General features: G+C 37.8%; 1 protein-coding gene, 1 long non-coding RNA gene and 1 other non-coding gene across 5 annotated transcripts; 2 read left to right on the top strand and 1 right to left on the bottom strand.

The window, feature by feature from the left end:
• Nucleotides 1-10,012: 10,012 nt before the first annotated feature.
• Nucleotides 10,013-186,042, top strand: MEIS1 (Meis homeobox 1). 3 transcript variants are annotated; one of them, XM_087716823.1, is made up of 13 exons: nt 10,013-10,127; nt 12,233-12,459; nt 14,275-14,416; nt 14,985-15,035; nt 15,761-15,811; nt 16,994-17,140; nt 51,685-51,799; nt 99,119-99,264; nt 148,738-148,814; nt 178,875-178,953; nt 180,969-180,975; nt 181,412-181,501; nt 184,436-186,042. In XM_087716823.1, exons 1-13 carry the CDS (start codon nt 10,116-10,118, stop codon nt 184,717-184,719), a joined length of 1,428 nt encoding a protein of 475 aa, XP_087572949.1. In that variant the 5' UTR covers nt 10,013-10,115; the 3' UTR covers nt 184,720-186,042. The 3 variants fall into 3 exon arrangements, with proteins under 3 accessions (XP_087572949.1, XP_087572951.1, XP_087572950.1); XM_087716825.1 differs by lacking the exon at nt 180,969-180,975 and adding an exon at nt 181,800-181,895 and having other exon boundaries at nt 51,688-51,799; nt 178,875-178,933; nt 184,436-184,575; XM_087716824.1 differs by lacking the exon at nt 180,969-180,975 and having other exon boundaries at nt 51,688-51,799; nt 178,875-178,933.
• Nucleotides 110,079-110,182, top strand: LOC148045627 (U6 spliceosomal RNA). The gene has a single exon (XR_015696837.1). It is a non-coding gene; the product is annotated as a U6 spliceosomal RNA (small nuclear RNA).
• A 66,629-nt stretch (nt 186,043-252,671) lies between the features above and the next one.
• LOC148045628 (uncharacterized) lies at nt 252,672-260,521 on the bottom strand. Its single transcript, XR_015696611.1, has 4 exons — nt 260,373-260,521; nt 259,366-259,444; nt 253,929-253,981; nt 252,672-253,159 (listed from the first exon to the last, which is right to left on the bottom strand). It is a non-coding gene; the product is annotated as an uncharacterized LOC148045628 (long non-coding RNA).
• Between the last annotated feature and the right edge of the window lie 27,617 nt (nt 260,522-288,138).

Raw genomic sequence — 288,138 nt, forward strand, 5'->3', positions numbered from 1 at the left:
GAAATGGTTACAATAGGTAGAGAAACATATCTGATTCAGTAGGGCTGGTTCAGCCATTTGGGATCAAGAAACATGTTGAAAAAAAGTGTTAAAATGACCACAGGATTGCTTGGAAACAAATTAAAATCGATGGATGTTACTCTGCCTGTGATTGAACTATTTTCATTGAAACTCCCAATTCCAGCCCTTCCTTCTATAGCTATTTCCAAAGCCACTGCATCTTCCCCAGTCAATTTCTCCAATGTCCCATCCCAGAATGTTATCTTATGACACTTCTTTGAGTTTCTCCAGCTAGATGAAGCAATCTCTTCCACAAATCAAGAAATAAATAGGGTAAGATAAGAGGAGTAGAAGGAATACTAGAAATGAGCTGATTCTGAATTGATTCCTGGGGGTGGGAAACAGCTATAAATTCTTGCCCATATTCAGTGGTGTAGCCCTAAGAAGGAGGCAATGATTTTGAGATGGTCTGAGTCAGAGACCACCGTGGGGGTTATAGTAACTGCTAGTTTGGATAAGTAAACAATGTAATCAGCCATTATTGTATTTCTTGACCCTGCCCTTCTACAGTGGACAATTTCATTGGAAGAACAGTGACTTTTCATACACCAGAAAAAGGTAGAGCAAAGCAAATTTGCTGTGGCTATTTACCTCACTCCAAATCCCAAGGAACATTCCTCCCCAGTCACAATCCTTAGGCATACCAGTTTGTGTGCCTGGAGGGATGGGGGTGGCTGGGTGCAGCAATGGTAAGCCACCCAGACTTACTTCTGCCCCATCCCATCAAAAAACAAGTGAAGCGAATTGGCATTTCCAGGGAGAAAGTGGAGGAGGGGGTTGCAGTGTCTGTGAGCCTTGCCCTGTTAGTAGATGTTTAGGACTGACAATGAGAAGAAAAGAACATATCGATCTTCACCCCTTACCTTTAAAATCACATGCTGCCTTAAGTCTCATTCTTGTGATTGATGCCTTGGGTTCAATGTTGCTGTAGAGTAACTTCTAAACAGACCCTGGCACTAATGAAATTTTAGCCTTCCCCATCCCTATCAGATCATAAAATAAATAATGTATCAGACAATATATGACTGACTGAACAAAAAATATAACAATATATTGGGCTGGATATATTCAAATCAAAATTAGTAATATTTCAGAGGTTTTTCCTTATTGAACACAACAGACCCTACTTCTGAGTTTAGGGGAAGGGAAGATTCTGAGGAGTTAGAAAATTAAAGTTCCTTGTTGATCGGTAATACACACACATAGAGAGAGAGGCCCCAGGAGTCCATGGATTATCCCCAAAACATCTTTGTATATCCAATACCTAAAACCTTTAAAAAGAATTTGCATTGGTTGTTCTGCACTGGTAGTTAGATATTACGGCTGATTAAATACTTTCATTTTAAAAAAGGCACTTGAGATGGATTAAATCCAGAGAGATATTAGTGACTCTGAGATTACTCTCTCTCTCTATGTGTGTGTGTATATGCACACACGTCTAAGAATTCATAGAATTGGGATTTCATTGAATTTTAAAAAATACAATAACCCAAGTTCAAATATATTGAGATATTCTGAATTGCTCACACAATTATTACAACTTCAAATTCCCTTCTTTGGGAGTGAAGTCTTACAGAATGGAAGGAAGGTCCATTCTACCAGGCTGAAGTATAAATGCTTGACGTTGGGTTTTGTTTTTTTAAGGAATAGTTTACTTTCACTTTAAAGCTGTTTTGTAATGTAAGTTAGCGCAAGAATAAATTTAAGTAACTTTCCCCCCTTTTAATTAAAAAAAACTGTAGGGAAACATTCCTCCCCCTATGAATACAGTGTATTAACCAACATAATTTATTTGGTGGAAGGGCACATTTGAAAACATATTAAGTTTCTGCTTCATTGTAGGGGAAATTTTTCACTTTCTCCTGGGCAGGTGAAATTATTTGGAGAGAAGAGAGGCCCCATGGAGAGTATCATTTTTAATCTCACCCTTTTCCTTTCTCCCCCAAAGTCACCTTTGAATGTTTCATAATTTCCCAGAATGTATTTCAAGTGATCAGCTTTTTCCCCTTATTTAAACTGAATATATGCATTTCAGGAAGTAATAGGCTGATGTTGTATTAAATTACTTCAGATAACTCCAGCTTTAATATATCTTGTCTGCTTCTGGCTTGTTTTAATATAAAGAGGCTACTGTCTCCATCACATTTTCACTACTGATTTCCCAGTAAGAGCAACCCTTCCTATTCTTCAAAGGCCACTAAAAATATACAAGATCCCTCTACCCACCCTGGCACCGTCTCCCAACATATATGAAGATATAATGCCATTGAATAATAATATGCTCTTGCTGGTGCCCACATTGAAAAAGCAAAAATAAAATACACACTGAGTTCAGCAAGATTTCAACCTAAAGATGTAGTTATTCGTGAACATAAAGGGCACTCCAACTTTCATCTAGGAAACAGGAACTCACACAAGTAAATTTCCAAATGCCTTTTTCTCTTTTATAATAATTAGTTTCATCACACTCAATTTCTGTCTCTTTTTTATTTATATATTTAATATGTATATATTCCTTAGGATACAATTCTCTACTAATTTGGGGTGGTGGTGGTGTTACATCTTGTTGAATTCAGAGAAGATAGGACATGGGTTGAGACTTTCCCTGCCAGGTTTGTCCATAAACTCCAAAAGCAATAATCTTAATTGTTTCCATGTTATAATTCCCAGCACACCAGTATATTCTTTGGCTTCAGTAATTCTACCTTTCTTTTTTTTTTTTAAAAGAAAGAGACATATTATAAATGAAGCTTGGGTGGCTGATTACTCGGAACACCCCTTAAACAGTGTCTCTGGCTTTCACTGACTATTCATATGTTTCGTTCAGCCACGTTCTAAGTAAAAATGTCCTCTCTACCTCCCCCCCCCCCGCAAAAAAAGTTTTGTCAATGGCTGTTGTAGTTTTACCATCGTCCAGTAGACGGCGTAAACGCTCAAGCCTTCAAATAAACAGGCGATCCAGCGGGTTTTGTTTTAAATAATGGGAGACAGCCGCATTTTAATTCCAGAAAGTATTATTATTATTATTATTATTATTATTATTATTATTATTATTATTATTATTATTATTATTATTGCTATTGCTATTGCTATTGCTATTATTGCTATTATTGCTATTATTGCTATTATTGCTATTATTATTATTATTAGAAGAAGAAGAAGAAGAAGAAGAAGAAGAAGAAGAAGAAGAAGAAGAAGAAGAAGAAGAAGAAGAAGAAGAAGAAGAAGAAGAAGAAGAAGAAGTAGTAGTAGTAGTCCATTAATATTATTGATGCCACTGCTTGGAAGTATCAATATTGTATAAAAAGTAGAGGGGATGTTCCAAGCACCACATATTATAAACTAGACGAATCTTCAGACATATTTAGCCCTCCGATTAAAGTAAAGCACACCCTCCCAAGACGGTATCCTCAAAACATCCGAAAAGAAGAACTTCAAGAGATGGAAGTGGTTTAGAGCTGTGTTGTATTATCGCCTCTTTATGCTCTCATATAATTTTCTCTTGTAAAAAAAAAAAAAAAGTTAAATGTTGTCCCTGAAATTTAAATCTATCAAGAAGGTGATCAACGGTCAGATAATTTTCAAAAAGTCATAACGGCTTTCTATAATTCTGTTTGAACTGGGAGGGGGCGGGGGGGGAGGGAAGAGAAAGTATCAGGATTTTTTTTCTATATGTAAAAATCAGAAAACTTGACATCTGTGCCTTCCTCTCAACTTTCTTCGAACTGCAATTTCCAATCCCATGTCACACTTCCTGAAATTAAAGGAAAACAACAAACAGCAAAAGCAACAAACAACAGAACAACAACCTGCAATCTCTCCAATTTGACTTCAGGCCAACTCGCTCGGAGGTTGCATAGTGTCTTCACCAGCACCCCAAGTGACAAACGTCCAGGCCAGTAATAATAGTAACTCATTCCACAGTTGGGGGCGGCGAAGGGGGGGGAGGAGGTTGTTGTTTAAGTGTAAATTATACCAGTAGGCTTCAAAATGTTTTTAGATGGGGGGGTAACATTTTTTTTAAAAGAAATGTTTTATGAAGTCCTCCATTAATTAATAAAAGGCGGTCTATAACTCCTGAAAAATGGCAGACTTGGTCATTAAATTGAACAGCCTTTTATTGCTTTTTCTGTTTAGTCATTCACACGTGCGCGCGCGCGGTCCGTCCGTGTCCCCCTACCCATCCACTGTCTGCCTTCTCCATCAGTCAGCCCCTTCCCTCCCCCCCCAATTCCCCGCCGCATTCGCTCCCTGGTGGAGAGATTCAGACATTTTTAAAGCCTTGGAAAGAAAACGTACTTTTGTAAAGTATTGGGGGGAAAAATCTTTATCGGGTCCCGCTTCTTCGCTCGGAGTGTTTACTAAATTCAGTGGCCTGAGCATTTCGCCTCCCTCACTGTCCCGAATGGCCAGCCTGACCTCTGATTGACTCCTGAACTGGACCAGGGCTCTTTGTTTTCCCAAGTCGGAATCCAGTAAACAAACCATCTCTAACCCTCCGAGTCCCGTCTTTGCTTCGCAAACGGCCACTCGCTTCATCTTCACTTAATCTCCCCTCCACCCCCGCTGAACCTCCCTTCTTTTTCACCTCCTCAAGTTTTGCCCTCTAATGGATCTTTAAATAGTTTTCTCTCGCGCGCTCTGCCATTCATTCAGGGTTTTCTGGCTTTGCTTCTTTTTTTTCTTCTTCTTTTCTTTTTTTGGGTCAGGTCCCTGCTATCACTCCACGTCTTATCTCAGCATTCCTTCATTATCTTTATGCCCTGTTTAAAATCTGTTTTCTTCTGTTTGTTTTTCCACGTTTCGTGCCCTAAAATCTAAACACCGAAGGATCGGAGAAACGGAGAGGATGGCCCGCGAGGGGCATTTAAAAAGGGGGGGGGTCAAAAGCCACTAGGCTACCGGAGCGGGTGGGGGGAGGAGGCTGTGCGGTCCCAGCGGGCCACCCCACATCTTAGGGAAGCCTGTTTTGACTCCCACTCGAAGTCACGGATGGTCGAATGAAAAGAACATCTTTGGGGAAGTTGGAAGTCAGGGGCGCCCATCGTTTGACTGAGTTTTGGGGAAATTGGGGTGACTCCTCCAGAGGAGATCCTGAACGAGCCGCCTCGGGCTGTTGCCTCCGACAGAAGCAGCTGGAATCCGAGGCACACTCATTGGGAGCAAGCTCAACTCCCCTCCTTTTGAAAACCTCTTCTCTGCCGCCACCCCCACCTACCAGACCTCGGGACTGAAGCCCCCGCGGGACAACGGGGCCTTTCTTTTCCTCCGGGGGAGGCCTGCGGAGTGCCGGCAGCAGTAACAGACTCCGAAGAATCCCCCCACCCCTAGGAGGACCGGGCCCCCTGGACCATCTCCCTGCAAAGTGGGACAGAGAACGGCTAGGGTTGTTCTTCGCCCAAAAATGTGCCAGCGCCTGGGAAGCAGGCTAAACTGGGCTTCGCGGAGGCTTCGGCCGGCATCCACTTGCTCGCCTTCAAATGGCCGAGAGACTTTTCAGCCCTTTCCCACGTGCGGGAGTGGGGGAAGGGAGAGGGGGCCGTGGGCCCGGGTGTCAACTCCGGGGTCCTCCAAAAGAGCCATTTCGTGGTTTCCGGGCCTCAGGTTTGGGGTTGGATGGGGTCACAGCGGGCAGGGGAGCGGGAGGCCGAGGGCCCTCCTAGCTGCATTTCCTAAAAAGGCCATCTAGTCGAAAAGCTTGGGTCGCTGGAGTGGAAAAGTAAAAAGGTCGCAGAATTGTCTCCGGGAGGTTATGGAGCTAGCGAGGAATTGCCCCGTTTCTTTTCCCTCCCTTTAATAGATGATTAATTGCTTGCCCGGGTTAGTCTTTTTATGGCCGGTATATTGCAACTCGAGACGGCTACGGCGCAATTGCTCACAGCAAGCCTCAACAGTGGGGACTGTTTGCTAATTGTAAAAAAAAAAAAAAAAGCCCTTATCCAGAAGGAGCTTTGTGCAAACAATTTGTCGTCCTACTGTAATTACACTGTAAAAGTGCTTTCACCTCAATTGGGTCACTTTCGTGTGTTAGAGGCCTGGGAACTTTGATAGGGTATAAAGGGAGCAACAGCATCTCGCCCCCCCCCCCCCCCTCTCTGCCTTGTGCAGAAGGAGGGCACGGTTTGGGATTAGTCGCATAAACTCAACCCGGGCAGCCCCGTTCTGGGTAACGAAAGCAAGCAGGGGAGTGACAGCTGTGGTCCAGTTATTCAGGATGGGAGGATTCACACAACCTTACCTGGGAAGCCTTGGCGATGATGATGATGATGATGGTGATGGTGATGACGACGATGACGACGACGACGACGATGATGATGATGATGATGATGATGATGATGATGATGATGATGATGATGATGATGATGATGATGAAAATTTCATTGGCCGCAGGTGGTTCGGAAACTATTGTATTTCCCCGGGACATAAGCCGGAGGGATATACGGGCCAGCCGGTTATTTTTCGGAAGGCTTAAAACTCCTTGCCACGGACGTAAAGGAAGGACAATAAAATTTGCTGGTAAAAACAGCAGCGGGGTCGGGGTCGCTTTCTCTTCTGTCATGGCTATAAGGGAATCCTTCACACACACACATCCAAGACATCCCCTACCCAGGAATTCCTCCCGAGTCACTTTCAAGCTCAGGTCTACATCGGTCTGACCCCCAAGAACAGATCAGTGACTGCTGGATTTTGCTGTATGCCCTCCACCTCTTGTGATCTTGTCCATGCCAGGTCCTGGTTTTCTTTCCCCGAAAAGCCTAACTTGGCGGTGTTTATCATTTGCCCTCTGGTTGCCTTGCCAAGAAGCCCTTTATATTCTAGAGAAAGTGGTAGGCAATCTCCCTACCAAACACCAAACCTTATTATGAGCAAAGAAAAACAGATTTATTAGGTATCTTCATCATCAGCTAATACAAGGGCAATAATTTGTTGCCGTTACACATCGCATTCTTTCACTTGGAAGGGGGGGGGGAGGGAGGAAAATCGTGATCTCCCCCCTCAGCCTTAAAACCCACATTTTATGGCCAAAAAAAAAAAAAAAATCATAAATCGCAGCAAGCAGGAGAGATAAGCTTAAATTGGAGAGTGCTCTTGCTGCCACCGCGGATTCTTTCTGTAGAGGTTACACTTTCAGTCTAAAATAGGTTTGGCCCAAACTGCCCGGGATTTCCTTCTATTTGAATTTATTGACAGAGTTTAAGTGCCCCCTAACTTTACTATAGTTCCCAGGATAGAGATTTTTCTTAATTCTAGCTCGAGTAAAGTATTGGAACAATAATAGCAAAACAAAACTCAGGCCGGGGATTGCTTCGTGATATCTCCACTGGCTAGCAGCCCCTTTGACGTTGGAAACTCCTTGCCAGATTGCTGGTTTTAATACCCTTCGCCCAAGAAGGCCCGAGGCCAGACCTGAGTGCGGTACCCACAGTCCCGGAGGCTGCTTCATTGGAACTACTCGGCGCCATAGGAAATCTCTTTATAAAAAGTAAGAGAAAGGCCAGAAGTTAAAAGTGAGAGTATATGTGATTTTCTCCCTCTTCGTGAAGGGATATGAAGCCAGACTTCACGCATTAAGCATGTTACAGAGTTAAATAAGAGAGGAACTTTCATACAATTCTTTCCCTTCTTTTTTCCTTGGGCGAAAACAGGGTGACACCACCGTGCTCATCATTAACTATTAATTATTAGTATTATTTATCTCGCTGAGTAAGTTCTAACGCGCGACCACAAATGAACAATTCCGCTGCCTTCTCCAGCTTCGGCCCTCTTGGACGAGGCTGGGAAAGATTGGCCGCGCGAGGACTTTCCCCGCAGATCGAAGCTCCCTGCTGATCGATTATTTGATAATTGATTTCTCCCTCAACTAATGCTCGCCTGGCTTTCGCAGAAAAGATCCTGATTGGACTACGGCTCCTCCACTGCTGCCTGCTGAGGTTTGGGTGAGCTCATTTTCTAACATTCGGAGGGGGAGCTTTTTTTCTCTCCCTCCCCTTCTGTGGGGTTTTAAAAGCTTAGGAAGGGAACCGAGCAGAGTCTGTTGGGGGCGGGGGAAAACTCGGTCTCACAGAGATCTCTGTTCGGGGTGGGTGGGGGGGGCGAGAGATGTTGCAGTTTCGAGACAACTCCTTGTGTAAACGTCTGGCTGTGGACCACAGAATCGCAAGGCAAGCCAATCAGTCCAGACCCATCCCCTTAATAGGGCTTTTTGTCCTATTAACTGATCTCCCTTTTGTATAGGGGCAAAGAAAACAGTGCCGAAGAAAGCAAAGCGAGTCGCTGAAAAGTCCTTGCGATTTCGGGGCGCTCTGTCTTGCCGCTGTTTTTAGGGAACGGGGAAAATACATGGAACTTAAACCCTATTGCTAGACAAAGGAAATGGCCATTACTAGCCTCCGAGGTTGCTAAACAGCAGTGTGGATCGCTGCTGGATATGTCCTAGATGCGACGCGGGGCCGAGGGGAGAGGAGGGACAAAGGGGCGATCTTCTACCCTAGACAGCTGCCGTGTGTGTGTGTGTGTGTGTGTGTGAGTGTGTGTTTGTCCAGAAGAGTCCCCTTGGTGTCGTTTGATGAGCGTAACCAGAATAACGATCGATCGATGCCTCTGAAGTCATAAAGAAAAATAAATACAAACTACAAGAGGGGAAAGAAAGCCTGCTACGGTGGGTGTCGTAAGGAAAGGAAGAAACACTAAAACGGCCAAAGCGCCGGCGACGAAAACAAGATCTCCAGTACAACTCTCTCTCTCTTTCCCCCTCTCTTTCAAACACACTCACACACACATACACACACACACTCGGGCCAAAGAAACCCACACTGGGGTGGGTTTAAAGAGTGACGGGAGCCCCCTTTTCGCTCGTCTTTGGCACCGCTAAAGAAGTCCAAGAAGCGGGAAGGGAAGGGGGAGAGGCTGGAACTCTTCCGAATTGCGCTCCGAGGCTCGGCTCATTGTTCGCTTCTTTTAGCCACCGCGCGCGCGAGAGAGCGAGAGCCAGCGTCCGTGTGTGTGTGTGTGTGTGTGTGTGTGTGTGTGTGTGTGTGTGTTTTGTTAATGGGGAAGCCTCTCCGTGCAGCTCTTCCCAGCCCTCTTTCTTGCCTTGCGGCTCACCCAACCCACCCCTGCGCTACGAGCTTAGTTGATGCAGCCCGCTGCATTGTGTAAGACGCGACCTGTTATGGCCACCACTACTTCCGGGTTCCAGCATTCTGGTCCAAATCCACCTCTCCGCCTGTGTGCAACACACACTTTACACACGCGCAGGGGACTTGCAGCAGGCAGCATCGATCGTGGCTCCTTTAAAGCAAACTCAGACAGCCTTTTTTTTTTTAACCTTCCTCTAGGCTTCTCCAGTTGCTCGGAGGAAAGAGAGAAAATCTGATTAGGAATTAGGACTGAATCAAGCGAGGGAGAAAGAGAAAGGGGGAGAGGAGGAGGAGGAGAAGGAGGAGGAGGAGGAAAAAAAGGAAGAAAGGAAGCTTTTAGACCTCTTATGCTTTTGATGTTAACATTTGAGGTGTCCTGACCAGTTGGAAGCACACACAGCGGAGTCTCATCATTCATTCACCACCTTGACAAGCTCGCCTTTGATTGACAGCTGGAGTGGCAAAAAGTCATGCGAGTTGGTAGTTGGGTTTGAGAGGCACTTTTTTTTTGGAAAAAAAAACAGATTTGGGGGTAAGGATATTTCCTTTCTCCCCCATCGCTGTCTTGGAAACCAGAAGGGAAGAGCGTGAGAGACGCAGGAGGGAGAGAAAGGAAGAAAAGGAGAAAGGAGAAGAGCGAGCGAGCGAGCGAGCGAGAGCGCGTTTCTCTCCCCCTCCGCTTTTTTTTTTTTTAATGCTGAATGCTCGCGCCGCTTCTCTGAGGTCCATCTGGCTGAAGATTCTCCCGATCGGCTGCTCAAGCGACTGGCGACTTTAAAGGATTCTCCTTTATTCCTTTTATTTTGGGGTTGGGTGGGAGGGAGGGAGGGAGTGGGGAGCGCGTTTTGTTTCTTTTCACACTGGCCCTAAAGAGGATATATTAGAAGTTGAAAAGGAAGGGTGAGAAGCAGGCCGATGGCGCAAAGGGTACGTATTTTTTTAATCATAATTTCCAAGTAACATAATATTTAGCAAAACGGATCTTAGAGGCGTTATGAGGCCGGAGGGAGAGTTTTGCATTTTCTAAAACGCACGGAGGGGGGGGGGAGGAGTAAATTAAGATATTTTATAAAATGGACCGCTGTTTTGAGAAATTCAAATATTTTAATAACTGCATGGTTCGGTTGGGGAGACCTAGGGACAGATTTTTCCTTAAAGATAGATGTATATTAAGAATTCCTTGGTCCTGTTAATTCATATCGCTTGGGTCATTTAGTGGAAAGAAACCCTGTCTAAACGCTGCCTTGAAACAGAACTTAAGTCCTTTTAATATTGCTTTCAGTTTAGGGATTCTAAATTTGTCTTTGGCCTTTTCAGATATGCTAATAATATCTTCACAAATAATAAATAACTTTTAAAACTATTGTAAGGATTTATTTAGAGAAGTCCATGGACCATAGTTAAGATGTTGTTCCCACAATTAGGGCAAGAGACAAAATTATACACACACACGTGTACCTAGAGCTAGAATTTATTATTTAATTCCTTGATATGAAACTTCATCAGAATGACGTTTTCTGAACTACATAAGTACTGAGATTTTTTTGAAGAACAGTAGAGCCAAAAAAATGTATTTAGAAGACATTGCAACTTTAAAATTCATTCGGTGGCCCTAACGTATCCTCCATAAAGTTACCCGATTGTTTATCTTGCATTTAGTTTTACAGCTCAAGTAGTGTCAAGAGCTTTAGTTATATTTGCCCTTAAGAAATTGAAATGGCAAAGTGTGATATTCCTGACCCCCAGACACACATCCTTTCACCTGAGGAATTCTAACATTCTCGGCTTCTGCTACTCAGGAGGAAAAGTATTTTAAGTTTAGTGTGCCGGCAGCAGAAGCAAAGCCAGTCAGCAGATAAAACTTTAGAATAGGGACAGTACTATATAGCACGTTACAAAAAAACACACTGCCTTTTCCTCAATAAAATACACGGGATTAGAACTGTCCCAAATATATTTGAAGTCTGATATTTGTGCATGTGACTTCTCAACAGTAGAAAATTAAATTGAAAACTGAAGGACTGATTTCCAACTATTCTTTTTATTAATTATACAAAAATACCCCCAAACCTAACTTTACTTTTTTTATCCTTTCCTTAGACTAGAAAGGAAAGAATCTCCAAGAAATTTCTCTAAGAGCCATTCTAAATGGAGCTTTCTATTTTTGTGCACCGTACCTTAGAGTGTCTTTGCAACATCAAGGAAGGTCTTCTCCACTTGGTGCTGCTTGCATGCACAACTGATGCCCACAGGGAAATCTTGTAAAAATAAAGGAGGACTATCTTAATGCAAGTGTTAATAATAGGTGTCCTCATTTTAACTTCTGCTGGGGAAGCCTACTGAATGAGGCAGCTTTTCAGCATGCATTTATGATGAATTGGACTTTAAAGCAGCGAGTCTACTATCCGCCTGTTAACTTTTTCCTTTCCATAAGATTGTTGTGCCCCAGAAAGGATATACATACTTGTGATGGCCTACTGGAAAATTAATTGGCATGTATATTAATAATAATAACCATAATCATCATCATCATCATAATAGGGGAATTTTACAAGATACATCAACAAATTGCAGCTTCCTGCAATAACACCAGTGGAACTGCAAAAAACTGCTACTTGGAACATCTTATATTTTAAGAAGGTACTTGGTTGATACCTAGGACGCTGGCAGCAAACCGTACCAACCATTAGCACCAGTCACTGGTATTTTTAATGCATTTTTGAATGTTCAGTTGGCTGAGTTTCATGTTTAATGAATAAAGTAAATAATAATAATAAAATAATAATAATAATAGTATAATAATAATAATGATGGGAGGGGGGAGTGAAAACCTTCACAGCTAAAGCCAGGCCTTTTCCTGTTGTCTGATTTGTTGCCATCTCCCCTAACTTACAAGTCATTCTTTCCAACTCAACTCCCTGGCACACAAAGTTGCTTCCTCTTTTCTCACCCACCCCTACATAAACTGCACTTCGGAATCAACCTTCCTTTTGACCCATTTTTTTTCCTTTTCCCTCCTGTTTATTATGCAGTACGACGATTTACCCCATTACGGTGGGATGGATGGAGTGGGGATTCCAAGCACCATGTACGGGGACCCCCATGCCGCCAGATCCATGCAGCCTGTCCACCACTTGAACCATGGTCCTCCGCTTCACTCCCATCAATACCCGCACACAGCCCACACTAACGCCATGCCCCCCAGCATGGGTTCCTCTGTCAATGACGCTTTAAAGAGAGATAAAGATGCAATTTATGGGTAGGTACAGCTAGCATCAGTTTTATTCTCTGGGAAATGTGCTGCTTTCTCCCTGGTTGTCCCCCTCCCCCACATCACCCTTACCTACCCGGTGACCAGGGCCAAATGGAGCTTATTGCCCACTATAGAGCCTAGTCTCAAACTAGGAAAGCTGTAGAATGGGGGTGAATGTGCCATGGTGGGAGTCCTTTACTGGGGTTTACTGGGGCTCTTACTAACCTCTGTTGGACCTCAAATAAACGTTTCCCCCATTCAGAGAAATTAATTGTTTTGGAAAGAAAATGCATGTGTTACTTTGCAAAATTTAGACTGCCTCCCCTTCCCCTAAGAGATGGAAAGTATTGTGCAGAAAGAAAGACCCTTCTCCCCATTTATTTTTTTTAGTAACTTCAATATGTTGAAGGCGGGATTGAAACTGTCCTTTGGTTGTTTTGGCTACAACTTTTTGCAATAAGCTGTGAAGTCATGTGAAAAGTGGAGAAAAAGAATAGAGAGATAGAGAGAAAGAAAAGAAAAAGAAAGAAAAAGAGAAAGAAAGTGAAAGAAAATGAAAGAAAAAGAAAGACTTTATGGGAGAAAATAAATAAAATTAAATATAAATAGAAGTTTCTATGAAATAGTTATTTTTATGAAGTATTAAGCAATATGCATTCATTACATTTATACAGAAATAAAGTATGTTTTCTTTTCCTCTTCCTATACTAAGTCTTTTTAAAGAACAACTTGACAGCTTCCTTTAAATTCAATTTTAAAAGGAGATCTTCGGGATTAATTACACAATTCCTCCTACACCCCCTCCTCCAAATTGAGTTTAGATAATGTTTGGAGCTCCTCTGGTGTGGGATTTTTTTTAAAAAAATTTTTTTTTAAGCGTGCAGCTTAACTTATTCCTCCAGTATAACTTCGGATGAATTTGCCTTTTATAGTCACCACTGCTATTTGCGGGAATCTGAAGAAATGTTGCATATTTAAATATCATACTTTTACCCCTTTGCGTTTCCATTACTTTCAGTTCTGCAGCCCCAAAGAGGTTAGGAGGGAAGGTGAATGGGGAACTTGCAGATGAAAGGAGCACGATGTTGACTTAGTGAATAATAACCTATTAACACCTTAAAAATAAAGTTTAAAATGTGAAAAGTCACTGGTTCCGCAGTGTACCTTCACATGCTCCATCCAGTAATAAGTCTGCATTACCTTACTGAGTTTGTGAAGGAAAAGCATAATCTCCAGATCCAACTGGGAGGAAGAGCTGGTGATCCACATATAAACAGTTCAAATTCCTTTCAGGGAACCTTTATTTCTCTGTCTCCCCCACCCCACCCCATGGGGAAACTTTGACAATTTAGCTTACCCAAGTACCTTTCTTTAACCCGCTCCCCCTGAAAACAATTACAATAAATCCCAAGGCTAATTTCTCATTCCCCATCCCAGAACTAAAGTGCATGTGGGGGTGGGGGGGGCGAAACTGGAAAGCGGGGGGGGGGGCAGCGGATTCAAAATGGCTGCTAAATCCATTTGGTTAATAGCCTTAGCTAACGCTGCTCAGGTCCTCTGACCAGCTTTCAGATGGGCAACCCAGACTGGGAACCAGGGCTCGGATCCAGGTTCCTGGTTCTGCAAGGGAGGACAGCGGGCTGTGCCGGGCTAGGCGCTTTGGAGTGCGCGGGGCTGGAAAGTTCACTTGCGGGGAGTGGGTGGGTGGCTTCTCCCCGACGGAGACCAGGCTTTGCCCGAAGCCCGGCCTCTTGGAGCCCGCGCGGCTCACGGGGGTCTCTGCTTTGGTGACTCTTACCCTTTTTTCCTCCCCCATTTCAGACATCCCCTCTTCCCACTCTTAGCACTGATTTTTGAGAAATGTGAACTAGCGACGTGCACGCCCCGGGAGCCCGGGGTAGCGGGAGGCGACGTTTGTTCTTCCGAATCTTTCAACGAAGATATAGCCGTGTTCGCGAAACAGGTCAGCAACAACCCGATGCTAGGGCCCCTGATCCATGGCGCGCTTCCTCGGGGCCTGGGCGACCCTCCCGGGAAGAACGAGGACGGTTCGCCCGCCTCCTCCTCCTCCTCGCCCTTGTCGCCTTGCCTTCATTTCTCGCAGCCCCTCGACTCCCTCTCGCCCCGGCTCTCCCCCCACCCCTCTCTCCGGAAGAGAGGGCAGCCCTCCGGCCCACATATTGACTTGAAGGGTCGCCCTAGGGTTTCGATTACACCCCCCCTCGCCCTCCTGGCCACTTTCCCAAGAAGACTGCCAGTTTCTGGGTCTCTGCTGGTGCATGGGGACGGAGGCGCAGCGGACAGCTGCCGGCAGACTTGGCAAGCGCGCTGGGCACCTTTGCTTGAGCCTTTCGGCAAAGCCTGGCAGTCTTGGGGGTGGGTTTGTGGGGGTGGAAGTATGGGGAGGGGGTGCGATGTAATGTAGCAAGGGTAACGGCGCAATACAACCGAGTTGTCCTGGTCTCTCAAACTGCTTTTTCTTTCTTCTTTTTTTTAATCCCTTCGCCCGGACTTTTCTACCCTGTGTCTAGATACGAGCAGAAAAACCCTTATTTTCTTCTAACCCCGAACTGGATAACTTGGTAAGAGTTCAGATACGTCTCCCCGAAATACGTGTTTTTCCTGTTTTCTTAAGAGGCAAGTTTTTCCCCTTTCTTTGCTCCAGAATGGGGGTGGTGAAAACTATAGTAAACAAACAAACAAACAAACAAATAACGAGCTGGGGACTTTTTGAGGTCCAGACAACCACATTTCAGGAGCACAATCCAAAAGCAAAGTTGGGTGGAGTGTCCGAGACATTTACCTCATTTTACCTTAACTGCGATTATGCAAATCTCGAGGTATCTTTGCTTTAGAGACCAGTGGGTAGTCCTGGAGTAATGGCAGTTTGAGGTAAAGATCTCGAGTCAAATTGACTCTGACAAAATTAAATTAGTCCTTTGCAATGGAACCTTATTCTCTTCAGCCTTCTTCCTAAATTTGCTTGGCTCTACTGGACCAGCAATATTACTATCTACATTACCGTTTGCTAAAGAAATATTTATGATCCGTGTAATTTGGCCAATTCATTGCAACAGCGGTCAAAAGTAAAAATCGGAGCTTTCTTTTTGTTAAACAGTCTGCAGAAAGATGGCTTTTAAGTTTTAGTGTTGCTGTAATAAATCAAAATATTCACACACATCAAGGCCATACGGCTGCATATACAAGAATGTGCATACAGTGACTCCTGGATAGTAAATGGGAAGAGAAGTATTGGAGAAGCCCTAAAATCAGGGACAGAGACTTACATTGTTTTGTATTTTTACAGATGATCCAAGCCATACAAGTATTAAGGTTTCATCTGTTGGAATTAGAGAAGGTAACTCTCTCTCTTTTTCTTTTCCTCACCCCCTACCTAATAATATTTCATAAAGTTGAAGCTACAGCAGAATTTCTATAAATGTCTTTCCTTTTGGTAATTAGTGTCAGAACCAATCATGACATCCATTTCTCATTGCAGTTTAATTACAATTTCAGCCACTAAAAATCTGGATCACTAATGCCCTGGCCTTGTATCTCTTTTTATTACCTTTGCACAAATGCATTGGATAATATTTTAGAAGGATGCTTGTCTTTCAGAGCTTGTGCTTCTTTCCATAGGATAGCTATTTCTAGCCAGGTACTTTAGTTTTCAGTTAGTTTTTCAGGGTCCCCCCCTCTCCCCCCTTTCTTTTAAAGAGCCATCTGCAGGGTCACACACAGGGCACAGTTTGTCCTGCAACATTTTGCAGAAACAAGCCAGAGTTGCTAGCTGTGTCAGTTTCTTGTTTCTTTTGTGGGGGCTACTCTTTCTTTTCCCAAGAAGGCAGTCATCAGATCAATCTGAATATGTGTTCTACTAATAATAATAATAATATGGAACCCAAGCACATTTCAAAGAAGGACTGGACTAGAAACATTTCCCGGCCTCCTGGAATATTGTTTTTTACCCTTAATACATATATATATACACATATATAAGATATTTATGGTAGCAAGTGACCTGCTTGTGCCTTGCAATAAATGGTTAACATGAGCATGTTCGCAGTGGAAAAAAACATTACAGCAGCTCCGAATGTGAAGTTGTGGATTCACATACTTTTAGATCATTCAACTTTTTGTACAATTGGAGCAAGGGATCCTTTGTGTCCACAGACTCCTTGGGAAAAGGCTTGTGATGCTATAGGGGTAAAATTAAAGAGTTTACCTTAAATGTCATCCATGCAGGCTACCTCACTAATAGTCACAGCTCTGAGAGCAGATGAATTTAACACGGGTGTTGAATATGTTGTAGGCTGTGAATCATCTTGTCACTGTCAATTTTCTGGGATATCTCTATTTTGCCAGAAAAAGAAAGTTCTTCTTAATTCTGAATGTGTCTCGGGGGAATAATTGCAGTCTGTTTCCCCCTATTTAGAACTTTTGATGTCAGCGTGGGGGGAGGGGAATTGATTGCTCTTGTCAATTTCACTTAACATGCCCTTGATTATATTTTGGTGTTGTTACCTTTGTCATAATGCAGGTACACGAATTGTGTGACAATTTCTGCCACCGGTACATTAGCTGTTTGAAAGGGAAAATGCCAATCGATTTGGTGATAGACGATAGAGAAGGCGGATCAAAATCAGACAGCGAAGACATAACGAGATCAGCAAACCTAACAGATCAGGTATGGTCATCTCCAGCTTCGCAATTGCTGTGCAAATCTGTATGCAGATCGTTTGCCGGGTCACTACGCCCCCTTTTATTATTTGCATATGATTAAGTCCCTTTTGGATAAATTTCCATCGAAATGAAAATTTTTGAATAATGTGGCTATTATTACTTCATTAAGTCTTGTTCCGGGATTCGACCTGGCGAAATGAGCTTGTAAAAGCATTGCCTTCAAACTTGACCTGCTCCTTGTCGCTTTTAATTTTTGTCTTTATTTTATTTACTCCCCTTTTTAATGACAATAGAAGGCTCTACTTGTGAATCGTGGGGGCTTCCGGTGAGATGCTAGAAAAGGGGTGGGAGGGGGGGAGGAGAGGAAGAGTTAAATCCGAGATTGGTGGTCTGGGGAAAGAAGACAAGAGAAGGTTTGAAATCTAGCAAACGTTGGCTATTTTCTTCCTGTCTCTACGGTTCATTAGCCTGTCTTGTCAGTTTTCCTTGGCCGACCGCTTTTAGACCTCAGTGAGCATTGCTTTGTAGGAAGATTGCCTGCTGAAAGGGCATTGGGCTTTATTGGATTTAGCAGAAAAAGAAATAATAAAATCAGGAGAAGCAGCAAAAGATAGTGAGGGAAAGAATGATGTTGCGGTTGCTCTGTGTCATCTCTGCCTCTTTGGCTGCCCCCTTAGTTGGGGTATCTGAATAGTCTTAAGAGTAGGTCCTGCGCAATCTATGCGGGGCGCGCCTGAATCTTCCAACTTCACCCCCGTGCTCATGCCTGGACTCTTGTCTCGCTGGAATAAGGTGTGTTTTCTTTTGAAAGGAAAACAAAAGTATCGTTTTGGTTTAAAACGGAGAAGTGATATTAACTAATCAATGCTCCTTAACACTACAATTATAGTGCGTCGCGGAAAGTGACAATAATGGGCAATGCCGGTGGGTTAGTTGCAATTACTGCTTCCTTTGAAAAGAAACAGACTTTCTTGCTTCTTTATGATCTGTTATGTTTGAAACTTCTGAAAGCCATTGGACTGTAGCTCTAGACAGACTTTTTGTTTAGTTCTGCGGGAAATCAAAGCAGGCAGAGCTCTTGTTTTGAGAAGGCATTGATCAGAATGTTGTTGGCTTGATTAAGGCGATTTTATGTCTCAGTTCGGTTCAAGGTGCTCTTCATCTGTTGCTTCCTCTTTTTGATGACTGGTGTCCGTTCCTGGGGATGATACAGAAGATGAAGCAACGTGTTGATTGGCAGCCATGAGATTTTTATGAAGCTCTTGGACAAAATGCCCGTTTTTGAAAAATATTCAATGAGCAATGGAAGATTTGTAAGTCGGTTGTAATTTTGCTTGTCGGGATCTCATTCCCTGCATGTATACATGGGTGGGCCGGCAGTGGTCTCTGTTGACTTTTTAGATCTTGGAAGGAAGGTGGCTGCGGTTTGGTGGGGGGGTCTCGTGCGCGGCCCCCGCCCCGTAGATATCGCTGAAACACGGGCTGTAGTTGAAGAGGGGTGTTGTGGAATCAAAATTGTAATCCAACAAGTCTAACGAGAAAATAGGTTTCTAAAAGCTTCAGAGTGCTTCGTACATAAAGCTATTTGAGCAAATTACAAGAACCGCTTAGGGGCATGAATGAAATCAACACTTTAATTGCGTCCAAAATGAAGATTTATGCCCCATTTTCCCAATGAATCATTATTTTGTTAAAGCGGAAGCAAAATATGTGAGTTTTGTTGTTGTTGTTGTGCTCAAGGAAAGAAACCGGGAGCTTGAGTTGCCCCCTTCAATTCCTTCTCACCCGCACCTCTCTTTCATTCTCTACATCGCCAAGATGTTAATAAACTTCCACAAAGTTTAGACGCGGCAAATATGCGAGCGCGCACACACGTACGCTTATTGATACCTTTTAAAAACCTTCCGATATTTGTTTATAGCGGCTCATGTGAGCTTTAATGGGCCATCTCCTCTTTTTTTTCTTTTTTCTTTGGTCTTTTCAAGCAGAGAAGTTAATGCCTGGCTGAATATTTCCTCCTTCCTTCCTTTTAAAAAACCCCAACCCACCTTGGGGGAAGGTTCCTTGCTTTTCGCCTGCCAGACCTCCGAGCTCGGCGGAGAAGCTACAAGTATCCCTTGGCCCCGTGCTTCACGTACTGCGCCTGCGCCGCCCGGTAGTTTGCCCATTTCGCAGCCTGTGTTGCGAAGGCTACGGCGCGCGTTCCTCGGCGATAACCCGCAAGGCTTGGTCTCTCGTTTCCTCAAAATGCGCCCTTTCTCCCCTCACCCCTGACGGAGACAGAATTTCCCCTCTTTTCTTTGATACGAATGTGGGCGACCAGTTTTCCAGCAGGTCGCCTTGCCTGTGGATGACAGGTCCCTTTACTGTAGGACAGAGTTTCTCAACTTTGGCGAATTTAAATCCTGTGAACTTCAACCCCCAGAATTCCCCAGCCAGCTGGCTGGGGGATTCTGGGAGTTGAAGTCCACAGGAGTTAAAGTCGCCAAGATTGAGAAACATTGCTGTAGGTCCACCAGACCCAGTTAATTTACGTATAGTGGCAAAAATAAGGAATAAAAACGGAGAGCCAAAGCAAAAGCGTGGGCATTTGAATAAAAGGAGTTACTCAAGCCTCCCTTCGGTATTCTGCGAACCGCCCGGGCTCGCTAGCCAATTCATTCTTCACGTCTCCAGAGTTTGGTCATCTTCCTTTGCCTGTCGCAGAGCCTTAGTAGCCCCCGGGAACAAAAGCGAACCAGGCGTGGGTTTGGGGGGAGAAGAGAGAAATGAATCCTCATTTTTTTCTGTCAGGGAAGGCGAAGACGGCTGGCCGCCCTTCTAGCCAAGCCTCCAGCCAACGGCAACTTCAGAGACCTGGGCAACCGATCCCGGGTTCTGCGCCGGCTGGCGCCCCCTTCTGCTCAACGGTGCTCACGGCCCTTTCTGAAGAAGCGAGCGCCGGCCGGGTTTAAGACTTAAGCTGGGGTTGGAGAGTCCACTTTTGCTTGCTGGAGTAATTCTTTGGCCTTCCTAGAGCGCAGGTGGAGAAAGGCATTCAAGGGGGAAGCCGGTAGGGCTTTGGTGGGGAGAGGTGGGCGGCAGAAAACAACGAAAGAAGCGGCCGTCTGAATCCCTCAATGACACCCGAAGACCGAAAGAGACGCTCAAGGGCGCAGAGCCGGAGTCACTTCCAGCAAGAGGTTGCGAGGGCGCCTACATATCTGCCCTGCGTGAGCGGATAGCCTTGTCCTGAAAAGCAGTTCTCTGAAGCTTTCCTCTCTTCCCCCCTCCTCCCACAGGCCTACATAAATTAACACGTTTCCGCCACCCTCCACCTCAAGTTAGAGTGAATGAACTAGCCCAACACCACGCTCGCCCCACCTATGGCTGTGGCTATGTATATATGTGTATGGGTATAGCTCCCGTCGCTGAAAGCAGGCCGAGATTTACCTCGGGGTGAGGGGAAAAATCAGACGGCTGTTTGCTATGAGGTGGTTGGAGCCGATAGGCTCCCGCGGCCGCGCAGAAAAAGGCGGGCTTACGGGCCTAACAGAGTATCGGGGGGAAAGCGCTTAGCACCCCCTCCCCGTTCCCCGCTATCCCTCCTTCGGTCCTCTGTTCGCAGCCTCCTCGGTTCCACGCTCGGGGCGTCCCGGTTTCACCCACTCCTCCCCGGGAAAGGTACCCGGAGGCCTACGAAATGGCGAACAGCGTGTGGTGTTTAAGGGCGGGTCGTGAGCAAGTTAGGGATGAAGGAAGGACATCGGTTTTTTGGTGGGGGGGAGGCTGGCTGAGGAAGGTTTTTGCTCCTTGGGGTGGGGGGTGGGGAGAGAGAGAAGAGTGTAAGCAACAGAGCTTGGAGGCAGGCAGAGGTCACCCTATGCTTCCCTTGGCCTCCCGCTGAGGTTTAGTCATGCCCTGAAGGCCGTGTCCAAGGAAGACAATGGGGCAAGTGGGCAGGGATGGGAAAAGCACCGAAGAGGGAAGAAAGGCACCAAAGAAGCCAGCAATTGTGTCTGCTCTCTGCTACACCCGCCCAGCGGGAAAAGAAGGAATAAGGGAGAGCAAGTGGCCCAGGTCTTGCTCTGCCTTTGAGGCTTGAGTAGGCCTTTGTGACTCTGGTATCACTGGTCTGCTGCTATTCAGTGGTGGCAGGGAGCCTCAGTGACACCCGACCTTTTCTCTAAGGAACCTTCTACATTGGGAAAGGAAGATGATTGTATGGGCACACTTTAGTTAACTTGTGTGCGCGCGCGCATGAGCACATGTGTTAAATTAAACTAGGCAACTTTAAGAGGGAATGCTTGCTGCTCTGGAAGAGGTTAGGTATGTGTCAGGTAGAAGGTGTAACAGTGGCGCATTTTACTGCAGAATCTAGTGGAGGGAATAAAAATCATTGCCATGTCTCCTTGAACTGGCCATCTGCTTATAGAAAGTGAAGGAAATTTATGGGACTTGGGTAGAAGTGAGAAATCACCATAATATAACAGTTCTCTTAGCCCAGCAGATTGACTTTCAAAGCCTAAAATATATTTTTTGAAATAACTTTATCTCCAGAATAAATACTTTTTTAAAAAAAATCAACTTAAAATAGTTGTTCAATTTATATAGAAATTTTGTACAAAGCTGACTAGAAAATTGAGAATTTAGGATTGAGAATAGTGATGGAAAGTTAATTTCTAAGAATTCCCCCCCCCCTCAACTTGTATGCGGATTGCTTGTATGAATACAGAGCATGGGAAGTTCAACTTTGGAATATGCCAAAACAAAATAAAAACTGCACATCTTTTAATATAACAGCTGAGCTGGTATGGAACTTGCTATTTGAAGCTGAAAAGTGAGTTTAATCATGGAGCTTATTTCCAATAATTATGGAACTACCATGTTCTCTTCCTCCTCCTTCCCCTTCACACAAAATATATTTATTTTAAGAGCAAAACCTATTGACTTCAATACTTAAGTTCCATCTTAAACTCACTTGTTTTGACACAATAAGTAAACATACCTCAGAATTATAAATCTTGCACAAATTAAATTGAACCTCATTTGCACATCTAAGGAGTGATTAGCCTTTAATATTAGCTCACATATTATGGTATATTTTGAATATGTGATTACGGTAGGTGACTCTTTATCCAGTTTTGAAATAAACCTTATGTACCGGTATCAGGATGTTAAATTGCACTTAGTTACATATTTTAAAAATTGGAAGATTTACAGAATTTATATTTTTATTCTTTATCAGTTTACCTGGAATATATATTTGGTAAAATACTTATGGTTACAATTTAGCAATTAAAGCAGAATCTGTACATATCAACCTTTATATCCATGTTATATATTTACAATTTAGTTGCTTTGGAAGTTGGTTAATTAGCATTTAAATACTTTATTGCATTTTTTAAAAGATCACATTTTTATTACCAATAGATATTAATGTATCTTATTCTCCGATCATAGCAACTGTTGACAGTTAAACGGCAATTTTGAAATACTTTTATTGTAGAATTGACTTATTTTGTTGCAGTAGTATTTACTTCAGTGAAAATATGGATAGGATTGTGCTACATAATTCTTACTGTGGTAATTTAACTATGTTAAGCAGATCAAAAACCAAGCTTCTTTTAAATTACTTGAATTTGTTTTTTAGTAAAAGTGATTTTGGTAGCTTGTACATTGATATAAATTCCACTTTCCCTGAAGGGAAACTGTAGATAAATACTGCAACAGTTTACAAAACAATAACAAACACTGTGAATTGGTCATTAGTAGCATTCTGCCAAGTGATGAGAATCCTATTACTTGTTAGATTTTTTGAGCATAGTAAAATTCTTCTTATCCTCATAGAAGGATAAGTCCTTTTAAGGATAATGTTATAACTTAATACTACTCCATGTATTATAATTTAAATAATCACTTCTAAGTATTAAACAATGTTTCTATATAAGCCTGCCTGCTAGAAGGATGTTCAGAGTAGATAATAATAGTTTCTTTCCCAGAATTAACTACAGGTTTTAGCGTGTCAGAATAGTAGTTTCTAAAGATTATCACTACATTTGATATACCTTCAGGAGACAAACTGATTTATTATAATTAACAAGCTGTTTTATAGGAACTGGAGTTTTAATTTGTGAATGTAAATAAATGTATATTTAATTGGGTGCTAAGTTTAATGAAGTTCGGTGCCACTTTTTTCTTTGCAAATGCTCCGCTTTGTATCGCTAACAGATCAGTTAAATATCTACATAGTTCTTAAAATGTTTATCAGAATAAATAATCATTTAAGAACATCAAGGTGCTCCTTGTTGCTGGTAGGAAAATGTATATGTGGTTATACAGTCTCAGACTAAACAGAACAAAGTGGTCCCGTAAATCATAGAAGAGGGTGTTGGTTTCATAGGTAATTCTTATCCTTTCAACCAGTGCCCAGGGAGTCTTCACTGTAAGTTGCTTCATCTCAGCTTTCAGGTGCCACTGGGTGAGCTGTAAAAGATTATGACACTTACCTTTCAATAATGTATATGCAAGTTGCTTTTATCGACTAGGTTTTTTTTTTTGAAGACACCGCAGTATAAAATAATTGCTAGCACGGATCCAAATCAAGTGTGTGAGCATATATGCAATGTATTCAGGCAACAGTATTTTTCTTGTGTAAAATAAATGTTAACAAATATAAAAATAATAATCTTTTGACAGACTCATCATTTAATCTTCCTATGTAAGCCAAATGCAGTATGTATATAGAAACATAAATGGAAACTGGCAAACAGCCAAATTCCTATAGGGGCTAGCAGAGAAATGATAAAAAAAATGAAATAAGAGTTCTTGTGAGGAGGTCTATAATTCAACATTATTTGATTCCACTGTCAAGGAAATTGTTGAAGGGATAGTAAACTGATACTAGAGTCTCAGTCATTTTTTAAGAGTCTTAAATGTTTGCAACCTTGATGCGTGGATGGCCGTAGATGGGTTATAGGATTTGAGATATAGTAATTCTTGTATTTAGTTGAAATACATAGGTTACAGTAATTAAAAAGCAGAGCAAGCAGAAGACACAAAAGCTTTACATAGCTCGCAAACATTCTTCTGTGGAGGAATAATATTTAATTTTCCTCTTGGTAGCAGGTTACTGGAAAAGACAAAAGAGCTTTACAGCCTGCTCATAAACACATGGCTTCAATGTACATCTCACTGAAATCAATACAACATACATTCCCATGTTAAACTTTTGGTTTGGGGTAATGATGTCAGTCAGTTTAAGGCAAGTTGTCTGATGAAACTTATTTTTAGATTGAAGTTCCAGACTTATACTCTCCAGTTACGAAGATTGGACTTGGAGCTAATAAGGCTTCTAGGTAAAAGTGTACATTTTAAGAGTATGGCAGAATTATGAAACTAAACACAACTAAACTGAATGGAATGACTGAACAGCCTGTAAATATATTCATCAAGTATGTATCTGCAATAAGCACAAGTTTATCTGAAAAGAAAACATGCTCATTGCTCTATGCAAGCATATGTAAGGTTGTAGCCTAAATAAGCCCGTTTGGGAATTTATTTTCAGGCAATAATCTTAGCCTCAAAATTTAAATGATCAAATCCTGAAGATTGATGTTTCAACAAAATGTGAATATAGTTAGTTATAATTAAAAACTGTGTGAACACATTCTTCACAAACTTTCTGGGAACATACACTAGAATTGAAATTCACAAATGTTTGGGGATTGATTACATCCCCACGGTGTTGGAGTTTCTTCAGGTGTGCATAAGATTGGTCTTAATTTAAGAAAGAAGCCGACAAATCATAGTAACTTTCAGTTTGTCTATATGTTATATAAATCATCAAAAGTGTGAAATGACTAAAGCATACTACCTAGAATATGTATTATAGTAAAATTGTATGTGTGGTTTTTGTTAAAGTTAAGGCTAACATTTATTGTAATTTTAAATTAATTTTTTTGTGGGAGGGCTTCCAGATTTGGAATCATTGCTATTTGTTGACCTAAATGGGGATTTGATGGATAACTGAACTACCTTATGACACATTGAAATTGTCTCAAAGTAAGATTTTGCGATATCTATCTCATACACAGAATACATATTTCTGAGTAATTTTAATGAGACTTTGTAAGCAAAAATAAATATGGAAGTTGTTACTGTATGTGATCAAAGCAGTATGTACAGCATTCTGTGGAGTTCATTTAACATATATTAGTGCTCTCTCTCTGTCTCTCTCCCTAATTCTTATGCCAGAAATGTTAGAGAAGGAAGAAGAAAAAAGGCAACCGGAGCATGTGCTGTCTATGATATTAATTATATTCAGTACAATGGTTGATTTGTTCCTTAGAATATTGCCTCATTTCTATTGTTTGAAGTGCACAAGAAACATAATCTTAAGAAATATGAAGCCTTGAAAATTAATCTGTAGATGGAAGCACGTTTCGTGTAAATAAATGAAATATTCACTGAAACATAAATTGTGAAACTTATATCCAAAGAAGAATGTTTAGGAATATAATTCCTAATTACAGAATTCATCACAATAATGCTTCAAACATATTCTTACTAAATAAATACACACGTACACCTAAAGATAGTTCAGTTAGTTCAGTTGCCAATAGTGAACATTGCAGCAGGAATGTTAAAACCAAATATTTTATTTTTTAAAGTAGTTAATTGAGTTGTTGATATATAATCTGTAAGATTTATATCCATATATTTCTAAAAGTGAAATCACAAATGTCTTGAACATGCAGCACTATTCTACTAATCTTAATATTTTAGAAATTATCATTCCATTCTATCATCCCACTTTTGATAAAATCAATACAATATTTTATTATATTAATTAGCTTTGTTCATTAGCATAACCATTTAAACATTTTAATTGTATATTGCTTTATTTAAATAGATACATACTCTCTTTATATCTAGCTGAATCAAATCAGTATTTTTTCTTTTTTCAGTTTTTCTAATTATCCATATATTATTAGCGATAGAAAAACATTGCATTGCACTTGTTCTAATTATTATCTGTTTTATAATTCAAATGCAGTGAACTTTTAATTGTTTCTGCCTACTTTTTATTTCTAATGCTCTCTATATTAGTGCATGTTCTTCAGTCAGGGTTGTAAAGCTATTTCCATTATTTTCAGTAGACTCCATTAAATACGAATAGTTTTAAGAAAGCAACTGAGTATCCAGTGTTGAATACACTTACCTGGGAGTAAATTCCATTGAACTCAATAGAACTGGCTCCTGAGGAGACATATATTGAGTTGACTGTCAGGAATGAAATAATATGCCTTTTGTCTTCTGTATGCTCCCACATCTAGCTCCTTGTGTTTCTCCTGCTCTTGTTACTTAATTTAGAGCTGATGCATGGTCCTGAGGTTTGAAATGTGTGCCCTTCTATGTAGAAGGAAATAGTTTAACGCAGAGAATGTAGGTGAAACTAGAACTCTTGCAATACATTGAGGCTGCTTTTGTTAATTTAGTGGAGATCACTGGAAAATCTCATTATGATCTATCATGTCTAGTTAAGGGTCTGGCATCTGTTAGTGTGTAGTGTGAATTTTTGACATGTTAGATCTGTATCAGCTTCTTCAGACTCAACATGTCAAATCTTGTTTGTTGGTTGTTTGGTAGCTATTTTATTTATCTTGGTTTTGTAAAGATATGTTTATGAAGTCAAGATCCAGAATGTTATTCATCCCTTTATACTTTTCATACAGTGTTCAATAAGGTTCCAATTGGAAACAGATATACTCAAGAGGAAGCACAATTAAAATCAATGTTTTGATTTAAAATGCCTTTTATTTAGGTGCGTTCACATAATAGCATTTTATATTTTAATATTTTTAATTGTCCTATTTTTGACAAACAAAAATGGCTTGAGTAGTATTGTGTACAATGCTATATCCTCCGGATCAGGATATAAATGGCCATCTTTTATTTGATGGAACCTTCAAAATATGACTATGTTAAAGCAGTTTTTAAAAATGATATTAAGACTGCAAAAGAATATTCTATTGTAGCCAGTTTCTGTTTTTAGCATGGTATGTTTGAATACTGATGACTGTGTAAAATAAAACTATAATATCTTCAAATATAGTTTAGATCGTAAATATCTAACTCTTTTAATGTTTGTGAGTTAGATTAGTAGCTTTTAACAGCAACAGGATGCATAAGACATGCATGTATTTTATGTATGTATGTATGTATGTATGTATGTGTATATGTATATGTATATGTATATGTATATGTATATGTATATGTATATGTATATGTATATGTATATGTATATGTATATGTATATGTATATGTATATGTATATGTATATGTATATGTATATGTATATGTATATGTATATGTATATATTAGACTCCTGCAAACAATTTCAGTACAACTGGTATTTTGCTATCTCGATCTGCTCCTCATAGCCACAAGTTCTCTCAGTGGAAGCCTTAACTGGCCATATATGTATCTGACCAGAAAAACTCAATCTTCAAGTGACTATAGGGATATAACTTTTGAGGTACTAATTCAGAAGGCCACCACTTGCAAGTGAAACATGTACAGAAGATTTTCATAGACCTAGGCTATATTTATACTAATGCAGCACCCTCATACTGCTACCCTTTCAGTTCTCTTTCTCCCCGCTCTCTCCATCTCCTTCTCCCCCGCCCTCTCCCCTCTCTCCCTCCCTCTCCCTCTCTTTGTCTCTCTCTCTTTGTGGTATGTAGTGTTTATTAGTGGATGGTCCATTCACATTCATGAAAATAGCCAATGGATGTTTAGCAGCAATCACAGGAAGCATTAGTACGAATTAGGCTTTTTGGTCTCTTTTTATTTGTGTTATCTAATTATTATACTTGATTTTCTATCTTTATAGTAAATGATCATAATCATAATTTCATTTTAAATTTATATGAAGAAATTTGTACAAAGTTATTTTTTCTCTGATGCATGGTAATTTTGTGCAGAACAGTACCATAAGGATGTTGTTATACAAAAATTTACTAGCAACAAATTTGTGTTATGCCAAATGCCCATGTATATTACTTTCTTAATTTAATTTAATTTTTTTAATTGGGCATATGGCTTTCCATTAAAATCATAGCTTTCTTAAACTTGTTTCAAAGGTAAACAAAGAAGCACAAATGTTAAGAATGAGGCTATTGCTGTCTGTAGTGTTGCTAAACGAATATTTCAAAATTAATGCAGCATTTAACACTAGTCATAAAAATCCACTCTAATTATTCTAAATAATATTGTATCTCAAAGGTATAAGTTTTATTGCCTGAGCTTCTATTGTACTGTTAATAGAAGTTGGAAACAGAAGAGAAAGAAGAGTCACTGGCAATAATTTTAATGTTTTTTCTGAACAGAATCACCAGTATGAGGGCAGTTGACTTTATACTGACAGCAGTTTAACTCATCTACATTTCTATAGTGTTCCAGGAAATTATATATAGAACACCCTCCCCAGCTTTTTGTAAATTACACTTGTAATCTAATACACATATACCATCAAAAAGCTGGGTGCATTATGTTCTTTTTGACAAAAAAGGTATCTTGCTTCTAAGTCATTTATAGAGGTTTCAAAATAGCCACTGAACATTTCCCCCTCCATGATCAGCAGAAATTAAAAGTTGTTATTCAGAAAATACCAAACAGAAATGATTAATCTTTCATTATAGAAATCATGAGACAATCTGTATTTTAAAAATTGAAGTACCTTACTTGTGAAGGTACTCCTACTCCAGGGAGTGAAAACAATGTGCTTTTAGTAACACACCATGTTAAGAGGCAAGACACAGGTGTATTATTCAAGGGGTACTTGAGTACTGTTCAAGGACTGCTGTAAATATAGGGCAGGTAAGTAATTAAATGTTTTATGACTGTCGGACTAGATGATCACCCTAAGGGTGTAAACTCCAAAATAAATTGATTTCTATTGGTGATATGCTTTTCAAAGTAAAAATGTACGAAGATTCCATAGGTCTGAGGTAAAAGAATCTATGATGACCAGAAACCAAGAGTTTTTTTTATATTTTGTAGAAAACTGGATATGTTTTTGACCTATTTATTTTCTTGTACTAAGTAGAAAAGATGTCTTGGAGTCATTGTGAAGAAATTAAAATTTTGAAATGCTAGGTACAGATTCATTTTGAGTTACATACCTGCAATAATAACAACAACAATAACAACCTCAATAATAATCCACCACCATCATCATCACACAGTCAGCCTTTTGTCCACATTATATTATTACATGTGGTCTTAAACTATGTGGTCTTAAACTATGAAACCATTAGGGGGAGACAACATGGAAAATTATACTTCTGAAATGCATGTTGATTAAATAAATGAAATAAATAAAAGATGAATAGAAAAAATCAAATTATTTTCTTTATAAAAAAGTTATTGGGTAAATGTCAACTATTTAATTCAGATGGAACTTTTATAAAGCTTGCTAATACAAACCCACAAGTCTGAACCACTCTCCCAACTTTAAAGTAGGCTTCATAATTCAAGAAATGAACAAGGATTTGGACTGACTTCCCCACATTTAAACTTTGAATTCCAGTCATCACACTGTTGGGATTTAGTGAGATATGAAATATAGGCAGTTCTGGAGTAGTTGTCTCGGCATTAGCCACATTCAGAACTGGATAGAAATGTACATTTATACCTTTGTTCATGATTTTTGCAATCACAATTGCAGCATTGTTCACACGTGATATGTCGATACATGGTTGGTTAGCAGAAGGCATGCAAATTATAAAGCTAGTAGCCAGAACTATTCTGAAATATCTGTTGTTTTGATACATTGTACATAGAACCAACATGCAGCTTTTTTTTTGTAAACTCGCTTCTATATTATTTCATAAATATTTCACTAACTCTAATAAAAAGAATATGAGAGCTTCACCCAAATCATACAATTATTCACCCCCTATTTAAAGGCTTAAGCAGTACCTTTATCACACAGCATTGGCCTTGTTTAGTTTGAAATCCAGTTATTTGTTATCATCATTTTGTGTTTGTTAGACAGATACATACACCCAAAAGCAATAGGATTGAATCACAGTAATATATGTGCAGTTTCACAGCTTCCATCCCTGTTTGTTTATTTTTTTGTAAATACATCAGTTAACTGTTTCTGTATATTGCCACAAATGTGGATATCTCTAGAAGTGTAGTTATTCTTATCCTCTAGAACCGTTTCTCTTGGTGTCTGTACTTTCAATTCGGACTGGAATCACAATCTTTTCTTTGTAGCTCCCCCTTTTAAATTCAAGATCGGTATATTTGAGAATATATATGCCCTGGTGCTCCTCTCTACATACAAGCTCAATACCTAATTATAACATTCCCCAGAAAGAAAATGCTGTATGAAGCAATGAACTATATAGTTGAGTATGCAATAAGGGAATGACAGGGTATTTTCAAATGTCCCAAGTCAGTGAGTTTTCTTAAAAATAAAGCTAGTTTTGCTTTTCGGCTCAATGTTCATATGCCTTGACCCCATGATAACATACCTCCAAAAATAAAATGGAGAAGAGATGTAAGTAAACTGGAAGAGAAGTGGATTTGCACAAAGATGAAATGGCACAAAAGTGAATCAAAAATGGCATCACCATAGGCACAGGAGCCCTGTTTTTCCTTGTACCACCCTGATTTATTCCCACCTTTGCTAATAGCTGCAGTAACTAAAGGGGTAAGGTAACACAACAACCAACGAGGATGAAAGTTCAGGAAGGAAGTTTATTGGTACAACTGCCAGTGAGGACAGCAGAGTTTGGCCATAATTCTAGAGAGGCAGGACAGAGTTGATTCAGACAACTACATTTGTAATGGCAATGGGCCTGAAGTAGAGTAATGGCTAATGTCTTGGGGAAAAAAAGCGTTCTTAATCATGACTGTATAAGCAAGCCTGACTACGTGTGCATTATTAATAATCTGTTAGGCTTATTGTGAAGTGATAACAATGGTGTAGAAGTAGGGCAGCAACCTAATTGGCTGTTGTTGGGTTTTGTTTTTTTTAGCTTTGCATGTAATAAAACGTGAGTGGTGTTAATGCATTATTCATACATTACATCCCATATTTACTAATACTTTTCTCAGTGTGGCTTCTGTGTGCAGGTCAGGGTTTATTTTCCTGATTGTTTCAAGCCAGGTAAAAGGGCCCAGAGTTGGCTGGATATCAAGGAGAATGTTCCTATGGTATAAACCTAAATGCAATATATGATCCTGTAACATCTTGAACTGAGTTCAGTGCTGTGATAATGACATTTTGAAATGTCCTAGCATTTGTCTATTTGATACACCTAGGAATGGTTGGACCTAGGAATATGTCTTTTCCCCCTGTCTCCTGTGTCTTTAATAGAGGCATGAAAAGGAAAGGATAAGAACAAGGAGTTTTTCCTATCTCTTCATGCCTGGAAAAAACTGGATATATTAACATTCAGTATGCCAGGTTTCCATTAAAGACTTGGTGCACAATGGTGATAAGTTTCCCTTTTGGAAAATTCCATTTTATGAGATACTTTGGAATTGTGTGTAACTAACTAGCTGTGATTAACATAGCAATCCTTGGGCCATTACTAGCAGTTCAACTCAGAAATGAAGTTGGCATTCACCATAGTGTCAGTAGCAATGCATTCAGCTCTTTTTACAGCATATTGCTTTTTATAGACAATTATCTATGAGCAACTGCTGGTCAGGAATGGCAGTGATAATTCAGCTAACCATATGTCTATAACAAATATTTTTGTTCAGTAGCTTTAGATCTAGTACTAAAGGAGATTGCTCTTATTCCTCAAAGTGAACATTAAAACATTTTGTATAATCTCATGTAGGGAATGCCACAGGCAAGCTATATGCATGCCCTTTGCCTGGCTCTTTCACATGTAGGACTTTGCTCATTATTTGTGAACCTCAGTGGAAAAAATATTACTGATTTATGTAGGTGTTATTTTTCAAGTACACAGTGTGTGAGTATTTAAGGGTTCATGCTGAAGTGGCTTGGGGTAGTGAAGCACCATAACTATACAATGGGAATGAGGGCTAGCTTTTTCTTTGGTGTTTTGATCTTCTATCTTGCAAGATAAAAATGATTCATGCAGGTTTTTGGAAAAAGTCTTCCATTTATGCTTGGGAAATCCATGACCAGATATAAAAAGTGGATGGGAAGAAAATATTTATAAAGGAAGTTTTATGCCAATCGTATAAGGAGAATGGAAACATGACTTTCTGTAAAATTCCTGTTCTGAGGTGGCAAGATGTTAATGATAATGTTTCTATGGAACCTCTTCTGCTCTTGAGATTCCATCCAATACCTTATTTGGGTCTGTGCAAATATCTAGTTTAGAGAAGAGCTAAACTGCAATTTATGCCAGCATGGTTTACCATTGTTTGAGAACAGACTAAGCAAAAAATGATGTAAGTAATTTCATAGCCTTTTTCCAGTACAGAGTTTGATGATGTTTAAAATCAGAAGTTGATGTTCTATATTCTTGAAGATGCCAAATTAAATTGTTTCATAGAAAATCTCAATTTCTGTTAATTGGACACAATTTTATTGTTTAGATTATTCATATTCAATTTACTAAAATAGTTAATATAATATATTTTAATGAGTGAAAGAGAGATTATGCAGGTTCTAAAGGAAAGTTCTTGCATTGTTTCAGTTTTATTAACTATTTTAATGAAATGACTGCCATTGTTATTGAGGGTTGACTGATATCAGGGTGATATCAGAGAGCAAATGTGTTTCATAGCAGCAATGTCTGTTTGTCTGCTTCTTGAATATAGACCTATTAAATCTGCTAACATAGACTTAAGAGTTCAATGATAGAGAAAAATAAGATACCATGATATTCATTGACTGAGCTTTTGAATTGGGTTCTTCCTGGGAGTGGGTGATTAAAAAAAGAAAATTAAGATGGCAATTGTGACAGTAGGGTCAAAGTCCACCCATTTTGTGTGTGCATTAACATTGCATGTGCGCGCACACAATCCACAAAGGACAGTGTTTTAGTCATGCAACTGCAATCAGAATGTTGACTTTGGCATTCTTCTTCTCCTGCCCACCATGGATGCTGAGGTTCTGAGGTTTATTGGACTTATATGCCGCCCTTCTCCCAAAGGACTCAGGGCGGCGTACAACATAAAAACACATATTACAAAAGTTAAAAGAAAGATTAAATAGAATATCCAAAAAACCCAATAGACATTTACAATGAGATTTAAAAATTAAATTAAAATTAACAATTAAAATTAATAATTTATTTTATTCAGGCCAGGCCGGCTTGCTGGAAAAGCCAACTTTTTAGGGCGCGCCAGAAGGATCGGAGGTCGGGAATTATGCGAATCTCAGGGGGCAGCTCATCCAAAAGGGAAGGCGCTCCCACAGAGAAGGCTCTCCCCCTGGGGGTCGCCAGCCGACACTGCCTGGCCGACAGCACCCTGAGGAGGCCAACTCTGTGGGATCATACTGGATGGATGTGCTTCTCTTTTCTTTTTGAAATATTGCAAATCAGTGATATAGTGAAGGAATGTTGACAGTATTCAAAATGTATGTTCACTTCAGATTTATAAACTATCATATAGTTTAAATTGATTTTGCTAGATGAATATATTACCTTCTGTCAAATACAAATATCTGTTGTTGAGTGGCTGAAGGTGAAGCTAAAATGGCCAGCTATCAATTCATTTTGAATGCAAAGTTAAGAAACAGGGCAGATCATTTCCTTCAAATATGTAGCCACTTTATCTTTCTGACTAATATGTTAATGTGGTTGCTTTAAAAAATATATTTAAACATGATATTTCGAAAGGGAAGAGGAAACATACTATGGACATTGTTTGTTGTCTAGACTTTTTATAAAGTAATTCTGGAGAGAAACCTCTTTTGTTTCCATTTTAAAATAAGTGTGTAAAGATGGTTGGTCAGTTATGAAATGGTGTATTAACATGGTACATTATTTTTACAGTGGCACCTTCTTTTACATATGGTATGTGATGAAAAATATCCAAAACATCTGGGATTAGAAGTGCAGAGTTATATGATAATGGTATGAATTTTAAACTAGATAGGGTTGTAGCATTATAGCTAAGCAAATGACTTATGATCTTTTAATGCATTATTCCCAAGGAGAACTAACCATTTGACACGGATCTCAAATTCCAATGCCTACTTCTCCCTCACAGATAACATATTGTTAAAAAGTTATATATGTTGGTGTGATATGTCCCTCATTTTATGGCTGAAAAGTCCTTAAAGAGGGTTAAAAGAAGCAGACTTACATGTTATATACCAAAGAAACTTTTTCAGTATTGGAAGACTATTTAACCATTTTAGATAGATGGAAGAAAATCTTGTTTAACCCCCCCCCCTCTCTCCCTCTCTCCCTGTGTGTGTGTGTTGTTTGCATGTTTGTATCTGTGTATAATAAACTGAGAAAAGTTCTAATCAAGTTTTCAGTACAGTCCTCTAGTTTACTATGTAAATGAAGTTATTTTATTAATATAATTTTAACGATCATAGGTAAACATCCTATCAGATACAGTCATTCCCCATTCTGCAGTTTTAAATGGAAACAGTTTTAAGAATTCTATGCTTAAAGTGCCTTGAGAATACAGTTCCCAAGTAGGTGGTTTGTTTTATCTAAAAGCAGGGCAGGATATTACACTGTGGAGTAGCCTAGCAGATCTAGTAAAGCATAAGAAACGTCCAGCTCACAGTTGAAAAAACTGAGGGGTGCTGACATCATTGGGTGGCTTTCATAATTATAAGTATGTTTATATATTTCAATTTCTAACATTTTCTGCAATTAAAAAGATAGCCCACAAATGTCATAATCTGATATGTATTCCTTATTATTAGCTTAGCTTAGTAAAGAACAGAAATAAGTGTGTGTATTCCCTATGTTTATATGTGTTTCAGCTATATGTGTTTCCCCATCCAATAGAACTGAATGGAAGGAAAATAGTAGTATAATACCTATATGAAAGTAAGCAGAGATAACCAACTTGGATTGATTGTGTTGGCAATAAATGTTCTGTAGGAGAAATCTAAAGGCATAAAGGAAGGTGTAATTAAAGGCTGTGATTAGCTTCCACGGGATGGAGTTAGCTCTCTGCTCTACTTAATTTTTTTTTAAAAAGAATCTTCAAAATAAATAAACAAGGAGCTGGCATGATGCAGAGCAAAGCACCAGCATCATTTATTTACAATAATACCACTGGGACTTATGTGGGCCATGTAGAAAATCTTAGATAATAGAAATGTTGAGAGACTGCAGCCCAGTGCTTCATTTAGAAATGCGCCTATCTCTTCAGAAAAACAAACAAACAAAAAGTACAGAACTGAACTAGGTGATGGTGAACAACTTGAAAACAGTCAGAAATCTCACCTTTGTCATCTAGTGCAGGGATGTTTCGTGTTTATCCCTATGGCAACCATTTTGCAAGATTGCCTGTGACATATGATCAAAATTCCCAAAGGGCTCTCTATCCTGTCTTATAAGAGATTTGTAAATACGTGTCAAACCAGAATCAAAGGTTTGAAAAAGAGCAATGGCTGAAGATAGAATGGGAGCAATTTCACCTCTATGGCTTTAGCAGACAGGTGTAACAAAGATGGGACAGAATTCAAAGAGTAATATTTATGGTTTTTACCTGTTTTTCAGTGTTGGGGGTGGTGGAAAAACCCTAAATAGGAAACAAGTAAAAGCAATTTCAAAATAAACTTAAAAATAGGTAAACAAAAACAATTCAATAAAACACTGTGATGCTTAAAACTATAAGTAGCTTAAATGCAGGCAATTAGCAAATCAAATAAGAAAGAAAAGCAAATCCACTTTCAGATATTGCCTTGAATTTGGCATTAGCAATATCCCCTCCCCCACCCAAAAAAAGAAGGAGAGAGCGGGGGAGAGAGAGGGAGAGAGAGAAAAACAAAGAAAAGATTTTTTTTTTTTTTGCAAAACACAAGCCTGGGCCAAACTGGTAAAATTGCATAATCAAAATAACATTTTAATAATGCTTTAATAATTGAAAATATTTCACTGAGAGATCCACAGATGTTATGCATTACTTTATTCTTTATCCTAAATATTTATATAATTTTTACTTACTTTGCCCGCCTTAAGGATTTTCTTGAACTGAGTTGGTTAAAAATGCTATTCTCTTACGTTCTAAGTTTTAAATAATAGTTACATGGAAGTATAATTATCTCCTCAGCTGTTTTAGCTTTTCAGTGTTTTAAATTAGTTTTGTAAGAAGATACTATGTCCCATATATATTATAGAAATATATATATATTATAGAAATAATTTAATATAGTACATGAATGTTTATACCATTCAAACAAAATATCCTTAAGATTTATAACAAAATTGAAATAATCAGCATTGAAACTGAAAATTATAGAGGTAATATGAACTGTGAAAGAATATAATATCTTTTTAAAAACATCTTTTTGTGATTTTTTAATTGATCACTTCTTGAATACTGTATGTGTAACTTAAAACGTCAAATCAAAAAAATGCAGGGCTTATTTTATCAATATTATTGCAGTTTACAGGACTGTACAATACAGCAAGGACTAAGATTGTGTATTTATGTTTCATTCTGTGGAATGCAAAATTTATTTCATGGCATATTTCTGTCAAATTTCTTCTGTAAGATTTATTTGCACTCAAGGCAGCATTATATTTGATGACCAATATATGCAAAAGTTGTATGAAATATAACAAACATTCTCCTAAAGTTGTGATACTTTAACTTCAAATTCTGAACAATCCTAAAATGACAGAAAACAGATAAAGAAAACTTTTTTAGTGTGTATTCAAGTGACTGTCCCCTTTTTCAAGCCTCAATGTGCTATTCACACATTTTATTTATTTTACTTTCAATATAAGAACTATTTATGATGATAAATCTTGGTTAAGGCTGTTTCAAGAGCATTATAAAAAGCGTGTTTCATTATTTGGAGATTAGACAGCTAGAGCGCAAAAGTGAATTCTGTATTATGAAGGATTATTTTGCTCTTAACTAGCTATATAATTATCTCCTAAGTACTTGTAACCAAGCAATTTTTTGAGATTCATGCTAGATGTACAAATGGATATAAGTGAAGTTTTTAAAAATCCAAAAATTAGGCCAAATGTAATCACTATGAAATCTGAGTCAGAAGGGCTAGAACAGCTTTGGCAAATCTTTTCGGTACCGAGTGCTGAAATGGGAGGGTACGCGCATGCTAGAAACCAGAACAGTCGCCCAATGAGCATGCACATGCTGGGCAGCTGCTCTTCCAGTTTCCGGCACACCACTTGGTCTTTCAGTTTCTGGCGTGCATGAATGCATGAAGACCAGCTGGCAGGTGTGCAGGCACACGCTGGAAAATGGAAGAGCAGCTGCTCAGTGCGCATGAGCATGCCAGGAAGATGATCTTCCAGTTTTTGGTGTGCAGATATGCACCGACCAGCATGACAGAAACTGGAAGACCAAGTGGCACCCAGGAAATTGAAAGAGCAGCCACCTGGCACACACATGTGCACCGTGTGGCTGCTCTTCTAGTTTCTGGTGCTCATGCGCTCATTAAGACCAGCTGGCTGGTGCCCCGGAACCTGGAAGAGCAAAGGGCAACAGCTAGCATGCCCGGAGAGATGGCTCTGCGTGCCACTTGTGGCATGCATGCCATAGGTTCACCATCACGGGGCTAAAATATACATAGTATGTTTGATCACAAAGCAGTGAACAATGCTTTACAATGTCAGTTCTGAAACTACAACTGTCTACTGTTATCCATCTGACTTGGATAACATACTCATGAATTTGGCCTAACAGACAACAGAAACAAAGGAAATTGCATTGGTTTGTGTTCTGACCCCCCTTCTCCATCCAGAAATGAAAGCTACAAGCAAACGTAAATAAGAATACTTTTAATCAGTCCAGACTCTCGTTGGCTGCAAGCCCCAAATAAACAAAGAGATAAGCACTCTGGCAATAATTCTTACAAACCTAGGCAATGCAAACAAGCTCTCACAGCAAACCACTTCTCCAAGTTGGTTTCTCTGAATCGTGAACGTTGACTCCTGCAAACAGGTCGTGGCACAAATAGTCTCTTTTATAATCAGGAGAGGATCTTAATCAGCATCAGCTAAGCGCAATCATCTCCTACAATTACGCAGTTGTTCCGCTGATTAGCTCTCCGATGGCGTGCATCCTGAAACAACTCACTAGTGTTTTCCTGAACCCTCCCTCTGATCCAAGGCTCCACCGCCACTTGGTGGCCAACCAGTCTCTCCTCGCCCTGCTTGGAGTCGGCACCCTGTCAAGGGTCCTCCACCTCCTCCAGGGCCGATTCATAAGACCCCTCGCTGTCGGAGTCTGGCGGCAGCTCCAACGGCTCCTGCCGGGCCACAACAGGTTTGTATCATGGCAAAAATGGTGAAATTGGGGGAAAAGTAATTTGAAACCAAGTAGATGCAGGAGATGAAACTACTTTTCAAGGGGAATATCTCATCCTTGAACAGCTGAAAATGGCATTTTCCAAGAATAAAGAGAACTATACTAGTCCATAAAGAAAAAATTGCACAAGGTTTTTGTTAAAACCAATCAGTGTGCTCCAAAAATGATGAAGTTAAGAAGAACATGTAGTTTGATTTAGAATTTTGGAGAATTTATGAACTTACATAGTTTTAATGACAATTTGGTTGATCACAGTAGAAGTATAATCCCGAGGTAAAAAAAAAATGTAATGACTAACTGATATAGTCAACTTTTGCCCTTTGCCCATTCATGCATTCGGTGAGAGTTTATTTTTTACAGTCTTACATTTTTACGTAGTAGTAGCACTGTTTGGTGAATTACACAAGTTGTAACCCATTGGAATATCCCAGGCTCCAATGAAAGCCAAAATTGTAATATAATGTTTAGAGGACATTTCTAAATCTGAATAAATGTGTAATCCTGCTCTTATGTTGGAGTAGCATCTTTTTTAGACAAACTGCATATTTTAAGAGGAATAGATTCACTTTTGAAAGAAAAAATATTTTTAAAACAAATGCTATTTTGATCACACTGCAGATGTTTAATACTAACAACAGATGGAACAAGACATCTTGATATGAACTACACACACAGACACACATTCATTTATAAACATTTCTTTGTTGAGTGCCTCAGAGCTTCTCTCCTCTCTTATTCACATAAACCATTGCTTGAGGTAATTTCCTGATTTGGAGTTCATCATTATTGGGATGCGGTGGCTCAGTGGCTAAGATGCTGAACTTGTCGATCAGAAGGTCGGCAGTTCAGCGGTTCGAATTCCTAGCACCACATAATGGAGTGAGCTCCTGTTACTTGTCCCAGTTTTTGCCAACCTAGCATTTTGAGAGCATGTAAAAAATGCAAGTAGAAAAATAGGGACCACAGTTGGTGGGAAGGTAACAGCGTTCCATGCATCTTCGACATTTAGTCATGCCGGCCACATGACCACAGAGACATCTTTGGAGAGCACCGACTCCTCGGTTTAGAAACGGAGATGAGCACTGCCCCTAGAGATAGAAATGACTAGCACATATGTGCGGGGGAACCTTTACCTTTACCTATCACCATGCTTATGATACTCAATTATATATTTCAACCCAAGGCTTCTGGCTGCTCTTGAACACTGCAATTTTCACTTCAATCACTTCAATCATGGAAATTCAGGCCACCTAGATTTTCCATTTTTAATCTTGGATGAAAAAACACTTCCTTATTCAAGATAATTTGGGATTTGTCCTGGATTTACAGCTCCTTTCAATGAGCAGATTTCAGCTGTGAGCCAAAAGATATTTACACAACTTTTACCAGTGCCTTCTGATCCTTCAGACTGTGACTCATGGTCATGCTTTACATGGGGCTGTCCTTAAAGACCTTGTGGAAGTTTCAGCTAATTCAGAAGGCAGCAGCATGGGCAGTGATGGGTGTTCTCCAGTATGCCTGTAGAGGCCCTGCTTTGCAAGCTGGACTGATTGCCAGTTTGCTTTTGGGTGTGATTCAACGTACCAATTATGACCTATAAAATCTTACATGGCATAGGTCCTGGTTTCTTGAGATACCACTTCTGTGATGTTGGACAAGCCATGTCAATGTAATAGGATTAGTACATTTTGGGTTGCTTTAACTTGTGTCTTCTATGAGGATTTGGGAACCTGCCTTCTGGAATATGGTTCCTACTGAAATCTGGATGGCTTCCACCTTGATTGCTTTGTGCTAGTGTGGTTGGAGCCCTTTGCTGGATATAGCGGTATTATTTGTTTGTGGTTGCTGACCAGATTTGTCAACTTATTTACTGTTATATGTTCTATTTTTGGTTGCATGTTTGCGGTCTTGTTTTTAGACTGTGAGCTACTCATTGCAGTTGGGTAGTGTCTAAGCCAAATAAATAAATGGCAGAAAGTTAAAAGAAAAAGGAAACATATCTAAATTAGCTTAGATCTGGCCTCCACAAATTCTAAAGAAAAGAAGAGCCACTTTTATAATTAGAAATAATGATGGATACAAAAAATACCTACCTGTGAGCTGAGGTGGCTAGTTGAGCTGTGGCAGTGATGAAGCCAGGATGGTGGTAAGGTCTGGAGGTGTTGCAGATGCTCACCAGCATGTCTTTCAGAGTAATGGCAACAGATTTATTGACTTTTTAAAATACGTTCAAGATTGCTTGATGTTCCATGGCTCATATGTTTTTAGGCTCAGCTTAACGCTAGTACCATTGATTACACATTTCCATATCTTGCTATCCTTGCCAACCATCCTCACTTCCATTGCAGCCATATCTTGGCTTTTAATTCTTCAAACTCTTCACTTCTGTTTTCTTGTACAACTCATCGGCTTCAGTCAACCACAAATCTACTCTACTTTAGAGGGCTTTATAGTCCTCTCTGAGTGGTTTACAGAGTCATCATATTGCTCCCAACAATCTGGGTCCTCATTTTACTGACTTTGGAAGCAGGGAAGGCTGAGTTAAACTTGAGCCAGTGAGACTCAAACTGCTGACAGTCGGCAAATTAGCCTGCAATACTGCATTCACCACAGTTCTTATCTATTTAGATTTCTCCATACATTTCCCCATCTTTAGTGATTATTCTATCTAAATAACCTGCTCTACTATATCTTGCAATCGTTCATTCCATTTTCTCCATCAAACACAACTACCTAGATCTTTTATTCATTAATTTGCAGACCATACTAATTATAAAATCTAATGATATTTGCTGCAAATAATTCTCATGTATTTTTATTTCCATCGTATACTAATCTCAGTGCATTCAGCAATTAACCCTCAACTACATATTTATGCAAAATATCACATAATTCGTTATTATCATACATATTTTCTAAATCAGAAGATGCCTAATAAAATTATTCTATCATATTCAAACATTTCTCAGTAACTTGCTGAACAGAGAAGAATGTCTGGTCCCCATACTTTTTCCCTAGGATAAAACTGTATTGCTAACCATAAATTCTGGTTATTGTCACCTCTCATTAGCATACAATTAGAATTCTGCAAAGCACCTTCTGAGGTATATTAAAACTAATTCCTGATCCTTTTATATTGGGTCTTACTGTTTATATCCATGATGGCGAACCTATGGCACGTGTGCCACAGGTGGCATGCAGAGCCATATCTGCCGGTACGTGAACCATCAGTTGCAGTGCAGCCAGCTGATTTTCAGCCTTCCAGAGGGCTGTGGGAGGCCATTTTCACCCTCCCCAGGCTTCAGGAAAGCCTCCCGAGCCTGGGGAGGGTGAAAAACGGCCCCAATGGGCCAACCAGAAGTTCGTTTCCAAACTTCTAGTTGGCCCATTGAGCCTATTTTTCAACCTCCCCATGCTTCAGGAAAGCCTCCAGAGCCTGGGGAGGACAAAACCTCCCCCCCATGCATGGGGGTGGTGATGATCATTGTGCATGCATGAGGGATCACATGCGCATGGCCAGGTGGACGGGATGCATTGCATTGTGGGTGTCAGCATGCACACATTTTTGGCATGCATTTACAAAAAGGTTCACCATCACTGGTTTATATTAATGGAAAATACATTATTTGAACTGCCAGGCACCAGTGTAGACCTCACACATTTCACGACTATTCTAGCAGCAAGCCATGTCCATAGTTTAACTTTCCCCCCCAGTTATTCGATCTATACCAGCAGTCATGATTAATCATTCTCAAAGCATTTATGTTAGCTCTTTGATGTAGTCCTGACAAGAAGCAAAACAACAACATGAGTACTAACTCTATTGTAAGATTACATTAACAGAATCTTGCAAGACTGAAATAATTTCTTCCCTTCTTTCCTTTTATTCTGTGGAACTCTAGGGAAGGTTTCTTCTGAAATGCTTCCTAGACGCTTTCCCCTCTCCTTCTATAGACTGAGGTACCTTTTCCACACTGGTTACCCAGTCTGAGGCTCTTCGTCCTTTCTCCCAAGGTCATTCCCATATACCATTACAATTTATAACTTCCTTTTCACAAGCTTTTTGCTTGCACTAAATTGATAGCTTTCATTTCAGTTCCTCTCTGGCATTATCATACCTACTGATTGATTATATGCCTTCAAATCAGTGTTGACACATAGATAATTTTCCTGTATAATAATTGGTCCCTCACCTGGTCTTTCAAGGCTTTCAATGGTGCACTCATTGTCACTGTAACTTAGTCCATCTTCCTTCTTGCTGGTTGTCCTCTTCTCTTTCAACTTTCCCAGCATTAGAATCTTCTCCAGAAAGCTGGGTCTTTGCATAATGTGTCTGAAATATGATCATTTGAACCTAATCATTTGTACATTGAGATCTCTGAGGTGATTTATTCAGTGACTCCTTTATTTATTTATTTATTTTGACTGTCCTTGATATTCTCGGGAGTTTTCTCCAACATCAGAGTTCCTCTCCTACTTACTTAAAGTCCAATGTTTGCTTCCATAATGCATCAAGATACTACTGCATGCACTGTTCTAATTTTTGTAAGTTAAACATAATCTTTGATTTATGACTATTCATTTAATGATGGTTCCAATTTTCAACAGTTTCAAAAAAGTATCCTATAAGCTGTCCTCAAAATTACAATCATTGCACCATCCCTGTGGTCAAGCAATTCAAGTGCTTGCAGAGTCTTGCAGCCATAAAGAGCCGAGGTGGCACAGTGGTTAGGGTGCAGTACTGCAGGCCACTTCAGCTGACTGTTATCTGCAGTTCAGCGGTTCTAATCTCACCGGCTTAAGGTTGACTCAGCCTTCCAAGGTGGGTGAAATGAGGACCCAGACTGTGGGGGCGATATGCTGACTCTGTAACCGTTTAGAGAGGGCTGAAAGCCCTATGAAACCGTATATAAATCTAGCTGCTATTGCTATTGTTATTGCTATATGATCACAATTTGCCACCTTCCCAACAATTGGGGAAGCTGGTTTCACTTAACAACTGTGTGATTTACTTGCATTCTTCTGTTGGCATCTCCTTGTTTAACCATCTTCAGCCACTTCCATTTTTTTTAAAAAAATCCATTAAAATTACTCCATGTTGACGTTACCTCTCTCTACCTTTCTTTGCTGTCTTTGATTACATTTTGGCAACTACCTTTTTCTTTATGTACAAATTATATAAAATATTTCATCCTCATCTTTGCCGCAGTTATTCTTGTATAGTCATTTTTCTCATGTATTTTTCACTTAATTATTCTACTTTTTATATAACTCCCATCAATTTAGGTACACAAACATTTGCACCATGCATTTTTTTGCTTTCTCTTTCAAACAGATTCCATATCTGCTTTCCTTGTGTTTACTTTCCATTCATTTTCTTAAAATATTAGTCTCATTTCCAATAGTTTTTCATCAGGACTTTTCAATTCCTAAAGTAAACCCTTTTCTATAGATCTTAATGACTCAACAGGTTCAGAAAAGAAAAGGCAAAGAGATGGCACAGAGATAGCTATCATTCCACTCTACATGTGGGCAGATGATTCTGAGAAGGTATACAGGTAGTCCTCGACTTACAATCATTCATTTAATAACCATTTGAAGTTACAGTGGCACAGAAGTCAGTGACTTATTGTTTTTCACACAATTGTTGCAGCATCGCCATAGTCACATGATCAAAATTTGGATGCTTGGCAATTGGTTCATACTTATGATAGTTGCAGTGTCCCAGGGTCATATGATCAACTTTTGCGACCTTCTGAAAGCATAGTCAGAAGTTACTAACTTAAAACTGCAGTGAGTCACTTAACAACTGTGACAAGAAAGGTAAAAAAATGGGGCAAAACTCATAACAAATCCCTTCACTTAGAAACAGATTTTGGGTTCACTTGTGGTCATAGGTTGAGGACTACTTGTACCTACCAAAGAGTAGAAACTGACGAATGATGAGTGAGGGGTTCCCATGGGATATCTAAAATGGAAATTAGAGAAATTGCAACTATGGTAAACATCACCATGGTCATTTCATTGTAATTTTTTCCTAATTTTTACTGATGAGTGGTATATAAATCTTGCCACGTGACTAATCCATGCTGTCCAAACAAGCTGTCTAAATGTTGTCCTATTAAATTGTTGGTGGAATAAGTGTTATGGAACAATGGCAAATTAGTGGTCACAACAGGCAAATATTATTTTACATAGACTCAGTGAGGTTAATAACAATTTCTTTTTTAACAGATGCATATGGGGAAATGATAACCATAAATTATTAGATAACCAAAGTCTGCATTATTTGAATTTAATTGAGTAAATTCAGTCCTCATTTACTATATGATCTCTAAGCTCCACCCAGCTACTCTATTTCCTTCCTTTATTCTCACTTTCCAGATATTTGCTGCTATCTTTCATTGGTTCCTCTTTCCACAATGTCCAGACATCTGAACTACTTCTCACTATCTTCCTTGGGACCAAGATCCACTCAATTTTTATAGCACCTGTTTATTTCTCAGCATCTATACTTTTTTCTCAAATATTATTTCTTTTAGTTTCTGTAAAATATTTTCATCCAGTCAGTTTACACATTCCCTTTTCAGAAAACATTCTGATTGTTTTCTGAGCCGAGGTGGCGCAGTGGTTAGGGTGCAGTACTGCAGGCCACTTCAGCTGACTGTTATCTGCAGTTCAGTGGCTCTAAACTCACTGGCTCAAGGTTGACTCAGCCTTCCATCCTTCCAAGGTGGGAGAAATGAGGACCCAGACTGTGGGGGCGATATGCTGACTTTGTAAACCGCTTAGAGAGGGCTGAAAGCCCTATGAAGTGGTATATAAGTCTAACTGCTATTGCTATTGCTATTGTCACAATTTCATAACTGAACTTTCTCTCTCATATTGTATTTGAAGAATCGTTGAAAACTAGATGTCCAGCTAAAGGCTGGTACACAGTGACTGTTTTGTCTGAATAAGAAATATTGGATCTACTTGTGGTAATTATGTAGAATTACTGTGTTACTGTCAATTTATTTATTTCATTTATGTACTGTGCAGTAGCGAAACCCCTTGAGTAATTTACAAAATAGAATTTATAATCTTAAATATAAGAATGTATCCTGCTGTGATATCTTTGGAGACTGGTAGTGATAAACACTGGATCTTCTTTGTGTGGAATAGTGATGAACAGCCAACAACCAAGTCCATATACATCTTTAAAAAAGACTGAGAATTCTGTTCCTTCAATAATTTACTGAAGTACTTCAGAAGAACCAGGAAAGGGAAGAGGAAAACCCCCCTCTTACTACAGCTCTTTTGACTGTAAGCTGAGAGTCCAAATACAAGTTAGCAAGAAGTTGCCACTTAAAGTTTGTCATTAAAAATAACTTTACCTGTTGAACTGATATGCAATGAGTGTATAAATCTGTGTGGAGCAGGCAACATTCTACTGCTTGTTGGCAGTTATGCCTTTGAGGTGGATGTCATTTTGAGAACTATCATTCAGTTTAGTTTGTTATTTGTATTCCATGCTGGTTTGTCTAGTGTTTTGGTATTGCTGAAATTACAATGGTTTGTTTTATGTAGAATTCTTCACAAGAAAAATTCATGACAATTTTTCTACATAGGTACTCTTTGAATGACTGTAATTTTTGTGTCTACTGCATGAATGGCAACTATGATTCCTGCTAACTTAGGAAGCATATTGGTAACTTCTGTTACTCTTGCTGCTTAAGTGCCAGAATTAAAGTTGAGAAGATTTGTATTACTGGTATTAATCTGTAATATGAGTTAGCTGTGCCTTTTCCTTTATTTGTCAAGAGATTGAGTCTATCCTTAAATTTTGATAAATCTGATTCAAGAACTAGATTCCCAGTAATGTTAGAGTTTGCTCCTACTTTTGTACAAGTTGTATATTGTATAAGTTGTAGGATCTCCAAATTTTAATAAATAGTACAGTACCTTATTCTTATCTATAATACATCGTTTTCAATTCTTAAAGTAATACTTTTAAAAATACCCTTACTGCCTATTGTAAAAGGAGAAAAATTGTTAACCTGTATAAATATACCAATCTAAAAATTATGCTACAATGTAGAATAGTTGATTCGGTTTTGAAACCATGGATGTTGTGAGTTCAAAGAATTATCTTATCACTATGAAGTTAGAACTATAGCTGAAGATCTCATATCCCACTTAGGAATTCTCTAATTGGAATCTTGACTGTCAATAAGTTGTATAGATAATCTAATCAAGCCAATTTTTAAATTTCTACACTATCTCCTCCTTCAATATTGAGATAAACTGTCCTATTTGCACATGTTAATAAGTATAAACACTTTTAATGCTAGAAGAATCCATCAGAGCTCATCATCAACATCATGATCATCAGTTTTTAAGCAAACAACAAAAAATAAAGAAAAGCTGTTTCAATACAAAGTTTAAATATTGACCAAACAGCAGCAAAATAGAGTTGACATTTAAGGGGCTGAAGTCGAAATGGCAGGAAGCAGCAGTTAGGGTTACATCTAAGTAGAACAGTTATATAAACATTGACCAAGTGACTTCCAATCTCAAGCTTGGGGAAAAGCCTAGAATTTAAACCTTATGTACGGCTCTGTTTCTGTGGAAGAGCTTCAGTAAGAATCTCTTCTCTATACATATGAATTCTATCTTGTTTGCAAAAAAGGAGCCTAGCTAACAATGTCATATCTGTGAGTTTCTGCTGTAAGCTAGTTCCTTATTATAGGCCTGGAAAATCAAGATTTGTTACTGTGCCTGACATGGTTGCATGTTACAGCTTAGATAGCTGCCTGGATATCTTCTGTATAGACCTCAGTCCATTGTTGCAACTGAACTCATAGTTCATTGCTTAATTTAAGAACTAATAATTTGGTTGAGGGAATTAAATCAATTAAGACAAATCAATCAAGTACTCTGTGAATGGGACCTAAGATTATATGCAGTGTGTATTATATTGAACGTAATATCTGTGATGAAATTCTGTACAACTTAGGTACATCATCTGTCTATACTACTTTTGAGTAAGTGGTTTTAAGATTTGCTACTCTCATTGCTAATACTCAAAATAAAAATAAAAGACAAGATAGTGAGGTACCAACAGTTTAGGACAATCTGTTAGCTGTTCTGCAGATTAAAAAGTTCTTAAAATGTTCAAAGCCACTGGAGATTGATAGGTGAAATGATGTTATGGCAGAGTTGTAGGCAGTAGGGTATATCGATGTTATTGTATTGGGAACCATCCTAATAGTCAGATGTGCTATATGAAAACATATCAAGCCATGGTAAACAAAAATAGTGATGGGGCATTGTGGGATCTGGGACTGGAATGTGTTCTTTCAAAAATCCTTATGGACTTAAGGCGACCTGTCACAAGTGCTGCTCTATATGACTGGTGTATGGTGATACTAACCTTTCCTAATGGAATTATAGCAGAGTAAGTTGTATTATTTCCCTAACTCCACCACTCTCCTGAGCTGTTTTAAAGTAAATACAAGGCATGTCTATATCTACCTTAGCACAAGGATGTGCTATTTATGTCTAGGAAGAAATATGGGAAAATATTGTACAAATTGGAGAACTAATCTCAGTTCTTTAGATTAATCAGTGTTAATCAGACTGATGAGCTAGCAATCTTTGTTCATTCTTTGTTTTCATTTGGAAGTTGGTGTATTAGAAACGTGGATGGATCCTATGAAAATATATTCTCAACATTATGCTGAATATAGAATGTCAACCATAAATAGCTAAATGTCTGTGTTTTGACTTATTGGGGGGGGGTAGTTTTGTTGGAGTGATTTATGAAACATATGTGCTTTTTTAAAATAAATAATATATTTCCATAAACCACAAGCTATTAAACTGAAACTTCCAGTATTTATTTTCAAATGTAATATAAATAAAACCTGGTTCTTCCATTCTGCACAAAGGTAGAATATAGTAAACACAGACTATATAGTTTCCCATAGGCTGGTAGAATACAACCTATGTGAAGGCATTTCTTGCTTATTTTCCTTTCCAAAGATATGCTAATGTAGATTAATGAACAAGAAGGGAATCTTATAATATGATTTTTATTCAAAAAGCATATATTTGCAATAATATTGCAAATAATGCAGTGATTTCTAACATTTTACTGCTGTTGCAGAGCCCCAAAATGGATACTTCTGAGCTATGTTACTTTGGATGCATTCTTTATGGGCAGATCACTTTCACCCAACATATTCATCTTTCTTAACTTTTTAGAGTTCCAACTAGCCCCTATTTAATAAGAATCAGAAATAATTTCTGGTTTAGGTTAGTGATCCGTAGAAAAGCCCTGTTTTTTTTAAAGAATTCTTTTGAAAACAACGCCAATTTCAACATTGCTTTTAGAAGCATCTTAGTTTTCAACAGGTCTGAAAAAGAGAAAGAACAACTCAGTCAGAGTGCAAATAGGCATAAATATTAAGCGATGCCTCTGAATACAGAAATGTAAACACAAGGGATGCACAAAATTTTGATAAACTGAGGTGGAATCCAACATTTCTTGCATGAGTGGCTGTATAATGTGGCCATGGCTGTGAGAAAAGAAGAGCCCAGCCTCTAAGACCTAACACAATAGAAATGCAATGAATCGGAATGCCTCACAGATCATAGCGGAATCAGAATTTCCAGCAAGGAAAATCTTTTCATGGTGAATTAAGTGGTGGAGGAAGAAAAATGGTGATTGAAAAAAAAAAAGGTAGGCACAGATCAGAAACACAGGGCTCAGGGCTCACCGCTGAAGATTTAAGAACTTCAGCTAAAGCTGCAGAATAGAATGTGGAAAATTGAATTTACTAAACAATTAAGCATTGAATTAATCTATATCCCGCACAGTAGAGAAGTGGGGGAGTAAACCAAATGGCGCTGAATAAATCAGTGGAGCTCATTAAAAGATAGTGAATATTTCAGGTCTGTTGTCACATAAAGGAGGACAGGCTACCCACAGCATATAGATAGCATGGCATATCATTCTTTTATTTCTGAGCCATCCTTTCCCTTGAATAGCGGTAGGCTCGTACTTCTAATCATATTAATGAACACTTCTGCTGAGGTTATGGTGGTGGTTCAATATTTTACCTTGTTATCTGTGGCTTTTCTATTAATTACAAGTCAGATCACTAGTCAACAATAGTAGTCAGGAGCAACATAAATAGCATGAGTGCACCCTGGAGATGTAACTCTGAGGATCTGATGCATCCAGGAGCTCCCATGGGTTCTTGCAACCTCCCACATGCTTTGCTAGCCTTTTCTTCAATTACAGTTAATGCAATAGTTTGCCATTTTCTCTTTCTAATTATATTTTCAAGTGGGATTTGTAGCACATAGAAAAACATCCTCCTTTTGCATGTTGAGGCACCAGGGCTTTGTGCCTGGCATTGTCTGTCCCCTGGGTGCTGTACCATTCTTTCTGCAGAGCTCTGAATAAACAAGTCCCCCTTTTAAAGCTGCAGTTGTACAAACTGGAAATTTATGCATTAACTGTTTGCATTCTGAGCATGTGTCCCAGATTTCCTCTCACAGCATTCTTATGCTGCTGTGTGCTGCAAACAGTTTTGTTTGTCGGTGGGGGGGGGGGTTCTTTTTCAGAATTTGCACATCAGTGTTTCAATTACCAGATCAATGAACAAATTTGGCTTTCACAGTTTGGGTGACAGAAGAATTAAAATACAATGTGGGGTTTTTTCCAGGCCTTGCCTTTAATTGTGAGGATGCAATTTATCCATAGCATATGTCTGTCTGTCTCTCTGTCCCTCCCTCCCTCCCTCTCTCTGTACCAAGTTTTTAAAAAATGGAAAAGGGTATTTTAATTCTTTAGAAAGACATTTTATAGTGCCTTTGACATATAAACCTGTATTTTATTAACTGACTTACAAGTTTGTGAACATTCTTCTTAAAGATGCTTGCTTTGGGGACAAATTAGACATGATGGGGGGCATTCACTTTTGGCTTTGCATTCATTGGAGTGTAGATGTTATGTTTATGTTAATAAGATACGTAAGGGAATTTAGATGGAGCTCTATTTAATTTCTTCATTATCCTTCCCTCCAAACACTTTTCCTGTCTGTTAATCTACATTCACTATCAGACTAGTCATTGACAAACCTCAAATAGCAAAGAATGCAGGAAGGTGGTTTCACCTTTATCTGAGTTCTTCCGTTGTACAAAAGCAGATTTTGATTATTGATTTGGTGCATGGAAATCAGAAAAGGGAACTGCCTTGTCACATGTGGTTCTACCATTTAAATTCTATTTGACTTAATGGTCTAAAGTTTATGTTACAATTATTTTAACATAATTAATGTTATTAAAATAGTTCTCGTTGTGATAGAATTATAGTGGTTGACTTGTTTCTTTATTTTCCCCATCCACTAGTTATCTGTGGACAATATCACAATATTGCTCACTTACAAATATAGATGTCCAGTGAGTCACTAGTATTTTAACAACTTAGTACTAAAAGCTAATTAAAATAAATTCTGAAGATAAAGGAAGATGAGAGGATTGATTATTTTCCTTAAGAATTTATTTCACAGAGAATTCTGAATGTCACTTTCAATGTGCTCAATGATAAGAACCAACATCTGTTTTCTGTTCAATCCTACAAAAATGTTCTACATAGAGCTGAATATATACACTCCATATAAAGGCATTGTTGCTCTAATTTACTTTTTATTCTAAAGCTTGACCATATTACCCATAACTATGCAGCAGACTTATTAAGTATGCTAAACATGATTCTTAATTATAATTTTTACATTTTCCCTTTGTTTGCTGTATGAGAATGCATTATACAGACTGTTATTTAATTTCTCCTTTCCCAACAATCTAAGGTAATTTCACTTTAAAATAGGCAATACTGTGCAAAGTATTGTATCAATACTGTACAAAGTACAGTATATCTTTAGACTGTACTTTAACGTATGTTAATATGTTTTTAATTTTTATTTTGGTCATCTTCAGAAATTTATCTAAGTTGTATATTGGTCCCCCCCCCCCCATGTTGTGGAGGATATAACTTGTTCTTTAATAATTTGTTTGATTTCCGTCCAGCAGCCTTCTTGGAATAGAGACCATGATGACACAGCATCAACACGGTCAGGAGGAACGCCAGGGCCTTCCAGTGGGGGCCACACATCACACAGTGGGGACAACAGCAGTGAACAAGGTAGGAACTTTATTCTGAATCTTGCTGTTTTGGGGGTTCCAGTCCCCTAGCACAGGAATCTGCAACCTTGTCAGCTTTAAGACTTGTGGACTTCAACTCCCAGAATTCACCAGGCAGCGAAGCTGGCTGGGGAATTCTGAGACTTGAAGTCCACAAGTCTTAAAACTGACAAGTTTGAAGACCTCTGCCCTAGCACAATACTTTCACTGTTTTAGAAATAGTTTTTGTAATGAAATTTAAATATGATATAGAAACATGTAATAAGCTTTGCTTGAATTCATAGGTGTGATAGTCCTTGATAGTCTGTTCAACCTGACCTTCACGACCAGGATTGTTTTGAAATAGGGTTTTTAATTGTGCAAACCTTATTAAGGGAGGGACCACCAGTCTTGCTCTTATCTCTATTAAGGGTATAAAGATGAAATCTGTAACTCTGAGTATATTTTGATTGGTAATGCAAGAATCCCTGTATCTGGTTGCTGGATATCTCTGGAGCACAGGTTTTCTTTTCAATTATATGTATAGTAAATTACAAAAGGGTCATCATACAAGATGCAGATAATGTGCAAGTATATTACATTCCCAGCATAGTTTTCTTTTAAATTATAAAACATAGTCTACCACTATGATGTAGTAATTCAGACTTGCAAAATGGAATCTTCTTTCCCTTTTCTATTTAGGCTCACCTTTCTACACCTACCCTTTGCTTTCTCCTATGCCTCTCCACCTCAACTAATGTTAAACGTTGATTAGGGAGGAAAAATATCAAACAGTATTTTGTCTATGGTTGTTCCATGGAGATCCCAGTTCAGACTGGAAAGGAGTCCACCATTTTTGTTTCTTTTTGTTGATAGTCGCGAAGTCGTGTCCGACCCATCGCGACTCCATGGACAATGTTCCTCCAGGCCTTCCTGTCCTCTACCATCCCCCGGAGTCCATTTTTGTTTCTATATCTTACTAATTGACAGAAAGGACTAAATAGAGAGAAAAGGAGGAGAGTGGAATATTAGAATTTTTAAATCAAAATGTTTAGTGCATGGAGAAATTTTAAAATTGCACAGTCTATATAGCAGTTCTTGGCCCTTCCGATGTTCTGCCTATTTTATGAGAATGCCAATTACTTTGTTTCAGAGCCAAACTAATGGTTAATTGAAGGAGAAAGAGATGAATCTTTGTTATAAGTACTTGATGTTGTATATCCCATGCATAATTGTTTTTTTTTAAAAAACACTGCTCAAACCAAAAAGCACGATACATTTTTACTTATGCAAACCCCAACTGCAATTGATTTCATCATAATCTTCAGATATGCAATCTGAATTTTAAAAGAACTTTCTTCTGTTACTGAAGAAGTTTCTAAATCTACAATGCTCATACATTTTAAAATATGGTTTATGTTCTTGTTTCATTCAAATGTTGTTGGACAGCCAGTGATTTAACTGTTTTAAAAATTGGAAAGATTTGCTACAATAGCAATGTTTTATGTTCAATAAAAATAGTTTTTAAACTGAGATAGTATTCTATTCTTTTTTTGTGTGTACAAATGCAAGACTACATCTTTTCAGGCCATATATCTTTATATGGAATTTTAAGTATTTATTTTTTATTTTTTTAAAAAGATTGCTGACTTAATCACAAGTGAAGCCTAGTAAAAACTGGGCCCCAGAATGGGCAAATTGTTGAAGAGTTGAAGCAGAAACGGGTAACCCCCTGACCTCTGACTTTACTGGAAAATGATATGCAACATAAATTTAAGGGGACTTTTTAAAAGTATTTCTTCATATATGTGTTGCTGCAAAATTGGCACATTTTCCAAATTTATTCCAATTGTAACATTAAATTTCTTGTTGTATAATTTATCTTTATGAAGTGAACTCTTTAAGAGAGCAGTACAAAGTTTTTGTGCTCCCTTTTGCTGCTGAAAATACCTACATGATTTAATGTGTGAATAATACTGCTTTTAGTGAGGCCTTTCAAAGTATCAATACAAAAGAAAAATCCACATGTAACTCTTTCTGCACATTTGCACACTTGTATGACACCCACTTGCTTGAATTGGTTTTATGCAGATGCCTAATGCAGCACCAGCAACTTCTTGATTATTGTTTTAGTTTTTCGTATTAGTGTTTCACATCCTACTATCATATTCAACTGAATAGGCTTGCCGTTAATAGTTGAAGTTTTTTTAATCTAATTTGGTCAAGCATATGTGTGTGTGTGTGTGTGTGTGTGTGTGTGTATAATCTCATTGGAGTACCCATGAAAAGAACCGCTAGAACTAAAATGAATTGATTTTCTTTTTAGAAATCATTTTAAAATACTGATTGCATTTGTACAAATAAAATCATTTCATTTGAAAAACTTGCTTCCTTGAGTAACTTTCCTGACTGCAGCCTTATTCCATTTGCTTCTAGTAGTAGTCAATATAATAGGTGTATATGCTCCCATGTTTTTCATGGGGAAAAGAGGAAGACAACTTTTGTGGTTCCTGTTAAGGCAATGGATGCTTTGGATTTTTATATTCATCCACCCACTCACTCAAAATGCTTTCCCCTGCCCCTTTATTATATTTGCATTCATATCGTCCTATTTGGCTTGGAGTGGAAGGAGAAATGTAGAAAACTACCCCTGTAGCAACAATTTCTTATGTAGACTGGGATGAGAGAAGATAATTGACAAAGGTTTTGCTGTACTTAGAATGATGTGTGGTGTGTGGAGATTGTACATTGGATAATACTGTGCACACTCATTTCTTTATTTTGTTGACTATTTCTGGTATCTCAATAAGGTAGTCAGTGATGAGGTATGTGCTACAAAGAGCAAGGTGTAATGAGCTACAGAATCAGAATCTCTGTAGAATCCTTGTTAAAGAAGTCTAGCTTTCCAAAGCAAGTCTGAATATTATCTAGTATTTTTTAAGAATATTATTTTAAAAAATACTCTCACAGTTGGCCAAACTTAATTATGATGATGGATGCTATGGTAGAATACTGTGTAGGAAACAAAGTTTATGGAAGGGGACTTTGCTGCAAAAGATCTTACAGTGATTGGAGAGTAATCTGGATTATTCATTCTGGGTTTTTTTTTGTACTGTATGGTGGAGCAGAGCTTCATTGTTTGCCTCGTCACTATGGAGAAAGAAATATTTTTATTCATGCATAAATTACACTAGTTGGTTTTAGAGAAAAAATGTTTGGCATTTTATAATCTTGACTTTTAATAAACTGGAGATGATTGATGATGACGATGACGACGATGATGATGATGATGACGATGATGATGATGGAAGAAATAATATGCAATTTTAGAAATCTGGTTTGGATCCAGAAGGGGACTTTTTGGAAAAGAATGAGGTATGGCATGAAGAGGGAAGGAATGGAGGAGATATATAGTTACATAAACACCCATCTTTGGATTTAACTTTTCTCCTCAAAGGCCCTTTTACATTTTTATCCAACTGGTGTTTAAAAAAATAAAACCGAAGGGAAGGAACTGGCCTTGGAAAAGATGAATCTTTTAAAATCTTCTCCTATCCTTTCAGATATTGTATTTGGATTGGATTGGATTTATTAAATTTATAGGCCGCCCAATCCCGAAGGACTCCGGGCGGCTTACAGAAAATAAATTTTAAGAGGAGGGTTAAAAACAAACAGAGGAAAGCAAATTAAAAGAAGCACATCATGCACCCAGTCTAATTGGGGCTGGACCTCGGTCGAGAGGTCAACAGCCCCAGGCCTGCCGGAATAGCCAGGTTTTGATAGCCTTTCGGAAGGCCATGAGAGTGGGTAGGGTCCGGATCTCTGGGGATAGTTCATTCCATAGGGTCGGAGCGGCTACAGAGAAGGCCTCCCCCGGGGCGCCGCCAGCTGACATTGTCTGGCTGATGGCACCTGGAGAAGGCCCACCCTGTGTGATCTTATTGGTTGTTGGGAGGTGTGCAGCATATTTGGATGACCTTGTTTTATATTCAGGAATGAACTTCACAAGCTCATAATTAAATGAACATAATCTGTGATGGCATCAGGGCTTATGTCCAGGGTAAATGCTTCACAAGGGTTTCAAAACCAAAACAGCCCAGAGACTCTTTTCCTCATATAATTCCTCAAAGCCAAAACACATGGACCAATAGCCAAAACTGTTGTGAGCCCTCTACTTAAGGTTGCAACTCTTTTACATGTTGAGCATTAGGAAATCTGTCTTCACTTGAGAAGTGTTGTTTTTGAGGGATAGTCACCCCAATTACATTTTGTAGTTCAGTCCAAAGAAACCTGACACAGTCAGGGGAGTTCCTGATTCAGCTTAGTTGCTGATTTAGGTCTGCCTTTATGTAGGGGAAAATTTAGAACGAATGAGTAAGAATACTGTTTTTTTTTCTTGCTTTGCTTCTTTCACCTACTTGAAGTTGTTCAAGGAGTTTCAGCTTGTTTGTTTTGCTTCTTGGTTTCAAATACAATTGAGTAAAAGTTCTCAGTGCAAATTCAATGCCCTGCCTTAAATATATAGCTTAATAAATTCCTGTGTTTAATTGGATCAAATTCTTATTTGGGCATTGAAATTATTTCCTATTTTTTATATTCTATGTATTTATATAATGTTGTAAGACACTCAGAGTTGCTTCAAAATGAGATAGGCAGCAAATAAATTTAATTAATAAGTATTCCAAAGCTTAGCCTTTCTTTGTCTAATGCCCATTCTACCTCCCCCCCCCTTCAAAATTGGGCTGCTAGCATCCATGACTCAGACCTTGCTATGCAAAATTGTTCTTTAAAGCAAAAGGAAATGAATGTTTCTTCTTAGAGAAAAAGTATCCACACTGGCAGTGTTTTCTTGGTTTTTGTAGAAGAGTTCAGGCAACCTATTGGCAAAAGACAATTCCATTTATTATTGAAGAGAATTTCAAGGCAGTTGTTTGGAGGTGACGAAGCTCGCAGACAGAGCTAGATGAATCAGGAAGGGAGGGGCTCACATTATGTTCCAGATGACTGAGCAACGATTTATACATCAGCTCGCCTTTTTACATGAAGAAGAAAAGTAATAACAGCCCAGACCCAGGTATCTGAAGCAGTCAGATATCTGATGACTAATGGGATAGGTGGGAAAGAGCTCTCTGATTGGATGTCTTAATGAGCACATTTTGCACAGAGTTTGGGCGGCAGTTCCCCTTGACCTTTGCCCTTTATTGACCGAACTGACACTTCATTTTTCACATACTTCCAATTATGGCACAGCTTAAGTGTTCCCTCACTCTTTTATAGTCTGTTCCTATATGGACAACTTGAGAGTGGTTGAGATATTTTCATCTGAGCAATGCCATGGCAGTTCACTGTTTAGTATGTAATCTAAAACTGCCATCATTCTGTAATTTTCCCTAAATATTTTTTTTTCAGGTAACATTTTATAGTTAAGATTCAAATATACAGATAAAACGTGCATTTAAACCCTTCCTTGTTGCTCTCCTGCTCTGTAAATTCAAGAGTTTGAATGATATGTCATTTGTTCCCACACATCTGTTTCTCAAGAGAGACTCCTGTAATGTGATGCCCTAAAATGCATTTTGACTTCCTACTCTTCAAAGAAAGCTAAACATAATTGTGGCTACAGTTGTCAAGTCCTTAGAGTGCATCAAAAAAGCATTGTTATTCACGTAATTATTTAATGTGTAAATGCAAATCAAAAGTATAGGTCTTTAGAATGATGACTAAAAATAAGTTTTGTTCAGTGTGTTCATATGAGTAATATAGGAAGGACTTCCTTAAGTAGAGCTTAGTTTGTTAAGGAATATCAACTATAGCTAGGGACTATTGTAGGGAATATTCTATATAGTATAGAAGCCAAACCAAGCAGTTTTGTATTGTAAGATAGAAAAAGTATGATTTCAATGAAAAAGTTAAAACTTTTCTGTTATCATTTCTTCAAATTTGAACATATGTTTCCCACCAAGCTAATAAAAATAGGAGACCCTTAAACTAAAATATAAATATAAACAGTGATATATCTGTAAGCACCTGCACAAATTGATCTCTAGAGTTAAAGGTTGGATATCTCTTTCATAAAACTATTGCTTAATAGTTGGAATATTTGGAAAGATCAATAACCTGTATTCAGAGAACCTTTAGAAATAGTCATATTTATTTCAAAATGTATGATGTGTTACCTACTTTATTATGTAGCCCTGTGGCACTGTAATAGCATGCATATTTTTTACTGTAGTATGGTAATAAAAAAGACATGTAAAAGACAGACAAAGGTGCTGTCTTTTCAATAAGGTGACCTCTGTTACCAAGTAACTGCTTTACTTATGAGCTTATTAAAAACTAAAAAAAATGAGCTTTTCATACTTCATAGGCATTGATGTGAAAATGAGCTTTCCTGTGAGTAGTTTTCTTGATCATTTCTAGAACAATTGATTAGCCAAAGAGCTGCTGTCATTAGCTGACATTGACTGATAGCAATTTGTCACAAGCTCCGAAGGTCAGCCAGAGAGGGAGCTATAGCTTGTCTTTGACTGACCTTTCCTGATGCCATTATCATGCTCCTGGCTTGACTAGATGTGACCCTCAATTGAAAAAGACAAGGCATCCATTAGGAAGGGGTGGTGGCTTTCTGATTATGAATATGTTCTAAGGGCAGTTGCTTCCAACTACCTTAGCCTGGGATTTCATTTCTAAATAGAGTTCTATCTTTAAAACATATCTTTGAGTAGTGATAAAAATTCAGCTCAGCCTAAGTTGTCCAGAGATGCCCTTCTAAAGAACAAGGAGTTCTGATGTGTTAATTTCTTATTTCTCCTGTTTATGAAATCCTCCAGAAGTATTGGAAGGGGGGTATTATTTTGGGAAGGAAATGATTTCATGAACTACCCATAATTTATTTTTGTACTTTAAGACACTTGGAAAAAATAAGTTTGATTGGTAACCTAATATTTCTTCCCAAATTTCATTTACATAAAAATTAATTGCTTTTCAAAATTAAGCTGTAAAAGAGGGTTATTGTCTGTGAAAGAGCAATTAAAAATTGTATTTTAACCCTATTAAAAACATTTATCTCTGTTAATGTATAATTAATCAACTGCTACATTTCTTTGTGAATTTATACCCTAGATGCTTACATATAATGTATCTTATGCTGTATATTGTCATGTCTATTTGTTTAGAATTAAACTAAATATTCAACATTAATTATTTTAGTGTGTGTTTCCCATATCTTATTTGCCACAGGGATATCATTATTATTCACATTTAGTAATAAAATGCTTTTCTCATACTTCAGAGTGGCTTATCTTAACCTTTTCAAATCTATTTTACTAAATGCTCACTAATTTTGTTCCTCTTTGTTCAATTATTTATTTCATTTGTTTGATTTGCACTCCACCATAACTGAACCGGAATCTCAATTGCTATGGAAAGGATAGTCATAAACTAATTCGTCTCCAATAAAACTTCACCTTTCTATTATCTCACATGGCTTATCAGGATTGTTAAAGAACTTTCTGTTTCCAAGTCAGTTTTTACAAACTCTGTATGATCTAAAAAAAACATTAAATACAGGCATGGTGGTTCTCATTTAGTAATTGCCTCATATACTACAACAACTGTTCACAGTTATGATGGTGTTGAAAAGTCAACTTTGCATAGCAAATAAAACCCACAGTAAGAACATAAGAATGGTTGCAGTTTCACTTTACTTAGTGATTGAATTGGCACGCCCAGTTGCTAAATGAGGATTACCCATAAATAAATGTGATAGGAAAGCCTTCAGTATAAGAAAAAAAAGATCTGGATTAGATCAATCAGTTGAATTACCTGTAGAAAAGAACTGATAATCAAAAGCCATAGATGGTTGTGGGGAGAAAAATAGTAATTCTGACTACACATATTTGTACTCTTCAGGCTCTCTCTGTAATTCATGCATGCACGCATATGCACACACACAGAGATATACATTTAGGATATTCCTTAAGTGTAGCCTACTTTCTGAATTAGGAAGTTGAGTGAACATTTGACTTTACTGACCTTGGAGCTATTACAAATTTCTTAAGAGTCACCCACATAAAAGACTACCTAGGAAGATAAAATGGGACAGAGCTGACTGAATACATACCCTTGAGCTATTTGGAGGAATAGTGGGATGTAAATACAACAAACAGTTTTTGCTGACATCCTGTCCCTCTATCTCCTTTCCCCTTCTTTTCCTTTCCTCTCAGGTATGTAAGTATCTCAGGCAGATATGTTAAAAATGATCGTTAAATGCATTATGTTTTTTCTGATTTTTCAGGTGACTGGTTACATTTTTAAAAAAATCAGTATGCCAATAATGCTAACATCTCATGGGGATCAGAATAAATTTCTAGAATTGAAAACAAAGTAAATATTCCCTCCTCACAACATTGTAAACGGCAGGAAAAAAAACTTTTCATTTATTTATGCATAAATCTCCCAGAACTTAATAGGACATTCAAATAACTAATTGGAGTAAGTTGCAATAACCTTCGATTTATCTATGTAGCCACCATTGACTATGCTATTGTAATCAACATTTAGTTTTAAAAAGTGATGCATATTAATTGGAAACAATATTGATTCTTCAGATATTGACTGAATTGTCATTGACAAGTTCAGTTATTGAACTTTGACTCATACAAAAGGCCAACAAGCATGGCATGTGCTCAAGGAACATGGAAATTATACCCCAGTAACATTGCTAAGTGAATGGAAGATTGGGTTTGGACTGGAAACATCAGTTTCTCATTTTTTTTAATGATTGCTGAAGCAATGGTAAAATTTGATCTTTGTTCTTTATTGGAGAGCAGAAGATGATTTTCACCCCTCATGAGTTTTCTTATATTCTTCGGTCTTTGTACTATATTTTTATTTTTCCACCAATCTGTATTTATAAAACTGTGTGAAGTTATGGCTCTTGGTTCTGCTGCTCAGTCCATGGACCTATGGTAATCAGAATTCAGAAAGTGCTCTATGTAAGATAGTAAGGTGTCTCATTTGACAGCCATTCTATTCATTTAATTCAGAGTATAATTCAGAATATAGAAACCTGCCGTCATTGCCAAATATTTATCAAATAAGCCAAACAGAATAAGCCTTGCTGAATCCATCCCAGCATCAATAATAACCACTCTGGATGCCCTCCCTAGTCATTTTGCAGTTGATTGAATTTTCAGTCCCATTACAGCCAGTGGAATCAGGATCTGCTGTTCTTCTTCCAGCAAAATCTAATAAAGAGATGTTGCTCTGAGTTTTGCTATGCAGACATCCTGGTAAAGACAAAATAACATATTTACTCTTTTATACTTTGGTATGAGGAGATGTTACCATGAATACTCTTGGGAACAATTAGCCATTTCATTTTATCTAGTGAACTTTCAGTAGGAAACCTCCTTCCACAAAGATTTTAGTCTTTCCCACAGAACACTCATGATGAATATTAATTGTTGGAGTCTTGTCTCTGACACAGAGATCAGAAAACCTTTGGCTTCCAAAGATAAAGATATGAGTATTTCATGTTGATGCTACTCTTAATCCCCTTGAAACTGAGTATTTTTTCTTAGGAATCTCCTAACTTTAAGAGCTCATTACACAATTATCTTCTCCATTTCTCTTTCAGAAAGCCTTGGTATCTCAGTCCAGATTTTATCCTCTTTCTTTTGCAAGTTGGCATAAAATGATCAGTTCCACATTCTTATATCCACTTGAAGCTATTTTGTTATCCAAATTGTGAAGTCCATTCTCCAAACACTGTTCTTTTGGAACTATCAAAGGATACTTGGAAAAAAGGCATCTCTATGCTCTTTATGTTTAAAGCGTATTGAGAATGTGTGTTGAGTTCAAGAGGAGGATTACAGAATTAAATGGCTTTTGGCATCTTAGAATAGGTTTTTCCCAAACAACAGCCAGCATCTGTACATAGAAACTGTAAGAAACATGGAGCTAAATGTCGGCTACCTTCCTCCCTTTGCATTTTAAAGAATGAAGCATATTTTGCTATTTATCAGCAAATCATTAAGGGAAAAAAACCATCTCCCTTGTTTACATACATGTGACAAGATTTTTAAAAAAAGATAACTTCATACACTTAAGAAAAAGAGTGCAAGACTGCATAGAAAAGCAGTGGCTGCCATAGGAAATATGCCTGATTATGATCAACAGACTTGCCCCAGGATAACTGTTGAGCACAAAGGCAGACAATACTTTAGAGTCTAAAAATGGAAGAATACTGAAGATAGAATCAGGATGGTGCTGTATTGACAGTCATTTCAACTGAATCAGCCTTTGTCCTAAGGCTTCCCTCACCCAGTAAGTCATTATTTGCCAAATTTAGATACAGTCTAGGTCTCTCTACATTACAAGAACCTCTTCTTTTCTGTAAAATAATGCCTCAATTAAAAGAAAAAATAATAATCTAGGTGTTAGCTATTGCTCGTGTCTTTTATTTACTTACTCCCTTGTCATTTTCCATTTTACTTTTTTGTATGGGAAGGATAACTTGAGAGTGATCTCAATCTTTCTGATAGGATATGTGGCTGGATTTTACCTTTACTGTCTTCTGTCTTCCTTCTCTATTGTCTTATTTTGCTATACTCTGAAACAAGCTCAAAAAGATGTAGTAGAACAAGTGTTTCTTTAGTCCACAATCAGAGGTTTTAGCCCAGTATTTCCTAGTACAGAAAAGGATGGCTTTATTCATTAATTCTGAATCTGAGGGATTACCTTGCCACTGTGTCAAATGTTTTCAAAAACTGTATACCTCCTTGGTGAGAGTTAAGAGAAACAAGTACTGGAAGCCTGACTTCTTTATGGCAATCTTTCACTTACAATCAAGGGCTATGTCTTCTTCATTAACAGTGAGATGGGAATACATGTTGTTATCATGGCAAGTTGATGAGATAAGATTATTTATTTTGAATTATTCACTTTTTTCAAAAAGAGTTTGAAAAGTTCTTTTGGAATTACACAGCCTTGGTGTCATTTAATAATTCTATAGCAGTGTTCAATATAATATTGGTGAAACTTAATTTCCAAGTCTCATACTGTGACTCTGGAATAGTTGCCCATGGCCCCTACATCACTTGATAGTAACCTGACAAATTCCCTGCTGGTACCAAGGCTCATGAGTGTAGTTTCATTATAGGCAAATCTTCCACCTATGGGTAATTCCAGCACTAGACATCTGTGTTCTTTAAGAGTATGTTCTGTGCTCACTCCCTAGAAAATAATGCCTTTATTTACCACTATGTTTCTCTCCCATTTCATTGCTCATAAAAGTGATTGACATTTTTCTACCAGTCAGAACCCTTTCATCCTAATCACACTGTGGTGGGTAAAGCACCCTTGGTTTCTTACATCTTCTACCCAGTGGTGGGTTACACATTTCATTACCACGGGTTCGGCGGGCATGTGTGCGCCTTCCACACATGCACCTGGCATTCCGCATATGTGCTTTGCTCACACGTGCACCTTCCGCATATGCACCTAGCCTCAAAAACGTGCCTAAATAGGACAGCATTGAGCCGGAGCAGGTGGATAGGCCCACCTGCAATTTCCGCTACCGGTTTGGCTGAACCGGTCCGAACTGGCTGAATACCACCTCTGCTTCTGCCTATGTCCCAGAAAATGTATGATACCTTTCCTTTGAGGAAGATTCTCATGCATCTTCAGCATGAATCAAGCAAACATCATTGTTACACATCTGATGTGATGTTTCATCCCTTCTTGCAGTTTTAGAGGAGAGAAAATAAGTCTTATTCTCATTGCTTTTACACCAAGGAATGGATACCATGTTCCAAGGTTCTGAAGTAGGCATAGGCTGTTCATTACAGTTGTTTTTTTTTAAAAAAATGCATTGCTTAGCTCTGAAATCAGAAAACCTAGGCTCTTCTTTACGACCCTGCCTAGTAGCAACTCTGTTTATAAAGCCAAAGTAAACTATTCATCATAATTTGCCCCACACTTGTAGAAAGCATTTTGTATGCAAAACTTGAACATACTTTGGTTGCACATCTAGTGCTTTGTTTTTCAGTTCTGGTTTTGAAACCATTTTAATTCCTTATGCAGTTTGGTTGCTCACTTTTAAACCTGTCTTCTTGATGGTAGTCCTGTCTAGCTTATATTTCTTTGAATGACTTGCCCTATGTCCTTGTCCTTCTCTATAAGTAGCTCAATGTGGCAAACATACATAACATTCTGGCCTAAAATCTCCTAGCTGGCTTCCATGCCTAAGGCGGCACAAGAACTCATAGTCTCCTAGTTTCTAGTCTGCTGTCTCAACCAATAAACTGAACTGGCTCATGCACAGAAGCAATGAAGAAGAAAGACCATTCTGCTTATTTGTAATTGATTCTTTCAGTTATAATCTCTGTATTCACACAAGCCATTCATTTTTCATTCTACAAAATCTGAATTCTTATACTAGATATCCATGTTTTCCTGTGCTGCTACAGGAGAAAATCAGGATCATGCTGAGAAGATGCCTATGAGCGGCCAGCTTCTGTCCTAAAGCTTTCTACAACTCTAGAAAAAATTGTCCTTAGTTTTGTGAAGGTGCACTAGCTACAGTGCCACTTAAAGAACTAATTACTGGTAAAATGTACATTTATCTCTCAGTTTAATTCATGTAGGAAATAATTTAGGGAAAAGAAAAATAAACCATATATGCTTTGTTACAACCCCTTGGTCTAAAAGGAGAATGTAAATGTAATATCACTATAGCAGTGCATAATAAGCAATATATCTAGTAATTTGAGTGGAAAAGTAATACATAGCTGTAATACTCTGCTTCTTTACTGTAGTCAAAAAAGTTTGATTTGCTTCTGAATATTCAGTTTTATGTCAAACTCTAGGATTTCACTACATGGCTATACGTAGAAATTAATTAATGATGTCAATTACAGTTTGGTATGTTGGTCAGGCAACTGAGAGCAGATTTTAGTTACTGCTTCCTACTCTTGGGATCAGAGGAGTGAGACTGGTCTGATTCTATTCTTTTAGATTTGAGAGGGGAGTTCTGTCATAAATTAATGTGCTCCAGTCATAGGGGTTGTAATAGAATTGTTTGATTGCTTGGCAGCACTTCTCTTTCTCTGTGATAACTTTTGGATCACCTGCTTTGCTGAGAGCATTTGACAATCTTCATGTTTATTGTCCAATGGAATGTTGGTAACAATCGCAGCTAAGATAAACAGAACGCAAGTACTTGTTGACCTTGGCTTTTTTTCCCACATAACATTACAGCTGATGACTGGATTGCTCTTGTACTGATAAAGGTTATAAATGATAGTTTTAAGGGGAAACAAAATTATTCCCAGCAGAAAATACCACATTGCTGTGGGAAACAGCAGCTGGTTGGTGTCCTATAATTTACATAGTTCACCTTCATTTAGGCTGTGGGAAAAAAAGAGAAGAATTTCCTTTTTTATGACATTCATATCTTTTGCAAACATGGATTCCCGTCCCTCTTTGCAGACTTTCTGAGCAAATTATTTACCATCCAAAAATAAAATCAGGAAGAGGCCTGTCCTATTTTATGGTATTACATATATCGTAAATAAAACATTGCCCTGTCTTCCTCTTTTTTAAGTATGGCAGGTGTCCAGATAAATGTTTACTTTTATCCTGGGATTTATAAAGAAATACAATATGTTCAAAACTGAAGAGTCCGTAAAAGGTGTACATGCGTGTAATTAAGATATTGGAGTAATAAAACTAGTAATTGGACTGCACTTAAGGCTTGCCTAAGTGCACACACTACTACCAAATCCAAGCAAGAGAGCATTAGAAGAATTTGTCATTTTTCATTGGGAAACTAGGTCAGGGTCTAGTGAGATCTGACCTTTTTCTTATGAGATGATTGACTAAGGTTACGGTAACTTAGAAGGTAAAGAGTACACAGAGGCAGAGAGTTCTGTGAATCCTAGAATCCTATTGCATAAGAGTATCATTCAGATCCCATCCTTAATTTTTTCAGGGTAAATCTTGTGGAATCTTAACCTGGGAAGTTTTTCATTTAAAAAACCTAAATCACATTAAGGATAATATCTCACATGTTGATATAGAGGAATGTTACTAATAAAGGAGAATATTTGTAGCTCAAGGTTGAAATGGGGCAGGGGGTTCCTTGGTGCTTTCTGAGCTTGGTTGTTTTCTTGAGGACATTTCATTACCCAGGCTAAGTAATATTATCAGCACTGCTAATGTTTGGGTTTGGATTATGAAACATCTGCAAGAAAACAATCAAACTCAGAGACCACACGGACCCTTCAGAGAAGTGCTATAACAAAAATATATCTCTGTGAAGAAATGTCCAAGTTTCTTTGTACATGTAAAGGCTAGAAGATGCCAATTCTATGCTGAAATGTAATAAAGAAAAAGTAATTACAAAATGTAAGGGGATTATTTCATAAATATATAACCATCAATATTCATTGTATGTGTATATTTCCCCTGACCCTCCACCTTTTTTATTTAATAAAACCTGGCATATTTATAAAAAATAGGGTTTTTGTTCTAACTTTACCCAATGTAGCTTTATTTAAGACTGCGTTATATATTTTATCAGTTCAGTTTCTAGAACAAACGTGTTAAACACGTGGCCCGCGGGCTGGATCTGGTCTACCAGAGTTGTCCTGCAGGGCCATCCCAGTGATGGTGAGGAACTGGCCCATGCTGTCCTGGCCCTGGTCCATCCTGGCCACACCCACCCTGTCGGCCGCGATGACTGGGCCAGGCCCACCCTAGCCCTCCAGGGCAAAGAAAATCCTGATACTGCCCGCAATGGGCGTGACATCCCTGTTCTATAATAGAGCCAGATTGCAGAGTAACATTAAAAAAATGATTCAAAAGTTATAGTTACATTCCTGTTTTAAATTCCCATCATGAGTCATGCCCTCATGGGTTGATTTTCCCATAGCATTTTTATCTACTTCTGGTTTAGCATAAATCAGGTGTTCTAACAATTTAATTTAGAGATAGATGAACACTTTTATTCTTGCTTTCGTAAAACCATTGGAAACTGGCAAGAATTCCTTTTTTTAATGTATCTTTAGAATTTAGAATAGCAGAGTTGGAAGGGACCTTAGAGGTTTTCTAGTCCAACCTCCTGCTTAAGCAGGAAACCCTACACCACTTCAGACAAATGGTTATCTAATATCTTCTTTAAAACTTCCAATGTTGGAGCATTTACAACTTCTGGAGGCAAGTTGTTCCACTGATTAATTGTTCTAACTGTCATGAAATTTCTCGTTAGTTCTAAGTTGCTTTTCTCCTTGATTAGTTTCTACCCATTGCTTCTTGTCCTGCCCTCAGGTGCCTTGGAGAATAGTTTGTCTACCTCTTCTTTGAGGCAACCCCTGAGATATTGGAACACAGCTATCATGTTATCCCTAGTCCTTCTTTTCATAAGACTAGACATATCCAGTTCCAGCAAACATTCTTTATATGTTTTATCCTCGAGTCCCCTAACTGTCTTTGTTGCTCTTCTCTGCACTCTTTCTAGAGACTCAACCAGGGGTGGGTTCCAGCAGGCACTACTGCTGGTTCGCTTGTGTGTGTGCTGGGTGCGCATGTTTGATGCACACTGCACATGCTTGATGCATGCTGTGTGCACATGCACAGTGCAATTAAAATTATTCTGCACATGTGCAGAACTAAAAAACAAGATGGTGACGCCTATGGCGCCATCTGGAGAACCAGTTCGGGGGCATGGCAGGCCTGGGTCACTGCCAGTTCCAGTGACCCAGGCCGCCAAATCACTACAGGTTCGGCTGAACCGGTCCAAATTGGTGGGAACCCACCACTGGTCTCAACATCTTTTTTACATCGTGGCGACCAAAATTGCAGTATTCCAAGTGCGGCCTTACAAGGCATTATATAGTGCTCACGTGATCTTGATTCTATCCCTCTGTTTATGCAGCCTAGAACTGTGTCTCATCTAGTTCACAGATAGATCCCAATCAATCAATCGTCTGCTCATTTTGATTTTAGCATGCTTCTGGCATGTATGTTGTTCTGAAAACAGAAAATAAGGATAATTCAAACCTGTACTTCATGTAGCAATGTATTTTATGCTTGAACTGTATTTTGTTAAAAGTGACTGTCCTATAAGAAGTTAAGTGTAGCGCTGACCTTGGCTGATCCTTAAAAGTTAAGCATGGTCAAAGGTGCTTAGCACTTGGATGAAAAACCTCCAGAGAATCTCAGAGCTATAGTGTAGATTGGGAAGTTGGAGGGAAAAAAATCTCAGAAGGAAAGGTGATGACAAACTATTTTCGTATTGCTGCCAAGAAAACTACATGGATGTCTCCATGTAATCACTAGTACTTGTGTTGGCCTCAAGGGAGTTTACCTCTTTACTGCAACCCTACAATAACTTCTATTTTACTTTTCTATAGCAATTGGGCGTAAAATGAGACATGGGCTTTTTGTTGACTGATGGTCAACTGCCAAGTTTGATCCCTTTTTCATGGAGTCTGTGAGATTAAGATGATGTTTAGCCATCACTTTTGGTACAGGGCATTGATTAAGGTCCTAATGTCCTGGGAAGGCATTTATCATTTTGGGCGCCTGTATTGTCCTTTATCTTCATCCAATGTTTTTGTGTACAGTTATTTCTTGTAGCATTTCTATCTGGTTTATATTTACATTTCTAGCATCAGAGATGATATATTTCTTCCCTTCAGATTTTATCACATATTTATTTGCTTAGATTTACTTGTGCCCTTAATTTCACTGTTATGGTAACCCTTCCCTTCCAAATACTACATCTCTCTTATAAAATTACTTCCATTAAGATGTAGTCTGACTTTAAAATAAAGTCTATTATCATCAGTTGTATTGAAGCCAAATTGTATGTGTATCTGTTGAATGATACAAAATATCAGTTTTTGTGTGTGTCTGCGTATGGGAAAATTACTGGGAGACATTTTTTTCCCTAGAGGGTCGTATGGATAATTTCAACAGCACTAGATTATTTTTTCCAATCTTCCTTCATTATACTGTTTCTAATATTGTGCGTTGTAGGGACATGGTGGCTCATTGGCTAAGACGCTGAGCTTGTAAATCAGAAACATTGGCAGTTCAGCGGTCGAATCCCTAGCGCCACATAATGGAGTGGGCTCCCGTTACTTGTCCCAACTTCTGCCAACCTACCAGTTCGAAAGCTTGTAAAAATGCAAGTAGAAAAATAGAGACCACCTTTGGTGGAAGGTAACAGTGTTCCGTGCACCTTCAGTGTCTAGTCATGTGGGCCACATGACCACGGAGAGGTCTTCAGACAGTGTTGGCTCTTCGGCTTTGAAATGGAGATTAGCACCGTCCCTAGAGTCGGGAAGGACTAGTACATATGTGCGCAGGGAACCTTTACGTTTATGTTGTGTTTTTATTTATTTTATTTATTATTATTACTATTTTTTTCCTTATTTGGGAGTCTTTGTATTCATTATTAAAGGCTGCATACCCATTGTGGTATACCTTCATCCACTCTGGTATATATGTATATGTAGATATGTATATGTAGATATATTCTGTGTGTATGAGTATATGTATAATGCATGTCTCTGTGTGTGTATTCATTCATTCATTCATTTATATAGATAGATAGATTCATTCATTCATTTATAGATAGATAAATGGATGGATGGATAGATAGATATTCATTCAATTGTTTACAGATATAAAAGTATTCCTGAAGAAATTATTTCTAGCACTATAGTTTTTGTTAATTCAAAAGCTAATAAAAATACAAAGTATTAGAGGATGTGGTTAGTTGATAGTTGTTCAGATCAGATTCAGAGTAAGTAAGAAAAAATGATAGTCACTTATGTATAACTTCCTAGGCCAGCGTTGGCAAACCTTTTCAGCACCGAAATAGGAGTGTGTCCCCTTGGGGAGCACCAGAAACCCGAAGAGCAGCTCCCTGTCATGCGTGTGCATGCTGGAAAGCTGGTCTTCCAGTTTCCGGCGTGTGCATGCACACTAGTCACCTGGTTTTACGGTTTCTGGTGTGCATGTGCATATGAAGACCAGCTGGCCGGCATGTGCGTGCCAGAAACTGGAAGCTCAGCTTTGCAGTGCATGCATGCGTGCCAAGGAGCTGCTCTTCTGGTTTCCGGTGCTCCTGTGTGCGCGAATAGCAATAGCAATAGCAGTTAGACTTATATACCGCTTCATAGGGCTTTCAGCCCTCTCTAAGCGGTTTACAGAGTCAGCATATTGCCCCCAACAACAATCCGGGTCCTCATTTTACCCACCTCGGAAGGATGGAAGGCTGAGTCAACCTTGAGCCGGTGAGATTTGAACAGCCGAACTGCAGAACTGCAATCAGCTGAAGCAGCCTGCAGTGCTGCATTTAACCACTGTGCCACCTCGGCGAAGACCAGCTGTCCGGTGCACATGCCAGAAACTGGAAGCTCAGCTTCCCAGCGGGCGCATGCATACCAGGGAGCTGCTCTTCCAGTTTTTGGTGCTCCCGTTTGCACAAAAACCAGCTGGAGGGCATGCATGCGCTCCAGGGAGCTGCTCTTCCTGTGCAGACCAGTTGGAGGGCATGTATGTGTGTGCTGGAACCCGGAAGAGCAACGGGTGACAGCTGGTGTGCCCGGAGAGATGACTCTGTGTGCCACTTCAGGCTGCCTGCCATACATTCGCCATCACGGTCCTAGGCCATATGGTCAAACTGAAAGTGGCTTGGATGGTGTTGTATTCCTTACACTCCATTTTATTAGGTCATGGTTTATGCATATTTTAAAAGTGGGCTGAATCTTATTTATGTGTTTATTTCATCCTGCAATATTTTTTTTAAAAAAACCCTAAGTTAATATTAACTTTTTGAACTGAATTGGACTTAATTGTTAGGGGTTTTGTGGCACATTATGAGGTTTCCTCTACCTGGCAAGGCAAAATGCAAAAAGTCTTCAAGGAGAGAGGAAAAAAAAGCACCGCTAAGTAGGTTTGTGGTAGAAAAGTGAAGATGCCATTATGAAACAATTCCAGTTATTCCTGTTTCAGATATAGACTCTACTTATAGAAGAATCAAGATTCAAATTTTTTATATATGTCCCTCCATTTCAAGCAGAGCAGTAGGATAGTTATGCTACACTCTTGAATGGGAGGCAGTTTCTCTCACACATTCTCTCTCTTCCTCCTTCTCTCCCTCCTCTCTTTCCCTCTCCCTCTCCCTTCCCTTTCTATCTCCCAACCCCCTCTCTCTCTGCCCCATCTCCCTCCCCCCTCTCTCACACACACAGGCCTAGGATAGGGTTTTCTTTTGTGCGTGGATGGGGCTACGCTATCCAGAAATTATACTAAGCTGTGTCTTCTCTGGCAATGCAAAAGCAATTAAGAAATTAAACCTTGTTCATAATTTTCTAGTGCAGTGTTACATATTTAGACTTCCACCTTACATGTTAAAAAGTGATTTCTGCAGGAAATTTTTTTGCTGCACATGGAGGATCCCTTCTTAAACTTTCTAAATTGCAAGGACGACCTCCATAAATTGAAACAGTTTCCACTTCAAGAGAGCTTTTATCTTCTCCGGCCTTTTAGCTCTGTCCTATTTTTATTGCTATGTTTTGTTTATAGTGGTTCTATCTATGTGATGTTCTTTGATTTTGTGCTTGGTCTTTGGTACTTTATTGATCACTGAATTTATTTGATTCGTTTTAAATCCTGTTCTTAATTGTGTGATTTTATTTAGGTTGAGCATTAGTTATAAGATGACTAACAAATCATAGAATTTTTTTAAGCTTTATGGAAGAAAACAAGTATCCATCAGATACTTTTTGTTTTAATGTTGCTCCTTTGCATGAATGACATTTAAGGAAGACTGTAGTAGGATTTGAGGTGACTTTTAAGATAAAAGTAATATAAAGGCTTAGTTTAATGGTGTGAGAGTAAAGACTAGAGGAATTTTGGGTAAACTATACCTAACAGAGTTAGCTTTCCCCCTTAAGAGTTTAATTTGTCTGCATCTTGGTAGGTAGGAGTTCTTAGTTAATCTTTTATGGACTTGGAAGCTAAAAAGAGTGGTAGAAGCGTACTTATATGGGATATTACCCAGGAAATAAAAGGATTGCAGTCTAGATTGAAAAGTCAAAGAAAATGTAAAAAAGCAGTGGCAAATCATGTCCAAATGATTGCCAAGAAAATCTCCATGGAATCACCAGCCAGTTAGAAGGTGGCAGTACCTGTCTGACCATGGAAAGTTTGGACTTCATTAGCACTTGGATGAGAGACCTCCTGACATATTATATTATGGTAGCTATGGAGTACCATAAACTAACCTCAGAAGATTATATGTGTGTGTGTGTTTCTATATGTACATGTATTTATGAATACAATATAATAATCTTGGAAGAAAGCCATGGTAGACCATTTCCTTTTTGGGATGAATCAAGTTGAAGTCAAATTGAAGGATACTGCATGATATAACAATACAGTAAGTAAGAGGTAGTGTAGTTGTTAAGGTACCAGGCTAGAATCTGGGAGACAGTGAGTTCTAGTTCTTAGGCACAAAGCCAGCTCTGTGAACTAGTCAACCTTTCTCAACCCTAGGAAGAAGACAAGGACAAGCCACTTCCAAACAATACTGCCAATAACACTTCAAGGACTTAACCAGGCAACTGCCAGGAATCAAGGCTGACTTGAAGGCAGATAGATTAAAAAATGTTAGTAGCTGATTATTTGGAGTTTTAAAAACTGTGAACATTGAACCTATAAAACTTATTAAACGAATGTAATAACACACTATGGAAGGTTTGCTGAACAGTATTGCTAAACCTCTCAGTAGAGAAAGAAATGTTCTTACGAAGAAAATAGTTATATGCTGATATCTTTATAGCTGAGATACAATTATAAGAAATAATTTTATTCTACAAGTGACCTATTTTTTTTTTTTAGAAAAATAACATTTCAATGATATTCTATTTTATTTGGTAGTTGGAATTTTCATGGATACCATGCACAAGATCCCTTTATTACTACACAGAGTTAAAAATGTCCATGTTGGCTTGTGGTCAAAAAAGTGTTTAAAATGTGGTTGTTCAAGATTGTGTCAAGTTTTATTTTTTTATTTTATTTTATTATCCCATCTTTATTCTCAGAGTAAAGATGATATACATGACTCCCTAATTTTATCTCCATATCTGATAGATTGTTCTGAAAGAGAAGACTGGCTCAACTCTGCCGGTAACCTTTGTTAGACAAATAGGAACTTCAACCTGGATTTCAGGATTTGTATAGTTTTGTGTTCATTGTATTTGATAGAATGGAGAAGATGCATTCTAAGCAATGCCTACAGAGAGGCACCGTGGTCTGGTCACTTAAGATTTAAGGGGTGAGTGTAGAAAGAGAATAATAATTCTAGCAGCCAAGGATGGAATGTGATAAGAACTCTTGTTAAGAGGAAAAATAAACCTCCCATAAGATCTGCAGGGAAAAACAAGGGGAAAAAGAAGACTTTGTGTTCATTTTGTAAATCAGGATGTATCCAGAAAAAAGAACCATGGTATCATCATCATGGAAGCACGCAGATTCCAGACCTGGATCTGAAACAGTACAAAATTCACCTGTAAAAGTGCTCATAATTGGCAGTTTATTTACTTATTTGAACAATGTACATAGCCACCTCTCTCGTATAGTGATCCTAGGCAGTTCACAACAAACCACAAAAATAGTTTAAAAAATAGACTGGCTAAAATGGCATAATGTGCAAAGGTTTTCCCAATAATTGCCGAACTGTTTATTCAGCGATGTGCTGTCTTCTGTATTGCTGCATATTTGTTAGATACTTGATTTCACTTTGATACTTGATACTTGATCTCCATCCAGGAGACCATTGAATATAGTCTACTATATTTTATAAGTGTGTAATATATTCATCCATCTTTCAGAATACAGTATATATTCCTCAACTTACAACAGTTCACTTCGTGACCATTCAAAGTTACAATGGCACTAAAAGAAGTGACTTATAACCATTTTTTCATACTTATGACAATTGCTGCATCCCCATGGTCATGTGATTTACATTTGGATGCTTGACAATTGACTCACACTTATGACAGCTGCAGTGTCCCGGGGTCACGTGATCACCTTTTGCAACCTTCTGCCAAGCAAAGTCAATGGGGAAACCAAATTCACTTAACAACCATGTCACCAAACTAACAACTGCAGTGATTCGCTTAACAAATATGGCAAGAAAAGTCGTAAAACGGGGCAAAACTCACTTCATAAATTTCTCACTTAGCAACATAAAGTTTGGACTCAATTGTGATGATAAGTTGAGGGCTCTACCTGTATACACTTGGTTTGGTAATGTTTTAAAGAAGGGTCTTTAAAAATGTTATAAGTTGGCTAAATTCAGTGTAAGACTTTAGAATAAAAGTCTTGTTTTAGTGTAAGACTTTAAAAAATAAATACTGTTTTAAAAGCATTTGGAACTTTTATTTTTTAAAATCTCCCCCCAAACTCACAGTTTGAGTTTCTGTCCTGGAGATTGTTTGCGTATTTGTCCTTGATAGTACTTCACAGAAAGCAGCTGATGGATCTTCCCAATATGGACAGAGTGTTTATGGATGGAACAAACTGTGATGTAGGTTTGGAGGCTGATTGGAAACTTTGTGTTAACAACTGGGGAAAAGCTTGACCGTTAAGTGACCTAGGTCAAACAAACCCCCAACTGAAGGGTGCTGTTTTGACATGGATACCTGCTTGGCTAGGCAGAACTGAGATAAAAGCGAGGATGAAAAAAAACACCAAAAAAACAAAATAAGCATGATCAATGCCAAGTTTTTATTAAAAAGCAACAAATGGAAAGGCTAGTAACAGGATAGCACTGTGTACTTCTGTGTATCATTTATTCTCTATATTATTTGCCCAGACCTAATAGTAGCATTTATTTAAAAGCACCACTTGCTTTTTAGCTATTGATGCAGATGGTTTGTTAGAAAATTGTCTCTTGCTTAATAGTGTAATGTGATACTACTTTCAGTTTAGAAAAGCAGTGAATTAACAATCTAAAAACTGCCTTGATTGAAGTGTTTGTTAAAATAAAAGATCTGGCATCCAGAAGCAGTGAGTCTACTGTTGATTACTCTCACAACTTGTTTTTCTTAGAGTTTTTTGCATGAACAAATGGGTTTTTTTTAAAAAAAAAACAAGCATATAATAGGGTGCTTGGTTTGTATCATAGTAGTGCACATGTTCTGGCAAGTAACTTTGACAGGAAGCTTATTGTGCCTATTCCAAACAATGACTCTTCTATCTTTATCTCCCCAATTCATTGCTACCCACAGAAAGTCTTAACCACAACTTTCCAAATAAAAAAAGTTTCTGTTCCCAACTACTAAATTTAGTTAATATCTACCAGTTATCTACCAGCAACAAAAGGTTATTTCAAAGCATTACATATAATTTGTGTTCTATGCTAATAACAGCATCTTTTCTATTCCAAGTTGGCTCATCCATACCCAGGTATTAATTAACTTGTAGGTCAACTACAAGTTTGGCTAATTCATAATTAGTATGATGTTTTTCTAAGTTCTATTCAAGAATATTTTCAAAATGTGTGTTTATTTGGAAATGATATAGCAATTTACTAATATTACATAGCTTATTGGAGTGAAAATTAAGCCCTGTATTATAAATTAGGGATAATAGATTTTAGATATATGCAAGCTTTTCCTTCCTTCCTCCTTCCTTCTTTTCTTCCTTCCCTCCTTCCTTGTATTTAACAATTTATCTTACTGTAAATCATTCATGATCTATCAGGAGATACAGATCTGTCATGCTCTCTCTTAGTATCAATCAATCAGCTAGTCTAATTGAACTGATAAGAAGTATGCAGCTATTCATGATTCCTGAATAAGCATTTGTTAAAGGATCACAAAGTAAAAAGGGAAAGTCTTCTTCAAGGTGTGCTTGACTTCTAATGACTTCATAGATGTGTTCATGTAATTTTTTTAACAAGAAGACAGAAGTAATTTTCAGCCTTCTGGGATATTTTACTGTTACTTCAAGTTTTTCAGCACCAATATTTCCTGGTGGAATCCCATTCAGTTGATCAGAGTTATTGGGAGTTGCATGACATATACATCTACTATATGATAATGATGATGATGATGGAGAAGAAGGAGAAGAAGGAGAAGAAGAAGAAGAAGAAGAAGAAGGAGGAGGAGGAGGAGGAGGAGGAGGAGGAGCAGCAGCAGCCAGGCCTGGACCTGCTTATCTTTTCAAGATCAGCTCTATGTGCTTTCTTTGGACAAAATTCAAAGTATATCTTCAAATGTTAGATTTAAGATAAGGATTTGGGTCTCTCTTTAAAAACAAATCTTCAACAAATAAGTACTGTAGAAAATATCTAGGATTAATACTTGGAAAATTGTGAATAGGGTTTTGCTATCCCTTTCAAATAACTGGGAATAAGCAGTAACGTTAGAACTTTAGTGAGAATATGAATGTGAAACATAATTAGAAAAAAATAAACCAAAAGAGAAGGAATAAAATGCATAAGACATGAACCTCTCAGAAGAAACCATTATTGGATATTAAGCATTTACAATCTTGGTGGCACATTAATGGAACATTTAAAAATTCTATAGAACTTAAGATAATTATAGAGGAATGTATAGAGCTTTTCCAAAATTGGATTTAGTTCTTTAAGATAGTTTATTTCTTTTAAACATATAAATATAATGATTTCCTGTAAAGGTAGGTTTCCAATAACAATTAATAAGAATTAAAATGAAATGCCAAAATGAAGTACCAGTGTTTACATTTGGATAATTAAATAAAGGAATGTTTGAGTTCACTAATTTGCAAATTTAAAAATACAAATTTGCCAAACAGCTAATAAACAAGTATCTTATTACAGCCCAAGACCAGACCAAAAAAGTTAAAACAACCAAATGCAATTTGAGAATATAGTAAAGTCCCATTAATTAAATAATTTTGTTGTCAAATCTGAACATAGGGAAGCCATATTTCTTGAGTGCAGAATTAGCCATTGTATAGTTGATTTCAGGATGCTTATCTTTTTTTGGGGGGGAGGGGAATTAAATACTATTGGTCTGAATGGCCAGACAGTCTCCAAATGGCCACACAAGGAACATTTCCTGAAGAAGAATGAGCATTCAGTCAAATGTAATTTTCAAAGGAGTACAATGCAGCCTTCTTTTACTAAAGTGAGACTTGATTAAGAAGCACTAAATACCATGTGAAGTCAATTTCCATAGTTTACAGACATTAAAACATATATAAATAAAAACAATTTACAATTATAGTCTAATTATATCCTTTTCTTTAACATTTACTACTCAAACACTACTATTATTTTCTTTTATTCATTAAACATGAAACTCAGTCAACTGAACATTTAAAAATGCATCACAAATATCATTGACTGGCGCTAATGGTTGATACGGGTTGCTGCCAGCATCTTAGATATCGACCAATTATCTTCTTTAAATGTATGATGTTCTGAGTAGCGCAGTTTTTTGCAGTTCTCCTGGTATTATTGCAGGAACTGTCTTTTGCAAAATTCTTGGACATGGTACCAAGTTCCATGATGACAATGGGTATCACTGTTATATGTTTCATCCATAATTGCCTAGTTTCAATGGCCAGGTCATGATATTTCATGATTTTTTCCAGTCCTTTTTCTTAGACTCTGGCATCTCCTGGTAAAGTGATTGTACGCTTCAGTTTTTGATATCAACTGTGATATCTGGCATGTTGTATTACAAATTACAATCTATATTATTATTACTATTATTATTATAAGCAACAACGGAATTGTAACACAGCAGTCAGTTGTTTCTCCGGATTTGGCATTGATTACTAGTCATCGTAACGTATTTTCGTAATATGCGTGCAGATCCAAGCAGTGTGGCTTTTTGCATTTGACTGATGGTGCTTTTGGAATAGCACCCAGTGTGCCAATTACCACTGGAATTACCAATGCTGGTTTGTGCCATAGTCGTTGAATTTCGATTTTTAAGTCCTGGTATTTTGCGATTTTTTCATGTTCCTTCTCGGCGACCCTGCTATCACCTGGTATTGCGATGTCTATGATTGTGACCTTATTTTTCTCAACCAGTGTGATGTCTGGTGTATTATGCGCCAGTATTTTGTCCATTTGTATATGGAAATCCCACAAGATCTTGACCATCTAATTTTCAGTGACTTTTTCAGGCTGATGTTCCCACCAGTTTGTTGCTGTTTTCATATTATAATTTTTGCACAAATTCCAATGGATCATTTGTGCTACTGAATTGTGCCGCAATTTATCATCAGTCTGCGCGATTTTTTTTTTACAGCAGCTGAGTATGTGATCAACAGTTTCATCAGCTTCTTTGCAAAGTCTGCATTTGGCATCATCAGAGGATTTTTCGATTTTGGCCTTAATGGCATTTGTGCGGATAGCTTGTTCTTGCGCAGCCAGGATTAGTGACTCTGTTTCTTTCTTTAATGCACCTGTTGTTAACCATAACCAAGTTTGTTCGCTGTCCACTTTATCTTTTATTTTTTCCAGAAATTGGCCATGCAGTGCTTTGTTCTGCCAACTCTCCATTCTTGATTTTATCACATGTTTTCTGTATTCTTGTTTCGTCTGTTGGGCCTTCAGTAGTTTTTTGTTCTTTACTTCAATTAATAGATGTTCTTGACTTTCTTTTAAATAATCAGCCAGTGCATGTTTTTCTTCTTCAACTGTTTGCTTCACTTGTAATAATCCTCTGCCATCTGATTTTCGGGGCAGGTATAGTCTATCAGTATCACCACGTGGATGTAAACTGTAGTGCATTGTCATTAGTTTCCTGGTTTTTCGGTCCAAAAGGTCCAAATCAGCTTGTGTCCAGTTAACTATACCAGCTGTGTATCTTATAACTGGTATTGCCCAGGTATTTATGGCCTTGATTGTATTTCCACCATTCAATTTAGATTTCAAAATTTTCCTAACTCTGTTGGTGTACTCTCGCCTGACAACAGTTTTTACTTCTCCATGCTTGATATTATCCAACTGCAGAATGCCTAAGTACTTGTAGGCTTCATTTTCGTTGCATTTAATTAGTTGGCCATTGGGCATTTCAATTCCCTCATATGCAGTGATTTTGCCCCTTTTTATGGATACAGTGGCACATTTTTCCATGCCAAACTGCATTGAAATATCTGTGCTGAATACTCGGACTGTGTTTGTCAATGATTGGATTTCTATTTCTGACTTTCCATAGAGTTTCAAATCATCCATATATAGTAAATGCGAAATTTTTTCAGCTTCTTTGGCTGTTTGGTAGTCTAATTTCATTTTTTTAAAGATGACTGATAATGGGATTGCGATGATGAAGAGAAGAGCTGAAAGTGAATCACCCTGGAAAATTCCTCGCTTGATATTAACCATTCCGTAGATCTCATTCCCTACTGCCAACTCAGTTCTCCATTGTTTCATCGCCTTTTCAGTAAAGGATGTAATATTTTTGCTAATGCCAGTTGTTTCTAAGCATTTTATGATCCAACTATGTGGCAGTGAGTCAAATGCCTTTTTGTAATCAATCCAGACCATATTCAAGTTTGTTTTTCTGTTCTTACAATTTTCTAATATCATTTTATCAATTAGGAGCTGATCTTTTGTGCCCCTGCTCCTTCTTTTGTTGCCTTTTTGCTCTACTGGCAAGATGTTGTTTGTTTCCAAATAATCCATCATGTTATCTGCAATAATGCCTGTGAGTAATTTGAAGGTTGTTGGCAAGCATGTTATTGGTCTGTAGTTTTCAGGTGTTGTTCCTTTAGTTTCATCTTTCTGAATCAAGTATGTTTTTTCAGTTGTCAACCATTCATCAATTTGGCCTTTTTGTAAAATTTCATTCAGTTGCCTGGCCAATATTGCATGTAAACTGGTCAGATATTTGAGCCAGAAACCATGTAATTGGTCCTTTCCAGGTGATGTCCAATTCTTTACCTTTTTTACTCGATTTTTGACCATCTCAGTTGTTATTTCTAATACTTGCATTTGTTTGTTGCCAATGCTTTTCTCAAAGTCATGTATCCACTTTGCTTCCTTATTGTAGTCCTTTGCATTTTCCCACAATTCTTTCCAGAATTCAACTGTGGCCTGTTTTTCTGGTTTTTCACTTTTGGTGTCACCATTCACATTAAGTCTTTGATAAAAACGCCATTGGTCTGATCGAAATTGCTGATTTTGTTTATATTGGATGATTCGTGCCTCATATCTTTCAATTTTTCTAACTGTTGCTGTTATCTGCTGTTTTACAATCTCTACAGCTTCATTGATGTTTCTTGTATCCAATCTATATCTCCTGATTAGCCGATCTATGATTTTGTTGTTTTTAAGCCGTTGCTCATGCATGTTCTTTAAGTTACTAGCATCTGCCCTTAATTTTTTGACTTTTTGTTCTAATCGGATTTTCCACTTTGGCTTTGATGCTTTTTCTGTTGTGTGACTAGGTACTTTGATTTTAATGCCTAGTTCATTAGTGACTATTACAGCTGCGCTGTACATTAACTGGTTCGTTTCCAAGATGGATCCCGATTCAATTGTTGAAAACACTGCATTAACCGTTTTCATGATAGGGGCCAAAATTTTCTTAGGCACAGTTTTTAGTGATGGTAAACGTTGCCTTTCCTCATTAAGCAGAAAATGCTCCATGATCTTATCCTTCAATTCTTTTTGTTTTTGAGTTAGTTCATCAGTTGGTTCAGTGATAACTGGTTCTAGTGGTGGTGGTGTTATTTCCTCCCCGAGAGCTTCTTCTGGTAGTTCTACTATAATGTCTTTAGTTGTGTCTTGAATATCAGTTATTTCCGCTTGTGATATTGTTTTTTTGGTTTTGCAATTTGCCTGAATTTCCTCTAGTTCAACTTCACTAAACACTTTATTCCGTATAATAAATCGCTTTTGATCTGCTAGTTGTTGTTCACTAACATTTGAATCTGGATATTGTTGTTTCTATAATTCATACATTTGCTTTAAATAGCCTCTTTTTTTCTGGCGCTGAGTTGTAGTAACAGGCCATTATGGCACGGTTTTCATCTGCACTATATTTTTGTCATTTTGTTGGCTGGTCCACTTGTAGCCCACTTGTTGACGGATGTCCAGGGACCCCAACATCCGCCACGGCCCTTGTTAACCCACGTGACGACCGATGCGGTATGGAATTCTTATTCGTTTTTTTCACCATATTGTATGGGTTGGCGGGTTTCTTTTATGGGACCAGATGCCAACCTGACCCAACCCTCCTCCTTTCTTCTTCTTCTTATTATTACTATTATTTGCACAGGCAGTCAGATGTTCAGTCTAGGTTTGGCATTTTTGTCTACCAATTGAGTCCTTACCAAGGACTTGGGATAGGCAAATCTGGATGTTTGATGGTGTTACAGATATTGTTGCACGATGGAAGCAGTTTCAAGTAAAGCCACCTTCTGAAATTGATTGATGGCAAATTTGTCAATGCCTATGGTGTTCAAGTGGTGCTCCAGTTGTTTTGGGATTGCACCTAAGATGATGATGATGATGATGATGATGATGATGATGATGATGATGATGATGATGATTATGATTATGATTATTATTATTATTATTATTATTATTATTATTATTATTATTATTATTCCATATCTGGATTCTTTTTCACCTTTTATCTTGCTGCTTTGTTCTGTTGCTTCCTCACAAATATAACATGGGAAATTTGAGATCTGATCTACCATTAAAAGTCTTCTTAGAGCTGCGTATTCTTAACAAATCCTAAAGATAAATATTGTTATAGATTTAACTTGTAATATCAAAAGCAACTGTAAGCTGCTATAATATAGAAATTTAAACTGGTTTTGTCTCTGTCTTAATATCAAGAAGCTTAAAGGATGATTTAGAGCCAGTCACTGGTTGTTAGCAGGAACTACCTTGGTATACTTGCATGCCTTCATGTATTTTGCTTGTTGGTGAGAACATTTGGATGGTAGCTAAAAATCTATTCTACTATTAATCAAATATAAACTTGTGGCAAGTCATTTAATTTTCATTCTATATTAGCTAATGTTTTTTATAGGATGGACAATACTAAATATATGGGAGAGGATGAATATATTCCATTAAATTCAAAGGATTACTTTATCTACAGTCAACTAGTTCGCCCTGAATTTGTATGAATTTCTCCCTAAGTGTCATTACTGAGTGACACTGGATATGATCAAAATCAAATTTTTCTATGTAGGTATCACTTTATTTTGGTGGTGCTTTAGCTTTTGCATGCTACAGCTTTATATCATTTATTGGCCTGAATGTTCAGTTACATTGAAGTCTATTTCTAGCCTGTCTCTTTCCTTTTCCAGATATACATGTTGAAACCCTAGTGGTAGGAATGTATTCTTGTAAAATTCTCTGAAAAGATTATTGGCTGAGAAGTTACACATATATTACACACCTATAAATAGAGATATTTCTTTGTGTCGAGTGGAATAATTGTATTTTATATTCAAAATGAAAAGAAAGCTTTTCTTTTTTTCTCCTTTTTCATCCATCTCCTCTACTCCCTGATATTAAAAATAAGGATCTTCTTTCATATTTTGCTAATAATATTTAAATTTATGGCATGCTCATTTGGGAAGCTGTGAATATGTGCAAAACTCTAAGCACTTGTGGACTTTTGTGGCAGGTGTTCTTACTTTTGATTTTTGAGAATGTTTTCAAAACTTGTGTGGTAAAAGTATAAGTTAGGAAAAGGAATCTTTGCAAAATTCTGTTACAGAAAAGTTTGGGTTAAGACCTATTGGACAAAAAACCTATTATTCTTCATCTTCTGTGCTTCTTATTAACATTGTATGTGACAATTATAAAAAGTCTCCACAGTTTTCCTCCATTGGAGAATAAGGTTTTGATAAAGATGAGGAGGTACAGAAAAGATATTCACAGGTTTTTAAATCTACTTCATGAGATATTAGAGCTGATGACAGAATACTGTACACCTCAGGAGGGGGCAGCACTTAGTCAACTCGGCTGATCTTTGAAACTAAACAAGGTCAGTCCAGGTTAGTACTTGGAAAGGGGCTTGGCTAGGTTGGAAGGTTGAAAAATATCCTGAAAGAGACTAATGGCGAACAATGTCTCTAATAATAAGAATTAGTTTGATTTGAATAGTGATTATTTCAAATGCTATGTAGTAAAGGGTTCGTAGTTGTCTTAATAGTTGTAGAAGTTATTTACAGCACATCTTATGCCAATGTTTTCCGGAAGCCATTGATCATACAAAAAGAGTATGACCCTACCTTTTCTAGAAACTGGAATTCTGTAAAATGGGACTTTGTTCCCACGAATTTGAAAGCTGTGATACATAGCAGTAACTTCTTAGTTTTATTATGGTTTTAATGTGTTATCTTTTAGAAATTATGTTACAATACATGGATTCACCTACTCCTTGATTGAATTTGCATTGATAATATTGCCAGATATCTATAGAATGGATACTACTTATCGCACAGTAAAGATGTGTTGCCCACTTGCTTAAGTGGTAAGGATGCAGTGTTCATTCTAAGTGAGGTAGTAAAATTACAAAGAACCCTGTTCCCTTGGGATCATGATTTTCAGTTTTATATAGATCTCGGATAGACTGGGATTTCTTAAGAGAGAAGCTTTCTAATTGTGACTACAGGCAAAATCAGAGAAACAATTGCTCTAGGCGTCTAAATTTTTCTAAAGCAAATGTAGATAGGGCAGTGTTGCAATTGTTTATTGGCAGCTGACATGACACTGATATTTATTGTGTGCACATTCATGCACCCGCATACGTACACACATAGATTTAAGTAAAGAAAGATGGCCAACAATTAGTCAAAAACTCCATTGACTCTTCGTGCTCTGGAACAGAAGTGACCACAGCCACAACTTTCTCATATCAACAACTACAAATAGAAACAAATAACCTTTACATGATACTTTGACCCTAGCTTGTTGAAGGTGAAGCCTAATAAAAACAAATAAAAGTGAATGTAGAACAACCTTATTCTGTATCTGTATCCTGGGTGAACTGCAAAAGACGGCATATGTACAATTCCCTGTTAGTGGATAGTGAAGGGAGGTAGAGTTCCTTGATCCCCTTACCTCCCCAAATGTCTGTTAGATTGGGAGAGGTGTACGGCTAAGTCATGCATGCTTGATGTTGAAGAAAAGCCTGTTTTGTGCTTAATACATTGGAGAAATTGTTCAAGATCTGTTCATCCATGTGAAAATATGACCTCTGTGTTACTGGCGAGGTCAGCAAGACCCATGGTGTTCTGCCGAATAAGGGCAGGTCACTGGAGTTAAAGCTGCCTGGGGGCAGATTTGACTTGCACACCTAATTCTGTAAGATTTAGAAAAACAAACAACATGCACAGTGGTGAATGTGTTAAAACATGTTCTTCTCAGCCAGTATCCTTCTGCTTCCTAAAGTTCAGACATACTTTAAGCTTCCTAATCCTATTTGCTATTCAAATTGTTTTAATGTTGTGTATATTTTAATATATTCAGCTTCCTCATACCCTGTTTACATAATTTTATAGATGAGAGCCTGGAGACCAGCTATTTATATTCGCATCGTCTATTTGTTTTTTCTTATCTGCTGTTGGCTGGTGTTTTTTTTAAAATAGTGTTGTTTATTATCATATTCTAATTTATTACCTGCTTAATAAGTGTTCTCTGCAACGAGTTCCCTCTACAAGATATTCCGACCTCATCCAGATAATTTAGCTAAATAGTATATTCTACTAAACGTGACTTAAGATTGTACTTAAATGTTTCTGATATTGTATCCAGTTCTGTATCTTCAAAATGGACATGAATAAATTCTTCAAAGACACAAGAGGATTTTGGAGATTTTGATTAGGTGGACATATTTTAGCATCCATTCTCTCTTTTGTTTTATACTCTCATTAAATAAATTGGTTTATTGTTATTTATAGTGAAGGAACAATTCTGATTTTAAGCTGTACAATTTTGTTTCCACAATTACATTATTTTCAAAGATTTAGGAACCTCTGCATTTGTAAACTAGGGAGAGATTGGGAACCATGTACTTATCAGAAGATGTGTGCATTTTGTGCGGGAAGACCTATGAAATTTCCATTGGCCCGCTATAATTTTTAAATGCTAGAATTCAGATTTTAGGGGAAGTGTCATGCGGCTGCTTACTTTTTCTTCCCCAAATTATCTGTGTGTATTAGAAGTAATGAAATAAACTCTCACATTTCACTGATCTTTTCAATCTGCATGCTTGCTTCAAATAGGATTACTATAGCATGTAGGAAGACAACTCAAGCAAGATCATACTAGTTCATGACAAATATTCACTGTGATGCAATGTGGCCACCTTACCCTAACTTATTCAGTTATAAATTAGTTGGCAAAGTGATTTATGGAGTTGAGTGATGCTGTGTGCTTGCAGTGAAATTATTTGATTCACTTCTCCTTGAGTACTTATTTTTAAACAATGAGCATTCATTTACCAATACAAAGCACTTAATACATATTATCCACTTACACATTAATCCTCTGCAATTAGCATTTGAGAGGAAGGCAGTGTCCCATAGCTTATTTGGGAGCAAGGTCTGAAGGTCTGAATTATACTAAGCAGCTTGTAGGTCAGATTCCCCTCTCCCTCAATAAGTAGACAATAGATTGGAGGTATCAAGTCCTTATAAAACATTAATAACATGAAAAAGTAAGGATACTTGTAGCTGTGTGTAGACTAGTTGCTACTGCCCAATTTTGAAGACATAACTTTTTACATTTTTAAAAAGCTTAGCCAAATCCCCCCAATGGAAAGCATTGATTAAAGTTATACATGATCACTATTTTATTTATAAATCTCTCCCTTCTTTTTGGTCCATATTGAAGTAATTAACCCATCATTATATGTATGTGCAGACTAGCACAAGATAACAGATACCACAGATAACACAGTCACAGATAAGTATTTTTTCCTACAAGACCACTATATTTAAACAACAATAAGTAGATAATATTCTGATTATAACATTCCAAAGTTGTTCCAACTAATGAAGTTTATCAGGATATTTTAAGAGCCTTCTTTTTCTATATACAAATCTGTTTGGTCATTCATTCAATAACAAAGATTCTGTTGATGGTTTCTCCATAGTTTGAAATACAGTGGATATGGCTGAAGACAGCATGTCGTGAAATGTACTTGCCAGATATAGGTCTTATCACTCTAGTAGGATAAGCCTCTTTTATAATATGCAATCAGGACCTTAACAGAAAGCCTTTGTGCTTTTTCAGTTTGGTTCATGTAATTATTTTACTGTTCTTTTGATTCTTTTAAAATAGACCACATATTTTTCATTAGAAGAGTAGATTATCAGTATTGTGATAGAAATGAATTAATTAATCTGGAATATTACAGTACCTCGTTATTTTAACTAGATATGGATTGCATTAAAATCTAATGAATTTCACAATCATGGATCCTAATGTTTTAATTTATGCTATCTGACTTTTCCACATATGGATAATCAAATAGGTTGTTAGGTAAACAGACCTCAAGTTGCGGGATTCAATTTGCTTGTTTACTGTAACTTCAAGCGCTACTAACCCAAGCTTGATGCAAAAGATACTTGTTTAAATTTAAATAACACTAAAACCATGTTTTTCTTGCAAGCATCAGATAATAAGGTTTTCTGCACAAAATTATTTGTAATTACTAGAAGCTTTTTTTTTTTACTGTATTGTTTAGGATAGGGATGAAGGAATCATCCTTTACTGAAGTTCTTGTTAAAAATTGGGAATTAGAAATCTTTAATAATCTTCAATAAATCAATTTGAGATCTCCCAGTACACCAACTGTATCTTTAACCCAATCACCCCATACATTCTGTCATTTTAAACATTGATTAGGTCAAGATCTCTGTTTATGAAAATGTTAAATTAATAGCATTGTTACAAAATCCTTAGGCGAGATGATGCAACCTAATGAATTGCAATATTTTTCTGTGGCTGTATGGATGTGTATTAATTAGGAAAAGATGGAAGAGACTGTGTCTAAGTTATTTTTACTTTGGTTGGTTAAGCTTACATGCTCTGCTTTGTATTAAGCTGTACTAGGTATTTATAGGTCTTGCATAATTAAGGCTTCTGCTGTCTATTCTATATTAAGGGACGCTTGCTATAGGCAGTTGTACATGATTTGAATGGAAAAAATACTGCTACCTGGAGCAAACATAACTAAGTCTTGGTTTGGTAGCTGTGTGAAGTCACCCAAACATTGTCAACATTATCCTTGGAAGAAGGAAAACTATGTGGGTTTCATAATAATTATCTTTACTAATATTGAGAATATATCACTTGTAGAATAAAGTAGAGTATGGAGGTAACCGTCTTCTATTTTTCTTTCTTTCTTTCTTTGGTCTTTGTAATTGTAGATAATTGAGGGGCTTCTATTCAAATGAGTAAAATAAAGTAAGCAACCTGAGAGATACACACTCTGAGAATTCTCTGTGAATGAGATTCTATTCTGTCCCTCAAGCAAAACAGTAGTATGAATAAGGTGACTGGCTACCTTCTGGCTGATAAACAGCAAATCTCGCTATCTTCCTTGTTACCAATGTAGGTAATTTCCACCTCCAGACCTAAAAATGATAAGAGATAATGTGTCCAGTACTCATGAATTGTCAAGTGTCACTGAATCAGTACAAATTATAGGCAAACTCTTTGCCTTTCGCTCTCTATTTAAAAATAAAATAAAATAAACCACAGGCTTGCTTTTAGTTGCCTTTTTCAAAAGTTTGTAAGTAGTAGGCCCATGACTGTTGCATCATCATTTCAGAGATATTTCCTTATCTAAACTGAGAACCAGAATGATCATGAGCAGGCAAAAAGTTGGCAGGAGTAGCTTCTGATTTCCTGCAGGTTTCCCCATTGATTTAGCTAGGGGAAGCTGGAAATCATGATCAGGTGTCAGTGGCCCACTGTGGTGAATCTGTAGTGGCTACAATTTTGTGATTCCAACTGGTGGTGAAATCCTTGAAATTTGGTAGTAATGGATCTTGGATTTTTTGTTACATATTTTTAATGTTAGTAGATTTGAAGCACCTTGATTCAAATAGTTTGAATAAATAAATAGACAATAGAGTTTTATTAGTATATAGATGTTCTAATTAAATTTTAGTTATAGAATAGTTATAGTTTATTTCTGTCTTACTAAACACTTTTCACACACAAACATTCCTTAGAAGAGCTATATGTCTATGTAGATTCTCAGTCATCCAGGTCATGGTTGTCCCAGAGGTGTTTTTTCAAGAGACAACTGGACTTTCTAGTTTTTCTTTGAAGATGTTTTGCTTCTCATCCAAGAAGCTTCTTCAGCTCTGACTGGATAGTGGGGAATGGAAGGATGTATACTCCTTAGAAGAGCTATGTTACCTAGTTTGCAATGGTTAAGGGTCTTGCCATTAATTCCAGCTTTGTGTATCTATCAAACCTAATTGAGTTAATCAAACCTAATTGAGATATTGGGATATGTGATTTTTTTCTGTTTTCTTTAAGAGATCATACTTATTGTTTAAAAAAAGGAGCAACCCTAATATTTTTCCAGATGTCAACTCTTTGTGAAAGCATCACATAGAAATGTGTAATTCGAAGTATGGGGGCAGTGAATTGGTTCATACCTGTTATTCCCAAAATAAGAGCGTGTCTTAACTTTTTTGCCATCAAAAAAGGCACCAGGTCTTATTTACTGGGGGGATGTGTTGTCATCCACTGACTCATCTAATTCGTGTGCATTGCCCCCCCCCCCGGGCACCCTTTTCGCTGTCAGAGGCCTTCAGGAGCTTCTTCTGCAAGGCTTTCCTGAAGGCCTGACCCGGAGCTCTGTTATCAGCTGCAGAGGCCTTCAGGAAAACCTTAATGTCTGAAGGTATGTAGTAGGGCAGCTCCATACACACCCCATCCCCACCGTAGCTTAATTTTTACCTGTGCACCCTTGAATGGGTGGTGTCTTAATTAGGGCTTATTTTGGGGGTAGGGCTTATAATTGGGTGTAAATCAAACTAGGACTTACATTTGGGGTAAGTCATATTTTCAGGGAAACATGGTATGCACTTGAATTGAGGACTGCATTCTTTTCAAAGCATGTTTAATTTTAAACAAAAGCATTACTTACTTTTTTTCCAGTGGAGATTTTGAGTTTAGTATTACTCAGTTATGTTTTTGGATGAACTGTAATGGTGTTGCATAAAGAAAAGCCTGTCTTGTTCCTACATGATATTGTTGAAAACGTGGGTCTGTTCCAAGAGTCAAGCTTTATGTTTAAACCAATTTTGTGTTTTAACTTTTGTGTTGCTCTTTTAAATTAGTCCATTCAGCATGTGTTGTGTGTAGGTTGCCATAAAAGTAGGTAGCAACTGTTCCCTCCCCCAATACCAGATTAAAACATTGTGTCAGACTTTTATCATGCACTGTAAATGTGCATTTAAGTATCTTTTGGTAAAAGAAATAGCTTGTTAGCATCATCTTACATTAATAATTACAAATATTTTATTACTTTTCAAATCATTTTATGACTTCCAAATCTGTACTAGTTTGTTGCTCTTACTTAAAGTGTGTTAAAGCTCTGTTAAACTTTTCACATTCATTTTAAAATATTCTAATTAGCTATAAATGTGCAGAATTTATGAAAAGTGACAAAATCTACAATATATTTTTATTTAAGGCTGATTTTCATTTCTGTGTATAGATTTACTAATTTATTGAGAAGCATTAGGTAAAAAAGCTTAGTGTTTAGAGAAAGAGCAGTAATATGTGGTTTGCAAATGTCATGGAATTTCTTATTCCTGTCACTGCAAACAGCAGTGATTAGTGATTATGGCAACTGTAGTCCAGTAATATATAAAAGACAAGCAATTTCCCATCTTGGTTAAGGTATGGATTATAGTTGTTTCACTTTTCACTCACTCATTTTAAAAACATAAATTGTTGCTAGAAATTAAGGATTTCTAATTTTGCATCCTTTTATCAACTAAGTGAGTTTGACATATACTACACTGGAAAAAGTGCAATTATTATTTTGGTTATTATCAGCTTGTACTTTTAGTTTGCCAAATCAGGAGCTCTCCAGATTTCAGCTTCCATCATTCCCGTTAGCAGTAATAGTACAGCTACAAATCTGAATAATATTAGGTAGGATATGTATGGCATTTTTGTTGCAATCTTTTCCACTATTCTCTGTTCTCTTTCTAGAAGTTAAATCTACGTTATGATAGACTGGGGGTATCAAACTCAAGGCCCATGTGGTGCTTAGATGTGGCCCATGGGCCCGCCCTGGAAACAGCACGCAGCCTTCCTGAGCTCCATTTTCACTAGCAGAAGGCTACAGGAGGCTGTCGTGGCCAAAAACGGAGCCCGGGAGGGCCATCATGGCCGAAATCTTGATGTGTGACATCGAGCTGGTGATCTCCCCCTGGTCCCCTGAGGTCAAACACAACCTTGATGTGGCCATCAATGAAATCGAGTTTGAAACCCTTGTGATAGACTATGGGAGTCTATCAAAATGCATTCCGCAGTGCAAAAGAAATGATCTCCTAAACATACATTTTTCAGTTTCTATTAATCCTTTTCTTCCACAACACTTTATTACATTAATACAAATACTAGATTATCTATAACTCATGTGTGATATCAATATAGACCAGATCCTTCCCAACACATCTTTTGTAGGTTTCTATTTGAACAGTTTTGAGTTGATTTAAAGCCTTTTCAGACATTAAGCCAAAATTAGTCATTTTATCCATGCAAAGGCTACTGGTTCCATGGAGAGAGGTTTTTCTGTGGATTGGAGGGGACATGGTTTTGTGTGCTGCCTGTGTCCCACAAATGGTGCTTTGCTTATTTGCGCCGCCCAATTTCTGGCATGCTGGTGCTGGTCCACGGACTGGGGATTGGGAACCCTGGCTTTCAGGACCAACCACATATGAAGGACATAGTCCCTTCATCTAAACCTTTAAGAGGACAAGTGTGTTGTTCAGTTATACTTGCATTTGTTGATCTTTTCAATGTTTGACATTGAAAAGCTAGAGATGAGTTTAAAAATTATCTCTGAGCTCAACAATTGAAGAATGCCACCTAAATAATGGCTGGCCATTTCTTTTAGTATGTAGAAGATGAACACTTTGCATCTTTTGTAAGTATTAGATGAGTCTGACTCTATTTTCTGAGCTCAGTAAGGTTCCTTATGTACTGCTCATGCACTGCTGAAACTCTTTTTCTTTTAAAGGTACAAAATAGACTATTGCCACTTCAAATCTCAGTCATATATTTACACATATTGTAGCATATTCTTAATGTCCATGTGTGTCACAGTAACTGCAACTTGTCCATATGAATCAATATTCATAGATCAAGCACCATGTGGAAATCTTTACATGCTCAAGCATGAAGCTCTTCATTGAATTTGGTTCAAATATCCAACTGCTAGTTATCTTTCTAAAACAGCTTAGTATTCACTTTCTGATGCTTTAATTCTATCTACATTTAATTGGCAGTAAAACTTCCATTGAACACATATGGATTTGTTTCTGTGAATATTTTAATCCAGACATGAAATATGTATCTGCAGTTTTGGAAATGAAAGCCCAGAAATTTTGTTCAATGATAAATCTGAATAATTAGGTTCTTTTAAATGAATTTACTTTGATCATATGATCCTTAGTTTACTGTGAATGAAACAAAAGTCTAAATGTTTAAAATTGAGAAAGGTTGCCAAGATAAAATTGTGTTTAATGTGCAAAAAGAAAGAGATGTTTGAAGATGGGTTTAGGGGCAGATAATTTAAAGATTCACATGTTAACTCATGTGTTTGATTGACAAGTGTAGAAATCCATCTTCCAAATTAGTTCCGAATAGGAAAGCTCTGAAATAAACTACATTTTAAGAAGAGACAATATACTATATTAAATTACTTTTTGAAGAAAAAGGATATTGAGGAAAGATAATATATATTTAAAATTTTCATTTAATGTGCAATAAAATAAAATACAAAAATGCATTATCTTAAAGGATCATACATTGAGGTAGGATGTATAGTTTTTACTATTTAACTGCAACTGAGCACAATGTGACATCTGAAACCCAAAAGTCTGTGGTCAGACAAGATATTTTTATTGTATTAGCTTCTTGAGAACAAAAATGTGCTTCTGAAATGTCTTCTTTTAAATGACTAAAATGACTTCTATTGTGAAAAATAGAGAGAAGCTGAGTTAGAGGGAGAAAGGGGAAGAAGCTTAATTAGAAGATGCTTAATTTGTCAGACCTCAATGATAATGGTATATTACAAGCAAAGGCACATTTTAAAGCTCTCTGTTATTCCAGTGATATTTGGTACATTTCTTCACATGCACTTCCTGAAAACAAATTAAAGTAGTGAAGATAGATTCTTATCTAAATGGATTGTTACAAGCTGCAACTTGGAATGCAGGCTTATGCACTATCTGTTCCTTAGCACAGTAAATTCCAGTGCTTTGTCCAATTTTTTTTCTAAATAGCTTTAATTTATCACACATAATCTACTTGAAGGAGACATTTTAAATGTTCTAAATGGGCAGTTGGTGAGCAAGGCTTATTGGAGTTTAGCATTTTTTTAAAAAAACAAATGAGAGAAATGTGAGTTAGTACGTGTTTTTTTTTAAATAGCAGATTGGCATGATATGGTGACAGTTGGATGATGTTTGTGGTTTGGAACAATCACTGGGAAAGAAAGGTTTTAAGGAGCTATCTGTATGGTGTGCATTTTTCTTTACTGACCTTCACCTTTTACTGTCTTATTCTTTTTAAGAAATACACATTAGGGAATAAAGCAACTCTTGGAATATTATTTTTCTGTTCAAATATTGGTAGCAGTAGCATGCCTAAAGGATAATGTTATTCCAAAAATTTATCCTGTATTGAATCCAACCATTATCATTACACTGAATGGAGAAGTTTTTTTTCAATTTTATTTGAATGAAAACAAGTACAATAAATGAATTCTCATTAGTAAGGGGTGGAGTGCTTTAATTCTTTAATTACGCAGTGGCCAATGTGAATATCCTACCTTTCTGTCTATAGTAACTTCTCCAGAAGTTAGCACTCTCTATGACTTTCTACATTTCACTTAATTTCAGGAAAGAAAACTTGGGGGAATTCCTCTGTGGGAATTTTTAGATCAGGAAGTATAGATAACTGGGGAAGGCTGCAGAGTGGTGAAGGAATGTGTAGCAGAATACACACACATACACACACACACACAAACACAGAGCCCAATTTTCTATTATCTTGCAGGAAAAAAGTCAAAAATAGAATATGAAAAAACAGAAACCTCTTTCTCAGGAGGAAACAGACTTTGGGGAAAGTGGCAAATGATTTTAGCACAATATGAATTCCAACTTTCTCATAGCAATTCATCTAGAGTCAGGTGTCATATATATTCCTCCTTCTCTCTCTCTCTCTCTCTCTCTCTCTCTCTCTCTCTCTCTCTCTCTCTCTCTCTCTCTCTCTCTCTCTCTCTCAAGTTGTGTATACACACATCTACAAACAATCTGCATAAAGTGATATAATACAAATGCAACACACAGACACACATTACACCACAGGACAATACTGCATTATTATTTTTACTTCATTTTCTCTTTGACTACCATTGCAGGATTCTTTATACATAGGGTCTTTTACTTAATTGTTAATCTGATGTCTATTCTTCGTATCTTTATGGTAATATCAGAAATGAATTTAGACCAGTGGAGGTACCTAGAGGTTTTATACAGGGGTGAAATGCTATCGGTTCAGCCCAGTTCACCTGAACCAGTAGTAAAAATGTTACCTGTTCACCCGAACCAGAAGTTTAAAAAAATGCTGTGATTTAGCTTTCCTGCTTTCTAGCTAATCTAAATCGTGTGGCACAGAAGATTTTCCCCCTCCCCTCGCTGTTCGCTTACCTTTGCAGGCGCACTCTGCGCATGCGCGGAAGGTTCTGCACTTCATATGATATAAAGAAATTTGGGCCAGCAGGGATTTGGGCCAGCAGGGATCTTTTTAAATTGTCAGTGTTTTCCTTAATTTAAAATTTGAGCCTAATCACTTATGATGTCTGTTCTAAAGAATAATAATATTACAAAGGATGTTAACATTTGTGCAAAATGTAGGTTTTCTTAAAACCAAATATTCAAAATACGTAGTAGTTAACATTTCAATTTTACTCATGGGAATTATGAAAAACCAAGATTCTTTGTGTCCACAGTTTCAGGGCATATAGAAAACTCAAAAAATTTGTTAATGCTTCTGCTATTTTGTCAACTATTATTGTAGCTGGTAATTATTTGTGAAATAATTCTTAGGTTCAAAGGGCTCTCAGAGGTCTTTGTTACTTTCAGACAATTTTTTCTTGCTTATCAAGGTGATTTGGAGCACTATTTCTCTCTTCTAGAGTTTTAGCAATCCCAAAAATAAATGTTTACGTTTATCAATATATATGTTAATTCTGAGTCCCTCTCTCCTTATCTATGAAGCCCTGAGTAACTCCCTCTGTGTAAAGATGATCCATTAAGGACCATGTGTTGAGTATGTTTCTTCAGAACTGAATTCATCTCTTCATAATAGTACTCCTTCATGCCAAACTGCTGCATTTCATCAGGAAAGAGTCTGGGTCAGCTATACCAGATGCTTAACTCAGGTTTACATATACTATATCCACAGCATTCCCTTGTTTACTAATCACTTGTCAAAAAAAATGTAGTAAGATGTGTCTAACACAAATAGTTTTTAATAAACTTATGCTAGCTTCTATTAATAACTTCGCAATTATTACACTCAGTGGTTCTGAGTTCACATCCACTTGTACCTTTAGTACCCTCAAATGTAACCTGTCTGATCCTAGTGACTTGAATTCATGCAAAACAAGTAGGCATTTTCTTTTCACTTCTTTGACTATTTGAATCTGCATTTTTCTTCTGCTCCCATATGGTATAGCTCCTGGCATTTTTTTTTCTTTTGTAAAAAGCAGATGCAAAATACGAATTTGGTATTTGAGCCTTCTTCCTGTTCTCCCTTCCCAACATGCCATCTTCTCCAACCAATGGATGGTTTCCTTGACTTTTGTTCCTCACATACCCAAAGAATCTTTTGGGGGTATGTAAGGAACAATAGAAAAGTCAAAGAACTTTTTTTGTTATTTTTGGCATTCATTGGGAGCCTTAGCTCATTCAATGTAATGTTGCTGAAGAATGGAATTCTAGGATTTTTCCCTATACATTCTCTGTGTGTAACTTTCTTGGGAGGGAGGGGAAGTAAAAAGGGACAATCAAGAGAACCAAAGGGGAACTTTTAGGAAGTGAAAGGGTAGAGATTTGACCTGAATGAGAGGAACCCCTGCTGACATGGCCAGTCTGAGTCACTGAATGGCTTGAATACAATAAATGCTTCTTTATCCTGTCTTGAAAGAAACAAGATAGCACAGCCTAAATGCTGGGGTATGCTTAAATAGGCAACTCTGAGTTGTTTGAGGTAAGTGCGTTTGAAATCTGAGCCTCGGGACAATCTGTGAGTTGTCACAGGTCATCTGCCCTGCTCTGTGGGTTAGGCCCCAAATTTGTGAGGAATTGTATGTGGGCAGATTGTTGTACAAATATCTTTGTTCGTTGTCCCCTTTCACAAAACCGCAACCTGCAAAGTAGTTTAAAAATAATACTTAAATATTATTTGAAAGATCAAAAGGCCACACTAAAAGGTTTAAAAGTTTAACATATGTTGCATTGCTTCAAGATCTGAAAAACTGCACTGTAGAGCCACAGCTGTCATTTTAGTTGTTGTAAGATTCGTGATGTATGTGTTTTATATTGTTTTGTTTTGCTTAAATAGTGTCTTCTACTTGCTATGCTAAGTTCTTATGCTTCTAGCAATTTCACAGGCAAGGAGTCTGCTTCAGTGATCTCAAATCCTTTTAGACTAATTTGTGAAAAAGGAGAAAAAGAACTAGCTCTTTTTGTCCTTCACTCATTGTTCAAAAGCAGGGGTACAGGTATTTTGCAAGCAAAATTTATTTACAAGCAAGGCTTATCAAGGTACTTTTTAATGGCTAAATTACTCTGATAATGTCATTAGTGTTGAAAGAAGAAAGGAAATAGATTTCCCTTCCCCTTCCCAAAATATGCCCCACCAAGAGCATATTGTGCAGGCCAACTCATCAATGGCCATGAGAAAGATGCCAGTGACATCCAGACTCTTGCATTAGAAACTTGCATATATGTGCAACACAAATTCAAGCAATGCCCTTTATAGCCAAGGGGCATTTTTAAAAGCCTCTGGCCCCTCAGTCACTGGACTACTAGTTAATTGCCACATGGACATTGTGGCACATGGACAGATAATATGACATTTTCAGTTTCTCTTACTAGCAAACGCCACAGCGTTGCTTGCACTAGTTGCTAAGAAGCTGTCAGAAACCATTAGGAGTTGGCTGAAGTTGCCCTATGGCATTTCCTCATGGCATCAGCAAAACGAGTATAAATCACCCAGTGGAATCTACTGCTATACTAATGAGGCTGTAAGCTTGTTTATGGACTAGCATCATTTTTATGATTATTTCCACCTTTTCAGCTTGCCTTCATTGGCAGTGGGAGAAGTCAACTTCAAGCATGAAGTCACTGCTGACATTTCACAAACGTGGTTCATAGTTGCTACCATGTGGTTAGTTAGTCACTCTTCGAGTCTTTTTTTTGTTTTGTTTTTTTAAAAGTAGGGTAGAGAAAGCAGAAGAGGAAAAGTATTCCCAAGAGATCTTACAGAGGTGACAGTATTGAATTGCAGAGTGAATGGACATGCTGTTTAGACTTTTAGCTGAGATTTTTCCTTTACAAAGAATCAAGTTTCCTGAATCCTTCCCCCCTCCTCCAAAAACAATTGCATTAAAAACTATAGAAGTAATTTCTTCTAAAGGACCTTGTTTCATTAATTTGCTTTTTTCTCCCTCTTATCCTTCTTTTATCTTCTGTTGGACTGGGCTGGAGTTTATTGTTTTAAGCTTCTCTGAGCGTGCACAAGTATTTTACATGGGATTGAAAGCATTTGCTTCCAATGAAAACCTTGTCTTAGATTACAGCCCAGCGGTGTAATTTCCCTCCCAGATGGGAGTAAAGTAGCTGTATTTGCCTAAAAACAGTAGGAAGAACAAACTGTGCATTAAGCCAAGGCTGTTTTTGGCTTGAGCTAATGATGTAACAGAAATCTTTTATTTGGGATAGGTCACTGCCTGGGACTGATGGGAGGTGATCTGAGTCTTGTTTGAAAGGTTTTTCCATTGTATCTCCATAAGCCTCCCCTTTCAAAAAGGGGTGGGATGGTGGTTTCTTTTCCTAATGTTTCTGCTTTCATACAGCAGAAATAAACAGGAAAGGTTCTGGGGAAGTGTTCTTCATGGAATGCAGAAAGCCTCCCCCCTCCTAATGGAGTCTATAATTCAGGTGCCCCGAAGGCATGCTTTCAGGAATTCTTTGGCCTGAGGTAATGCTAAGCTAAGGCTGCTTTGAGGCCTTGATTATCTATTGATGCACAAAGCTGGAAAAAAATCTCCATTGAATTATAGTAGATATTTCCATAAATTATCAATGAATTCTCTTCTATCCAGGCACAAGGCATGGCTTGCTAAAATAATTTGAAGCCAGGGTGGGGGTGGGTGAATGGGCGATAAGGGAGCTGAAAGTATATTTAAAAAAAGAATAAGCAATAGGATGTCATCACATTAAAGCCCTTTTACTTTTAACCATTGACCGCCTGATATGTTTCTCCTTTCCTTGCCTCTCTTTAATTGCCCATCAGACTATAGAGAATGTGGATTAGTACAGGGAAATTTTAAATGCCGTTGTTGTTTGCTTATGTTTATTTTATGAATCATTACTTTATATGGGGAATTGCTTCTCTGAATAAAACCTTTCAAAGATTTTTATCAGCCTAAGACATCTAAAATATTACTATGAGGGTTCTTTTTTAGATATGAATGCCGCAGTTGAACTTTCATGAAGCAAAGAGCTTTCTATGAAGATAGTCGTACTCATTTTTTAAAAGAATGAATTCTTACAAGATTGCATGCTCAATCATTATTTTGAAGAATTAAAATGCCTGTTTAAAACAAAAGCTTTCTAAGTATTTTTTTTTGATACTAGTTGCCTAAATCAGATCAAAACATGAATGCTTATAAAGATCGTGACAGTGGGAGCTCCAATTTGACATCTTGTCTATATCAAAAAGATGAAATTGAAATATAAGTAATTATTCTAAGCTATTCTGAAAAATGCTTTCACAATGCTGGCCTTCCTGCTGTGTTTCTTGCAGTATGAAAAATAAGCTAAAATTACAGCATAAATAACTGGTTTTATAAATTTGAATTTCGCTAATACAATTCAGAAAGGCAGGTTCTTGATGGATATACAGTGATTGCAGATGGTGTAAGAGTTGAATGAATCATTCTATTTCTGGGCTACCCATGTGCCCATTCATAATTTAGTTTGACTCTATTTTTGTTTTTATATGATAATTTGAAGAAAAGGCATAACAAAAGTTTTATTTAAAATAACATGTGGCTATTTTTAACTCCTCAAATAAATTTTTATATATGGTTTTATCTTAAATACATCTTCCTAAGGATTTCCCACCCCACTAAAAATACGTGCATTTTAATGCAATTTGAACCTTTTTTATGAGAAGCAGAGAATGCATAACATCATATGAACAAATGGAAAAATCCAAACAATAATTATATTCTAAACTTAATGTGAGAGGATGATATTATGTAACCTCTCATCAGAATGTAAAAACATTCAATTTGTAATGGTGATTCACCTTATTTAAATCTCCCAGACGTGGTCCCAAATAATATCTTCCATATTTACAAATAGCTTTAGTTGTAAGTTCTTGGCATTGTTTAAAAAGTCTATAAAAATTCAATCTGGTTTGGATATATGGTGTGTAGCTCAGTGAGAGAGCACATTATTGGCGTTCAGAAAACCTCAGCTTTAATGGTTAGCATCTTAAAATGGGACTTGAAGGGGCATTTTTAGAGCTGCAACCAGAAAATAGATGATATTGTTCTGCAGTTGTGATTTAGAATTCACAACAGCAAAAAAAAATCGTGATAGGTTTAACATTATTTCATGAAATACAGTGTGAATTTTCATTAGGTTTATGATGGTTCATGTGTGTGTTTAGTGCATATATTGGGTGTGTATGTACCTACCCAAATTAGATTTAGTCATAGAATCTCAAAATAGCTAAAGTGAAACATTTGATTCACTATATTTACAGGTGACGGCTTGGACAACAGTGTAGCGTCTCCCAGCACAGGTGATGATGATGATCCAGATAAGGACAAAAAGCGACATAAAAAGCGGGGCATCTTTCCCAAAGTAGCCACAAATATCATGAGGGCATGGCTGTTCCAGCATCTAACAGTAAGTGAAGTCCACATCATGTATAAAATGGCACCTGGAAAGAAGACGTTATAATAGAAAATGCATATAACACATAATCGAAGACTAGTCTTTTAGATATTATTATCTTATGCTAGTATTCTGCTTTCTTTCTTATTTTGCATCCAGTGTATTCTTTTGTTATTTTTTCCCCTTCAGATTCTTGTTTAAGACAAAAACAACAATCTGGCTAATCTTGATTTATGCTGTTCAGTGTCTAGTAAATCTAAACAAAGAGACTTGGTATTTGTTTTCTTTCTGGACATCTAAATAATGTAAAATGAAGATTTTTTTCTGTTGCACCTTTTTTTTTTTTTGCATTTAGTCAGTGTGAGTAGGGTCATCCACTGGCTAGCTTGCAAGATCTAGGTATTTATCTGCCAGTCCTCAATCTCTGCAAGTTAGCAGAATCAGGTATGGGCCTTGTATCTGGGCCCTCTAGATTTTGAAAATGATTAAGATAAAGAACATCAGACTGTACATGCGCAGCATTCTCTTCTATTTGTTTAATCAGCTTGACATGATTCTGAATAAAAAAAGAAGCCTATGTTTTAAAAGTCATATTCCTTTTAACAAGAAGGTTCCTTAAAGCAGGACAGCTTTTTCCTCCATTTTCAAAGTGTGCTATATTCTATTTAAAACTCTGTGTATCCCAGAGGGTCTCCATCAAAGCTTGGGTGGCTTTCTAAACCAAGATTTCTGAATATTGCTTTCCTATACATTTGAATGGAAATGGGGCAGGTCTTTGCCTGTAGGTTGTGAGAAGAGGCAAGGTCAAACATCGATCATTTAGCTCCTCTCCACTCCTTGAATAAAGATGTCCTTCTGAAGTTGCAGAAACCATGTGGCATGGGATATGTGTGTATGGGGAGCAATTTTATCTTGTCAGATGTATAAGCATCAGATGTGAGACCCTTTGGTTAAGGAAATTCTCTCTTGTCACTGAAGCATTTGGTCATAATTCAGTCAGCCTGGCGACATTCTCATGGTCCAGGTATTTGTGTATTTAGCAGATTTTTTTGTCTTCCCTGTACTTCAGCTGGTTCCCTCCTGTTCACCCCAGCTGCCTCCTCTAATTCATCATCAAGAAAAGCTTTCTATGTAGTAACAGGGAATGGAAAGCAGTAGTGCTGTTTGAAACCCTGAGTGCCAACCAGAGCTGTTGGATAGAGGATTATGCTGTTGTATTTATAATCCATGGTTTGCATGTAAATATATGTGAATGTGAATTTTAGTTGCTGAAATCGTAAACAATGTTAGCCAATTCAAAAATTGTAAAGGTATTTCGAATGAGGTATTTGAATATGGTGCATTATATCACACATTCACTACAAGCGGCTGACTAGCATTCTCCCCTGTTATTTCATTCCTTAATTTGAATCTGGCAAATGAGTTAATATGTTTATTGTTATTGTGAGTGTGTGATCGTTCTGCACCATTTCATATATAATTTTTATTCGACTAATTAAATAGAAAGAATGTATACAACAATCTGATTTCTCAGATTCTTGGGTGCCCATTCTAGTTTCTAGAAATTTACAAAATCGTGATTTAAGACTTTATTATTATTTATGTTTTAAAAAGAGATTTTTGGTACTCATGATTGCATTTGAGAAACACCCTCAATATTGTAATGTAAACTTAATGATAAAAGAGAGGACTGAAGCTGAACATCCATTTTTTAAAATCCAGAAATAGATGGTCTAGGCCCAGTACAATATTAGTGGTTAATAGTGGAATTTGTAACCTTCTTGTAACCTTCACACCCACTGGGCACAGTTTATATAGGAAAGGAATCAAGCATCTCAAAGGCCATAACATATATAGCTGAGTGCATAAAGACATGGATTTGTCAGCACTAATTGAGAGCTAAAGGGATATTTCCTCTCTTGGGTATTATAAAGTAGACTTCACACAGGCTCTGCTAGGACATCACTTGCCCTGTGTGAGACCACCGTGCACACTACTGCTGGCAATATAGTTACATGGAATACAAAGTGGATCTAAACATGCTGAATTGCTGTGCCTGGAGAGAAGGGTCACAGTATATGGAGGCTGAAACATCCATTTCACAAATGAATAAGGCTAAATAATCATATCTAGAACTGATCCAAATAAATTCAGGACTTTATATGTAGTACAAGGAGGACCTCCTGGTTATAGACTCTTCTTCCTGTCTATTTTCTTATGAACTTAAGCCAGTGGTTTTTCCCCTTTACTTTCTTTTCTTAGTATTCTCAGAGAAAATGTAAAAAAGATTACAAAATTATTGTTCTTAATACATAAGCTTATAGTTGAACAGATTTGAATGGTAGGAGAATCTGTAGAAGCGGTTTTGCATTATCTCTTTGCATTTTTTTAAACAAATGTCAAATATGCCAAATGATTAACTTTTGAATGATTTGGATTTGCCAAATAAATGAAGACCTAGGTTGGAAATGGATTTTTAATCAAACAGGGAAGCAATGGTTTTGAAGTCTGCAGATCTGTTCAGACCACTTTGGATATTTGGGCTTTATGTGAACTGGCCTTTGGTTTTCCTTACACTGGTCTTGGATATTGAGTTAAAGAAGTGAAATCCAAGTTTTTGTGTTAAAGGCTGAAATGATATTTAATGCTTATGTCTTAAGATAAATACGATTAATGTAATTGCTGCAGTTGACATATTTATACATATAGTGGATGTTACATTCATATGTTTCATTATATGATGAACTTTTATAGACTATATTATCAATTTATAGATGATAGATAGATAGATAGATAGATAGACAGACATGCATATATATACATACATACATACATACATACATACATACACACATACAAACACACACACACACACACACACACACACTTCATAAGGTGAAGAATCTGCACTGATGCAAAATGAACATATTTTGTTTTTTGTTTTAAAAAACCAACATTTTCTTTTTAAAGAAATAACTCTGTCCCATGAGAAGCTAGTCCTCATTAGCTAAAACTTTATAACAGGGTTTATTGGATAAGGGAGTACTGGATATCTGTCTTGAATTCCTGGAAATATCTCACAAATGAATAATTTCCATTTTTGATTGTTAAAAATAATAATCCTCAGTTTTGTTCAGATTTAATTTATTAGACCCCAAATTATTTGCATGAATATATTGTAAGTATGAAATATAAAGCTTAGAGTACATACAGTAATTTGCAAATTAAAACGGTATGGAAGAGCTGGGAATAATTAACACTGAAATACTTTGCATCCTGATTGAGCACTAAAATTTTTTAATTTTACCATTATCTCAAAGGACTGCTCATAAAATTACAATACTAATACCCATTATAATACTAATACCCCAGTATTAGTAACATAGTGATTACCATGGCAGTCATATTAATGATTGGTCAATGGAATTATTAAAATAAAATTATTAAAATAAACTAAAAATACCAAATTTTTGTAAGCTTTTATAATATTAGTTCATAATGCTTGAGACCATCTTTTAGACTGTGATTCACCCAAACAAGCAAACAAAAAGTAAAAGTACAAAGGAAATGTTGTCTATTTTATTTCATATAACATGCAACTAATTTTTGAAGTCATTTCTAGCAATGCAGTTTCAGATACCTTATATAACATCAAACACACACATTGTGGGATGATGATGTTTGTACAGTATCATGTTTCTTCTACATCTTTCTTTTTTTAAAATCTCATATGCACACAGCATACCTGGCCATAGCTCAGGAGTATAAAAATATATGCTGCATGTAGACAGTCCCACATTCTACCTCAAAGAAAACGGAATAAGAGATTGCTGCCTTAGGGCATATACTATTGTCCTTCAGAGCTGGTAATACTTGGCTAGATCAACTAATTATCTAGCCTGGGTGTTTTAACATAATGTTTTCTTCTTTATATTAATACATAAAAAATCTAGAACTAATCATTAAATACAAATGCATTTATTTTGGCTACTTCCATTTCATTTTGTTGGTTTTTTATTGTTTGTTCTGCCCATTGGAATAAGTTATACTGCCTTTTCTTTAAAAAGTAGATTACATCTTTTGTGTAATTCTATTCTGTCTAGAATCTGAGAATTCAGTGTTTTTAATCAATAATCCTTCTTTTGATACTGTTAATGAATTTGCTAAAAGATTGATGGTAATGAAGTCCATTGCATTAACACAATGCCATTCAAGGAGGTACTTCTATACAGCAATTCCAGTAATCTTAATGGAGAAAAAACGGGGGTATCAAATATTTCTTTAAAAATATTTTAGCATATAACACTAGAATAAAAAAGGAACGAAGCAATGAAAAATGTCTTCAGAAGACAAACAACAAAATAAATGTACAGTGTAATAAATAAATAAATGTATTTATTTAAAAATGTAAACATTTATTATTTCTGATCAAAATGATACGTAGTTGGAGATAAACTATATTGGTTGATATAAATAAAATGAGTTTAAATCTAGATAAAACATTTAATCTTTCAAAACTCTGCTTTTTAAAAAGTAATTGATCACCATTTTATATAATTTGGAAAAAAATATACTAACATTAAGTATAAAAGACTTCTGTAATTTGTCCAATTTCTAAACAAATGTTCATCCAGAATGAGTCCTATGATGAGAATTTTCATTAGAGAGATGCACCGTAACAAATACTGCAATGTAATCTAGAAACTTTTGACAAATACAATATAATTGTTAAGGCTGGACCTTAACAATTAAAAATTATTTTTTTTAATATTGAGGAAGAATTTTCTAATGGAATGAAGATAGCCAGTTTTGTTGGATGGAATAGGAACATCTCAAGTTCTGATCCTGCCTTAGATACAAAAGCAGTTAGGTGATCTTGGAGGCCAGTCACTTCCTTGTAGTATACTAGAAAGGAGGCAATGACAAATCACTGCCAGAAATGCTAGTTGAAAACTACATAAGTTCATCCATCAAAAATCAATGGGAAAAGAAAAGAAGTGAAAAGAAAAGAGTGAGAGTCATAACTTTTAGCTATCGGACAACTTTTGAATTCCAAATAATTCCACCATATTGTTTTATCTAAAACATGGAAAAATATTTTATCAGATTTGGTATCTAAACTTCCATTCCTTGTATTTTTGTTTGCTTGATGCTATATAGAAATACAATTTTTTTTCTGCCATGAAGCCAAATAATTGATAAGAGATCTAGAATTATTTCAAATTGGGGAAAAAATAATTAGGGGTAGGCATCTATTCTGCTAGCAATAACAAATATCGTTATATCTTCGTGAAGAAAGGGTCACATTTCTTTAAATGGAACCAACCCCTTCTAGATATTCCTGACTATTTAAATCCACATGGAGAAAAAATGTCCAGTAGTTTTGTGCAAGAATTTTTGCTTCAGTATTGCTTAGACAGGATGGTTTAACAAGATTGTTTTCAGATCTTACTACTATGAAATTTATTCAATTAATATTGTAAACAAGTTTTATGTTGAATTAGAATTTTGGGGAAAATGTTATCTGCAATCAGATTTATTGTCTATATACTTTATTGGTATTGTATTCTGTTTTTCTTGTAATACCAAATGGAGCAATAATTGTTATGCTGTACCACTAAAGGAGAATATTTGCAGTTTAGGGTTGAAATGAGGGGTTCCTTGGTGCTCTTTGAGCCTGGTTGTTTTTTTTGCATATGTGTCATTACCCAAACTAGGTAACATCATCAGTGCTAGTGTAACACTCTCTACTAGCATTGATGATGTTACCAAGTTTGGATAATAAAACATCTGCAAGAAAACAATCAAGCTCAGAAAGTATCAAGGACCCCTCATGGTTATGTTGGCCAGGATAAATTCTCATATGCTGATGCTGATAGCTTAATCTATTTTTTTTCTCTCTTTTGAATGGAATACTGTTGATTTCTTGCAGTAAGAAATTGCAAAATTCAAGCTATCCCTTAGACAGAAGTGCTTGAATTTTCAGGAGGTAAAGTAAGGCAATCTTCTCTTTGGCTCCTCTTTTTCAGCACCTTGGAGAAAAATGAGAGAAGATGGTGGATTATAAAGTAGAAAGGGGGACTAGTAAATTCGTGTAAATTCAAGCACTCTTCAACAGTCAGAATTGAAAACAATAGCAGGTTGGGATTTTGGTGAGTTTTTCTTAAGTATCATAATGCCAGGACCGAGATTTGTAATGCTGTGTCATCCTATATGTAAAAGATAGGATGTTTTTCAGGCCTAAAAGCAACACAGCAATACAATGCCATCATTTTCAAAATTCTCTCTCTCTTTCTGTGCATGTGCATGTATGTGTGCGCATAAGTAGATAATTATATAAGAAGGGGTATTGTAAATTGAAAACTTCTCTGATTTGTCAAATATTATATCTGAAGGACTGTAGATTACTATTTCATATTGTAGATTTCTAGTATTAAAGGCTATTGATCCTTCACTTTCGTTCTTTATTTTTTATGTTCTTGGTTTGGCCAATCCCATTTTTACCATTATAAGTACTATTTTGTTTTAATTTATTTACATATGGTATATCAGCTGTCAGCATCCCATCTTTCTAGATAATTGAGGAAAACTACACCAAACTGAACAAATAGGATATGTTCTGTTCTCTGAAAATACTTTGTGTATTGTTCCCATTTGCTATAAACATTTATGTTCTACCCCATGATAGCAAAATTTTCCCAAGTAGTTTACAGGACAAAAGCAATAGAACCAAAACAATACAAAACAGCAACAAAATTTAGATTCTGACTTGCTTGTGGTATTGTTTGTTTGTTACTGCCATTATATTTCATCTCAAGGTGATTATTTAAAGCCAGATCTTTAAAATGAACGATAAAGCTTATAATGATTTTAGAATTTTTGGTTTAACCCATAACATACTGTAGCCATTGTAGAAAAATGAATTGCCAGCCTGGTTTAAAACCTCATCTGTCTTGCCCTCTACATGCCCTCTGAAAAGGGAGTTCCAAAGAGATTATACTGTTGCTGAGATAGCTTTGCCCCCCCCAACTCCCCTGCCCCCCCTCCACTCAGTTTTTTCTGAGGATCTTTGTGTACATGGAGCCTGATAAAGGCAAAAATGTCCCCTTGGTTAACCAGTTATTTAGGCTTAAGAAAAATACATTGAATTGTAGCCTGAAATGAATTGATGACTTCTGCTGATTGATTAAAACCAGAAGAATATTTCTCCTTGTGTTATGTAATAAGGAAGATAGGCAAATTGTGCATTAATTGAATAATTCAGACTGTATCTTCAAAGAATACTTAATAGTACAGCTGGAATTTGCCAAAGCACTATCTAAGGAATGTGGTATATACTGTGGTGATTTGAAACAAGGTGATATGTCTCATGCATATTAAGATTAACTGGCTAATTTATAGAGCACTTTAGTTAGGGAAAGGAAAACCACATCTTTAAGATAATTCTGTTAAAGAGAAAGAACATAAAAAATAGAAAAGAATAGACATGGTCAAAATACAGTACCATGCCTGTTAGATTCTCTTCAGAAAAAGAACAGGCCCAAAGGAAAAAAAGTTATTTGAACTAATGTCAAGTGTAATTGCTTGTAAAATAAGGTTTCTCATTAATAAATTAATAGTTTGTCATCTGCATATACAGTACCTACCATACATAATCTCACAAGAAAACAAAAACATGTATCTATTCCTAACCTTCCTTTTAACAGAAGTGAGACAAGAAAATGAAGACACAGGAAGAGGAAAAAGTGGGAAGGGAAGTGAGGGAAATAAAGATTGATATGGAGGCTGCAAATAGAAAGGGGAACTGGAGTGGAAGAAAGGAAATCAAAGAGAGAGAAGAAACACTTTAAGTATTACAATAAGGATTAAAATTCAGCAAGTAAGCAGCCCTCCAAGTAATGGTTAATTCAGGGGAATTCACATTTTTTAACAATGTCTGCAGCCAACTGCATTCCTGCCCATTCACATTCCAAAAGCATTTTCCCCCTCACTGTATGTGAGTGAGCTCCTCTCCACAATTCACAGACAATTAGTGGGGGAGGGACTACATATGAATAATATTTGGTAAATCTGAGAGGTAGGTAATTAGGTAGATCGGTAACTTCTAAAAAAAACCATGTTGAGTCTTAAGCTACATATTGGAATAGATTTTAAATGACTTCATAAGAAATCCTACTGAACCAAAAAGTACCCCCAAAAAACTCAAAAGGAAATGTAACTGTCTGCACTAGAATACTTTGCAATTAAATCTGTTTCAGATTATAATTGTAATTTGCAACAAGCCAAAACACAAAACTACTTTGTTGTCTTGGTCTCAGTGGGACCACATAGACTGGATTTTATGAACTGTAATTGGAAACATACGATTGGCTCCAAAAGTTTCTTTACCCACAAAAGGAGCCGTGTGAATCCGACCCAATATTTCATAAATCACAATCCAGATGCCATATACACTAGCCTTGCACTGAGGCCACTAAAGTTAATTGTGCATGCAAAATGGCCTTGCCTGTCTTCACCAACAAAAATTCCATAAATAGCAATAGCACTTAAACCTATCTACCATCCCATAGTGCTATACAGCACTCTCTGAGCAATTAACAGTGTCAGCCTATTGCCTATTTTACCAACTTCAGAATGATGGAAGGCTGAGTCAAATTTGTGCCGGTCAGTATTAAACTCCTGGCTGTGGGCAGAGTTAACCTACAATACTGCATTCTAACCACCATGCCACCAGGGTCCTTTCTTAAGTTAATTCTGATTTTCAAAAAGTTTTAAGCAAATTAATTTAGTGTAATGCTGAAGATAATATAATACTGTTTTCCTGCACTTGCCTGCGAATTATGTGTTTAATATTGCTAATAATTTTCTAAGGGTTCATTTTGTAAAATGGTGGACCCTGAAGCCATTGTGCTCCTTCTAGATGTTAGTCACCCATCCTATAAAATTTGTTTCTGCCACATAACTATATTTTTAAACAGAGCAAAAACCTCTTGAGTTTTCCATGCTTCAAAGAGGATAACTTTTTCACAGGACAATTATAAGGCCTACAGGTGCATCTGTACTGTCATCTTCCACCTTATCGTGAAAATACCTGGAAATTACTATGGCTAATAAACTGTTAAGCCATAGTCTGGGTCTCCAGTGTGATGTGGTCAGGGCCAAGGTGCCTGATAATACCTCCCTTAGAGCCCTCAGGCTCCACACTTCATCTGATTTTAATTTATTTTGTTTTATTAAGCTTCTTTTAATTAAAAAAAAATGAAATGGGAAGCTAGGTGTTATATAGCAAGCGATCATATTTATTTCTAAGAATGCCTTAGGGTCCTAAATAGACACTGGGGTGTTCTTTGAAATTAAAAATAGTGAATGGTTGCTGTTCGGGAAAAAGAAGGTAAACTGAGATATGGAGAGAATCTGGGGGGCAAGGGACTAGAGGCAGTGGCAGCAAACATCCTTACCAATTTATTTCATGTATAGTAAAGGTTGCTTTGTGACCACACCCTCCAGGACAGCCATTTTGTGTGAGTTCTCATGCTATGTTCTTACAAATCAAATATGCTTACCAGCCCCAAAAGTTTAGGAATTTTTGAGCTGAAGAAACAAAAATTGTATTTTTGAAATAAAATAATAATAATTTATTTAAAAAAAATGTGGACAACTCCTACAGGAAGTTATAATGAACAAGATTATTTATGAAAGAAACAGTTTTCTAAGTATTACAATACTGGTTTGGGGTACGAGAATAAGTAATAAAAATAAGCAATGATTAATTATAGTAGGTAGTTTTCAAATATCTTTCTCCTTTGAATTCTAAGGAGTTGAAATCTGACTATTATATATCAAGTCAGAGCTAAGGTATTGTAATCCAATTATACCTTCTACTTTTAAAACAAATACCTTGCAAACTATTTGGCATCATACATTGATGCTGGTTTTCAAACAGACAATTGCATTTGTTGTTTGGTTAGATTCCTATCTTGTTTTCCTCCAGGATTCCACAGTGTATATATTTAGGCCTTCAATCTCTGTTGGTCTCTCAAAATTTACTGTCCAAACTGGATGAAAGTGACTGCCCCAAAGTGACCTGCTGAGTTCCCATGCTTGGACTTGAACCTAGCATAACACATTACTTTGGTTCTTTAAAATTGTTCATTTACTGTTATACGATACATAGCATTGTAAATCATGACATTGTTAATATACATGTTGCGCATCAACCCTGTAATTTAAAATGCATTTTTGCCATTTAAAATAACCTTACTTTGTTAAATCTAGATGTTCAATTGTTTCTAGAATTTTCAATAACTTAAATATTATTTACAGTTGTTTATGGTACAATAGGTTGAAGCTAGACACTAATGTTTAATAGTAACGAACATGAGTTGAAATCGAATTAAGGTGATATAATTTCCTATGGTGTTCGCAAACATTTTTTGTCATAGTATGGCCTCTGCTTTAAGGATTCTTGAAGATTTACTTTTGTTACTATGCATAATTAGAGGCATCTATAGGATACAATGTTTTGGTCAGAATTTCCCAAGCAGCATCAAGTTTTATATGTACATTTGATATCACATTTAGGCAACACTACTTTCATCATTTACTTCCCCTCTCCAATTTTTCATAGCAACTCTGCTTATATTTAAATTGACCAAAATTTAATATATACTTTTTGGACTAAGGCTCAAAGTTCCATATGCTTTTGCTTGGGATTTTGTAGTACTTCAGATTTTAAAATACAGTTCTCAGTTTTTACAAAAAGATCACACACATCCAGAGTATAGTTTTCCTCACATTTGGACTAAGATTAAAAATAAAACATATATATACTTCGGCAGCATATATACTAAAATTGGAACAACACAGAGAAGATTAGCATGGGCTCCTGCGAAAGGATAACATACAAATTTGTGAAGACTTCCAGCTTTGGGGAGGGGAGGCACAATGGCTCAGTTGTTAAAGATGCTGAGCTTGTCATCTGGAAGGTCAACAGCCCGGATTCGAGACCCAAACACCACATAACAGTGTGAGGTCCCATTAATTGCCCTAGCTCCTGCCCAATTAGCAGTTTGAAAGCATGCAAGTAGATTAATAGGTACCACGGTGGGAAGGTCATAATGTTTCAAGAGCCTTTGGCATATACCCATGGTGACCACATGGACATGGAAAATGTTTTTGAACAACATTGGTTCCGTCAGCCAAGATACAGAGATGAGCACATACACCCTAGAGTCAGACACAACTGGTCAAGGAAACTTTTAGTTTTACCCTTTGGTTGTTTACCCTTTTGTTGTTTTTGTTAAACAACAAAAAGTTGTTTAAATTAGAAATGTTCATTCATTAAAACAAAAACAAATTGTTGCAGAAGTGAGATCGGATGGAGAGACTGATTGCATGTGAAAGTGATGAGAATCAGAAATCGATCTTGTCTATCCTTATTCTGAATTTCACAGTTGGAAATGATTTAGTGGAGATCAAGAGCCCAACACTATTCCCTAATGAGTAACAATGAGACCTGTCCATTCCAGGCTTTAATACGCTAGAAATAGAAGTAAGGACAGCAATAGTAGCAATGGATAGCAAACATAGTGATATGGTACCTCTCTATATGGCATATTAATAGTATGTGCTATGCTATATTTTTTATAAAATATATGTGCTAGTTTATGGTCAAGAAATACTGAAACAATTGTGCAAGTTACTTGTCCAAAATTACTAATTACTGAGTGAATTCAAGATAGTTAAGCATTAATAAATTATCCCATATATTTCTTCCCATTTAGTATTAAGAAACATGACTTTGAGAGAGAAAAAAAATCAAACCTAAGCATTTCTTTTCTCTCCCCCCCCACCTCCCCACATATTAATGCAGCACAATCATCGTTTATCCCCTCTTCCAACAACTTTTCATAAAACAACTTTTTTTCTTCCAACAACTCTTCATAAAAATAGGCACTCCTTTTTCTCTTGCACAGGCAAGTTCCAAACACGCTCCTGCCTCTCAATTTGTTTGCACAAAGACTTATCAGAGTTTAACCTAGCAGCCTATTTTCATCACCAAAGTTAGGTTTTAGAACACTGAGTAAAATGCCTCTGAGGAATGCACAAAAGGCATTTCTATCACCACAGATTCTCCAGTCTCCTACTTTTCCATAAACTCCAAATTCAAGTGCAGGTTACATATATCATTATATTCATAAGTGTCTTCCTTGTGATGGCTGAACTCATAATTTTCACCCTTCGTGTTTCACTACCTCAGCCAATCTTACAAAGTCTTAAAAGTCAGTATCCACTTAGAATAGTGCCACTGGTGATTCTTTTGCAATGCCAACTGGACCTGGTGCTGCTGTCATTTATTTATTCATTCCTTTCCTCCCATGGGCAAAATTATTTCATAAAGAGTATTATATAAAATATGTGGAAAAGATGGGAGTTTAGCTATCAAATAGGCCCTCTTTGGATAGATGCCATTTTAGATGTTCCTAATACAGTACCCATGTTCTCTTAAGATGGGGGCTCCCTTTTGAATCAGCCTGAACTGTTTTTCCCCCTCTTGCTTAAAAAAACAAGTTTCCATTACAGAGTGAATCAAGCACTTGTTCTAACATAAACCTTTTCTCTGCAGATATTTGAGGGGTGATGATGAGTCAAGACAAACCAGAGTAGCAGCCATTTAACAGAAATGCCTAGAGAAGTAGTGACGGTCCTTCATTTGGATGTGTTCCAACTAAAGCTAGATAGCTAAGAAGATTGCTTTCATTCAGGAGTAGAATGCTGAACTCAATGGCTTATCTTCCTGATTCACCATTGCAAAGATCAGTGGACATGTTTTGAGTGGCTTCTTTGAATAGTTCATTCATGTTTAGAAGTCACATTGCCAACAGATAGTGGATCTAATCTGCATTTAGCATTTTGAATTTTGAAAGGATGTTTCCAAATATGTGGTGAGAAGTGTAGAATCAGAACTTATGTTTAATGGACTTAACTTTGTGCTAGTAAATTAATTTATTTACAATTATGTGCTAAAATATTAATTTCTGACATCATGAGGTAAAGCACATACAGAATACAAATTCTTACATATAATATTCTTTCAATCCCCACTCCTATGGCTTTAGGAAAAGTTTGAAGCAAAAGATAAACTTGCATCTTCCTGAAGTAAAAGTTAAGAATTTTCAGAATTTTTAAAAAATGGCAAAGTTCTGTATTTGTTCTGAATCTGTGAGGAAAATACTTCTTGATGTTGTAACAATGTATTGTGAACACAAGACTTGGTGGCATTTCTAGCTTTAGCTGTCTTCAGTGAAATTGAAAGGGACAGGCTATAGGTTTTTTGTTATAGAAAATCTTTGCAATATATTGATGTCTCTGTTGATGTTTGTTCTCCCACATGTCCCACTTTAAAATATACTCCCCCGCCCCACGATAGTTGTAAATTTATTTTTAACATATAAAAACCTATTTGTGAGATTGGGTTTGTTTCTTCAATACCCAGAATTTTCAGGACATGGTACATTTAAGTACCATCTCAGATACTGGGAGCTGGATTTCAGGCATATGTTGGAAAATGTTTCAGCCTGTATGTGCAGTTATTCTCCGTTTTAAAGGTGGAAAAGAATGTTTGTAGTTACATCCATGCAAGAGAGCTCATTCAACCTTGGAGTGCTATTAAATCACAAATATGAGGTGGGATTATTTTGTAAGCAGGCAATAATAGGCGTTTTAGGATTTGTGGGAATAATATGTAATTTTAGTTATGTTTTCATAAATATGAGGCATACCATTTTGGGGGATAAACATACACTGCTTACAACAAAATGGTACCACATTGGCTTTTAAATTATTCCACCTGTCTGTGAATAGGATTTCTAATGTGAGAATGTACAAACAGCTGCTGCTTATGCTTTCCCTCTGCAGAGATCTGGGGCAGAGCTTTTGCTGCTGATGTGAAATGGTAACTGTACAGAAGAACAATATCGCTTCTAAAACAACTATTTAGTCCTGGATTTGACTGGTTATCAAAATGTCATCTGAGTTGTAAACTTATGGTAGAAAGGTAGACAACAATATAAACCTGTCCAATTCCGTCCTGTTAATAGGGAAAGAAGTGAGGGCTCCTCCCAGAGCAATTACTGGTTCCTCATGCAAATTTCACTCATCTTAGGAAGAGAAAATGTATGTGTGAAGAATTGAAAGTGTGTGTGACTGTTTAATGTTTTATTTATTTTATTGCTTTTTTAAATGACAAAAAATCCACAAAAATAAAAATACAAAGGAAAAAAGCAGCATGAAAAGTACTTTAAAAAGTGGGGAAACACCCCCCCCCCCACTATGTGTGACTATTAAATATGGCATTTTGGCTACTTAACCTGTTGTGTAGTAGTGCTTTCTACTACACACTTTAGAGGCTTGAAATCTTTCCAAATCATAATCAGTGTGGCTTGGTTTTTATAGGACACAATGGGCTTTAATAGACATTTGCTCACCACAACAATATCAGATGTTTGGATTTATTAGCATTAGTACAACACATTATGAGGTGAAGGTTTATAATCATCCTAGACTATTAACAAACCACTTCGGTGTTGGCCTGTATAAAATGTACCTGTGTGGTTGATATAATGTTACATTGCTGGCAGTGATATTATCTCCAGAGCTTAGGAAAGGTTGTCTTTTTGTTTGTTTTTCTAGAGCTTGCTAGTTGTAATTCTGAAAATGTATTAGGACTTCAAAAGGGTTAAGGGATACAGCACTGCAATTAAAAATGCAGCTTGCCAACAAGCTATTTTCCAACAGTGGTATAAATATGAGATCTGCTCGTCTGGCTCATTTACAAGCCTTCATTTTGACTTCTTTCACACAACTGGTGTTTTTGTGTTTAATTTAACAAGAAATGAGTAGTAAATGAAAGCTGCTGCCTGAAATCCCACTGTGAGTGTGTTTTGCACTTGGCTCCCCAGCGAAAAGGCAATTTGTGAAATTATGTGATAGAGTAATTAGATGAAGCCTGGGCTTTTGATTGTTGCCATGCATATGTGGTGGAGCTTTGCTAGAACAGGGATGATGTGGAGTAGGGGAGGGGGGGAAAACCCCTTAGATGATTATTCTTGAAAAGTTGGCTTAAGGCTTCATAGTTTATTTGTAAACAAAATATTTAGTGACAATCTAAGAAGCCGTAGTAATCATCTGCTCATAAAGGAACTGAAGCAGAGCTCTGCATGTTTAGAGGGGGCTCATGTAGCATTTAAGGTAGGAGGCAGATTCCATGTTAATATAATTAGGACCTAATTTGCACCCTTTGCACAGAGATTTATAAAGTCTAGATATTATTTTCTATTTTAAAGCACATTAGGTATACTTCAGTGCAGCAATTCACTGAATAGAACAGGTGTGAGTCATCTTCCAGACATCTCCCTTCCCCCAACTCTGCCTTTTGCATCATAAATACAGAAGCATTTTTAAGCATTTATACCAAAAGGGGAGAGGCATGGTGGGCTGGGGTGGAGAATGAATAGAAAGAATGTCTGCAAATGAGGCAGTAATGGACAGTTGCCCTTTATGTACTGATGGATTTCTCAATGGTTAAGTAAATTAAAGCAAATGCTAGAAAAATCAATAGGCTTGCAGAGTCTTGGTTGTGCCTCATAGACTTCAGGACAGAATGACAGATGTGGTGCATATGACCCATTTAAGTATTAATGCTTGGGAAATTGCTTCTGCGTGCAAGGTTATAGGCCTAGAAATATTGTTAGATTAAATTACAGACAATAATATTTTTAAGGATATGTGCGATTTATATGTTTCAGTTTAGCTGTTCTTATGTGTCACATTTGTCCTGGAAGATTAGTTGCTTAGTTGTGTCTGTGGAACAGTAAATCAAATTTTAACGTGATCATGCAGTGAACTATCTTCCGATAAAGCTGTATTTAAGAAGGCACATGTGTTACACAATCAAGCATGCAGTAAATTTGTTAAAACAACATTATAGGCAATAGTATTTCAACACAGCAAACATCATATACTAATCCTGTTTTGTGGTGTTGGGGCAAACCTAGGGAAAGACATAGTGGTGGTGTTCTGTGCAGATTTTAAAGCAAGTCACAGTGATTTAATGGGAAAAACACACACCTGAGGAGCCACGTGTTAAAACTTGAATATCTACGTATCTCATGATCTCAGGAAAGTTTTTGATGCTCACTAATGGTTGATAAGCATGCCTAGAGTTTATGGTCATTGCAAAGGCTGACAACACAAACCATTCTTATCCATTTGTAGCAATTCTTTAAAGGGATCCCCAGTTAAGAATAATAAAATTAAAAAAATTGTAGAGCATAGGTTCTCATCAACACTTAGAAGAACTGCAAACTGAAACAACGCACCATGGGTACCTGGTCAAGTTTTCCCATTACAGTTAAATGTTTCACCTTTGCCTTCTTCATGGGGCTGTGAAACGGACTGGCTCAAAGTCACTCAGCTGGCTTTGTGCCTATAACAGGACCAGAAGTAAGAGTCTTCCAATTTCTATCATGGTGTGCTTAACCGCTCTACCAAACTGATTCTCTATTTCTGCTTGAAAGCAGTATTTATTTCTAAATATTCACCTGTTCCCATATAGAAAATTTTACAGTATATCTATATCCTGTTTTCTTTCTTCTGTTTTATTCAACATTTCATTTATCTGATAGGCTTCATTGTGAATGAGCAATTGTGATAAAGAAACAAATAACTACCCTCCCCTTCAGATAAATAAATGCATGCATATTTATATAGAAAGGATGTCTAGGATGCTTTTCTTCATGACTTTCTTCTTTGTAACAGTGTTTGTTTTGGTTGTTTGGCCATTCCCCCTACCCCCAACTAAGACTAGGTTCATTTTGCCACCTCAGTTTCTGTTTGTGCTTCAAAGTTGGCTCCAAAGGCTTTGACTGCAAGTAGAGGAGGCAAATGGCCAAGGGAAGTCATTTTATATGTCAACTACTTTGAAGTAATATTAACATCCTGCTGATGGTAACAGAATTGAGGACTAACCACATGCTGATCAGGCAACTTCTTCATGACACTTGAAGAATATTAAGAGACTGTGTCAAGACACAGACACCTCCTTTCACAAGTGACAAACAACTATTGCTGTGTATCTTCTCTATTAGAACTCTCTATTCACACACAGAATCTTGTCCATCTGAGTGAAAAATCACACTTTCAAAAGACAGTATGTGTATGGCATTATTGAAATTTGACAGTAATTTTTCTCTTGATACTAGATGAAATTAGATGGTAAAATTTGTTGCATTTATATGTATATCAAGGTATCAGTTCAAAGCAATTTGGGGGGACCATGTTTGGATGAAGCGAAGAAAATACATGTGCAATAATTAATTGGCAGTAAATAGAAGGAACAGTACTGGCTAAGCTTTTGGAACTAATTCAAAATATTTGAGACAGCTAGTAAGAAGATGTAATTGTATACATTACAAAATGGTATGTATAACAACCACATTCCAATGACAACAACATACCAACAACACAGTGGTATGATATAGGATTTGTTTTTAGCACAGATTTCTGTGATTTATTATCCAGAGTTTTAAGCCTATATAGATCTACATGGTGGTAAATTCCACTGAATTTATTCAGGCTTACTTCTGAGTAGATATGCATTGAATTACATTTTTAGATTACTAAATCCTGAGAAAGGAAATTCCATGCTCTCAAGTGAATAGGATTTGATGAAAACAATTATTTTGAAAATATTTATCACTTATAGTACTCCTGATTTTATATTGAGTTATGTGTGAGCAGATACACAGACACAGACACAGACACACAGACACACACACACACACTGATACACACAGGATAGATAAGAAAGATTTCACTGAGTGGATCAGTCTTATTTTACTTGTGTGCGTTTAATTATGTCCATAGGTATACCTCTGTATGTGTGTGTGTGTGTGTGTGTGTTCTGTGTGTGGTGTGTGAGTGAAATATGAAAGGTGAGTAGGGCAAAATGAAGCATGTATCACTTAAAATTTGGTATTGGAACTCTATTATCTTTCGAACTTCTTCCTTTTTAAAGGATTTACTGTATATAATTAATTCTAGAAATGTTATTTTTTATTGTAACCCAATCTTGAGAACGGCAGCAGCAACAACAATGACAAAGAGAATTGATCATTCCTTATTCATGCATACACTGATTCAAAATAATTGATTTAAGCAACTATATTTTTCAATTGGTGACTTTTGCAAACTCACAACACAGAAACCATGGGATATTATTTGGAAGCCCATTGGGGATATATTTGGGTGTTCAGGCTAGATGAGAGAATTGTCCTAAAGTCTGACAGGCCTGGGTTGTGTAATGTGAATATGAGTGATGACAGAATCCTGTCATTTGCCCGCATGTAGTTTCATTGCTATGGTGACAATATGCTGTAATGAAAGTTATCATTTAAGGTCCAGACACTACAGAGTGTGGTAAATATAGTCTTCAGTTTCCTGTGCTGCAGGAGATAGTATTCAGTGTCAGAATGACACCAAAGTATCTAATGATATAAATGAAACGGGGACAATTGACTTCTGGTTAGCAGCTTTGTATTTGTGGAAAAGCTTTTTACTAAAATGCCTCAGTCTTTTTAGGTTTTGCTGGTTGCTGATTAAATAAATAAAAGGTGAACAAACATTGTGTGTGTATATGTCTCTGGTTAGCTGATTAGTAAAGAAGTGGTCAGGTTTCAGCAAATGAGCAAATACATTAATCAATGTTTAATTGACAACTGTACTCTTAAAATGCATATGTTTGTAGGAGTCTCTCAGACTGGGTCATTTGTTTTTAGCCAGACCATTAAGGATCAAAGGTCACTGGGCATTCAGAAGCCATTAGCCAGTTGTTGTTTTCTGCTAGGCCCCCATATTGTCAACTCTCTAATCACCCTGGGCATTTTGCCAGTAAAAAGGTGGGGAGGCCAAGATTCAGACTGCGAATGGATCTAGCACATTTTTCTGAGTTGGAATAAATATACAACTTATTTATTTAATGTACAAGGCATGTTCTTTTTCAGTCAATCAAATTATACAAAATTGCCAGGTTTACGAAATAGGTTTATGAAATAGAAAGCAGATACCAGTTTGATGGTGCTGTATGATTTGCCTTTGCCCTGCTGTTTGAAATCTGCAATTTCATAGGGTCTTGTTTTGTTGACACACAAATGGCACTCAGATGGAAGGGTTGTTGCTTGTATTTTCTCTAATTTTGGACATTATATATATATATTTTCCTGTAAAATTGATTGGTATTATTTCTCTGTGCTGGTAAAGAACATTTAGCCATAATAGGCTTGTGTTCTTAGAAACAAAGATAAATGATTTTAGCTGCTGAGTCAATCCACTCAGTTTACATCCCTCACAGTGAAAACATCATCAATTACTGGGTTGACAGGAGCCTGAGACTCAGTGTAAGTTGCTCCTTGGGGTATTCATATTGGACCAAAATCCATTGGCACTCAGCAGCATTCATCACTTCCACCTACATAAAATGATTGGGTAAACGGCAAGGTGAATTATCAGAGGAAAAGAAAGAAACATTGATTTTGAATAAATTCAGATAACTAACTTTGGCCTTGAATAAGAGGAAGAAGAAAAAAGCATTCATAAAGCTGCTGCTTTTCTTGCCATTTAGCAGGGAGTAACCCAATACCCCTAACAAGCTCCTATTTAAGATGCCATGAGTTTTCTTTGTGAGAGCATAATTTGTCATTTAATCTGTCAGGCTTTGTTACAAATCTAAAAATGTGCTCTCAAGTTAATTAGTCAGCAAATTAATTTTTTTAGAACATTTTTAAATTTACAAATACTAACTCAATAGTCTCCAGAGGAAAGGAGATAAGGATGCCTACTTGACTTTATTTGTTAGGGAATTCATTTTTCTATATACCCATTTATTGAACTGATTGATCATTTAAATCCAGTACAGATAATTTTGATTTTGGAACATTCTGTTCTACTTCTTGGCCTTCTGTATTCTACACAAATCGTCTGTAGTTCTAGACTATTGCATTTAAGTCTCTTTTTGCATTTAAAATCTTACATGTCATACTCACTTAAACTAATGAGATTTACTTAATTGCATGTTACATACCGGTGTTTATTTGCAACAATTTTGACTACTTCAAAAAGGAAAGTACGAGAACTTTTTGTAAAGTATGGATTTTAATCATTTGCCAGTTACTCTTGAATATTTTTGTGTATGTGTGCATGCACACAACTTTGAGTCAGCTTTGACTCTGAGAATTGTCTGGACAAGGCCCTGAAATTTTCTTGCCAACATTTGAGTAGTGATATTACCATTGTCTTTTTCCTATGGCTGAGACACAGTGTTTATTTCAAAGTCATCCAGCTGATTTTAATGCCTAAGGCAGAACTAGAACTCACAGTCTTCTAGCTTCTGTTCTGGTGCCTTAAACATTACACCAGACTGGCTCTTAGACTTGAATATAGACCAATATAATTAAATATGGGCTTTTATTTAAAAAAAGATAGTTAGAATCATTAGATGTTACCTAAGTGTTGTCTCATTTTATCTCCTGAAATTTTCTGCAGTTTCCAGAATGTGCTCAGATGGATCTGAGCAGTTTTGACAAAATATGGGGATGGTGGGTTGCAAGATAGAGAAAGATGTATTTTGCTGAAAATCCTGTTTCATAAAGAAATCATACTTGTGTCTACCACAAATCATTGTGTTTCAAACAATAGGATGTAATTGTAATTTTGGTATTTCTAACAGAAGTATGAATGTGTGACCTTTTAGAAAATGGATTTATCTGTTTACAATTGGTGGCTTTAAAAAATGGAACATGGTTATTTGTAGAGAAACATGTGAAGATATGATGAACCGGGAAGGGAGCAGCAAATGGATTTTAAAAGATGCACAGTAGTTGGAAGGTTGTCTGAATATTTTTTCTCCGAAATGACAGTTGATATACAGTTCCATTTTCTCCCATCCTATCCCAAAGTGCTATTTAGATGGAAGAAATGCAATTGACAATGTCTGAAATGTTAGCTTAAGTCAGAGGTGGGGGACGATACCCCCTCCCCTTTATGACTTGTGGTCTTGAATTCTGGGAGTTGATGTCCACAAGTCATAAAAGGGGCATTGTTCCCCACCCTTGGTTTAAGACAATAATGGTATCATAGCATTCAGATACTATAGTGCAATTTATTTATTCTCATTTGAGCAAACATTTGTTTTAGGAACCAAATTTCCAGATGGCTTAGTGTTATAGTAATAAATAATTTTAAAAAAGATTAGCAAATTATAATAGGTGCATTGCATTGCTCAGATTATGGTTTCAAATTAGATGTCTTTTGAAAACCACAACAGAACATTCTTTAAAATAGAAGTTATAGTCTTCCATTCAGCCAGATTGCCTTATATTTACTGGCCAGAGTGAGCTAATCATGCCCCAACACTGAAGGGAAACCTGCTGTTATAACTTCAGCTTGATATTGAAATATTAGATGACCTATGATCCATTGGGTCATCCTGTGAGAGATACTTCCTTACCAAAAAAGAGAACCAGAATGACCTCTGGCAGGTTAAAAAAACACTGGGAGCCAGGAGTGCCTTTTAGCTTCCTGCCATCTTCCCCATTGACTTTGCTGTTGAAAAGCAAAGTGTTGAAAATCAGAATCATGTGACCATGGCTGACCAAGCCTCAGGGCCAACAACTTTCCCAATATAACTGGTCTGAATAACCTTGAAACTTCCATCTTACCAGAATCATGGGTTTTGGATATGTTGTTTAAGTTATCCCATTTGACATACCTTGATTTAAAAATGGATGTCCTGTATGATGGACTTTTTTGCCCACTTGAAGTTTACAAACAGACAGGAGAGTTTTAGTAGTATATCGATATTCATTTTGGACAGAAAATAAGCAATTGATTGTAAAATAAGAGATACTGCATAGCATTCTGTGTAAAAGATAATTTTGCCTAGTTGTGGGCCTGTGTGTGTGTGTGTGTATGTGTTTGTGTGTTTGTGTGTAAGTCCTTTCTGAGACAGCAATTACATAGTAGGAAATTGGAATGAGTGTGAAAGTCCTTAATGTTTTCTTCAAGTGCCTTAATCTATACTGTAGTGTCACCATTACATTGGAAAGTATTAAAAAACCATTCATTCATTCTCTCTGTGTGTGTGTTTCCTTCCTTCCTTCCTTCCTTCCTTCCTTCCTTCCTTCCTTCCTTCCTTCCTTCCTTCCTTCTGCTTGTGTTAATTTTTATGCTCCTTATAAAACTTTAAATATTTTTTTTAATTTAAAAAACCTTGTTATTTTGTAAAGCCAGCTCATAGTGCCTGGTTCCTGACGACTGCTTCCTAATTTGATTTATTATCTGCCAGGTGCTCAATTACACAATGCATAAAGGGGAGGGTTATTTCTAGGACAGATAATTGAATGTTAATATGCATTGACATAGTTGTAGGAATGATGGCCAGTAATCCTGTCTCGTCTTATTGGCTGCAGATGAAGAAGAGTGTAGTTGTCACCTCAAACTTGGAGTCTCCTTGCAGTAGAGCCAAATGAAACTATTGGAACTATGGAACTATTGATCTTCAGCTGCTGTTCTGGGCAGAGGTCCCTTCTGTTAAATATTTTTCATGCTCAGGCTTCTAGGAGTGGAAAAAGTAGCTTACAAAACTGTTCATTTTAGTCCTTATACTTCCCAGATAGAGGCATGTTGAGTGGTCCAATAGACGAAAAACCTTTTCAGCACTTTGGGTACCTAGGTTGAAACTACTCTAAGAAATTTTTTCAATTGAATTGTTTCCCCCCAAAAAAATATTTTACTGGTATAATAAAATACCTAACATGCAAAGCTGCTGGTATTCTGAGTTAGGCATTCCTTCAGTTGACAATAAGTTGTCTGGGGGAATTTTACAGTTCACAGCAAACTCTAGATACTTTTCATAGCCTTGCATCTCGCAATTGAACTAACAGCATTTTTTTTTTTTGCACGATGCATAAAATATAGTAAAAAAAAGCTAGGTATTTCATCAGGTTTCCACCCTTATGTTTGCTATGTAGGTATATACTTCAGAAAAATGAGAAGCAGATTGGGGGCAATTACCAAAGCCTCTGGCAACTCTCAATATTACATTCTTAAAATAGGGATAAACAGAACATTGGTAATTGCAGAGGTATAAGTTTGCATTTTGTCCCATATAAAATTGTTTATAAATGAGACCCTTGAGAACATCCATTATCACATTTTGGTTAACGTCATAAATTTAAAAAGGAAAAAAATATATCCCAGTAATGCTGCGACCATGCTCTTGTTTCTCTATTATTAAAGCAAGTTGCAGTGAAAAGAGAGACAGAACATGTCTGCACACAATGATCAACTTCTTTATCACATCATCAAAACAATAGGATTTCATTAAAAAAAAATGTGAGAAACAAGATTTAATCATTGTCTTTCTCTTTAGCTCTTCTTTGCAGAGACCCTTTGGACTATAACTTCTTATTTAGCTTTTCCTAAAAAGAAAAATGAGATGCTATCTTATAAAAATAGGGCCTTCTTTCGCCTAGCATTTACCAAGCAGATTAAGTGATCTTGTGTTTTTACCATGATGCATTTTTAATGGCCATTGCAACATAAATGTGCTGAAAGCTACATTAAAATCTAAATGCTTTTCCTTCAAAATCCATTGATTTGACTTTTTTTCTCTTTTGATGAAGTAGTTCTTGCAGAGGATTATTAAATCTTTCTTCCTTTACTGGGAGGCATTTGGGGAAGGGGATATGCTTTTTGTCTTCCTCCCTTGCAGATTCTCCAGTTACCTTCCAAATGGTTAAAATGAAAGCCCATGTATGCGTGAGGTTTCTTTTGTCTTTAAAAGAGGGGAAAAAACAACCCCAAATAAGATGATTACCAGTGAATTACTTAGATCAGGCCCTAGAAATGATTCTGTTTCACTTTACGTTTATATACCTCACATGCCTCATGGTGTCCTGTTGAGTACCAGGTTCCACAGGGTTGTTTGATAGGCATAAACATATATATGTACAGTATGTTTGTTGGTTGAGATATGATCAGCCCAAGCCAAGTAGCTGAGAGCAGCATGCTATGAATAGTTCCAGTGTAGCATTCCAAGAGAATGAGGCAGAGGGGTCTGGTCTTTTGAACTTCACAGAGGATGTTTGTTTTCATTGCCTTCAACAAGAGATGAGTAGCTCCTAAAGGACTGGTATCCTGCAAATCCTATTTAGGTTAAGCCTTTTACATAGCTACACTCTCATTCCAAATGCCCTGCCTGGTAAAGGAATGCCCATTGACATCAACAAAACTTTTTGTATTTATTTAGAAATTAGACTCTCACACAACAGAGATTAACATATTTATTTGGGATTTACTGTCATGTTAGAAGGTTTGCAGATTTAGGGTCATATCTACCATGTACATAGGAAAACACCCACACAGCTAAGAATACATTTGCTTGAACTTTAATGCAATTCTGACTCTATTATCTCATGCCACTTTAATTCAGTGGAGATACTCAACAGATACAGCCAATACCGATGCCCTTCTTACCAAGTAGTAAATTTGAGTCTGGATTTTGGAAAATACAGGGATAACATTTTCCCCTTCATATACTTTAGCATATGGAAAAATGAGGTCTTATCCCAAGCAATTCTCCACATTTATAAACTGAAAAATTAGTCATTTCCCAAAGTTTTTATTACCTATCTTGTGTGTGTGTGTGTGTGTGAGTGTGTGTGTGTGTGAGTGTGTGTGTGTAAAGCTTTAGACATTGTCTCCAAAGGTGCATAATTTTTTGCTGTGGTGCAAATAGAGCAATTTTCTATGTGAGCTTAAAGCCATTGCATCATTTCATGGGATCCTATGGCAGCTTTAAAGTGTCGCTGGCAGCAGCTATATTCACTCTTTCGATGGATGTGGAAGATTGAAGCTGAAACACTGCACAGCCCTACTTGATATTATTCATGAGTCAATCCATTTTAAAAATTCAAATAGAAGAAGAAGAAAAGTAAGAGGAAAAGCAACTAGAACAGGAGTCAGACGCTTCTGTTTCCCCCAGGTCCTGAGGGGTAGATTCTTCTGCATATTTGCAGTTTGTTGATTTTGAGCGGTCTTGAATGCACCTCCACTGATATCTGCATAGGACAAAATCCCTTCCTTCTCCATAGCAACTTGGCTTGAGAAAATAATGTCATATTGAGAATGATAGGATCTCTCTCTCTCTCTCTCTCTCTCTCTCTCTCTCTCTCCCTCCCTCCCTCCCTCCCTCCCTCCCTCCCCCTCCCTCCCTCCCTCCCTCCCTTCATCCATCCATCCATCCATCCATCCATCTTATGTAGCCGTCTATTAATAAATGTGACTGAATAGAAAAGATTATTTCTTCCTTTTGTAAGTATCTCTTGCCAGTTGGGGTCAAGGAACAGAATCTGTGGTCTAATTTTGGCAATTTAACAGTATACAGGTTAATGGATGAAGTTGCATTTTAAGAAACAGGTTGCACTTTTTCTCTATGATTTTCCATTCTGAAAAAAAAATTAAAAAGTATGTAAAAATTTAAAATGTAATTTTTAATTAAAAAATTAAAATGTTCCCGTTACTGTTCCCATGTGCTGAATATACTTATACACATAAATATATAACTTATTTATTGCAGGTGAAAAAACCTGAAATGATGGTATGGAGGAGGCAAGCGTAATGCTATAACCTTACTCCAACTTGTATTAATAGGAGGAACTAAATTTAACCGTGTAATGATCAATTTAAAGAGGAATGCATAACCTGAAGCCTCCAGAGTCTGTTTTGCTGAATTGTAATTTTTGATGTTATGGGGAAAATATCAGATAGCCCTAATATTTAGTCCATTTAAAATAATAAGCATAAATTACACTTAATTATTGTTTTGGCTCCAACATTTATTTCTTTATTGAGGTTCTACCCACTTCTTGAAAGTGAACTTTGTAAAGAGGTCTAAAAGGAGTGTTTAACATTTGGAAGGAAGCGGGTTATATAATCCTGAAAAATAGTATGTTACATCACAGGAAACACAACTATTATACCTACCAGTAATATATATATATAAGTTTAAATAAATGCATATGCACTCACAGGGGTGTGAATATGTCTCTCATTGATTTTGATTTTATGTAGCAAACTGCACGCAGCTACTAGCTTCATACACTAAAAAGCAATACATTTTTTTTTAAAAAAAATAGATCATTCTTCCTAAGAGAATAATCCCAAAGAGATGGGGAGTTAGAGAAAGAAAAACATTTTGTTGTCCTCTTTGAAGTTCATTGTCAGTATGAATAAATGCGCACAGATTAATCTGTAGGAATGGAGTAACCATTTGTTTCCTTAAACAAAGACACACTGCAGCAAAGAAAGTATAGAGCAGAAGTAGGCATTTGGGGGGGGGGGGGCTAGTCAGCACATTTGGAATTTTGAGTGTATGTCATTGATACTCTAACAAAATGGTTGCCATGGTAGAGTTAGCCTATTCACAAAACGGCTGCTCTGATGGCTATAGCCAGTGAAAAAAATCCTATTCATGTGCTAGGAAGCATAGAGAGGAAGCTGTTCCTGCCACACTCTCCAGGTCTACAGTTTTTCTTTACTCCCCGCCTCACCTCCCAGTTGCCTTTTGGGGGGGGGGTAGACAGACATACCTCCAGGCAAAATGCTAAACTGCAGTTATATAATATTTGTATTTAATATATTTATTTTTCATAAAAGGAAAATAAACGTTATGTTAAAAACTGTCATTTGGCTTTGGCACCTGCCACTTTTAATTTTCTCGTAATTATAGAATCAGAGAAGTGGAAATCAGTACAAGAATCATCTGGTCTACTCCTCTATTATGTGCAGGAAAACCAATGGAACAGGTATCTGTTGAGCCGCTTCTTTAAAAACCCAGAAATGGGGAACTCAAAGCTTTTGCAAGGAGGCTGTTTCAGTCTTCCACTTATGTACAAATCTGACCATTAGGAAGCTTGTCCTCGTAGTTAAAATCCAGGTAATTGTTGGTAATAAGTAATAAAGTAATGGATATGTCTAATCATTATTTCCAGTCCTACTTCTGTGACCATGGAAAATAGTTTTAGACCGTCTTCCTCTGGCTTCTTTTCTGTAGACTAAACAACCTAAATGCCTTTAGCCTCTCTTCATGTCCCTATATTAGCCTCTTTCATTTAAAAATAAAATAAAATGTACAGATGGAGTACAAGTCTGGAAGTTGATAAGGCAGAGCAACTGGGAGATATTGGACATCATGTTATTTGTAAGTAACTTAAAGTAGGAGTCCCTAATCTGTGCACTGGTACTGGTCTGCCTCCCATTGGAAACCAGGCTGCTCAATCAGCAGGCTAGCAGGCAAATCTCTGTTTGCCTGCACAAAACCATCCCCTCCCTGGCACCACTGCCAGTCTGCGGAGCCGAAAAACTGACTTAAAGGAAAAGATCTTAATAAGGAGGAAAAGAACTAGTCAGGAACTAGTCATTAGCTGCGGTCACAATACCATTTCTGCTTCAGCATACGGTACCTGAGAGGTTATCTCTATTTAACCACAGCCATTTTTTTTTAGCAATAGCAGTAGACTTATATACTGCTTCATAGGGCTTTCAGCCCTCTCTAAGCGGTTTACAGAGAGTCAGCATATTGCCCCCAACAATCTGGGTCCTCATTTTACCCACCTCGGAAGGATGGAAGGCTGAGTCAACCCTGAGCCGGTGAGATTTGAACCGCTGAACTGCTGATCTAGCAGTAGCCTGCAGTGCTGCATTTAACCACTGCGCCACCTTGGCTCTTTCTACCATTGATGGGGAAAAATCCACTTCCTGCAGTCTTATAAGTTCATCTTATTCTTTAAATCCCATAATTTTATTCCCATGCCCATAGTATTAATTCCATAACCTTGAATCACACATGGAATAAATCTAGGAGCCAGAGCAGTTCATGGAGCACAGGTGTCACATGGGCACACCGAGGCATTCCCAAACTGCCCTCACTGCTTCTTCTGAACCAGTTGAAGCTTCCAGATGGTCTTCAAAGGCATTCCTATATGAATCCTATTGCAATATTTGAGATATGAGTGACTTAAAGGCTTTCAAATCCAGGAACTGGTCAATTGGTGTACCAGATATAGCTGTGTAAAGGCCTTCCAGATTACAGCTGCCACAAGCTCATGTAATAGGAACTATAAGTCCACGAAAACTGCACCATTCATGAATGGGGAAGTGCAATCCTATCCAAGGGCAATGGTAGAATAACCCAGGAATCATGTGGCCCTAATACCCATAGCCGGTAGCATTGAGTTGGAGATAGTTCCTCTTCCCACTTACCCACTCACACATCTCCAGGACACACCTCCTAATAGCTTCCTTTTGCTGACCTTGGCTCAAAAGATATAATTGGTGTACTGATGATACCGAACTCCAAACAGTAAATAACCTCACCAGTATTTTTATGGAATTGTTGAATTGGAGGGGAGAGCAATTGTGGCACTCCACAGAGGAGGATCCTAGAGAGTAACCTCTCTCCCCAATCAATGACAACTGGAACTGGATTCAGATATTTATCTGAGAGGGATGATACACCTGTGGATGGTAACTTCTTACAGTACACAAAAAAGTTCTAATTTTTAGAAAAGATACATTGCATCTTCTACATGAAAAATAGTATAGATTTGATTTGGCTTAGTTCCAAGCTGAATTTTGTCAGACTGATTCTGTGGTTCAGGAAGGAACAATAGATCCCTCCAAAGTTACTTGAGATCAGTTAGGGCTTATGTGTGAGTCAGCATTTGTGAATGCCACACAATAGTAGGTGCAGTACTTGTATCTGCCAAAATTGCTATTTCTTATGTTAAACATGAGGATGAGGGAAAGCCCAAATGAGTGACATCTGTATTGGAAGCTTACACAGACCATTTCCAAATTAAAAGATTTAACCCTATAGAAGGGGCAACCATGCCTGCAAATGTCATATAATTTAGTCCTAAGTGTGCCAACACATACTTTTAAAAAAGATCAGAAAAGCTTCAAAACTGCACAACTTTGAAAGCCAAACTTCATCATTTCATGAGTCAGAGTTCAGAGTTGTTTTCCAGAGTGAGATAGGTGGCATATGAATTTAATAATAAATAAGACATTCTTGCTAAAAAGATAGCTTGGATTTTGGATAGAATCTTATGGTTGTAGCTCATCTTTATAACGCTGCTGAATATTACATTATCCTAATTGCATCTTCATACTTTAGTTATTTCTATGTCATTAAACATCATAAATTTGGCATAAAAATTCAGAAGATACGGTCTATAAATTTGGGGATCCCTCATAAGAATTTATCTTTTTGTCATAGTTATATAGAATGTAAGCATTTATTTTTGCTGCAACAAATTCATTTGCAAAGAAGAATATTATTTCCAAGTTGTTTTCACTTGTCAGCATTACCTCCCATTCAGCAGATCAGCGTAATATGCTCAGTAGAGTTTTACTGAAACTTTTTTCCTACACCAGGAAAAATATAATTTGCAGAAACAATGTACTTTTAAAAAATTCCATTGGTTAATTGATACATATACTAAATATAGGAACTGTTCCTCTTTGGGAACCTATCATCAGCCTTCCCCAATCTGGTATCCTCCAAGTATGTTCGACTACAAATCCCATCATCCTGGTAACCATAATCAAAAGTCCTTATGATTAGGGATTATGAAAGGGGTGCATCAATTTATTTGGAGATTACCTAAAAGACCTTAGTGCATCTGGGCATGTAATACATTAAGCTGGTATGAGTGTATCTTATAATATGGAAAACTTTCTTGGATCAAGCAAATAATACATTTCAAAACATTGCCTTTGTATTTATAGAAATATTGTTTTGTATTTAATTTATACACTAGTGGTAAAGGTTTATTCCTGCAGAATCAATGAGTAAGCTTTTTTTTAAAAAAAGAAAAAGGACCATATAACATTTTGTAATGATCTACTTTACTTTCATTGTGTTCTTCTCTAATACCTACAGTTGTGATTGTACATTTTCTCTCAAGTTCAAAGTTATTTAAAAACATGATTCAAAGTGCCTTATAGAAGTATTGTAGGAAGGAGCTTGAATTCATGCAAGGAGTTTTACAGGATTCCAGCAATTACTTTGAACTCTTAGGAGAGGATTTCTGTTGGCTAAATTAAGAGGAAAGATCGGAAAACCCCATTGCAAGAATACCCTTTTACTAATATAGAATTGGATGCAGCCTGTTATTTTCCTATACCTTTCCATAGTTTATAAAAGTGTGTTGATCCTCTCCCTGCCTGATCTCTCAAAATTCCTGCAGAAAAGCTTACTTTCATATAAATAACCATCCATGGTTATTTTGCCCACCTAAAATAAAATTGGTTTGAAGCAACACTTAGAAACTATATGGTACACTGTGATTCTATCTTATTAACTTAGTCTATGCTCAGCCCTTTGTTTAATATTTTGGTAACATTTTTTAAATAAATTTCATATCCATTACTTGCTCTTCCTCTGGATACATACATCATACTCAAAATGACAACGCTTGACAGGATGACTCTCTTAAATATTGTTAGGTGAAATTGCCGTAGCCTAGTCTTGGTTTTTCTGCATACCATACAGAAAACTATTGACAGTTTACTTGTTTTGTAGCAAAATAGCCTTTGAACTTCTCACAATAATTGACTCAAAATTACATAGGTGTTATTCAAGCCAATATAATTTTTAGATCAAAATAGACCAGAATGATCAGAATAGATCGGTGGGTTCTGTAAGAAAATGTGAACGAGTTGAGTGCTTGTGTTTGTTCAGCCATGCCTTTCTACAAAATTCTCCATTATTTCCGCTTGCCTCCCTGTCTTCCATTGCTTCTTAGTGATCTGTGTCCCGTGGCCAGAGAGCATGTTCAGCCCTTATTGTTTTGCTGTTGGGGATTCTCCCACTTAAGAGATCTGTTTTTACATATCTGCACTTCTACAAAGCTTGGAGTTTTATATACGCTTTCCATTTTGTGCATACATAATGCCATTTCATGGTGAAAGGACTCAAAACCACATGCTGAATCTTGGAATTGATCAAATAAAGCTATTAATGTGTGGCAGGGATCATTTACATCTCTACAATCTCTGATGTTCTCTGTTTTCCAATAACACTGGCATGTTCTCCAAATGGTCATGTATAACATAATTTATATTAATGTTCCCTTTGGTTTTCCACATTCTTTAAAAAGGCTAGGACTCTTTTCTTCATTTTGCAGCAATAAAATTTATTATAGTTAGGATTATACAAATATTTTCTGCAGTGAACATTTGACAGCTATTAAAAGTGAATATATGTCCCTAAACACACAATGTGAGCAGTCAGAAATCCCAGTTGTGTGCTCCTATGTGGTTATGATGCCCTTCACACTTACATATTTATTGTAGGCACCACCAATCTAAGGCAAAGTTGATTACTAAATCTCATATGAAAAGCAGCCTTCAATGTGAATTGCTGAATACACTGTGAATAAACATCAGGAGCCTTTGTGCAGCCGATGATATGAAAATGAATTCCACAAGCATAATGTCCATTTGATATTATTTGTCTGGGTAAATCATGAAGCAGAAGTCTGTGCTGCATTCACCTTGCAATAAAAACATGATGCCCTCTTTGCGAAAAATGCTCTTGAATGTAAGATACTTCTGACCCTTGAGTCCAGGGATGTTTTTACTAAGAGATGTTTCAAAGAACAAAAATAAAAATCACCTTGGCCAGAAAATAATGTTATTACATTTTCTTCCAGCATATTCTTTTTTTTTTTTAAAAAAGGTGAGGGCAATCATTACAGTATAGTATTTCCATTATCTGACATTATTTTTCATCTTTATTGTTTATCTATCGTTTTTTACTGCACTTTTAATGGCATAGCTGGTCAGAAAAGGTGAGGAGGAATGTGCGTACATTTGGCTGCTGTTAGTGCCTACTAGCTGTGCTTGAATCTTTGTCCCTGTAGATTTTAATGTCCCTGCAGACTGCTGGCAGCCTGCTTCCAGCTGTGGCAGGCATGATGCAGTGAATTGCTTTTGAATGTTCTTTACTCAAATAGGCAGTAATTACAAGCTTAAAGAGGTTTAGTGGTCCAGTAAACTACATAATCACCCCTGAATTAGCCTGGGCTCATCAGTTGCAGTCCAGCAAGCTCAAGACTGCTGTTTGTAGGCAGTCTTTATCACATAGCAACCTGAGCAGCAGGTGTGGAACAGCAAGAATCCCCCATAAACACAACTGTCTACTGGGGACAATGATCTCTAATGAGATGAGGCTACACCATCACTGTAATTTAAGTGGGAAAATAAATGCCAGAGAATGTGCTCCTGCTCCCAGCAAGATTCTTTAGATGCACTAGAAACGGGATGATTGCTCTCTTTGGGATGGAAGATTTGTTCCTGTTTTCTAGATTTTACCTTTTTTTTTTAATATGAGTGTACTTATTTTTATAGATGATATTAATCTATTATTCTTTTAACAAGGAAAAATTAAATATGATGGATAGCCCAAGTGTATCCTTTGAGGAGTCTGACAATTCTAGCATAGAATTTTAAAACGAATACACAGAACACTTCAATTCTTGCCCTAATTTTAATCAGATGCCTGGTTACTGCTTCTTTTTTTTAAAAAAAAAAGAGTTAAGAGTTTTTAAAAAAAGAGTTAAGAAATGTTAACTCTTTGCATGCTGACACAGGACACTTTCCATATCACAGCAAATTAACCTGGAAAACTGCAGTGAGTTGTATTCTTTCTGCATAGGATTGCAATTGGCATATTGACCTAAGCTACTAAAAAGTACTCCTGAACCCAAGAGTTTCTTGATTTCTTTATTATTCCCAAGATCTGAATTTGATCCTTTAGAAGAAGTGAAAGTAAAGCTATGAATCTAGGAAATCCATTTTCCTGTCCTCAGTTATTGTTAAAGAAATGTTTGTAGGTAGATTCAAGAATTTCATTACCTTCCTAGTACAAGAAGATGCTTGGGCCTAAACATCATCTATTTACAGATGACATTTAATCCCAAATCTCTGAATAATTCCCCCCACTTAATTTCATGTAGCCATAGTTTACGCTCTTTATTCAGGCAACCAAATGTCTTTTCAACCCATAACCAGGTTTGAAATTGTTGGAATAGATCTTATTAGTAGATCTGATATTGCCAGACATTGAAAAGACAACCATAAATTTCAGTTGTGATACATTTGATATTTAACAACAGTTCTCTGAAACAATCTAAACTTGGATCTAAACTTCAACAAAAGCTTTTTTCAGTTTTTTTTTTTTTTTACTCAAAGCTACAGTAGATACAGCTGCACATTTCAACTCTGACAGATTCTCCTAAGGAAGAGCAAGTAGTACGTTCTCCAAACAGTTTATCCATTTCCTCAGGATGCAAGAGCTGAAAGATATAACTTGTCGCTAAAATAGCTCAACACCACAGTTATCTTCATCCACAGTATCTCTGCATATAAATATGTTGAAACACTGATACACATTCAAGTGACCTTATTCATAACATTTCTAAAACTTAGAGTACAAGGTTTTACATTGTTTTGTTCAAGAACTTTGCAGAACAGAAAAATAAATCCTGATCAGGTAGAAATTCCTCCTTATCCAGCAGCCTCCAGGGGTAGATTGTCTCTCATTCCTGCAGTTTATACAGGGAAATATCACACGTGATCTAGCGACCAACGGAATGACTACTCGATCCCAATTTTGCAGATTGAGTATAGATATTAATTTCAAAAGTTTACAACTGCCACAGGAAGCAGAGAAGCCTATATTCAATTTATCTCATCTTTTTTTAAGGATGTGCTTGCATTTTGTACATGTTAAACCCACATGTAAGAAAGATTGCTCAATTAAAAATACTTGCTTATCCTTATTTATTATAATTTGTGGTGCACAAGTACAGGTAGTCCTTGGCTTACATCCAGTTGCTTAATGGCCTTTTGAATGTAGAACACACACATACACACACACTGCCAAACCTACTTATGACTTGTTTTCAAAGTTATGACAGCTGCACCCTGTTCCTTACAGCCACATTATTGCATTCGGAATCCTCATCTTTATAGCCATTTGCAACATCCCACGGCCACATGACTGTGATTTGTGACATTTTTTGTTACTTTCTAGCATTTACTTCTGGTTTCTTTCAAAAATGCCTATTGGGGAATGGGCGTGAATTCACATAACCACTGCAGTGTTCGGTTATCAACAAATTGCAAAAAAAAAAGTCAAAAAATTGGATCCAATAATATAATGCTTCGACTTGTGACTGCAATGACTTGCAACCGTATTTCTTCAGTTAAAGACTGCCTATATGGCAAAACATTTGTTATCCAATGTATACAAAGGGAGGTCTTGAAACACTGACAAACAGCACAGTAAGAAAGCAGGGGAATGATGTAGTAGTTAAGGTGTTGGCCTAGAAATCAGGAGAGTGTGACTTCTAATCCCACCTTAGGCCCCAAACAACTGGCTTGGTCACTTTGGGCCAGCCAATCTCTTTCAGCCCAACCTATCTCCTTGGGTTAAGGAGAACAGATGGAGGAAGGAGTATTCAATATGTTTGTCACCCTAATGTGTGTGTATCTCAAAAAATAATTCAAACAACTCAATAGCTTTAAAAAAAGGTGCAATAAAAATCTAAAATAAACTGATTAAAGGAAAAGTTTTAATCATACATGGAATGCATCTTTAAGCTTGTTAAAACTGCTTAGATTAAAACATGAAACTATTAATTGAAACCTCAACTTCTAGTCCTAAAATATTTAATTGAAGGAATCTAGTTTGTATTATCTTAAAAACAATACATATCCTTTCATCAAACTTTTTATAGCCATTTGGGAAAATATTGATTTTTTTCCCTCTGATTACATAGTTATTTTCATTAATATCCTAAAAGGTCTCCAGGTAGCTTTTTGGTAGAAACTTTAATTAATTAAAAATTTGGTTTAAATTCACGTGGCTGTTATAATTGACTAGAAATGCTTTTACTAAGTAATTGTCTCAGTGTGGCTTGCATGTAATATTTCATCTCTTTACTGTGCTACATTTAAGATAATTTATCATCTGTGCATTTTTAATTAATGAGCCAAGCTGATATCCTTTATATGCAGCCTATTAATTTGTCAGTACTTGAGCTCTTGTGTCTGGTCCAAGGGCACATGAACCATCATTTTGCTGAAGCTACGCTAGTCTGATTCTAGTTAGTTACTTGGATTTGAAACCATCTGAGAATCTCCAGTAGACCTGCTTTAGGTTCATGATGAAAAAAAGGGAGGATATATGTATTATCGTATCTCAACTCGGGGGGGGGGGGGGGGAAGAGAGAAACCCATCACTCAGCTATATTATATGCAATGCTCCTTACTTTTTAGAAATAAAAGTTAACAAAACGTATATTTCTTCAACTATGTTTACATAGTTAAATGCTTTAGAAACATCACCAGGTGTCTCACAATAAAAGGATTGTAGTATGCAAGCAAGTTTCAATGCATACAGGATTAATACAATCATAATTGTTGCCACTGATAGAGCTCTGTGTTACTTTCAAATATCCTTTCATTATTACAGTCCTTTGTATATATTATACCAATTTTTATAAGTGGGTGAAATAGTTTGGATTAAAGCAATTGCATTATAAATCTCCTCATAGCAATCCAATTTATTACAGCATAATCATAAAGAGAAATGCAGCCTTTAGCATTTCCAATGTATGCTGTTTCTGCATATTTAAAAGGAAGTGGTTATAATCTTTTGCTTTTTCTCCTTCAACATAACTTTTTCATTCCCTTCTTCATCATCTACAATCGATATAGAATATTATAGAATCACCAATAGAATTAATCATAATTTGTAAAATAAATGTGTGCATAAATTGGGGAGGGGTAGTTCTCCTGATTCAAAGCTTTTAGCATATTCAGGAGATTTATAAAAGTAGCTTGCATGAATGACAAGAGGCTATAATAGAAAACCCACTTAAATTAGTGCATTCTTAGTTTAAGAAATCTGGAAATGACACATTTATAGTTGCATGTATTTTACCTTTCTCCCCTTCTACCATTCATGTAATGCTTTAAACATAGTATTGATAGCTGTATTGGTAGCACCTGGTTGACCTTATCTGAGCTTGGAAGCTCCAGGAAGCAGGGTCAGATAGCTGGATAGGCAACCACCAGGAAATCTGAGACTTTAGGCTAGACTAAGAAGTTAGGGACAGCTTAGTGGATAAGATGCTGAGTTTGTCGATCAGAAAGGTCGGCAGTTTGGCAGTTCGAATCCCTAGTGCCGCGTAACAGAGTGAGGTCTCATTACTTGTCCCAGCTTCTGTCAACCTAGCAGTTCGAAAGCATGTAAAAATGTAAGTAGAAAAAATAGGAACCACCTTTGGTGGGAAGGTAATAGCGTTCCTTGCGCCTTTGGCATTTAGGCATGTCGGCCACATGACCACAGAGATGTCTTTGGACAGCGCTGGCTCTTTGGCTTTAAAATGGAGATGAGCACCGCCCCCTAGAGTCAGGAGTGACTAGCACATATGTGCGAGGGGAACTGTTACCTTTACCTTAAGAAGTTAGAAAACATTGCAGAAGGAGGTGGCAACCCATTTGCTTATATACGTGCCAAGAAAACTGTGAATGTGTCTGTAAAGTCACAAAGAGTTGAATTTGACTCAAAGGAGGCCATAGCTTTATAGCTAAGCTTACCACATTGCTAGTTATGGTTAATAATGCAAGAAAACAGGAGTGGAGAACAAAGCAAGTAAGAATAATGGAGCACAGAGTTTTCCCAGTCCATTTTTCAAGCTGTGTTTTTCCCTTCTTATATTTACTAGATGGGCTGCACATGCATGCACACACACACACACACATAGATAGTTAAAACAGAGTTGAACAAATTTAATTTTAAAAAGCAGCAATAGAATTCTGTGAACTTTGATAAAACTGGAAGTCAAAAGTATTGCATGTTTTACACTATGCCTTAAAAAAAGCTATAAGCCACATTTTGTGGAATTTGTTTTCAAATTTCTATCATCAATTTGCAACTTGAGGTCTCAGAAAATTCATCCTTACTTTTAAAAGCAAGGGATACTTTTATTCTAGATAGTGAAAGATGAAACCTAAGAACAACTGTAAGTTTGAAAAAAAATCAACTAAATTGTAACCCCTTTGAACCCATTAACTTTCTCTGAGAAGCAATTTAAAAGTTTAGTTCTTCAATGATACACCCACCTCTAATTTATGTATTGAATATGTTGGAATAGTGCTATTATTAATGCACTTTTAATAAGCTTTTTACTTCATTTAAATAATGTAAGAATTCTATTCTCATTTTTTTTTTAAAAAGCTTGTTGCCTTTTTGACTTGTGGTTTTTGTGCCATCCTTTCAATGTGTAGTTGTAAGTACAGTGGAATGACTTTAATATTATCACAACTGCTCTTGTTAATCAACAGTATCATGAATAGCAAATTTCCACTGTAATAAAGTCTTGCTATTGCCAGATTGCCAAACCAACGTCTCCAAGACTTCATCTTGGGAGGCATACAGAGACAGGGTCTCTAATCTGTCACTACTACAGTAGCAAGCTATAGGCATCTGCTAAACATTGTTAGATGGTAAAATATTTATCATGGATCACCACTTCCTTAGTCTCTTCAGCATTCTCCCTGTAATTATGGAATAGGACCAAATGGTTTTCCTAGCCAGTTTACATTTTACTCCATGACTACATTCAGACATTTTTTTGCAACTCACTCTAGAATTAACTAATATCAGCTTAATTAAGTTTTGAACTATTTTTAAAAAAAAGTTGGGGAAAATGAGTAGAGGAGGAACAAGTATCTGATCTACTCCTTCCTTGTTCCTAATCTTGTTCCCTTTCAATAACATGTATCATTTTTTAACAGAAGTTAAAAGTAGGGCATTCCAAAACAGCCAAGGAATCCTATTTATTAAAAATATGCCTAACATGTAGCAAAGCAATTATAATTAATCAGGAATAACTGTTTTAACTATATGAACACCTTAAAAGATGGATAAAGTTTTCTGTTGCTCTTGTGGAACACTGATGGGAAAGAATTAAGTTATTTAATAAAGTTTCCCTTTCCAAATTATGACACAGGGTATTGCTGTAATTCTTTCCATGTCTTACTGAGTTCCTTCAGTGCAGTATGTAATAACCAATTTAAGACACAATTAAAACATCAAAATGGAAAAGGCAACTAATAATTACAAATCTTTACATAGTAAAATTACAAAAGAACAATCTAATAAAAAGTAATTTGCAATCACTAAAAGAGCAAAACTAATTAAGATACATGGAATTTCATGCCCTAGCATACTTAACATATAAGACAATTCAAATTAATAAAAACATCCATAAATAATAAAACATTTGAAACTCTACATAGTACCTGCTTGGTTAAGATCAGATTTTATAATATTGCACAGGCTGTGATCACTTTCTTCCATTATAAAGCAGATTGTAATATATTTTAAAATCCTTCCTAAAGGTATTAAAAGTGGCTGTAGTTTAGGGATCTGTTTCAACATTCTGGAAGCATATATCATGACAAACCATGAAAATAACATATGGAAAAAGAGCATGGGCTAACAAACATCTCATTTGAGAATTTATGCTAACATAATTTGGAAATAGAATTTTTTTTTAGTGATGTGTTCCATACATGATAGAAATTACTGAGAAACATGTTGCTAGCATGTTGCAAACATTGTATAAGTAGTTACGGAATAACAGAATGGGAAGGATCCTTGGAGGTCTTCCAGTCTAACCCCATACTCAATATGAGACCCTATCTATTTCACACAAATGTCCAATTTATTTAAAAGTCTCCAGTGATGAAGCACCCACAACTTCCAAAGTTAAGCTGTTCCATTGATTAATTGTTCTCTCTGTCAAGAAATTTCTCCTTATTTCTAGGTTGGTTCTATCCTTGATTAGTTTTCATTCAATGAACATCACATTTGAGAATTTAGGCTTGATTAGTTTTCATTTATTGCTTCTTGTCCTATCGTCAGATGATTTGGAGAATAGGTTGACCCTCTCTTCTTTGTGGCAACCCCTTAGATTTTGGAAAACTGCTACATGCCCCCAAATTCTTCTTTTCATTAAACTAGATATACAAAGTTCCTGCAAGCATTCTTCAAATGTCTTAGCTAAGAGCCAAGGTGGCGCAGTGGTTAAATGCAGCACTGCAGGCTACTGCTAGATCAGCAGGTCAGCGGTTCAAATCTCACCGGCTCAGGGTTGACTCAGCCTTCCATCCTTCCGAGGTGGGTAAAATGAGGACCCAGATTGTTGGGGGCAATATGCTGACTCTCTGTAAACCGCTTAGAGAGGCCTGAAAGGCCTATGAAGCGGTATATAAGTCTACTGCTATTGCTATTAGCTTCCAGTCTCCTGGTTAGTACCTTGACACCTTTACCTGCACAGTTGACTTGTACTTGATTCTTGATGTTTTTGTGGAAACTTCATACTCTTCTGTTGGTAAAATAAGTGAAGTGGTTTGCTGTTGAATGTTTTGTTCAGTCTTCCTGTCTAACTATAGCTCTGAAATTCCTTTGGTGTTCCTCAAAGAATGTTTTCCCAGGCCCATCTAAGTAGCCTCTGGTTGGAGAAGAGGTCAGCAAGGTGCTGCCATCTGTTGAGGCATATTTGGAATAAGTTGTACAAAAGTGTAAAGAGCACAGTAATTGAGAGAAATGTGCATTTCTTTGTGTTTGGATATAGTGAGTTCCCAACAGATGAGCACTTCCTTTGTCACATAAGAACTGGAGTCCAAAAAGGTTTGTGTATGTGTGAACATGTGTGCATAGAAAAGGACAATTCACTGCCTATGGAGCAGAGAACTTTGACTTATAGCATGGGATTCAGGGAAAGCTATCATTAAAGATGTTTGCCTTGCCCCAGCATTCAATTATTTTAATATGCTTTTTATAAACATCTGGTATTTCCCGGACACAGTTTTGGTTCAATGTTGCATTGAGCCCTTCCTTACTTTCTACCAAGCTGATTTAATTGCTGTGTTGGTGCCGATTATATTTAACCTCTTTTGTGTGTAAGCAATAGGCTTTTTTTGTTCACTAGGTGCAGGCTGATGGTTCTTTAATAGTAGGAGGGTTTAATTATTAGAGCACCTTTCATTTCTTTTCCATAGAGATGCAGAATATAAATATAATCAGTAAGATATTGACAGAATTGAGGAAGTTCATTATTTTATCAACCGATTAGTAGCAACCTTGACTGATTTCAAAAAAACCTGAGCAGGGTAGGGTCATATTAGTATGTGAATAGAAATCTCCTGGCGTAGAAGGAATGACAAAAATATGTGCTGGAAAGCAGTATCAAATTACTTCCACATTGTTGCCAAAAATAAAAATAAAAAATTACACAGATATGCCTGTGAACTCCTTAGGCGCTGAGCTAGAGTTAAAAATATATTTCATGTTAATATATTTTGCCCAAATCACAATTAATATGCTTGGTTTATTTCAGTGTAACAGACATGTACACAGGCACAGACACATATGCACATGCAAACAGACACACGTATATTGTAGATACAAACACAGAAACATATGCATATCAACACAGTGACGTATTCACAGATACTTTTGTTTAAGAGAAAGATGGAAAGGATAAGTCACTTTAGAGTTGCTTCCACAAAGTATTAAATTATTTATCATATATTTTTCCTATCTGTAAAAGAACATTTTTTCACTACTTTTCTTTAAAGGTTTTCAGTTTTTAGTTTTTGTAGAGAAAGCAAAATTAAACTTTTATTTTCTTAACCAATTTTAACAGAATGCAAAATATTCTCTGTATATTTTTCTGTAAGTGGGTAAAAAGAAAAACAAAAGCTGTTGCTTGGTTCTTTTTTCTCTTTTAATTTTCCATCCAAATACTACTAAGAGTGAAATAAGAAAGCAGGCTGAAATCTTATGATTTAGTTTATAATCTTTGAAAGAATTTTAGGAGACACCTTAGTTGTCCTTTTTGGTTTGCCTTTGTATTAGGAGGCAAGGACTCAACTACTATAAATTCAAGCTATGTTCTTAGACTATACTGTGCCCTGCTTTTTTAATGCAAATGAGAGGCACAAAATGTCTCTTTGATAATATGCAGTCAGAACACAAAAAAGGTTCATTCAAACAGTAAAAGTAATTCATGAAGTTGAAAAAAAAAGAATAAGAAAGCATTATGATTTAAAACAAAAAACATGAATGCATTATAATGAACATAATTTTCATGAGTTAAATATTCCAGAAGCAAAACATGACACAATAGTATTACTAGCTTTGCTCGATAGCAAAAAAAAAAAGTTTTTAGCACAGTTGGAAGTTCCATTCATTTTTGAAATAATGTTTTGCAACTAACATGTACACCCCAACATCACAGTGTATCCCTAACATATGAATTATTTAAATGAACAGCTAGTCAGTTAATCTGTACATAACAAGTGATGCAGCAATATTAAAGCAAGACAAAAAATTGCACAAAATTCAATATAACCCCCCCCCCCCACACACACACACACACACTTCACATGTTAGATGTTAAAGTCATATTTGGGATACAACAGAGAATGAAATCAAATGACCATAAAGGATACAACATCTTGATTATATATTTAAATTTATCTCAAGCCAACTTTTATGGGTACATTTGGTTTATTTCAAACAAGGCAAAACCTTTGTTTTTATTAAAAGCTAGCACAAATTCAGTGAATGTTGGCAGCATTTTCAATAACTAGCTCATGCTTTTCATTGTAAGTTTCTATCTTTTAAAAATATAACTTACTAATTCATGACACTTGCTGTTATTTTCTCCTGTTTTATTTTATATCTTGGCCAAGAAAGCAAGTCTCTGTTATAATGGAATAGTGGAATTAGATATTTAAAGAAGATAATATAGAATGGTAGAATGTGTAATTTAGTATTCCACATGCAATTGCAAAGGATCTACCTTTCTAGTCATATGGATATGATCTTGGACTAGATTATATAAATTTAAGGACGTTATAAACATTAAGATTTCTTGGGGTTGAATTCTGGAAACTTTTGTGAAAGGCCTATAGTTGGCAAGCTAGTATTAATAAGATTTAACTCTGGTCATAGCCAGATCCTTCAGTTGAACATGGAGGAAAAGGACATCCCTGCTTATTCTGTGTTAGATTACCACTCTTAGGTATCTTGGATTCCCCCCCCCCCGATTTCAATTTCTACAACCCCATCAACAGGCCAATAGTAGATACAATACATTACAGTACACCAAAGAGGGTCACCAGGGCAAGGATATCTGAAACAAGATTATCTCTGTTGAGATATCTAACCTTGTAAAAGGCTTCCAGGTTACAGAGGTCACTTGTGCTTCTACAACAAAGATGGATCAATGAGCACCTCTAAATTACAAATGTGATCCTTTTAAGGAAAGTGTATAATAGTTAAAACCATGTGAGACTCAAGCAGAAACCTTCTGGAACTGGGTGGCAAGGTACCATTTCAATTGTTCATTTGTTTACTCTGTTCTGAGAGGACTGTGATCCACAGAAGGTTTTAAAATAATGTTTTTAAGGTGCCGCAAGAGGTTCTGTTGTTATTACTCTGAGAAGGGGATCAGTCATGCTCTTTTTTTAATCTAATTTCTATTAAGAGTATTGATTACAACACAAACTAAACTTACAGAAAGATAACAGAATAGAAAAAAGCAACAAAAGTGCAGTATAAAAAGAAAGAAAAAGAAAAGAAATATATAAAGAAGTGACTTCCAACCTTCATCACAAATTTAAATAAATTTAATAAAAGTTCATCTCTCCCTTATAAATTACATACTGCAAACAAATATCTCTTTCTCTCCTATCTCATTCTTTATCTAGAAGCAGATCCAGTAAAAGTCAACTTTTTAATCCTGGTATCAGCAAAAAGTCCTTAAACAACTTTGTCATAACTTTGTCCAAGAAAGAAGAAGCTTTTTTTAATCTTGATCAAATAAACTAACATTATGTTCCTTCTTTTTACTTCTAACAGTCTTAATCTCCAAATATTGTTGTAGGATTCAATTTCTCTTCAATTCTTTATCCCTTCACACAGGTTTCTTCAACAAACCTCTTTTGTAAACCCAATAATTTCATTCTCCTTATTTGACATTTACATCTTCTTTTTCATTTTTAAAACTGAAGCCAGTTTCTTTTCTATATCAGGCATTGCTTTCCCTATCATTATCTTGGCCTGTCATTTTACTTGTACTTTTGATACTTTCACTGTTTTTTCATATAAAATTTGGTTTACATCTGTAACTTCTTAATTACCAGTCTAGTTTATTCATAAAAATAGGTATCATCACCAACACTGTTGATATTGCGGTTACTATCTTCTGCTTCATTCTTCAAATATCTCCTTTAATATTTCTGATGTTATAATGTATTGGGACATTTAAGAAGTCCCAATATTAACTAACATGAAGAACATTTTTCTATTTTTTCCTTCTGTTTAGATGCTTTAAACCCCTTTAATGTTCAGTTTCTAAAATCATAAAGTTCCTTATCTTTGTAATAACTTACAAAAGCAAATAGCTTGAAATAGATCTATACTAGTCTCCCTTTATTTCTTTGTCAGTAAATATAAATTTAACACAAAAATAGTTTGTTGTGAAAGTGACTGCCTGTGAAAGCTCCTAGATTGGGGCTAAAAGATGAAAGCAGAAGTAGTATGCTCTGTACCATATTTGGGTAGATCAGGTGGCCCTGATAAAAAACACAACAGCAAAATTATCCAGAACAAGTCTGCTTCCCATGAGAAACTCTTCAGTTATTTCCACAAACTTATAGTAAAAGTCAATATTCCAAATCTATGTGGACTTTTAATTCACTTGTAGCTTTCTTAGATCAAAATATCATTTTCCTTTTTGCTGTTTATTTAAAATTCTTCAGGTTTGTAAGGTTGTAATTATTTTCCTTTTGGTTGGAGTTGAAGATAAGCTCACCCTGACGACATTTAAAACATGTCATTCTGAAGGTGGCTAATAGAAGTGATTTCCAAAAGTGATTAGAAAACGAGGCTTGTGAATTTAGTGTTCTTTAAAGGGCTCTGCTGAACTTGTGAGCAAAGTCTCTTCATCTCCTGGTGCTCAAACCGACTGAAAACTACTGTTCTGTAGTCTCTTCATGAGAAGCAGCCACATGTGGGCAATCTCTCATCCTGTCCTTATCTGAAGAGGTTCCAAGGAACCGACTGATTCCTTGGGCTTTGCTGTGATTTTCCCAGAGATGACTTTCATTTGCCAAAACTCCCCTCCAAGTCACTTGGAATCAGCCATTCTTGTTTCCTTAAATGTGTCAATGTACAATATATTCTGAAATGTATTTGTATGACTAAGGCAGTCATAGAATGGTATCCATTTGATAGAAAATGTCCTCAAAAGAGGCCTAAAACAAGATGGAGTGACAACATCAGCAAGTATTCTGGGCCCAATTGGCAAAAGAAAGTTCAGGACCATATTGGCTGGAAACATACAGAAGAAGAGGCTTTCATCCTGCAGCAGATAGACCATGTCTAAAATGATGATGATGATTTTGAAATAGTATGAAATAACTTCTGATTTAATCTTAATGAATGTTAGGAAAGTCATACTTGATACATTGTTGAATAAATAATAAATTCATAAAAGTCACTGCTATCAGAATTCTGTTGTGAAGCTTCAACTGAATTTGCTCAGTTTGAAACATATACACACACATGTTTGTATAGATAGATAGATAGATAGGTAGATAGGTAGGTAGGTAGGTAGATAGATAGGACAGACAGACAGACAGACAGACAGACATGGTGGCTTAGTGGCTAAGATGCTGAGCTTGTCGATCAGAAAGTCAGCAGTTCAGCGGTTCCAATCCCTAGTGCCACATAACGGAGTGAGCTCATGTTACTTCTGCCCCAGCTTCTGCCAACCTAGCAGTTTGAAAGCATTTTAAAATGCAAGTAGAAAAATAGGAACCACCTTTAGTGGGAAGGTAACAGCGTTCCCTGTGCCTTCAGCATTTAGTCATGCTGGCCACATGACCACAGAGACATCTTCGGACAGCGCTGGCTCTTTGGCTTTGAAACAGAGATGAGCAATGAACGACTAGCACATATGTGCGAGGGAACCTTTACTTTTACTATATATACACACACAAACACATATACAAACATACACACATACATGGTTCCTTCAATATGCCTTATTTTAAGGGAGATACATGTTGGATTGATTCTGGGAAGGGAGCATAAATCTGACCATACATAATCAGTGTTTTATAGCTTTTGTGTTAATGCAAATCAAATGTAAAAAAACATTCCAGAAAGAATAGCTCTGGCTACTGCTCTGCTTTATATAAGGTCCTAATCACTAATTCTTATTTTAAAATCTAAATGTGATTTTGTTTTCTCTTCTAATGTGTTGCAGCTCTCCCAGAGACTTGAGTGAATCCTTTCTCAAGTTCCATCTTGATCAATTGTGTGCAAATAATTAAGCTTTTAAGAGATAATGGTATGAGGCTAATGTACACATCAAAAGTAAAGATCTCAAGTCAGTGTTTATTGAACAGTGGCCAAATCTCCTTTGATATCTCAAAGTGATCTCGGTGATAAGTATGCTTCTTAGCTAAAACCAGTGGGATGTTAATAATTGACTGATTTTAAATAGGATTCCCTCATTTTGAAACAATAACAACAACAACCAGATGATGGTGCAAAGTAGGAATGACTGATAGATTAAATCCCACTCTGCATAATGAATTTCCTCTGTTTTAATGTTAAAATAGTAGTTATCTGGAATATCACCCATTCTTATGCTGCTGCTCCTGTATCCTGTAGCATGTGCCTTTCTCGCCTCAAGGATGAGAAACCAACAATGCTTTGAATGTTTTTAACATGGCCTAGCCTGTGGCATGTTCATTCTTGGTCTATTTAGTGCCCTTCTTGCAATGTAGAAGGAAGAATTCTTACTTCCTTACAATAATTGTATTATAAAAATTAATGTTTCAAGCATATGAAACATTTTGGATTTTTTTTTAAAGAACCAGCCTCATTACGATTTTTTTTCCCCTGGGAGAGATTATCTCCATGAAATAATGGCTTTCATGTGATTATTGCAATTACAGTTTTTTCATGAAACTGAACATTGATGTTAAGCCAATAACCAGACAGTGGGGGAGGGGAGGGAAGAGGAATATGAAAGAAGAATCAGATGACTGAAAACATAGCACAATTTGAAATAATTTTGTTCTAATATTTTAGTATACTCAGGCATGTGGCTGTGTGTGCATGTGTTTTATTTACAATCATCATATTATTCGGATGGCTAATTTTAATCTGTTCTTGCGTCTATTTCAAAAAGATCCAGAACAATTGAAAATTGCTTCATGGAGACAGATTTCTCAGTCTCAGTAGCTTGAGGCTGCCTTGGAAATTCTTGCTTCCTGCATGGAATTAGGCATAGCTTGCTGAGATATGCAAAACTGGATCTGTTGCAAGGTGGTAAAGCAATATGAGAAAGAAAATACTTTTGAATATTAGATTAAGCAGCAGTTATGTCTAAATAAATAAAGCCCCATTAATCTGACTGCAAGCTCTCCAAAACAATTTGAGAATATAATCTCAATTTTAAGAATAATTGCATTACTACCGAAAATGATCAAATGAGCCCAGTGAACAAAACAGAATGGAATAAGGGAGTTGGAAGAGACATTGAAGGTCTTCTAGTCCAGCGGTCACCAACCAGTGGTTTGTGAACCACTGGTGGTCCATGAGAAAATTTTGGTAGTCCACAGAAAAAGTATTTGCATTTTTATATTGCACTAAGTACTATTTATATTTTTAAAAAAATTATATTACTGGTCCACGGGATTTAAAATTATGAATTTAGTGGTCCCTGAGGTTGGCAAAAGGTTGGCAATCCCTGTTCTAGTCCAGCTCATGGCCCAAGCTATACCATTTCAGATAATTGACTGTCCAATCACTTTTTAAAAGCCTCCAGTGATGGAGCTGCCACAACTTCTGAAGGCAAGCCGTCCAATTGGTTTATTGTTCTCATTGTCAGGAAATTTCTCCTTAGTTCGCAGTTGCGTCTCTCTTTGGTTAGTTTCCAAACATCTTATCTTGCCTTCTGCTTTGGAAAATAGGTTGATCCCCTCTTCTTTGTGACAGTTCCTCAAACATTGGAACAGTCTAGTCATCCCTAGTCCTTCTTTTCTCTAGACTAGACATGCAACCATTCTTCAGTGATAGTACAGTTTGATAATATCAAAAGCTAGGGCCATTAATCCAGTCTAACAAACTTTGTAAAGCATGAATGAGCAACATAGGTTCCTAGGGAATGAAGGGACCCAAGGTCCCTACATTAATGATTTCTGAGTACAGGTTGTATAGATTTCCATCATCTTGATGTAAGCAGTGCTTACAAAGTAAGAAGTGTAAGCCTTGAAATAGATAAGTACAGTTCAAAAACAAAACGGAATATGCCTCCTCTCAAAACACATGGAATCCTGTATCTATATGCATAACATAGTTTCCGTACAATGAATCTTGGTTCCCCAAAACTAGTGAGTTCCAGATCATTGCAATTTGCCCATTCCTAGTTTAGAACTGAACTGATAAGTACTACTAGAAAAAGTGAGTGTTGACAATCGGGCTTGACAAATAACTTGCAAGTGCTAAGTGCTAGGTATTTCGGATATCACATGATCAACATTTCCAGATAAAATGTTGGAAGTCACAACCAACCTAGAGGGATAATTTACTTCATTTTTTTCTTGCATAATGAATCCCTCCCATCCCATGTTACCTTTGGGGAAGAAGAGCCGATTGTATTGATGGGTATTGTTTTAAAAATGTGAAACTTTACATTAGGGCCTGCCAAAGGTTTATACTAACAAAGCCAAAGACAAATGATCATTACTGTGAATGTAAGAAACTGGCAACACTTATATCAGAGACTCATTTATCATAGAACTGTATGTAAGGCATAGTAAGACATCTCCAATGTTTATTTACTATTTCTCTAAAATAAACCATATAAGTTTCTCTTTATGTAAATGTTTTGTAGCTGCACAGCAGTTCACCTTAAAATGTCAAGCTACAATAGTGCTTAAGTTTTCCTTTATTACCTGTTACAGACTTTTTTTGTTTCAGTGCTGGAAAGCTGAAATGTTGAGCTCAACAACCGCTTTCTGGCCATTGTTACTGACCCAAGAGTCGGCTTTCAACTAATAATATAAGTTTTCAGAATTTGGAATACTCTTGGAAATAAAAACCAAAATCATTGTGGATCATTGATCTGTCAGCTAATGTTTCTCTTTTTGTTGTTATGTGTATGTTTTTAAAAATGATGAAATCCGTCTTAAGAGTATTAAAATAACCCTTTTATCGCTATATAAATCTACATAACCTTAGAATATTGACAAAAATGATTGTGCAGTGATTATTACAACCTGGACAACTTATCAATGTATTTGCCACAATATTTATGTATTAAGGCAAATTTTAAAATATTGATGTGGTTATGATTTTTATAATTTTTAAGGAGAAAATGTAAAGAAAGCATTCATATTTTTTTTAAGAACTAAAAACCTTTAACTTTTTGAATTATGATCGTAGCAATGCCAACAGTGGGTGGTATTTTTTCATTGAAAGGGGAACTTCAAATTAGGCTAATATTTAGCTGAAAACAGTATTGCCTCTGAGATCTGTCTTCAAATGTTTACAATTTCACTGTAAATTATATTAATATATCAGCATATAATGAATGCATACAAACATGCAACATGAAGCTATGGAAAAGCAAGAAAGGATCTTCCTAAACAGTGCTGAAATTAGTGGAATTTCTGATGTGTTATTTGTATTCCTTAATCTTAACAGAATTGAATTCTGAGCAGTATATACAATCACTGATTTGAAGCAAAAGTTAGACAGCTGGATTGAATCATTAGAACAAAAAATGGATTCAAGAAAGAAATATGCTAAACATCAGCATAAAACATGAATATGAAAGAAGTTATTTATTCAAGATGCGGAAAATGACAGTAGGCATGACTCGTTTAAAGAAGAGTTAAAAATTTAGTTCTAGCACAACAACTGTCTTCATTTAGTATCAAAGTACTTGTATCTCAGGCGGTTCTTTCTACACTTCGCTAATCATTATAATTGACTTGTCTTTTACTGCCATTAATTATATGATGTAGTAGTCCATTAATAATTATGAGAGTGACACACCTCAGCATTTTCATCTTTAATTATAGATACTACGTTTTTATGATTCAAGAAAATGGCTAATAAAACTGTTTAATAAACACCCACACTATAGATACATAGGTAGAGATACTTATATATATTTACTTGTCCTACAGCACCCTTATCCTTCAGAAGAACAGAAAAAGCAGTTGGCACAAGACACGGGGTTGACAATACTTCAAGTGAACAATTGGTAAGTAATTATACTTCAGTATTTACCCAGTATCAGAATTACAGCCTCTGGCAACTTGCAGCTAATGGTTTGCATTATGATGGTCCACCTTTTAGTAACTTTCTTTCTTAGTTTAGGCAAATCCAGCATTAGCCTAGAAAATGCTTTCAGCTAATGGAGCCAGTGATTTTGTTCTCCTTGTGTTATGGCTATTGGCTTTTACACAACAGTGGAAATAGTTAGGTTTCTTTTTGTAAGTGTCTGCATGGTGATTAGGTAGAATGGATTTGTTTTTGACCACCTTTCAGGAAATCAATTTCTCAACAGCTAGGAAATTACGAATGAATTGACCATTATTATAGTTATTTCATACTCATTTTAGTGTACCTTTGCATGCAATGTTATTCAAAATTGCTGCAGTTGAACATAGAGTGGTCTAAATCTTTTTAATGTCTCTCAAGCCATGAGGTAGAAAACTGGTTAACATAATTACTAATAAGCTAATTAGCAAAAAGAACAAGCAGAAATATAAATGTCCAAATCTTGGTTTAAGAGGGAAAATAAAACTTCTTAAAATATATTAAGTTTTTGTTGTTTCTAATAGTATAGCTCTTAATAGGGGGAAAATGCAGTTAAAAAAACAATTTAGTGTGTTACATTTGTTATTTATATGAAATGCAGGCTTCACACTGAAACAGCATTTAAATTATATTGAAATCTAATGCTGTGTAAAATTAAGTGAATCTAATTAATTGTCCCAATAATTTTAGATTAGTGTTTACGATATGGAAATCTTATCATCTTTGAAGTAATATTCAGGAAATGGCCAAGGCAAGCTCCAAGTGTGATGTGAAAAAGATCTAGACAATTTTTTTCTCTTTTTTTATTATTCGAAAAGTGTCAGAGATTAATAATGCTGAGACTTTGATTACAAGGGTAATCCATTTTGGTGAATAAATTTGGTTTTGATGCTTTATTGCACCTGCATTAACCAGCTTTTCACAGACAGAATGACTAGAGACCAAAGAGAGGGGCTTCAGATATATTAAACTCTTATTATAGAAAATGTAATTTCTGTCAATATAATCCCATGTATTCTTCAATTTAGTACTTTGGAGATAACAAGCTACTTACAATATATTTGCCTTCAGAGGATTAATTCACAAAGTGCTATCTGTAAGACACAGACAGGCTCATATAATCAGAGCTTGTAAAGGTTATCAATTGGTGTGACCTTACAGCAGACATAGGAGATCAATTTTCTGTAGCCTTTTAAATATGTTGAACAATGAGATCAGAGAATGCTTTGTGCGTTGTTTTACACTTATTTTTTTGAATGCAATGTACCAAATAATAAATAATTATGTGTTAATCACTAATAAGGACATCAGACTATAAAAGCACATTTGATGCAGATTTATTGTAATAACATGCCTGGCTTGTATGTCTGTATCTTGCTTTGTTGGATCCTTAAAATGGGTATGCAATTTTGCAAATCTGTAATGCTACTACTTACAAAGTTTACTGAAATTGGTCTTTGCGGTCAAATTATAACATATTGCAGCCATGCATTGGTAAAAACGTAGACAAAAGTTTCTGATGAGGTTATCATAGTGTTGTCTGCTTCTATATAAAGAGAAGAATACATTTGGACATTTGTAATGCACTGTTGTATCTCTATTTGGGTATCTCTAGTCTTTTACTAGCAATCTTAACTTAGTAATAAATTCTAGGAAATATTGTGAAAGAGAGTTTTAAAATATAGCCCTTAGGTTACATTGAATAATCAGAATTTTGTATTTGGTTTCATTTTTGTTCTACTTCTATATCATCGGCTGTAATGTTGTTGCAATTCAGTGCATTTATTTTAACATTTCTTCTTTAGTATTATGTATGTAAATAACCCATTAAATATTTTCTTAAAGGGTGGGGTTTAATAACCGAAAACAAAATGTTAAAACATGAGTTATTTAAGAGTCACATTAAAAGGGATTAAGAGCCAAATTAAAATAGAATGGCCAAGAAATAAAGGGGGAAAAGATTGCGAAGTTCATCAGAGTTCAAATGAGACAAGGCATGTTGGTTAGAGCAGGAATTTAGAAGACAGTTTTTGTTAGGGCTTGTACCGCTTTATTTTCTAGCACTGTTTGAAAAACTCAGATCCCTTGAAGTGAATAGGTCATATTCCCTGAGTCAGGATTGGCTAGAAATATATAAACTATATTGTATGTTATTATAAGCTTGTGAATTATTCTAGCCTTCAAGGATAGATTTGAAACCTAGATAATATTCTATCAACAATTATGCTGGGTATGACTAACATGTAATATCCTAAGGGAAAACAATGTGGTTTGTGATAGCTTCCTAAATACTTCATTTTAATGAATTCAGAGTATTTCTAAATAGTGCTGTGCAAATAGAAAGACTGTGTGATGCATCTGGTCTCGGATATTTTTTTTAAAAAAAATCTGACTCCTGAGCAGCTGAATATCCTAAGCTGAAATTCTAAAACAAATTGTGGCATTTGGCATAAGCCCTTGGTCAAGTATTAGGGCACTTCTCTTTGTATAGGAACATCCTGTTTCTCAAGGCAGGGGTTAGACAAGAGCCGCCCTATCATTAGGCAGAGTGACTACGTGATTGCTTTGCATATCCAAATTAAAAGCCCAGAAGGTATTGGAGATAGACAAAGCTATACATGCACTGGACTGCCTGCCCTGTATCATCTGAACTATTCTGCCACATGCAAATGAAATAGAAACAGCCAGCATTGAATTAAAATTCAGCTGCCAAGCTGGATGACTTCTCCATGAAGAGTTTTGGTGAGGGTGAGGGCATTTTAGATTTTGCTTCAGGCAGCAAAATGTCTTGGAGTGGCCCTAGATTAGCCTCTACTTTCAAGAGCAAGGCACTTGAGAGAGAAATAGAAATGAGCTTCACTGTCAGCACCTATACAACTTAAACTGGAACTCCCGGACTTTGGATGCTATGCTAAAACAAGCCAATGCAGAGATAATGTTTCATGAACAATTATGTACACTGTGACTATAGCTCCTCATTGTTCAAGGTATGAATCTTTTGTCTGACATCAAACAATTAAGGTGGCCTTAAGCAAGCCATTCCTCTCAACTTTAGCCTTCCCAATGCAATTTGGCAGGATCATATAGAATAGCTTTACCTTGGAGGTTGGATTATATTACATTATACATTAAATCCTCTGTTAAATTAATTTAAAATATTTTTATAGCATCTTATGAAACAGTTGACAAGATAAAATTTAAAGCAATAAACTAGAAAGTAGTTAACTAAAATGAAGTTTACAACTCCTACAAATTTTTAAAGCACTATGCAAATTAGGACTGTATAAAGCATCCAAAAGATGTGCTTGCAAAACGTGTTAGCACAAGTGGAGCCCTTTCTGTGCATGTACATTTAGACAGCCTGGAACAATGTGTGAAAAAGTTGTGTGAGATTTCCACCTCTTTCAAATACTTTACATAGCTCTAACACAAATTCTAAGTCGTCAATTTGTAATGGTGCCAGTTATATATTCTACAATAGGAGAATGAAGAATTAAGCTCAAGTTATTGACTTGCCCAAGGCAGCTATCTCAAATTAGTAGTAGCACCTATTGGTAATCACAGGTTTGCCTTGTACCAGATTTTTGGATTGTTCTTCAGCTGTCTTTCCACTGAGCTGGGATCAGAAGTGGCATTCAGCAGGTTCTGACAAGTTCTGGAGAACTGGTAGCAGAAATTTTGAGTAGTTTGGAGAACTGGTAAATACCACCTCTGACTGATCCTGCCTCCATTTATTCTCTGCCTCCTGAGTCCCAGCTGATTGGGAGGAAATGGAAATTTTGCAGTAACCTTCCTCTGGAGTAGAAAGGGAATGGAGACTTTACAGTATCCTTCTCCTACCACACCTGCCACGCCCATCAAGCCACGCCCACAGAAACTGTAGTAAAAATTTTGGAATTCCGCCATTGGCTGGAATAGGTCCTTTTTGCCTGTTCTTTGGAAAATATTTCCAAGCAGTTAACATAATTTATTTCAGACAAAGTAATTAATGGCTATATTGTAGAGAACTGTACAATTATTCTTTTTTCTACAACAAAAATCTAATCTATAGGCTAGTTTTACCTTGTTTAGTTGACACATATATGATTCGACTGCAATTCTCTGGAATTTTTTTCTTTGTTTAAATCTTTCAAAACGTATTAACAACCATGAACATTCTTAGTCTGATGAGTTAGTAAATGTTGCAGAGATTAAATTATGTTTGAATGGCAGTTTGGATGTAGATCAGTTCTAACATAACATAAATGAATGATTGCAGTATGGCATGTGTGAATACACGAATACATGAAGTTTACTTGAAAAACAAAAGCTTGTGACTTGAGAGTATGATATTTGAATAAAAATATATTGGATTTGCTGGCCTTCTGAAAGAGGAAAAAAAATCAGAATGCTTTCTGAAAATACCTTAAATTATTTATTTTGATATATCTCAAATTTAACTTAACAGTTATTTGTATAGGTTGATTTCCTTTCAGGTTGTTTTTTGAGCATATACCTTAAGATCACAAGATGCTTCAATTATTTTAAATCAGCAAAACACTGGAATATTATGACATTATAGCTGGAGATAAATTTTTAATTTTTACCAAATATTTCCAATGAGAAAACAAATGGTTCTAAGCTCTGAATCAGACATAAAAATTCAAATAACAGTAAAAGTTTGTAATGCAAATGTTAGGATTTAGAAGATTTTGACTCTATGATCAACCTCTGAAGCATGTAGTAGTAATTGGGAAGCATCTGAAAAAGAGGAAGTAATAGGGAACATCCTCCTGTTTCCTTTCTTTGTATCGGGTATTTTGTGACTTAAATACTTTTATTAATATAGCCATTTTTGTTAGAGTGCTAATGAGATTGTTTCAACATTCCATATGCTCTCGCTTATTGAGAAGGGTGGCTGCCCCTCTTTTAAAGCAGTGCTCTTATGAGAAGTAGTGTGATAACTAGTTGATCATTGTTATATCCAAATAGATGAAAAGACTTGCATGATTATTTGATAGATTTCTACCACATTTGTTTTTTTTGCTGGGCTGACCTATGGATTGCTGGTCAGTATTTTCCATGCTCCTCCCTCTCCACTGTGCTTTTACTTTCTCTAATTTAGCTCAACTTTGATCTGCTTTTTTTCCTTGTCCTTGAGGTTGAAATTGTTTTTCTAAAGCCCACCTAGTGGCATTAGTGAGGAGCGGGCTGTCATGGGAAATGGGATAATCTCTCTCTGTCTCTGTCTCTCTCTCTTCTTTCCATCTAACGTAACATGTACACTACAGTTAAACACAGGGTCAGATAGTGTTCCATGAAGTCTATCAAAATATTCAAAGTAATCTAGAAGTTCTTACTTTGAATATTTGATAGGCTTCTTACTTCTTCAAAGTAAGAACTTCTAGATTTTAGAAGAGAAATCATTCCATATTTGATGATTTCTAATGTGAAGGAACGGAATAAATATGGAAGGACAGCTTAAGCTGCTAATGAACTCCATGACATCTGCAGGTAGACACATAATAATTAAGATAAAATATATGCCAAAGCACAGATTACCTCAAAAAGGTGATAAAAATCATGGATTCTTTTCTGTATGCAAATATATTTCTTATAATTTTCAAAAAAAAATGTGTAGCCACTCTGCTCAAGAATATAGAAAATGAAAAACAGCAGGTCTTTTGGTAGTTTCCAATCAAACACTACTTGCATTTCAACATCGTTTTTGTTACACACTCTTAAATTGGGTTAACAAATTTAGGCATTCATCAGATTGATATTGTCGACAACTTTTATGAAAAGTTATCGATTTGTTCAGTTGTGAAGGAGAAGGAGGTATGTATGAGATGATACTCTTATCTCTTATTCCTCTCTCCCACTGCTACTATTGCTTTCCATACAGTGTTATCTTCTGTTGTTCAGTCCACCTCATAACAGGATGAACAATTGTACATTCTCTACATTACTTTATATGCAGGAGCATAGAAAAAGGCCTAGCAGTGTAGGTCTAAATCAGTGGTCAGCAACCTGCGGCTCTGGAGCCGCATGTGGCTTTTTCATCTCTCTGCTGCGGCTCTCTGTCGCTGGACGGCTCCACAATTGATAGGGCTTTCGGTTAGGACAGGTAGAGGAAAAATGATGCCGCAATAGGAGGAGACACTATGGTGGGGGAAACAGACTTCCGGTTGGCTCCAGAATTGAATGGGGGGGGGGGCTTCCGGTTAGGATTTTTGTGGGTCTTTGAGTGTTTAAGGTTGTCGACCCCTGGTCTAAATAATAGTTCTTTTCCAAGTGGTGAAAACCTCAGTAATTAAGGGACTCAGAAAGAGTTATACATAAAAAATATCTCCTCAAACTATACTTCTATGTACAGCCAACCCCTTTTTCCCATTAAGACAACGTTAAACAATTGTGCTGTATTTAAAGGAAGTGGATAGCTTATTATTAAAAATTTAATACAAATGCATTCAGGGCAAGTAGATCATTTAGTTGGTTTCTCACAATCTTTTTCCCACCTGTAAATTCTTACGCTTTCTGTCCAATGGCACAATCCTGTGGTCTCAGTGTCCAAGGAAGCAGCTTTGGGAAATTGCAAATGAAATTTGTGTTCCTCTAAATGAGAGGCCAAAGGCACTCCAAACTCTCTGGATTACATTGCATTGTTTATGCCTGGTGACCGGAATCATTAGAAAGGAAATTGATATAATCACTGCAGTATCAATTTGGAAATAAAGCCCTTGCTTATTTTAAAGTAGTTGAGAGAGTTAGGGCAGGTTTTCCTCTTCCGCTGCAGAACACCTACGTATTGGGATTATAACTCTGAAAATTTTAGGAGCTTTACTGAAAGCACAAGGCTCTAGGGGAGGCTTACTCAGAGCTGAAAAGATGTATATATCACTGTTTCTTCAATGGACATGGATAGCAGTGGATTTTATCTATTGGGGGCTGGTTATTTGGGATTTTATTTACCATTTTTAAGTGCTTAGATGTGTGGTTGCAAATCATTTCCAAGCATTTCCAAATACTTTTATGAGCAATCAGAGTTACAATAAATGCAAGCACTTGGCTGTAAATTTTAAACCTTCCCAAATTATCCAATGTAAATGATCTAAAATCAATCAGGGATCATCATGTTTCAAGGGAGAGTTTTCCTTTTATCCTATGCTCAGGCATGATTTAATAATGTCTTTAGAGGAGCTGTTTAAAGATTTAGCTATAGGCTGTTTGCCCAAGATAGTAAAAAGACAAAAAAGGCAAGGGAAAAAAACAAACACGCAAAAAAACAAAAAGAAAAAACCCAGATGGCGAAAATAATGTGCAATAGCATAAAAGGCATGGGTAACATCATGTATGTCAGTTTGGTCAAACAAAATCCAAATTTATGGAAAGGGTTTATTTTTATCCTGGTCCTGTTTAGGCATTTGTCCAATATAATTGTAATGAGTTCTGTTTACAATTTATTATTCCAGATAGGTGTTGCTCTTTGAGAATGCATATTATAACATTAAAAGAGGGCTATTATGAAATGAAAAAGTGAAGTGTTTTTTTATCTTCTATTTAATATTGTGGGAAACTTAATTACACACTTAAAATAAGTAAAATTTTATTTGGATTGTGCCCATTCAAAATAGGTCTGTTGAATTGATCCTGTAAATGCTGATTTAACAGCAGTTGAAAATAGCTATCCCATAGCTGTTTTAATAATTTTTCCCTGCTTTTCATCTTCCATGTTTAACTATTAAGGTTTATGTCTGTATTTTTTTTACATCTGTGCCATTTCTTTATATTTAACTAGAACGAACTGATCAGCAGAAATAACTATTTATTTATTCATGTACTTATAGCAAAAGCACTTAGATTTATATACCACTTTACAGTGCTTTATAGCCCTCTCTAAGTGGTTTACAGAGTCAGCATATTGCCCCTAACAATTTGAGTCCTCATTTTACTAACCTTGGAAGGATGAAAGGCCAGGTCTGGTGGGATTTGAACTGCCAAATTGCAGGCAGCTGGCAGGCAGCAGAAGTAGTCTGCAGTACTGCACTCTAACCACTGTGCCACCAAGGCTCCTTATGCACAGACTCCTGGTAAGACCAACCTATGAGAATTTATAACTATTAGTTAATACAAAACTTTTAGTTAAAACCAGCCAATCAATACAGTATGTAACAGTACATAACAAACCTTACAGAGGTTTTGGAATTTATTTTTTGTTATCCAATGTGATCAAACACCTCTCAATCATGTACAGTTTCACTAGTATATGTCTCACAAATTGTCAGGCCCAGACCAAGAATGACATACACTCCAGCCAAAGTTCAGTACTTTATTTGCTCATACCAACCTATTGTCCTATTAAGTCTTTACTACTCTAACCCTAAAAGATATATACTGGGAGGTTCTAGGGCAGTGTTGCTGGGGTGGGTTCCGCCAGGCACTACTGCCAGTTTGCTCATGGGTGCGCTATGCATGCATGTGCAATGCAATAAAAATTGTTCTGCACATGCACAGAAGCAAAAAACAAGATGGTGCCACCTATGGCGCCACCCGGAGAACCGGTTCGAATTGGTAGGAATCCACCACTGCAGTGTTGATGAACCTTTTTGGCACTGAGTGCTGAAACGGGAGCATGCACGTGCATGGTGGGAGCACCAGAAACCGGAAGAGCTGCTCTCCCAGTTTCTGGTGCTCCTGTGCGTGTGAAGATCAGCTGTCTGGTGCACATGTGTGTGCCAGAACCTGGAAGAGCAATGGGTGATGGCTGTCATGCCCAGAGAGATGGCTCTGCATGCCACTTTTGTCACGCATGCCATAGGTTTGCCATTACCGTTCTAGGGAATGGTTATTTTAATGTATTTCCTCTGTCTTGCATCCAGCCTCTGACCTTTTCTCCCTCCCTCCCTCCCTCCATCCCTCCCTGCCTTCCTCCCTCCCTCTCTCTCTCTCATACACACACCCCCTTGGAATGAGTCCCACCTTCCAGGGAAACTGCCTTTTCACTGTAGTCCATCACACACTTCTCTCTTCATAGACACAATCCATCACAAAAGGTCAAAGTTCATTATCCAAGATAAATACCTTGCTTGGTAAACCAACCTTTCTGAGCCATCCAGCATTTTGCACATGGGCAAGAGAGGACTTCTAGATGCTGCCCCCAACAATTTCCCAATGATTTGCAGTCTTCTGGCCTTATTGGGTCATCCCCTTTCTCCCCATGAAAATGAATGAATGCACACTAGAGAGCTCTGCTGAGACAGAGTGTTGCTCTTCTGAAACAAGAGAAGATGCTCTGAGATCCTGCAGCTAGGGCGTGCCTTGGTAGGCAAAGTACTTCAACCTGGCCCCCCTGGCAGAGTGCAGCATTAAGTTCAAAAGTTAGCTGGAATCTATTTTGTAACCCTATAAGGACATCTACCAGACTAGGCAAAACACCATCATTGGCTCCTTTCCAAATGGAACTACCGTAAGCTGTTGCAAAATCATCAAAAAAAAAAAAAGTAACACGCACCCTTTCCATTTTTTAGAAGAGGAACGTTCCACTACTTTCTTAGTCTGACAATGCACATTTTATTCTTTAAATAGTATTATTCTTAACTACCATTGAAGAAAAGAAAGTGCCAGCTTTTAATTTTAGATTTTCAAATTGTATTTAAAGAGTGGTCAGAGGGCAAAAACTACAGCAGAGGAAAATACTTACAATGTTGGGGCCACTACAGAGAAACCTTTAGCTCTGTTCTCATCTTGCACTGCATAGCAGATCAGCGGATAATATAGTATGGAAGGTTAAAGCTAAGCAGACTCGTCTAGAGTTTGGATAGACTCTAAAATTAATTGAATAATATAAACCCTAAAAAAATCTTTAAAATCAATCAAAACTGTTTTGGATGTATAATAATAAAACTCCTTGAGAACCATATTAAATTATTATTAGAAAAGTTAATGTATACCTTCCAAGAAGAAGCCATAACTTGAAAAGCAACTGTACTGTGATATATGTTTTGTTTTGGAATTATCTTTCCTATGACTAATTTGTTGCTGAAGATAAGTTTATAAACCAACCTTAACCTGGTACCTTCAAGACAGGCTGCAATTCAAGCTTTCTTACCTCCCTGCTTGCTTGACTGCTGGTTGGAATTCTCAAAGCTGAAATTCCCATGCTTCTGGAAGGCATTGGCGGCATTAGTTAGTTATTTATGTATCACACTTATCTGCTCCCCATCTCACTATCAATCAACTCTCATACAAGCACTTATTTTCCCTACCTGTTTGCAAATGTGAGCACATGTGCCCTGTCCGTGCAGGTGATTGGCCTTCTGCGCATGCGCTTTGGCTTGAAAACATGCCAAATAGGATGACATAGAGCCAGGGATTTCCACTACCAGTTCACCAGTCCGAACTGTCTGAGTATCACCTCTTAACAATGAAACAATGCAGCTTTTGTTGATTTTTTTTAAATCCCAAGATTCAGTGCAGTTAGCTGGTAATTTTCAGAGAAGTTCCAATGGATTTGAGAAGGCTGAGTTAGACAAGAGACATGCTTATGGTAACATCCAATACCCAATATTATTTTTTTAAAAACCTTTTAAAATGAATGCAATAAAGGAAAGATTAAGAAAAGTAAATATAATGTGTGAAAACCACTGCTGAGTTCTTTGAAACATGACAATGAGTCCAAAGAAATAATACTTGTAAATCTGGTTAATAATAGCTGGCAAAAAATGTGAGATATCTTGTTTATCAAGAAATAATTTACTTAAGACAGATATCCATGGCTGTTTTCACATATACACACAGGAAGCAGTAAATGAGAGAACGGGAGACATGCAGTGCGAATAGGACAAAATAAACTGTAGACAAAACAAGGCTTTTAAATACACTGAAGGTGTTTAGTTGAGAGTTGAGATAAACTTTACTTTAAAAAAATGAAAAGGCCATTTTCAATGTTTTACCCCAATAAGATGATTATAATCATAGATGATTATAAGGCATTCTCTATCTAGCTCAGAATTTACCTGCCTGATCTTTTTTGAGTTGTGTAATATTACTATTTTCATATTTAATAATTAATTTGGATTGGTGGATAATAGCAGGAACAAAATTCCTATGGTGTTAAATCTCTGTTATAAAGAGGAAATCATGTAGGGACACGAGGATCCTGACCATAAGTAGTGAGCAAGGTAATTAGATGGAAATATTAGTTATGGTCTTCTTTCAGAACACAAAATAAAAATCGATAGGAAGCATGAATTAATAAAAATAATTTCTAAATATAAAACAATCAATAGATGCTGACTTCTAAACACTTAACTCTAAAATTCACATAGCTAATTTAAATTTGTTCTCAAGGATTATGAATAAAATGAATCCTTGTGCCTAAAACTCAAGAGGAAAACAAGGAACTTTAGGGTAGCTATCAACTAATAAATATTGAGTTAAAAATTCATCTGGGTGGCCTGTTTTTTTTTGTTTTGTTTTTTAGTACATTCTGAATTAACCTTAGCACTAGAATGGAATAAAATTCTCAACATCAAAAAATACATGCAATTAACTTAATCTCTTTTGAGTTGCATGGAATTAATCTTCAAGGGTGCTGAGACAGGAAGATAACTGTCCTTTGGAAAGGCTATGGGGAGATCATTGGTGCTTAGGATAAATGAGTACAAGTAAACTTCTGGCAATCAGTTGTGGGAGTCTTTGAGAGGTGAATAAATCTTTGAGTTAATGACTTATCAGACATTCTGATATTCAGTGTCCTAAATCCACTGTGTAATAACATCTTTAGCCCCTTCTAATCCTAGCAATGCTTGGGCAAGAGGCAATAGGAGAGCAGTGTGTTTACCTACTTATATTTCTACCACCTTGTTAGAGCTGCAGTGGAATTAATTTCAGTTTACAAACAAAATACAACTCCCTTGAATAAAAAAACCTCCCATATTTTAAATAAGTGTATCTGCAGCACATACATAGATACTTATGCCAATGGTAAGATTAGCAAAAATGTAAAGATTTCAATGTGGGACCAGATTCATTGGGCTATATTCAAGATTTTGTCTGCCAACTTGCACAATCAGTTTTCTTCTTGCATTTCTGAAGCATCTTCATAAGTCCAGTCCCACCCACCCCCACTTGTATTTGAGATCCTGGAAAGCAGATTTAGGGAATGGGGCTGATGGCAGAGAAGAATGGAATATAACTCACTCTTTGTCTCCTTTAGCTTTCTATTTCATTTCCTCTCCTATTACCTAGAGAAAGTTATAAACTCTAGTAACATAACTATCATATTACCTTTTTAAAAATTTTCTACAGTTGTGTACTTGTTTCAAAATATATTTTTCATTCCAATTGCTTTAGCTGAAATCCAAGATACAAAATGTGTGTGTACAGACAATAAAAGATTAATAAAAGTGTGGTAATTACAGTAAAATACTGATAAACTTATATTGTGCAGCTGATACACAAGCTATCTCATAAATTTTGTTTTTAGGAAATGCAAAATGAACCTTTACAAAAGGATATCAAGGTTTATCAAAAACAGACTAAGAACCTGGAATTTGTTTGGAGGCCCAGGACTTGATCTATTTTTGAATAGATTTAGGAACCTTTGTTGGAATATATTTTGTCCTTAAAGAAGTTTAATTCCATGTTTAATGATTAGACCCAAAGAACTAAATTGCCAACAAATTAGGAACTGTTCCATCAGAGCTTCATTTTCTCTCTCATAACATGGAAGAATCTGAACCTGCATAAAAGAAACTCCACATTGCATTGTTAAAATGATAATTAAACATAAGGCAAATATTGCTGAATAAAAGTGTTCTTTTCATGTAGAGATAAATAGGAAGAAAATTCTTGTAAAAAATATGTTTTATATCTTTATTCAGTGGATCATTTGTAAAAGAAAGGGGAATGGATTTTTTTTAAACAGGAAACAAAAATACTACTAGTTTTCTGAATTAAAACTAATATCACTTAACTATTAAATGAAATATACTTTTCCTGATTATATTTACTCATTACTGAATGAAATCTTTCACAGTTTCAGAAACTTAACAGGCTTAGGGTTAAGTTTATGGTTCAGGAAACTTAATTATGGTTTTCTTTGTTCATTGAATTAACAAATCACCAGCCAGAATTCCACTAGTTGAGGGGTTCATAAACGGATGTTTGCAACAGACAGGCAAACTATAATCTGGAAATGTTAACACTAGTAAATTTTAAGTATTTCAAATATTTTAAATGATAAACCATGGTTACAACTACCCTTTGTGTTCACATTTATTATATACAAGCTTAGTGCTAATAGTTTTGAGGATGAAAGCACACCAATAATTCCAAAGAATAGGTCTGATTATTATATACATAGAATTGTAAGCCATGTTTTATATTTTATGTATTCACATTTCAGCGTTTTACATGGCATCTGAATTGGGCTGGGAAACAAAACTGATTCTACTTAGCTCTAATCTTATTTGTGACATTCAGATTTTGTCCATATGACTTTTGTATGCTATTTTGAACATCATAATCTTTTGACAGCATGAAAGGATTTGCTAAGCTTGAACCAGTTAGTATGGACAAAATTAGGGCACTTAAAAGCCAAAGGAGACAGCAGTGGCAAATCAATTTCAAGATTAAAAATAAACTCTCTTCATATATCTATGCTTTAAAAAAAAGAAGATACACAGCTTAATAAAACAATAACAGTTGAGTTTGTAGGAAACATAGCTAGTTGCTATCTTCTTATCTACTCACATTTAACAGAATAACAATATTGGAAGGGACCTTGGTGGCCTTTTAGTCCATTCCCCCTCAAGCAGGAGACCCTAAGCCATTTCAGACAAATGGTTGTCCCAGTGTTTTTTTAAGCCTCAGTAATGGAATGCCCACAACTTCTGAAGGCAAACTATTCCATTGATTGATTGTTCTCACCATGAGGAATTTTCTTCTTAGTTCTAGATTGCTTCTCTCCTTGGTTAGTTTCTATCTTGCTTTGCCTCTTGATCACACCAGACCACTATCTTTCTCTCAAAAGTTGACCCAATGGGTCAGAGTTGTCTAGTCATTATTGATAATCCTACAGGTTTTTGAAGGAATTATGAAACCTTTCATATTCCACTCCCTTATGTTAAAGTATGATATGGATGAATGGCATAGTAATATATGGTATCAAGGTAGGCAGACTTGGTGGATTGTTGTATCAACTGCTGATAGAGCAACATTTGGATTTGTTTCATCAAAACCTGTTCTGAGTAGCTGTAACTTTTGAAGTGAATTCCAGGGAATGGAGAGCAAGGGAAAAACATGTCACATCTACAAAATCATAAACGGAACATAATGTTGGATGTAACCCAATTTAATATTTCAATGCTTAAGTTGTCTCTAATCTGTCCCAGTTCATTCTGATTACATTCCTTGAGTAGTTTTAACAACCTTTATTTAGAACCATGTATAACACTGACCCTCCCTCATCTTTTTCAGTTATTAGCATGCTAAGATTGTTTTCCTAAATAAGTACTGAACCCAAATCAAAAGCAGAAAACAGGAAGATTGGCAATTTTTCATTTGAATAATCTGTCAATTCCAAACCATGTTCCTCAAAATGAATTTATTGATGAGATATTAATAGGCTGTATGGTTTACTATTAGCCTTTTTATTAGGCAGAAGGTCTACATCCCAGTTATGAAAATATCTGAGAATTATTCAGTATTGTCTAGTTCCCTCAGCTGTCTCAATATTTACTTGTTTATCAAATATAGATATCACTTAAGTCACTTTCACTCTGGAAAGTCTCTGGAGGTTTACAGCTATAAATGCATTAAAAAAAAACATATGACATCCGTAAATTGGGAGCCAAGTAAAAACGAAGATAAAATTAAGCTTTAATAGAAAACTCTAATCTTTAGGTTTTTCTTTGGGAAATCTCTGGCCGTTAGGATTTGAAAATGCTAGAAGTCCTCTTAAACAGTCTATCTGGGAAATTGACTTTCAAACCAGCAGTAAGATCCAACTTAGTATCCAATCCCACAGATTTTTTCTTAAAGGAGCATATGTCATCATTCTGTCTCTCTTCTATTCTGAAACTGTCATCTATCTCCATCTTGGTGGTGGCTCAGTGGTTAGAATGCAGTATTGCAGGCTAAGTCTGCCGGCTGCCAGCAGTTCGGCAGTTCGAGTCTCACCCGCTCAAGGTTGACTCAGCCTTCCATCCTTCCGAGGTCGGTAAAAGGAGGACCCTGATTGTTAGAGGCAATATGCTGTAAACCACTTAGAGAGGGCTGTAAAGCACTGTGAAGTGGTATATAAGTCTAAGTGCTATTACTATCTTAAAGAAATCCCCTGGTAGAAAGCATGATGGACTCTGACACAGGCCATCCTCAACTTACAACCATTTGTTTGGTTACCATTCAAAGTTACAACGGCACTGAAAAAGTGACATATGTTGGTTTTCACACTTACAGCCATTGCAGCATCCCCATTGTCATGTGATCAAAATTTAAACATTAGACAAACAGACGCAAGGGAGGAAGCCAGATTCATTTAACAACCACGTGATTCACCTAATAACTGCAGCGATTCACTTAACAATTGTAGCAAAAAGGTCTTAAAATGGGGCACAACTGACTTAACCACTGTCTGAGGAATGAACATTTTGGTCTCTACTGTGGTTGTAAGTGAAGGACAACCTGTATGCCTTTTCAAATTGCCCAATTCTGTGTGTCTATTTTTACTGCTTATCTCATCTGTGACTGAAAATTTTCCCTAATCTTCATGATTGGCAATGGTATTTGTATTATTGTTATTATTTCATTGTTAGGGTTTGGTGTAATGGTTAACGTGCTGGACTGAAAACCAGGAGACTGTAACTTCTAGTCCTGCCTTAGACATGAAAGCTGGCCCGGTGACCTAGAGCAGTGATGGCGAACCTTTTCAGCACCGAGTGCCCAAACCAGAATGTGTGTCCGTGCCGGTACCCCGGAAACTTGAAGACCAGCTGGCTGGTGCACATTGCGCACCAGCCACCTGATCTATGGGTTTCCGGGGCTCTGGAACGCATGAAGATGAGCTGGCATGCACACACCGGAAACCAAAAGAGTAGCTGGCGACGCTATCACAGACCTAGAGGAATTACTTTCACTCAGCTGCTGTTGTGGGAAAAGTATGAGAATATTAGAAGAAGGGATATTGTGTGTGTTTGCTGCCATACGTTATTTATAAAAAATAAATGTGAGGGGAGATGTGATGAAGAAAGAAGCATTGTATTGTATACATGCAATAAAGGTTTGTTGTTGTTTGTCTTCCACTTAGCAAAGCCCCCCATATTTGTAATCTAGTTAAATGAACAATGAGAGACAACTTGTAACCATCAGAACGACAGCCAGTTTGGTCAAATGGTTAAGGCACAAAGCTAGAAAGTGGGAGTTCAAGTCTGCCTCAGCCATGAAAACCAGCTGCATGAACCAGCTGGGCCAGTCACTCTCTGTCAGTCCAACCTACCTCATGGGGTTGTTGTTGTGTGGAAAATAGGAGCAGGAAGGTGTGTTGGATAGGTTCGCCATCTTGAGTTATTCGTATAAATAATAAAGGCAGAATGAAAAATAAATAAAAAATAAAATTATTATTTTTGTTTAATTTATTTAAATAAATTAATGCTATTTATTTAAAAATAGCAATAAAAATAAATAAAATCATTTAAATCCCTGCAAGTAATGATTCAAACAATTGGATAAGTAAAAAGGTTAATATTTTCAGATAGTGATTCTGTATATTAACTCAAACTAGATTGAAGATTTGGGACAGATTGATATGGTTCAGGAAGAAACAGGATTGATCAAGTTGTTTGCAAATAGATTAAAATATACTTGCAGCAAGTAATGGAGGGATTTATTTTTTTGTAGTCACATTGGCACTCTTTTGTGCTGTTTGTGGATTCTGATTAGTAAAAGCAAGTAGCCTTTCTAATTAGTTTCCCATACCCTCCTTCCTTAGGAGAAAGAACTCCCCAGAATGTGGGTTTTCCTTTTATCAAAGCAACATGTGAGGAAAAAGCTGATGGTGAAAAGCCATCCTTTGTTTTCACAGTTATTTATAAAGTATCTCTGAGATTTAAGGTGTTCATATTTCATAAACAAGAGGGCTTATGCATCGGCATAATAAAGGTAACTTGAGTTTACAAGGTGTTGTAGTAAATTATATTGTATGGTTGCTTAGAACAGGCTTGGACTACATCTGCAAGTACAGTAATAACCAGAGTGTTTATTAATGTAACTAAGAGGCTTAAGCATGGATCAAGATAGATTGTAGCTCAAGCCTAAAATGTTAGCCTTAGGCATGCCATTTACAATTGGACTTAGTTTCTTATCTGCAAAGGGAGCTTCCTTACTATGCAGTGTAATTGGTTGAACAGTATACAACATTGATAGAATGTAATGTCTATGAAGATTCTCAGTCATCCAGGTCACGGTTGTCTCAAAGATACTTTTTCAAAAGGCAGGTGGACCTTGTTTTTACCTTAAAGACATTTAGCTTCTCATCCAAGAAGTTTCTTCAGTGTGCAGAATGCAATATTAAATATAGGAAAAACATGTCTTAATATTAACACTTTTTCATATTGAATCTTAATTTATAATTGCTCATCCATAATAATCCTAATTTATCTGAATTCAGTTTCAACCTGTTGCCTCTTTTTCAGTCCATAACTGTCTCTGGCAGGGGTGGTTTCAAAATTTGTTACTACCGGTTTGGTAGGTGTGGCTAGGTGGGGGAGCATATGACTGAGTGGGCATGGCCAACTTGACATTACTCATATGCCCACTCAGTCACATGCCCCCCCCACCTAACCACGCCCATTGAACCGGCGAAAATTTCTGTTTTGCCATCTGGGAGGCTGGCAAAGAAGCCTCACTTTCCCTGTCACCGTTGCTGCTTCTACCTCAGCGCAAAACAGTCTGTGCCCTCCCCCTACAGACTGACGCCATAGGAGGGCAGGAAAGAAGCTAGTTTTGGGAGAGATCTTCCCTCCCCCTCCAGAGAGCCCATGCGGCGAGAAGGAGGTGGGCTGGTTTGAATGCAGGTGGGTGGTTTGTGGCCGGTGCTTCCTTCGCTCATTGGGGTGGGGGCAGCAAGACGCATGTTGAAGCAGCACCCATGCCGCCTGCCTGGGTAAAGACAGCATGCGGGGCGGGGTAAGTTTTTCTTCCCCTTCTCTCTCCCTGCCAAGCCGCCTCCTGCTTTTCCTCCCATTATGCCTCCCTCCGCCTCGACCACCTTCCTTGCTGGCGTTGTTCCTGAGCAAACTCTTATGTCCTCATCTATTGCACCTTGTTTGCAAAGCGGCTCTCAAAAAGAACGAAGAGGGTGTGGCACACCCAGAGCCACCACTTATTCGCAACAGACAGAAGGAGGCAGTTCTCTGGATCCATGTGGCGAGGCAGGGTGAGCGTCTGAGCAGGCCGGTTTAGGGGTGTGGCCAGCCAGCTATCATTACTGGTTCAGCAACCCATGCCCAATTACCACTACCAGTTCGCCTGAACCAGTCTGAACCAGGAGCAACCCACCTCTGGTCCCTGGGCAATTCTTAACCTGCCTGCACATATAATTCAGTTGGAAATGAGACATAGAATTAAATATTAACAGCATAGTGTTGGTACCATAATACTGAGCTGTGGTGGTGCAGTAGTTAAAATGCAGTACTGCAGGCTACTTCTGCTGACTGCTGGCAGACTCCCATTTGGGAGTTCGAATATCACCAGGCTCAAGGTTGACTCAGCCTTCCATCCTTCCAAAGTGGGTAAAATGAGTACCCAGATTGTTGGGGGCAATATGCTGACTCTGTAAACTGGTTAGAAAGGACTGTAGAGCACTATGAAGCAGTATGAAAGTCTATATGTCACCAAACTTGGCAATTAAGGCAACTAGTTCTATATTTGACTAAATGAATTAATTTCAATCTAGCTTCAGACTCGAATACAGAACTGGTTGCCTTAATTGCCAGTCTTCTTCCAGGTTCACTTGTTTCATTATCATCATACTTTTGGCACATTTCCGCCAGAAGTAGTCATACCTCATTATATACCACTATCTAGATTATACCTTATTATACAGTTACCTTATTTAAAGAAGCACTAATCATTACACAGACCCATGATGGTGAACCTATGGCATGTGTGCCACAGGTGGCACACAGAGCCATTTGTTAGGGCATGTGAAGTGTTGCCATGTCAGCTCCAGTGCATATGCGCACACTGGCCAGCTGACTTTCACCTTTTTTTTGAGGCCGTTTTTCGCCCTCTGGAGGCTTCCTTGAAGCCTCCAGTGTTCGAAAAATGGCCCTATGGACAAACTGGAAGTCACAACTCCTGAATTTCCAGATTCCTTGTAGAGCTGTTTTCACCCTCCGGAGGCTTCAGGGAAGCTCCTGAAGCCTACAGAGGGCCTCTGTGGTGGTGGGGAGGCTGTTTTCACCCTCCCCAGGCTCCTAGAAAGCCTCTGGAGCCTGGGGAGAGCGAAAAAAGTGCACCAAAAGTGGGAGCGCTGGTTGCACATGTATGTACATGGGGGAGTCATGCACATGCATGCTACCTCACATGCATAGCATTGTGGGTGTGGCATGCCCACGCACGACCCCCCTGTGCTCCCCCTGCTTTTGGCATGGGAGCCAAAAAAGCTTAGGCATCACTGACATAGACTCACTTGGTTGGAAGATTTGAAGAACAGGTATTTGGCCTGACCTCCAGAAACATCTTGTGCACTTTCACAAGCCACTAAAATTGAAATAGATGCCAATAAAGATAAGATAACTTTTATTGTCATTTTTTCTGTGAACACACTGGCACATATTTTAAAAAATGAAATCCGGATGCCTGCTTTCAAAATATATACTTATATACACAGACACAAACAACACAGAACCAGATATAATTAATTAATAAGCAGACAAGTGTTCCTATAACCTCATCTGCTTCCACAATATATGTAGTTTCTACTTTGAAAACCTACCATACTAGATATTTCCTACCCACCTAGAAGTTTGAAAGCATGCAAATGCAAGTAGATTAATAGGTACTACTTAGGTGGGAGAGTAGCAGCATTCCATGCATCTTGGCATATAGTCATGCTGGCCACATGACCACGGAAGCATCTTCAGACAACGCTGGCTCCCTTGGCTAAGAAATGAGATGAGCAATGCCCCCTAAATTTGGACATGACTGGACAGGGGAAACTTTACCTTTTACTAGATGTTGTGTCCAATTACATTCATAAAGTTGCTTGAATTCTTATAGGATAAAAGTGTTGTAGGGGTCAAGAATGTACATTCAAGGTTCCCGTAATAAACTTACATACAGGCTTGCTTTCTAGCTTTTTATACATTTAGCAGAGCAACGTATAGAAAAACCCTTATACTAGGATGTTGGGAACAGGGTTTATTTGTGCATCTCTACACAGTGTTTCTCAACACTTGACTTTAAAATGTGTGGACTTCAACTCCCAGAATTCCACACTATGGTTCCACACTATGCTCTATACATTTTAGCAGAGGTGAGTTGCTCCCGGTTCAGCCCTGTTTGGTGGAACCGATAGTGGCAGCGGCAGTAGGCTCCACCCACCCGCTTCTGTGTATGTGTGTGCAAGCACGAGCAAACCAGTAGTAAACCAATTAGCAACCCACCACAGCATTTTAGTTTATTTGTGTTTAGTTGATTACTTGGACAGGACAATGAAAGTCACTAAAATGATACCAGAGAAAACATTCCCAGGGTTAACATTATACCCAGGGCTAATACATGTACATTATTGTTGTGTTCCACTTTTTTAGCCTCTGTCATTTTTAATATATTGTTGAAAGTGTTTCCTTTCTTTTAGTTAGAGCAGCATTTGAAATAAAGCCTAAGACATTATCCTGATTTATTTTTGTCTGAAGAATGTGGAACATCATTTATTGGAACATTTTCTTTCAGGGATGACCCCATGTCCTACTTACCCACATAGGATTGTTTTATTTCTGTTTTCTGTTGACTAATGATCTCTTAAAAATGTTATACTTGTTTCACTGATACAGATTTTGGAGGCAGCTGACAAGAGGTGGGTTCCTCTCGGTCCTGTCTGGTACGCCAGAAGAGGTAGTGAAAATCTGGCGTACCGGACCAGCAGTAATGGTGGCTTGGCCATGCCCCCGAACCTCTGTCAGAAGCTTTTTTTTAAGCCCTTTTTTCCTGCTAGTTCAGGCAAGGGAAAAGAGGTTTTAAAAACTAAGAGAGAGGAGGTTGGGAGAGGGAGGAAGGAAGGGAAGGGAGAAATAAAAAGAAATAAAAAGAAAGAAGGAATCTCACTTTTAACCGTGATTCAGCAAAGTAGAAAAAAATGCTGTTGCTTTAAATCAGAATTGAGCATGCCTGGCTGTGGAATTCTGGGAGTTGAAGTCCACAAGTCTTAAAGTTGCCAATATTGTTTTGCTGGCTGTGGAATTCTGGGAGTTGAAGTCCACAAGTCTTAATGCTGCACACTTTAAATTGAAACCTGCTTTAAATTGAAAGGAAGTTTGCAAAGTGACATTCAGCAGTTTTTTCTCGGTCAACTGAACAACAAACTAGATAAAAGGTAGGATTCTTATACGGTTCTATGTTTTTGAAATTTTGGGTTTTGTGCAATATGGCCTTTGTGTTTCTAAAAGGGTTTGGTTCATTCCCTGCTTGTGAATGGAGCCACACTTTCTATAGGCTCATTATCTCATTATCTATCTGACAGGCAGGTGGAATGAGCCGTTCTGGGAGTAATATTTTATTGGGGGTGGGGATTGGTTGCTTCCCACAGATGGAAGGGAGAAAGAAAGAGAGAGAAAGAAGAAAGAAAGAAAGAAAGGAAGGAAGGAAGGAAGGAAGGAAGGAAGAATGAAAGAAAGAAAAACAGCACAGCAATTTAAGGCTAGAAGGCTACTCAGAGATCATCTAGTCCAATCCTTTGCTGCAACAGGAAACCTTACATTGTCTGGATTATTTTGGTGCCTCTAACAGAGAGGAAGATTGCCAGAAAGGAGGAGGAGTTTACTAGGACAAGGCTGCCATGCAGGCAGAGATAGTCCTTGAGTTATGAGTACAATTGAGCCCAAAATTTTGGTTGCTCAGCAAGAGCGTTGTTAAGTGAGCTTCAACATATTTTACCCAATCCATGATATCTCCTGATGTGTGACATCAAGTTGGCCATGCCCACCCAGTCACATGACTGCTAAGTCACACCTACAAAATAGGCCACACCCACATAATAGGTAGTAAAAAAAATTGAAACCCACCCCTCCAGCTGACCCAATATATGTTCAGCTCCACAGAGAAAATAATTCTAAGAAGACTGTGTAATGCTGATGTTATTATAATTCTGTGTGAGGGATAAGCTTGTGCTCATCTATGTAGTAGGAGTGTCAGCTAACAATAATTACTATTGACAAACATGTCTCTATTTTCCCCTTGGTCTGATACAAATAATGATGCCCTCCACTCTTCTGCCTAGTTCTCCAGAGTGTGAGCTGTGCATTTGGGGAAACTACATGATAGGAAAGTTTTCTGAAGTGTTCTAAAGGCACATATTGACAAAACTTTCACAAATGAAGCTGTGTGTGCAAGCTGCCCTCTGTGTGTGCAAGTGGGGCTATGCATGCACTTATTCACAGCCTGGTTCAGAACAGGCTACAGCCTGGGGGTTGGAGAACCTTGCTGAAATGTCAAAAACTATTTTTAAAAACTCAACAGTAAAACACTACTCTACTTTAATTAGGGCCTTGCAACAAATGATTCAATTAGTTTTTAATCACAAGCTTTGTATTTTGCACTATTTGTAGTTTATACTTAAATTTTAACACAATCTTTGCCTACCAGTTGAATGTACTAATTTGTCAATTATTCCAATATTGCTAGAAAAGATGGGATGGGATCACTGATAAACCTGAATGATAAACTTGCTGTGATTTAAATAAATGCTTCTATTACATTTCTTGAATGGATCCTAAGAAAAGAATAGATTTTTTTTCTTCCTTTGCCTTCTATTGTTTTTAAATTATGTACTTGCATTTCAAGTCCTGAATTTCATTTACTTCCAAGGAATTGAAACCAAGAAAAATTGCCAACCATGACTTCATAAGGTTTAACTTTACATTGAGTCAACTTTCTTTGGAATAGATTAAGAACATAATTTTACAAATAAGAGATGAATTGAAAGCATAGATGGCTAATGAATGGAAGTTGCAGATTACAATCAGCTCAGTAGTGGAACTGAAGATTAAAACAAAACTTTTAATGGTTGTTTTTAGAATTCTTTTAACATTAGGTTTTCATTTTAGTATGTGATTATATCTAGCAAGATACTAACCATATTGAATAAAGATAACTATAGTGATCTAGTTTTTCTTACAGGATAGTATGTAGAATTGAAAAGTAAACATCTGTTCATTGCTTCTGCAAAATAAGTAATACTTTACAAAGAAGACTATTTTTACATTTTAAATGTAAATATGATTTTAATGTTATTATTTTTATTACAACTATTTTGCTAGACATAAGTAAATTAGTACACCAAAAGTAATACACTTTTTAAAAATTGCTGAATTTCAAGTTTGAAGCAATTAGAAGTGCAAGAATAAAGGTGGAATTTTTTGAAGTTGTAAATACAAAAATAATTATACTAAAAGTACCTAATTATAAGGATGCTGTATGATAGCATGTATTTGATTAGTTGATACTTTCCTACCATATGAATGCTTATGTTGCTTTACAAAGCTTGGGAAGTAAATGTGCAAAGCTTAAATTCAGCCCTTTTTCTGCTTTCAATGTGGAATTTCTAACAAAACTGTTAGTGACTTAAGTTCCAGAAAGTACCATATGTTGTGAAAACTTAGTTCAAAAGCATGGGTGATATGCTTCTTAAAAACCAAGGTTGAGGGGGCAGGGGTGAGGGAGAGAGAGAGATTATAACTCAAACCTTTTAAAGATTATTAAGCAAAGGTGACTTTTCACAGACACTGATTGCAAGGGAAGTACTTGTTTTAATCAGTCAGCAGAAGTATGAATGACTATGATTTTTTTTTCTTTTCAACCAGCAATGCAGATAGATCTGGAATAATAAAGTAAAGGAAAAGTAAAGACTGCATTAATATAGGAAAAGAGCAGATGTGTATTAAGACGGCATCCTAGCTAAACTGAAGTAGTGTTTTTTGACCCTATGAAAATATTAATACACTGGCGGTAATTCTGCAGTCAGATTCAGGCCACAAAGAGAACGGCCAACTTCTTTGTTATTGCTAGATGTGCAGCCTCTAATTTAGAAGAAACAAAACTTGTACATGATAATGAAGCAGAAGATCAAAGTTCAAAATTAGGTTGCTGCATCACTGGGTCCCAATCTGAAAGGTGTCACGTGACCCAGAGACGGATTTTTTTTTTTTACTACAGAGATACCTAAATTAGAATGAGCAAGTTTGACTTAATAATAATGGAGAGAGGAGGACTGAGCGAACATTATAAGAGCACATCACATCATGATATTCTGTAAGGGGAAGATGGGTCAGTTTAATATTCAAATGAAATCTTTATTACAGCCATAGACCAGCATAATTCAGTTTAATATTTCTTGTTCGGAAAAGCAAGAATACCAGCTATTATCTGCAGGTAGGAAAAATTGTTAAATATTTCATTCCTCCTAATTCATTTTTGCTTCCCTGCTATTGTATAATGGAGGACTTTAGATGCAAAAATGTCATTTTGGGCAGACTGATGTAAAATATAATCTTTTCTAAAATCATTATACTTTTAACTCTGCTTAACAGTTCTAGTGTTTGAGACCTTTTGGCTTGAGGAAAAATTCTTACCTGGATACAATATTGTTAACCAAAGTCTCTGTGTTACAAATAAACATGGATGTACATTTCCATATTGTGAATACATACAGCTTTTACACTATTTCCAAGACAAATCTTTTATATTTTTTTAAAAATTGAGAGTTTAAATTCTAAACCAGTTGAAGGGTACAGAAGCTATTACTTGGAAAGAAGATGGTATTACATAGCATTTGCTAAGACTTGGGACCCTTAAGTTAAAATGTGAACTTGTAGATAACAGATTATTGACAGGTTTGAAGATGTAGTGAGATCTGAAGATACTGAAATTCAAATAGTTGTTGAGCTCCCTGAGACAGATTTCTAGAGACTTCAACCATTTGCATGTAGAGGGGAGAATGGTATATATGGGTCTTTCCCTTTATCAAGGAAGTTTTGCTTAATTAAAGCTGTGGGTAGCTAGAAATATAGGCTTTCTAAGATACACACTTAAGACATTGTGGAAGGCTTTCATGAATATACTTTTTAAATGTATATGTGTTTGGAATTTGCTATGATGCAGAATAAAGGGTTCTGTTAGAAAAGCAGAGAGGATGGAACAGAAGGTTAAAGGGTATTTTGGAAACAAACAGCTGGACCAGCTTATTTAAACAGAATCAAGGATTGGGAGCTGACCTCCATTTGACTTCTAGAGGGAGGAGCAAGAATGTCATTTTATTACTTTGGCTAGAAGGAAGATGTTCTTTATTCTGAAAGCACCCTGAAGGCACCCTAACATTTGGGCTGTTTTTCAGAGTAGTTATTAAACACAAAATACATAGGAGAAAGTCAACTGTTAAGCCTTTGTGGGAAATGTTATTTAAAAGACCAAGGGCCATAGCGTGTGTGTTTCAACTTGTATCTTGTCCAGGATCACAGAGAGGAAATGTTACATTTAAAAAAGGTATTAACATGAAATTTTGTCACTTGAAGGCTTCAACCTGAAATTTCTCCCTCCCCCCCAGGGGACAACCTTGTTGCTGATAGCTTTAACATATAATACAATAAAGTAGATCTCCATTAAAAAGAGTTGAGAAGCATTTATTTTAAGTCTTCTAAATTTTCTTAAGCAAGCATTTTATTCTGTGCTGGCTCCATAAAGGCTTCTCATTAAGAATAGATAAATATTCCTAGTTTTGGATGAGTCTCCAAAACTGTTTATCTAATTGTACTATCATTAGTTTTACTGTTACCATTATTCTATTATTTAATGAAATCAGTGTTGTAATGTTGTATAAGCTTATAATTCCCTCTGTATATTGCTTCACTACAGAGATGGGTTGCTGTTTTTTTTACTACCAGTTCGTGTATGATCATGCTAGCGTGCAATGTTCTGTGCATGCGCAAAAGCGTCCGGGTGGCCGGGCGGAGGCGCTCACCACCACTACTACTGGTTCGGCCAATCTGGCAGCAACTCACTTCTGCTTCAATATTGTCACAGAACACAGATGATAGGATCTTTTCTTCTTGAAAAAAGGGTTTTGCAGATTGCTTCCAATAGAAGATTTCATAATAGACTTGATTCTATTGATCATACAATGTTTCTTACTTTATATTTTTAGGAGAATTACTGTATTCCAAATGGATTCTAAGCAATATTAGCTTGTAGATATTGTTGGTCTGGAGGCAAAATACTTTCAGGTAAACTGATAAACCATACCCCATAAGTACTTAATAATACATAAGTACATAAGTACCCCATCTCTCTAGCAGGAGACCTTAATGATCTAGGATTGTTTAAAATCAGAGTCCCTATTGCCACAAATGGGAAGCCTTTCCCAGCAGAGAAGACCCAGGCTAGCAAGGTACATAAAAATCAGTCCCTGTTCTGATGGGAAATTGGACTGTTAAAGCAAATAGGCATACCGCAATAGCAATGGCAGTTAGATTTATATACCGCTTCATAGGGCTTTCAGCCCTCTCTAAGCGGTTTACAGAGTCAGCATATTGCCCCCACAGTCTGGGTCCTCATTTCACCCACCTCGGAAGGATGGAAGGCTGAGTCAACTTTGAGCCGGTGAGATTTGAATCGCTGAACTGCAGATAGCAGTCAGCTGAAATGGCCTGCAGTACTGCACTCTAACCACTGCACCACCTCGGCTCTATACCCATCTTTAACATACTATACCCATCTTTAACATAAATGTGGGAGTTTATATAATTTCCAGCTTTGCAGCCACAATTGTGACACTGTTTGCTTTTGCAGTGTGTATGTGCATGTGCACCCGCACACACACACACCCGCACACACCCTGGCTGCTGAACAGATATAGGTAAATGCTGCCTTTCAAGAGGTAAAGCAAGTTCTTTACTGTATCCCTGTCCCTGAGGCACAGTTAAAAGATCTTTGCATAAGACTATTTGGGGGGGGGGATACAAACTTATTGAAACTGGTGAAATAGAAGAGGTTCATTTAGATCCAGTAGTTAAATACCAGGCTAGAAACCGGGAGATTGTGAGTTTTAGTCTTGCCTTAACTATGAAAGTTGGCTGGGTGACCTTGGGTCAGTCACTCTCTCAGCCCAACTCATCTTACTTAGTGGGTTGATGCTGCAGCAAATTGGAGGAAGAGAATTAAGTATGTTCACAGCAGTTGTAGGTTGGAGGCGGTACGTCCCGGTATGGGAGCACTGGATACCGTTCTGCTACAGGACTCCGGAGAGCCCGCCCGAGCTTCTTATCTGTGTTTTAAAGCTTCTGCACTGTCGCGCACGCGCATGGCATATATAGCACCTGCACGATGCTCCGCAGAGAAGCTGGAGCATCACAGAGCGTTGAGGAGGCACTAAGACACATGCGCGGACTGCTCACGTCCATGACGACATCGCCGGCCCCATTCCAACCGTACCGGTTGGAACAGAATTTGAAATCCACCACTGGTTCACAGCATTGAGTTATCTATTTTAAAAAATCTAAAAGTCTAAACATTATGAGTCAGTATCTTACATGTTTAAAGAGCACCAGTTTGGAGAATGCTGTTTTACAGATTTCTGTCTGAGGGCATCAACTAAGTGTATCAACTAAGCTACTTGACACAGTGAGGTCCTCAGGAAACTGGGAAGCATAAACATACATTACTCTTAATAGCACACCTGATGCTTTCTATGCCTGGAAATTAAAATTGCCTTCTATAGGTAAGGGTATCTATGGTGGAAAAATCAATTGTTAGTACTTCATGATAAATGGTGGGGGGGAAACCGCTGCTTTGTAATCTTCCTTTGAAAATTTGCATGGAAATCATTTTCTGACAGTTTTCAAATTAGGGGTAGTATATGATAACTCATTAAAGAGAAAAATAGTTTTAATTGTTTGTTCTGTGGTTTTTCCCAATGAGAGAAGAAATATGGAAATATTTTGCTGACCAATTTAATATTTGTGCTTCAAACAGTTATCCAATGATTTGACCTAAGAGTTTGCATTTTTGCTTTTATCTAAAAAGGAATGGAAGTTCACAGCAGAGTTTTATAGGTGTAACCTTTATGACTGGGGTAGCAGCATGAGCTATCATATTTGCAAACATAGCGGGAACAAATTAAACAAATGGCATACAGAAATATTACCGAGATAAATAATTAACAATAAATAAATAAAGCCTAATTAAAAATTCATTCTTAATTTCAGTGAATCAGTGAAGATAGGACAGTTTGGTACCATAAAAATAACATTCTTCAAAAGTGTTGTGGATGGGATTGGTGTTCAAGATTCTAGCCTGTTCAGTATTGTGTGGAAGGAAGCGGAAACTTAAAATTCAAGCCTCATTGTTGTTGTTTTCCTCCCCCTCTGTTTAAAGCTAGATGGCAATGGCTGGTTTGTGGATTGGGAATATCAAGCAGAAATGTTATTTAAAATCAGGTCACAGTAGCAGGGATAAAAGGCCTAAACAAAGTTCAGTGGTTTTAAATAGACATGAAATAGCCAGCAACAAAAGCTGAAACTTTGTGATTTTTTTATTTCCATTCTAACATTTTATTTTTCATTCTTGAAGAGTGTGTCAAATTTCAACCAGGCAACAAAGGATGATCTAAGATAAGATTTAAGATAAGAGACTCCCTAGAAATCCTTTCTGCTGTGTTAATATTCAGTAATATTTGTATGAAAATGAAGAAAATAAGTATGAGATACTATTATCATGGATACGCATTTAATTTGGACTTTACATTTATGTTATTAATAACTGCAATCGTTATTTGAATTTCTATAAATAAAATCATTAAATGTAGAAGAAATCACTTCTGAATAGATATGTATAATATACGATTAAGTTCAGTTAGCTCTAATTAACTACTTTTACTTTGTACTGTAATAATCTCTTTTTTTCATAATAGTTCCAGAATGACTGAAGGAATTAGGGTTCATTAGAATATAAATTCAAATGACAAATTTTAACTATGCTTTATCTGAACCGGGTCACTTGTTGCCTCAATCCAGTCTAGTTCTGTGATACACTAATTAAAGTTTAATAAATTGATTGTTTTAAATGTTCAGACTTGGCAGGAGGAAAAAAAGTTCCATCATTGTATAGCTATGATACACTCTATTTGCGTAAGAAGCAGAAAGAAAAGAAAAAATAAATAAATACTGTATAGAAGAAATGGATTATTAGGTTGTCCAAAGCAGTGTGACCTGCTGGAGATAAGATGCCAGGCATGTTCTTATTTGATGGTGAACTACCATTACAGTTCATTATCTTAATAAAACCATTACAACAAAATTATGATTGGGAGAGGCAAGGAAGGTTTTGATAATGAAGGGAAGAAAAGAAAATTTGCTAGGAAAATATTGCTAATTACATTACGTGTGAGTGGGAAAGGGAATGAATGCTTTTATGGATTGGCATCTTTTTCTCACCCAGTTCCCCCTCTCCCAGCATAATATGAATTGAAAAGAATTAAACTGATCTTGTTTCCTGAAAATTCTGCTAACTCCTCCATGAAAAGATGAAATAAAAGTGTCCAACTGTGGCAAAGGGAGGCCAGCATAAATCAACTCACAATCCAAACTTGCGTTTTCAGAGGTCATCAGAGAGGTTACGAGTTTTGCAGCATTTGAATGTACACTAAAATTAACTCCCAGGGAACATATACCAACCATCTTCCAAGTGCTGAATACAAGCATAGGGGGCTTTTTTAAAAAAAATAACAGTTCACTCTCTTTTCTTGTTCCAGGTTTATTAATGCTAGAAGAAGGATAGTTCAGCCCATGATAGACCAGTCCAACCGAGCAGGCAAGTTTTCAATATTAACTGTAGCCCTGTCTTGCTGACAGAAAATTTCACAAGCCATTCACCAGGAGATCTCTTCTTGGTTAAATAATTGGGAAATAATGCAGAGAATGGCTTGACAATTAAAACAAAGCCTACCGTGGTTTATTTCAAAGTTAGTGGATTTAGTACAATTGAGCATATTTTGGAGGTAAATATATTCTGTCAGCCATAAACTACATGGTTGCTTACTGAATTTTAATACCGCACATACATTATTGTTTTTTTTTAAAAAAATATTTCTTCCCAGCTATTTCTGCTATTATGACACTCCCTGGTGCATGGCTAGATGTGGAATTGCTGTAAACTTTATTACCTGTCCAAAGGGCAAAAGGGTCACGGTGCTTGTGGAATTCAGTAAAGTTCAAAGACATTCAGTTAAGGTAGAACTACATGTGCTTTAATAAAGAAAGGCAGCTTATCTAGCTTTTAATGTTCTGTTAGAATCTTAGAATTCACCTTGTGCTGATTTTTTTAAGTGACAAAGGTTTTTGCAACTGTATCTTCCACTTATCCTTCACTTTGGGGTATCTATATTTTGATACGTATGAACCTTCTAATCATCACACTGACTTATGTCAAGCTTAAAAATAGCAAGGCTTTAATTCGTTCTGGAAATTCTACATGTTTATTTTTCCATGTTATTGCCAAACACAAGAATGTATCTTTCAGGCATTATTTGCAGTGTGATTATTTTCAGGGAAGAAATAATAGCAAGACTAGCCAAGGTTATCTACTCTTAAAGATTATTTAAACATTGGTTAAGTATCTGTACATCTTCCTGATCAATCTACAAGACTCATAAAATGCCCTGCAGTGACTGAAGCAAAACCTTAAGAGGAGCAATGGAGCTAGTGGTGCCATGCCATGGTCTCTGCATGCATTTCAAAGTCTGATGATTTAAACTATAAACATCTACGTAGACTGAGGTCATATTATTCACCCCAGAATTCTTCAGCATTTGTCGACTTGATGAAAACATTCCTAAAATCTTTTCATGCACTATGGCATTGGGATAAATTTCTTGTTCTATTTTGCAAGGAGCCTAGCCTAATAGATATGTGAAGGAAATGAAAAAGGAATTGCTGCTTCTTCAGCAACACATGGTATTTCTTGTTGAGAGAATGGTCCATAGAGAAAGCCATTGCCATTCTCAATAAGAAAAACCGCAGGTTACTTATTGCAACTCTGCTTCTGCTTAAAGCAGTGATAGGGTTGTTTTTTAACTGCTAGCCCTCCTCCCCACCGCCCACTCCCCCAACAGCAGCTCTGGAATTTTTATTTATTAACTAATATTCTTCCAAAATGTGAGCCGCTTTCCCCAGCCATCTCCATTTATGGCAGAGAGATGGTCCCAAGCAATAAATGTCTTCATTGAAATGGGGGAAGGAATAGTTTTTGACCCAGCCAAGTATTACCAATATTTTTTTCATTGAGATTTGTATAGATGTATTTGAGCAGACATGGGTCTTCTATGCCCATGCATTCTTATGCACATCTGAAAGAATGCAAATTCTGTTGTCTATAAAAAAAGAACACATTTAATGAGAAATGTGTTTCCACACAGGACTAACTGCTACACAAAGCAGGTTTAGGGATAATAGAAAACCTTTACTAGACTCTCATAAACATTTATTCATTATTTCCAACAGGGCTTTATAGGTGTTTTTTTTTAAAACTTGCAAATTCCACTTTTCTAAGTACAAGCCATTATTATTAGGACTGACAAGAATTACAGATCAAAATACCTGGATAGATTCAGATTGAGAAAAGTTGTAAAAGAACACTAGTTTGCAGTTGCATTATTATTGTACATGCATAGAAAATTAATTTGGAAGACCACTGATCCAGCTTTGTAAGACCTGTTTCAGAAAATATAGTCATAATATAGGGTGTTTGCATGTTTGGCTTAGCCTGATGTACAAATGTATCAAAGTGGTATGTAAACTACGGCTTGTATTTTCTTTGGGATGGATTCATGCATCACACTAAGCCAAAGCCAAAATGTGAGTTATCTGTGAATATTTAAAACTATCCATGATAAAATTCATAGATGGTGTCTGGGCAGACAGGTGTAGATACGGAATGCTTGGCTCATAATCTGGCTGCAGCAAAGAATTAATTTCATGTGGGGGATTTTTTAATGTATGCACATGGGCTGGGAAACCAAGAGGCAGCTGTTAGATACCCTTATGTAGACTCATATTTCCCTTTATTGATTCAGATGAGGTGGTAGAGGACTAAAGAAGCTATTAATCTTTTTTTCTGTAAGGTATGAGGAAGGTATATAAAAAAAATAACTGTTTCTCAATTAAAATAGCTGACACAATAGCAATAACTTTAACCTCCAATGTGTCTGGAAATGAACTGATCAGTTCCTTCCAAGACAACTGATCATTTTGCTGATAAAGAGATACTAAGCAATTTCCTGCACCTTTTTAGTAAGCCAAGGAACACCTTATAACCCAGATGGACAACCAATGGGAGGTTTTGTGATGGATGGTCAACAGCACATGGGAATCAGAGCACCAGGTAAGAGTTGCCATGCACTTTCCTCCGAGTCCTAATGTGTCAACAATACCATTTCTTCACACTGTAAACACAGGTAACTCTGCCTCATCCTCTGCTGCACTTGCCTTGCCTTGCCTTTTCCTGTCTTCTGGTGCACTTGAAATATGACCTAGGGACAAGACAGGGATCTTTTCCACTCTTAATGTCTGAATATTCCTTGAGCCTCTGGTATATCTGTGTTTTTAAGGGTCTTTTGGCACTATCTGTTGACTTTGCTCATTCTCTGGCATCTTCTTGGATTTTTTTATCTCCCTTCTAGGACCTATGAGTGGAATGGGCATGAATATGGGCATGGAGGGGCAATGGCACTACATGTAACCTTCATCTAGTTAACCAATCGCAAAGCAAGGGGGAAGTAAGTACAAATGGGGTCATTATCTTCACTATGTTCTGGATTCTTCCCTTCTTGCATTTTTCTTACATTCTCCTTGCCCATAGTTTCATGCTTGCTCATTTCTTCCCATGAAATTCTTGGTTTCTCTATGCTCTCTCTCACTCTCTCTCTTTTGATCAAGCTTTCAGTTTAGAAAGCACTGTATATGATGTACATTTATCCCTGTATGTTGCTATTATACAGTACTGACCACATGACAAAACAAGAAACAGCCAAGAGGAGAGAGAGGGGAGGAGTTGTCATAGTAACAGACTGATTTGCAAAATGTAAGCAGTCTGCAGCAGTGCAAGGAGACGAAAGAGCATGTCCCCAAAGTGTCATAAATCTGTCTAACCACAGTTGATGCATGAGTTACATTTCTACACTAACCTGCAAGACACCAAAAAGCTAAAACAGAAACTTCTTTTTAGGTAGAAGAAACAGAAGCTTCGCTCAGGATACTCAGTTCTGTAATTGTGAAACTTTTTAAAAAGTTTTATTTCTCTTTGTCTGGCTATCATAATGGGATTATGCAGGGCAAAGGGAAAGAAAGAGAATACCAAACCGAGGTGCGCACAGCAGGCTATGGAGCTTAGCCCAGGCTAATTGACTATATCCAAATTAAGTATGCCATCAGTTGCAGTGTGACAAATGGATTTGACTTATTCAATGTACTAAAATAGAGATCATTAATGCAATCTTCAGTGGCAAGCCTAGTGAAATAAGCCTGCAAAACCTGTCCCAGTTCTTTGCTCTTGTCTTTTTAAAAAGAAAGAGCGGTTTAAAATAATAATAATAAGGCAATATAAAAAATATCAGTGCATATTAAATATTCCCAGAGTTGTTTCATCCCCCCACCCAATAAAAGTGGAAACATTACTCCTGACATCTTTTTGTACATGCCTCTCAGTACTTTACCATACCATTAGAAATTGCCAGGATGGATGCTGCTTCCCAGCCATTCTGCAAATGTTAGTAAAAAACAAGTTTTTAACAATTAGCTGTGAAAACATTCCGGGTCAGCTTGGGAATGCAACTAAGTTATTATCTCATTATGGACATTTTTCTAGCTTAGTTAATTTCAATATTGTTTCTTACTTTCTAGGTCAATTAAATTTTAAATGATGTATTTTATGCTTTGTGGCCAATTAAATTAATAGGTTATTACAAAAATCATCCTTTTTTTATTAAACAGCTGTGAGTACAGTATATTTTATAACCAATTTTCATTAGTTCAAAAATGTTCCTTTAGGCTAGATTAAGCAGCGGTTCATTGCTAGAGTCTGGAGACCTGATTCTAAGGTGTTCATAGAATTCACAGTGCACTATTACTTAGAACTCAAGCCAATTGAACCTACTTAGCAATAGAGCTATGCCTTTCACCCTTGATGATTATGGAGCTTATAGCTCTCAGAAACAATACATCTGTCAGTTTCCATCAAGTACAGCAATCCATGCAGAAGGCAGAGGCCTACCGAAAGCTGGAGGTTGATTGTCTTAGGCCCATTTTTTTTCTTATTGTTCTTAAAAATCACTGAAAGGTTGACTGAGCTCTGCTTTTTTCCCCTCCGATAAAAACAATCTCAAAGAAGGAATTAATTGATATCAGTTATTGGGTTTTGTGCATTTTAAAACAACAGGTTTAATTTAGAAACCATCCTTTATCATGGTATCAATTTCAGCAAGATAGGAGGCCATGTGCCTCAACACTTTAAAAAAAAAATCATTTGTAGCCTAAATAAAAAAGGAACTAGGAATGATGTTTGAAGTTACTTAAACCAGTTATCCTTCTCAGAACACCATATTATTTCTTGCAAACAACCCTATTTCATTATATTTTATCCAAAAGAGATTGTTTCTAAAAATCAGAGAAAATAAAGGAATTGTATTCAGGAACTGATGTCAAACATTTTCTGTCCATATCAACTATAGGTATGTGGATTAATTTCTGTGGGACACATGCGTGCATCTGACAAACTATTAAAAGATAGACAGGAAGCTTCTTTTATTGAAAATGTTTCATAGTATATAGTTCACAGAGTTCTTATATATTAAGCTTAGGTTATACTGCAAAAGATGACCTTCTCTAAAAGATTACCTTCTAAACATAATAGTAATCCTCTTTTGCGGGGTACTATACACAAATGTTTGTTTTAGTATCTGTGTAACTGGATTGTTTTTCCAATGGTTCAATTCTCTAAGCATAGTTTCAGTATAAAAAAGGTCTTTGCCAGATTAGAAACAGTCCTTGTTTAGCAACCACAGTTGGGACCGACAACTCGGTTGTTAAATGAAGCAGTCACAAGATGAAATTGCGACTGTGCTTACAACCTGCTTTCCTTTGCTTCACAGACCTGTGAAAGTCATAATTGTGAAGCTCGGTGATAAAATTACTTTTTCATCACCACCATGACAGTGGCTAAAAGAGGCAGTTGCTAAACAAGGACAACCTGTAAACAGGATTGCTGTATTTCAACCCATCCAAGCTGATATTCACAAGTTTCTTTTTTTCTTTCCCCCAGGACTGCAAAGTATGCCAGGGGATTATGTGTCTAGGGGTGGTCCAATGGGCATGACAATGGGACAGCCAAGTTATACACCACCCCAGATGCCCCCCCATCCAGCACAGTTGCGTCACGGCCCCCCCATGCATACTTACCTTCCGGGACACCCCCACCACCCAGCAATGATGATGCATGGTGGACCACCCCACTCTGGAATGCCGATGTCAGCGACTAGCCCCACCATGCTCAATACAGGAGATCCAGCAATGAGTGGACAAGTGATGGACATTCATGCTCAGTAACTTAAAGGAATATACTTTTATTTTCATGAACGGCAAATTTGAAATATTGTCGTTCTACCATGACTTAATGGAGTTCCATTCTTGGCATCTAATTTGGACCAAGGAACAATCAGATTGTCTTTATAGGGACCCTGAAAAGCAGGAAAAACACACCAACTGAAGTCAACTTCTGGGGACAAGAAAAATAACTATATAAGGCAACAGAGTCGAATATTGTAAAATGCTATTATTCTGTTATCCATATTACGTTCTTTCTTATAGATTTTTTAAGAAAAAAAATGTGAATTTTTTTCCACACTATGTGTGTTGTTTCCATAACTCTTCACTTCCTGCAGAAGCCTCCTTACATTTAAAAAAAAAGCCTTACAGTTATCCTGCAAATGACAAAAAAGATTTATTTGCAGGAGTTTTAGAGCATTAAAATATCTATGTCAGGCAGAAGAACATTTCTTCTATCCTAGGATTTCAGCCATGCACTCTGTATTTCTGTTTTTTTTTCCCTATCTCTCTTTCTATTTCTCTCTCTCTCTCTCTCCCTCTCTTCTCCCCTCCCTGCCTGGGGCGTGAATTTGCATGTCTAATTCATTTACTCACCATATTTGAATTGGCCTGAACAGATGTAAATCGGGAAGGATGGGAAAAACTGCAGTCCTCAACAATGATTAATCAGCTGTTGCAGGCAATGTCTTAAGGAGACTGGTAGGAGGAGGCATGGAAACCAAGAGAAAAGTGTGTTTGACCTTAATTGTCACATCAGAGCATCATTATCCCCATGAAGCAGCAGCAGCAGCAGCCTACAACCACCTACATCACTTCCTGTTTTATGCCTCTCAAACCATGAACTGAAGAGTTATTTTTACTATGTTGACTTTATTTTTTTTCGGCAAAGCATCAGTCGTGCATTTTTCCATAGTCCCATCATGGAGCATATATGTATACATTGTAAATAAATTTTGTGCAAAAAGGACTGGAAAAATGAACTGTATTATTGCTTTCCCCCCCTCTTTTCTTTCTTTCTTCTTTCCTTTCCTTTCTTTCTTTCTTTTTGTAAAAGTAGCAGTTTGGTATGAGTTGGCATGCATACAGATTTACTAAGTGGGATAAGCTAATTATACTTTTGTTGTGGTTAAACAAATGCTTGTTGATAGCCTTTTTTTCTATCAAGAAACCAAGGAGCCAATTATTATTAATAATCATTGCACATTAAGTCTTAGAGTTTCTGACTGAAACTGTTTGGATTGTACAATAACTCAAAGCCCAGCTGTAGTAGTTCAAGTGCAGTAATGAAACTGAATCTAAAATAAAAGCAAATTATTTTTGTCACGCTGGCTCAACTGCTTGAAAATTTTATTTTTTCTGCCCAAGCCCTCTAAAATTGTAGCAATTTGCTAGCAACTATTCCAGTCTCACTCTCTCAAAATAATTTTAGCACTAGGCAGCTTGAGTAATATATTATAAAGTAAAATATTTTTATGGTGAACTTTCCTAGTCCTATTTATTTTCAAATGATTTCCAAATCTTTATTATTAGATGCTAGCAATTCCAAATTTTTTAAAAAAACCAATTGCACCAGATTAATTATTGCTGTTATGTAATATATTTGTTATTTGAATTAAATTATTCTAGGATATACCGTAAATTAAATTTTACTCCTCAAAATATTAATTACAAAAAAAGCTAGTCATTATACCTGAATTTGTGCATATACTGTAGTAAAAGATGTTACACTTTAAAAATCTGCATTTAACATTTAAAAATGTTCAAAAACGAATCTGGTTGCTATAGATAGAAATACTGACCAAATTTCCAGCATAGTTTTATATTCTGCTCAGCAGCCAACTAGTTAACTAGAACCAAATAACATGCTTAGGTTTACAATACCTTATAATTTTCTTCTAAATAATATTACAGCTATAGAAAGTTTCTAAGGGCATGGGAAAAAAGAAGAATTTTCACTAAGGCAAACTAATAAAAAAAACCTGCTATTTTAAAAAAAGATTTAATGGTAAACTGCTTGATAGGAACAAAAGACCTCAGTGGTGAGAACTATGATGTCTGCCATTCACACAGATGTCACCCCATAAAACCGCCGTGTAACAATTCCGTGTTTAGATTTAAAAGGGAGACCAGTTGTTTGGTGACTACTAGGCAAAGTTTGATAGATTGGTTTATCTACTGCTTGAAGCACTTAGGAGAGCATTTCCACTCTATCCAGCTAACATCTCAAATGTTTAAAGAAAAGCCAGTGGATAAGGCAGCACAATCTGCATGTAGGAGATACATACTCCCCACTGTCCAGAATTTGAACCTAGCATTGGACACAAGTCCTGCGACTAAGCCCAACAAATAACTAACTATTCCTATATAAAGCAGTTTCTTTCTGCTCAGAGCCTGACTTGAAGCTTTATTGTATAACCATAAAAAATTGAGTCATTTTATTTTCTGTGTTCTCTGTCTCTCTTATTGGAAGTCATGCAGTTTTCAGAGTGTGACTTACTTTGCTAGTAATTAATTACTATTTGCTTACTTTCTTTATTGGGGAGGGGGGGTTTGTTATCTGATGTATGTATTGAAGCTGAGAATCACAATGCCTTAAGTTGCACTGATGTTGAAATAGCCACTTAGATCGTACAGATTAGTGATTCGGATATATATTAAACAAAATCGAGTCATTTGCATTAATGGAGGGAGGGGCGTGGCTGTCTAGGAAACTGCCAACCAATCAGTGATTTAAGAACATCAAATGTTTAAGTCCTTCCTCCTCCAACTTTAGAGAAGGCTGGGGACGTACCGGTATATCTTTCTTATCCCTGCAATACCAAGAAAAAATAGGAATACATTTGCTGCCAAAGTTAGGTCTTGATACCCTTGCCAATGTTTTAGTTTCAGGAATGGAGCAAAAAATGTATGTGCTATTAAAGCTTTGGAGGGATTTTTTTCACGTTTAAGATTCCCCCCCCCCCACTTTCACTGTTATTTTTTATTCGAAAAATATAACCAAGGCAGTCACATTTGGGGGTTATTCTTAATCAGCTGCAATTATAGCGCATTAATGAATAATACTCTCAAATAATATATTTTTTGTTTTATTATTGTTCGTCACATGTTAGACGGCTTTTTCAGGCAAAGGAAAGAGAAGTAAACGGGTTACAAATAGGGAATTATCCCTCGTTTAGCATTAAAATTCATTTAGATAAAATTGCCACAAACATTTAAATGGAGAGATTAGTTCCCCCTCACGCCTTATTGCACACTCTCAATGGCTCCGTTAAGAACATTTTATACGTTGGAAATTCCGCCTTCTCAGGCTGCTGGCTGTTTCCTAGTTACCCACATTCAAAGCGAAGGCAGCAGCGACAGAAGAGATGGCTGGGGGAAGGGAGAGAAGTTGGTTTTTCTTCCCTCCCCTCTTTATCACCCCCCCTCTTTTTTTTGGCAACCAGACCGCAATTCATCCTCTTAGATTTGTTGGAAGTAAAAGGGGAAAATAAATAACAGGAGATTATTCTCTCTTTGGACACTCAGTTACCCTATATGGAAAAAAAAAGAAAGCGCCGCCTGTTACTCTTTCTCTGTCTGGTTCTATTTTGCCGCCGGCTCCCCCTCGCTCGCTTCCCCCCCCCCCACTCCCCAAACTGGGAATCAAAAGTTTTGAGTTGGATCCGTCCATCGCAAAGTGATCGGGATTAACGTAGGTCCATATCGGGATGTGGACGCGGGCTGGAGCGAGCGAGGGCATCGCTTGATAAAAAAATTCTGACTCGCGCCTCTTTGGCCCATTTGCGGCACTCGCGCGGTGGGACGGGGGCCCAGGAAGCGATTGAGTTGAAATGCATCTCTTGTTTGCAGCCCAAAGAGTAGGGTTTGTTTGCCCTGAAAAATCTCTGGAGGGATTTATTTGAAAACAGATCAGTTGTCTTCCACCTTCCTCCTCCCGTTCCTTCCTTCCTTTTCTTTGCCTCTCGCCTCAGAGCCAAAGGAGATGGAACGCCAGCTTCGACTGCCATCTTTTGGGGATTTGGAAAAACGATTCCCTCGCCTTCCTTTTCCCAATATTCCTCTACCTCCGTCCTTCCAAACCTCCGGTCTGAAATAAAGAGACTCCGCTCTAGCTGAGGGTAATAAAATTTGGGGTGGGCATTCTTGCAAGGGATTGGCTTGCGGTTGCGCATGGAAATCGTTTTAAGTCGTCGACCGAGGAAAACTTGGCGTGGGTGCTTCGCTGCTCCGTCGATCCTTGGGCTGTTTCCATTCCTGCTCGACCAAGCGCGGAACTATTTCCCTCTCCTCACCCTCCCGGGAAAAAAAATACACCGTACAAAGTTTTCTGTTTTGCTTTGCGGAAGGGAAACAACCCGCTGCCTCCCTCCCTCCTTCCCCCGCTTTCCCTTCCCTGCGAGATTGTCGGACGAGGCCGCATGCGCGGTGGGGCTCCTGGGCTGATTTTTTTCAGTCGTTGCTTTTCGCGGCTGCCGTATATTAATATGAACCGGTGTCGAAAGAAATGAAGTGAACCGTCCGCCTGGTCGGTGCGCGTTGTAGGGGAGGGAAGGGGCTGCTTGGGGGGAAAAAAAGGTGGGATGGCCACTTTGAGACTCTTGCGGCCGTGTTTGGACGTTCCTCCCCAAGTTTAACAGTGCTTTCTTACAACGTTTCAAGCACGTGTTCCAAGATTGGGGTGAGGGCGGTTGATTTGAATCAACAAAGTATATTACTTAAATTGTAGGTCCGGCCTACAGTAACACTGGCCGGCCGCTCCTCTTCAACACAGAGATCAGCACTTAAAACCAGTCCCTCGTCCTTACCCCCCCCCCCGACCCCCGCCGTGCTGGGTATAGAGAAGCGCCAGCGTGCGTGCGTACGTGCGTGGCCTGCCTGCCTGCGCGCGCGCGTGCGTGCCTCCGCGAGAAAGCCATCTGGGGATAGGTCGAGCCTGGCACTACTGCAATTGCCGCCATCTCTTCCCCCTGAGGAAAGTGAGGCTGGCCGCGTCGTATACGCCCCGCCGTGCCCTGCTCGTTACAAAGCCAAATCCCCCTCAGGGGTTTGTCAAGGGGAGGAGCGGGAGGGCCCCTAGCCACGGAAGGTGAACTGGCTAGTCCCTGTCCCTGACCGGGCTCTCTTCTCAGGTATAAGAGGCGGAGCTCTCGGGAGTCGGGCAAAGGCGCCCCCAGTTCTCTTTCCTGAGACGCAACTCTGGTCGCCAGGCGTCTGAAGAGGAAAAAAAATCGCCCGAAAGGCAAAGCCGTGGTCGGTCCGAAGTGAAATGGGGCTCATCTCGGCTCCAGTGTGGTCTCTGTTTTTACTGTCTGGTTTGACTCTGCGTACCCCCAAAAACAAGAAACCCGGACGAAGTGTTAAAAATAGGCCCCCGCGAAACTCCTTTCGCTCTGGCCCCCGAATCACGAAAAAGAGAGTGAAGGAAAAGGGCCTCACAGGAAAAAGGGAGACCTCTCCGTACTCTTTGAGCAGGTCGTCTGCAATTCGTGCCTATTACGAAAATCGACCTTCGGGCTGTGGGGAGCCCCCCACCATCCCTTCTAACCACCCCACCACAACCTAGGTCTGTCTCTATCCTGCCACCCACTCCGCCCGCAGCCTCCCCGGAGAAAGCGCAAGCGCGGGGAGAGCGAGTCCCCCTCTTTTCCCCCCAGAGTCTCCGTGGCCTCAGCTTCTCACTCCGGAGTTCAATCCTGCCGTCCGGGCCCTCCTGGCCTTGGACTTTTCCCCCGCCGTCTACTCTCAACCCTCCCTGAGGGCAGTTCGGGGGACCAGAGGAAGCGAAAGCCAGAATCCCGTTCTCTGTGGCGGGAGGCTTCCACTTGTGCAGGTTTCCGCGCGGTGCCTCCGTGTGTGGCTGTGGTAAGAGAGAGGGACGCGGAGCCTGAACAAATAATTTTCGGCTCTGCCAGGTAAAAAGCAGGGTCGGTGTGGACGATTCAAGAGTTGTCGCCTCACGTTTGATCGCCTCGCCGCTTGCCTCCCGAAAGTCGCGCAACCGCGAGGACGTGTGAATGTGCGTGGGCTTCGAGGAATCCCCCCCCCCCCCTTAAAACGCGCGCGGGGAGCTGGCTGGAGCTTTTCCAGCCAAGTGTCAGCCTCCGGCGAAAGTCACTGAAGTTTCCCGGAAAACAAAGCTAAAGCGAGTGCTCTCTTCCTTGCTGCCCGGTCCCAAATCTAAGACGTGGGCGGTGGGCTGTTGCCCCTCCATCTCCAGACAGTGGAGACCCCCGAGAGGGATGTAGGAAAATGCTGTGTGCATTTGGGAGGAGGTGTTGAGATTTTCCCTTCTTTCCTCCAAATGCGAGGTGGTAGATGGATAAATAATTTTTTAATAATCCGTCGCACCCATATTCGCAAAATTTCACCTTTCCTTAGGTAGATTTTGTATTTCTCAGGTGCTACTGCGGTGCCTGATTTTATAGGGATATGGATGTCCCCTCGTAAAGTTAACAGAATGAAGCCGTTCTCGGCTGATTACATCACCTCTCTCTTTGAGACCAAACTCAAAATGCGGGCAATATACGCGCGGATTCACCCGAGTCTAACAAAGGTAAATGAACCTAGGACAGGCTTAGATTTTGTTCGAATTCTAGTTCGACTAAATGAATATTTGCTTTTCTCTTCCTCCTTCAGTAGTACATAAAATAAACGGCTATTCATTCGGGCAGTTTCGAGACTTTCCTTTCCGGCTCAAGCACCTTGATGGGAACAGAAAGTTTTCCAGTAAAGGGAATTTCTCTGAATTGCTTTAAAGCCCCAATAAAAATAATATCAGAGGGCTTCCAAGACAAGAAAAAGAATACGATTATCACTCACTCTCCCCTTTCGAGGAGATTCGTGTGAAGGATTGTATCTGAACCTTTTGGGAAACTTGCTTCCCCCCCCCCCCTTCCTGGAATTAGCCCGTGTGATATACCTGCGTTTTCTCCTTTTCTACGTGTGACTTTGCTGGGATTCCAGTCAGTATCTGGAAGATTTCACACTTTTTTTTTCTTTTTTCTTTTTGCTTATAAAAACACACAACTATTACAAGGAGGTGAAGGGTACTTTTTCCTTGTAAATGTGCCTATGTGTAAAAGGCGGCGGCGAGCGGGAGAACAGAGAAAATGGGGCGACGAAGGTGAAAGAGAGAACCGAACCCTTTAGCCGCACAGAATATTTGCCCCAAAAGGCGGATAGCGGGAAGTCTGCTTTGAAAGGCTTTGCGAAGTATCTTTCTGCAAAGTAGTTAATAAACTCCTAAGCAGTCAGCAGCTTTGTATTTTATGTGGTGGACGGAGAAAATCTTCCAGGGCTTTAATGTGTGAAATCTAAATGCCTGTGTGGCAGCTGTTTCTAAAGCCAAAACTAACTCTTTGGAAAAAGGGGAGGGAAAAGGAGAGGGGAGACGAAAAGACTGCTCATTTTTTTTCCTTTGGTGCCATTTTGGATGTCATCTGTTTCCTTGGTGACTGTGTTCAGCCCCCCAAAGCCCCTGAGCGCCTGGATTGTTCGAAAAAAGCATGCTATTTCTGCACCGTCATTTATCACTGTCACCGCATAATGATTCCCCTTGCAGCTCCTTATTGATGTTTGTAATTGCATTATCTCATAAGGGGAGGGGTGAGGTGGTGGGGAGAGAGATGATCAATGAAACTGAACTGTGCATTGTGGGGTCAGGAGATACACAAGTACTGTTTGTGTACACACACACACACACACACACACACAAACCCCACAGAAGCAGAAGAGCTGTTCTGAACCCCCAGTTGGTTGGTTGGGTGAGTGAGTGAGTGAGGGTATTCTTGTGTGCAGTAACTGATTGTACAGGAAAACCGTCATTTTCTTCGCTTTTCCCGACGTTTAGGCAAACTTTTTGCTGAAATTCAGAACCGTTCCCTGCCTTGCATTTTAAGGAAGGAATACTCCTGCCTGGTGAGAAGTGTGCTCCGCTGTCACAAGTGGGCAGAGGAAAGTAGTGAATAAGCACATACCCCCCCCTTTCTTTCTCTCTTTAATATTCCCCGTTCCTTGCAACAACCCCCTTTCTCCCCTCTCTTGATGAAGGGAGCACCAAAGAGTAATTGGCATACACACTATCTGGGAACTATCTTCAGCACTGGCCTTTTTTCCTAGCTCTTATAGCGAGACCCCGCTTTTCTGCCACTAGTATTTTCCGCTTAATGAATGTGGATTGCAAATTTAAGGCGGATCGCCTCCCAGCTTCTCTGTCTATTTCCCTCCAGGTAGCTGACGATTCATTGTTTCGTCCCCTTACCTGGGTAGAAAGAGTAAAGCAATCTGCCTTCTGAAACTGGAAACTGGGACCAACCCTTCCCAGCTCATCCTCATGAAATGGTCCCGTTACCAGTTGGCAAGCGGGTGGGGGGAAATCCTGGCTAGCTAAACAGAATGCCTTATTGGCTCGGCGTGAGATTAGGACATTCCGCAAAGAAATAAAACCAGGAGGTTGCAAGGAGTGGGAATAGAAAGGGGAGCCGTTGATGTGATAATGTGTTTTTGCGGAGCCGAAAATATACTTGTAAACCCTTTGATTTGACCGCGGATCCTGTTGATTTCAAGGGAACCGAAAAGATCCTGATTGCAATGAGTCATTCCCGCTCCCCTCTTTAAATTGTCCTCTCGGGATCGTGCAGCGATCTCTCAACGGTGCCAAGTTTGTTTGTTCAGCCTGGGCAATGAAGGAATATCCAAAAGATCCTGTCGCGTTCAGAGCCCAGGTTTTGGAAATTGGGAACTCTTTTCTGCATTCGATAACCTTTCTCTTAATCATCCTTCCCCTCCCCATCGCCCCGGTTTTTGGATGTGACGGATAAGTAAAAACAATGCCAAACAGACAACACATTTCATTTTTTTTTTTAAAAGAAATTACTTGATTGCGAAATAAAATTGCATATCTTTCTTTAGAAAAAAATTGCCTCTGATCACAGTACTGCGCTTAACTCCCATTCCCACCTTGGTCTAGCTTTAAATTTCACCCTGTCCATACAGTTGGTCGTAGCCGCTTTGCCTAGGCACCACCCAAGTACACCTCCATTTAATCTGGTGTCCCCAGGCCTGTTTGCGAAATGCCAACTTCACTTCTGTGATACCTGAGTCCGGGCAAATTCCCTTAGAATTAAGGCACAAGACTTATTGGGAGCACTTATTGCCTGAGAAGGGAGATTTAATTGAAGGCAGAAAGATGCTCCAATATCCCAATAAGAAATAAGAACGCGCCTCTCCTTTCAATCCCACCCCCGACACGCCCCCCCGCACCAAAAAGAGGGGGGGGGTGTTTTTAGACTTCAGAGTCGATGGAATTGCTAGCATAAACACAGAATTGCACCCATTCTCTCTGAATGGTGAGGGGAGCTAATCATGTTAACACAGGCACCAATTTTAGCTGAGTAGATTGGGGGAATCCTCTGCACTCCAATGTCCTTGATTTAGACTAGCAGTGAAAATTTTCCAAATTGCCAGCAGCAGTACATAAAGAACACCTAGCTTTCCTTTTTCCTTTTTTATTTTTTTGGAGGGAGAACAAAGAATAAAAAGCATTTTGGAAGAAAAGGTACCCGCCAGGCGAAGCTGCTTGGTTTAGAAGGTCTTTGTCACAGCTTTGAGGCTGCACCTTCCTTTAGTTCTTATTTCAGTCTGAAAGTAAAAGTCACTTTCTTGAGATTCTCCTATTTTTATAAATCTAATCGTTCTCCCACCTCCAGCCGCCTTTCCATCAGTACTGCAGCTATATAAACAGAAACCCTTTTTGGCTTATTTCGAAAGAACCGCTTGATATGGATCGCCATGCGAATGTTACGCTATGTTTGAATTACATTTTCGGAAGACTTCCTCTTACTTCTCCCTACCCACAATAAATTAATCAAAAATGAGCCGTTTATTCAAAATAATTTTAAAAGAGAGGAGGAATAATATTTCATACCAGGAAATCTTGGTTAAAATAATGAAAAATCACTCTCGTCTTAGAAATTATTTATAGAACATATCTTACATTAACATTAAAAAAACCGTATAAACAACAGCTGCATCAAGAACAAAACCCCTCCTGATTTACAGTTATTAAATATTTAATTGTCATGTTAATGCTTCATATTCTACCTTTTATTTGCATTTTAATCTAGGGAATATTTACAGTATTTTTGCTTTTTGGGGGGAGGGCAGTGATTGATTACAGATGGGGGGAGGAGCAAAATGACCTGCAAGATGGCTTTTCCTTCTCCTCCCCCTTTCGTTGTTTACGAAGCCTTTTCCAACAATGGTAATGCAACCGGGACAAATAAATTATGTCCTTTCTAGACGTCAGAGAAACGCTGTTCCTTTTCCTCCCAAATACTTATTTTTATAGTCATCGACCCCCAGCATGGTTGTAGGTAGCTGCTTTTCTGATTTTTTTTTTTAAAAAAATTTAAAACAATTAGTTCTGATGTTTTTTTTATCAAATGAAAAAGCAACTGAGTTTGAGAATAAATGTTATTAAGAAATTTAATTTCTTCCTTTCCTTCCTTCCTTCCTGCTTTTTTTTTTACAGCTTTAATATGAAAAGTTCCAGAGTCACTAGAAATACTCTCGGTCGCATAAGTCAGTCTAAAGTGTGTTGAGAAGAAGTCTCCTGTTGCCAGACAAACAACGAAAGACAAAAGAAACACCCACAACCGTGTTTCTTCCTTGTTTAATTTCTTGGAGTAATTTGTCCAATACCTTTTCGGGTAGCTCCCAAGGTCCAGTTATTCGGTGGGGCCAAATCCAGTTTCTGAAATCTGGGCAGGGGTGACCATTTGGGTCTCTCTACCTCCCACTTCTATCCTAAACAATGATTAAACGTGTCTGGCATGGGTGGGTGGGGCAACTTTGGTTTTTGAAATGTGTAGTATGTATGTATGTATGTATGTATGTATGTATGTATGTATGTATGTATGTATGTATGTATATGCACGCACGCACACACATACACAAATTTATCGCTGAACCGGTGGTGGTTGTGGGGCCTCACATGCTAACTGCCGAGTGAAGGGAAATCCATATGAAAAGCGGGCAGGGGGGAGCAGTGACAGGCAGATTTGATAAATTGCTCTTGTTTTTTTTGTTTTTGTTTTTTTATAGGAAGGAAGCAAATCCACATCATTGTCTCAGCGAAATGGCTCGTTTCCTGACTCACCTCTCTTATCGAGGTGCTCGTTCACACAGACCTGGCTCCCAAGCGGAGAGGTGACCAGTCCACCAGTCTGCAACTTCCCGTTTAATGAAACCTCTCTCGCTTGCAAACCGGACCAGAGAATTCGAAGGCAATTTTATTTGCAGCTAAAACCGGCGCTGGCTTGTTCCCTCCGCGCGGCTGTGTTCTTCTGAGTGGGTGAAGTTGTGGGGGAGAAGGAGGCGAAGGGGCGCTTTTGGCCGTTGTCCTGCCAATGCCGCACCCCCTTCGCTTGGAAGGCTCGCTGGGACTCGTTCCCAAGAGTCTTAAGAAACGATCTTTTGTAAAGTCGGGCGCCAGACAACCACTAAATTACTCCCCACTCCCTTAACAGCAAAGACTTGAACCTTAGCCATCGACAGCAAAAATGTACCAAGGACCAGCGTTTTGAAATCCGGAATAAGGAAACTATATAGCGCAGGAGCCTCGCTCCAGCAAATTGGTGTGACCGGACGGGACAAGTTTAGCCGTGGGAGACACAACTGCCAATACAGATCACTGCGTGGGGATAATTCATGGGATAAGAAACCGATTGTGGGATCCCAGGTAGAAAATACAGCCAAGTGTTTTAAGAGTTGGAAATACATTCCGTGGAGACGGCGGGGGCCGGGACGGGTGGGAAGAAACTGAAACGCAGAGCGGGCAGACAAGAAAGAAAATAACACCGGGGTTTTCTGTCCTCTGTAGTTTTATTTGGGGATTTGGGGTAGTAAGCGCCAGATTTATTGAACGGCCAAGGCTCTAAAGGAGAGATGACGACCACAAAGACAAGGGAAAGGCTCTCGCCTTAAGCCGGTCGCTGCCTGGCTCATTATTGGCGCGCACCCCCGAGCGAAAGGCGAAAGTGGCCTCCCGCCAGCCGCAGATTGAGAGCGCACTTCGTTTCTGCCACGTTAGGAAGATGACATCCAAATAAACAAGGGACAGGCGGCGTAGCGCTGAGCCCAGCGGAGCGCAGAGGCGCAAATAGCCATTGAGAAGGCGAGAGACGCCTGCTACTGCTGAGCCCGCATCTCTCTCTCTCTCCGCTTGTTGCCTCTTAAAAGAGTATCGGGCCAGCGCAGATGGGTGGCGAAGACATCCGCTTGAAACGGGCGCCAGCCCGTGGGATCCCCGCGGGAAGCAAGGGAAGGGGGTGCCTTTGGAGGGGGGGACGAGGTTTCACTCCTTCGAGGGTCTCATATTAAAAGGAGCGATGGGGAATCCTGCCTAATATCAGAGATGGCGGCAGTCGGGCTCAGCCACAGCATTCAGTGGAGGTTAAGCTCCCTACCGGAGACGGGACGCGAAGTTATATTAAGCGCGGGAGAGTGACGCACGAGGCGTGCTCAGGCCTCGCCCACTGGCGTTGAGGGCATCCACGGCCCGGGAGGCCCCGCGATTATTGGAAGTAAGTTCCGCTGATTTCAATGGACGTCGCTTCCGGTAAATGCACTTGGGGCTCCGCGCTGGGAGCTCACCCTTGCGCTTCTCTAGCCAGGGGAGAAATAAATTCTCGGATCTCCAAAGAGATGTTGGGATATTCTCTGCTAAACACGCGCATGTTTTCCCGCCGCCTCTCCAAAATCAGCCAAGGGAGGACCTGGTTCTGCGCTAGTTAGAAAGAAAAGATGAGAGAAGAGGGTCCAACCCAACTGGAGATCCTTTCTCACCCTCGCCACTTGTAAGCATAGAGGGGGAACTTGGCACTGGCTTGCCAGGGTCAATGAGGGAGGCCACCCCCCCAATTCAGAATAGAGCTGGAAAGGTGGTCTTCTAGTCCAACCCCCTGCTCAAGCAGGAGAACCTATACCATTTCAGAGAAATGGCTATCCAGCCTCTTCTTCAAATCTCCCAGTGATGAAGCCGTTCTTGACTGCCGCTGGGGACTCAACGCCTGCCTGTTTGCCTGTTGGAGGCAATCTAAACCCTGGGCTAGTCTTCACGGGCATCTGGGGATGGCAGCAGCAACGGCGCAGGCTGAATTCCCCTCGTTTTTTCTTGTATTACACCGACCCACCTAGAATTTGGTACCTGCGCCCTCCATCCTGGACGTTCAGGTCCCTCTTCTTTCTTTCACCTCCCAATCAGATCTGCTGTCTGAGGGGAGGGATGTGGGGGGGAGCATTATTTTATTTCCACAAGCCTGAATTGTTAACACAGTCGCCCACCTGTACCCGGTATTCCTCGCCCGACCTCTTTCATGACCACGTACTTAAATGCGCTTGGGCTAGTTTCTAATTTCTTTTCTCAACCCATATTCCCTATCGTTGTCGCGTATAAAGAAAACAATTAGAGAGCCATTCTGCAGCCCTTAGCGTGGCCAACTTGTCTGTTTCACTTCAAAGGACGGCAAGCAAATTGTTTCCAGAGTTTATAAGTAATTAGGCTACATTAGGGGGAAGCAGCCAAGTCAAGCCGAGAAGAGTCTCTTCCTCGGTCCCTTTTGGGGCTGGGGTCTGTTTCTTGGACAGGGACCGCGTCGTGGCTCGTGGTGATTAAGTAGGCTGCTGAAAACTCAAACGTTGGTCCCCCAACACGCAAATCACAGCCCGCTTGAAGTTAAGACGATTTGGACCCACAAACCGACTTGTGACCTCGGCTGCCTTATGAAAGGGCAGGTTGAAAAAAAGGACGGGGAGGGGCGCGCTGCAGGGAAAGGTAATTGCGCATAATTAATGTTGAAGAGAAAATAGTCACATAATAGGCTGCAAAGAAAATGCCATATGTAAGCTTGGGAACTTTCTTTTTTAAAAAAAACAAAAAAAAACCCAAAACCCTTTCCTTCCCAACAGCTCTGGCGCCCCGATCATTTTGCCCCAGCAAAATCTTCCCTATTGGGAAGATTCGTTGAAATAAATGGGACTTTCTTCCAAATTCTTTAAAATGACCGCCTAGGGGATTTTACGGGGATTGGAAGGAAACCTACGATTTCATTAACAGTATTCGCTCGTTCCTTATTCTCTGTTGGAATAATTTCACATGCATTTTCTGATTGTGAAAATTCTTATTTGGCTCATAATTACAACAGACTGCATTATTCCTTGTCTCTCTCTCTGTGTGTGTGTGTGTGCGCGCGCGCGCGCGCGCGCGCGTTTTCTCTCCCTCCCCTTTCAAGATTGCCTTCCCGGTTCCGATTCTTTCCTCATAGTATAGGATATAATTTTCTGAAGATATTAAAACAGAATTGTTGATTTTAAAAAAATCAACCCCAGTTTTTTTTCCTCCCGAGGAGTGATTGCTGTTATAAAAAAAATTACAAAAGAATACTCGGAAATAAGTCTCACTGGTGTATAATTATACAGAGAACTGGCTGTACAGGATTGTAGCTTTAGGCTGAGATTTTAAACATACTAACTTACAAAAAGGCTCCAATGAAATAAACATGATTTATTTGTTAATGAGGACAAGGAATAGTTTAACTGTATTTGAACCTGCCATTTTTATTTTTATTTTTTTAAAAAAAACATGTTTCACCTGTGGCTAGGAAGTTAATATTTTTGTCCCTAATATAAGCTTATAATATATTATTACTATATGTATAAGGAGGGAACTGCACAGTACACAGTCTTTTATGAAATAGAAGAAAATCAAGACCCTTTCCCAGAGAATGATGGCAGTGTTATGTTGCCTACACTATGGATAGTGGAATAAGGATAAAAATACTATTTGCTTTTGTTGTTCACTATTTTATCCTTAAAAGGTCACAGAAGCCCTTCAAAACTCCAATGAAGCACACTCACACCCACAGTCATGCCTATATACATAAGAGCCTGGCTCATTTCCCCCCCCCCCCCCATACATTTAAAGTCGCATCTGCCCAACAAATTGAGCTAAATCAACTCAGCTGGAGCTTTCAAAAGCAATAAAAACATACTAATAAATTAATTTTAAAAAATAGGCTGCCTCACAACGGGGTATCCTCAGATTTGCCTATGTCAACTTATTTATTAAATTTGTACACCACCACCTCACCTAAGTGACTCTGGGAGGGTTTACAACAGCATAATAATAATAATACCATACATTTATTAGTATTTATTATTTCCATTTACATAGCCACCCATCTCAAATATATGACATCGTCAAGCTTACAATTCCTATCCAAATGTAATATGAACATTAAAACTATACTGTATTGCTATAAATATATAAAAAACTTAATCACAGCTGAAGTATAAAAAACAAGTGCACCAATCACCATAATCACTGTATAGGCTCTATCCTCCTCCAGATCTCCAAGCCTGGGTAAGAGTGTGTATGTGCAGGGAGCATAGCTTTAAGACCTTTTGAAAAGTCAAATGAAAGGTGACATGACAGAAGAGGTTCTCTTCCTGGGTGCTATTAGGTGGCATCCTGTAAGAAATTTGGATTTGGAACTTTTCTGCCAGATGGATAGACATAATTGAGAGAGCCAGTTTGGGATAGTGGTCAAAGCACCAGGCTAGAATTGAGGAGACCATGAGTCATACTGAGTGACTTTGGGCCAATCACACTCTCTTAGCCCAAGGAAGAAGGAAGCAATGACAGACTACTTCCGAAAAATATTGCCGGAAAAACTGCAGAGCAGTGCAGGAAGTCACAGGAGTTAAAACTAATTTGAAGAAACAACAAAAGAAGTAAAAGGTGAAGAAAAGATGTAATTGGGGAGAGGCAATTCCTCAAATACTTGGTGTCTTTGGAGGCAGACTTTTTTCCCATTTAAGTTTTCCAGTAGCAAACTCTACTACAAAATATTCTCATTCTTGGATTTCTGATTTTTTTTCATCTGAAAACAATTCAAACTTTTTCTTTAGACACATGGGGACCACAACTCTGATTGTTATAGAGAGTAGCAGCTATTGTATGGATCCATTTTCCCTCCCCTGCCCCCCTCCAAACCATATTATGGTTGAAAAAGAGGTATTTCTGCATATTAATTTGATGTAGCTTTGCCCAGCTTGGCATCTCCAGATACTTGAGGATTCCAGGTCCCAGAAATCCTATCCGTCTAGGCTGAAGGAATTATGGTTGTTGGGAATTCCAGCACTTGGCATCCCAAAGCATCTGAAACATACAGCAATTGGAATAAACAGAGAGTTCTGCTCCAGCTAGAGAGATACGAAGGGCAACGTTCCAAGAACAATATTTTTAGAACCAAAGTGGAAGAAGAAGAAGAAGAAGAAGAAGAAGAAGAAGAAGAAGAAGAAGAAGAAGAAGAAGAAGAAGAAGAAGAAGAAGAAAAAAAAGAACGACTCCTATGCTTCCCTGGAGCAACAGAAGACTACTTAAAGACCTCATACATGTGACCATACACGCACTTACTGTAGAGACAATTTCAAAAAGTTGACAAAGTATCACAAGATAGAGATGATATGTCACTCAGCATTAGCAATGGTCTTGGGCCTGCTCCAGTTGGTGCTTTTGATGCTTGCACAATCACATTCCGCGCAATCATTTGAATGGCAGTTATTTAGTGCATAAATAAAATCTCAGTCTTGCAACAGGAGGAGAAGTATGGGAACTCTCCATAATCTTTTGTGCATTCAACTGGGGAGATGTGTTCGTCAAATAACCTGGTCCCTTTTGAGGCAGACCTCATTGTTCCATGTAATGGTAGGGAAAGTTCTACTACAAAATATTCCTATTTGGTCCAAAGGGGAAAAAAGAATGGGAGGTTTTTAGGTTGCCCCAATCACTGCCACAACATGAAGAATGGCTTTGCTGGCTATGGATCAACTGGTTTCTCCCTTGAGATAGCCACTTCTTCCCTTGTTCTGGGTCAGTATAAGATAAGCTGCCATGTCACCCAAGCATCCACCTTGCATGCTACAATAGGTTTGATAGAATCACTTAAGTCAGTGTTTCTCAACCTTGATGATTTTAAGTCCTGTGGACTTCAACTCCCAGAATCCCCCAACCAGCTGGCTGGGGGATTCTGGAAGTTGAAGTCCACAGCACTTAAAAGTGGCCAAGGTTGAGAAACACTGACTTAATGTATGCAAAGAGCATAGCAACACCAATACTTTTTAAAATTCTGGGCAAAAATTCTGGGATGCCTAAATAGCTACTTGCAGGTGCCACAATATGGCAACAAGTTGGAGCTTGGTCCTTGACAGATCTCTGGAGCCTATCACATTTAGCAAGATTAGAAAGTATTTGGAAAAGGGCTGTTCCAATGGAATTATTTAACTTACTCATTAGATTTAGCAACATAATAGGAATCCCTTCCCAGTCTTCCCCTATAATAATTCTGTAGGATCAGTTGTAGAGACAAGTTGTGACTGGCTCAAAGTCACATAGTATGCTCCCATCACTGAAGATCAACTTAAGACCAAGTCTGCCTCCTTCTTCCCCAATGCTTTAATACTATACCAAAGTAGCTTTCCAGTTTTCCTGCTTGTGATTCATGTAACAGATAAACTGTTAGGGCATCTACACCACCACCCCGCTTCCCAGACAACTGTTGAATTAGGTTATATTTTCAAGGACAGAGTTACAAAGGATTTACTGAAAGAGTGTATTCAAAGGGCTGAGTCTAACTGGAGCTCTGAACTGCATATGAAGGCTATCTGGGGAATGAATCGGGTGAAATGCTTGAAGTCTGTTACCGGTTCGCTTTGCGAACTGCAGATGCTAAAAAGCCTTTTCTAAGTCTGCAAAGGTAAGTAGAATAGCGGGGTGGTGGTGGGGGGAACAGCTGCCCTACGCAATTTAGATTCACTAAAAAGCAAGATTTCCTGCTTTCCAGTGAATATACCATATTTTTTGCACTAAAAGACGCGCTGGAGTATAAGACGCATCAAGTTTTTTAAGAGATAAATTTTTTTAAAAAGTTTTTGCACTGCAGGCCTCCCAAACCTTTTACATGCTCCATTTTTACATGCAGAAGCTTTGGGAGGCTTGCAGAGTGCTCCTGGGAGCTGGGTTTTTTTTTTTTTGTGTGGCAAAAACAAGCAAAAAACACGGCCCATTTTTTGCTCCCTTTTGCCCTCCCAGGAGCACTTTGCTGGCCTCCCAAACCCTCTGTGTGTCCATTTTTGAGAAAAATGAGATACACGGGGGTGAGGTTTCTGGAGGCCCAAAATGCTGTATTCAGTCTAAGATGCATCCAGATTTTCACCCTCTTTTTTGGGGAAAAATGTGCATCTTATACTCCAAAAAATCATGTGGCACAGCTGATTGTCACACAGCAGATTGTTGGAACTCTTTTTTTAAAAACCTTTTAAAGCATTTTTTATTACCGGTTCAGGTGAACCGGCCTGAACTGGTAGCATTTCATTCCTCGAATGAATCCCAGTGAAGTCTGTGCCTATCAGATGAATGACGGGAACAAGTGCAAGTGGATTTTTTGAGAGTTTGGCAATGGAGAAGGATTCTCATGGCTTCATCTTCTCCATCTCACAAACAAAATGGCCTGCTTTGTCATTTAACCTTTCATTTCCTTTCTTAGAAAGTACATTCTGTTGATTTGAGCTTCGAGGTTGGCAATTGGTTGCAAACATTTCATCACCATTCAAGGCAACATCGTCAGTGTGTTTTGAGTTGTCTCCACACTGATGTTGTCTCCTCAAATGGTGATTAAACATTTGCAACTAAATTGCCAAGCTCAGAACTCAAATCAATAGCCTAAGAACCAGCCCGAGCTACTAATATTCAAACACATTTCAGTAGGTAGGCTCTTCTATGCAGCGACTGCAGTCTAACTCTGCAGTCTATGCATAGATTGCAGAGTTCCTATAAGCAAGCCAAGAGGGTACTCAAGTCAACTTCCAATTTCTTTATTAGAACATATTCTTCAAGTCCATGCATGCACACATATCCATTCCCAAGCTCACAATAGCCAGACTTCAACAGAAGAAAAGTAGAGAGAAAAATGATCATACAAATAGAACTGAGTTGAACTCTGGGGTTCAACCACCACAAGAAAACAACCAAACTCAGAGACCATCAAAAACCTCCCCCAAAAGACAGTGTGGTAAATCTTGAACTGGAGTCAAATAAGATGATGTGATGGCTGAACAATTAACTGTTTATTAACTAAGCAACTCAATGATAACATACAACAGATTACCTCAGGAACCCGTCTGACAGCTATTTATATCATGTCTGACGGGCATCCAATCAGCTAACAGTTTTTCTCCCGTTAACCAATAGAAAATACTTCCCCAGTCTTAAACAAATGCTGGTCATAAGTCCAAGGACATAACACTCCTTCCCCCCGGATTGCGCACACGTAGTCTTGTAAATAGGCGGGGCGATGGCGCACCCACCCAAAACGCCTCAGTTCCAGAGAGGTTGGAAAAGAAGGAGTGTCTTCTGTCAACGGTGTTGGTCATGTTGGAGGAGGTTCTACAACAGCAGATCCCCCAGCCCCGGAGTGTGGGGTGTACCTCCAGGTAAGTCGTCCATCGAGATCGCATTGGGCGGCATGGTACCTGGCTGTACAGGTGGTGGAGTGCCTTGCTGGCAGATGGCATCTGGTAGATCAGAATGGTACAAATTGCTGGAAAACTCTGTAGCTCCTCAGGAACTCAGCGGTGCAGGTGAGTCACATGGCGCTGCCACAACTGTCCATCTCCCAGCTGGACCCTGTAGGAACAGGGCCCGGTTAAATGGGTCACCCACCACGATAGCCATTTAGGGTCCCCCGTGAAATTTTGCGCATGCACCCCTCCCCCCACAGAAAAACTCCTAGGTGAGTTAGGTTCATTAAGAGGTCTCTTAGTAGCATAGGAACGGTGAATGCAGTCCAGAGTGGTCCGAAGCCGCCATCCCATTAATATTTCAGAGGGGATTTTACCCATGACCTGGCATGGGGTTGTATGTTGAGCAAGCAGGTAGGTGGCAATCTTAGTTGCCCAGCTGCCCTGGGTCAATCGGCTTAATGCATCTTTAGCGGATTGGATGGCCCTTTCAGCCAGCCCGTTCCCCGCAGGGTGGTATGGAGCCACCATAACGTGCCGGATACCCAGACTGGCAAGATAAGTTTGGAACAAGGAGGAAACAGATTGTGGACCATTGTCAGACACTAATGTGTCCAGCAAGCCATGGGTTGCGAACAATCCAGCAAATACCCAGATAGTGGCTTCAGAAGTGGTGGATTGCATGGAGAAAAATTTGACCCATGTAGACAGCGCATCCACCTCTACTAATAAGGTTTGTCCTAAAAAGGGTCCCGCAAAATCAACCTGGATTCAGGACCACAGGGCTTGGGGAGATTCCCACTCCTGTACCGGGGCGGCTTGTGGAGTCGGGCGGGTCTGTTGACAATGATGGCAACGCTGAACCCAGTCCTCAATATCACCATCCATGTTGGGCCACCAGACATAGCTGCGGCCTAATAACTTCATCCGCACTATGCCTGGATGGCCCTCATGGAGACAGATGAGGATCTGATGTCGGAGGTCCGAGGGAACCACAGCCCTGGCACCCCACAACAGACAACCTTGCAATTCAGACAGCTCCAGGCGCCGCCGTTAGAATGGAAGAAATTCAGGGGCTATGTTTCCAGGTGGCCATCCCCGGCGCACTCAGTTCGGTACTCGGAGAAGGACCTTATCAGTCTTTGAGCATTGGGCAATATCTGCTGTGGACAGTGGCAATTCCAGGTCATCCACAAGGAGGACCTGTGATGAGGGAGCTGGGTCAGCCATGAGTGTAGGTAATGGGCAACAGCTCAGGGTGTCTGCATGCCCCATTTTCTTACCTGAGCTGTCAGACGGGGCCCTGAGGTAATCTGTTGTATGTTATTGTTGAGTTGCTTGTCACCACAGATGTCGCGGTGGGCTGAATTTTTGGTGGCATATTCTTATACCTCTGACATCTATTAATACCGTAGCTTTCAGATGGGCATCCAAACAGCTAGCGGCTTTTGTCTTGCCGGCTGGCAGGTGCGCGGTAACCAATAGAAAATTCTTCCACAGTGCTAAACAAACGCTGGTCGTAAGTCCGAGGACATAACACAGTGTCCTCCTTTTTTACTGGCCAAGTCAAGTGAATGTATCCTTTCTATGATACCTAGGACCTGTGTGATTTCTCACAACAAGGTTTCACCCTTTGTTCTTCCTTGTTTTAAATGCCAGCTTTGTTCTCATAGAAATAGTGCTTTGTTTATTGATACCAGCCATGCAATTATGACAGGACATTTCTTTTAATTTATTTCTGTGAAGTATTTCTGAATGGTACCAGCAAATGGTTAAGTCTGTATTCTTTAACTCTCTCCATATGGATATGGAGAGAATATAACAGAAAGATACATGTAGCATAGAATAGGGGTTTCCAGTCCCCGGGCTGTCGCCTATTCGGAACTGGGCTGTGTGTACAGCTCAACTTGGGTGAGGGGCAGGCAGGCAGGTATGTGCACAAGCACATGAGCACCCAACTCAACCCACGCAAATTGAGCTGTGTGTGCACATGTGTGTGGTGGCCCGCAGCTTACATGGCACAATTTCCCTTTCCTCTGCCAGCTGGGCTGCCAAACTGCAATGATTAGGGACCACTGGCATAGAATGAGGAATGAAATTTTATATATCATTGTCTTTTAATGATCCCATCCAGGGTGGAGTCTGAGCAATTGAATGGAGCTGAGTGTTTACTGGCCGGATAACCTTCCTGTTGCCAATGCGGAGTTATATTCAGCAGATATACTCTCAAGAAAGTCATTTTATATATGTAAAGAGTAAATAGTTTATATAGAAAATATGAATGTGCATTTGGGAGTAGGGTATTGTCACGATGCCTAAGGGCCATATTATTCCTGAAAAGGGCAAGTGGACCCCTAAAGCCTATGAAATATGTGCAAACTTATGTCAAGATGGAAAATATTAAATATGTCAAGAGCAACCATATTTAAATGTAATTTACTTCAACGTCAAAGTCCTTCCGGATTGAGCAAATCTAACTTACATCTTGATTTCACCCATTTCTTAGATCTTCTTCTTTGAATTGCAGCCCTGAGAGGTCACTCCACAAGTTAGAAGACTGATTGTGCAAAAAGGCTGTTCACCCGTATCTGTGAAGGTTTCTTTCCTGACAATCTCACTGTTATTTTATTGATTCTGAATTTCTTGTGTATTTCATTGTTAATTGTTTGATTTTCTTGCAATTAAGTCCTTAAGTGGTATTGTAAAAAAAAAAACTTGGGGACAATTAAACATGGGAGGGAAAATGCCTTAAAATATCCTTCTCCATTCCTGACCTCTTTAGTTGGACTCAGCCACCATGGCCGTTGTCCTCAGTCACACTACTAAAAATAAAGCAAACTCCCTATTCCTACTCCCCAGACCCATTTTAACTTGTTATTGATAGAATGATGAAGATGCATTTTCCCAGATGAAGTTATTAGCCATTTCAGAGAGGATGGTGTAGATCAAGAAAATGTCAGGGAAGAAGCACCCTTTCCCCAGTCATCTCTATCCTTAACGTGTTCAGCAGTTCTGAACTGCAAGATGCCTTTGAGTGAAAATAACATTCAAGCTAGACTCCTGATATTTTCTTGGGCAATACATGCTAAGTTAGTGTCAAAAGTACATTGACCCATAGTAAACTATTCCTGTTGACATCCTCCATCTATTGTAAACTATAACCATATTTTAAGCATTTTTCGTGCAATGAAGCTAGATTTGAATGTGAGGAAGGAAGGAAAGAAAGCTCTCAGATTTATGTTCTCTATAAATTCTTCACACAGATTTTGTGCTTAAGTGAATCTTCTCAAAAGTCTGAATACCTGGAACAGAAGAATTTTACTTTTAACCATGGAAATATAAATAGCCAGCCTCCAATTTCTGAACTTTTTGCTTTTTAAAAAGTAATGTAAGATTGGGATTGATATTATAAAGAAACGAAACAGAATGGAAAAAAATGGACTTGAGTCAAATCACTTCATTGCTTCTAGATATGGCACAATTTGGCACCTCTTGCTTCTAATATTTCTTTAACTTCATTTCAAAGACTATGAGCCACAAGAAGTAGGGTGTATAGCAATACTGCAGCCGGTCAATCCATCAATCCATCAGTGCCTAATTGCTTCTCTTCATCACTACTAAGGAGGAAGGGGAAAAAAAGAACAAATCAACCTCTGAAGTCAAGAACAATGAACTTTTCTATGTGTTGTACATCACTTCTTCAACTTGCTTTTCTTTCTGAGATGATTAGCGTTTCAGTGACAACAAATGACAGACCTGATTAACATAGTTATAAAACTTCATCACATACTGCTAACTTTCCCACCCAGGTTTTGGCAGCCTATGTGGTAGGGCTAAAGTAATGTCAAGGTTTTTGCTCTGTAACCATATCTGTAATTGGTAACAGACAAGGAAGGTCAAAGAGATAACCATTGGAAATATTAGTTATTTATTCACTTTCAAAAGTTAATAAATTAATCAAGTTACAGTGATCAGTGTTTGTATGGTTTTTTTTCCAGGGTAAGTTTCAGCATAGGGTTCTCTGACTACTTAGATGAAAGAGGAGGTGGAAGGTGTGTTGGATATGTTTGTTGCCTTGAGTTAGTTGTAAAAATAATACAGGGTGGGATATAAATAAATATGTGCATCTCTGATTATGGGTAGAGCATGTAGAGTATTAAAACATAAGAACATCATTTCTTTTGCTTTCTGATTAGATGGTTGCATACCAGTGTCTGAATGTGCATAATGGTTATCTTTTGAAAACTGAATGTAATGAAACTTCATTTTAATGTATGCTGATTAGGGTAGATTTAAAGTGGCAATAAAATTTCTATTCTATTCTATTCTTCTATTTCTTATTCTCTTCTCTTCTCTCTTAGACATTGTATACATTATGAATGTTGAAATTCTATGAAACCTCTAGGTAGACATACACATCTGAGATCTGATAGAGATCATCCTTTTCTTCCCATAAATGATTTGAGGAGAAAGGATCACTATTGAATTAGGTTGAAATGGTTAGCATGTCTCCAGTGTTTTAGATCTGTCCTGTTGCAAGGTAGAGAAAAAAGATTTCCTAAACATTGTACAACAAGGCAAGAAGCAAATTAGACAAATTTTTTTAATACCAAAACTTAGGCTGGCGAGAGCCAGTTTGGTGCAGGGATTAAAAGATCCAGGTTAGAAACTGCAAGATCATGAGTTGTTCCCATTTAGCCATGAAGCCAGGGAATTTGACCCAGTGTCTTTCAGCCATTAGAGTGACAAACCATTTCTGAAAAATGTAGCCAGTAGCCAAGATGGATTCATAGGACAAAGCAAACACAACATCAGTGAGGGTGCATCAGTCCAGTGGATATAAGTGGCTATATTTATTGTTTTTTCTTCAAAGCTAATGTATATGGTTTCCTCACTGCCTAGATTATTTTGTGCAACTGGCCTCTGGGATAATTTATGGTGAATTTCAGCTATGGTCTTGTTCATGTAAATGAGAGCAATATACCAACGGAGAGGATTTCTAACAATTCAGCAACTTGAAATGTCAGCCATAGCACACAAGAGACATATGGAGGTCTTGAAACCGTTCATAAGCACACTGCCTATCCTTCTCAATCTAGAGGTACTGTATGTACAGTGCTATGGTGAAATCCTTGGGTGGGGTCATCTTGTATTTAGGAATTTACAGTGTTGCAAAATGACTTGGCAGGTGCTGACACATAGCAGGTAAGTCTGTAGAACAAATCCTGATCTCCAAGTAGAAGATGCCACTGATGATCAAGAAGTCTCTTTTATACAATACAATAGCAGAGTTGGAAGGGACCTTGGAGGTCTTCTAGTCCAACCCCCTGCCTAGGCAGGAAACCCTATACCGTTTCAGACAAATGGCTATCCAACATCTTCTTAAAGACTTCCAGTGTTGGGGCATTCACAACTTCTGGAGGCAAGCTGTTCCACTGATTAATTGTCCCAACTGTCAAGAAATTTCTCCTTAGTTCTCAGTTGCTTCTCTCCTTGATTAGTTTCCACCCATTGCTTCTTGTTTTACCCTGAGGTTCCTTGGAGAATAGTTTTGACTCCCTCTTCTTTGTGGCAACCCCTGAGGTATTGGAACACTGCTATCATGTCTCCCCTAGTTCTTCTTTCTATTAAACTAGACATACCCAGTTCCTTCAACCATTCTTCATATGTTTTAGCCTCCAGTCCCCTAATCATCTTTGCTGCTCTTCTCTGCATTCTTTCTAGAGTCTCCACATCTTTTCTACATCGTGGCGACCAAAACAGAATGCGGTATTCCAAGTGAGGCCTTACCAAGGCATTATAAAGTGGTATTAACACTTCAGGTGATCTTGATTCTATCCCTCTATTTATGCAGCCTAGAACTGTGTTGGCTTTTTTGGCAGCTCTACACACTGCTGGCTCATATTTAAATGGTTGTCCACTAGGACTCCAAGATTCCTTTCTTGCATCATGAATGAGCTGAATTTGATACAGAAGAATCAATATGGAAAGCCAGTCTGCAAACATGCTGTGATTCCATTCTTTGCTGTTTAACACCTGAGTTTATGCAGGAAGAAAAAGGATCCTTTGGTTAGATCACAGTGCAAGATCTGCAGCTTACCCCAATGAGCTTCCTGCCTTGCTTCCAGAAATGGCCAAAGAAGAATATTTCAAAGAAAACACAAGTCATTCCTCACTGATGATCCTACAAATGCAAAGCATCTTTTGATTCTCATTAGCTAGTAGTTAGTTTTTGCCCCAAAACACAAATGTTTACATTTTCCATTTAAAATATATTTTCCTGAGTTGCATTCTCATTGCCCATATAAATTACCACAATCCTTTCTTTTCTTTTTCCTAAAAAACATTAAAAAAATAAACTCAACCCTCTGATTTAGCAAAATTAAATGACATTACAATTGTATAGAAGGAAACAACTTCCTATAAATAACATTTCCAAGCAATTATTAATTGAACAACTAATAAATAATGAACAAAATTGTCACAGAGGCATCATAATTTTCAGTAACTGTCTATGTGGGATTATTAATGGCAAAACATTAACAATTTCATTCTTGTAGCACCCTAATAAGGTACTTCTAAGCCATTGGATAATTCCTATCATCTAAATCATGGGTGTCGAACCCCTGATCCATGGATCGGTACTGGTCTGTGGCATGCCAGAAACCCGGTCACGTAAACAAGCAAAACCTGATCTGCGGGATGCAGGCAGCTCACAAAACCATGCCCCCTCCAGTCCACAGAAAAGCCCCTCTCAAGAACCGGTCCCAGGTTCCCAAAAGGTTTGGGGGCCACTGTCTAAATGAGGAAGGTGAAGGGCATAGGTACAGAGAAGCAGGTTTCCAGGAAAGTAAATACTGTACGTGGAGCAAATATCCAGCTCCTATTAGGAAAGTTTCTGATCAGAAAAGCCTTAAACCAGCATGCTGACGGATCATATTAGGATATGATCATATTAGGAGAGAAACCCAGTGGTGTTTCCCATCTGGATCTTGTCACAGAGACTTGTAAGTAAGAATTTCCTAGATAACATTTGGTACATATTTTGCTCCATTATACATTATGTCTGCATCACCTTGCTGTTGCTCTCATCTCATAAAAATCTCCAGTCATCTCTTTCTGCCTCCAAATATTTTTTAAGCGGCTCGTTAGAAAAAGAGAAGAGATTATGGAATGAAGGTGATCTTCTTTGCCAAGCCAAAAAATAGGTTGCCAGGCCGTACTAAATCTTACAGGACCCATTCTCCTACTTTGTAGTCTGGGTAGAATGTCTTTTGAGAAGCCAAGCATACATGCTCTTATGTGTCTGTACGTGAAGGTCCCTACATGTTACCAGGAAAAAGATCCCAAATTCAAATGAAACTGTGTTTTAGCTTATAATAGGTTATGTCTATGATTGGTTGGAATATCACATTCTTCAAGAAAGGCATGAACTTTAAAATGGTTGCCTGCTCACCTCTTAAACAATAATTTACTTATTTTTCAACAATGTTGCTGTCATAATTAGAATCAGTATCAACAACTAAAACAGAAATTATTGTAAGCAAGGAGGAACACTGTATAATCTAATATGCACTTGATACTATTATCCTTTTCCTAATCAAATATCAAGAGTACATAATTATATTAGCTCCAGCTTAAGCAAATACCTAATTTTAAAGTGAATTATTACAAAACAAGTGTCGACTATTTTTGTAGCTTGGTCTTTTTAAATTAAATTACAAGGTACTTTTTCTGAATTCAGTTTATAAGTATTTTTTTCATGAAGAATGGGGAGATAATTTGATATACCTGCATCCAGATGATTTTGAGGTAAAATGTCTTTCATCCTCTTTATTCCTTAGTGCCAGATTCAAGATGTATTCTTTACCTCATGCTCATTAAATATACTTAGGCTAATCACTCCTAAGATAAGTTGATCCATAGTATGCTGTAGAATAGGACTTATGGTAATTAATTTGAATATCCTGCAGAAGAATCACAATGACTAAAGAGGTTGACAAAGGATCGAACTAATTTGGGACAATTTAGATTTTTATTCACTCGGAATTATACAGTAACTGGGAATTATATAATAAAGTTTTCTATCACTACAGTAACAGGTCAATAAACTGTCACTCTGCTCCAAACATGATCGCTATATTACCGGTCCTCATCTTGCCACAAATGCCTTGTAGAAGATGCTCCCACCATAAAGGCTGGGAGCTGTCCAACAGGTTGAAGAGCAAGGTTTCCCCAAGAGCAAAGGAGCTGTCCAGCAGGTAATAGGGAACTGATACAAATGAATCTGTATTAACCATGAAACTTTATACATATTTCTGCTGCCTCGTTCTTTCCCAGAGCCCATTCAGAGCAAATGATTGGCTTGGTTTTCTCCTCCCAGGTAACATTTGGCCACTAAAATTGCCACATGGCCATTGAAACTTCCTATGTGAGTCACTAGGATGAGAAGAAATGCACAAAGATTGAAACCCCCAGAATTATTGACCATTATCAGCTTCTGCCTAATTGCATATTTTAAATTTGGGGGACAATTAAAGCTATCACCAATGGGATCAACACTTTCAGGACTCATAGCAGAAGTTGTAATGCAACATCTGGAATTGATAGCAACCCCACACCTAAAAATATGGATCAGATATGTATATGACTCCTTTACCATAATAAAAAGGACCAATTAGAGAACACCCACAGAACCATCAGCAACATCTTCAAAATAATCCAATTCACAAGGAAAGAAGAATACAACAGCATATCCCTTTCTTGTTATCCTTATCAGCTGTAGGCAAACTAGAAACATAAGTGTACTGAAAAACCATTTACACCAACCAAGTGCTCCACTACCAAAATAATAACCCAATGTCCCATAAGAAAAGCTGTGTAACACTGAATAGCAGGAAAAAGAAACAGATCACCACATTTCCAACAAAATGGATATCCTCACAACTTCATCAAAAAGTGCCTCATCGCTCAACTCAATATAGCACAATCTACCTAAGGATTACACTGCCATATATCAAAAACGTTTCACAAAACCATTAACAGACTATTATAACCACATGGCATCAGTGTAGCACACACACCAACTAAAACCATCCAAAACATCCTAAGTAAACCAAAAGACCCAATACTAAAAACAGGAGTCATTTACAACAATTTAAAAATTGCAACAATCACTACTTAGGACAAAAAGATAGAAGACTAGCAGAACACATCCATAAATATCAACTAGCAGCCAGAAGGAATAACTCTTTAATTTCACAACATATAGACAGACTTAACTCTCTTCAACTGTGAAACCATGACCATCCTAGACCATGCCAAGTCCAAAAATGCTAAAGTATTCCTGGAAGCCTGGCACTTAGACAAACTAACCATCAATAGACACATAAATATAAACAACATGTACCTACTGTTCAAAAGAGACAATTAGCAAGCAAAAAAGTAAGCAAAAAGACCAAAATCCCTCCTCACCAGCAATCAACATCCAGATAAACAGAGATTAACACCAAGATTAATATCAGATAAACAATAAAAAAGTAAACAATACCCAATCCAAAAATTGTAAACAAACCAATATGAACAGCCCCCCCCCAAAAAAAACCAAGACCACTCCCATCAACACTGACAGGGCAAGCCACTAAAATATAAATTTAAAGCAAACTCCATTCCTTACTAGCACTGGTGATGTTACCTAATTTGGGTGATGAAATTTCTTCAAGAAAACAACCAAGTTCAGAAATTGCCAAGGGCCCCTCATAATGAGAAGGGATATGAAGAGCAATGGTGATCACAAGTGATTCTCTCAGTTCTACTGACTGTCCTTGACTCTCAGGCTAGGTGTGATAGAATGTAGTAAAGTGGTGGATTCTCAGGAAGAGGGGGTGTAATCTAGAGTAGTAAAAGGTAACTCAGTACAAGTATCATGGGTGAAAGAAAGAGGGTGGCTCCCTAATAGTTTATAGAATATACTGTAGATGCAAATAGTAGAATTCTCAGTCTGGCAATATTTTATCTATAGGTGTGAAAATAATAAAGAACTTAGCTTGGTAGAATCATCATGATTCTTGGGTATGAGCCATGGTGGTGCAGTGGTTAGAGTGCAGTACTACAGATTATTTTTGCTGACAGCAGTCTGACTGCAGTTCAAATCTCACCAGGCTCAAGGTTGACTCAGTTTTCCATCCTTCCGAGGTGGATAAAATGAGGACCCAAATAGTTGGGGGCAATATTCTGACACTGTAAATCACTTAGAGAGGACTGTAAAGTACAGTAAAGTGGTATATAAGTCTAAGTGCTATTGCTATCATGTGTCATTCTTGGGTTTTGGCTTGACAGTAGACTACAATAATTGCATAAAATTGATCTACCTGTTTACCTAAATATATGCTTACCACCTTCTTTCTATTTCAGTTTCCTAACAACTCTGTGCTAATATGTGAACCAGCAGCTTATCCAAGATCATTTAGTGAGATTCATTGTCAAGTGGAGATTTGAACCTGGCCTAGCTTAATAATTTGAACATTGAATTATCTTGTTTGGTGGATGTATCAGAATCTTCCCCAACACACACACACACACACACACACACACACACACACACACGTCTGGGGGAGAAGGAGGCTCTTGCACAATTTCGTTTGTTCACAATTTACACACATTGTTGGACTGGGAAAGTCGCTCATACCTTAGTTATCTTCTGATTTCTCTATTGCAACACATTCTACATGAGGTTACCCTGAAAAAGCTCTTGAAAGCTCAAAACAGTTCAGAATATTTTTGGATACCCTGGGTTTGGCCCGACTACACTTACATTTATGTCAAGGTTCTGGTTAACACCTTTACTACCTTGTCATAAATAGGAGCAGGACCACCTATCTTTAAAAACTTCTGTCCATTACAGGAGATCTAACAAAGTAGGTGAGCTCCAGGAACTTTCTAGGTAAACGATGCCATCTTGGACTCCCTTTCTCTCAGCCCAATAACATAGCAACAGCAATAGCATTTATATTTATATACCACTTTACAGTGCTTTACAGCCCTCTCTAAGGGGTTTACAAAGTCATCCTATTGCCTCCAATAAGCTGGGTCCTCATTTTTTCCACCTCAGAAGTGTGGAAGGCTGAGCCAACCTTGAGCCTGGTGAGATTCGAACTGTCAAATTGCAGGCAGCCAACAGGCAGCAGAAGTAGCCTGCAGTGCTGCATTCTAACCACTGTGCTACTGCAGCTCACAGATGTGTCATTGTTGGGAAAATAGGAGGTGGGAACATTAGATATGTGTGCCACTTTGTGTTGAGCAAAAGAGAAGGTGAAAAAATATAATAAATAAATAAATCTTGTTTGCCCTTTGGAACAACCACCATCCATGAGATCCGAAGGGCCCTAATCCTGTTGGCTTTCTGGAAGGCTGTGAAAATCTGGCTATGAAGACCTCAAGCACTAGGTTAGTATGCATGATGAGCCTATTAAATTTCTTGGTGTGTATTTGAGAGACTGAGTTTTACAGTGGCGGGATTGTTGTATAATCTGGGGGTGGTTTTTTGTTTGACTACTAGAAGTTTTTATGTTCATAAGAAATATGATTGGGCACATATATTTTCTAAACAAATAAATACCAATCAGATTTTTATTACAATCATTGACTAGCATGAGAAGATGTGAAAATGTGAAATACAAACAATTAATAATTTTAAAAGGTAAAGAATATAGTGGAGAAAGCTAACAAACATGTTAAAAAACTAAAAATATATAAAATCTCTGGTTTCTATAGATTAATTGATCTATTTTCTGTAATTTATGCCACCTTCTCAGTCAATCTTCATTTTTATAGGTGACACAGATAAACGTGAAACTAACCACTTTGGATAATCTCTGTCAAGCTACCTAGAATGTCTGCCACTCTTCGTTCTGTCTCAGAGTTTGGGACAGAACAAAGAGCTGAGACAAAACTATTCCATGGGCAAGTAAGCCTTCCATTCTAGCTTCTACAGCTGCCTCTGCATCTATGTTGCTGTTCTCAGCTGGTTGCCAGGTTGAAAAAGCTTGCTGGAAAACTGTCCTTTGTTTTCTGCTGGAAAGGGATTTTTGAGTCTTCGAGATGACAGATCACATGTAATTCCTTCCCCTTCTCTCAGTGATCTTTGGCTTTATGAGCCATAGATTGTCAGCAATATCTAGCATAAGATTGATTAAAGGGAAATATAAATGTTTTCCAATTAACACAGCTGACTTGGCCAACAGTTTTTTTTATTAACCTACACATACATGCACGCACCCCCCCCCTCTTCTATCAAACTATAGGGGATTTATGTATGCAGTTCCCATTAATGTTAATAAGAAAAAAAATCAAATAAATCCTCTTCACCTCATTAGAAGGATAAACCATTAAATCATTAGGGTTTTTCTTAATGAATTCAAATTCCTCTTAGATCTTCAATTTTGCATGGCTGGCAGGATGAGGAGTTTTATTTTCCCTGATCTTCTTGTAACCCAGAACGACTAACTCGCCCCCTGCAATAATCCAGTCATTTCATTGATTGATAAATAGAGTCACATTTGAACATGTGTGTCTGAATCTATTGTATCTATCATCTATCTATCTATCTATCTATCTATCTATCTATCTATCTATCTATCTATCTATCTATCTATCTATCTATCTACCTACCTACCTACCTACCTACCTACCTACCTATCCATCCATCATCCATCATCTATCATCTATCTATCATCTATCTATCAATCTATCATCATCATTATCTGTCTGTCTGTCTGTCTGTCTGTCCGTCCGTCCATCCATCCATCCATCCATCCATCCATCCATCCATCCATCCATCCATCCATCCATCCATCCAATCTTGTACCTGTGCTTATAATTTTAAGAACAACAAAATGTTGCTTCCAAACATTGAGCAATGCCTGTGGAAGAGATTGTGCTTATTTACTTTGCTTCTTATGGAGATGTCTCTTTTTTAATTGTATAAATTGTATAAACCCTACTCCTGCAAGCTGTCCCACTGGATTTTGCATTCCAAGACAACCAGTGAATTCTTGGGACTTCTCAAAATAAGCCACATTATCAAATATAAAATGATAACACAGCACTAGATAAAAACAAATTTTTAAAAACCCGTAACCACTCTCCTGGAAAAGTTACTATATAAATGCTTGATCAGAATAAAACCAACCAACCAACCAAGAATATTCATGCTTCCAAATCAATATCACAAAATTGGAAGGTGCCATTGAATACTTTTGTGAGGAGTATTAAATGGGTAAATGGTATATAATCTACATTGTAGCAGATCATGTTTGAAGCTGAATTTGAAGGAAGGGAAGAAAATGTGCCAAAAATAGTTTAACCTGGAAAGAGAGCATGTCAGTAGGGGAGGGGGTAGAGGAGGGAAGGGGAAGGGAGAGGAGAATTGAGGAGAGGAACGGAGTGTTAGATAAGGTAGGTAAGGTAAGAAATATGAGAGACTAACCTACTGGAGTTCTGCAGGGTTTGTCCCTCTTGTCGAGCCAAGGTGGCGCAGTGGTTAAATGCAGCACTGCAGGCTACTGCTAGATCAGCAGTTCAGCGGTTCAAATCTCACCGGCTCAGGGTTGACTCAGCCTTCCATCCTTCCGAGGTGGGTAAAATGAGGACCCAGATTGTTGGGGGCAATATGCTGACTCTCTGTAAACCGCTTAGAGAGGCCTGAAAGGCCTATGAAGCGGTATATAAGTCTACTGCTATTGCTATTGCTATTGTCTCTGTCATTTAACCTCTATATGAAACTGTTTTGAGAACAGTTTGGGTTGAAATATCCTTAGCAGGATGATAATAACCAATTATAGATTTCAACTCTAGGTCAGGCCAGAAATACTATGGATGTCTTAAGCCAAATGTCTGACATCCATCAGATTCTGGGTAAGATGAAATGGGTAGAAACTAAGTCCTAAGAAGCCTGACTTTCTGGTTTATGGTCAATTCTAATTTTAGTTGTGGATGAAGTGTCAATTCCTATGAAGCAGCAGCTCCATGACTTTGAAGTCCTACTGGACTCATAGCTACTACTGGATGCTCAGATTAAACAGTGTTTTGCCCAGCTTCAGATTATGTACCAGCTGTACCTTATTTGCAGTAGGCGGCCTTGGGAACAGTGAGGTATGCTTCTGCTCTCATATCCATTCACCATGACAATATGTTTTATATGAAATTGCCTTCAAAAATCATTCAGAAACTGAAAATGATACAAAATGCAGTTGTCTATGCACTGGGAGATGAAAGCCCATTGAGCCATGCAACCTTTATATGGTAGGCATTGATAGGTTCTTGTACAATTTCAGGTACAATTCAAAATTTTCAATTTAATTTATAACTCTACATGGTCTCATTCCTATGTATCTCCAGAATTACATCCCCAATGTGAAATCAGCCTGTTCTGTGCATTGACCCATTTGGGGATGCATTATTTTCATGTACATAGAAGTTAAGACTGGTGGCCTAGACAGAGGCCTTTTTCTTTTCAGCCCTGGATTAACCATTAACCAAAACAAATACACCAGGGGAAGGGCGGCACCAGAGAGCTTTTCCCTCTGAGCTATTTCTCTGTCCTTAACTCTTTAACTGCTACACGTAACTTTACTTTTCAACACATGTCTTAATGTCTTGTGAATGAAGCAATGAAATAGCCAAAGGGCACCATTGTTGGTCTGTTCTTAGGGCATCAGTTGGCCTTAATCCAAACCTGCCTTTTTTGTTTCATGCCATGCCCCATGGGACAACCTTTCCTTGTGGGTCATCGTGCCCCTATCCCGGCAGTGTACTATTAGGCTGCCAAACCAAAACTCTTTCCCAGAACATCTGAAAGTTAGGGTGGTTTTGATGAGAGGATTTGTTATTAGTCATTCTTTTTGTGAATTTTATTGAGTGTTAAGTTTTCAGACTGTTTTTGCTGGAATGTTGGTGTTTTGTTTTGAATTGTGATTTTATATTCTGGAGCTATCACATTGCAAAATGCCATGAGTCATTTAGATTTGATAGTATGTAAGTGTAAACAAGTAAGCAAACACATAAATTATAGGGCATTCTTAGTATCTGACATTCTTATTCTTCCAGATACTTGTTAGCATATAAACTGAAGGAATTCATGATGATGAACAGAGGGCATGCTAAACTATACCTTGGAGGAAGGATTAAAGTACATTCTTGAATCCTCTCAGATCTTTTGCCAGAAAGGCGCTGGATGGCAGGGAGATTTTTAAAAAAGCATCTTTCAGTTATATTAAAGATTTGAAGGCAACATTTAGCATGAAAGACAGATCACATGGTTCTTGGACCCTCCCATGTTGGCTTGAAAAATAGTCCTTAGGTTTAACTTCAACTGTACTATCTTATCTCCGTTGGCAGAACCACTTCATACACTGTTTTCAGTCAACAACAAGCAAACACCTTAGTTGATAGGAAAATGATTTCTACAGCATGTTAGGAGGACATGAAATCATTTCATTGCATGGCCTCTCTGTCAGGCAGATGACTTGGCATGGATTTCCAGCTGTGGAGGGTTTTTCCCAACCCAACATTACTGTGCATCTCATACATATGAACAAGATTTGACTTTGACAATCACGTAAAGTCAATTCCTTCCAGAAGCCATGCTCAACCAAGAAGCCAACATGCACATTTCCTTACAATGGAGTTCTTAGTGGATTTTGGTTGATTTTATTTGCGGAAGAGAAACTGTAATGCTTTTATAGAAATCCAGTTTACCACTAGCAATCAAGGATTTTGGAAAAGGATTTAATAGCACTATCACTCAAAATGCTGTCAAAGCTACACTACTAATCCTGTTGTCATAATAACCCGTAGTTGCAATGTCTACAATTTTGATGACCCGGGGATTGTACAATAAGCAGAAACTTTCTTAATAAACACAATGTTGCCAGTCTTCAGATCAGGATAGAAATCATTGGACTTGGAAACAGAACTAAAGTGCATGAATGAAATTACTCAATGCCTATCCTCCTCTAGGAAAATGGATCTAGATCATTATCCCATCATCACCATTGTGTATTTCATTTTTATTTTATTTATTTCGTCAAGCATGAATTAGATAACACATATAAGTATAAGTATATGAATACATGAAATGAATACAAATTCATTTCAGGACAGAGACAGTAGGCACACTGGTGTGCTTATGCCCTTAGAAAACTCTTAGGAATGAGGTGAGATCGACAGTAGACAGTCTAAGGTTAAAGTTTTGGGGGTTTGGGAAAGAAGTCATAGTGTCAGGTAGTGCATTCAAGGCATTGACAACTCTGTTACTGAAGTCATACTTTCTGCAATCAAATTTGGAGTGGTTTACCTTAAGTTTGTATCTATTGTGTGCTCATGTATTGTTGTGGTTGAAGCTGAAGTATTCATTGACAGGTAAGGACATTGTAGCAGATAATTTTATGTACTACACTTAAGTCAGATTAAAGATGGCAAAGTTCTAAGTTGTCTAAACCCAAAATTTCAAATCTGGTGGCACAAGATATTCTGTTGTGAGCAGAGGAGTGGAGGACTCTTCTCGAGAAATAGCTCTGGACTTGTTCAATTGTATTAATGTCTGATATGCAGTGCAGGTTCCAGACAGATGAGTTGTATTCACGAATTGCAACTCTGCTTGTAAACAAGCAATAATCCACCAATAGTCAAAGAAAACAATTCTCATTTTACATGCATTAAGTAACAAAATAATGCTATTATATTGAAACAACAAGAGCCCAAAAGAGTAAAAACAGAACCCCTCCCCCAAAGCATAAAGTAAGAATCAATATATACCTCCCTCCCAAACTCAAAAATGAGCAGAGCCTGTGAACTGTGATTTACATCTCTTTGGTCCTCCCATGTTGAGTTTTCTCTTTCATTTTGGGTTGCTTCTTTGTTGTTATGTTGATGTGCATTGATTGATAAAAACAAACTGTGATCAGTTAAAATGGTAAATGGTAACAATAAAAATAACACCAGGAAAGCTTGCAGGTCTGGCTTTTGAGATCCTTTCCAGCCCCTTTACCAACAAAGGCTTAGGGAGTCTGTATATGTACATGTATGTGTGTTCTGTGTATGTGAGCAATGGGAATTATGGGTGGGCAGCATATGTTCTATTCCACTTATAGATAGAAGAAGATACAGTATATTCTGATTGTCTCCCATCCAAGCACTACCAGACCCAACTTTACTTTATAAGAACAACAAAACTCAGCTACCTATTCTTCCTCCAATGAAACACATGAACAATGAACTTCAAATAATTTTGAAATGAGTGAGGTTCAGACCTTCTCTCAGCTGCACAATTTGTGTTGTTAGACAAGTCGTCTAATTCCACATTCCTAATTTTAACAATGGTGAGCAAACATGAATTTCTGGGGAGGTGTTTTTTTTTAAACAGCAAATCATATGCTTATTATCTCAAGCAAATGACATTTCTAGTACTTGATCATGATAAATTCTTCCCGTACTCATGACTCATGCAAACTATTTTTCTGTAGTGGAGTAACTAGGAATTATTTCTCTGGCAATTGCTGGAATCTGAAGCTTAGAAAAATATTGTTTTCATCATATCTATGCATAAGAATTTCACTAACTCCAATATATCTAGTAAGATGATACCCAGAATTTTATGATGAATGAAAGTTTTAAATAAATAAGCAATGATTGATTGAAACAGTTTGGAAATGATCTATTAAAAGTGATAGGAAGAGGAAAGGAGGATAAGTAAGTTGGTGTGTACATGTGCATGCATGTGTAAGAGTAAGAGAATATGAGCTTTTCTAAAAGAATACAGGTAGTCCTTGAGTTACAAAAGTTCATTTAGTGACCATTCGAAGTTACAATGGCATTGAAAAAAGTCACTTATGACATTTTTTTATAATTACGAGTTTTTCAACCATCCCCATGATCATGTGATCAAAATTCAGATGCTTGGCAAAGGGTTCATACTTATGACCGATTCTGTGTCCCGAGGTCACGTGATCCCCTTTTGCAACCTTCTGACAAGCAAAGTCAATGGGGGAGCCAGATTCACTTAACAACCATTTTGCTAACTTATCAACTGCAGTGATTCACTTAACAACCATGGCAAGACTAGTCATAAAATGGGGCAAATCTCACATAACAAATGTCTCGCTTAACAACAGATACTTTGAGCTCCATTGGAGTCATAAGGACTACCTGTATAAATTTTTGTGATGTCATTTGCGCTTTTGTGAGCTAGGTTTAAAATGTCTTTTTAAGGTATCTTAAAATTTCCTTTTTAACTTTGGAATTTCATTCACTATTGTTACTTTTGTGCCTTCAAGTCAGTGCTGATTCAAGACGACTACCTGGACAAGTCCCTGCCATTTTTTTGCAATATTTTAGAAGGGCTTTTCCATTGTCTTCTTATTTATAAATTCAATAATTATATAAACTCAATAAAGCCCTTCTTCTCAAAGGAGTGGGGGGAGGGAGGAAGGGAGGGAAGGAGAGAGAGAGAGAGAGAGAGAGAGAGAGAGAGACAGAGACAGAGACAGAGACAGAGACAGAGACAGACAGACAGACAGACAGAGAGACACCGACTGGCTGGTAGGTCATGTCAAATTTTTCAACTTTCAATTTCCAAACATCAGAAGTGCTCAAAACTTATGACATGCCTTGAGGATTGTAAAGATATTTTGGTTACTTTAATATCATTTAGATGTGCTTGGTAAGTAACTACATAAATATAAATTTTAACATTTTGTTTGTTTCATTTGGTCCTCCAGTGGTTTTGGGCCTGAGGCAGAACTAGAATTCCTAATTCTCCTGGTTTCCAACCTAGTGTCTTAAACCATTACACCAAACAGGCTTTTGTTCCATATTGAGGGACAATTAATTAATGTATCTATCTGAGGTCTATGTTGGGAGTCAGCTTTAAAAAAAATTCTTTGTCTGAAGTTCATAATGTAACGAGACCTTTTTGTGGATGACGACGACGACGATGTGAATGTTACAGTCAAAGGAGATTATAAAGCAACTGACACAGAGGACAGGATTAATTGATCAGAAGCTACTTTAGTGCTTCTGCACTGTACAATATTTTAATTGAAAGGTACAGCAGCTAATGCATCACTTGAGTGCCACACAGTTTCATATCAGAGGTAACAATGTTTGACATTTTGATTTTCCTCTTCCCAATTTACATAATGGAGAAGATTGTATCATAAAAACATTGCTGCTGTAAGTACACTGCTTTGGGGGTTGGCCTGCACCTCTTCATTTAAAAACAGCATGGCCATGTTGAGAATATACACCATTCTTATCACATGAAAAAGATATTGCGAATAAATTAATGGCTTCTTTCATCTGCAGCAAGAGGATAGGATGTCTTCTGGAAAACAGATCTGTGGCTCTGAATATTTGAACTTGGATGTCTGCTAGCGTTTTGGCAGAGTATCCCTTTTATGCAAGGGCAATGTGACTTTTGATGTTAAATTGTTGCATAAGTTTGCACGTGACCTAATCATTTGTACAATAAATCTTACATTCATCCACATATAGACTAATGCTAAGGAACCGATGATGATAATGAACTTGAACTTTGAACGAAGGGTTATCTCATAAACAACATATTTGCAATTTATCATTGCTAAGAGACCAAGATGTAATACTGTTTCAGGTTTACAAGAAACAGCACTTTAAAAATATTCAAAACAGAGCATTGTTTCAAGAAGAGGGGGGAGTTGACACTTTGTGTTAACCTGTTAAGCCATAGGTGGTGTTTGTCACTACCAACTGTGAAAGCTTCACCATTAAAAACCAAGAATTACATAAAAACCATCAACAATGTACTGTTGTTTTAAAAGCCATGTTAAAGTGGGATTGTAGTAAGACCAGGGAGACTCAACTTGAAGTTCACCCTAAGTCATGGAAGATGACTTGGTGATTTTGGGTCAGTCCCTCTCTTTCATGAACCAGTCTACCAGAGAAATGTATTTTGAAAAAAAATTAAGAAGGGAGTAATATGCATGTTGCTTTGAGTATTAGTGGAAAGGCAGGACACAGAAGTAACAAGCCACTAGAACTAAGTTTAAAAGCCCTTTTGAATGCCCCCCCCCCAAATTATTTCTATCAAATCAACAGGGAGTGCAATCAAGTGACTGAGGGATGGCAAGAATAGAGAGCACTATAGGGGACATTTGACCATAAGTTGCTATCAGAAAAACACACATAGCATCTATAGGCAAAAGCATAGTTTCAAGTAGTTATATCATAAACAATAGTTTTTACTATAAAATATAATGCTTGGTGTACACATTCTGCTGACTCAAAGTTAAGAAAGCTGTGTTATGGCTCAGTGTAGCATATGAACCCATGTATTAAGATTTTTTTTTAAAAAAAATAGATAATTTTTCTGCCCAGAGAGTTGTCAAAAGAATGTTGTTCATGTCATCTGAGTAATATATTTGTCTGGGTGGAAGTTAATTTTTTTCTCTCCTATAATTGAAAACTTTCCCCAAGTTTAGAATTACTTTATTAGAAAAAAGGAATGGAGACAGTGAAGCTGTTTGCGAGACAAAGGTATTAGAGAGTACTTATATTTTCCATAGATGAAGAAGACCTCTCTTGCCTTCTTCTTTTATTTTTGGGAGCCCTTAGTGAGGGGTAGAATGCAAAGATATAGTTTCTCCAAGGACAGCTGCTCCAGTCCAGGCTGCTAATAAATCATAGTGACTGTTCAGATAACATCCATCTCACATCTCTATCACTATTCTGTTGAAATGGAAGGGAAGATAAGGAGCCATTTTTTCTTCTACTGTTAGCTTCATTTTGCAAGTGGATCTACTATCCTATGGTGAAAAAAAAATGACTATGCAGGATAGGGTACTACAGTAAAATACGCCTTTCAATATTCTGCCCAATTCCTTTCCCTATGAATGGTGTTTCAGTTCATCTCTCTTTGTCTTACTTTGCTTTTTTTTTTTTTTTTTACATTGTGGGAGTGGATGGGGAAATTAAATATTGGTAGAGAGGACAGGAATTGTTGGCTTTTTTTACTCACCTCTCCATGATTTTGCAGCTTACATGATTGTTTTCACATCTAATTCCAAAAAACGTAATTCATCTATGTTTATGAAAAATTGTATCCAGTGGTGGGTTTCAAAAATTTTCTGAACCTACTCTGTGGGTGTGGCCTCCTTTGTGGGAGTGGCTTGCTGGCCATGTGACCTGGTGGGAGTGGCTTGCCGGCCATATTTGGATTTGGATTTTATTCAATTTGTAGGCCGCCCTATTCCCCGAAGGGACTCAGGGCGGCTGAACAAAGCCAAGGGAGGGGAAATTACAAAAGTAAGACAAAGACAATCAGACAATACAAACAGTTTAAAAGCACAACAGACACAGCAAATTCGAGTAGGGGGGGAACTCAACCCCAGGCTTGCTGGGACAGCCAGGTCTTCACGGCCGTCCAGAAGGCCTGAAGGGTGGAGAGGGTCCAAATTTCCATGGGGAGCTCGTTCCAAAGGGCCGGGGCAGCCACAGAGAAGGCCCTCCTCCGAGTAGTCGCCAGCCGACATTGGCTGGCAGATGGAATACGGAGGAGGCCTAATCTATGGGATCGAATGGGTCTGTGGGAGGTAATCGGCAGAAGGCAGTCTCTCAAGTATGTTCTTTCTCTCTCTCTCTCTCTCTCTCTCTCTCTCTCTCTCTCTCTCTCTCTCTCTCTCTCTCTCTCTCCTTTTGTCTCTCTGTCCCTTTTCAGTGAAATGTTATTTGAAACAAATAATAAAAAAGAACTCCAAAACATTTTCTTGTTTATTAATCTGAAGAGGAATGGGGGGGGGGGAATCAGAAGAAATGATCCGCATACTATTACCTGAAATATTTTTCCCAGCACACTCTAGCATGCAGGAGAGGGTTCTTTTGTATGAAGGAGGACCTGCAATTCTCCCTTACGAATTGCCTTTAGAATAGAATAGAACAGAATAGAATAGAACAGAATTCTTTATTGGCCAAGTGTGTTTAGACACACAAGGAATTTGTCTTTGGTGCATATGCTCTCAGTGTACATAAAGAAAAACAAAATAGAATACATTCATCAAGAATCATAAGATAAAATTAGGAGCATTTCAGAGTTATGACAGTGTTAAAAAAAAGCTTTGCAACCAGTCCTCACATTTACAATTGTTGCAGCATCCCATGGTCATGTGATCCCCGTTTATGAGTTTTGCAACTGGCCTGCAACAAGTAGAGTTAATACACAAAGTAACATTGCTCATCACGGTCATGTGACATTCCACTTCATGGCTGTGGGAAGTAAGACCATAACAGAGGTGGGTTCCTACCAGTTCGCACCTATTCGGTAGAACCGGTTCGTCAAATCTACCGAACCGGTTAGAAGAGGTTCCACCAGTGGACCCGGAAAGCAGGCCATACCTACAGAAGAGGTTCCAAAATTTTTTGAAACCCACCACTGGTCCTTGGATATGATTATTCTACACTATCATGCTCATATTTATCAAACTCAGTGCCTCTGTGAAAGGTAAGGATAACTACTGCGTTTGTGGTGCAATCAGAACATTGCGTGTGTTGAAGTTGTTTTAATGCAAACCAAAGATGCCTTTTAAAAAACAAGCTTACATCATATTCTTATGCATGCCAGTCCTGTGTGTGAGGTAATTTAAGGTGGTTCTGACAAGTGTCGTCGGCATCTTCATATCCGGTTACATGAGTGGCAAGCCACTCCCATCTGGTCACATAAGTGGCAAGCCACTCCCACAAAGGAGGCCACACCCACAGAGTAGGTTCAAACAATTTTTGAAACCCACCACTGGACCATAAGCTTGTTACCTTCATGTGATTTTCTGCTTAGTGATCATGGCATGTAGTGATCATAATGCAAGTTCCAACTGTGGTCACTAAGTGAGGACTACCTGTTAATAACAATGCGAAACATACAACGGGAAACAATGGGAAGTAGCATATCCTTAGTATCTAGCTTGGGGACTGATGTTTTTTTTTTTAACACAGACAAGCAACACCACTAAAGAATTGTATATGAACAGTTTCTTTTACCTTTAAAATAATATCATCAACAACAACAACAATAAAAATGACAATAGATACCGCTCCTGTTGCACATTTGAAATTCATATTTCTTTTATTACTCTGTCATTTATGGATAATATTTTTTCAGATATTTGAAAAATAAATATTTTAAAAACCTTGCCTATATACAGTAAATGTGAAATGCCACCATCTCATTATCAATATCTGGAAATAAGTAGCAGATGGACAATTTGGAAGGATTCTTAATATGATAAAGAGCAGATGACTACCTCCTTATTTGGGAAGAGAACTACCTAAATACAACAAAGCTTAGATTCAAGTAAAAAAACAAAAGTAATAAGTTCTATTCCGAGACATCTATGGACACTAGTTTAAAAATGGCGAGTACAAGTAGGTTGTCAAAGTTCCACCTCTGTTGATGTTAATTGCACAGATATAAGAGAAGATGGAGTTTCCCTTTTGAAGCCTGTCATCATCACTGCAGATGTCGTTGGTTCCTTGGATACAAAATGTGATTGTTAATCATTATCTATTTACAACAATGTTTTACTATCCTTTGTGTCTTCTTCGTACAGCAATTCTTCCAGAGATTAACAGTAATTACATTTTGTGCTTGATACACAGGAAAAAAAAGCAAAATCTCCAATGGTCAAGTGAAGTATTTACATTTTAACAGTGAATTGATTTAAATAAAGCTGTTAATTCAGCCCCCCGCCCCTTTCCTGGATTTTTGTGAGCCATATTGTTTTTTTTTAAAGAACTAATCCAACAAAAACAATTATTTATGCATTACTACCCAGCCTATTTGGATGTGAAAATGCTTCTATACCTGTGTCAAAGAGAAAAGCAAAAGTAGAAATCACACTGTTTGGTTAATGAGCCAAAAAAAGGAAGCGTGAAGGTGAAAAGATAGATTCTGGGTTAGAGTGACAAGGTGAGACTGTGTCTTTATCACACTTATTGTGGTGGCGGAAACTTGAAGCATCACTATAAAATCAGCAAAGAATAGAGCTGGGATTTCCAGGTCAAAGAGTGCATGGACACCAAATCTTATGGCCTCCTGATGTGGGAGGTGCAACTTGCTACAGAAGCATGAAACTATTTTATGAGTGTCAGAAAAATTAAGTTGTTTATTCTACAAACATCTGCTTCTCATTTGCTCCCCCTTCCCCCCACCCCCAGTATCTTGATGTTGCAAACTCTTTCCAAATCAAATTTCTTGGGATTGCCTCAAGTAAAGTTCATAGAATTAGGCTTAATAAAGCTAGAGTAAAGCAGGAAAAAACTGAAAGAAAGATTAAAACAAACATCTCCAGGGTAAAAGTGTCTGCAGATTCTTTTTCTCCCCTGCCCTTGTTGTTTCTCCTTCGAATCAGTCTCTCATGACTTCATGGGGACATCTATACACATTTCTTGGCAACAATATGAAAATGGGTTGCCAAGGCTTTCTTTTGGAATGTTTTTCTATTTCTTAATCTAATCTATAGCCCTGGTGTTTTCCCAGTCAAGAGCTAATCAGATTCAACTCTACTTAGATGTTGGCAATTGGCCATGCTAAATTAGGGTTTACCATCTACTTGGGAACTGTTTGGGACAATCATACCAGTTATACCAGTTGGAAAAGCCGGTTTTCCCCATTTATTTTTGATTTCCTGCTTGTTCTGTACTGGTCTAATAGCCTTTATTTGGGCCAACTGCTTCTCAACCAGCTTCCTCCCTGTCATGGTGCAGAATGAAATAAGTGGGGAGATAACAGTGTTAGCCACCTGTATATAAGGTTATTTTTAGAGGGCAGCATACAAACTATTCTACACTTCTAAAGTTCCTTGCTATCTTGTGGACAATATAGGTTATTGCTGTATTGCCAACAGTAATGCAAGGTTCATGCTTATTTCAATAAACTTTGGGTCAGGAAGGAAAGATATGACCATGGAGCCAAAAAGTATATATTATTTCTTAGGTAACCTATCTATCCAGCATTCTGTTCTTCTTCCCTTCCCTTCCCCCCCTCCCTTCTCCTCCAGCTTTTTCTGGAATTTTCAGGCATTTTTTATCCTCTTCTTCATCTAGCTTTCTCCAAGCCTCCGTCACATCACAATAAAAATACAGATATCTATCTACAGAGGTGTCCATTGAAAATGACATAAGGAACATCTTCTTTAGCACACAAATGCTACTATTCTTTCTATAGCTGCATTCCCCCCCCTGAAATAGTCAATCCCTATTTTTGTAAGTAGAATCCAAATGGTAGCTGTACTTTCATATATGTAGAACCTACAGTTTATAATTTGAATATGCATACTTTCCAAAGATGTTGTAATATATGATCTGCAAGCAGGTAGTGATAGTAAGCACGTGTATAGATTAAAAACAAAAAGAACCCTGAGTTATTTTTAATTAAAACACACAATCCATAACTATTGCTCATCTGAATAATCCCAGTGATTCAAAGTCATTGTTTTTACCACATGATTCCATTTCTCTATTATGTGATCTATCTCCTGTCAAAATATTTTCATTGCTGTGCAGCTGACTAGATCAACCTAGATCAACATTTTTCATAGACTGTAAAGTCATAATAATATGCTTGGGATTTGATTTACACATTCCTTCTTTAGCCTTAACATTGATAGACTGAAGCTCTGGTCACTTCAATCATAGTGCTGTGTTTTCTCAAGGTCATGTGTGAACAGTTCCACATTCTGGAAGTTCTGCAAGTTATGATGATAAATGAGACTGAATGACACTTATCCTTCTTTGGTGTGAACCTTTTCTTAAGGCATGTCTGATTTAGACAAACCTAGCTAGTTGAGGTGGAAATGTGGTCTGATAATCCAGATGTCTATAGATCCTGATCTGTGGCAAATCTTCTGCTTCCCTTAAACCACATAAACTGTACAGTCAGAAGAATCTAAAATATAATCTCCAATGCAAATTCACTCCAATTTTAGTAAAATGTATAGAAATTAAACTTTATTGTGACATCTGCAGTGAGTAAATAAAACCTGTTGTTCCCTATATATGCAGGAAGTGGAAATCTAACAGTTCTGGAGGTTATCAGACTGGAGAGAGCTACAAGAGGATGATGTCTGCTTGCATCCCATTTTCTTGGGTTTTGAGAATTCCTAGCTCAGGACAATCAACAATGCTAGGATATAAATTTAAAATGGTTGAAGCATGTATATTTTTGCCTGTCAGACTGGTCTTAAAAGCACAGTTAGAATTCTTGAGCAAAGTTAATAATAATTGAGGAACTAGGAGCCAAAGGAACAGAGGAACAGAAATCACAGCTTGTATTCACCTCATTCTTAAAAATATGTGATGTTTCTATTTAATTCTGCCCATCTACTGAACATTCTGGTAGATTAGAAGCAAATGCCTTTAAGGAGATGGAAGAAAGAGAGAACTCCAAGATATATTTTGTCAAAAGAAATCCAAAGAGAAGATGAGATGAGTTTGAAAAGAAATAGCCTAAAGAGCTCATTTGTAAGCCAACCAAATTTAAACAGTAGGAGGAAAATCCTCTGCAGATTTGTACAGCACAGCAATAGCCTTTATGCTTGGAAATTTATGGGCCATGGATAGTTTATAAGAAATGATGTAGTTCATCAGCGAGCCAAACTGATGGAACACATGGGAGCATTCTGCACAGGAAGTTGAGTTTTGGAATAATACTTACTTTGATAGAGTTGTTTTGTTAGCTACGTAAAAACAGTAGGGAAGCCAATGACCACTTACGCTTCAAGCATAAATATATATTTATAAGTCACCCAGCTGCTTAATAGAGATCCCTAATGTTTTCACAAAGTATATCTTATCCAAAGAACAATAACATCAGAAGACAGCAGCAATGGCCAAGGCCTGTTTTAAGCAGCAGTTCGATTAATCAGGCCCCGTACTTTGGAAATAATGAAAAATTACTTAGGCTGCAGTCCTGGACATGCTTACAAGAGAGTAAACTCTGTGGAACAGAGTGGCACTTAATTTTGAGAGACATGAGTTGGCTTCTGCTTCTAAGCACCAGATTTGAACCATCGTATGGAGTACAGTAGACCATTTAAAAGTAGCCATTACGGAGAAGGAAACCACATTTGGCTAAAATGGTTATTAAACACAAATTGTTATGATATACATAATTACAACTTGATGCTATACAGATGACAGCCTTCTCCTATCTCCTGTCTTGCTTTGTTTGAGTTAGACTTGCAGTGAATAATTTTTTAAAAAAATAGCTAAATCTGGAATCTAAGGGTGTTTTTAAAAAAAATCAATATACGCTTTGAAAATTTTGGAAATTTTAGCTATGTCATACATTGTTCTGAAATTATTCCATGCTTTTAACAGGAGTTCGTTTTTCAGATGAAATGGGGAATATAACCAATTCAATCTGGCTGAATTTTTCAAATCTGTCATTTTTTTTGAATGAAATTCATGTTGTAGTACAGTGTTTCTCAACCTTGGTGACTTGAAGTCCTGTGGACTTCAACTCCTAGAATTCCCCAGCCAGCTATGCTGGTGACTTCAAGTCACCAAGGTTGAGAAATACTGTTGTAGTAGATATAATTGTGATGGAGCATTGGCATATAACAATGATGTAGGTTTGTGACCAAAATAATACCAATGTACAATACCAAAATGCAATATTTGGGCTCATGTCTTAGGTTTATATTTTTAGAGCTGTTAAAAAGTTAACCTGTATCATGATATGATTAAAAAACAAAAACATGAAATGATTAAAACAAAAATAGCTAGTAAAATTAAAGCAAAAGCAGACAAAGCCTACTGGCCAAAATCTTACAATAATGAGTTTTAAAATGATGCCAATTAAAATGCAATTATTTCAGTAAAACAACCAAACCTGATTCATGAATTTGATGTTTGCCATATCTACCAGTTATAGTTTCTATCAGTGTAATCAGAAGCCACTGTAGGAATGAACAAAGTGGCTTTTTCATTTTAATGTTTGAGATAAGGTTTTATGTAGGAAGTATGCATATGAAATAGGAACGTGGTGACTCAGTGGCTAAGCTTGTCGGTCGAAAGATCAGCAGTTCGGTGGTTCAAATCCCTAGTGCCCACCCCACGTAATGTGGTGAGCTCCCATTACTTGTCCCAGCTTCTGCCAACCTAGCAGTTCGAAAGCACGTTAAAATGCAAGTAGAAAAAATAGGAACCACCTTTGATGGGAAGGTAACAACATTCCGTGTACCTTCAGTGTTTTGTCATGCCGGCCACATGACCACAGAGATGGCTTCAGATAGCGCTGGATCTTTGGCTTTGAAATGGAGATGAGCACCGCCCCCTAGAGTCGGGAATAAATAGCACATATGTACGAGGGAAACCTTTATCTTCTTTACCTATGCATATGAAATTTATTTGTGTATGGGGGGAAATGTATAAAGCATCGCTCCTAGCTTGTTTTCACATTAGATTGTTTTGACTTCTCACCCCATTCTCTTGTTTCAATTCTGTACATTTTGAATATCACTAGAAAAGAACTTTAATTTAATTCTTCCTCTAAATAAAATTATACTGTAAAAGCCATTTTAACCATGGAAGCCATCTTTACAAATAGATGACATATATATTGGTGTTTATCCAAATCTCCAATTTGTTTACCAAGGGGAGAAAATAGTGTTTCCCTTGATGCATCCAAACCTTCTCACATTGGAGGTTAAACAGGAGGCGGTTCATTAAATTTGACCAGAGAACTGGAAAATGAGATTTCACACTCCTGGGATAGGAAAGCTGGCATGTTTGGGGTTTGACTAAATATTTTAAAGTTATTTGGTAGTTGTGTGCTTAGGTCATGAAATATTGTGAAGGTTATGAAAATATGATTCCTAGTATTCTAGAAAGGAAGTTAATTGGGTCTTTCCACTCAATTGAAGGATAGATAAGTGCAGTACATATCATGGTCCAGATGTGGTTGTTGAATTATTATGCTTTTTGTGCTACGTTTTTGTTTTGTTTCCAGTAAAAAAAAAATAGTGAATATTTCTGCAGACCTACTGATCAAACCTTTTAATAGAATTGAAATTAAATTAAATGCGCCCATACTGCATTCTGAGGCAAAAGACTGTAAAAATCTTGCAAGATGTAAATCCAAGGATAATAACTGATGAATTTTTGAGTATCCATTTAAGAGTTTTGTCATCTCTAGAAAGAGTGCAGAGAAGAGCAACAAAGATTAGGCGACTGGAGGCTAAAACATATGAAGAATGGTTGCAGGAACTGGGTATGTTTATTTTATTGAAAAGAAGGACTAGGGGAGACATGATAGCAGGGTTCCAATATCTCAATGGTTGGGAGAAGAGGGAGTCAAGCTATTCTCCAAAGCACCTGAAGGTAGGACAAGAAGCAATGGGCAAAGCATAAGTATTGCATGTACATGGGGTTGAACTGCATTGCACTTAATATGTTTGTGTCATTTCTTCAGTTCATGAACTTTTAGGAAATAAAACCATTCTGAATTTCCATGTGATGGCATTAAAAAAACGGATTAAAGCTTCTTGGGTCGAGAAATGGTCATTTCTGTAGTTGCCTTAGAAAGGAAGTAACAGAGCAAATCAGTTTGATCAGAGCATTTCTATTCGTTATGTATAATAAAATCTACATTAAAGCTTTTCAGCAGCACATACAACCCTGAGTTAAAGCTTTGGTTTGCCTAGGTGATGGATTACAATTGAGAATGTTAATGTTATTGAGGGGAACACTTTTAATGTCTGTTGCTGTAACATAAATAAGGTCATCAACATTAAAAAGGATGTCAATGACCTACAAAGATCATAAAGTAAATAAAAGTTCTTAAAATAAGCATGTAACATTAATACCTCTGGGATTGTCATGTATGAAAGACATTTGTTTATATGAAGGAAAGAGAGAATGACTTACAGATAATATTGTTTGTCATAAGACTACATCTAGGCCCATCAGGCCAGTGAAGTTTATCATGATAAACAATGGAACGCCTATTAGAAGAGCAAAGAGGGGCAGAATCTGATTCATTAAATACAAAAACATATTACATAATATTACAAGTCCTTGGGCTAGTGACTTCAGGAGCAAATCCAAACAACTGCCATTCAGAATCAGTAATCTCACCGAATTCTGTCCAAAAACACACTCAGTCCAAAGGAGGTTCAATTGGTACAGGCATGATGCTAAACTCATGGGCTACTCTGACAAGCACAGGGGTGTCAAACTCAAGGCCCAGGGGCCTGATCCCACCCATGGAATGCTTATATCTGGTCCATGGGGCTACCCTGTAAACAGCGAAGGACCGGCCCATGGGATGCTTAGATCTGGCCCACAGGGCCTCCCTGTAAACATTGAAGGACTGGCCCACAGTGCCTCTGCCAGCAAAAATGGAGCTCGGGAGGACTGCATATGGCCCTCCCAAGCTCCATTTTCAGCTGCATTGACCTCCTGCAACACTCTGCCAGCAAAAACAGAGCTCGGGAGGGTCGTATGTGGCCCTCCCGAGCTCCGTTTTTGCTGGCAGAGCACTCAGGCCACCACAAGTGTCCCTAACATGACTGATGTCAAGCTGGCCATGCCCACCCTGGCAATTCTCACCACATCCACTCTGGCAACTCCCACCTGAGATCAAACACAACGCTGAAGCGGTCCTCAATGAAATCAAGTTTGACACCGCTGGACAAGCGCTTTGCCAACTTATATATTCTTATTCTGTTAAGCAGGTCCAAAGGTAGAAAATATTTAAAATGTACATTTATGTAATGAGAGCAGGGCTAGTTCACACCAGAAATCCCACATAGGTAGGTTCAGAATTCTAACCACAGGTGCAATTTATTTACTGAAAACAATTATAGACTCCTTCTCTTTTAAGAAATCCTTTACTAAAGGATTTCTTAAAAGAGAAGGAGTCTATAAATGTTTTGGATTTAGAAGACGAAAGGCTGAAGGTTTAGCTTAAAATTGAGCAATGTCATAAGTCTATGGGAGAATAGGGGCTTACTTTAGAAAAATAAATGCAACGCGGCTGTAACTTTTGGCTTTAACTTTTACAGCAATTTAAGGGGGATGAGGTTATAAAATATCTCAGGGACTTCAGATTTCAAGATGCTATCAGTTGACACTTTTATTTCATACTTTGAACTGAAATTTGCTACACACCAAATGACTGAAAAATAGTGCACTGTCTGGAATCTGCCTCCAGAAATATCAGCTTCGCGTCATATCATGTTAAGGCTTAGAGCTGTCTGCCAAAAAATTAAGGAATAGCTATTTCATAACTAGATCTCTTAAGTCATATTTGCAAGAATAATTTAATTGTTTATTTTTTTTTAAAAAGAAAATAAAAAACATAGGCCCATATCCTAATTTCACTGAAATACATTTCAATGAAATTATACAAATTTTTGAATCAAATCATTCAATAAATCCTTGAATAAATCATAACCAACACTAAGTAAAAAGCTGAGACATAAGAGGAAAATGAGAGTGAAAATGCTGCAAAGTTCAGCGGCTCTATCTTTTTACAATTCCTAATTAAATTAACCTTAACTTAATACACATGCTTTATTTTCTGGAGCTCTCTAGTCCTGTGTTTCAATTCAATATAGAATCATGAAAATCCATTCACTGGAGTCAGATTTTGTCATTAGTGCATTGCTTTTTTATATATTGTTACACACACACAAACACACACACGGACGCACGCACATACATGTATGTATGTGTATGTATGTATGTATGTATGTATGTATGTATGTATGTATGTATAATATGGGATAAGGAAGCCATGGGGAGGTCAACCGTGGCAGTGATGAAACTGACCCATGGGAAGGAGTATTTAATCTCCTATTGCTGATAGGTTAAGTGTATCTTAAAGCAGAAGAAGGAGCCAGCCATGAAGGGAGGTTTTCGGTTAAAGATAAATGAGTTCCCTTCCTTTGCAAGGCCATTCCCTTGGTTACCTGATTTCTTTCTGACATCCTGGCAGCCACTTCAGTGTCTCTCTCACAGTGAGACAGTCAGCACCACACTTTGCACTGCAGGAAAAACAAACCCATCCTAACCAAGTAAAACACTTGGAAAAACATTGTCATGAATTGTGGTTCACTTGAAAGTTATGTATAAAGACCTTTTTTAAAAGGAAGGAAGGAAGGAAGGAGACCCATGGGGAAATAGGCACTCTTTATTCAAGTGCCTTTGAGCTTCTTCTGGGATGCTGGTATAGAAAATGCACATTAAATATTGGGAAAAAGAGGGGCACAATGAGTTGAGTGCAAGCTATGTTAATTTTACTGCAGATTGTTTGGCCTTGTCCAAAGATATATGAAAATGTAACTGTCTCTAATTGGGCAATCAATCTGGTTTCCTCTTCTTCAAAGAAAGAAGGGTGGCCCAATAGCAGTGATGCTTCTAAACAAACTGACAGATGCAAAAGCTCTTCAAGGGAATGACATTCTTGAGATTTGGCTCTTTGGCAATCTCGCTCTTTAGTTCTAGTAGGTGAGTGGCAGCTTAGATAAGAAACTGAAGTGGTTCATGCTGGTTGTAGTGGTTTTAGGATGACAACGATGATGATGATGATGACAGTCCTTCACAGCACGATGCATTATAGCTTCATAGATGAGGATGATGTGCTGTGTTTGTGATTCACAGCAAAAACACCAAAGGGACCTGGGAGAACATTAGGGTTAAGAAATGTTTTGCCGCATCACTTAGAACTATAGGGAGGTGTTTCCAATTGAATCAAAATCATTGGTCCATCTAATTTAGGACTGCCCATTTTGGATGGCAGTAGCTCTCTAACAATTTTCTCATGTCTATCTAGGGATGCTAGGATTGAGTTCAAGACTGGCTGTACCACTGGACTATTATTCTCTTCCCAACAATCCACTATATATGATGAAGTGTAAAATCCACAAATATTTAGCAACATTGTGTGTATTAAATTTTAGGGTGCCACAGGACTAAATGATATTTTTACAATATTTCAAAGAGGTATCCAATATGATGATTTGTGGGAGGGAGGAAAAATTATCACCAGAAATTTGCTGTATAATCTCTTCCCCTTCTGAATGTGGATGCAATGTTGTATACAAGTATGCTTAATGGGTGGAGCTTGTTTTGTACTATTGTGATATTTGTCAAATAAAGGAACTGCTGCGTTGCGTAGACACCTTTAGCATTCAGGATTGTATAATACGGTCCAGATCATGGAAAATAAAAAGAGTTTAAACTTTAAAAATCTTCATATATTTAAGAATTGAAATGCACTGTTCATACTTCCACCCAATTGCTGACATTTAATCCTACGGTTCATAGACTCCTGTCATTGGATCCCAATAAGCTCCAGAAGGGAGACCCAGTGTAATGAAATGGTTAAAGCACCAGGATATGAATCAGAAGACCAGAGGTTCTAGCCAGGCCTTACTCATGAAACCACCTAGGTGACTTTGGGCCAGTCACTCTCTCCCAGTCCTAGGAAGAAGAAGGTTATGGCTAATCACGTCTGAAAAAACCTTGCCAAGAAAAATGTGTTCTGACCTAGGGTTCACAAAATCACGAAGCAGACTCCTTGTCCCGACAAAACCCCTTTTTATTAAACTAATGTAAATTCCTCTTATTTACATCCAGCAAAGTCCTGCCAAACAGTCTTTCAAGAGTAAATTTACAACCACAGACCTTATCAGGCTTGGATAGCTGCCAGTATCTTCCAAACGCAATGCTGTACAAGAAAATACTTGGCAAGGAGTCTCTGACAGTCACAAACAAATCTTCAAACTAATTAAAAAAACTAATTGTCTCCTGCAAACTCCACTTCCCTTTTCCTCCTTTTTATTCCCTATTGTAGGAGCCATTCACCATTCACCTGTGCCTTTACTCCCGAGTTGGCCCTTGTTCCTTAACTATTCCCTTCTCCTGGCAGCTCTGCACATGCAGACATCGGGAACAGGTTCCAGCTGTTCTTCTGCCCCACTGATCTTCGACGGCAGCTGATAACTGTCAGACAGCCCTGGCCCCATTTCTGCCTCTGACACAGAGCCCTCATCAGAGCCTTTCCCAGACTCCAGGACTGGCCCATGTTCCTCCCCAACCTCCTCACTGTCTGAGTCTGCCACCAGCTCTGCTGGCTGTTGCAGGCCACAACAAAATGAAAGGACTAGTTCAGGAAGTTGTGGTGGGAAATTTTATTACATGGAAAATGTGATTCCAAATATGATAGGAAGTATTAAAGCACAAGTTTCTGTTCAGGTCTGTTTTGGGAAAAAGAAAAAGAAGAAGACTAACTCCAAGCAAATTTGAATCCACTCTTAAACTCTAGATTTTCTGGACTAATCTAATGAAAAAGTATGGAACAAGCAGGCTCTTCTTACTTACCAGGTGATACTATGATGCTTGTATTTGGTCTTCTTGCGCACTGTGATGAAATTGACTTCTATTGCCACTCAAATAAAATGTTCCCATCCTAGCAACATTTTTGTGAATTTTCTTGTAACATAGAGGGATCTATGAGCCATGATGGTGCAGTGGTTAGAATGTAGTATTGCAGTCTAACTCCACCCACAGCCAGGAGTTTGATTTTTGACCAGCTCAAGGTTGACTCAACCTTCTATCCTTTCAAGGTTGGTAAAGTGGGGACACAAATTGTTGGGGGCAATATGCTGTCTCTGTAAACTGCTTAGAGAGTGCCAGGGGTGGGCTTCAAAAAATTCAGCAATGGGTTCTCTGCCTGTTTGCTGGGTGGGCATGGCCATGGTGGGCATGGTCTAGTCGACCTCCTGCCCAACAAGGGGGGGGGGCGTTTTCATGATCCCCAGGCTCTGAAAGCTTTGCTTGAACCTCTGGGAGGGCAAAAACTGCCTCCCCCGGGCTCTGGAGGCCTTCCAGGAGGCCTGCTTTTTCCCTCCCTGAGCCTGCGTGGGAGCTCTGCACTTACCTTGCAACCAAAATGGGCCATGTGGAGACTCCTGGGAGGGGAGGGGCGGGCAGGGCCAGTCAGGAGTGGGATTTGGAGGTTCTCCGAACTGGCCATGGGTTCTCCCAAACCCCGAGAAACCCGTAGCAGCCCACCCCTGGAGAGTGCTGTAAAAGCACTATGTAGCGGTATGCAAGTCTAAGTGCTATTGCTATATAGGGCAAGACATGTACACAAGGCATGTACAAAGCATGGTGAGACTTGCATTTTACTTAGGAAACCACAGGTCCTTTTCTGATAGCAGCTTGCACAATTGTGTATATTCCAGGTTCTGTAGAAGTAGGAGCCTTGGAGAAAATGCATGAATGATGACGAAATTACAGAACATTGAGAAATAATTTGTGATTTACTTCTTTATTTTTCTTGTTATTTTTGCAATTGTTGACAATGACTGCCTCCTTCTGTCTCCCAGTTTGCTGGAGGAAGAGAGAGAGGTTACGTTTCAGTAGCAAAGAAGTGATATTGTGCTAATTAGCATTAGGAAGCTCAAAGTATTAAGAAGTCCTAGAATTCTTGTTTCATGAACTGTTGAATTCTGAAATAGTACGTGATTCTGCAGACAATCAAGAAATTGGCTTTATAGCTGCTCTCTAACAAAAAATTCCAGTAAAATTATATAATAGCTTTTAAAAAAAAGCAAAGTGAAGACATTTATATTAACTACGTTCCATATCCTTCAACTCTTAAATAGTATTTAATATACTATTAAATGGTATACATTTTTCAGGATCAAAAATGCCTTCTTTCACACAATATATTTGTTTCCAAAGAAGTACGTATTTATAGGAAAATATGACATATAACATATTTAAAAAGTATGTCTCCTTATATTGCTGCACAAATTTAGGGAGAACTAATAGAACCCCATTCACCTGGTTCTGCCTTACCTTGTACCCAACCTCTCTTCCTTGTTGACTGTATACAGTAAATATCAGTAAATATTTATTTACTGTATACAATTACAGTAAATATGGCCATGGCTTTACTGAATAGCCATGCCCCATGTGACTTGCTGTTTGGGGTTCCTTGGAGGGGGAGACATTTGTCATGAAGGAAACCTGGATCAGGAGGCATTTCAAATGGTCACTCATGCCCTCGTCACCTCAAGACTTGACTACTGCAACGTGCTCTACATGGGGCTGCCCCTGAAAAGCGTTCGGAGACTACAACTGGTTCAGAATGCAGCTGGCGAGCGATATTGGGTGTACCAAGACACACCCATGTTACACCCATCCTCCGCAAGCTGCACTGACCCCTGATCAGTCTCCAAACGCGCTTCAAGGTGCTGGTCATTACCTTTAAAGCCATACATGACTTAGGACCTGGATATCTACGGAACCGTCTTCTGCCAATACCTTCCAGTATCTGAAAAGATCTCACAGGATGGGCCTTCTCCAGGTGCCGTCAACTAGACAATGTCATTTGGCGGCTCCTCAGGGGAGGGCCTTCTCTGTAGTTGCCCCGGCCCTATGGAACAATCTATCCCCAGAGATCCGGACCCTCCCCACTCTTGCGGCCTTCCGTAAGTCTATTAAGACCTGGCTTTTCCGGCAGGCCAGGGGAGCCTAATGCTGGGAAAGATTGAGGGCAAAAGAAGAAAGGGATGGCAGAGAATGAGGTGGATGGATGGAGTCACCAAAGCAGTCGGTGTGACCTTAAATGGACTCCAGAGGATGGTAGAGGACAGGAAGGCCTGGAGGAACATTGTCCATGGAGTTGTGATGGGTTGGACACAACTTCTCAACTAACAACAACACGAAAGTGCAACTTGTTTTAGCCAAGCGCAATGACTTGAAAGGATTCGCTCGCTTCAGATCATCCTAACATAAGATAGCATTAGTGCATACATATCTATGAAACAAGTGAGAGATTCTGCTGAGATCACATGCGTGGAAGTTAAGAGGATCTGGCTTACTGTAATGCTCACACTCATTTGGTAGGATTTCTGCTCTGACAGAAAGGGTCGGGATCTCAGTAGACCCCAGGCATTAGCAGAATGACTCAGCGAAGAAATTCTTTTGTTTATTTCATTCTAAACTTTAAGCCTCCCTTCTTTCTCTTTTTCCCTCTCTCCCTCCCTTTCTCTCTTTCATTCTTCTGCCAGGTTCTTTCTTTCTGCATTTTGCCCTTTCCCCCTGTCATGATGATGTTGACCAGACACAACCCAGATGGCAGACAGCAGAGGAAAAACCTTCTCCATCACTTGAATTCATACACCCATTTAAAGATAAAACACAGGAACAACCCAGCTAAAAATAATCATTCCTTGTTATTTTTTTCCCCCTCAGGAAAAAGAAAAGAAAAGAAAGATAAGCTTGCAGTCCTCAACGTATTTCCTCATTAGTTAGGAGAAACTCCCAATTAAGGTTAACATTCTGTAGACTTGCTCAGAGGAATGCTCTAATTAAATCAATGGGACTTATTTCCAAGTTAATATGTTTAGAATTTGACTGCAAAAGAGTGGTAACTAATACTTTTCAAGAAGAGGTGAAATAAAAACAATGGAGAAGGTTTTTTTTTCTTCCCAGTATTCCTGCTAGAAATCTTAGACTTTAAAAAAATCAGGGTAATTTATATGATTACAGCTAAAATACTCGTGTTTTATATAAAAAGAATATTTGCGTGTGTGCATATGTGTGCAAGTGCTCACACACACATGCATATCTCTCTGTGTGTCTATGTCAGCATACCAACATGTTAGGAAGGCACACCAAATATCTTATATCGCTACATAGGAATTGCAATTTATTCTGGATTTGTGTTCTTCTCTGAGTCCCTATACAAAGGCATCCCAGCCCTACACATAATCACGTGTACATGGACATGACATGTGAAGTTACACAGCTTCTAGATCTATGCTGGAAAATGTTATGCAAATTAAGGGTGAATGGGTTAACCTTTATTTATTGGTTCTGAAGGAAGAGATTGGAGAAGTTAGAATTCAGGTAGCTTTTATATATGATGTTGCATTAACTCTTATTAACAAAGGCTATAAAATGAGATATCTATCTGGGATATACAGTACTGCATTTTCTATTGTGTTGTTTCTGTTCCTCAAAATTCAGCATACAGCATTCTTATTCTGATATCACAAAATTCACAGTGGAGCACTGCCAATTGTCTGTCCATTCTCTGACCATTTAAATATAACTTCAGGAATATATTACATAATATTTACATTTTATTTAACATTTGTTACCTGTTTAATAAAGATTTAAATCTGATCTGTAAATCTGAACGAATTATTTTTAATTCTAGTGATATATACAATTCAACAGCTGCTCACAATTAATAGTTGCCAGAATGCAGCAGAAGTTTTTTATCTGTGCATGTTGCTGTGGGATAAATTTATTTGCTATTTGAATTGTTATTAAAGTTTTGTTTATTTGACCAACTACCTTAAAGGTACTTCAGAAAGTTCCCATTTTAGTCACCAACCAGCAAATAAAAGCATTCAAACAACAACAACGATAGTGAAATAAAAATAAGATAGAATAATTCTTACGAATGGTGGTGGATTAACAGTGGGCAGTTAAAATTTGCCTAATTTCACATATAGTACAGCAGAATTTGGCCATATTCAGAGAAACTTCTCAAAAACTGATCTGATAACACTAGTTGCATGTAAAAAAGATCAGTATTTCCTGGATATTTTATTAGGTAAGGTGTTGCAAATTGAATCCATGAGTCCTTATAGATGCAGTATAGCAGGAAGTGAACTATAGTTTCAATGGCCCCTTGTTCAGGGGGGCAGCGGGGGGGGGGACAGTCTCAGCTCATAAACTGTAGTAGTTTTTTGTATTGGCCCTCAAAAACTGCAGTGGGAAGCATGTTGCAGCACACTAAGGTTAATGCCCTTCGGATTTTGGGGACGGTTATTTGATATAAATATCTCCCTGCTTTAAATGGGGGAGCTTGACTACTCAAATAAACATTCTTGAGAAGAACAGCCCGATCTTGCTGGATTTCCAGGTCTTTGTTTAAATGCACTAAGTGCACACTCTTACCCCATCATTAGAAGCAAAGTTCCCATTTATTGGTGATTTTTGATTATTGATCTTATCCAGTCCCCAAACCTATCATCAGTTGAGATTGAAAGTGGCCACAATTCAGACTCTGAAGATGTGAGATTTTGCTTTAAACATTTCATTTACAAAGAAAAATCTTTATCTAAGGACTATATCCAACATGTATAAACCACATATTTATTTTTGGTAGGTTCCATTTAACTTCCAAATGAATAGGAAGGCTGCTATCCAAATTCATTGTTAGATTGATTTTTACTAGGCCTTTTAATAGGGGTATTCTTTCATTTAGTAGATTGTTGGTATGCTTTTTGCCGAAATGTAAAAGGCTGGCAATTTGAAAGTCAACAATTATTAAAGGTAACCAGTGGTGGATTTCAAAATTTTTTAGAACCTCTTCTGTGGGTGTGGCCTGCTTTGTGGGAGTGGCTTGCCAGCCATGTGATTGGGTGGGAGTGGCTTGGCAGTCATGTGACTGGGTGGGCATGGCCAATTTGTAAAATGTGGTGAAACTCACTTAACAATGCTCTTGCTTAGCAACCAAAATGTTGGCTCAGAAACTCTGGCATTTGAAGCATGCAAGTCTTAAAGCTGTCAAGTTACAAGATCCTTGCATCCCTAACCCTTTAGAAAAAAACCCCTAGGGGTGTTCAAACTTGACAGCTTTAAGACTTCTGGACTTCAACTCTCAGAATTCCTCCTCCAGTCATGTTGGCTCAGGAACTCTGGCATTGAAGTGTGCAAGTCTTAAAGCTGTCAAGTTACAAGAACCTTGCACCCCTAACCCTTTACAAAAAAACCCCAGGGATTTTCAAACTTGTCAGCTTTAAGACTTTAAGGTTTAGATAGGAATCTTAGAGGTGGGCGGGGGTGATTGGTGAGCCAGCCAATCAATGACCGGTGGGCGGAGCAAGCATGGTGCAGACGGGTGGGGGGAGGGAACTGGAACCAGTTCTAAATGGCATGGTAATTTGTGGAACCTCTTCTATAGAAGAGGTTAGAATTGGCAGGAACCTACCCCTGCCTCACATATATGTGCTACTCGTTCCTGATTCTAGGGGGGGGGGTGCTCATCTCTGTTTCAAACCTGAAGAGCCAGCGCTAACTGAAGGCATCTCAGTGATCATGTGGCTGGCATGACTAAACACCAAAGGCACACGGAATGCTGTTACCTTCCCACCAAAGGTGGTTCCTATTTTTCTACTTGCATTTTTACATGCTTTCGAACTGCTAGGTTTTGCAGAAACTGGGACAAGTAGCAGGAGCTTACTCCGTTACGCGGCGCTAGGGATTTGAACCGCCAAACTGCCAACCTTTCTGATTGGCAAGCTCAGCGTCTTAGCTACTGAGCCACTGCGTCCCCCAGCAATTATTAAACATTAGTAGTTTTATTTTCCTGGCTGGGTCAGGTAGTTTTCATTCTGTGTGTGTTTTTTAAAATATGTTTCATCATTTATCAGTTCCTATACTGTACCTAATAGAGTAAAACCTTAGATTTATTTCAAGAAAAGCCCAGGGGGACAACAGGCTAGCCCAGCAAAAGAAAAGCACTGTATCCTTTAAAAATTCTTCCAAGTCTTAAGCTATCAATATAGCTTTTCTGTCCTTTAGACAACAGCTTTAGCCACTGTGTTATTTCAGCTGTACTAATTAAAGAACAGTATAAAAGCTATTATTGTGCAATAGAGTGGAAAGAAATGAAATATTATTTTAGAGCTGCTTCTTGTGGCTACATATACAAGCATTTTGATTTAACTTAAGTTTGCATATATTATGTGTGCATATTCTCTCTCTCTCTCTCTCTCTCACACACACACACACACAGAGAGAGAGAGAGAGAGAGAGAAAGAGAGAGAGAGAGACAGAGAGAGAGAGAGACAGAGAGAGAGAGAGACAGAGAGAGAGAGACAGAGAGAGAGAGAGACAGAGAGAGAGAGAGAGAGAGAGAGAGAGGGAGAATGAATGACCTGCCCTTCGGAAGGAAAGGAATTGGCATATAGCTTTCTGGAAGAGAACATAGGAAGGCACAGTAGCAGGAGAACAATCTAACAAAAAGTATAGAAGTTTTGAATCTAGACTTAATATCTTGCCAACATAATCATAAGACAGGAGGTCTATGTGTTTGCCCACAATGTCTTTAAAAAGTACAGGACATGATGGACAAAAACCTGGATATAAACTGAAGTTCATGCATGTAAATCAATTTTAATGAGATCAATGATGAGATCATTGAGATCAAATAATTAAAAGAAAACCTGTTTTGACTTTTTGGATTTACAGCAATGTAATGCTTCAGATCCACTTGATTACGAATTCATCTACCTACCCCATGATACATTTTCTCTGTGCTACAAACATTAAATTTCCTTGTCAATTGTCAGTCTACTGTGGAATGCCAAATCCAAGACTGTTGCTGTTCACATCATGATTGTTTTTGACAGCAAGATTATAAGTCTTAAGGGAGGAGGGAAGCCCCCCCTCAATCTGTCATCTTGATAACTAAGGGGAAAAAACACCCAAAGCCCACATTTTTGGGTTCCCTTTGGGGAGAAGAGCAAAGATGCCTCTTTCAATGCACTTAGTGATATATTTCAAGGTGTGATTCATGTGGCCTGACATTAACTTTGATTTAGCTCATGTTACAAGTCAAGTAATTCAGTCGTTAATGACATGTGCTTCATATAACATACTGAATATGAATTCTGACAATTGCTGCTTTAAAACAGACCCATCTTACATTTTATTTTTCTCATTGAAAGTGGTCTGCCACTTCATAAACTTTATATAAGGCCCACTGACCTGGCTTCTCCCCGAAGCATGTTGCCAAAAATCTGCTGACATATTCCGTTGTTAAAACCGGATGGAAAGCAGTGCATAGAAGTCCTGTCATTGGATCTCAGTAAGCTCCAGCTGAGAGACCCAGTTTGGTGTGGTGGTTTAAAGCGTCAGGTTTGAAACCAAGAGTCTATGAGTTCTAATCCTGCCTTAGACATAAAGGCAGCTGGGTGACCTTGGTCAGTCCCTTTCTCTCAGCCCTAAGAAAAAGAATGCAATGGCAAAGCACTTCCAAAAAGTCTGGCCAAGAAAAGTGCAGAACTGCTCTAGGCAGGCACCAGAGCCAAAAAAAAACTGACTCAAAGATGCATGCATCCCCACTCACACACCCATTCACTCACACAAATAATGAACCAGAGGCAGGTTTCAAGAGTTGGAGGGTTGCCTGTGGGCCCCACTGTGTTTATTCATTGTCTGTATAGTTTAGGGGTGTCAAACTGGTGGCTTAGGGGCCGGATGTGTCACACACAGGCCACGCCCCCCTCAGCTCCATGAGGGAATCAACCACAGCAAGAGGAGGCCTTTAGCCCATGGACTTGGGTAACAGCACAGCACACAAGTTCTACCCAATGAATTATAAGATTTCCGTTAAGACTTAGCAGATTCTTAGGCAGTTGAATCCAGATCAAAGTCATGATCATTGAGGCTGCCCAGAAGAAATTGGGAATCTGGGTGTTTAACCATCTGTCAAATTTCTACACCAGGAGAAGCTGGAGTACCTATACTACAGAGTAAAAACAAAGAAAGCAATTTTTGTTAAAGTTTGAATTGAAATTATTTTTAGAATTATAACTACCCTTGTTGAAAAAATAAATAAATAAATAAAATAAAAATGTTTATTTTATCATTCATTTTAATTCTGCATTCTGTATAATTGTTTAATACATATTTTTATTTTAATCTATGCTATCTGATTTTTTTAAAAAATTGAACAAATGTTATAAATTTTAAAAAAATAAACATCCGGCTTGACTTTTACATGCATATCCCTATATTCCCAGATACATTTATTTATATAATTTATTATATTTACATAGCTATATCTCTCTTACACTTCGTCATACACACAGCTAGATATATAGATATAGACATGATGTGTGTGTGTTGGTTTGTGTGTGTGTATTTCCCACCTCTTCTGATTAGTGAAACTTTGGCAAAGATAAGATTGAACAGAATAGTAGCCTAAAAATGTAGTTCTACATATTTATCAGAAATGCAGAAAAGTTCAATCTAAAAGCTTAACAGCAAGAAGATTAACCTATGTATTCCTCAGGAAACATCTCAGCCAATTGCCTGTGTTATTACTATTGTGAAATGCAGCCTCAGATTTTCTGCAGAGTTTAATTCCTAAATTTATTTCCTAAGAAACAGGTTTTACATTGGAACTCTGTAATTTATATATATGCACAGGGAGAGGAGGAACACAGTGATCAGCTAGTGATGAAATACAACAGCCTGACAACCAGATACTGTTAGATGCTTTGAGTAGGTAGAAGTACAAGTACAACACTTCTTTGAAGCCAGAGTGTCTTTTTTCAAACCTTAGTGAGTTGCACTAAATACTGTATATGGCTGTTTGAATAAGGCAACAAATCTTTTTGAGATTGTGAAATGATGTAGCATCTGTAAAGGGATGTTCAAAAGCATTTCTTCCAAATAATTTTTGAAGATACATACCCCAATCAGATTCTGGCATCCTAGCCTTTTGAGATCCAATTCAGAGTTAGAATGCCCTGCACTGTGTTAGTTTGGTGAAATTCAGTGGGTCTGACCTGGGGAAGGCTTGCATTGTTGAACAATTTCCTATTGTGAACAAAGACAACATGAGCTGCATTCAACCAGATTAAAAGCATTTCAAGGAACTGATGGAAGAAAATATTGGAAGAAAATTAATGCTTTCCAAATCATTCTCCCTTTTTCTCTATTTACCGCAAAGCTGAAGTCAATGCTCCAGTTTACAGAGGATGTAAAAAAGCACACAGGCACAACAAAATGTTTCCTATGTACAGTATATGTCAGCCTTCACTCATTTTACTAGTGGTTGTATCTTCATGATGAGAATTCATTAAAATAAAACAAAGAAAAAAAGGGAGATTACACTCTTTTGAATGTATTTGTCCAAACAGTAGTTTTCAGTGTGGTTTGGTTTATTAATATTGTATAGCAAATGCTGAACAAACAGTAAAGAAATGGTGTTTTACTTACGCAAGAAGGCCTTTTCAGCACTTATCAAATTCAAAATGAATTTTAAACAGACATCTGTATAACCCAATACTTTTCTAGGATCTTTTCAGTCTGGTTGCTTTATTAATATTTGAAGTCATGTGATCTTTCTGTGGGCAAAAACTAGCCAAATATATTGTTATGTTCATGTGTTTATCAGCTGTTACTGACACTCTAGTGGTATTATTTCCCATTTAGAAAATGTTTCAGGTGCCCTTGTCCTAAATTATGTGATTAATTCCAGAGTTTCTCATTATAATGGATATATATTACCCATCCCTGATAACATATTACTTGACACTGAAATGAATTTAGGACGATATGCATAATTATGCACATAATCCTATTTCATACATTGTTGCTTACTCTATAATTTCTGTTATTCTGCGTTCCATATGTCTTTCAACTGGCAATTGACTAAAGCAATAATATTGTCCAGGGGAAAAAAAGTTATTTGGTTTCCTGCTAGAAGCCCCTCTAGACCCAGCATTTACAGACTGTGGTGGTCTTCAAGAATATGATCAATCTTTTTAGCATACATCATAAAAATGAATTTAAGACATATCAAAACATAAATGTAGCAATAGCACTTAGACTTATACCACTTCACAGTGCTTCAAAGCCCTTTCTAAGTGATTTACAGAGTCAGCCTGTTGCCCCCAACAGTCTGGGTCCTCCTTTTACTGACCTCAGAAGGAGGCAAGGCTGAATCAACCTTGAGCCAGTGAGACTTGAACTGTCAAACTGCTGGCAGTCGGCAGTCAGCAGAAGTAGCCTGCAGTATTGCATTCTAACTGCTGTGCCACCATATCTCTTAGTGTAGTTGCTGTTCAGTGTTTAAAAGAGTTCAGTGTTTTGTGAATTTTGGGCATTCTCAATAGCAGGACAGATGATGATGGCAGAATGTGAGGCAGAGTATCAAGAAGTGATGAGGGCAGAATTCGTGTGGTTTTTAATAGTGATATAAACAGGGCAGTTGGATCCAACGCCTTCCAGATCCTGGGGCAACACCAGAACAGCACCATTTGCTCAGCCCTGCTTAGTAATAACAAGAGTTCTCTTGCAGGATTGTAGCCGTGGTTTAAACTCATCTTTCCTGAACATGATTTCAGTGTTAAAATAGTGGCTGAGTGCCTTAAATTTTGGAAGGGAGGCTTGAGAGCAGTCTTTGCAAGCTTCTCGTGTCCAAGGCATTGCAATCAAACTTGGGTGTAGAAGACACTTTCAATGCTTAGCATTGCTCTTTCTTCCAAAATGAAGATGCAGTAACTGTTTCTAAACTAGACATCAGTATAAGCTTGATTTCGCACAGATTTCTATCTTTGGGAAAGATGCATTTCCTCCTGGACTGGAGATGCATGACCGACCATTCTGTAGAGGAAAGGGTTTTAGATTGAAAAAAAAAGGCATTCTGAGTTGCTGCCAGCTAGAATAGAAATTACAGTCTAGATGAGCTCATACTAGAGCTTGTTTATGGGTGAGTGGGGGGAGATAATCATCATGTCCATATATATACACATATATGGTTGCTTGGCCACTTTTATCCAATTTCTTTTACCAGCACATAAAAGGAAATCAGACATAAATTTCTCTTTCAAAACAATTGGCTTAGTGATTGCTGACCTTATGTTCTGTCGTTCAAAGGATTGATTGGATATTGTTGGATTGTTTCATTCTATAGTAATTAAACATAAAATTAATTATGCTGGTAACCCATTAGTTCTCTGAACCAAGGACTAAGACATTTATTTTTGCTTGGTTACTGGCTCTGAGAATCTGACATCAGGCAATACAAAAAGGAGAAGGAAAAAACATCCCCTTAGCTGCAGACCAACCATATAATACAGAGGAACAATTTATGAATCAAAATACACTGTAAAGGCTTCTAATTTCTGTATCCCTGGAATATTGTATTAGTGTAATATAATTTGGTCTATCAATCTTTAAAACCATATATTTGGTAATTTAAGTATTTCCTGGATGACTAATCGTGTGTGTGGGGGAAAAGCATCAATAGAAAATATACTTCAGAAAGGATGGGGGTGGGGGCAGGGGAACCCAGGAGAAAAGGATATGGCATAACGTGTAATGCTCAGTGATCCCAGCCCATTTGTGAATGGGGGGCTCTAATAAGCCTGTCTGAGTTCAACTTTCAGGCACCGCTAATATGTTCAGGCAGATAAAGGTTTATTACTTTCATATGCATTGGCAGACATAGGAGATGAAAGGACCATTATACAGACATTTGCTATGGGCAGATATGCAGGCAGGTAGGTCTTTCTGGCAGGTTGGATTCTAATTCCCACCTGTGCAAATCATTGGGAACCCAGGGCACGAAGCCACACAGAGCTGAGCAGAGGAGCTAACTAAGTTTGCTTAGTTAGCTAAGCAGCCGCACTGAGCGTTTGAGAGAATGTGGATTACTCAAAGTAGTATGAATAAGTCAGGATCCAACTAAAAGCCTTTTGAAAAAAGATCTCTTGCCCTCAGTCTTTTTAGTGTAATCAAAATGATTACACAGGGGTGCACACAGAACTCATCAAAATGTTCATTTGCCTCAAGACTGGATTACTGTAACACGCTCTACATGGGGTTGCCCTTGAAGAGTGTTCGAAGATTCCAGTTGGTCCAGAACGCAGCCGCGCGAGCGATTGTGGGTGCACCCAGGTACATCCACGTCACGCCTATCCTCCGCGAGCTGCACTGGTTACCCATTAGTCTCCGGATCTGCTTCAAGGTGCTGGTCGTTACCTATAAAGCCCTTCATGGCATCGGACCTGGGTACCTGAGAGACCGCCTCCTGCCGATCACCTCCCATAAACCGATTAGATCCCACAGATTAGGTCTTCTTCGGATTCCATCCGCCAGCCAATATCGGCTGGCGACTCCCCAGGGGAGAGCCTTCTCTGTCGCAGCTTCAGCCCTTTGGAATGATCTCCCCGTGGAGATCTGGACCCTTACTACCCTCCCGGCCTTCCGCAAAGCCGTTAAGTCCTGGCTGCTCCAGCAGGCCGGGGGGCTTTCGAAATATCCAGCCCCTCAGAAATTGTGACTGTTGTTTATTTTACCATGTTGTTTTGTGTATTATCCCCTTCCCTTGTTTTTTGTAAGCCGCCCGGAGTCCTCTGGGAGTGGGCGGCATACAAGATCAATAAATGAATGAATGAAATGAAATAGTCCTCCCTCTCACCCAAATCATGCCTTTTCCTTTCTAATGTTGTTGTTTGTCTGTCTTAGGTCTTGTTAGAACATAACAACATAGGCACAATTATTTCCATATTCCCTCTTAGTCCCACTTTGGTTGTAGCTATTAGGTCATTTGTTGCTTGAGTGTAAGTGTGCATTCTCTCTTCACTTCTTTAATTGGCTTACACACAAAATCATGTAGGGTCCTTAACTCTTACTTTCCTTTTGGTGCTATGTGTCTCTGATTTAGACAATCAGATGCACTATTATTTGGCAGAAGAGTGGTCTAATATGTATCAGTATTCTGTGAATAAAGTCTAGTCTCCTTGATGGCATTGATAGATCTCTTCTCCATCATGGATTTATTTCACTTTTTGAAGCCTACTGCTCTGGGATTTAGGAAACAAGGTCTGCACTGGCCATATTTCACACTAACTTTGAACCCTGGATACACCCACTTTGAAGTGGAGTAATTTGTTGAGGTGAGAAAAGCAGCTTCATGTAACACCAGATGGCTGGGAATCCTTCTACCAACAGAAATAGCAACCCAAAAAGTTTTGAATTTTCTCCATTCTTCACAAATTACATTATTCCATGGTTGTTTTATATATGTCCTATTAATCAAAACAGCATTGGAGATAAGCAAAATAAATAATCTGTTTCTATCCGCTCTCCCTTTGTAATTTTATGGATTTTGTAGAACTGAATATACATTCTGAAATACGTTGTTCTTGGTTATTATCAAACTCACATAACTATTTTATTAAGTTTGGCAAATCTCATCAATTCAGAAAAGGCCCACAGTGAATGAACATTTTTATTTAGTTTGGACAAACAAAATAGCTCTTAAGGTTTCTCATGATAGCTAATGGATATATAAGTCACCAAATCTCACATTGGAATTGGTTTGGAGTCAAATCAGAGAATCTCTGAAATGATCCAAGTCAAACTTGATTATTGTCTGAATTGTTGATCTGAAACAAGAACAGAAATGGAGATTTAGTGTCTCTCTATTGTTTAGCCATTGTGTGCCAAACCTTTATTTCTTCATTATTCATGGCCCATAAAAGAATATTGCTAACCAAGATTTTTTTTATAAAGATTTTTATTAACAAACATGTAAAATACACACACACAAAAATTAGTCGTACACCACATTTATACAATACAGTACGAACAGGAACTTCCTGTTTTTTATAATAGCAATCATCAATCAATACCGGTCACCTTATATTATTTCCCCTTCTATTGTATTTCATTTGGATTTCACCATTCTTAATCCTCTTATTTTACTCATAACTATTATTTTTGACATTTGTTATATTCTTTAATTGATTTTTGTTTCTTTCCTCTATCCATCTATACCATTTATCCCATATCTGGTAGAATTCTGATTCTTCCTTGCCCTGGATTGCTTTAGTTAGTTTATCCATTTCGGCACAGTCCATAATCTTTCTTATTATTTCATCTTCATTTGGGATTAATTTATTTTTCCATTTCTGGGAAAAGGCAATCCTTGCCGCTGTAAGTATATGTAGTATTAAATACTGGAGTTCTTTTTTGTATTTCACCAACATAATTCCTAATTTAAAAAAAAGAAAAAAATTGAAATAGAAGCCAATGAGTGGACAGATCATAATGCAATAAAATTAAGATGGAAAGGTCAAAGAAGAAGAAAAAGATGGATGATGAATTCAAGTATTGTAAATGAAATAGAATACACTCAAATGCTGGAGAAAGAATTAAAATTGTTTTTTAGAATAAATAAAAAAGAAGACACCTCAATTCAAAATCTCTGGGATACTATGAAAGCATATACAAGAGGCTAAAGAATAAAACTAAAAAGGAAAAAATAGAGGTGATAAAACATAAGATCAACTTAATAATGCAAAAGGAATTAACACAGAAAATTAAAGTAGTCAGACAGAATTACTTTGAACAAGCCAACAAACCAGGACGATGGCTGGCATATAGACTGAAGAACGAAAGAGAAAAAAGGACGATATATCAATTAAAAGATGATGAGGGAAGAATTCATTACAAAGCGGAAGAAAAGAAGCATATCATTCATAAATACTTCACAAAACTATATGCACAAGATAGTATGGAGGAAATCAAAATAAAACAATATTTAAACACAGAAAAGATAACACCAATCTCAAAAGAACAAAGGGAGGCGATAAACAGGCCAATAATGTTAGCCAAAGTGGAATTAGTCCTGAAAAATCAGAAAAATAATAAAACCCCAGGACCAGATGGAATATCGGTGGAACTATACAAATATAACAAAATAATATTGGAAGAGCTGGGAGTGGAAATGTTTAATGAGGTTTTAGGAAAAGCCAAATTACCTGAATCATGGACTGAAGCAATAATATCGCTAATCCCAAAAGAAGAAACCAATCTACAAGAAATTCAAAATTACAGACCAATTTAATTATTAAACTCTGATTATAAAATATTTGCAGCAATTATGGCAGGAAGAATTAAACAGGTTTTAAATGAACAAATACATCCAGACCAAAATGGATTTTTTACCCCACAGACATATTAAAAATAATACGAGAGTCATCCTAGACATAATAGAGTATTACGAGGTGCATCCAGAAAAGCAAATGGTACTGGTTTTCCCTGATGTACAAAAAGCATTTGACAACGTAATCTGGAAATTTATAACAACACTATTGGATGAGATGAAATTTGGAGAAAAATTTATAAAAATGATAGAAGGATTTTATAACACTCAGACAGCCAAAGTTCTGATGAATGGAGATCTAACAAAAAAGACTGAAATAAAAAAGGAGTCAGACAGGGATGCCCCCCCCTCTCCTTTGCTGTTTATATTGACTTTGGAAATTTTACTAAATGAAATTTGGAAAGACCAGGGAATAAAAGGTTTAAGACTCAAAAATGAAGAATATAAGGCCCAAGCCTATGCCGATGACCTAGTATTTATTCTAGAGGACCCATTAGAATCCAGCTTGAAATTAATTCAAAAATTAGAAGAATATGGCAAAGTGACAGGACTAAAGATCAATAGAGACAAAACAAAAATGATAATCAAGAACATGACAAAAAAGTAAGAAGAGGAACTGGAAGTAGCAACCAGATTGCAATTAGCTAAGAAAGTGAAATACTTGGGGATCTGGCTGTCAGCAAAATGTTCCACAATTAAAGACAATAATCATAATAAATTAGTGATACAAATAAAGAAAGATTTAGAAAATTGGAAAAATATTCAGTTATCACTTATGGGAGGTATAGCAACAATTAAAATGAATATATTACCAAGAATCCTATTCCTGCTGCAAGCCACACCTATTAATCCAGGTAAAAAAATCTTTCAAGAATTAAATAAAATAACCGCTAGGTTCATTTGGCAGGGACGAAATCCGAGGATTAAACTAAAGTCAATGCAAGACAGCAAGGAGAGGGGAGGCTTAGCATTACCAAATTGGGATTTATATGCATCAGCAGTAACAATAATATTGGTGAAGGACTGGATAGAGCTAAAGAATAAAAGAATTCTGACCTTAGAAGACCATGACCTGCAGGCAGGCTGGCATACATTTCTATGGGATGATAAAAATAAAACGCACAAATACTTTCAAAATCATTTAATCAGAAGAGCGTTATTGCAACAATGGCTCAAAATAAAAAAACCCCACTATGTGAAAATCCCAAATTGGTTATCACCAACAGAAAGGATGACTCACCCAAATTTTACAGATTGGAACAAAATCCTAAAATACAGAGACTTAATTGATAGACAGGGAAATTTAAAAATAATTGAAGAATTGGCAGATCAGAACATGAAAGTTGATTGGCTAACTTACCTCCAAATCAAAACTAAATATAATAAAGATAGTAAATTATATGACATCAAAACAGAACCACATGAATTGGACAACATTATTCAAAGCCCAGATAGAAAGATGATAGGGAGAATATATAAATTCCTCCTGAAGTATAAAATGGAAGAGGAAATTGTGAAAGAACAAATGATAAAATGGGTGCAGAACTTTGGCTATAATATTGAATTAGACAAATGGGAAAAATTTTGGGGAATAAATTTAAAAATGACACTATCAGTTCCATACAAGGAAAACCAGTACAAAATGTTTTACAGATGGCACCTGGCACCAACAAGGCTAGCTAAAATTTCAACAAATACCCCCCCAAAATCCTGGAAATGCGAATCAATACACGGAACATATTACCAATTATGGTGGACCTGTGAGGAGGCAATTTTTTGGGGGGAAAATGATCAAAAATTGGCTGGGGGCAATAATGGGGGTTAAAATAGAATGGAAAGCTAACCAAGAATTAGGCTACTATTTATTGACAGTGAGACTTCAAGATGGCAATAACTAAAGAATGGAAAAGATTGTTCTGCTTGTGTCTCCGAAAATACAGTTTCTTATTCAATAGTTGGATTTAGATAGTTACCACTTTATTTTCATTATCCTTGCCAATACATATGCTTTAATTGATTGACTGATCAAACAGTCTCTTGTCCTTAGATTTTTGTCTGGATTGGAAAAGTTGTATTCTTACTTAGACATAACTATACTAATACTATATAGTATATAAATATACTATATAGTATATAACTATACTATACTATAGCTAAAAGAGGCATGTCAGAAGTAAAGAAATAACCTTAAGCAGATGACGTTTTGCAGCTACTACCATTGATCATGAAACATAGCTAGTTCTTAATTCAATCCTACACATGATGTCTCTTTTGGTCAATCTCCAATGAACTCATTAGCAAATCTCTCTTAGTTCTCTTTAACAGTCTCCTTGGGATGTTTTTTTTATTGTATATAATTAAGTCTAGAATCCTAAATAGACTTGCTAGAGACAGACTCAGAGGAATTTACTTTTCATCTAGGATGGATGGCTATACACACACACACACACACACACACACACACACACAAAATTTGTTTTCGTAGATTTTCACGGGTGTAGGTATGCTGGTCTTGTTGTATTCGGGTCTTTTCCCATGTAAGATTGAGATTGTCTTGGCAACATTTCAGTGAGGTCTCACTCGCCATCTTCAAGCTGGGTTTTGGGCTTAAAGTGTGATCAGAGCTGCCATCTTTCTATAAAATCTTAGTGGGGGTGTGTGGAATGCTGGCTTTGTTTCAGTAAGTGAAATGATTGGTTGTGTGGTTGTATCATGATTGGTAGATTGGAGCTGGCCGTGTGTCTATTGTTATTTCGTGTTGCAATGGCCTGAGTGGTAGGTGGGGCTCGTTTGTTGACTAGGGCTGGTTTCCAGATGTCTGGTAGGCGGGAGGTATCGTCACATTTATTCATGTTGTGGGGGTGTTTCTCTATTTCGATAGCTTCCATAATAATTCTCTTGTTGAAGTGTTCAGTTTGGAGATTAATTTGGTTCCTTCAAAATTAATTTCATGTCCTGCAGCTTTAAGGTGCTGGAAGAGGGAGGAAGTTTTTTCTTTTTTTCTTACTGCATTCTTGTGTTCTGCGATGTGTGCATTTATTCTTCTGTTCGTTTGTCCTATGTATGTTGCAGGGCAGATTTTGCATAGTATTTCGTAGATTCCTTGGTTTTCTAGCTGGATTTTGTCTTTGGTTTTTTTTTAAGATGTTGGCTATTTTTTGGTCAGTGTTGAAGACTGTCTTGATATTGTGTTTGTGGAGAATTTTGCTGATTTTATCTGTGGTGCCTTTGATGTAAGGGAGGAGGGTGATGCCATTGTCCTGTTCTGTATCTTGGTTTTGGGGGGGGGGTCTCCCTTAGGATTAAGTTGGTAAAACAATTACCATGAATCATATATATATGATTCTGGTAAGCCCCAATTATGGGAGGAAGCTAACTGCTTCCATCATCTGTCAATCGGCTCGTCACAAGAGTCCATCACGACAGAAACCCAATATTTTTACTGTTGCCTTTGTTATATTTGTGTTTTTTTATTTGTGCTGATAAATAAATAAAGGGAGACTAGTATAGATCTATTTCAAGCTATTTAGCTCTCATCAGCTAGCCATACCCTTACTGGGATTTGAACCTGGGCTATATTACATACTAGGCAGACATCTTAGCCATTAGACCACAGGCTCTTATCCGTTATCAGCGAAGCCAGGGTGAAAGGTATCTATTAGACTTTTACAAGCTATTTCTAAATAGCTTGAAATAGATCTATACTAGTCTCCCTTTATTTATTTATCAACACAAATAAAAAAACACAAATATAACAAAGGCAACAGTAAAAATATTGGGCTTCTGTCGTGATGGACTCTTGTGACGAGCCGATTGACAGATGATGGAAGCAGTTAGCTTCCTCCCATAATTGGGGCTTACCAGGGGTTGTAAAAATCTAATAGATACCTTTCACCCTGGCTTCGCTGATAATGGATAAGAGCCTGTGGCCTAATGGCTAAGATGTCTGCCTAGTATGTAATATAGCCCAGGTTCAAATCCCAGTAAGGGTATGGCTAGCTGATGAGAGCTAAATAGCTTGAAATAGATCTATACTAGTCTCCCTTTATTTATCAGCACAAACACACACACACACACACACACACACACACACATATACACACACACACACAATACAAGCTATTCAGATTCCATAGTGGTTCAAATTGGTCAATCACACAGAGTGATACCATTAAAACTTCCAGTGCCCCATGAATGAACAGGCAGAACTTTCTTCACACAAAAAAAGCAAAGCAAATAAGCGTCTTGGAAATTTCCCACCCAGAAGGTCTAGGCATTTGTGCATGTATATTTGTGCATACTTGTCTGCTGAACTGCAAAACATTCCTCCTGATAGGTTGGTTTGACAGCAGTGTTAAGGGAATATCAATTTTTGAAACAATTCACAAATGCACCAAGACACTTCAAAACTTTTCTCTTCATTAAACCATAAGATTAACATTGCAGAGTGATTAAAATTGCATTATGGGCAGCTTTGTGAAATAACTGTATTTGCCCCGATCCAGACCGAACCGGCCGAAACCCACCTCTGACATTAACCTATCCTAAATTGATGCTTTGCAGAAATATTCAGGAGTGAAATTCAGCAAGTTCTGACAGGTTTTGGGGAACCAGTATTGGAAATTTTGAGAAGTTCGGAGAACCGGCAAATACCATCTCTGGCTGGCCCCAGAGTATGGTAGGAATGGAGATATTACAATATTGTCTCCAAGGAGTGGGGAGGGAATAGGAATTTTGCAGTATCCTCCCTCTGCCATGCCCGCCAAGCTATCCCCACAGAACCAGTAATAAAAATATTTTGAATTTCACCACTGGAAATATTAGATAAAAATATTCCATCATTCTCAGCAAGCATGGAACCTTAGGATGATGAGCATTGTAGCTTAGCACAACTGGAAATGCACCAGATCAGGGGATACTATAATCACTAAATTAGTCCTCATTGGCCTTTCTAAAGCAACCTTTACACTTTAAGGACTGTGGGAAATAGTTCTGAATGAATGTTTCTACCTGATTAATTATGCAGTTATGTTTAAGTCCTGATTTAAACATAATGTAGAGCAAATTTATTATTTATGACTGGCATGTTTAATAATGGTTCTTATGCACATCATAGCATAGCTTTAGACAATAGCATATAGCTATCAGGCTAGCAATATAAGTTAATGTACATTTCCATTTTGAGCATTTATGGACAATATAAAACCACTCAGGCGGCCTTCAGTTATAAATGCATGAAAACGAGAGGAAACTTCAAACATGAGATTAAAATCCCAAGCAGAACCACCTAAGATAAGGCACTTCTACTTTACCCTTTATCCCTTGAAGAAAATGTGAGAGAAAGAATTGTTCCAGCTGCCTTTGGAGAAGAAGTCAATCTTCATCTTCTTTCTTTCAACAGAAAAAAGAAAACAAACAAACAAACAAAGAGGAGAATCATTGAGTTTTATGCTTTAAACTAGAGTAGAAGAGATAAGAAAGAAAAATGATTGGGCAACCCTAATCTAAGAATGTATTGCCCTGGTAGACAATAGATTGCTGAAGAATGAGTTAGCCAAGAAAAGGGGGGGGGGAAGACACACAAAAAAGCACCATTATGGGAAAGAGAAAGAAAAGAAAAGAAGGAAACCAGTTTCCATGTGTTGCTGCTGCTGGTGGTAATGTTTTCAGATTAAGATGGAGGATTAAGGAATTTTACTCAGCAATTTGAGATGCTTTGTTAAGAATAGAGGAGATTTGAACTGCTTTGTTCTGAAACCACATGTTAGCGGAAAAAGCAAACAGGCACTTAATCCTGAAAGACAGCCAAATTTGACATCAATTTGTCCTTTGGGAGGTGACCAAGAGTTCTTTGGGACAGGCTAAAACTGCTGGGACCTAAAAGGGCTTTGTACACTTAATGCCAGTCCTTGTAACCAGCCCAGTCAGCCCTGAGATGCCATAACTCACAATAGCTGAGGACTGGTCAACAGTTTTATAGACCCAAACAAGGCTGAGTGTTTAAAAAACACATACAAGGTGCCAGAGTGTTTACCAAAGAGAGTTAAAATATGATCTGACTTAAGGTCATGCCTTCCATCTTAAAACAGACCAAGGCAACAGGGAAGAAAAAGGGGATAATTATCCTGTTTGTGATGTTGGATGGTTTCCTGTAACAATAAAAATATAGCAGCTGACAACTAGACAGCTGAATATATACACACAGGGCTGCATTGTGGCCTCTGATACAGGCACTAATGTCTTATGCAGATCTAGAAGGGGGTTGTTTTGTTTTCTTTCTAAACACAGAACATGGAAGGGTATTTTCAGCCAAGCTCACCTTTACCAGACTACTCGGGGAAGAGGCAAGACAAGACAAGAAGGAGCTGCTTTTCTTTTTTTCTGTGAACAATTACCATGGATTAGAAAGCCAGACTAAAGATGGATGCAACAGCTGACTCATACTGCTGTGTTTTAAGTGGAAACACAGTGTTTGGTTTTTAAAAAGGGTGGGGGAATCATTAAGAGAGACTCATCATTCTAAGTTACTTAGAATTGCTAGTTTGCACAACACCCTTCTAAACCAATCTTCTGCTATGTAAAAAAAAAGGGGGGGTAGGAGAAGTGGCATTTAAAGTTGATGTGCAGCCACACAATAAATTGTATTTTACAATACCAAGTGAACACCTTCAACCCTCCTAATTCTAAAATAGAACTGTCCCTAGAGGAAACCTGAATCAAGGAGAACTACAGACCCCATTACTTAAATAAACAACACCAACCCAATCAAGTAAGAGTCTATTGGGTCATTTTTCTTGCCTCTGCAGTTTATTAGCTCTGGATTTCCTTTTTTTTAGAGAGCAGCTATCTAGCTCTTAGGGAGACATTCCTAAGGTAATTTGATATACTTTTTAATTTGCTTATATTCTGTTTACAACATCTATAGCTTCTCCTGATCGTGACCTGGTACCCTTTTAATAGCACAGTCATCTACTGAGTAGAAAGCAAAAAAAAAAAAAAAACCCTGACGTGCTTTAAATGTGCCATTTCCTTTCCCCATTTCGCCTTTTTTGCTTTCCTGGGGGTTGGGGGAACCCTTTCAACTCAAGGCAGTTCTGTAAGCAAATTACCAATATATGATCAGGACACAGGAGTGGATATTTTAACATAAAGCAAGGGACAAAAAGAAAGTCTCTACTTTCTGGTTTTTAATGATCACATTAGGGAACATATAGGGGGGGAAACCCTATTAAATAATACCTTGATCCTCTGTCCTTTTGAAAATGATCGGATGCTTGTTAAAATCCCATCACATGTTGCATGATTTTCATTACTGCTTTGAACATGAAATAGTAAATGTTGACAGAGTTAGCTGCAGCATCCTTTATAGGAAAATACCAATTCGCTAAAAGCAGACAATTCAACAGCTTCCTATGGATTTGGGTATGCATCTCTCCCCCCCTCCCCCCCTCTCTCTCTGTGTGTATGTGTCTGCATGTATGCAACAAGAGTGAAAGAATAGAAGGATCAAAGAAGGGGTAAATTGAAATAAAAAACACAGTATTCATTTGTGGAGCTCTGCTACAGCAGAGCAAATCTAGGGTGACTCAAGGGACACAGTGTCTTGTAAAACATATGTACTTAATATAAGGGTCATAAAACTTATTAAATTAAAAGCTGGGTTAAAAATAGGAAGAAAATTTATGTGGCTGTCTGAAATAGCAATAATTTCCCTTTGGCTTTTGCTGAAAACCTATGTCCCTCCGTTGCTTCCTCCCTTCTTTCCTTCCTTCATAATTTGCAAGTCATTTGAAAATTCTCCTTCTATGGAGGACAATTGATTACATGCACATTAAGGTAAATGTAATTAGGTGTTAACAAGGAAACATGGCCCTTCAGTTGTTCCTTCCATTAAGACAGAAAAAGAGATGGCTATAATCCAGACATAGAATATGCAAAGACTTCCTATTTTCTTACATAAAAGGAGAACAACTCAACTGCTTAACATTTTCCATTGCATATACCAAGTAATCTAGGCTTGTAAAAAGAATCTGGCATGCCCCAGCATGCATTGAATCCCTGTCAATAGTTCATAATCAATATTATTTCAATACAGAGCTACCCAAATGGTGACAATGGTTTTCCCTTATTTTCAACTGCGAGGCATCAAGTGTACAGTAGAAAAGGGAGGCTTCAGTTAGGATATTCAACATCTGTGTAAGGTGTCTAGATGTGCTTATAGATTTTGAAATTGGAGACGAATTGTGAAATATACATATAACATCCAATAGACATGCTGTTTATAGTATAGAATGTTTAGCAATTACTGAAAGTAATGGAGTACAGTATACATGTGTATAGTTTGTAGTATGTTTAGAAATTACTGAATGAAATGATATATACATGTGTACCAGTAACATCCCAACGTTGTTTTGCGCTCTGGATGTGATGTAGTGATTTTTTTTTTCTGTGCACTTTGAAAAAATTGCTGACAGATGTACTGCATGAGAACAATGAGTGGAGAAGACCCAGTATGGTAGACAATCCAGTATTGTAATTCTGCTATTCCTGATACACCCTCAACGTTTCTGGAGGAATAAAAAGTAGACATATAGTAGTAAATTACATATAAAAATTAAATTATTTCTTGTAAATAATTCAAAATTCTACAGTCATCCTCAATGATCGGAATAGTTTTATTACTTTAATGCAGTGTTTCTCAACCTTGGCAACTTGAAGATGTCCGGACTTCAACTCCCAGAATTCCCCAGCCAGCATTCGCTGGCTGGGGAATTCTGGGAGTTGAAGTCCGGACATCTTCAAATTGCCAAGGTTGAGAAACACTGCTTTAATGTAATACCAGCTGTGTCTATTTTTCTATATACTGATGTTTCTTAAAAGTACTATATTGTTGTCCCAAAAGTGCTTTTTTCAAGAGGCAAAACTGGATTTCTTGGGTTTTTTTTCCCTTTTGAATATGTTTCGCTTCTCATCCAAGAAGCTTCTTCAGCTCTGATTGGAGAATCAGTCAGAGCTGAAGAAGCTTCTTGGATGAGAAGCGAAATGTCTTCAAAGAAAAAACAGACAGTCCAGTTGCCTCTTGAAAAAAACACCTTTGGGACAACCATGACCTGGATGACTGAGAATCTCCATAGACATTTAATAGATTGTTGCACATTTGTATGCAGTTGATTGCAAATCACTTACAGTCAGATGGCTGGAGTGGCATAAAAACACTCAATAAATAATAACACATCAATAAATAATAATTGCACCACATGCATTTAATAATGCTTTCTTTCTGCTACATTAAGCATTACAATACAGCAGCACCTTACTTCTTAGTTTCCAGATGTTGCATGCAACTTTGTAGTGACAATCAACTCAATCCCAGCAAGGGTCTTGGATGTTCTATTTTTGACCTTGGTTGGGATTGTGTTTCTCCATAGTGGTACACAAAGTTAGATTCATGACCCCTGTGTGTTGACCAGGTAGCAGCTTCGGCCAGGGGGCCTTCCCCCAGCTTCATTTTATATATCAATTATATCTCTGAAACAGGAAGTCTGCTCTCAATATTGCCAAGGTTGAACTACTGCAATGGGATCTACTGAACATAAGGCTACCCTTAAAGAGCACTAGATTGATTGAATCAGCTACAAAACAGCTCAGGCATTTTGGGTAGACCTTAATACACCCATGATTGAAACTGCACTGATTTCCATAGACTTCAAGATAGAGTTTCAAGTTCTGGTGGATACCTGTTAAGTCCTACATGGCACAGAGCCAGGTTATTTGCAGACCAGTGGTGGGTTCTGGATCCCGGTGCAATGGGGTCAGGCATCCACCACATGAATGCGTGCAGCGCACATGCACACATGTGCAGAGCGGACATCTGTACTTACCACCTGCGACGCTCCGCGACCTCTCCATGATGCTCCAACTGCTCGCCGGAGTATCGTGCAGCCGCTGTACGCTCCATGCGCGTAAGCTCCGAAAACTTCAAATACCGGTAAGGAGCGCAGGCGGGCAGGTGGACCCTCCAGAGCACCGTACCGGAACGGTACCTGATGCTCCTGGCAGGCACCGGTACGGCCATACTGGGATGTACTGGTTGTAACCCACCACTGTTACAGACATAATGTAAAGTTATTTGCAGGGCTACTTATCCCCAATTCCATCTTCCCAGCTGACCAGATCCAACAGCAGCTATTAGCAACAGGATAGGGACTATTCTGCCATCGTGAATGTTGTAGTTCGGAGAACATTGTCTTGTAAGCATCTATAATAGAACAAATATTAGGGACATTGAAATTGATTTCCCTCCCCTTACAGTTTCATTATTGACATAATATTAATTCAGTTTACTTCATTACCATAACTATTACCCAGCTTTCTATCAATCTTTTCCCCCCAGCAAAGTAGGTCTGACTCTGACATTTCAACCTTTGCCTTAAATGATCTATTGATCCTTTCAGAGCTATCCCAGGCTGTTGGATTCACTTGCATCCATAGCTTGCTTGTACCAGAAGCAAACATTGTAATGTCATATTCCTGAGTCTTACATCAGCCACACAAAGGGATGGCTCTATTTCTGTTTCAGACCCATTTATAAGTGTTTTTTTTCTTTTTTCTTTTTCCCTTTGTGCCTGCCAGTCAAATTTTTTATTTACCTCTTCTGATTTAAAATTGGAATTTGTAATTAAATACTTTTATAATAATGTGCATAATTTTATTTTATTAATATGCTGGCAGGTTATGATTTGAAATTGCATTCAACTTGATACAATTATATACAATAACCACATTCTTTATTTGTGTGTGTGATACAGGTGAATTGTGTTTGTCCAAAACCATGATGTGGTCCTTTTAGATAATTATACAACTGATTTGTAATGGTAAAAAAAATATGATGCACCGTACAGATATGTCAGATTCATTTGTTGCATTTTTTCTTTATTACCGTATATACTCGAGTATAGGCCGACCCGAATATAAGCCGAGGCACCTAATTTTACCACAAAAAACTGGAAAAGTTATTGACTCGAGTATAAGCCTAGGGTGGGAAATGCAGCAGCTACTGATAAATTTCAAAAATAAAAATAGATACCAATAATGCCATTGCCCATTGAATAACATATACAGCCTGCCTGTGCCCATTAAATATACAGTAGCCATTGTAAAAATTTGCTCTGCATAACAAATTATTATCACACAATACCGGTGTATTCAATGAAATACTTCACTCACCTCATGATGCTGATGTCCCGCTGTGATGATGATGTCCCGCCTCCTATGACACACGGCACAGTGATTCCTATCATTGGATCACTGTACCAGAGGAGGTGGGACATCGCTATGTGGCTGCTTGCCATAACAAGGAGGAGGTGGGACATCGTTGCAGAGCGGCAGGAGGGGGAGGAAGGGGAATCGTAAGATAGCCCTGCATTACATTAGAACGTGAGGAGGGGGGATGGTGCGGTGCACGCTGCGCGACAAACTGACACAGAGGGAGGGGAAACTCAGGGGCGCTGGGCCATTCACGAGCGTCACCCAGCGGCATGGCCCCGCCCCTTTTCTCCTCCATTTCGGGCAAATTTTTCACTGACTCGAGTATAAGTCGAGGCGGCTTTTTTCAGCTCAAAAAGTGGGCTGAAAAACTAGGCTTATACTTGAGTATATACAGTATATATCTATTTATTCCAGTCTCATCATTGTAGATGCCAACCATCTCCCATGCTCTCTACATTCCATAGATTTATGCAATGAAACCATTTGCTCCAGGATCAATTCCTTTTTTGAAATACTTTGTCTGCTTGCTTAAATAGGAATTTCTGCAGTAGAATAAATTATCAAGTTGCATTGTGAATTTCCACCAATTGCTTTAAATATCCAACCAGGTGTGATGTAGCATTCCTAGTCTGCATCATTTGAAACTGAAAAATCAGCTGATTTCAACTGCCAAACCTACACTGATGGGATTTGCTCTTTGTGCTAATCCATGGCATGCCTAACCAAGGTTCATTTAATTATCAACAGTTGGTTGTTGATTCATTGAATTATTTAAAATTGAATGTGTTGTAAAACAGCTAAGCCATGACTAAACAAATTACATCATGTCTTAATATAATGTACAGTGTAAAACCAGCCTTTTCCAGAGCACAGGAACAAAGAAGAGACAGTGTGTAAATCTGGATGTTTTGTTTACAGAAGGAGAGAGAGGGGAAGAGAGAGAGAGAGAGAGAGAGAGAGAGAGAGAGAGGGAGGGAGGGAGGGAGGGGAGGCAGAGAGAGGGAGGGGAGGGGAGGGAGGGAGGGAGGGGAGAGGGAGAGGGAGAGAGGGAGAGAGAGAGAGAGAGAGAGAGAGAGAGAGAGAGAGAGAGAGAGAGAGAGATTACAATTTTATAAATGGTCAGAAGCCTGTTGATTTCAATGGAGCTTAACTTTAAAGTAGAATAGGTCTATAACCTTCAGATGTAGCATTGCCTCCGTATTCCTTGGCCCATGCCCTATTGAATAATATGGTACATTTGCTATGAATAACTTTAGGATTGCACTGTTTTTGGGTGACTCCATATAGCTACTGCATGTGAGGAAAGACAATCAGACCAGGGCATAGGACTATAACAAGAGTTTAATCCTAAAATTATTTTAGAAAGACATTGCCAATTTCATATCTACATTGCTGATATGTAAATTGTACACTTGCATTTCAAAAGTCAAGATCCCCCCCCCCCCTCTGTGTGTGCGCATATGTAGAGGGGAGGACAACTCCTCTAAAAACTGGCAGCTTTATGAAATTTAAGCACACTGCTAATCATGTAATTATAGATGAAATATTAAAGAAGTGGACTAATTACATGCAATACTCTTGAGCCCAATTAAAGTAGCATCTGTAATGTAACGTAAAGATATCCTCTTCCACTAATAAGAGATACTTTCTTAACAACAGAGAATAAAACAGCTAAATTGGATAGGCAGTTGAGATTATAAATATCCTATTAGCATATAAAATGAGGATTAACCTTATTTAATCATTGCATGCTTGATCATCAAAAGTTATGCTTCACCTTTATAATATAGTTCTATTTAGCCTGAAAGATTATTAATAATATTAGTTATTACGTGATTTTTATCCATTGAAAATGATCTGATAAAACATCGGATTGCCTCCCCCCATCCAACTTTTCTACAGATAAGAGAAAGATTTCATCTTTTAATTGCTTAGTTGGATGACCTCCAGTGAAAATCAGGACTATGGTGGTCTCCTTACATGATATACTTGTAGCAGTGGTGGGATTCAAATAATTAAACAACCGGTTCTCTGCTCTAATGACCAGCTGGATAGGCATGGTTCGTTGGTCATGTGATTGGGTGGGCATGGCCAACTCAATGTCACTCACATCGATGGGTGCTTCACCTTAGCTGTTGTAATGTAATAAGGGTTAACTGGAGAGGCAGTTTCTGTAAGCAGGGCAATAAAGATTAGGCTAGAAACAACACCAGAATGTTTCCTTCTTGCCTTCCTTACAGGATTAGCCTTGTAAAGTGAAAAAACAAAAACAAAATGAGATTTCTTCCAACAATCAGTTCTCTGAACTGCTTAGAAAGTTAACAACCGGTTCTACTGAATAGATGCGGACTGATTGATAGGTAAAAGATATGCCCATTGGCTCCAAGCAGAAGTATTATAGATCCTCCAATAACTCCACTTGCAAAGAATAATGGCTTTAAAATCTTTGAAAACTGGACTACATTTTCCCTAAAAGAAATGATAAAAGTTCTATTCATATGTAGTGAATAGTAAGAAGAGATTTAAGAGAGAGAGGAACAATCTCCATTGCATGCTAACCCCACCTTCTACCTTCTCATTCTTCTTGTCTTGAGAAAAGAAAGATCTATAGCCAATTTCTATGTCAGAGACAGATACCATCCAGACATTAGGACTCATTTCCCACTGGACTCATGGACATAACCAAATGCAAGTGATTGTGGCAATTGCAAGCCAAATCAAGTGAGAAGCAACAGGTTACCTAATCTTGGCCAATCTGCATTAGCTTTTAAGTGAATAGAAACTTCCATTGATTCCTCCGTGTTCTGAATCATGCAAAGAGGTCTAGTCATACTCAAAAGAATGTCAGCAGATGTTTTTCAAGTCTAAAAAACCCAATTTGAGTTTGGGACAGGAGTTGGTAGGCCATCAGAATGCCAGCATACAATAGAATTCCTACATTCTTTTGACAGGGGCTTTCTTAATTGGACTTAAAATGCAGCTGGAAGGGATGATCTTCTATTTCTTTTGTTTGTCTCCATGAAAGGCAGTAGCAGAGGTGGGTTGCTCCTGGTTCAGATCGGTTCGGGTGAACTGGTAGTGGAAATTGAGCATAGATCCCTGAACCAGTAGTGATGGCTGGCTACCTATGCTTGGACACTTGCCCTGCCTCGCCTTTGCCACATGGATCCACAAAATTGCCTCCTTCTGCTACACACAAGTAAGCAGCATTCGCGGTAGCTTAGTCCCCCCTCCCCAGGAGGGAGGCCTGGCGATCCAGGCCCCACTTGGTCAACTGGGTGGCTGCCTGGGAAAGCAGTGAGCAAGCGAGCGGGACCAGCCTGTTCTCCAATGCTCCATCCATCAGGAGTGGCAGTGGCGAGCAGTAAGGGAAGTGAGCCCTGGGCCGGCATCCCTGCCTCTTTCCTCCAAGAGCTGGCTTGGGGGACAGCCAGTCTCCCCCGCCACTGTGCCCTTCTCTAGCTGCTCCTGCCAGATGGAGCGTTGAAGGCCAGGCTGGCCATGTCTGTCTGCTTGCTTGCTGCTGTCCCAGCTGGCTGTCCAGCTAACTAGGTGGGACCCGGGTTGCAGCCGGCGGGGAGAGGATGCATGCGGGGCAAAATGGGAGGTGCTATGCCAGCAGAGGCTCTACGTGGATGGAGAGGGAAGGGCGCAGCAGCGGGGGAGGCTAGCCATCACCCAAGCAGGCTCTCAGAGGAAGGAGGCAGGGATGCTGGCCCAGGGCTCAACTCTCTTATTGCTCACTGCCGCCACAAAGCAGCTAGATGGGGAGGGGGTGTATGTGTGGAGGTGTTCATTAGCCCCTGTAATTTGGCTCTGGTGCAGCCTTGCCATAATGTGCATTTCCCCTCTAGTTGCCAAAACCGATGGTGTCTTTTTGTGTGTGTGTGCATCAGTGGTGGGTTCCAAATTTTTTTAGAACCTCTTCTGTAGGCGTGGCCTGCTTTGGGGGAGTGGCGTGCTGGCCATGTGACTGGGTGGGAGTGGCTTGCCAGCCATGTGACTGAGTGGGAGTAGCTTGGCAGTCATGTGACTGGGTGGGCATGGCCAGCTTGTAAAATGTGGTGAAACTCATTTAACAATGCTTTTGCTTAGCAACCAAAATGTTGGCTCAGAAACTCTGGCATTTGAAGCATGCAAGTCTTAAAGCTGTCAAGTTACAAGACCCTTGCACCCCTAACCCTTTAGAAAAAAACCCCAGGGGTGTTCAAACTTGACAGCTTTAAGACTTTAACATTTAGATAGGACTCTTAGAGGCGAGCGAGGCGATTGGTGAGCCAGCCAATCAGTGAGTGGCAGGCGGGGCAAGCGTGGTGCGGACAGGCGGGGGGAGGGAGCTGGAACTGGTTTTAAATGGCAAAGTAGATTTGTGGAACCTCTTCTATAGAAGAGGTTAGAACTGGCAGGAACCCACCCCTGGTGTGCGTGTTTCTTTGTCTGTGTAATTATATCTTCACTGGAAGGGGGAAGGGAAGCCTTTTGTTCATTGTGGCTCCTGCAGTTGCCAAGTGAGGAGAGGCCTGAAAGCACCAGCCAGCCTGCTTATATTCTCCGGCCCCTCTCCTTCTCCTTCCCTCACTCGGCTGTTACTGCCAGGGTGCCCCCAGGGCAAGCATGGTGTGTGTGTGTGTGTGTAGGGGGAGCATGGACAGTTTAGCACTGAGGTAGAAGCAGTGGGGAAAGCGAGGCTTCTTTGCAAGTCTCCTAGCTGGCAAAATAGACATTTTTGCCATTTCTATGGGCGTGGCTAGGTGGGGGTGCATGTGACTGAGTGTGTGTGTGTGTGTGTGCATGTGCGTGAGTGACATCATGTTGGCCATGCCCACTCAGTCACATGCCCCCCACCTAGCCACGTCCACAGAACCAGCAGTAAAAAATAATAATTGAAACCCATCTCTGGGCAATCAAAATCATGCCTTGCAGTTCACAACAAACTCTTTCTTGAACCACAAACCCTTAGAGATAAAGTTGGTGGTTGCACAGACAATGAAAAGGTGCTTTTTATTATTTTTAAATCAAAGTTTCATTCAATCACTCTGAAGATGGACAGCATTTCCACATTAATTTCCAAATCTCAGTTCAAATGGAAAACATATCTGTGTTGTATATATTCTAGACACCAGTGAATTAATAGCACAACTAGGAATTTGCTTTATATTATTGTCTGCCACTCCAATAAACAGTTTCAGGATTGTCAAATGCATACTTCTAATAAAAAAAGGTTTGCAAGACAGCAGATGACGTAAAAAACAGTTCTGTATAATCCAGTTTGGGCTCTGAACATTTGTTATCCTATGAATTTAGCACAAAGCAACAATTCAGCTTTATCAATTGCAGAAACATTGGGGAGAAAGGTATATATTAAATTTGCATGAGTACAATGAAAGCATATATTTAATAACCATGATCAGAGGTTGTGAGTGGGATTGACAGGTTTGATTATATGCATATTTTCACAGATATAATTTTGACTAAGGCCAATGGAATTTATTTCCAAATATATGCATCTTGGTTTTCAGCAGACACCTCTGGAGTCTGTTCACAGTACTTTGGCTATATATTGAGTTAAAAACTACTGCAAAAGTACAGGATGTTCTTCTTCTAATTTCCTGTGGTGGCTGAACTAATAAAAGGTTCATGAATAGTTATTGTGAAGCCATTGATGCTTTTCCTTGCAAGGATATCCATGTCTCATGCTTACAGGATAAAAGAATACAATTATGATTTCTTTTTTGGTCAGGGAGTACCTATATTAGGGTCAGCACTGGATTTCCCTAATCTTGTCTTTGTGCTTATGAATTTTATGAAGCTTTAACTGTGTGATCTGTGAACTGCAACCACAGTTTTTCTCAGTTCAATTTAGCCCTATGTATCCAAAGTAAGGCAGAGAATCTTAAATGTGTTCCTATCCTTATAAAACTGGGAATATAAAGCAATATGGGATAGTTGCTTTAAGGATCACAGGATAGATGGCCATAGCTGTAATTGTGGCTGTGTGTGTGATTTTAACTCAGGGGCCAACTCACCCTCCTCTCCAAAAATAAACCATGCTTTGAAATTATAATGGAATTGAATATGTTTGGTCCCACAGTCAGCCAGATGTTTAGACTAGGTGTGATGTTTTTACCTACCTATTGAGTCCTTCCCAAGGAACTAGGATGTTGCTGCTTGATAGTGTTAAAGATATTGTCACAGGATGTAAGCTGCACCAAGTAAAGCTGTATTTTGCAATTAACTGATGGGGATTTTGTCAATGCTGATGGTGTTCAAGTTAACCAATCTTCAGTTTCACCTCTTTGTTGTAGAGTATATTGTTAAACTGTTTGGCACTGAGTGTGTGTAGATGAGTCAAAAGTTTCAACCCAAAACCTGGCAGCGATCTTCATCTAATGTTGACCAATTCTTGGTCTTCTACACTCATGTCTCTACCATTTCTGCTGTTATTTAAGTTATTTAATGTCACATTCTGCAACCATAGCTTTACCCAGACCTGTTGTTTTTTTCTTTGTCAAGAGTTGATTGATTTCTTGCAGCCTCTCCATTGATTGATTGGTAGAAACTTTTCTGATTTGACTGAAATTGGAGATTTCAGGATAAGAAATTAATGATAGTGTGCAATTTGAACTTTGTATCTGCTTATCTTCTTGACTATAGCTATTATCTGTTCCTTTATTATTTCCTGTTCTTTCTTGATCTTCCTTATTTCTAGATGATATATCTTGATCAAGTATTATTTGATCTTTTTTTAAAACTTTTTTTCATATGTTCTAGCTTGCTTACATCTGATTTTAGCATGCTGGTCTTATTTTATAACCTGATCTTTCATTTTGGTGGTGAACTGTTTAGCTTTTTATTGATTCTGCATCTGAGGTATTCAATTATAACTGCAGCAAAGCTGTTCATTAGTTGGTTTGTTTCTTGCAATGAGTTGGTGCTTATATTTGATATTACAGTATTTGCATCTTTTATTGTTGGTGCCCGCTGTTTCTTTGGAACAAATTTCATTGCGGGCAATCTTACTCTATTGTTTTTGTGCTATTCTAAATGTTCTAGATGCAGTTATTCTTTATTTGAATTTCTTTTGTTTTCTTTTTTAGGTAGAGGCTTTGTTCTTTCTGAGAAGGTGGCAGAGGAGATGGTGCCTGGTTTGAGAATGAAAATGATGCTATAGTTATACTGCCTTCCTCTTCTGTCGAATTGTCCTGGTTTGCCTCTCTAGTCTGAGCTACTTCTGGCAAGGTTGTGATTTCTTTGCCTTGGGTAGACTTCTGCAGGTCTTCTAATTCTGCTTCTGTAAATACTTTATTTTGTATTATAAATTTACATTGATCTGTTTCTTTGTTCCGCTGTTTTTGGTTCTGAATGTTGTTCTTTCCAGAACTGGCAAATTCTTTATATATTTTCTCTTCATGTTGCACTTGTTTTAATATAACAGATAATTGTTTCTTTCTTTTCAATTTTTGCATATTTGCAACACGTAAAAACCTTTTCTATAAGTAGTCTTGAAGCTGCTGACTCTGGTTGCTCAGCCAACAGTTCTGAATCTGTAGCCCATTTATCACCCAAATGTCCAGAATTCCAATGCCTAGCATGGTTCTTGTTGACCCAAGTGACAACATATTGGGTTTCTATAAATTATGTCTCACCATGTTGTTTATGGGAAAGATGCTCTTTGTCTGGCTTCTCTGATGAGACCTGTCCAGTATTGTTGGACCTTCTGCCATAGCTCTCATCTCCCCCAGAGCATACAAGTTCCACAAACACATCAGGGTATTATTAAAATATATTATGGCCTCCATTCCAAAAGGTGGGTTTTCATATGGCACTCAGACAAAAACTATGTGTGAATCCACATAGAAATAAAATATATGAGAAATAACGAGGACATGGCTTTATAGAAATATCATATTCTATTGCATTTTGAGCTTTCTCATACTGTTCAATTATTTGAGTTTTGCAGCTACACTTTCAATACTGTAATTTTCTTTGGAAAGCAATATACAGTATAAATCTTGGCCATGAGGATCTGAAAAAATAAAGCAATTACTTAGGGAGATTAAAATGAGGAATAATCATCCATCAGCAGAAGTGGCTATACACTACTGACCTTCAACCTCTAGCAGTCAAAGGCTCTCACCCAGAGTGGTGCATGTTTTTTTCTCAGGCTGAGGGTCATACTTGCGTTTTAAGTAGCTGGGCTGCAAAAAGTAGAAATGAAACCAAAGGACTGGGGTAGTCAGGAAACAATGTTAATTTAATTTAATTTGCAATTAACATGATTACATTAGATTTATTAATGCGATAACTTATCCCTTATATCATGGCCATTAGATGAAACTTTGAACAGGACCATGGGAATTAATGGACAAAGCTTTTGGGCTGACCTACAAACATAGGTCTCAGTCTATATCCATTTTCTGGCTGCAATTCCAAGCGTTATGAAACCCTTGCATGAGTGGCAGATATACAGAGAACTAGCTATTTGCTATATAGCTGGGTCCCAATATGTTCCCAATTAAAAGCTAGGATGACAATGCCTTCTTAAATATGATACTGATTTTTTTTTTCTTTTAGTGCTAAACGTGGTACTGAATTTTTTGTGATTTATGTCAGGTCCAAAGAACTAAGAAGAACAAGTGGCATAACTCCAGAGTAGTTCTTTATTGTTGTTCACCTACAGACAGAATCTTACCAGACTGAAGCAACTATCTCCATAACTATTAGATATACAATGCAAATTTCTTAGCGAGGATTCACCTTCACCCTCTTCCTGCATACCAATCATTCCAGGTTTTGCTGTCTCTTTGCACCCTGAGATAGAGCTCCTTCCTCCAGTGATTCCAGATCACAATCCATCATATTAGTGACCCTCGAACAAGTTGGAATACACTATTTTAGAGTCTGATGTTGAAATGGTTCAGTCTAGAGCTTGGGTCTATACTTATGACCATACCTGCCTTGATTTTTGATGTGGCAAATAATTATTGATAGCCTATTGAGTCAGATGATATCTTTCAGTGAATTTGGATCTGGCTGCAAGTGCTTGTCAAAAAAAAAATCACCATTCTTAAAGATCATTCTTAATACTTATATAATCTTTTGAACTTGTGGCCTGCTTCGTGCTATTTCTCTCACTTATTTTTGGTCAAAGAAATCCCATCTCCTGAAACATTCAGATAGAGATTGAGAGTGACTGGAAACCAGATAGATATTCTGATGGATCCGAAGTATTCTACTGTCAGACAATTGTGGGTGTCATGATGAAATGCAGAAACCTTAAGAACAGCAAGGTTGGCTGCTGAGCCTGAGATCTAACAAATGATAGATGGTCAGTTGCTGGATAGTTCAAGAACAAAAAAGTAAATACGAGAGACAATGTAAATAGCTTTCTAGTTTTCATGGAAAAAATAAGACTCTGCTTTCCCCCTTTATTTACAAAAAGAGGTATAATTGATTTAACCATCACTAAGAGTAAATATATAAATCTTAATCTGAAAATGACAATAAGTCACTTACATCTTGCATCTTGGTGTCACAAGTTGCTAATAATGAATCATGCTAGTTTAAAGAAAGAAGGCTAAAAGGTATGTACAGTCCCCTCACATCCTGGACATAAAGTGTTTCGATTCTTCCCTTAGGACACAACTATAGGGCATTGCATACCTAAACAACTAGACACAAAGAGTTTTTCCCTAATGCCATCACTCTGCTGAACATCTAATTCTCACCATGCTGTCTTATGCCTAAGTATATTTACCCTTTATTATTATTATTTTTCTCATCTTTTCTACTACCTTCTCCTATTGGTGTCTTATGGTTACATTACCTAGTTGCTTGTATGTACAATGTACATGTTGTTTGTATGTACCTGATTATTACCTTGTTGTTTGTATGTACACTGAGAGCTTATGCACTGGAGATAAATTCCTTCTGTGTCCAATCACAAGAACCACAAGAGAGGGCACAGTGGTTAGAGTACAGTACTGCAGGCTACTTCAGCTGTTAGCTGCAGTTCAGCAGTTCAAACCTCACCATGCTCAAGGTTGACTCATCCTTCCATCCTTCCGAAGTGGGTAAAATGAGGACCCAGATTGTTGGGGGCAACATGCTGACTCTGTAAGCCACTTAGAGAGGGCTGTAAAAGCACTATGAAGCGGTATATAAGTCTAAGTGGTATTGCTATTGCTAATCACACTTGGCCGATAAAGTATTCTGCTTTGCTCTGCTCTGTTCTGCTTTACTGATAGTCCTTGCCTTACAATAGTTCATTAATGATAGTTCCAAGTTACATCATCACTGAAAAAAGTGACATGACCGGTTTTCACAATTACAACCTTTGTAGCATCCCCATGGTCAGGTGACCAAAATTTGGATCTTGGCAATTGGCATGTATTTATGATGATTGCAGTGGTCCAAGGTCATGCAATCTCCTTTTCTAACCTTCTGACCAGCAAAGTCAATGGGGAAGGCAGATTCATTTAACAATCATGCTACTAACTTAACAACTGTAGTGATTCACTCAACAATTATGGCAAGAAAGTTGTAAAATGGAGCAAAACTCACTTAACAAATGTCTCACTTAGCAACAGAAATTTTGGGCTCAATTGTGGTCGTAAGTCGAGGACAATAGCAATAGCAGTTCGACTTAGCAATAGCAGTTCGACTTATATACCGCTTCATAGGGCTTTCAGCCCTCTCTAAGCGGTTTACAGAGTCAGCATATTGCCCCAACAACAATCTGGGTCCTCATTTTACCCACCTCAAAAGGATGGAAGGCTGAGTCAACCTTGAGCCGGTGAGATTAGAACCGCCGAACTGCAGATAGCAGTCAGCTGAAGTGGCCTGCAGTGCTGCACCCTAACCACTGCGCCACCTCAGCTCTTGATAAGGACAATCTGTACTCTACCATATGTTGGAATGCTAGCAATGATTATGGACCTTGTGTGCTGTTCTTTAGCAGGAATAGTGGTAGGTGTTGTTTTAATAGATGACATATTTAGAGCAACATTATCTATTGTTCCCAAATAATATAATCTGATTTGTTCTATGGATGCAAGATATTGCTAGATGAATCTGCCACATGGATCAATAAACCAAAATATTAGAATAGCATTTACAAAGAATTTCAATAGGGTACAATGAATTATACTGAAAGTGATCAATAGTCATATGCCCAGTATCAGATATATATTTCTATACATCTCTTGTTTATTCATCATTCATTAGCTGACTTTACTGAAAAATCCTGTCCTATATAGGACCTAGCATAGGAAACCCCAATATTTATGCTTTCTGTAGAGCTTGATAAATATCAGGTCCAGAAAAATTCAAAGAGGCCATCCTGATTTTGACTATTTGGCCCAGCAAATTGAGTTCACAGAAATTGCCAGATAAGTAAAAAAGAAAGTATTCTAAAGTTTACATATTATTACAATATTACATATTGCAAATATACGTACTTAATACTTCTTATTCCACCTATTTTCCCTAAAACAACCACCCTGTGTGTTGTCTGACCAAAGTCACCCAGCCCATTTTCATGCCTAAGGTGACATTAGAGCTCAGTCTTTTAATTTCTACCCTGGTGCCTTAACCACTTGATTAATAGATATTGCTTTTAAAAAAATAATTGCCAGAGAGAAATAAAGGCCCAAATTCTATTTTGTGGGTGTCTAACAGTACTATAGGCCCTTAAGTAGGACTTCTTGGGTTTCACCCTATCTGTGCAGTGAAAATACTTATCTCTGCAGTATAATAGCATAGCAAGTCACGTGGTGAGTCTGGCATTCCTAATGTCAGATGTGTTTCAAATATTCATGGCACCTGGTATTCTTTTCCCAACTTGTATTTGATTATCTTTTCAGATACTACAGATCCTTAGTTAAAACCAAGTTGAGTTCCTTTGAAAATTTTCTTACAGCAACAAGTAATGAATGAGCTCTTTTGCAAAACTGACGGCTAATTTTTCAACATTAATTTGCACAGTGATATTGCCTTGGACTCATTACATTACAGGTAAGAGACCTCATTTTGCCTGAAAGTTATAAAGTTATAATTTCTCCAGGATAGGCTTGAGTAAGGAAATGATCATTATTGGCAAGATCAAAGGAGCCTGAACAGAAGGGGTGAGGCTTATTGTTACAAGAAGAGAGATGATCTCTCAGTCTCCTTATTGTAATTCATTGCTTGTTTTCAGGATCCATAATAAAAATCTGGCATAATAGGCAAAGGGCTTGGTTAAATTGTAAGTGCAAATTAGTTCAAGAGCTCCATAGAAATAGACTGGTTTCTCTTATGCCATATGTTACTCTTGCTTAGGTGCAGTTCCTTCACATTTCTAAGAACTACAACAGAGGAATTCTAGCTCCCTTTAGTAACATCACTTTTAAAATTGTGGACCTTGCTTTTTAATCAAGCTTTGTATCAGCTACAAATTTGCTGTATGACCTAATTTGAAAAATGTCTCAAAGTGCTGACTCAAAATGTTAGTGAATAAAGGCCAGTCATTACCATTGTGACACTAATGTGATGCAAAATAAAATTGAGTTGCATCAACTGAACATTAGTTTACAAAAATGTTACTGATTGAAGCCATTTTCTCTTCATATTTTATTTATACTTCTGAGATTTATATTTTTGTTCTCCTTTCTGCCTACCCCCCACTCATTATCAAAAACTTCCTGAGTGTGAGGACAAAGAAACATCTTGATCCGTGTGTGCTCGTGCCAGTCTGTTTGTGTATGTGTATTTGTGTGAAAGAAAAAGGGGAGTGTTTTGGAGGAGAATGTGTGCATAGAATTAATCTGGAGCATTCCCCCATCATATTCTAAATTGGTTCTCCATCAAAAAGAAATATTGTTTTGAAAATTTTTACTTAAATATTCACACAGAAATATAGTCCTTATTGTAACAGGCCACTTTTCTTTGCTTTCTGAGACAATATTTCACAACATATCTTTCCACTCTGTACCTTTATAATACAGTTAGGACTTATATAAACTCCAGACAAATCTGAAATATTCAAAGGGGAATAGAATACATTGTAGATTGCTTTCTCCTTCCTTTTAAAAGACAGGGAAGTAAAGTCATGAATATCGTTCTTTAGTATTTTTCCAAGGAAAAAAAGAATTACAAAATTTCCCATTACTTTTGTTAGCTTTGAAACATAAGTTATTTACCTCTGAAGAAATGCCTTATCTGTCCCATTCCCTTTTATTCAGATTTTCAGAACTTCCTGTTGCAAAAGGTCCTTTCCATCTGGGGAATAAGCAGGCCATCTTCTTTGTATAGCATTTGTATATAGGTTTGTATAGCAGACTTTATGGGTCCCTAACTCAAGGATATTTCTGTTTCTCTTTGAGAAAACAGGGATTTCCCCCCCTCTTTCGGAGATCATTTTGCTTTCCAAGCTTTTTTCAATAGCTCTCTTCTCTTTTTAATTGGAATGTGATATATGTACATATGTCAAAATCTTATGCAGGTTTGGATGAATGTGCTACTATGCATTGTTGTTTTATTATTTTAATTACATTAATGTCAACCATTGCATGAACCTTTGTTAAAACAACAACACTACAGAAGTACTCAGGGCTTGTGGTGGCCTAAGCTGATTCACAGTACTGACTTTATTTATCTATTGAATTCATATAGCCACCCATCTCATAAGAAGTGACTCAAATACATAAAAAACAATCACTACAAATATGAAGCAATCATTATTAAAAATAAAGTATACAAACTGCAAAGTATAGGAAAGAGACTTATATGAAAAGACGGACACTAACACTTCTTGTAACAGGATGTAAGAAAAATAAAGGTGTCCTTGTATAGGCTGTTAATGGTATCCTACAGCTGGCTCACATTCAGGCAACAAGTTTTTTATTTGAAAACTTAAAAAGTAGAACTGTTGGAAGGAGTTCACAAGTAGATACTAAAAATCACTTTTTATAGGAAAATAAGGTCCTTTGACCATATTGGCACCCTACTTCTTAGCACAGTGTAGGAATAATGGACCACTATTTTATTTCTTATGAATAAATGCTAAGACAATGCTACTATCCAGAAGCTATTGCTTTGTAAAAGGAGGGAATGATTTGTTCTCTTTAAAAAAAAAAAAAACAAGTGTTGAACACATGAGGTATCTGGGCATTGCAAAACCAGAGTAACATCTGTTGTGTTTTTCAAAATGCAGATTGGATTCCTAATGATCTTTGAGAGACAGCTTAACCAAGTCAACCTGAGGAAATCTTACAAGCTCTTTTGATGTGTTATGAGCTACTTACAGGCACTCCAAATAAGTGTGTGAAAGAACATCAGGGCTGTCCATAAAATTCCCCTCACAACATTTCCATCATTGTAGGAAAAAAATCACAAAACTTACATAAAACTTGTGTAAGTTTTACACAAAAGGTTGAAAAAGATTTGAAGAGTTAGAAGGAGGTCCAGCTAAATGCAAATGGAAAACACCTATGACCTAAAACCTCTTATTCCTTGCTGACTACATGATACAGGTAGGGAAATGTTATAGTGGTATTTGACTAACATGTGTAGATATACACACATCAACTTCTACACACAGTATAAAAATAACAATTAAAAGATGTTAAGTAGGAAAGGAAAAAGAGATAACATTTTGAAGAGATGCTGAATGCAGATAAAATTACCTTTCAGATGATCTGACGCTTTATCCATAATGATGGGCATACTGAATTCAGTGTTAGCATGTTTTACCCTGCCATAGACTTTATTTGGGAAATTTGCTTTGTCAATACCTTCAAAGTAGATTTTTATTCACTGTTCCTCTTCTCTGCCAAAACTCATAAAGTTACATGCAAGGATGTCTTCCCTTAAACCAAGAATTGTTTTTGTTAAGTGCCATTGGCATGTGGAAAGAGGTAAGTTTAGAGTGATGTTATTTCTCTACAAAGAAAATATATGTACTCCTATTGCACACATGGTAACCTTTAAAAAAAAACTGAAAAAGCTTATCTGAAATTGACAAGGCTTTCCTCCATCCTTATCAATTACATAGGAGAAGGGCTAGCAAAAGAAACAGCAGTAGCAGGAGCTAAATGTTGGATACATCATTCCTGTCTACCAAATTGTCTCCTTAATGGTGCAGGACAGAGGAGGAATCACCAGATGTTCTACTTTCTATCTTTATTCTGCTACTGTTAAGTAAGGGTTAAAGAAGGAAATTGTAATTGTCCATGATAAGTACCTACGGTATTATTTCCAGTGGTTCTGGAAAGTGTTGTGCTATTTGATATAGATAATGTAGACAGTTTAATATTAAGTTTTTGTCCCATTACTTCTTGGCTATTGTTCATGCCTCTATGCCCCTCTTTTTTGGTTCTATTTTGATGTTTGCTGATGTTTAATAATTAAGCGTCAATCTATGTTTCTTGATAGCAGGACTCAGTGGCATGTGTGCTTGCTCTGATCTGGATATAAGGATTGATTGGGACTATGCTGAGTGCAAAATAAATCAGAAATTGCCTACAATAATTTTCCAACAGTAACAAACTACTTGCAGGATTTTGTCTAATAAATTACAAATGAGAGTAGGCTCTCTTTTCATGATTACTTGGGAAAACAGCCAATATTCAAGTTAAGCATGTAGGAGAATTTGACTATGCACTGTAGTTCAAAGTAATGAAGCAATATTTAAATGGGTAGTAACATACTTCAAATGAAAGCCGCCCTGAGTCTCTTTTGAGAGAGGGCGGCATACAAAATTTAATAAATAAAATAAATGTATATGTGTGCATGTTTGAATTATTGAATAATAAATAGAGAACCTTAAAATAGTGATCATACAGGAAAAAGAGAAAAAAAGCTGGACTTTATGTCTATCCCCCCTTTCCCCTAAATCCTTTCCTAACTTTTTTTAAACAATGTGAAATACATACATGAACATTATGCAAGAACTATAATGTTTAGATTTAATACATTTGTGAACACCATTGCAGAAACATCAAAATAAATTCTGATAACAGCCAAAAAATAGCCAAACTATTGTTTATGACAGCCATAAAATTCACTACAATTTTAGGTACCACCATTATTACTTAATTGCATCTCCTAGAGACAATTCGTAGAGCATGAATACAATATTAGCTATGGCTATATATGGCCATGTTAGGCATACCTAAGAATCAAGATCAATTTAAGTCCTGTAGAATGTTGCTTTAGCTCCTAATCTTCATAAGGTGTCTTGAACAATGGCTGATTATCTGCAAGGTTGTTGAAAAATTCTGAGACAAATAGTAAATATAATCAATATATTAAAAAAAATAAAAATAAAGGGGAAAATGCAATGAAAATTTATGATCTTAACATTCCTTCAGGGTCAGGCCATTTATCACATTCTCTCACTCTGGTTTCAATTACACAGCTTTTGTGGAAGGAACTTATTTTAGCAGGTTCATTTGCCTCAGTAGGGAATATAGGACTTTGGCCTAATGCTTCACCTTTAGTGCAGGCCATTTGAGCTTTAGAACAAATACCAATCATCACTCTTTGGGAGAAAAAAAATCTGCATCAGAGTGGCCTACTGGAATGGGATTTCTGTCAAGGTAAACGGTTGTCGGCAATGACTGTGGTAGAGTGGGTGATAAATCCCATTTTATTGCTGAAAAATTCCAGCCTCTCTCCATGCCTGACAGCTCCCCACCTTCTCATACACATTTGGGCAATTTCTGCACGATGTCCATCTGGTTCTTATTACCTCTCAACCTGCTTGTGTATGATCCAGGAAAAAAAAAAGTGTAGGTCACCAACAGGGAAAAGAAACCAAGGTGAGGGGCAAGAAAGAGAAAAATGAGCAGAGAAGCTCCTACCTGCATTAGGCTATCACAAAAAGGCAATGAAATACAGTGAACAAAAGTATATGGTCTAAATGCACAATATTAAGAGCTTACTAGTTATCTGACTCCTTCTAAAAAAATGCATTTTCTTTTTATTGGAACAATATAAGGGAAACCAATTCATGTATGCAAGCATTTATTCACTGCCTCGGCATTGTCCACAATATAAAATTGAGAGGATACGGGAGCGTGAGCTGAACCATTTAAGGAATCATGTCTGTGAACTCTTGTGATCATGGGAACTTCAAAGTGATCAATATTTGTGGCATTTACACCAACAATTTTTTTTTCATGGAGTATCCACAAAGGCATTCTTCATATGTTCTGGGAACTATTTATGCATAAGATTGCATAGTAGTGTAATAGGGAGTGTAACTTTTCTATCCACTATGGTACAGGTAGTCCTTGACTTACGACCACAACTAAGCCCCAAATATCTGATGTTAAGCAAGACAAGAAGTATGTTTTGTCCCATTTTACAACTTTTTGTGCCACAATTGTCAAGTGAAACACTGCAGTTATTAAGTAAGTAACTTTGCTTGTGAGAAAGTTGCAAAAGGTGATCATATAACCTTGGGACACTGCAACCATCATAAATACTTTCTTTCTCTTTCTTTCTTTCCTTCCTTCCTTTCTTCCTTCTCTTTTTCTTAGATCAAGAAGCTACCGTCCTTTAAATATAAGACACAAACTAACAGAAATCTCTTATTTGCTTCATTCTTCCATTTATTTCAATTCTTATAGTAATCTTTTCTATATGTCACATCACTCAATACCCAGGTAAATGGAACCAGTGTATCATAATACAGCAAGATTAGGGATCTATACATCTAGAGTGGATATAATAAGAATAGCGCTTAGACTTATATACCGCTTCACAGTGCTTTACAGCCCTTTCTAAGCGGTTTACAGAGTCAGCATATTGCCCCCAACAATCTGGCTCTTCGTTTTACCGAACTCAGAAGGAGGGAAGGCTGAGTCAACCTTGAGCCAGTGAGAATCAATCTGCTGAACTTCTGGCAGCCAACAGAAGTAGCCTGCAGTACTGCATTCTAACCACGGTGCCACCACGGTTCTTTAGCTTACAAAGAATATCTGAGTATTGTTCTGATGTTCAGCAAAATCTATATTGTTATGTCTATAAAATTTATAACTTAAACACAGTACTATTTTACCGATTCAAGCTTTGCCTATCTAAGGCAGAAATCAAGATATGAAGTGTTCACAGAATCCAGCTAAATGACTCCTGAGTATGGGCAGCAACCCACCATTATGACAAAACTGGATTAGATATAAGTAGGCATGACTTGTGGTCTTGGTAAGTAATTATGGGTAATTTCATAACAATACAACTCTAAATACCTCGATTATAATTCATGCAGATGGTAAGGCATTGTCCAACCTACATTATTGTTGGGTAAATGGAACTGGAAGACATTCATATTACCAGTGGCATGAGACAATAGACATTGAGTGGAACTGTGTTAGCTAATCTGCAATACGGCCAACACGCAGTATGGATCCAAAATGCCAATGATTGTTCTGACCATACCTGTCCTTTCAGCAACTCTGTCCTAGTCCTAGCTACTATAAACAGTACAAAATGTAACCCTACACTCCTCAATTCTTTATCACTAATAAGGGTCCAACATCTTCTTAACTGCTACATATTACTCATTTTCCAAGTTCAGGATGGTTTTCTTTATATTACAGCATTGCTGGAGTTCCCCAAATGTTAATGGAAAAAATATTCCTGCGAGATTATATGTATGTATGTATGTATGTATGTATGTATGTATGTATGTATGTATGTGTGTATATATCTATATATCTATATCTATATCTATATCTATATATGTGTGTGTGTGTGTATATATTATATTTGTGCTGATAAATAAATAAAGGGAGACTAGTATATATCTATTTCAAGCTATTTAGCTCTCATCAGCTAGCCATACCCTTGCTGGGAATTGAACCTGCATATTTGGGCATACCAGGGGTTGTGACTTTAAATATATATATAAATTTTCTATTACCTCAAGAATAACAGCAAATAATGTACTTTATAATGCTATTAAAAAGAAGGCTTCCAAGTAGTCACTTTAATGGAAGAATCAAGTTGTATGACCCTACTTTATATTTAAAAGTAATTTATGTGGAAACTAGGATTTAGGCAATGCTATATCTAAAAAAAAAGCTGGCAATATCATTGCAGTGCTGAAGGTATACGTTTAAATAAAAAAAGGCTTAATATATGCAAGTAAGCCGTTTATTAGCTGAATAAGCTGAATGTAAAAATATGTAAATATCTTGTCAGTAATAAAAACATTTCAGCATCAGAAAAGCTCAGCATTAGAAAAACTTTGTGTAAAGCTAAAGGATGCTCTACAATGGTTTAACTAAACAGATTAACCTAATCTTCTCAGATAGCCTTTAGGCCTGCTTAGTTAACAGCAACGGCACCAACAAAACCCTTCTGTATATCAGGAACACAGGCTGCCAAAAAGAAAGAAACTGTAATCAAACACTTCAAAAACCCTCTAACCAAAGCGACATCAACCTTCCCTGCATATGGTATTTGTGTAATGCCAGCCATTTGAAATCCTGCCTACCTGGGTCTTGTTTATCTCATTCCTTTAGGTGTCTTCGTTTTCCCCTACAGATTACATCCCAAATCCAACTGTTCCTTATAATCGCCTGTATGCAGCTTTACAGAAAGGCTCATTTATTTATGATTTTCTGTTCTTACTAAATCTGTGCCAATAGCACAGGGTGCTTTCTGAATTTTCTTTTTTGGAAAATATCACAACAATGCTTCCAAATTTAATAAATATATTTTATTGTGAAGATAAAATTGTATATATGCCTAGAGTTCAGCTGTCCAGGTAACCCACAACATATATCTAAATTAACAAAATACATTTTTGGGGGGATTTTTAAACTACAAAGCCAAAGTCTACTTTGATATTTTCTTTAATTTATTATTAAATTTACTATTTTTAAAATAAATTTCCTTTGAAAAGGAACTGGTAAAAAAAATACTGTTTTTATAAACAAGTTTCTTCCTTTGTAGAATGATAAAATGTAAATACTCTTGCAAGGCAGAACATTGTCGTAAGCAAAATGTAAATCAAGGATTTCATTAATTGCTGGTAGCCAGTTTAAATTGTTGTTTTGTCCATAATGTCAATCTATGCATGTCTAAGTTATATTAAAAACATTTAAATTTGTAATACCAGCTATTATTATAATTAATGAAAGCATTTTATAAATCAATATTCTTGAGAAATTCATATCCAATTAATGATATAATCTAAACAAAAATGATGTAATAAAGGTAATAGGGAAAGTTTAAGAGGAAAATTTGCTTATTTTTTAAAAAAAATCATTTTTATCATTTTTTGGAGGAAATGTTCATACTAATCCACTTGCCATTTATTTGAAAGCACACATGATATCTGCCTACCTGCCTGCCTGCCTATCGGATAATGTTATTCTAACTTTGCAAACTGAAGCTTTGGAAACCTGTAAAAGATATAGTTATAAAAATTAAAAGTTAGAATCAAAACATAAGTTAAGGAAAAATATAACTTAAATTTGTAGGACTTTTTAAATTCATTTTTTATTGCAGATAGTGATAACTGGAAGTTCATTATATGCATGCTCCCAAATTCACTGTATGAAAGTGTATATTCAAAAGCTTAAATGCATTCATTGCAAAGGCTGCAGAAATCCTCAGGAATGTTTTCAAGCAAGAGAAATATGTTCCTTATCTGCTATTCTAAGTACAGTTAATCCAGTTTATTCAAAAACTAACATGGGAGTAACTTGGGATGGGGGAACACCATCATCACCTACTCCCTTTTCTTCCAAGCTCCACAGTAATATTAAATTACATAAAGTTTTTTATGAGTTACTTTATAGTCTAACAAAAATCTCTCTCGAAGAGATACAAGATAAAAAATAAAACGAAAACATACAGTACTGTGCACTATCATCCAGACCAATCTACAACATTTAATAATAATTATTGCTTGTTTATATATTGAACATTAAGTCAAGGCATAGCTAACCAAGTTATACCGAAAAATTAAGCATAGCCATTGCAGTGACAAAACACAGAAATGTTATTTTAATCCGCTCAGATTTATTTCTGACATTTTCCTTTACCATTGCATTGCCTTATTTAGAACAGTAAAAGTGACTTCTCCAATCTCCCTTGACAAGAATGAATGATTTTGAAATCTTACATGGAAAGGGAAAAAATAGATTTCCTGTCATTCATTTAGAGATACACATTGTGTGCATGTTTCTATATGTGTGTAAAACTTTGCATTTAAATTGTCCTGTTCATTCAGAAATGTTTTACCACCTGATGGAATTGACATTTGAAGACTGTCTGGGAGACCAGAGGAAGGAGAATAAAGTTTACCTTTCAAATGCATTTGAAAACCAATTTTAATCATATAGTCATTTTAGCTACACTTTAGAGAAAGGAGGAGAATCCCAAACTATTTATATATCCACACAAAATCTAATCTAATAAGATATAAAATGGTACAATTAAGTGAAACACTGAAACATATCAAGTTTACATGTGTGTGAGTGCGCACGGGCATATACAAACTCTTGTTGTTCCTTTTATTTTACCCCTTGGGATCACAGACATTTTTCCAAACCCTCATAATTATACTTCTGTTTGTAAAACTTTACCTGATTTTATCAGTGTTTCATCCTTTCCATTCACTAAAAAAGTAATCTGTTCATTGTACAGGTATCAGTGAAACAAAAATCTCCTTTGGACAAGACCAGTTTTTCCAAAAAGTAATTTAATCAAATAAGATATGTATATTAAAAACAAAACTTGAAGATTTTAATCATTGTTTTCTGCCATACAAAACTATTTGCATTTCTGTAGTACATTTCATTTTCACGGTTTCAGAGTTAAGTGTTTGATAAAAAATACTTTCTTGCTCACTGTATATTGTATCTGTCAGGCAGTCTGATTGCCAACCTGTTAATTATGGAATTTAAGAAGATTTAGTTCTAATAATTTCAGCAGATCCTCTCACCAAAGTTCCATAGATAGTTAAATAGGCTTGCATAATTAACAGGGTTGCAAAATCAAGATTTCAATCTCATTTGAGTCAAATGGAAAGGAATGATACCACACCTGCCACTTTCTTTATTATGATGTAACCCTGATTTCTGAACAGAAGGAAGCATAATTCGTGTAAACAAATATATGACTGAGATCCATGCCCACAGTCTGCTCTCATCTGCAGATATTTACATCCACAAAAAGTCATTGTTCAGTTCAATAAAATTATACAACAGTGACTTGTTAAGAGTTTTTCTTCCTCAGGCAATGACAAGTTGAAGGACTGCAGAATGCTTGAGGCAAAGCCAAAGGTGCTGAGGGAGACCCGGATTCAGGTAATTATTGCAAAATAATGGGTTAAAACAAGTAATCAGATATTTCACTCCAATTTATTCTGTTGGCACAAAAGGGATTTTATAAGGATATCCTGTTTGGAACATCATAACTGTACGATAAGCTTTGACAGCTGTAAGTTTGAAACTGTGTTGGCAAAAATTGGATAGCCTTTCACAGTAACAACACAATTACATTGGCTAAGAATCTCTGACAGCAGGTAGGGCCATTCTCTCCAGCCCATGCCATTTAAACCTTACCGGTCAGGTTACAAGCTTCAAGGAGGTGTGCTAAGAATATCCAAAGTCTTAGCTGTGCAACAAAGCTCTTTTGCTTCCTTTTCAAGCACCAATTCCCCGAGACTGAAAACAGCCTCTGCTTATTAAGAGGCAGAAGTCTTTTCTCTAGAGGACATACTAATTTCTGTGCAGCCATCACGTGGTCTTTCAAGAATCCTGGTTTCTAAAAGCAGACATGATTTAAAGAGGCTAAGCACTATGGAAATTCCATGGCTA

This window comes from Thamnophis sirtalis, unplaced genomic scaffold, assembly GCF_051295495.1.
Source record: "Thamnophis sirtalis isolate CommonGarterSnake01/CBP01778 unplaced genomic scaffold, rThaSir2_p1.2 scaffold_5, whole genome shotgun sequence".
In the NCBI taxonomy this organism is placed as follows: domain Eukaryota; kingdom Metazoa; phylum Chordata; class Lepidosauria; order Squamata; family Natricidae; genus Thamnophis; species Thamnophis sirtalis.

What these genes read in the sequence shown, in the direction of transcription:
- MEIS1 (XM_087716823.1), top strand. An exon ending in ATCTGTTGGAATTAGAGAAG is followed by an intron (nt 15,812 to 16,993) that starts GTAACTCTCTCT and finishes GTCATAATGCAG; the next exon opens with GTACACGAATTGTGTGACAA. An exon ending in CATGGGAATCAGAGCACCAG is followed by an intron (nt 181,502 to 184,435) that starts GTAAGAGTTGCC and finishes TCTTTCCCCCAG; the next exon opens with GACTGCAAAGTATGCCAGGG.